Source organism: Anser brachyrhynchus, assembly GCF_964034855.1.
Source record: "Anser brachyrhynchus genome assembly, chromosome: 3".
NCBI lineage: Eukaryota > Metazoa > Chordata > Aves > Anseriformes > Anatidae > Anser > Anser brachyrhynchus.
Window position 1 is genome coordinate 65,375,557 of NC_137696.1, and position 251,177 is coordinate 65,626,733.

Genomic DNA, 251,177 nt, shown 5'->3' on the forward strand with positions numbered 1-251,177 from the left:
TAGTTTCTCACTTTAACTACACTGGATATTTTGAATGGTGTCTAAATCTTCATGATACTGTGCTGAAGACCATTACAAGCTTTGTATTCAACATCTATTTTTGGCTGATATTCAAAGTCTTTTAGCCCTAGGTGACATGAAGATCCTGTCTTGCATAACCACTTTTTCTGAAGAGTTCAAGGATAGGTTTTTGGGATCTTACCAACCCCAGTCCTGAAGCCAGACTTTCCAGATGCCAAAATGAAGGTCAGTAGTTAAAAGCCTACTCAAGCAAATAGTAAAACCATCCTGAACTTGAATAAATCTAAGATTTTGCATCAGGTTTTTATCTCAGTTCAGACATAAGCTTCCTCCCAGAGACAGCTATATCTAGATTTTCCAGTTAACTTAGCACCTACTGTGAGTTAAAAACTTCTGAAATTATTTTCCACAGTTCCTTTGTAATGAAGGCATGGTCACAAGTTTGCCATTTCCCTTGTTGATACATGCCCTAGTGCTTTATGCAGTTTGACAGGAATATTACATTTTGCTATCTGGCAACTTCAGGTTTTATAATTTAACATTCTACCGCATTGCAATTCATTTTTAAATATCATTTTAATACAAAAGAATTAAAGGTTATGTGGACAGTGATATAAATGTCTGAAACTTTAGAGAAAGCCAAAATACTCGGTCCCTTCTCAAAACGAAGTTATAATCTGAAATAAAGAACAGTGGGTATTCCATGAATCAATTTACAAATCTATAGTCTCATCAATATCAAAGTGTGCTGCTTCTTGATTTTAACCAGTTTACCTCATGATGATGTAAAGGGGATTATAAAAGACTGCTATCTCTGAGCATGACTGATAGGGCTGAAAACTTTTTGAGTTATTTGACAGAACTTGTCTAAACATTTAGAGATTTAGCCTTATATCCTCATAGTCTCTTTTTTAGAGAGTTTTATAATTCCCAAGCTAAATGTAATTTTGTGGCAGAGCTTTCTCAATCTCTTCTGTCAAAGCCGCCCTGTTTTGTATCCTGCACATCAGTGCTCTTTGGAGTCATTTTGAGGACAAGGGGACTCTCCAGAGTATGCTGGTTTTTGGCAAGAAGATCAGACCACATCTGAACTTACTGACCCGGCTGCAGCCAGGAGGTCCGCTGCCAGGCTGTTCACTCAAGGGCGTTGTGAAAGTTTTGGACATGGTGCAAACTTTCGTCAGCTTCCTATGCTAGAAGAATTAGGGGTATAATGAACAAGGTGGAATTTTTGCTTTGCCTTCAGTGGTAAGGTGCTGGAGGGACAAGCAACCAGAGTGGTGTTTGTTGTACCTTGTAATCAGACTGGTGGTGGCGTCTGATCCAACTGAAGCATTATTTTTTTCCTTCACTGTGCCTGTGAACACTCACATTGATATTTCATGGCATCTCCCATGTAATGTGTAAAGGATCTAAAACAGAGCATAATATTTGCCCTAAGCACTGGAAAAACAAGGCCTAAGCTCTGCAGAAACTGTATATGTATTGCCAAGAGACAGTTTCCTCTGCTTTGGTGATGGAATGTCTATGCTCATGTAAGATTTAAGGTCGCACTTCAATGTGCTGGTTGCTGATTCACTGGTTGATTTTAAAAATATAAAGCTCCAGAGGGTTGTAAGCTCACGGTAAGCAGAAACTCATTGACCAAGTCTTCAAAGGACATGCTTACAGTCTTCTCCTTTTTTCAGTGGCAGTCACCTGTGGCAGTCAAGTTCAGAGCTCTAACCTCTTTCCATAATTTGGAATCCATAATACATATATGCTGAGCTGCATTGGTAGATGCAGTACTTTCTAGCTGGTAGCTGTCCTAACAGAAAAACTTGTAGTAGAACTCTGTGTGTGTTTACATGTTGATATGTGCATGTAGGTTTTTAACACAACAAAGTTTTGAGAGAATAATATTGTTTGAAACAACAGTATAGACTATGAACCATGAACATAATACTAACAAGACAGATTATTTACTCGTTGTATGTTATAAAAAGCTAGAATGGCCATCACAATTTAAAGGACGATATAACTTTCTCTTATGTATTCTTCTTCATACTTCTTCATACTTCTTCATGCTTAGCCTAAGCAAAATCTCTGGAAGAGTTCTGTGCAGACGCATGAAAGCTCTGAAACCATATTAGTACTAATTAAAAATATCTATGAAAACCCGTTGAACTTTGCAATAGGTAGTTACATGTTGCAACAAGTCTGTATGAAGTTTGTTGCCTCATTTCACCTATGCATATCACTATTAATGTAGAAAGATGACAGGTTTTAGCAATGCTCATGAAATTCTGTTGGGGATGGATTACAGTATCCCCAGGTAAAGTTAACATCTGTCTTGACACCTGTCAACAACTGGAAGGCCACACAGATATTACTGTTGTATATGAGCTGACTGGAGAGGATGCTTAGTAGGTTGCTGAAGAATACACTTAATAAGGCTGGCACTGATTTTGAGCTTGCTCTAGGTATGTTCAGGAATCTGTGTGTCTGTTGTTGTGGCTCAATCCCTTTTTGCTGAGTATGAAAGGTAGTTTCTCTGCACCAGCTAGTCTGGACCTGTGATAAAATATTGACCAATTTTCACCGAGTGTTTGCAGTTTATGCAGCTTGGGCAATTGATTGTATACAGACAATGTGAGCATTACCCTGATGGTCCTGAAAGCAAATTCTCAACCAGTGTAGTGTTGTTGGTGGTGTGTTATTTCAGTAACAGAGCTCATTGCAGCTTTATGTTTAGCTGCAGGATAATGGGAGAAAGGTCTACACTTAGAACATTTCCTCATCCTGTTCTGCAGAGACTGGGAGTGAATTACAAGAGACTTGAACTCACGGTATTGTGTTTGTGTGTAGTCTTCTACATTGGTTTGCTTCTCTTGTCTAATTAGGCTGTGAGCTCTTGCAAGTAGAAGGTGCTTTATGCTCAGTGTTTGAATAGCACATTAGGCTCCCAGACCTGACTGATGCCTCTGGATGCTTTTAAAATCCCAATGAATAGATTCATTGATATCCTTTGCATGTGAGCCATGTTCCTTAGGCTTGCTTGGCTAGGTAAGGCACATGGTTCTTTAACTGCTCCCTAACTGGATAAATGTACTCAGCTGGCCAGAACAAATTCATTTCAGATGCAAGAAATATTCAAGGGTCTCTGTTGACCTGTTGGATTTTTTGTTTTTTTCAGCCATGTGCTGTTCAATAGCCAATTTGGTTAAATAGAGATAATGCAGAAAGAAGGGAGAAAAGGTGTAGTCAAGCTGGTAAAACAGGCTTTTCTCTAGAAAGTAAGCTCTTTTTATCTAGCGAGAAGTTTTGAAAAGCTTGATTCTCTGATATCCTGTATCTTGTGATACTGATAACACTAAAGTAAATACCTTTTTCTAAGTTGCTAATTTTTTCCATCCACTTTGTATTCAGGAAAATACTGATCCAAGGAGCCAAGAAAAAGTCATCCTAAAAGACTTTTCATAAGAGAATATAATATGACTGAAAAGGTAGAATAAAAGGGCAAAATGTACTCACCCACATGATTAATTCCTATCCCAGCTGAAAGATTATGTTTCATAATCATGTTATTTAGTGACCCCAGTTAATGTACAGTATTTCTAAACCATGGCTAGGTAAATGTCACTGCTCTCCACACATCTTTTAACCCATGATGTAAGAATATTGTATAAAATGAGCACTGTGTGTAGGGCAAGCATACTCTTCCATTAAAATTATGCCATCAGAACTGCATCTATAGAAATTTATTTTGCCAATAACTAATCCATTTACTTAAACTTAAAGCCTATGAACAGACATTTTTAAAAAGTCAGAAAATTAGGGAGAGTTCTGGCAAGAAAACAGCCAACAGTTCCATAGTTAATCTTGTTTTTCTGTTCAGGCAATGAAGAGGGCCTGGGAAAACTTTCCTGCGTTGAAATTACAGCTGTGTCACAGAAACGATGAGCACAGGAAATAGTTGCCTTATAACTGTTTGTTGGGGTCCCAGTTGACTACAGTGACGTTTGCTGCAGCTTAAGTATGTGCATTAGGAACAGCAGAGGAATGTTCTGAAAAACAGTGCTCTTTAGGCCAGCAATGAGTTTTCTGTGCCCGATTCTGGCTTGCTATGAAGAGTCTGTTTGGAGAAAAATAATTTTACAGGGGCTCCTTTACCACTGTCTTACTCTTGCCAAAGAAAAATATCTAAAATGAGGGACACTTTCTATTGTCTTTGTCAAAGAGGAATATGAAATACTTATATCCCTTCCCAGTTAATTAGGTAATTATATAGTTTCTTGTCAAAAGAACTTCAAGTGATTAAACTGTTGAAAGTGGTAACCTCAATTACAGGAAGCCTTCAGGGACCACATTATAGCCACAATACTAATAAATAATAATTATCATCATTGTACTAGATAACACAGAGGCATGTTATTTCTGAGTTGTCCTAATGACTGCATAACTTGATAAGAAGAATACCATTGTTGGCAGATAAGAAACACTTGATACTTTACTAGGTCAAATTTAAATTACTCTTTTTGAAAAGGTTTTGTAGACAAAGCAATTCAGTTTACAGGTATGACAATTATGAATGCTTCTCACTAGGAAAATGGATGTTCTGTGAATCAAGATGTGAGAATCACACAGGCTAAAGGAGTAATGACATTTCAATAAAAAATTAGAAGTGATTCATGTACCATCAGCTCCTGTCAGAACTGATAGGAGCAAACAAAGCGGTGATGTGCACAGTTTTCATAATAACTTTGTAGTTCATTGTTAAGTCTACAATGAAAGTAAGCTCATATAAAACAGGGTAATAAAATAGACTGATATCTGTAAAGATCAGAGTATATGTATGTGCATATCTTTATTTTTCTACTTTGTTACGCTTTAAGATTTAAGATGTTAAGAAGTGAGGTCGTTATTATCAATTCAAACATTGCAATCTCTTTTTTACTGTTACTCCTTTTATTTTTGTATTTTACTAACACTATAGTTAAACCCAAATCCCATTTTAAACATTCCACAAATAGACGGAATAAAATAATCACTTCTGAGGAATCTTAATGGACAGCTTGTGAAGCATATTGGGCAAATATAGACCAAACATCACTAGTATCTATCTTGCAAATTACTTTAATGCAAGTTTCATTTTCTTAATGATCCTGTAAGTCTCAAGCTAGCTATTGATATTTATGTGTGATAGTCCTTTCATTTCTAAATTTTGTAGGTTGGTGGCTTTTTTTTGGTTTGTTTGTTTGTTTGTTTGTTTGTTTGTTTTTTGTTGTTTTGGGTTTTTTTGGTTGGTTGGTTGGTTCCTTTTTTGTGTTTGTTTTTTTGTTTTTGTGTTTGTTTGTTTGTTTTTGTTTTTGTTTTCCCAACTGCTCCAGTCTCTCTGTTTGGTAGTATGAATTCATCCTCCTGACAGCATCCTTTACAGATGGGGGACCTGAATTAGTAGGGAAGAGAACCTGCAGGACTCTCCCATCACCCTGAAGTTCAGTGGTTTCTCTGTGATAATGATGTAAAGGAATTTTAATTGACAGTTGTGTAACAGTTTGACAGCAAAATAGAAAATCATTGGAAAGCTTTTTCATCGCTCTGAACTGAGTTTCATGTCAATACTTTTTATTTCAAAGTATCCCAACCTTCCAGATGAGAAAGTTGTCACAGAGCAAAAATGGTGTCTTGTCTTTGAGGGTGCTTTCACAAACAGTTTCATCTTTGATTTTTATTATTATTGTTATTTTATTTTTTATTTTACCCTAACTAAGCTAGTTGCATGCCAGAAGGGGTGAAGCTAATGGTTTGTGGATGGAAAGGAAAATGTAAGTGATATAGTGGGAAATAGAGAAAATGTCAGGTCCTCACTTCTTCAAACATACACACAGAAATGTTGCACTTCGCAAACACTCCATAATTATGGAGAGATTTTGTAACACAAAAATAAACCCTTTAATTATATGTAGTGCTGGCTGCAGATAATGATGGGGATTTAGCTGGGAATGGATTAAAGAGATGTGAACATATTTTTTCATTCTGGCACTGGTTATTTTTCCCTGCCAAACCATTAGGATGAAGTAGGAGGCACACATGGAAAAAGAACCATCTCAGCATCCATCTTCAGAGTTGGGCAGAGCTCTGTATCAGTCCTCTTCCCTCCCCTCTCAATGTCTTTCGCACATGACTTCTGCAGGCTGCATGTGCAGCTTGGTTTTTAGCTTTTTGATGTAAGCCTTGCCTAAACTTGCTCAGAGCAGGACAACACTATGAACAGGATCAAATGTTGGTTGTCACTTAATCCCTGCTACCAGTGTGGTGCCTCCATTGCAAATGGTAGACCTGAAGAGGAACAATAATAATAATAATAATAATAATAATAATAATAATAATAATAATAATATGCCTGTACTGGCAAGAATAAATGCAATGGATAATTAGTTCTGCTGAGCCTGCAGAATAATTCATGGAGCAGAGAAGTCCATAAATACATTTTCCAGGACCCAGTGCAAGCTGGAACTGCTCTTCTCCCCCTTCTATTTTTACTTCAGGATGACATAGCTGATTTCAGTGTGTAAGCATGAGCTTAACTCTCAGTTTAGTAACCAAGCTCATTCAAATATCCCCTTCAGCTGGAGATGTGTTTGAAACTGCTGAGAGCAGAGAGAACTATAACAACCTTCCTCAATGTCTGTGAAGCCACAGGTGGATTAAACACAGGACAGCGTAACTCACATCATCCCCTGAACTGCTGTGAGTCAGGCTAAGGCCAGATCCATGGCTGACACACAGAAGCTTATAAAATAATAAACCTGAAGAAACCCCCTGATGCCCACTCCCACTGCACCTCAAGCATGCTTATGCTCTTTTGTGCTCCGTGTAGGTCAGGGTGGGAGGCATGAGATCTTGACTTTATGGTAGCCTCCTTATCAAGTACCAGCCTCCTCCCATACCTTTCCAAGACTCATTTCACACACTTTACTGCTGTTGCTGTGTGCCATGGTGCTTGTCTTTCTGGCCACCTTCCACCAGAGCTGTTCCTCAGCAAGTGACCCCAGCCCTTTTTCCCTCCTCAACATGGGAGACCTGGAGAGTGAGGCTGAGGGTGTGTACGGAGGGAAAGCAAGAGCAGAAGGGCCAGGGCCTCCTGGCAGAGCAGCCACCACCGTTTCCCAGCCCAGGCACCAGCACTTGTGGCAGAAAGTCTCTCCCCACAGATCTCTGCTGCAATGCTGCACCTCTTCTCTCCTTCCGTTTCACTGGCAGGAGCCACATGGCCTGTGCCTCACCTCTGTCATTGAGGTGCCACCTTTGTGCTCCTGACACGAAAATCCCTGGATCGGGCATTGCCTGGTGCCACTGCCCTCTCCTGACTCAAATCATGTCAGTGGTGAGCCAGCCTGCAAGGAGCCCCATGAGTTTTGTGTAGTGCTCCACGAGCCCTGTGGAGGCCTGTTTTGACAAGGCTGTTATGACGTTAATAAAGTCTGGTCAGCTTTTTTAATCTACAGTGTAGCTTAATTAGAATCACTATAATTGTGTCATTAACTTTGACTTATTTTGTCAAAGAGTGAATCTAGGGTTGACTCACAGTCACCAGAGGGAGAGGGCAGTCAGCAGAAATGCTCAGTTTGGACTGTTTTAACAAGCAAGATTAAGCCCTGCTTGGTTGCTGATTGAACAGTCTGTCCAGACACATTTTATACATTCTTCTATACTATACTTCATACTAGTATACTTCTATACTATCTTCAGTGAAGGTGAGGCAGCAATTTCTACCTATGTAAGCTGATAATTCACCAAAATCTAATTGCCACTTGGTGTACTTAAAATTATACAGCACCTTGTGCACTGGTACAGGTTAGAAGCATAACATAACATTATTTTATTTTGGCTAATTCCATATGGAAACTGAAAGGGTTGCTGGTTAGCCACAAACATGGTCATATTTATATGCTTGTACAGTGGCCTCTACCTGGATGCTTTTACTGCCACAGTTATTCCAATTAAAAATAAGTCTCATCTCTAATCATAAGAGTTGGACCAGTAAAATGTTTGAAGTACAGAGCAGGCCTCAGTGGGTGTGCCTGTCCCTGCAGCCAAAGCCAGTAAAATAGGAATGGTCAAGGCTATTTTAAATGCAGCCATTAGTTACTTTTCCTGCAACACCCCTGCTTACACATCTAGCCTGGTATGCACATAGCTCCAGAAGTGGTAGGTAGGAAGCTGACAGATTTTGTATGTGTTTGAAATTTCATAACCCCCTCATCTGATGTGCTGCAATCTCTGTGCAACTACAAAGGACTTCTCTCTCCCCACACACTGAAGAAATGGGTTCTCATTGCTTTTTCTAGACCTAGGGATGAGAAAATGGTTTTCTCTATTACTTGTCACTCTTTTTCTAACTGACTTTTGTGGACACCTTCAATTCATTTGACTGATTTTATTCCTTCTTTGATTCTGGCTTATTACTTTTCTTAGCTCTCTCACACTGTCCTGGGGTCCCTATATTCACTCTGCTCTGTTCTGCTAATTCCTCCCCATTTCAGTGCCTGTTCTTGTTTCATACTGTCCTCTCGTTTTAAATTTTTTTTCAGACCTGTCCATTCCTGCAGACCAGGTTGGAGATTTGTTCTTTTGATTCCCACCTCATGCAATTTTGAATGCTCTCATGCTGAGGCATTACTTGAAGTCTCTTTTCTTTCCCCAGGAACAATTATTCCTTTCTTTGCAGTTTTGGTTAAGCAGTTCTGGAGCACATTGCTGCTGATGGAGGGAGAGCCAAGCTGGTGCTTAGTCTCTTGACAGCCCTCTGGGACACCAGGCCTCTGACTTAGATACCAATTGACTTCAGCACACATTTCTTGACAACAGCGATGAGAAATTGTCAGTTATCTACTTCACCCAAGTATCCTCATGTGCTGCCCATGCATGAATGAAGCATCAAAACACTTTTCTGGGCTGTGTAAGTGCATAGGAAGTGCCCAAGATGATGCACTGAATAACTATTCTAAGAAGTAAACATGAAGAATTTAAGTCACTGGCTAGTCATTTTTCCTCTTTCTGGTTCTTTCCTGTGTGGCCATGAACAAATGACAAATTTTCTGTGACTGAGTTTACACATCTTTAACAATGAAGTAACAATACCTAATTTCTAGGAATACAGTGAGAGTAATTCTTCAGTCATTGTGTGGTGCTTTGAGATCATCACCCGGTAAGGTAACAGTCAACATTGAACTGTCCTCTTCTGCTTCAGTTCTCAGCATGATGAACCTCACATAGAAGTTCACTGGCCTGGGCTCTGGTGATACACTTGTACTACCCATGTCTCAGTGAAGAAGGCAGAAAAAATAGTTTTCTGTATGAGTGTCTACACAAGGCTTCTGTATTGTAGTGTCTTCTACAGGCAATATATGTTGTACAGTTACTAAAAGAAAAGAACCTGCAGGAACACAAAAGAGGAATTTAAGAAGTGTTTACCAGACAGCAAAATTGGAAGTCCTCTGTCTGCATTTGCACCGAGGATCAAGTGGCCTGCTATACAGAAATGCTGAGCAATTACCAGCTCCAAGCTATGGTAGGATGGAGTTGCAGTTTCTAATTTTATGTGAATGAGGATTTCATCTGTGATCTATATATCCCAATTCAGAGGAATCACTATTATGCCTTGTCCTAGGGTGGCTGATGAACTTGTTCTCCACTGATGGGTGTGTGTAGATCTTGTCAGCAAGAACTGTAGTAGTATTTCGGTACCAACAGGGAAATCACACATGGTGCTTAAGCAGTGCTTCTGAAGTGAAGCGGAAAAGAGAAAGGCTGTCTATTTTATTTCTCATCTCCTTTGGGGAAGGAACTCACAGCAGCTCACTGAGGCTTAGTCAGTAAATCCCCAGCTGGGATTTGAAACTCATGACATCAGAGAACAAAGCATCTTTGCTGTGCTAATGTAGGCAGCAATGATGTGTCATTGGCGACCACGCACATGTTAGTGTATCATGAGGGTTCAGTGCTGTTTTGGTGACAAGGAGCAACCTTATACTTTGGTACTACGTAAACACTAAGTCTATTCACAGTCTCTCTCCTTCTGCAATAGTTCCCACATACAAAGTAGCAACATGCCAAAATCATTCTGCAGATGAATGAATCACTTTGATCAGTGCATTTTGTTAGTGTTCTTTATTTAATTAGTGATAAACAAAACTTATTTTGTATCAAAGGTAGTCACAGGCCAAGAAAGAAAAAACTTGATGTGCATAAACTGTCCAAAGGAACTCACCCATGCTCTGGGGTTCCTAGAAGGTAGGGGGTAGGAAGTGGCACCCAGAATATTCCTTTATGCTATAAGTATTTTTGAATGTCAAGACAAATAGAGCAAGAGCACAGAACCTGCTGCACAAGCTCATGACAACAGTAAGCCTAGTTCTCACTTAAACGGTACCCAGCTACTGCAAGCTTAAAAATAATGGTCTTTAGGTAACAGCAACAAGAACCCCAGTCACTGTTGAGTACCTCCACATGCTAAATGCTAAAATGCATATAAAGTTCTTATAGTCGATTACCTTTTATATGCAGGTGCCAGCTGCTCTGCAGCAACTGTGTGTTTGCACAGACAGGGAGCTTTTGCAGCTCCCAGTCACAAAGGCTCATCCCAGTTGCAGTGGGGGGAACTGGGCCACACCTCCTGTGTGCTGGCAGATGCTGCATGGGAACACCCTGCCCACCACAGAACATCGGCTCAATAGAGTCACAGAATGGTTTGGGTTGGAAGGGACCTTAAAGCTCACCTACTTCCACTTCCCCTGCCACAGGCAGGGACACCTTCCACCAGACCAGGTTGCTCAAAGCCCCATCCAACCTGGCCTTGAACACCTCCAGGGATGGGGCATCCACAGCCTCTCTGGGCAGACGGTGCCAGTGCCTCACCACCCTCAGAGTAAAGAATTTCTTCCTTACACCACAAGCATGGAAACACACTGTGGTGTGGGCAACCTGCCTGGAAGTCCCCCTGCCTGATCTGCTGGTACAGCCACCCCCATCACCTGTAAGCTGTTTCCACCAGCGGCATGGGGGCAACACCCTGCCTTGGCTCAGCCATGAGCCACATGCTCTGGGTCCCAGGTGACCAGTCACTGCTTATGGTTATTTCTGCTCTCCATGGAGACGTGTTTACAAGTTTTTTTGAAGGCAAATATGTTGGTGTATTTTGATAGTTTAACTTGCATATGTTTTGTATTTCCTGTGTTATTGCTTCACGTGAGTTATCTCATTTCTCCACCCCCCCTTCTCCCCCTCCCTGTTGCCTTTGATAATTCAAAACAGACTGCATCTAAAGACTGATTTATACTCTTCTAAAAATCTTCTTACATTTTTTATGATAACTCTTAAGTATTCTTGTCATTACCCCAACTCTCCAGGAATATAATTAACTACTTAAGGGATTTTTAAATGTCATACCATAGTCAATGTTCCAAGGGGCTTCACCTCCACAGCAGCAATTTTGAGAGTAAAGATGATCTAAGTAATCGGCAAAATTTTAATAAACTAAGTATTGAGTCCTAGCAGAAAAGAATCATCTTCTTCAAAGATATAAACGAGATATAGGAAGAGAAGACAAACACAATAAGTGGTTAGAATATAGCTATTAACCCATCTGGGAAATATCTTACAGTGAAGGTGACGAAGTCAATCTGTCCATCTTTTTCAGAAAAAGTATTATAGCGTATAACAATGTATGAGGGAAAACTTCATCTTTAAGGAAAATAACCCCCCAAGTTAATCTTCTACTTCATCTCAAATTATTGCCATTTCATCCTCTTTCCTTGAGTACTTTATATGTTTCAGTGAACCGCACAAATCTCCTGCACAATCATAAAGTCTTGGGGCTGCAGTATTATATATTATTAGCTATATTATTAGCTTGAAATGTCACATTGCCCTGGAACAAATGAACTTACAGAAATAATATTAAAAGAAACTAATTTTTAAACCTTCTCAGTTAAGGATGGAGGTGATATTGACTCTGTTCCTTAGCAATTAATTTACAGATGTCCAAAGGTTGTTCTACTCTAATTGTTTTGATCTGTTTGGTTTTAAACAATAAATATCATACCATTTTCTGCCATGGAGAAGAAAGAGAGGGAGGGATGGAATGCACATTTAGAGAGGTGCAGCTCAGTCTGCAGGGCAGTCTGCTGAGTGATACTTGGGTGGTATAGAAAAGTGTCCAGGTTAAAAACCTAATTAGAATAGGACTGCACAAATTAGTATAGTAACATTTTCATTTTATTCTTAAAATTTTACTCATTTGTAAAAGAGAACAAAGTTACAGTAACATTTCTCATAGTATTGCTAATTTTCTTTTTTTTTAATCCTTTTGCACTGAAGTGTTTAAGCATGTACATTCCTTTTTTTTTTTTTTCTTTTTTTTTCCCACCTCCTCATTAAAAATCAATGCCAAAGTAGTGCTGTGATATTGTTATCTGAAAGCTAGGACTACATTATTAAGAACTATTTTGCTCTGTGCCATTACTGTAGGGGCTGTAGAGAAAACTGTATAAAACCTTATTGTGGGCAATCAAGGACTTAACAGTTTTTGGAAAACAGCAACAAGTAAACTATACCCATGCAGATATTCTGTGATGACAAAGAATATCATATTTCGAAGAAAATGTGTGGATATCTTGGTGTGGCTGTAAATATTAGACATGAAAAATCATCCTTGAAAAGGAAAAGGTTTCTGTAGTTAAAATTTTAGGATAAATCTGAAAAAGGGACTTGAATTAAAAGCTCTGTGTAGTAGAAATAGATGCCAATATAGCAACATAATGATACAGTCCCATTGGCACTTGACATAATGTTGTAACAACAGCCACCGGGGAAAGGGTAAAAGAGCAGTGTACAAATGCCATATGTAAAAGCCTTTTGTGCCTAAGTTTCTACCTGTCACTTGGAAACTCTGCTAACATGACAAATCATGGGTTTATAATCCAAATAACATATATATTTTTTTTAAATTATAAAAATCTATTCACAGAGGCTAAAAAACATAATTTACTTTGTGGCCTATATATAGTACACTGGTTTCACATTAAGCAGTTACTCACGCAGGATTTTCAAATGGCACAGTCATCTGAGAGGGATTTTGTGGTATCTTGCCTAATGGTAGAATGACAATCTACTCAGTAGCTAGAAATAGCCCCAAAGAAACTATTACAGAAGAATAATGTACTGGAAAAGAAAGAATCAGAGCCCATAGAACTTTGAAGAAACCTTCACGTGAGTGTTTTAAAAGAGATTATTCCCAACAGAGCTGTGGATCCTGTTTGGTCATACCTTCTTCAGGAGGAATCTGAAAGGCACAGATATTCATGAATTTGGCTGGCAGCTGAGCAGCAGATTTCTGTGCCCCTGAGGGAACTTAAGAAGCAAAAACTACCCAAAAATCACCAAGAGAGAAATTAAGGGGTGAGTTAAAAGTAATGATGGTTTATAGGTTCAAATAGTCTGTATATCCAGGCAAGTGCCCCTCTGTCTCGTCTCTCTCTCCCCCCCCCACCCCCCTCCCAAACCCAAAGCTGAACACAGAGCAGGGCACTGCTTGGCTTCAGAATCTTGCTAAACCTTGTTTGCTTCAGAATCAGTAGGAACCATCCTTTTTAACCAAACTCAGTTTTCAACTAACTTGACTTCTCTGTACGGTTGGATGTTAAATTACTGAGTTGTCCTAAATTTTGTGTAAACCACAGACTGAGAAGCACAACTGCTTCATTAGCAGTAAGTGACACCAGAGACAAAGTTGTGAGACCACAGTTACCACTGATTTGAGGGGCCACCATCACGTGCTGGAATCCTAGTGTTGGTATGTTAATATGGTGCTCCCATCTTCCATTCCTGAGCACCATGATAGCGGATAGGCCTTTCCTGAAATCCACATTCTTTTTTCCAGTTCTACTCAGTAAACCACATCAGCCCAGAAAGATTCACAGGGAATTCATCAAAGCTGCTGAAAACTACAGGCTGGGCTATAGGTGGCATCAAACCTGCAAGGAACTAAACCTCCTTGCCTAAATGATATCAGCAGCAACAGAAAAAAGCTGTGATTTTTATAATTTGTTTGGTGTTGCCCGGGATCAGGTCTAGCCCCATGAAAGGGATTTTGAAGAATTTAGGAAAAACAGAGAAGCTGCCCAAAATGAATATTTGGCCATTTAGGACATCTGAATTGTGACGATTCAGGAATTTTGTTCAGCAGGTCTCAAAATAAACCAATGCAATGATGGCTCAAGAGTTTTTTAAGGCAAAATACTTCTTTTCATAACCTTTCAATTAGATAGGTTTAAAAGAGCAAGGTTTGTGTGTGAGTAAATATATATTTCATAAAGGAACAATATCTAGGAACTGACGTGGCCTTGTTTCTCACTGTCTCAGAGGGCAATGACATGTGAATTCCTAGAAAAGCAAGTAGGAAAAAATATGTCAGATTTGTATTTGGCTTTCGTCTTCCACATAACACAGTGCAGATCAGTATTAGGCTTAAAAGCCTGAAGAAAATGTGGAGATAAGATGCACATCAGGCACAGGCACTGATGATGTGGAAAGAAGGAAAAGCCCTGAAAAGCCAAGTTAGCCAAGTTCAGGTCATTACCTAGTGCTGAACGCTTCCACAACCACGAGAGGCAGGCGTGAGTTTTCCAAGGTTAAAAAAATAAATTAATAAAAAAAAAAAAAAAAAGCATTATATACATAAAAGAGCACAGGAATTTTCCATGGGGGTGGGGAACAACAATAGAAAAGTGATGACCTTGGGATGGCGCCTAGAGACTGAACAGCTTGGCTATTGTATGGAAACAGCTGACTTCTGCACAGGAAGCAATCACTACTGATTAGGGACTTCAAACCCCTGCCTCTATTTTTTTCTGTCCTTTTTTTGTACGAAAAGCAAAGCTCCTGAGGCTTCTTTGGATTCTAACAACTTCACCCCCTTGCCTGCTGCTGCCGGCTGTGTGCGTCACGGGAGCGAGCTGGCAGGGACCCGGAGGGGCCGTTCTGTTCCTGCGCTGCAGCTCCCAGGGGACACAGGACTCAAGACCACAGGGTCAGCCCAGAAGGAAATTTTGGGGTGAGGTTCACTGCTTAACAGTTTCGGAGCACCCAGAGTCTGGCTTTCTATTTCTCATTGACTCTGTGGGCTTATTCCCAGGTATCCCAGTTTAACATGGAGTTTTTATACTTGATGCTTTTAATGTTGATTTCCCCTCCAGCCTTTTGTTGTAGCAGTCAGGTTTTATTGATGAGTTAGGTGCTAAATTAATGCTAGATGGAACATGCTGTCAATCTGAGGATGAGCTCCTTAACAAAAGCATACTGTGATGAAAAGCTTCTGCCTTTACTGACTCAAGGGTAGGGATGCAGGGAACATAATGAAGCATAAAAACAGCCTCATGGAGTGTAACAGAAATTGTAGGCTTAGTTGCACACCATCAATTTTGTTAAACCAATATACTCAGAATGCATGGAGATAAAAAGACAAACACAAACACAACAGCCCAGTGGGAAGTGTCCGTAAATCTTGTTGAATCAGACAGGAAAACTGTCCCTTTCCAAAGATATGTGGGAGCACAGAGCAGAGGTAAAAGGGGAAGGACAGAAAGGGAGAGGACACTGAAACGCTGGATGAAGTTTCCTCCGCTACTTTCTTCCAGTGTGGCAACCGGGGGGGGGACAGCAAAGCTGCAGAGTCAAGTTACCTGGCTGGAAATGCTGCAGAGGAGAGCGAGACTTGCTGTGTGGTGTCTGCCTCCTCCTGGGAGCTCAGCTGTGTGCCGCTGTGCTCAGCCACACCACCCAGCAGTTTTGGCTCGTGCCCCAACGAGGAGTGATTATGCCAAATTTGGGCACCTCCAGTCCTGAACAACAGCAAAGCTAATGCTTTCAGATTTTAATGTTGGATTTGTGTGCCTGTGGAGGCAGCTAGGGACTTGAGCTGCTTTAATCTATAGCTGTGCTGACACACTTCATCTAGTGACATCCCATTTGGTATTACACTGCTTCCACACTGCCTGCCTAGCCCAGGATGACTGAGAGATGCTGTGACCCCCCTGCCCCACCATGGTGCTTTACAGACCTTCTGCTACCTGACGGTCTCTGATGCAGTCGCCAGTTTCTAAAGATACTGCAGTGTGGCAAGCAGTTGAGATCCATATCGATGAAATGTGGTCCTTAGTTACTGAATTTTACATGAAGTGACTCAGATTGATATCAGCTAAAGGAAAAGAGAGACCACGAGATAATAGTGCCTGGCTGATGAGACTTTTCTCAACATACTGTCTGACTAAAGCTGTAGGCAGTTCTCTGTGGAAAAGAGAAAGAATACAAACAGTACCAGAAATCATGATATAATGTTTACGCTTTTGCTACTCTATTTGTCACTTTAGGCTTTTGGTTAATAAGCAGCTCTCATTTGTGATGGTTGTATGATTTAATTTCCACCATACTTTAAAGTATCATGTTAAGTGAAAGCAAGTAGAAACAGCTGTTGAGTCCGAGCAAGCTTGTGGGAGGGTGGCTAAAGCTGGAACTGCATAAATAAATATGACAACTGACATAAGAGGTTATGCACCTCCATATTCTCCCTTTAAATCATTCCCAGGACATCTCCCCTTACTCTGCTGACTCTCCCTCTGTTTCAGGTACGCTCTTAAGTGCTAGTGTAAATCTTTCAATAACTCACCTCCAGAAGAATGGAATTTGGATTTAAGCAAATGTCTCTACAGAGATGCATTGAACGTAATGAAAAGTCTCTGTATAGAGTCAGGAATCAAAGTATTATTAAATTAAATATCTCTGAGTTCTTCAGCTTTGTAATACATAGAGCTTTCTTTCAACACAGAGAATCTGAGAAACAGCAAAAAAAATATTAGATATCTCTGGAAGTGACAAGACTGCTTTCTAACTAGTACTTAAATTAAAGATATGTACTACTTTGAAAAGACAGTCATACTAATATACTCTTTACTGTGCACTTTTTTCTGATTATCTCCCTTGATTTCTCTAGCGTGGGAGCAGTACATTTCAGCAGCACATAACTTGCAAAGGGACGTCTTAATCTAAAAAGTTTAGCAAGATAAAGGTTTGTTTTCTATTATATTCAATTCATCACAACTGTAATGTCATTTCCAGTTTGATTGCTGTTCAGGTAAAAGACACTGGGGCTAGAATTTATTTCACCTAGCTTTAATTAACTAAAGTTAGGTGAATGGCTTCAGCCTCAGCCAGAATCCCTCTTCAGTCAACACAGATTAAGAGGCAAATTCACTCTGTCCGTTTTCAGGTCCATCAGTTCATTTTGAACCTCCCTGTGTGAGTCATTGTTGTTCTTCAATGTACCTAAGTGTCAGACATGGAAAATGTGTTGAATAGATGTCACAGTAAAGGTGACAGCATACGTAAGTCTACCTGGTAGCGGCTATCATGTTTAGTTGTTCAACAAACAGTTGGTTGTTTAAGATGACTGTTATGCTGAAGCTTTAAAGGTGCTCTAGGGTAGATTTCTCTACAGCCTACGTCCTTGAACAGGCACTATGTACTTGTACAGCATTAAACAAAGCATAGGCCTAACTTGGCTGAAGTCTTTGGGCACCACTGTAATCCTCAGCATTATTACCAATGTTTCACAGGCCATATTTTTTCCTAGAATTTTACCAAAGATTTCCTTTGGTCATAGGGATGAGTTGCTACAGTAAATTAATGTTGAAATAAATTGTCAGTTTTCTCATCTCTCTAATGCATATCCTGCTGCCTTTTATTTATCACACCTGACCTGTTTCAGTAAGGACAACAACAACAACAAAAATACAAATCATTATAAAAAATTAATTTCCCCCCTTTTTCAATAGTTTTTCATGTTATATTCTTCAAAGTAATTTCTCTTTCAGTCTGCCTTTGCCCAAACTTCTGATTCCAGTGGTTCTTCAATACCATCATGGGGCAGGCAGTCTGCCCTCTTGCATGTCTGCTTTGCCTGCCTTGTCTGCCATGTCCCCTGCCCCAGCTCAGCCTCATGATGTCTCCGTCTGGACAGAGAAGCAATCAAGAGGGAAAAAAAAGCATTCTTCTCTCTTTCAGACTGTATGGCACTTACTCATTGGAGGCAGATGGGAGTAAGGGTCTTTTTTTAGAGTGCTTTTAAAGGTGGCACACAGGGGATCCAGCAAGAGTACTTGTAGATATGAAAATTTAAAGATAGGTTTTGTTTCCAAAGTGGACCATGAGGTGATGATGTTATTTTTTGTAATAATTTCCTCCTCCCATGCAACTCATCACCCATCCCCACATAAACACAATGAATTTTTGGTCTGGCATTTTCCTCCCTCCCTATAAGCCTCTCAGGGAGACTAAGTAGTGTACCAAAACATGCTTGTGATCCATGAGCTGGGATCAGGCCTAATGCTCAGTAATTAGTTTGTGAAAGACCGGTTATTTCCAGTTTCTTCTTACCAATCTCATCTCATTTGAGCTTTCCTGAAATATTTCTGGTATGGAGATGCCAAATAAGTAAACCACATGTCTATCTCTTTCCACAGTACCTTATAGCAAAAAAGGTAAATTATTCTATGGGATTGATGAGAACATTTACTCTTCAGAAAAAGCTACATTTTGTCCATATAATACTACACTGAATTCTCTCCTTGCCAACATGGCAGTCTCATACGATACTTGTACTTGCAACCAGCCTCGGCCTACATCTCTGCTGAAGAGCCTCTCTTAGGTTAAAAGCAAGACTTTACAAACCACCAAGAATCCTGCAAAAAGACATCCTGAAGCAGAAGTCCAATTCATAGCCATATGACACTGTTGGGCTCTGTGGCTTGCTTTCACAGTGTCTCAGTGCATGGCTGAAGTGACAATCTCTTAGTGACAATGTCTTCAACTCTGTTTCTTCTTTAGCCCAATCTCCAACAAATACGGTGAAGCATGGTGTGTAACAATGCTTACTATACAGCTCTCCAGAGTTTAAACTCTAGTGTCTTAAGTGTATGTGGCCTTTTCTCATTGAGAGAAACTCTGAAAAACAAAGCGCATACCGTGTTCACTGTTAGATGTGAAATGCTTTTAAACCCTTCTATAACAAGCACGCTATTCATGCGGAGAGGGAAGGAGAAGGAGGAGGTACCTCCAAATGTCATCCACTTCCATCAGAGGCTCCTGAGGATACTGCTGTTGCTCAGGACTACAGATTTCCGACGTCCAGAATAATGCCCACCAGTTAGTACAATGTGTGTCTGCTTCAAGGTGCTGCCATCCATCCCTCTGGAACAAACAGAGGAAATGCATCAGGAGGCCTCGGCCGCAGATGGAAAGCACATCACCATGCGGCGCTTACGCCGCGAAAGCCCCCAGATGAAAGCCAATTTCAATGAGCATTGTGTTTCAAGGCCCACTTCCTCCTGGCTCTGGAAAGCTTAAGAAGGAACATCCCACTTGTGTCTGCGGACACAAAGGGCCGCTGTGGCTCGGGAGATGTTATCAGCCTTCCTGTGCCACGGCAGTCGCGTTCCAGTGGCGTCTCCCAAGAATTGCTCATTGTTCCAAGGGAGGTTGGACGCCTTTGGGTGGGATCTCGTGGCATCCAGCTCAGATGGAAGTAGGTGGTGCTGGGAGGCCAGCCAGGCTCATGACAAAGATCTCTGGTCACAGGGGAGCTACACTGGGAGACCCAGCTAACAAAGTCCTTAGTAATTACAGATGTGGAGACTGATTCACAAAATGCAGCCATTTTTTGTTGGTTGTAGTTAATAAGTACTGTTTGGAGCAATCAAGTCACTTAATCACGTGGGACTCAGCTCCTAGCTTTGGTGGAAAGAGAAACTGAGATATCCTTGTCCTTCTTTTCTGTTCATATTCACAGGCTCTCCTAATCTGTAAAAACTCTTTCCCATAACTGGCAATTTGGACCTTGATTCTGTCACAGACACTTTAAATGGAGAAATCAGGAATGACTGATGTTTATAAAGCCCTTCATTTGAAATCCAGACCTTCAGTGAGACAAACATGACCCTTGAAAGGCTCCAGTCAAGTTCAGTTTATAGAAACCTTTTGTAAGGTGGATGCATGTTCACATTATCCAAACCTCTTGTCTCTAAAATTAGAGCAGAGGTATAAAAAGCAGCTTCCCTGGGAGACTTCCTAGAACTGGTTCTTCCGGTGCCAACTGAAGATACTGGGAACAGCCATTTTTCTCACAATGGGTTGGCACCACGGCTCCCAGACAGAACCTCGAAACACAAAAAAGGAAAAGGAAAAATGATCTGAACATTTCCGGATTTCAGTAATGCTTTGATTTGCAGTCTGGCAGGCTCACATTTGAACTGAGATATTTATTTCTTCTTCTTTTTTTTTTTTATTTTTATTTTTTTCCCCCTCTCTTTCTCTTCCGTTATACCAGTAAATCCATGCCTGGCTTCTCTTCCTCTCACTCTCTCTCTCTCTCTCTCTCCTTTTTTTTTTTTTTTTTTTTTTTCTTCAGGAGGTCAGTGGAAGATAAACTGCAAAGAAAAAAATGTCTGCCAGCAGTGATTTCTTACATATAAATGAAAAAGATTGAAAACATATGTCTTGAAGAGGTACAAGAGAAAGGCAGCAGTGAGAGAAACAGATAGAGGCTTTCCAAAAAGCAAGCATTTGGACTGTCTTCCAAGCAATGGAAATTCCAATTTTAGAAATTGTGCTACAGGCTAATACCGTACAACATTGTTGGCTATGGCACATGGAAAAAAAAAGAGAGAGAAAAAAAAAAAAAGCTTTTGTAATTCTGTCCCCCTTGCCAGAGGAATGACGTGAAGTCAGTCAAGCACATCAGGGGGAAATGCTTATTTTCCACAAATATAGCCTAAGAGCATTCAGCTAATATCTGTCATACATAACTATGTCCTGTGCCAGTGCTGTAGAGGTGTATCATATCATTTAGTAAAACATAAAATTGCAAATCTTCCATCAATAACAACCCTGCAAGCTGCAGTTAGCATCCCGGCAATCAGTATGTAGGGAACCTGGTAGACTAAGGACAGAAGTTCATTGCATAGTTCTCCTAAAATAACATTGTTATTTTGTGTAACATATGCTATAACTCCATGGCAACTCAGCCAGGGAAGATGATGACTGGATGGTGACAATGATGCTGAGTTATCTCCTGATAACCTCATTCACCCTGTTTCTGGACAAAGTGTCTTGCTAGTCAGCTGCTGATGGCATGTTTCCACCAGCCTCCACCAGCCAGAGGGAGATAGAGTTTTTGAAAGACCTGCTGATAAATAAGGCCAAATCTATGTCTGGACTAAGTCACTAATTTAGTGGCTACCTCAAGAGCACATTTGGCCTACGGCTATGTTTAACCCACTTTCACAAGGATGCTGTGCTGTTTCTGTGGAGGCAGGGGAGATGATAACTTGTGACACATGGGCACAGTAATCAGTGCAGATATATCCTCTGTGGCTCCTGGAGTATGCCATATGGTCATGGAGAAAGTATGGTATACTATAACAGCTGGCATGAAGGCAACAGGATATCCTCAAAAAATGCATGGCCCAGAGAAACTCAAGGTATCCCTAAATGAAATCCCCAGTTCACTTACAGGTCTGATCTACAAATGTTTGCACAGTTTAACAAGAGAGAAAAGAACAAATCCAATGACTGTGTTCCCTTGTTACAAACCAATTTGTGATGGGTACTTCTTAACTTATGTCAGAGCAGCCTGAAGAGCACCAATGATTATCATTTCATCGGCTATGATGGGTCAGTTCAATAGCTAGGGATTTGACAGGCAGCCCTGGATGTACACACTAGTGCTTGGGTACACCTTCAGATAACCATAATACTCTAACAACATACAAGAGTGAAAATTTATGTGGCCGGAAGAGCTGTCCTTCGTCAGAGTAGTCAGGATAGCTCATGACTGCTATTTGCACATACTGTTGCATAAAATTCCTATTTTATCCTATAATCCACTACAAAGCTGTAGTTGAAAGTGGGTTTTGAGTTTTAATAAAGTTCAAATGAAAAAGAAATCTTTCACTTGCTAGTGGGGCAAGATTTTTAGATGCATTTAGGTGTGTTTGGAAGCACAGAAATAATAGTGTGGATAGAAAAAAATGGCAATGCATAAAAACAATGAAAAGCTTAAGATGTGTGGCCAGACTCAGTACAAGATGTCACCATAATTACTATGATGGCTACTAATTTATAGTGGTCTGGTCATGCTACATCCCTGGACTGAGCTGTGTGAAGGCCAAGGGAAGGGTACCAGCAAGAGCAAATGTCTTCGCTCTGTCAGCTGTGTCACAAGGGAGCTGCTTCTGAGAATCTCTCTGAGAGCCTTGGGAAATTAGCTGCTTGCTCCTAGAGGTAGTAGCAGGCTGGAGCTTTTGAGACTTATGGGATTGTATTTAAGAACACCAAAACAGGGGCTAAGTAGAAGTTAAATATCTAAACTTTGCACCCGTAGCAGTGCTTTACTCCCACTGGTTTGTGAGCTGCACCATGATGTGCTTTGAAGACTCCCAGTCTGTGTCTGTCTACATTCACATTTAGGTATCAGACTACATTGACATATTTAGCTGACAGTGATCAGCTTTAGCCCTGGTGCCAAAGGTGATGCTAAAGGCAAAGAGCTAAAATAATAATAATAATAATAATAATAATAATAATAATAATAATTAATAATAATAAACAAGTTGGAAGCACCTCCAGGAAGGGAATTATTTGGCTAACTACAGTAGCAAGCCCTTCTCCTAATTCTGGGAAAAGGCATTCATGTAGGCCTCCTGGAACCACCGTCAGGTGATATTAGCTGCTCACTTTGGATAATGAAGGAATGACAGCTGTGTTGCAAAAAACAAAGAGCTCCTTTGGGAGCAGTACAACTCTTCAGTCAGATGGTGATAAATATGGGTAGCTTCAGACTAGGTTGCCAGGGAAAGTGACTTGCTCAGAAAATTTATGTACTTTTGTCACTGTTCCTAGTCTGTAAGTTGAAAGTGACTTTAAGGCAATTTCAGACTAGGAAGATTCACAGAGCTGACAATAGGAGAAGATGGAAATGGTAGAAATCCTCAGTTAAAATGAGGGGAGAAAAAAAAAAAGCTGAAAATCACTTGCCAAATGAGTGTGATAGCAACAAATTTCTTGGTTGTATATTCCCTTTCTTCCCCACCCAATGGCATTCTGATGACATGAATATTTCTTATAGCTTCCTCATTCAGCATTTCTGTTGATAAACTGTAAAAGAGTTCTTTTGTCTGAATTATTATCTCTTTTCTGTCTCTTCTGTTTGCTTCGAAGATACACATTCTGGACACTCAGCAGCTGTGACGTTGTATGGATTGTCCTTCCCTAGTTGCCATTTAGGAACACAGTCAGTTGACAGCTACTGCTAAGGTTATTTATACTGCTTGGGCATTAAAAACGTTTGAAATCTTAAAGAGATGTTTATGTTCCAGGGAACAAACTAAGGTGGTGTTTCCTCACAGTAAATGCCATCCATTCCTGCCTTCGAGGCACTTCACTTTGTTTCTGGACAGTTTGTGTTGTCAAAGAAAAATATGGAAGGACAGTTTGTTATTGGTGTTCCCTTAGGACAAATACAGATTTAGGAGTGCAGGAGTCCAGCTTTTCTGTTCTGATAGAAATCTATTTGGCACAACAAAGGGGAACTGTTGTCTATATTTGGCACTGATGCCTCTCGGTTTGCTCTGACCCATGACCCAGGGCAACAACTCTCTTGACCACGCACAGTGGAGATGTCAGTATCTGTCTGTAGAGATGTGCAGGAGGTCTGGCACGTATTCATTCATCTCATCTGATCAATAAATCTCCCACCAGCTCTATTTGCTCAGCTTTGTTCCCAACTGACTTGCTGCAATCATGACACCATAATTTACCTGGAAGTAAACTCCACACCTTGTTCCAAGAGTTTCTGAGAGACTGTTGCTTTCCACGTGGACAGTCAAGTCTTTCCATGATATTTTTAGAATATCACAGTATTAGAAAGTCCAGTAGTCCTAACCACTGCAAGCAAACTAAGATTAACATGTACAAAACCAAAAAAAAATAATAATATCAGATTTTACAACAAAATACTGTATATAGCTTTGCAGGAGATAAGGCTAATTCACCCTGATACTTGAAGGCATAAAGTCGTCAGCAGTGAGAGCTGGAAAGAAATGCTTCACTCCATGTGTAGCAATGCCTAATTGGGTAAGGACAGCACGTTTTGTCTGTAATTCCATTTGATCACCACGTGCTACTTGTTACTACCCAGGCTGAATACCAGACAGGATTGACTAATAGCTTCACCCAGCAGGCCAAAACTATGTTCTGAAATGATGGTTATTTTTAGGAATACAAATCAGTACAGAGACCTACTGAATCGAATTCAGGCTTCTTGTCTTTTACCTCAGGAAACCTTCTCAGCTTTTTTATTTCTGAGATGAAATTAACTGAAAGCTCCTATCTTCTTTGTATCATCTCTGTCAACACTTTGACCTTTGACTTCACCACCTTCTATTTACATAGCACAAATTTGTTATTTCTTGCACAGTCTAACACACAAACTCTCTCTCTTCCCTGTAAATTCCCTTCCTGAAGGCCATATCTACTGTCAGTGTCTTAGGCAACATAAGCAGAACAACTTAGCTAAGCATTAAATTCAAAAGTTCTGTTCTTGATTCTGAGCAAGTCCGTCACCCGTTTTGTATCTAATTTCCTTCATCTGTGATACTGGCTCTTTCTGACAACAGCTTTCAAATTTAGTAATGATCAGAGCACAATGAGAACTGCGTACTGCAGTGTGATGTCAAGATTGGGGTCTATTTGTCTATCACTCTATTGCAGACTAAAAGAAGTGGTTCTTAACTCAAAATACAAAAGCCAACAGAATGTCCTTCATCCATGCAGCCCTGTTCTAGTGCTTCTAGAGCAGGCTGGCTACATTCATGCTTTGTAGTTTTTGTCTCTGGGTCTCTTTGGGTCCCATGGGGATCTCTTAGGCTTTATGATATAATGATTATTATTTCTGTGTTGTTGGTGGTGGTTTTTGATTGTTTTTCATTTCAAAATTATTGAAATAATGACAGGATTGCTTTGCAGCCCACCCAGCTGGTCTTCTTGTGTCCTCAAACTGACGATGTACATTGCATGCAGTGGCTTGAGGCTAGAGGTCATGTGGAGTCATTGAAGGGGACCAAAGCATATTAGAGGACTATGTAATGCAGGGGGAGCCAACTCTAGAGAATCCATAAAAGTTTTGAGAGTGGTCCGTTGAGTGATCTGTCACTCAAACTGTGCTAGGAAATTGTCTTCAGGAAGGCCAGTTGCAGTGATCCTGTAACCACAGTAACACTTAAGCAATGTAGACACTTGATTGTGTGGCACTCAGATGGCCCTCTTCCTTGTAGCCATGTGTCTCTCACAGACACCAGTGAGTGGGGGGACTAAAGCTAAAAGCAAAGGCTCAGAGCAGGAAGCTCTCCAGGTTTACAATTACAGCAAACAGGCAGAAAGAAGGCTCTGTAATATCTGCTCCCCTTTGAGGTATACCTTTGTGTCTGGTGGGTCACATACCAGCCAGTGCCAATCTGCTCCTACAACAGAAGAGCATCCAAAAATTGACTTGGGAGTAGCATTTACTACTTCTGCAGTTACCTTCCCCTTCTGCCTCCTTATCCAGCCTTTGCCTCAGCCTCTTTCAACACCAGCAGGGAGAGTATAACCTCTGAAGCTCAGGTGGGTAGCTGTACATGGGAGCTTGCAGCCTGACTATAAAGCATTTATCTTAGCTAAAGTAGAGCTGAAGAAAGATGTGCTGTTCTCTCCTTAGTGTTTTCTGTTAGTTATGCCAAGAGCTGTTCTTACCAGTCTGGGGACCAGACACATAACGGTTAGGAGCAGAGTGTTGCACACTAAGGTTCCTTCGTCCTTGATCCTGCCTCAGAGATCCAAGAGCCATACGTTCTTTCTGATTTACGAGTATATCAACAGCAAGTATTCACACCACCCCCTTGGACCTTCTCCACTTCCCTAGCCATCTCAACAGAGACGCTGGGAGTATTAATTCCAGCTGGGCGCACGAGTTCAGAGAGCCCTTCTGAAAGAGAAGTAGCAAAACAAAAGGAAGAGAGACACTCTCTTTTGGCGCTGCTTTGTTGTGCTGCAGGAAGCGAAGAGACAGAAGTCCAGACAGCAGAGATGACAGGTCATGAAGAGGGCACTTCCTACGAGACAGGAAGCCATGCCGACCTTTATATGGAGCCCCATCTGGCTGCAGGCCTCCGTTCCCCGCTTTGTGCTTGGATTGCCATCCTCTGTGCATGGCTGAGCCAGGGGCTGCTGCAACTGGCAAGGCAACATGTTGTGGGAGAGGCTGGTCAAGAGGCTGGACACTTATTGTTGGGTGCTGCCACCAGGCAGAGAAATCCCTGGCTAGATTACGAAGAGGCTGGTGATGCCAGCTGGAGGACCTGGGGTGTAAGGAATACAGTCACAGGATGCCAGAGACATGCGGCTGAATCGGCATGAATGATGGTCCTGCAGAAACTTTTCAAGGAAAAAAGTAGCTCTCAATCAGCCAAACTACCTAAAATATCTCTTCATTTTTACTGTTTCATTTCATATCTTAAAAGTCTAGTAAGGTTATAAATGTGATTTTTTAAGGGGTATTAGAAGAGAGTGCAACTCTTTTTTTTTTTTTTTTAATGAAACCAATTTTAAAAGAAATTACAACTCTACTTCCCAGAATTAGTTTGTAGGATATAGACTATATTTATTATTCTTATCATAGTTGTTGTGTATATTTCACAAATGTGTGGAAGCTCCAGGCATGATCTGTAATAGTAGGCCATATCCAATTTAAGGCTCCTCCAAGTATTGATGAATTGTGGTCTAAAGACTATGTGAGTGAGAACACATTAACAGATTGGAGAGGAAATTCTGGGCTCCTGGTGGGAAATGTTTACAAACACAAACTTATACCTATATGATTTTATGTATATATGGTTTGTACTGGTTGATTTGAAGGGGAAACACAAGAGGGTCAGCTGTGACGCCGAATTAGGTGTCTCAGAAGTCAAACAGGTTGGCTTTCCTATTCTATGTTGGATAACGTACCTTTGCCACCTGTACATTGCCCCAGAATGTTTCTAACTTTTAAGTCTTCTACAGGGTGGCATGACATTACACCTACCAGCCCTTTAGAGCCTGTTTTGCTGCTGGTACAATTATCAGTGAGGGATCTCTGTCAGGTTTTTATCCTCATGAAAATGCAAGATGGTAATTTGGCTTCATATAGCACAACTCATTATAATTCAAGTGATGCTATCAGCTGCACTATCGTAATTAATGCTGTCAATACACAGACATTAATTAATACCATTAATATTTTGAAATCTGGAGTTAATTTTCTGTACCAGAATTATTAGGCTGTCTTGAGGTCAGGAACCAGATGTGGCACAGTGCTTCCAAGTTTAGGTTTTTAAATGATCTTCCCAAGACAAAATAAGCTAACATTTTGAATAACTAAAAGTATGAAGCTAAAACATGCAAGATGATATAGGAACCCAGAGACCAAACTATGGAAGGACCCTGACCTCTTTTATCTTTCTGAAAAAGCTGAGTGGAATACGAAAAACAGGAGAGGCCAGTGAAGATCTGAAGGCCTCTACATTTTCAAACTGTTCTGGAAGTTAAACTGTGGTAGTGCAGATAGAAGTCTGCTTTGCATTTGTGGTTTGTGCTGGAAAGTGTATAACTGTCAGGAAGAGGAAATGTGACTTAGTGAAGTGCTGAGTTACTCATACACCATTAGGAACCAGCTACCAAATGGAACAGACACTGTTTTCAGGACTATGGGAAGGAGGTGAAAACAGCACAGAGTTATATAGTGAAAGTACTGAAAATGGGTTAACTCCAGGAGCTGTGGAAGGTTATTTTATATGAGGATGCATGTATTCATTTATTTATTGAACTGTGTGCTTTCAAATTAATTAATTTATTTTTTTAAAATCTCATCTTTATTTCATTCAAGCTGAGAGTACTGTAACAGCTTTTCTCGTATTATGTTTCATGTAAGTTCATCCAGTTCTGGATAAGACCAAGGGGTACTAGATTACAAAGCAAAAGTACATAAAGGCATAAAGGTCATTCAGAATATTGTTTAAATCTGTCTAAGTTTGTTTCAAGATTTAATTGTTTCATTAAAATAAAATAAAATAAAATAAAATAAAATAAAATAAAATAAAATAAAATAAAATAAAATAAAATACTGTCAGCAATGTTTTGGGAATTGTTTAGAAAAGCTTCTTTCTAAAAAGGTTTCACTTTATAAGTTGCTAAAAGATTTCAAATAATAAATGATTCTTGTAATTTTTGAATTACCATAACTTTTCAAGATCTTAGCTCCTTTACTTAAAAAAAAAAAAAAAAAAAGAGCAAAAAGAACAACACTAATTTCTTGTATTTGGAAAAGGCTACAGAAGTGCACCACTCTAATTTCATTCTGAACACAAGCACTCTGGTTCCATATCAGCTTTGCCTTTTGTAGTGTGGCAAAGTATCTAGGGAATTCCAAGTGAATTATTTCACCTTCTCCAGAACAGGAAACATATTGGAAAAATTCCTGTGACAAATGCAAGCTGTTGTTCACTGCCCAGTCCCTGCTCTTACTGCTGCACAGAGCAAGGGGGTCACTTATGGGAAAATAAAGCTTAAAAAGTCACAACCCTACATAAAAATGATCATTCTGGGTAGATCATGCTACTCTGACGAGTCACTTTTGTAACCATGTTTACCTGAGCCAAGAACATTTAAAGTGGTCACCTAAGTTCATAACTGCTTTGGGTTGCCAGACTGTCACAGAGCAGTAGGAGTAGATGGATTCATTTGATTCCAGTCAGCTGGATTCAAAGGAAAGCTGGACAGAGTCCATCCACATGATGCTTGCATTTTAAGTGGGGTATCTGCTTCAATAAGCAATGTGCTGTGTTTGCTGAATAGGTTGAATTTCAGCTCAGGTGTCCCAGCTGAAGCGTGTTCTGAATTCAGCCCCAGTTTGGGGGAAAGGGCTGCAGCACAGAGACTGGGTTTGGGGTTGAACAGACAGTTTCTGCAAGAGATGAGACCTCTGCATTTCATCACAACAGTGATGGATCTGGTCCAAAGGTCAGTGAGGTGGATGGAAAGGCTCCAGCTGAATTCAATAGTTCTGGAGCAGGCTAATGAGTCCAATTTTTACTTCTCTCCTCCTGCCTCCCATTTTATTTTCTCAAAAACATTAGATATCCATTTTTCTGTATATAGCCGCACCTTTCCTATTTCTTTTTTTTTGTTGTTTGTTTGCATTTGATAAATATTTTAGAGCCCTTCACAGACCAGGCAAGAGTCAGACAGAGAGGAAGAGACCAAAGTTATTAGTCAGCTTTGGGATATTTCTCAAGTACTAGGGAGCAAAAAAAAGTCTAATTTGTATTTGTTGTTCCCATACTTCTGATCTATTGTCATCAAGCTAAAATATTTGCCTTTATATTGCTAAACAACAAGAGTCTTCAGAAGCTTTGCAAAAGTACATTTGTTAGTCACTGTTTGTTGAACTCTCTGAAAATGACAAATGTTAGCTTGTATTTGCTTGCATTAAAAGAGCAGAACTTTTTATCTCAAAAGAAGTTAAACATGTTGATTAAATTGATATTTCTGTGTTTGTCTTAAAATTGTTTCACTCGTGCCTTTCTTACTCCTCCTCACTATCTAGAATCTCTCTTCTTGGGTAAATCTAGAAATTTTCCACAGCCTTTTTAGTCTGCAAAAATGCTGTTTCCATGCCTGACAGCTGCTCCTTTTGTTGTAAAAAATATATATATAAAAAAAAAGAGCATTCTCCATTTCACCAAAACACAATGAAGAATAGATAAAATGGCATATTATTAAAAGATTGATGCTATCATGCTCTTTATCAGTCAATTATAGAAATAATTTATGAAATATTAAACAAAATGCCAGAAACAGCAATTCAGAGAAAGCACACAGATATGAAACCCCAAAAATCTATCTGATTGTGAAAGTCAATTATTTCCTATGGCTTAAGGAAGTGGCCATCCAGAAATCAGCTTCTGCTTTGCTGTACCACTTAGCACCCTCTGAATGAGCACATTGACTCTATCTTACCATGATGTCTGTGAATCCATTCAGCATTATCCAAAGATAAGGAAAGGTGTCAAATGATGAAAAGGGCAGATGTAAAATTCAACAGCTGATATATCCTTTTTCTTGGCTGTCCCTGTCACTGTGTAAGGTGTTGTGCTACCACATGATCATAGCAACTCCTCCACGTGGGAACAGTTTTTGCAGTCACTGATCAGGGTCCATATGCAGGTCCACCTTGTTGGCTCTTTTGCAATGTTTTAGGGTTTGGTTTGTTCCAGTGAAACACTGACTCACTCTGTCCTAGACTTGAACACTATGTTGTCTTGGTTCACCGGTCTGCCTATGGTTTTGCATGGAGGACTCTGACCATGAAGTGCTATGCTCATACTTTGAATGACCTGGGAATTTTGCTACAAATCTTTTTATTCTTTAGCCTTCTTGGTGTTTTGCTGAGAGATCATTTTGCTACTGTCACTTTCCCAGTTTGGGGAGATTATATTGTTTGCTGAACAAGTGCAGTAACAGAGGTCTGAAACTGGAACCATATGTAGAGTCTCCCCATCCCTTCTCATTAACATTATTTGTGGTCGGGCACAGGACAGCCATGAGTAGAATATTGTAGGGCAGGGGGAAGATGGGGTGAACAGGACAGGGAAGCTTTCTCATTCAGAAACTTCTTTTTTGCCCCAGGCTAAGAGTCTCTTTCCAACAGAGAAACAGAGAAACTGGGCTTCGGTAAGATAGGGTGTGCTCCTAGTTACTTTGATCCCTCTTATCTGAAGAGGTCTTATCCAACCTTTTGATGAGGAGAAAAAAAGCCTTCTGTTACAAGGGCAGTTGCTCCCTATTAATGACCAAAAAAAAGTAGAACTTGACAAAATAAGGGGTTTTATTTCAGTTCCTGAAACAATTATTTCTCTGTGGTGGCTGAAGATATGTGTTGGCCAGAAAATGTTTTCCTTTATATGCATAAGAAATCATGATGCTTAGATAACAAAAAGACATGTTCAGCTTCCATTACATCAGATTTTCTTCTATATTAAAATTTGAGTGAAAAATTACTACTATTTTCACAAATCTTGAAAAATATGAAGGGAATGAGTGGTTTTCTAACATAACAAACTGATTTAGTTGTGAAAGAGCATTCCAAAAAAAAAAAAATGAGCTTTCCTTTTAAGCTGATTTCCTCAGACAAGACAAGAATAAGAGACATCAGCATTTTAACTACCTTCAGTCCTTATCTATAACTCCACATATATGTTTCTTTTGGTTACTTGGAAATAAAATGGCAGCAATAGGAAGCAATTGCTTATTATATATAACATTTGTGGCAGTTTAATGAACAGTACAGCCTCTAATAACATTCTTGTTTAAGTGCCACTAAGAGTGAATACACACGGGTACTCCTTTCACAGGCAGAGCTGCAGTCATCCATCAACAGTTGTTTAATGAGGAGGGAATAAAGCTTTTCTGAGTGTAGCTATTTAATTTTTAAACTTTCTTTTTTTCCCCCAATCAAATGAAAACACATTTCAAACTCTATGTCTGTTTTCTTGTTATTCCCACTGGCAGGCTTAGCGCTGAATAATTCAGCAGATTGAGTAGCCTAAGCCAAGTATAACCCCAAATCTCCAGACTTACAAAACTCAATTTCAGGTTTCTCACCTTAAGCAATAAATTTAATAAATTATGTATTTTTCCCCTCTAATATGCACTTTCCAATGGATTGCAAATAGCCGAGACACTATCCCCTTGATACTATTCATTTTCATATTAAAGGAAGAAAAAAAGCTGAATATTATAAACATTCCCCTAACTAAAAGCCTTACTGTTGGTGGGTTTTTTTTGTGTTCTTTTTTTTTTTTTTTTCATTGAATCTAACCATGGGAAAATGTGGCCATACAGAAAAATTATTCTGAGTTCCTGTAATCTGCACTAGTTACTATTACATGAAGAAAATGAGAGGTAAACATCCAATTAAATGTATAATCATCTCTTTGTGTAATTCGCCAAAGATATAATTTATTCTAAATTTGCTGAGAAAAGTACAGAAGAAGGAATAATCAGCAGAGCCTGGTAATTAGGTATGTGTCCTCTGGCACGTGGCCTGGCATATTTCAGACCAAAAGTGGATCTAAGCTGCACATTTTTGATGCAGATCTTGACTGATTATGAACTCTCCAAAACTCAGGGTGTTTGGCATAGGGTCCTGGCAGAGCCCAGCGGAAAGGGTGCAGCTGCACCCTGCATCCTGCTCAGATTCTCACATCTGTTGACACTCAATGGGACGTCAGATTGAATTTTAGCTTCACACTCCCATTTGTATCACCAAAAGCAATTAAGATGTTGGGCAATCTAAGACATTGTGAAGCTTCAGGGCTTGTTAAAGTTGCTTGTTATTCTCCTCAGGAGAAGTGGGGAGAAAAAAAAAAAACATAAGGAGCTACTATGACCTTTCCTGACCTCTCATCTTTTGCCTCTGAAAGAGAAGAGAGAAGAAACGTACAAGTGCCTGTGTTAGTAACAGACACACGTCCTTGTAGGTGGATCAATTCATTTCCATTAGCGTCACAAGTGGAAGTGGAGCAGTGATCTAATCTACAGAGCTTATTATCAAACAGCTTTCCTTATTCTCCTCCACTGAGCTTGCTGCTTTATTCCCTTGCCAAATTAACCTTGAAGGTATAACGTGACTTTCTAGACTCTACCTTATGTCTGCAGAGAAGTTGTTTTTCATTGTTAAATGCTGTAATAGCAGGAGTCAAGGACAACAGCATTTTGACATCATTAATTAAATAACACTATTATTTAGAATAACCTTCAGATAAACAAGGGCCTGATCTTTATGCTGCATGCTTTGTAGCCATATACACAGAATGAGTAAAAATTATAATAATTAGCTTCAAGCTCCTGTACACAGTCTATAAGAGGCAGATTCTCTCACTTATTGTGAGCACTATTTACATATTGGACACAACAAGACTACTGCCAAGGCAAAATACTACATTGCATATGTCCACATCCCAGGGATGAGAAATGACCCCCAGTAAAGCGAGTAGGACCAGTTGTACGGGAGGTAGCTTTTGAAGGGGCAGGAGATCACAGTCCTGCCAAGTGAGAACGAAGGTTTTTGAGTCTGTCTGTTAATGGAATGGGATTGGAAAGGTGCCTTTGGCAATGGGCACAAAAGAAATCTAGAATTATAGAAATTACAGAAAAAAAATGGAAGGTCTCTAATGGGGAAACATTCTCTAGAAAGACCAAGAGCAAAGTCTGCATCATATCTTCTATTTGACAGATTGACTGGGCACTAGAAACATGTTTCAGAATTTTGCACAGTTTTAATTTTCCTTGAAAGGCATTTTATGGACTCTCACTTAGAGTTTGTTCCACAGCACTAACAATTGCAACTTCGTCCCATCTGAAGAAAATAAAAAGAAAATTCTTCTCTGTCCTTCGTCTTTATTTATAATTTTCAGGTACATTTGAGAAACACTTTATGTGGCAATGGGAAATAAGTGGCCACTTATCTTTTCTGGGAAGAGCCGCTTGAGTTGACTCAGCTGATTCAGTCCTGTGGAGATTAAGGAAATATGAAAGAAATCTTTCCATCCAGTGTATACAACCATGATAATTTTCTGCTTGTTTTGAAATAGCTGCTATCTTTCCTAAACTAGCTTTGTAATGTCACGAATCATTCTCTGCTCTCTTGAAAAATGAGCAAATAAACTGCAAAACAAAAGGCTGTATAAATCCCTTTTGGTGGAAGAAACTTTATGCCTGAAATAACAAAGGTCTCCACGTCTTCAGGACAAGAAGCATTTAGAGATGGACATTACAAGAAGAAATACTGGGGGGGGGGGGGGGGGGGGAAAGGATCAGAAATCCAAGGTTCAGAATCTACCGAGGCTTTTCCTGGCTGTACACAGTGACACAGGTCTCTGGTCCATCAGCTGGACCCTCTCTATTTTTGTCCACTGTCAATTGCTAAGGCCCAAAAACCTGCTGAGCCAAGTCCCAGTCTCAGCCAGAAGAGCTGGCTGGTTCTTTCCCAGCTACATGGATGCTACTCTGAGCACCGACTCCCCTCAGGGTCTCCTGGTGCAGGTCACTCTGCCTGGGCAGGGCAGGGCACCTATGCAGCTTCTGAAGTCTGATTAGAGACATAGTCTGCTTATCCTTCTTCTTATCAACATTTTATTTTTCTTGCTTTCAGAATCAGTTAAGAGTTTTAAAAATATAAGTCTTCTCCAGGGTGCTTGTCTGTTTGGATAGAGTATTGTCTGATGCACCAGACAATAAAAGAAATGTGAAAATCTATTACAGTATTAAAAAAAAAAAAAAAAAAACACCTGCAAGCTCAACTCTAAATAGATGTGTAGTGCATTTCTCTGGATAGAACTTAAATAGTTTTCTTTCAATTATAAAAATAAACTACAGCTAAAGAATCCATAGCAAATAGATCAATGCTAATAAATGGTTTAAAAGCTTATTTATTTAACCACAAATAGTTAAAAAGGAAATAGGTAATGTGAAAAGGGTAAGAAAGGTAAACAGAAAACATGCCGCCCAGAAGGCTTTATTTTTTGTTTATTTTTGGAGATATATGAAACCTTCTAGGAAACTGTTGGCACTTGGAGAAGAAGTCTCGGTTGTTACACATACAACTGCTGACTTGAATAGATACCTCTGAAATTTGGAGAGCAACCTAGCTAATGAATATAGATAACCATATACAATTAGCTCTCAGGACTCAGGTGCATGTGTCTGTGAAGTCTGAAAGTGTAGGAGCAGAGAAGCTGCACTCACATTTGGATTTCCCTGAGGAGTGTATTTGGGGTAAGCGGTAAAACCCACTCTGTTCACTCTCTGCTACAGCAGAGTAGTGCATCCAGCGCCTGAGCAAAGCTGGTGTCTTCCCCCTGTCTCAGGTCAGTTGGGGTGGTCCAAGAACATGAGCCTTGGTGCACACCCTGATCTGCAGGGTCTGGCATAAAGAAATCATCAGTCTGTGAGTAAAAGTCAACCCCTTCTCCTGTGGAGCTGCCTCTGCCCCCAGCAGTCGCGCTGTGAAAATGGTACTTGAGAAGGCTTTAAGTGTCAGGGTGGGCAGGTCAAATGCCTGGGGCTGCAACACTTCCCTGAGACAACCAAAGCATTTGCCATGAGCGTTAAATCCATCACCAGCCTGTGGATATCACAGCAAAAGGAGGGTGGAAACCTGATGACGTGGAGGGAGCTGGAGTGTGTAAAACAGCTTAATAAAGGTCAGAATCGATCTTTACCTGCATAAGCACCAAGTAGTATGGAAACTGTACCAGAAGATAGAGGGTCTTCTTCCAGAAAGAACCTTTTTTATTTTATTTTGTTTTATTTTTTAATTAATGAAAAAAATGGAAGAAATAACTATAAAGGTAGAGAAGGGAAGATAAAAAGAAAAGGGCCAGTAGGAGGAAATCAGGAGGCATGACAAGAGAGGATTTTCCCAAGCTGCAGGAGAAGTGTGCACAGCGCGTGTGGGATGGGGCATGCACAAGGGGCACAGGTATTGCAAAGGGAAAAAAGCACTCCTCTGGCCAAGAGCTGGGAATGTGAATGGGCATGCTGACAGGCAACTGAAGAGGTGCCAGAGCTTATTTTCCCCTTTAAGATGACTGCGACCTCATCCGTTGCACTCTGATTTCCCTTTCCAGTGTTTGCCTCTGTTTGTTTTCCCTTTTTGTGTGCCAAGTCTATAGTGGCATTTTACACAGTACTGATCTCCACCAGGGAGACTCAGAGAAGAGCCTCGCACAGAGCTCAAGCCCTGCCTTGTTGAGAGGGGCCAGGCTGAAGCCTGGGTCTCTCAGCCCAGGAGCGTCTCCTTTCACAACAAAAACATAACAACCCCATGTTTCACAGTGCATGGGAAATGGTAACCCAGGTATTTCATGAACTGCTTGAAATATTTGGGGATTTCATAAAATGACTGGGTAAAAGACAAGCTGGAAGACCAGTTACTCCCCTGAAAGCCTGTTACTTTTACCACTAACTGAATGACTGAAAAATGACCGCAAAATTAATGAAAATTGTAGTCATTTTTCAAAACGACTGATTTTGTATGTAACACATCCAGATATGCCAAGTATAGGAAATTGCACTGGGACCATTTCTGCAAAGGTGAGCTGCATGAAACATGACTTATTGATGTAGTATCTCCAATTAAACTGTGAATTAGACTGAAATAATAGCTGAAAGTAACCAAAACGCAGAGAGCACAACGATGTCTTCTTTCTCAGCTTAACATACCTCTAAGTTTGACTCCACACTTTGAAGGAGTTGTCTTCCTATGCTAGGTCTACTATCTTGTAGTGATCTGTGGCAGCAGTGTCCTGAAATTCACCTTAATGTACTGTCAAGTACATTACCTGAGAAGGTAGGGAAGGGTCCAAAACTGCAGAGAGTAGGGAAAAAAGGTGTCTCTGATATGTGACATTCTGCTTTGTCACATGAAAAAATACAAAATGCAAAACTGAAAAAATCCAAAACCTACTTTTCTCTGTATCTTGTGAGGAAGTAGAAAAGCCTACTCTCAGCTGGTCTTCACCTCAGTGAGGATGCGCAAGAAGAAGGGTCTGTGTTCCCTCTGTTTTGCTTCCTAAAATTTCTGCAAGCTCTTCCCTTGCCCAACTTTCCTACCCTTTTGTCTCCAACTCTCCTGGCTCAGCATCCAGGTGAGATAAAAAGTTTTCTGATGATAATAATTCGTGTGGCTACACCATTTCACAACACACAGAAGCTTGTCTGCTGTTCACCATGGGTCAGACATTTTGCTTTGTGTCATAAGCTTGCTTGTTATTGCAACGGATAAGAAAAAGCCAACAAATACTAAGAATATGATTAAAGAAGGGACTTACAAAGTATTACTACAGGAAGTACTTAGGTAAATATTGAAGTAAAACTGAGAACTCCTGCTTACGTCCTGTCAAATCCTGAAAGTACCTAAGCTCCTTGACAGTCTCGTTAGTCTAGTTTTCTAATGAAACAAGTCTGGAAGGTTTCACTCTCTGTCTGCTTTCTCATGATGGCCATTTGTCTTCATATTCTTGGTAGAAAGGTCAGTTAGGGCTCTTGAAGCCTGGGTTTGAATCTTTACAGTGGTATTCTGGAAGAGTGGCAACTTTATTATTAAGCCATGTTGTTTTATTATTATATTTATAGTGTTATGTATGTAAGTATGTGTGTTTCTTATAAATATACACATACATGCAAAGTACACTATATACTTGTATATGTATTTAGCATACGCACACTTTTAAATATAAACTTCAGTGTTGGCTTTTTTGTTTTTGTTTCTGTTTTAATAGGTGAAGCTATTAATCACATAATTCCAGACTCTGCATGCTGTTGTGACATTAATATCAGAGGTAACTTCAAAAATGTGCAAAGTGCATTATGAATTTTCCCAGACAGATTAGGTACGTACATAAGTTTTATAAACCTAGTCTTAACCTTCTTTTTCAAATCTCCTTTTCTAGGAACTCCATTAAAGCATGAAGAACAATAGTGTGATTATAACTGCTGTAACACAAAGAGCTGAGTGATATCCTGGAGTCATGCTGTTGTTGCTCTGAGTGAGTTCTAGAGCAGAGAATGATTTGTTGCAGAAACTTAGGGTCAAATTTTGTCAGGGGATTAGAAAGTTGCCTCTAAATACATTCACTCACCTGCCACAAAGCTGATCATATGGTATGATTACTTATATATATATATATATATATATATATTGTAGCCGCAAGTCTGACAGACTCTGTGCTCTACCAGAGAACTGAAACTACCTGAAAGGGAGAGGCATGTGGAAAAGCAAAGGTTTACACTTAGGTTTGTCAAGTGGCAAGAATGACTTTTCCGTATCATCTCCTTTAGGGCAAAAGCCCTGAAGATCTAATTTTCTGAGGTCCTCTGGAAGGGTAAATGTGGTCACGCTAACATTAACATGGTGGCTTGGAGTAGTAACATAATGCTGCCCAAATCTCCTGGTTGCTCCCTTACTGCAATTGGATTGGTTTTGCAGTGTGGTGGACCAGGAACAAAAGGGGAGGCTTTGATTTATTGAGCCCTTCTTATTGCACAAAATTACTAGCTAATATAAATACAACCTATAAGGCCCTGGAAAGTTCCTCCTGCACACACTGACATTGCATTGACCTATTTAAGACAATACCCACCCCAGATACACTGGAAAAGGATGAAGCTTTGCTTAAAAAAAGAGCTTATTTGCAAAGGGTGTGGGTAACTCTGAGATAACTGTTTGAAAGGAACTGCAACCTGTCATGCATGACTTTATACTTATAATTTTCATGCTCTTTTGCTGTTCCTGTACTTCTCAATTCTTTGTGACCTAGTAAGCTATGTCTGCACTATTGGAGAGAGACACACAGACAGGTTGTAGATGCATGGCTAGTCTGCTTAGAAGCCTGATAAACCAGACTGCCTGAACTCCGTGCTACCATTAGTGCTTTTTGGTTGTTTTGTAGGTTAAAGAACCTTAATGAAAAGCTCGTTCCAAAGTCTTGTGACTGCCCCAGTACCTCTGCTGTCAGCGCAAGACCATGCAGAGTTCAGGGAGTGCTCTCACATTTTGGTCCTAAATGGAGCAGAACTGATCTTCTGAGGGAACAACTAAAAAATAACAGCAGACATGATGTTGCAGCAGCAGCAGTTAAAGATTTCATTATTAGTGTGCAATTAAATGGTGGAATGTTCACCACAGGGAAAAAAAAATAATAATTTGTATATTATGTAGCTCTATATCGTGTCACATACCTGAATTTTGCTTGCAGTTTCCCAAAAGCCTTTCATGCATTAGTGATAAATAGCTCTCCACGCCTTCAAGATCAGATTTCTCATCTGTATATACTACATAGAAATTTGGGCACAACTGTCTCATTGTCATTTGATCCAACCATTCTTATGACCTGGAACAGTACAAACAAGGGAAGACGTGTAAAATTAATGGTAGTCACGCCACAGACTGAGCACAGGCTACTTTCAATAACACTGCTAAATTGTCCTGGAACCACAGTAACAACATTACGTAGCTTACCTTACTTGATGGCTGTACATTCTGGTGATCTGTTTGTCCTAAAAATCATGGTATTTAGTTACATGATTTTAGTTGGTTTCATGGCTCTATAATCTTGGGTGTTCTTTTTGCAGTTGAGTAGGAGATACAAATCCTGGTGTGTTCTGAGAATCTATCTTCAGTGCCATTCCATCTCTGGGAACATTTTCTCCAGAGTGTCTAATGAATTCTTGGGGTAGCAGAGACTGCTAACAAGCCTACTCATCCATCTTGTTGTTAGAGAGGTTTGTGAAGGATCCTGTTTATTTTTTGAAAAAATGTGAATATTTCAAATTTTCTTTTTGGTCCCACTTGGACAAAATGACATTTCAGAGTGGCCACAAGATATCAAAAACACATCATAAAATTGCTGTGCCAGAAGGTTTCACTTTGACTTCTTTTTACATAAGTTCATCAGGTGCTTTGCATGTATATTTATGGATTTTTAGAGAAAGTGTCAAATAGTTACTTACATTCCTGTGAAATGTTTTGATTTTGCTGAATCATCACACTGTCACAGAATAGTTTTCTAACAGAAAATTTTCAACAACTTTTACTCTTTGTTCCCAAACACTCTTAATTAGTATTTATTGGATATTCTTCTCCTATATTCCTTTGGAAATCCCATTATTTTTCTCAGTCTAGTGCTTGGTTATGATTTAGGATATTTTTCTAGCTTACATGGCTTATCAATTCAAATATTGTGAAAAATATGTTGTTCAAACCAGTCTGTACCTGTGGATTTCTAATCCTGTTAGTTGAGTATATTGCAGTTTCTTTCTCTAAACCTCTCTCACACTTCATCTGGAAGCAAGGCAATAGTGTTCCTTTTTTGAATGATTAGAAATTCATCGCATAACTGCACATACTCATTGACCAGCACTCATGAAAAAGGCCAGTTCTAGCAATATTTTTCAGAAAGTTATGTTGAATAGTTAACTCAAACAGTCAGAAGAAAAACTACTCCTGCTGTTCTGTGGTCTTTGATTTGTCCAGCCTTTGCTTTCAAGTATTTTCCAAAACCAAGTCATGGTTGTTAGGTAAAAACCAGACTTGGCTCCTTGCTAAATAGGTTGTGGTTTGTTTTTCCTTCTTCTTTTTTTTTTTTTTCCCTTTCCATTTTTTTTCCCTTGTCCTGCTCTGTAATTTATAATTGAATTGAAGGATAGTTTGCCAAACAATGGTCACATGTAGATGTTTTGAATGTTTCAGCTGACTTTTGTGTTCAGGAGGTTGCTAGAGATGTTGAACTGTCTACGCAAATGTGGTCTTCTGCCCAACAGTTACTAAAAGAACTAAAACCTATGTTGTTGCATTGAAAGGTGAGGCATACTGCTCATCTCTTGCTTCCTTTATGAGCATTTCTCTCCTTTCAAATCAAAAATTTGAAAGAAGAGAATTTGAAGAAGCTTTCAGCTCTGAAGTGGCCATTTGTCCCCACAAGCAGCATCACGTACTGAAGCAACTGAGGCCATGTAAGCACCTGGAAGTACTGGAGAGGCTGTGGGGGAAGACAGCGTCTTCTCCCCTGCACATCCCCAGCACTTGCAGTGCCAAGCCTTCCCTGTGTCCTGCTGCACTCTGCAGTCTCTGTCAGCAAGGAAACACACTGGGGTTTCTCAGTGCCAGTCACTTCTGGACAGAATAACAGTGGCAAAACCTAGGAGGAGAGGCCTGTCACTGCCTCACTAATTAAAGCATGTAAGAAGCACCCTTTCAAAGTTTTTCAGTCTTAGTGAATTTAAAAGAAAATCAGTTCAAGAACCCCTGCCTCCTCTACAGCTTTTTGCACCTTTGTTCCTTGTTCACCTGTAGCTACCACTTATGCTGTAGCCTCACCTACATTGATTTTGAGAGCAAAGACATTGGAAAGAAAGGGGCTAACAGAGCTGCATGGAATTACTTTGCCAAAAAGTGCACTCAAGGACAATGGAAACTATTTGTTAAGTTGGATCTAAACCAGTAAAAATTTTCAAGCAAACAGGCAGTTTGCATTTGAATCAATCATCTGAAGTTGAAGGGTAGGGTTACAAAATAAATACATAAATAAATAAAAACATGTTCATGGTTACATTTTCCAAGAATTTTTGAAACAGATCTGATTTTACTGGGTACAGTATCTCTCAAAAGAAAAATGAAATATTTCATTTTCAACTGATTGAAGTGTTTCAACTCATCAGAAAATGAAGCTAGTCATATAATTAATTAAAACAAAGAAAACCAACCAGCCAAACCAAACCAAACAAACAAACAAACACGAGAACAAAATCTGTTGTCAGCCACCTGAAACACCTGGGATTTTTTGGTCTTAGCTTGTCTTTCCAGAGAAACACAGGCTTACACGACTGCACTGTATAACTGTATGCATCTTGCCTAAACCCCACCAACATTTCTTGTGATCACTCCCTGATTTGAAGCTGTCTTAGCGGTGGTGCAGTTAGGCCTCAAAGGTATGTAGCTTCCTGCAAATTTTGTAAATAGTGGGAGATAAGAAAAAGACCTAGACTCATCACGGCTGAAGACAGGCCATAAAAAAAGCACTGTGATATTCATGACTGAAAACCAGCCTAAGGTAGTAGTGCAGATTTAATAAGGCAGTGAAGATGAGAGCTGTAAAAGCATCCACCCATCATGAGCTGTTTTGCTCCTGCCACAGTACAGCTTTCCACGCAATGTCCACACCATCTGTAACTGTTGCACTTTCCTCACCTGTTTTTGGTAAAAGGTAACAAATTATGTTCTTACTTCCTCCAGCACAGCATGAAAATATCACTCTATGTATTATTGTGATTTATAGGTGACAGAAAACATGCCAGAAAGAACAGGAACTCTGATGGATGTTTCCCCTGTAGTGACAATCCCATACCTACTTATGTGCTTTCTTGGCCAGATTTTGTTAATTCGAGACAATCTGATTCAGCTATTAGGAGAAAAGTAAAATTTCCTAATGGATATCAGTGAGAAGACAGAAATGAAAAAATCTATTAAAATATCAGTCACCTGCAAGATACAAATCCAGAGGAAAACAGACAGCTTTTGATGGCAGTCTTCAAACAGCCCTTGAAACCCCACTGTATATAAAAAAAAAAAAAAAATCTCCACAGCAAGCAACAGTTGAGGGTATTCTTTTTACCTGGGGAAAAAAAAAAAAAAAAGTAAGCACGTTGCATTCTGTACCTGTATGGAAGCAAAGACACATATTTGCTTTCATGACAGAAAACTGTTTTCCTAATCAACATAAACATATTCATCATGAAACCATTGTGTTGTTTTCCATTCAAAGGAATCAAGTCATATTGACTCTATACTAACAGCTTAAAGATCAGCAGAAACAATGAAGAGAATCAACCTTACGTAATCCTCAGTTGATGCCTGGGTTTGAAGCCTTGCCCAGTGCTCTCATGCCAACTTCAGCAAAACAAGCTCTTTCAGGAGCATGTATTGGTTCTCACTTTCCAGGTGTAGTTCTGAGGCAGGTGAAAGGGACTGGAGAAGGGGGACAAGGAGGATCCACTAGCATTTTTACTGAAATAGTCTTTTACAGCTGTTCAGTTACGCCCAGCTTTGTTATCATTCTATTTTTGTTCGTGGTTAAAATAAAGGGCAAAAATATTCCTCTTTTAATTCAGTTAACGTTAAACAGGAAATCTTTACATTATGTTCAGTGGAACTGTTTTTACAAATATACCGTGCTCTTTAGCTTTGAGTTTTTACTGCACTTCACAGTGCTTGCTATCATGGATTAACCAACAGAACTTCATCCGTAAAACTCTTCCCTACCCTAACAGTAGGTAGATTTGGCTTAACCAACATAACTTAACCTTCCCTAAAAATTTGCAGCTCAACTGTGTTTGTTAAATGTGATTATGTCTGTATTAAGCAGTATTGAATATTCTGTGGAAGACAAGTGTTTGGGTAAAGTGCAATGCCAGTGCACTTCTGTGCAGAGCAATGGGGAGATGTCTCATTGCACTCATTCAGTAGAGGAAAGAAATCAGCAACCTGGACTCTTCAGCCTGGAGCAAGAGCTACTTCTCCCTACCAGTTCTGCAGGATCCAGGTGATCCTGCAGGAATTCCTTGCCGAGACAAGTTTTGGCTACTTAGGACCATCTGAGCACTGCCAAGACCTTGGCACCTTGCCTGTCTGCCACATTGCCTCCCAGAGCGCTTACAAAGCACACAGCAGAATGTCTCACCTCTTGTCTTTTGCCCTGAAACCCATTAGAAAGTTCACAGCAGTTGATGTAAAGCAGGATAGCTGCAAAACCTAATGAAGAACAGCAAGAAAGCCATGGTGGCTCATCCATTTTTCTCACTTGGGATAGAACCATCTGGATACTCACAGAATGCTGGACTACCAAACCAAATGACCAAGTTTAGTAAGTTCTGAATTAGTACACATACGTACATGTAAATTCATTTATATGTGTAGTCATTCCTTGTTTTCCAAAATATTATCCATGGTTAATTTAAGTCCAAGCCATAATATACAAGAAGAAATAGCTTGCAGATCTCTGGGGTTAAAATGGAAATGAATGACCCTTGAAAGAATGTTTTTTGCTGGGAGGGAGGCAATTCAGTTGTAGAACTTCATATGAATCATGTAAATGCAACACTACAGATGAACAATATTAGCCTGACAACAATGGTTAGATATTTAGATCAACACTCTAATTGTTAAAGTCCATTTCATTATATTTTATTACGTACCAAACAGGAGAACAATTGTTTACTGTAGGTGTTCTTTTATGAATCATGAAGACCCAGTGAAAATATACTCTCGTAGCAATCCTTAAATAATAAATGTACACATTCAAGTGCTTTGCATGTCATACCTTCTATTCTTGTTACTTAACAGAGACATTTTACAACTTGTGGCAAAAATATTGTCTCCTCTTTAAAATAAAGCAAGTTTATGCCTGCTTTATTTCAAGGTGCTTAGTGAAATACAACCTTTTACTGAAAATATCAAGAGTGCCCAGAGCACTTAAGAGTTTCAGTCTTTTGCTAGGCTGAAGAGACTATTATGATGATGACATCTTACTTTCTAAATAACAGGGACCTAAAAATGGCCAGGGAAAAACCTAATCAACCAAAATGATTAGTTTTATTCCATGGCAAACCAAAGGCACAAGTGCCAAGACAAGGAGGACTTACTACCTTGTTTTCACATCTAAAGCAATGGAAATTAATCTGCTGAAACTTGCAATGCAACTTTTACTGAAGATACTTTATGTTCATGTATGTATATGTATCTATACATATATTCCTATGTATATTGTATAACAGCAGATTCTGACCTGCTTTATAAGACTAGGATATCTGAAAGCGTGTCTATCATTCATTTACTGTTTTTTTCCTTATATATGAAAATTTAGGGCTTGCTTATTCTGAGTACTCAGAAATTTCAACTTTAGTGTTAACAAAGGTAACTTAAAAAATCTACTGTTATACTTCGTCCAGTTTGTATTTCACTTCATGATACAAATAGACATAGGCTCATGGATAGCCCTTCCAATCAGGCTAGATAGAAGTCAGTAGTCATTGTACAGTGTTTCACTTAGTTAAATATCAAATCTAGGTCCTTTTGAAAGATGGCAATTTACTTATTTAAATATCTACCACAATTTAAATTTACTGTGATTTATGTCCATTATCACCTTTTCTCAGTAGAAGCAATCATTACTCTGGTAATTGAATTTAGAACTAAAAACAGTCAAAAATGTAAGTAAAGTGAAACAATACATGACTCTTTAAAAATGTTTCTATTTACAAACATTTGAAAAAGAAAAAACTTTTCTACTGAGAAAACTGGAAAAATAGACAACACGTACTTTCTTATATACTGACTGTATTTGGTATTTTTCTACTTATTCAATGGCATTGATTTTTAAATAAAAATAGCTAATATTCTCAGCCATGCATATTTCCATGCCTCCTATGACCAAGCAAAAGAACACAGCTGATAAAATACTGGAAAATGAGTTATGTGAAATATATCACAACATATTTATTTGTGAAATCCACTTACTTTTGAGGCATTGTGGTGGAAATTAATCTACTTCTATTCACTTTAGTAAATCTGAGCATAACTAAAAGCACAGTCTGTGTATCGTGTGGCAGTCCATATATCATGTGGAAATATGAAGTATATGTGATTATAGTACTTTTACTATGAATAAAATGAACAAGTACTTTCACCACACTGACAGAGTCTAGACTTGTAAGATGTTGAAATGTACTGCAGCTGTCATGAGTAGTGGTTGTAACAAATGGCCCATTTCTATTGTCTGAGCTCAAAATTTCTTACATTTAAAATGAGGAACCTTGTGATCTCCCCAAATTTACTTGCTGTAGCACTACAGAGCAGAACATTTGCTAATACATTAGATACTGCCATGATGAAACTCAAACTATAATCTGCTAAGAACAAAGGTTGCTAGGTCAAGCTTCTGATAAGTACGGCTGATTTGCCTCAATACAGCAATGGAAAATATGCAAATTCAAAGGGTGACTAATTACCCCTTGGGAAAACTTAAGCAACTGGTCTGAACTGTCCTGTAATTAAAACCATCTTGATAATGTAAATAATTGTCTTGCAAACATTTCGTATTGGAAAATTTCTGCAACTACTTATTCCATGGCCTGGCTTTGTATTTGCCAAACTCCTCAATACATTTTAAGCTCATTAAGGTTTAGCTCCTGCCAAGGACTTTCTGTCCCAAGTCACCCTACCCTCACAGGTGGCATTCCTGGCTGAAAGCTTGAACTATAACAGCGCTAACTATTCATAGCTGGGGTTGCACGACATCACATGTCAGTGTTCCCCAGCATCAGCAAAACTGACGGAGAGAGGGAAGCAGTCTGAGTTTTCAGAACCACCTGAAACTTCAAGTGAAAATACTGAGACATTGAAATGTAGTAAAGGGGAGAAATAAATATGGGGAAGGGTGGGGTCTTGGGATGCATAATTATGAAAAGCAAAGGTACTACATGTAAAGTCAGTTCCTTGTTATTTTGTCTTCTAAAAACTTCTGTTTTCTTGCCACATTTTTATTCAAAAATGTCCTTCAACATACTACTAGCTCCAGTTAGACTTCTCATCTAAAGAGTAACAAACTCTGTGTGAAGAAAACACTGTAAATATGTACTTTCATCACATAAAATGACTTCGGTGACTCCAGTTCTTTGGCAAGTAGGCTCAGTGATGCTGGGTAAATCACTTTTCCTAAAGATTTCCTAAGCAACATGCTTTGAATATGTTATCTGGATATCTGTTACTGGGCACTGAAATATGAAAGTCCAAGTTTTTTCACTCTGAATTACCTAGCTCTTATTCTTCTGTTATGAGAATAAGCTCACTAGTGCCTGCAGAGGCTCTCAGATCTGGTGATGCCTTGCAGAGAAAAGTTCACAAGTTGATAAATAATATTGCCATCAGAAGAGAATTTGGCATGTGCAGAACAAAAGCCACTAGATGGATTGAATGTAGTGTTCAGAAGCTGCCCATCAAGTAAGCATCATATATTTCAGTCCCTGAGTGAGGCCAGGGCCAGTGTAATCTGTAGTTTTAATCAAAAAGTCTTTGCCATTAGGTGTACACCTAGGAAAGCTGAAATAAGAAAAGGCAGAAAACAACAATTCTGGAATTTCCTGTTGGTTTTTGATTTTGAACACTTGAGTTCGCAGCCTTGAGGATGCTGTTAGTATGTATTCTGTATGCACGCATGCATGCATGCGTGCATGTGTTTTGTACCACAAACTGATCACAAACTGATCACAAGAGAGCAGTGAATCACAATTCCAAATTCAAATTTAGTCCTTTACCGACTCACAGAAAAGGTACAGGAGAGGCCAGCACACAGATTTCCTTGTGCATTATGCTGAGGTATCACCTTCTCCAAAACTGCTAGGTAGTTGGCTAGTTAGTTGGACATCTCCAAAGAAAAAATAAATAAATAAAAAGAGGGTTGGGTAAGATCAATCTGTGTGATCTGCTTTAGTTCCCAGCTTTCTTGGACAGAGTCTCAGCAGAGTTTTTGTTGTTGTTGTTGTTTTGTTGTTTTTTAAGTTTGAAATGTTTTTGGCTGGGAGCTGTTCTTTTGCTGAGGCTCAAAACACAAAATGCATTGCTACCTACCAGTATTCCCCATCAACAATACCAAAATTACTAAACTTACTGTAGTCTTTGTAACTTACTGCAGTACTTTCTGACTTTCCAGTCAGAACTGCAAAATGGAGCAGAGGGACTTTTTTTTTTTTTTTCCCTACTATAACAGCTCATATTGATATTTCTTCTGTCTCAGTGTCTCAGTATTGGGAATAGTTTACCGTGTATAGTCACAGAAGATAAAGTAGCATCTCACCACAACCCAAGATGTGAAAAAGACCCTCTTATCACATCCTAGCAAGGGATGAATCATAAAGTCACAGAACGGTTTGGGCTGGGAGGGACCTTAAAGACCATCTAATTCAAACCCATTCCAAGCCTCATCCAGCCTGGCCTCGAACACCTCCAAGGGTGGGGCATCCACAGCTTCTCTGGGCAACCCGTGACAGGGCATCACCATTCTCAAAGAAGTTCTTCTGAATATCTAAACTAAATCTACTCGCTTTTAATTTAAAGCCATTACTCCCTGAATAAGAGTCCCTCCCCAGCTTTCCAGCAGACCCTTGTTAGGCACTGGAAGGCAGCTGCTATAAGGTGTTCCTGGAGCCTTCTCTTCTGCAGGCTGAAACCACCCCAACTCCCTAAGCTTGTCTTCATAGGAGATGTGCTCCAGCCCTCTGATCATCCTCGTGGCCCTCCTCTGGACTCATTCTAATACATCCATGTTTTTCTTGTGCTGGGGACACCAGAGCTGAATACAGCACTCCAGGCCATATCTCATGAAAGAGAAGGAGAGGGGAGAATCACTTCCCTCGGCCTGCTGGCCACACTGCTTTGATGCAGCCAGGATGCGGTTGGCTTTCTGGGCTGCAAGTGTACCTTACTGGCGCATGTTGAGCTTCTCATCAACCTACATCCCCAGGTCGTTTTCCTCAGGCTCTATGATCTATTCTCCCCCCAGCCTGTATTCATGCTTGGGATTGCTCCAGCCCAGATACAGGACCTTGCACTTGGCCTTGTTGAACTTCATGAGGTTTGCATGGGCCCACCTCTCCAGCCTGTCCAGGTCCAGGTCCCTCTGGATGACATCCCTTCCCTCCACCATGTCTCAGAAGTGGACATTAAAAGTCCAGCTCTATTTCTGTTGTAATCCATAACTTTTTGTATGCTAGATCTTAAGCTTACTCTTTTGTGTCCCTCCCAGGAATTTTCATTTAGAAATACTTTTACTGAACATAATCTCTACAGCAAGAGTTATTTTCTTTTCAAACTGATAAAAGCTAAGGACGCCTGTTTGCAGAATTTGTGAACCAGAGGTGGGCCTGAGACAAACCATGGAGAACAGCCACTAAGCACATTACACTCTCAAAGGGCGCAGGAGCTTGTATGCCTCCAGCCCCTCCTAAAACAGGTGGGGGACACTGAAGTCCTTTCAGTTCCACTTCTGTATCTGCATTTGGCTAAAAAAAAAGGAACAGTAGAAGTAAAGCAGAGGAAGTGGTTGCAGTTTGGGCTACCAAAGCTATGTATAAAGGATATTTGTTAGCATTAGATACTTTTCCAGTCCAAAGCACAGAGCAAAGATGTAAATGTCTTAGAAAAAACTCACTTTCTATTCCTCTGTCTCTCCTGCTGGTCGCGAAATGTTGTGGAAGTCTGCCTGAGGCTCTGTAACACTCACAGAACCATTATCTATCTAAATCTGGGGCAGCTGATGTTGCATTCACATGTTCATCAGAGTTATTTTGGTAATAGAAAATGAAGATTCTGAGGTAAGATTACATCAAAGATGAGTCCCTTTTCATTCTAAGAATGCTGTTAAGGTTATATCAACACCACAGGTTGCTTGTCCTCCTGTTAAATTAAGCCAGAGAGAGATGCATGCTATGACAATTAAATACCTCCCAGTATCCTACCTGTTTCACTTAAAACCATCTGGCTAATCTACTGTGCACTCTCTGCCTCTGGAAGTCCTTATAGCAGAAAAAGAGCAGACTCTGGCTGTGCTGCAGAAATTCTGGAATGCTGGCTACCACCTAGAGAGTAGAAAAAAGAGCCTGTTAAAACTCATCTCTCTCTCTCTCTCTCTCTCTCTCTCTTTTTTTTTTTTTTTGGTGTGGGGAGGCTGCATAAGTACTGCATGAACAGCTAAATAACTGCTATCGTGCTGAAGAATAGTACAATACCATACTTCAAAAGTCATTCTTCATACATCCAGAAAACTATACCTTCTTCCTCTCAGCTATGTTTTTCCAGATGGAAGGAATCATGTTTCTGAATATTTGTAATGTAAAGCTTGTTCTTCTTTCTTTTTTTTTTCTTTTTTTTTTTCCCCTTCATTTTCTTTTTTTTGCCATATGTCTTGCTACCATGTTTTGAAATTATATTCTTCATAATTTTCATTAGCATGAAGTTTGGAAACTCAGGAAAAAGATCAAGCCTCCTCAGTGTCAGTCATTATAATAATGCAGAACAAAATAAAGGTGGATATACTGTCTGAAGTACTGACCAGTATGTCGGGGACAATTGTTTCAGCACACCAACAGCTTAGACATTGCCACTTTTATTAAAAAAAAAAATGGGAATCTTAAGAACAATTCCTGTGATTGCTCATAGAGAACATCCTAGTACTGACTACCTAAGGCAAAGATTAACATGAAGAAGATAATAAAAGTTCTTGTTTGCAAGCAAAAGCAAATCAAAGAGGAAGGACCTGGGTAGGCAATGGGTAACAAGAATATCAAGAAGGGAAGATAAGGAGTCACATAGGAGAGGGAGGGGGGAAAATTGGAGATGGTAGACTATAAGGGGAGAAGCTGTTTATTACAGACTGGGGAGTGTGAGAGAAGAAACAAGAAGCAGAAAGACTGTCAGGTGGATCTAGGTGTTTAGCATATCCAGCAGCTGAAGAGAGCATATCATGACGAGTTCAAAGGTTCCATGGAGATCATGGAAGAAATGAAGCTGATTCTCAAGAAACAAAGCAAGAGTGCAATAGACAAGAGGTGACGAAGGTATTAAGGGGATCGTATATAAGAGGTGAGGCATGGAAGGCTAGGGAAAAGCCAGGGCTGATGATAAGGAGAGGAGAGGTCTTGCCATGAGAGAGCAGGCGGACAGGGGCATGGGATCTGCATTTGGCTTTACAAGAGAGAGGGATATATTGCAATGGAAAGTGCAAAACAGAATTAGAGCCACAAAAATATGAACCCAAAGGTGAAAGAAGGAAGAGAAATTGGAGAAATGAGAATGGGAGAAGAAAGGAGTGGTGACAACTGGTGCAAATGGCAGACAGGCAAGGAAAGGGAACACGCTACAACTCTTTCAGCAGACACATCTGAGAAAGTTGATAGAGGGTATATTCTGTGACATTAGCAGTTTCTTGGGTTTTCTTGTTTCTAGCTACCTTATTTGAATGACCCATGTAAAACTGCAGTACTCTCCATCACCAGTGTTCTCTGGTAAAATATTTTAATTTATTTTATGTGTGTAAATAAGATGTAAGTGACTAAGAAAAAATAGTTTTAAGAAGGAAATGTCATTAATTGTATTCAGCCCATGCTATTTATCTAGATGTTTGGTATTTCAGAGGTTGGGTCTATTGGAAGAAACAGCCTTTTGTTTGGTACAGAGATGTCATATTGAATGTTGCATGGAAAATATTTTCCCTCATAAACACAGTAGGAACTTGCACAATAACTCCAACGATTTCATATTTGTAAACGAATAAAACCACTGGCTCTTATTCACCACTATACTGCTTCAGTATTCCACCATATCGGACCTATTGGAACAAGCAGACTTACGCTATCATTACACTGGAGTAATGCAGGAGAGATTCCTGCCTTCTAATTGCATTTATGGGGCATTTGCTATTGTATAAACTTGTGCCATTTGGAATTCTTTAAGGGGTATCTGGAAACAGTAAGTTTATATATGGCTTCTGCATTTTAAAACAAACACTTCAGAGGTTAGAAGAACCAAACTAGAGTGGAGCAAAAACTGGAATGTGCAGATTTAGATCCACACTTTGCCAAAGGTTTTGGTTTTGGCTCATTATAGGCAAATGTGAAGCCACAAAACCTAAATGCAAATCAACACCATTAATAAGCAGAACCTAGAATCCCAATCCTTGGCCAAAAATGACATTGTGAAGAAAAAAACCAAAATTCTAGGAAGACATCTGAAGACACTGTACACTTTTTTCTTTCAAAAAAATAATTTAGTCATCAAGAGCACGGTCAGCTCAAGCACACTCAAAACTGCTGCGCTACATGAATCCACAAAAAGAGGTATGATAGCATGACAAGACCTCACTGCAGCTGTTAATCAGTATGTCACAAATTTCAGTAGAGTTCACTTTGTCCACTTTGAGGAGCAGTGGACAAATGAGTCTTTCACTACTGCTTGTTTAACCTGGCATGTCATGTCTAAGACTAAGAAGGAGAATGACAGTTTTTCTGAGACAAAACCTGCTCTTAGACCAGACACTCATTCATCTGCTTTAGGAAGCCATTTGTTACAAGCCTACCCTCTACATATATCATGGGGCTGACCTTTCACCATTTTGCTCCTTTGCAAGATGTGATATATCATTATATAATCTTCCTGTTAATAACACCTGCCTTTTAGGTGTGCTGGGATACAACACCACCATTAAGGAGAGGGGTTGCTATGTTGTGTTTGTAAATGCTGCTGCGGTGCTTTCGTGGCTTATTATTATATCTGAATACATGATTAATGCTGGGCAAAGAGGAACACATAGCACACCAGTGCCAGAACAAGAACTGAAACCTCACCCACCGCACCCACCGAGTTACGCGATTTAAAATCACATGATTTTAAAGAATAGCCATGTTGAGAGGTTGTGGGTTTTGTTGTTGTTTTTTGTTGTTGTTTTGTTGTTGTTGTTGTTGTTTGCAAGTTTAAAAAGTAATAATAATAATAATTGAGGATTCACATATTTTGGACAGTGGTATCTAAAACCTCCTGGCTTTCCCTTAAATGAGAGCTGAGATTTCTCAGTAATCATCAGATTCTGAAAGGCTTCTGAGGAAGCCTTTAAGAACAATAAATTGTAAGGCTAACTCTAAAGCCAGCAGAAATAATTACAATACAGACATACCCTAAAGAGCTCCAGTCCAGTTTAGAGACAAGTTCTGTTCCAAGCCATAGTGGTGTAAGCGTAGAGTAGCAGACATGTAGCTTTAATCCACAAAACCTGCAAACATGTATATACAGAGATGATAAGATCCAGATGTATTTGTATGTTTTTGACTGTGTTGCTAATTTTAAAAGCATATATAGACATTTAGTAATAAATAATGCTGTTTTTTAAAAAATAATAATAATAATAATAAAATACAATTTTCCATTTGAAAATGGATTGAGATATTAACCGATGGTCCTGTCTAGAAAATATCATAAGCTCAAATGTAGTCTTGAGACAGTACTTGTTGGTACATCAGTCTGCTCAGGGCTTGTTCATCCCCTGAAATTCAGTATACTGAAGAGACCGAAGCCAGTAAATTCCACGTTATGCAGCCTAGTCTAACAGGATTCATTAGCTGTAGTATGCCATGTGCCAGCACTTGGCTGAAGCTTGTTTTCTACATAGTGAAAGACCTGGCACTTCTGGTTCTGGACCTGTTGCAAAGGGTATGAGCTTGGATGTGCCTGCATCTCCCATGCCTTAAATGTCTGGCTCACATTTCATGCATCTAAGCCAAATTCAGCTAACAGTCTCTCCTTGCTGTCCTTCACTTCTGTTGGCTGGATCAGCAGGATCTGCAGGCCATGACTCCATACCCCCCTTTATCCTCTTAGGGAAAACCAAAGCTGGTGGGAGCCAACCTTTCCAATACTTATGAGTAGATGCCATGGCTAGCTTCTTTGCCAAGGATGCAGTAAGCAAAGAAAAAATCTGGTAACTATTATTCTTACCCACATAATGCTAGCTATAAATTTAACCCAAAATGTGTTCAATATATAGGCTGACTTTTGATTCTATTGCTGTCAATGGATTTATAATTGGATATATTTTTATAACGTGAGTTATATGTTCTCTCTTTCTACATGAAAATCATCACTGCCCACCATAACCTAATAATATAACTGAGTCACAGTAGACACACTGTTGTTTGTTAACCATGACACCTTTCCAGAACAGCACAGATAGAGCAGGGAAAAAAAACACCTGAAAGAGGTTGTGGTTGAGTAACAAAAGAAATGCCCAGGCATGGAAGATGAATGTTCATTAAAGAATAAGTGGAGCTATAAGTAGTTATTTAGAAACCCCAAGGACTGCAGGCTGCCAGTATTCAGTGCTGAAAACATGTATTGGATGGGACATGCAGAGTCAGCGAATGCTGTGCCAGCACTCCACGAACAAGGAACTTGAGCACTGGTAGGTATGTGGCTGGAGGACTGATGGAGTCTGTCTTCTACAGGCTGCCTCATAGCTTGCTGATATTTTTTTCCCTTATACTTATCACTTAATCTCTGTCTGCAGAGCTGCTTCCTTTGCACGCGATCCTGTATTTATATACCTCTGTAGCCAGGATGATTATAGCAATGGAAGTGGAATATCTGGCCCTTGGTCCCTCCCAACTGTGCTGCTGCTCTAGGGTGAGGGCAGGGCTGGGTACTCATCCTTTGCAGAGAGGTTTTTAGCTTCAGCCTCTTCCCAGGTCTTCTTCAAATGCATACTTCAAACAGTCTGCATAAACCAGGCTGTCTCTGTGCTTACTGTTCAGCCTGCAGCTGAGCTTGTTTTTCCATTTTTATTTACTGAAAGCTGAAATTGGACACACCAGCCAGAAAAATGATAAAGTCTTTACATCATTCCTTTGGATATATATATTTTTTTCATTTTCTGAGGAATAGCTAGGCACTACCAGCTTTGTCAGGGCAGGTGAATTACAGAGGCAACTCATTTTCTCCCTTCCTTCCTCTCCCTTCCTATTCTCAAAAAATGATAAATGAAATGATTCCTATTAAGGTAACAACAGATAAAACAGACCCAATTGCTTTACAGCACTGGCTCAAAGCACACTGCTCCGCATAGAAATTACCTGTCTTATAGCGGTTTGCCTCATATTCAGGGAGAGGAGAAAGATCTTTAGAATAAGGTCTTATAAAAACATGGACTTCTATGGCAGAGCTGAGCTGTAAGCTGCCTTTTAAAAGTCATATATAAGTGAGCCCCATGACAGTTCATATTACAGTTATAAATACAAAGGAGATAGAAGAGGACTGACCTGGCACCATGGCTAGTCTTTGCGAGTGTTATTTTGCATTCCTGCAAGTCAAGTGAAAATCCTCAGACACTGGCCGGGGTCCAGTGATATTTCCCCGTACCCTGGCCCACGTCCTCATCCAGGTTTGAAGCATGACGGTGCTTGGGGATTGGTGGTTTTTCTGAGACCAGCCGGCCGGCCCGTGTAGCCGGGGAGCGCAGCCGGCGAGAGCACTGAGCCAGGGCCTTTCTGCTCTTGGCAGCCCTGGAAAAACAGGCCTGCGGCACCTTGCTGCACACCAAAGCCAGCCGGTACACACTGGGTGAGCTGCATGTTGAGGAAATGGTGTCGCATGAGCAGGTGTCAATTGCACTTGGGCACTACGCAGGAATCGGGCGGGGGTAAGAGAGCATCTTGGCACTGATATGCTGAGGCAGCTTTGCCTGTTCTGGGAGAGGTTTGCTTCTTGCTTCAATGTCACCTTCTGTATCTGCTTCCGAGCTGTTTGCAGCACAACATCGGGTGTTTCTGCATCTATGGGACTTACTTAAGTATCATACAGAAAAATGAGTTAGGGCTACAGGAGTGAGAGGAGGAAGTCATATAATGGTAAAAGCATATAGCAGGGAGTCCAGGAGGACATCTGTAGTGGCAGGTACCTGATATTACTGACACCTCTGTGCCTCTCAGTTCCCTGGTAGGGTTTCCATAGACTTTGATGGACATATTCATCTTGTGGTTTCTTTGGAAAACTCCTTAGGGAACCACAGAGCAAGGCCGTCTTTGACATATTCTGAGTATCACCTCAATGTGGCACCGTTGAGAGCAGCACAGGCCAGCAGTAAGGTGTCTGCATGTGCCACTACTGCAACCCAGAGAACAAAATCGAGCCATAGACCATTATCTGAAGCCCTTTTTCAACAGTCTCCTTCCTCTTACCACAGCTGTTGGTTTGCTTCACGTTCCTTTCACCCAGACAAACATTGGAGCTTTCTATTAATTTCAAGATGTTGTGAGAATCCCAGGTGGCAGCAGTCTTATCACATTCTCCTGAGCCCCATGGACACACTCTGCAGTGTGGTATTTCCTCTAACTCTTGTCACACAGACTCAGTAAAGTGTTATCTCAAAGCAAGTTGGCTTTTTATAGTTTTATTTATGGACTGTAAGATCTCTACTCCACATCAGGCCCAGAAGATGAGAAATGCTGTGGCTGTGAGGTTGGAAAGTGTTCTTCCCTTGAACATATTCCGTGAAAATTAAAAAAAATAAAATAAAATAAAGCCTCCTCAGTGACTCAATAACAGCTTCATTGAGAAGAAAGGGGAACAGCACCCCTCTGTATGAGTGACTGAGCACTGGCATAAGTTACCCAGAGAGGTTTTGGAACCTCCCTCCTTGGAGATCTCCAAAAGCTGCCTGGGCGTGGTCCTGGGCAACTGGCTCTGGGTGTCCCTGCTTGAGCTGGAGGTTGGACCAGGTGGCCTCCAGAGGTTCCTGCCAATGTCACCTATTCTGTGATTTTGTGTGTGATTCAGCATTGTCTGGGATTTCCTAGGAAAATTCTGTTACCACAGCAGCCAGGACTTCTTGAGAAAGTTTTTCTGTGCCACAGGAAGAAGAGTATAACAATTTGTAATTAAGGTCATGTTAAGCATCCAGGTCAAAAGTTCTTGGTTTATGACTAAGAAAACAAGGAGATATGAATTAAAAAAGGAAAGGAAAGGAAAGGAAAGGAAAGGAAAGGAAAGGAAAGGAAAGGAAAGGAAAGGAAAGGAAAGGAAAGAAAGGAAAGGAAAGGAAAGGAAAGGAAAGGAAAGGAAAGGAAAGGAAAGGAAAGGAAGGAAAGGAAAGGAAAGGAAAGGAAAGGAAAGGAAAGGAAAGGAAAGGAAAGGAAAGGAAAGGAAAGGAAAGGAAAGGAAAGGAAAGGAAAGGAAAGGAAAGGAAAGGAAAGGAAAGGAAAGGAAAGGAAAGGAAAGGAAAGGAAAGGAAAGGAAAGGAAAGGAAAGGAAAGGAAAGGAAAGGAAAGGAAAGGAAAGGAAGGAAAGGAAAGGAAAGGAAAGGAAAGGAAAGGAAAGGAAAGGAAAGGAAAGGAAAGGAAAGGAAAGGAAAGGAAAGGAAAGGAAAGGAAAGGAAAGGAAAGGAAAGGAAAGAAAGGAAAGAAAGAAAAGAAAAGAAAAGAAAAGAAAAGAAAAGAAAAGAAAAGAAAAGAAAAGAAAAGAAAAGAAAAGAAAAGAAAAGAAAAGAAAAGAAAAGAAAAGAAAAGAAAAGAAAAAATTTGGGTTTTCTTCATGCTCTATAGTCCAGTTTCAGATAGGAGACTCGGTGAGGCACAGTGTAATTGTAGCTTGTGAGTGACAGAATTAAGATAACTTGATTAAACCTGCACCACAGACACAAGCTGGAGGGGAAGGAGAAATGAATAGGATATTTTGACAGACATGGGGCAACTGTGTCCTGTGCTTCTACTCAGGAGCTATTTTAGTTTTCCTGTAGAGCAAACAACGCAGTGTTCTCTGAGCCAAAAAACTCTTTTCCTCTTCCTTCAAAATCAAAAGCTTGAAATGTTTTAGAAAAGAGTGGAAAGCAACACTAGCATCTGCATAGGTGAGCTACTCTTTTTTTGATAGAAAATATTAAACAAGAAGTGTTAGTTTCAGGATTAAGGAGTCGAAGTGCGTGTGAGCTGGCATACAGACCATTTCTGGGAATACCTGAGCTGGAAGGAAGTCTTTGCTCACATCTGTGAGCTTTCGCAGGAGTGCAGAGAGCACCCAGCTCCCTGCAGGGCCCCCCCAGCACGGTGTAGCACTGCACGGTCTGCTGCCAGCAGCAGCACCCCAGGGGTTGGCTAACGGGGCTGTGATCGCCGGCCACCCTCACGCCCGCAGAGGCACCTGCGAGACGCCAGTGGGGTCTGCTGGCGGCGTAAGCAGCAGTTCAGCCGGGGCTGACGCTGTTGTAAGCTGTACTTGCTGTTTCCCGGCTGCCCATTTCCTACGATTCTTATCTAAAAGGGCCCTGCGTCAGCAGGGACACCGTGGGTTCGCTGTGGCTATGAAGTGCATACAACCTCTGTCCCCCAGCTGCGTGGGTTCTCAGCCAGTGGTGAGGCCAGGTCAGCACTTCTGGAGTCTCATGTGGCTCTGGGGACAGAAGCAAACTTTGTCACCTCACCTGCTGACTCAGGATACTTCAACATGTCGATCTCACGTCCCTTTTCTCTGATCCTCTATCCCCCCTTTTCAGGAAGCAGCTGTTTACTTCTTCTGCTTGTCAGCTGGTTAGCTGGCCGTATTGCTGCTTTCAAAAAGAAAGGCATCACTGGTTGTGCTCTACCATAGACGCACTCACTGACTTTCCAATGCTTTCTCAGCATAAGGGCCACCCCAGGTTACAATCAAGAGAGCCAGTCCGGAATGACACTCCTGTTCCATGAGAATCCACACGGATCTGACATTTGCTTTCATTCTGAACTGGGATGAAACCTCACCACACTGAAACTTTCCATGTCACTGAAATTCTTAGCATTTCTTTGAGGAGAAAGTTTGTTGTTGTTGTTGTTGTTGTTGTTGTTTTCCTGAAATGCTAATATGTTTGCCAAGGTAACAATAATTCCTGTCAGTAATGCTGGAATGTTGCTGTACAGTGTCAGGTAAAGTTTATGAAATATTAACGTTAAATTCAATTTAGTGATTCATTCAGATATATTGACTTCATAATGGAACATGAAAACATACTCAAATGAGGTATTCAAAATACTGTGAGCACATCAAATATAACTGTGAAAATAAAGACAGCCTATTTTAACCTGATTTTCAAAATGTAGTTGAATTTTTTTTTTTTTTTTCCAGTGGTACCTTTCTAACAAAAGACAATTTTCTGTCTTCTGTCCCCAGACTGTGGCTGCTTCTAATAATCACATGATGGCCTGATTCAGCTAAATTGGGTATCCAACCCAACTCTTCAGTGCAACAGCTTTAGCTTCCCTTCAGCTACTTGTTCTTGTGCCCATGGCTTTCCAGGACTGTATCTGGGTGAGGGACACTGTTCACTATTCTTCTGCAAGACCCCTAGACCTTTGCAGCTCCCTATTGCAACATGCTGTCATATCCACTAAGGAAGAGCTCCCAAATGGCCTGTTGTTCCAGCTGTTTCACAGGGTTGTACAAGCACTGCTCCACAGCCGAGCAACTCATACTGCTCCCCTGGGCTCACCTACGAGCGGTTTTGCTGCTTCTCCTTTTCATGCTGTTGGTGAAGTTAGTATTTTAAGGAAACCTTTGGGAGCTCGTGTGGCAAGATACATGTTGGGACCATTCAGGCACTCTAATTAGTGCAGAATATGTCTGATTTCAGACCCTTGGTTCAGGAAAAAGAGCATATTAGGCCAGCATTCAGCACTAACCTGCACTGATTTCTAAATAGTTTCTGTTCTGGGCTTAAAATGCTATCTTCTAACACTACAGCATTGAATAGTGTGGGCCCAGAGACTGCTTTGCTTTCCTTGAGATGCTGCAGTTGGCTACAGAGAAATGGCTCAGGCAAGCTTTTTATGGGTAAAAGGAGACTGTGTCTTAGTGGCAAGAAAAGAAAATTCAAATGTCATGTGAGTCACTTTCTGATGGTACCTAGACTGGCTGTCTTTCTGGAAATCCTGCAAGGGTTAAAGAAGAGGATTTTGCAAAGTGACTGTAGGGCATTAGCACTGCATGCTTTGCTGTGTGAATATTAAAGCTCATGAAAGTACCCAGACTTTCACACAAATTAGTCTTAAAAGGAGATTAGGAAATGATTCAAATATGTGGGCTTCTGTTTCCTCAGCAGTGGGGTGCCAGATTTATGAAAGGTTTCATATATGGTCTCTCATGATGGATCTCTTACTGTTTGTGGCTTCTTGCTTGCCAAATTGTTTAAAAGATAGAACAAAGATGCTTGGTCTTTTTTTTTTTTTTTTTTTTTTTTTGCCATGGAGGTAATACTACTTTATGGTGTTAAGAAGTAGGATATTATTGGAAGAATATGAGATCAATACACTGATGTCAACAGTATGCAAAAGAAGGAAAAGCTGAGACTAGTTTAGGGTTATGCCAGAGCTCAGAGAAAAACTTATCCAAGTATGAAAGGGAGCATCCCAAGTTTTGCATTCGTGATAGGATATGAATAAATACAGGCTAAATCCAACTCCAAGAAGACATTGAAGCCTTGTGAATAAAATGAGCATCTTTGCATCTGCCTCATTAGTGAGGTAGTTATGCTCCTTCAGATTGCTCGCTCCTTGTGAGCTTGCTCTTTCCTAGTGCCTAGTCTTGGACAAGAGACCCTTCACCTTACCACTTTTCTTGCCATAGACCATCCTCTGAGGATGTGGAAGTTGACACCCTGCTCCCTTCTGCCTCAAGAGGGGACTTGACTCTGTCCCCTGGATGACTGCTTTAACCACTAGTATTTTGCTAAAGTACGAGCAATGACATCTCCTCATTCAGGCTATGGTGTTGCATGTCCAGTCTTTCCATCTCTAAACTCCCTGTTTGCTGCACTGGGAAAATAAGTGTCTCAGGAAAGGCTGGGAATTCCACTCCCATAGCCAGGACCTTCAAAATTAGAAGGTAACAGTGCTTGGTATCATCATGGCCACGTCCTTGTAGTTCTAACTTAGAAGTGGAAAAATAGCTTCCAGATACAAATGTTATCATAAAACAGGTGTGGGAGTGGTAACTTATTTTTTCACTGCTGACCAGCATATCTCAAGCTGTCAATTTAATTAAGTCAAAAATACCACAAATATTTGGGCACAATGATAAAGGGAAGACACTTTAAACACACCAAAACCCAAGAAACAGTCATGAGCCTCTGTCTCCTGTGCAGTGGTTTCTCTCCCAGAATTAAAAAAGAAAGAAATTCAAAGGAATGAACCCACCCTTTGTCTCTTTACATCTTTCAGATGGTAAGCTTTTTATGGCGTGGACTATCTCTTTGATACTTTGGTACAAAGTGAACAGAGCTGAATCCCTAGAGCAGAATGTTAAAAGGTACAGCTTTAACTTTCATATAAATGTTTACTAATTCTCAAGATAAATTCTATGTGGGTGTGGCCATTTACTGGACCCTAAATGCCTTATCAGCTGGCATCAATTGACAAATTGAAGTCTTTTACTACAGGGCTTTATTTTTCCCCTCTTTTCTATTTCCCTCCTCCTTTGAAATGCTTCATTTTGCACGTTTCTCTTTGCTAGGCATTTTTAAAGTGCTTCTGGCAGAAACATTTTACAACAGAGGATGCCCTGGGCTTCTTCCTGGAAGCTAGGAGACTCTGTGTGTGGGGAGGCTGACGCCAGCCATGCAAAGCGGGTAGGTCTGCAAAGTATTTTTACGTTGAATAAACAATTGAAATCCATTATTTACTGCATGTATTGTAAACATCTGTTGTAGAGAAGTCTTCTTATTGTATGTCTGTAGCGAGTAGGGCAAGCCCAGCACAGGAAGAAGGAAGGGCCAACCCGTTTAGCAGAATGAGTTACTTGAATTCATTTTAAAGCCACCAACAAACAGCTGGTGGATTATTTTATGCAGGACATAAGTAAGAAATATTCAGGACACCTATATGACACTCTGACTCCAACAATATGAGTGGGAGATTTGACACTAGCATTATAGAGTCCAGGCAGAGTTTTAATCTTTTTTTTTTTTTTTTTTCCTTAAAATAGACTACTGCTCCATTTGATTGCAAACCAAGTGGTAAAGCTGCTAGTTGTCTGATTGATTGAGGTACTAGACACACATCTCTTAGGAACATCCCAGGATAGATAGCTATAGAAAAAGTGAAAAAAAATACTGTGTTAACTTGAAAAAAGGAAATCCTGTGATAACATTAAGGACCTTGTCAAAGGACATTTCCACAGTGCTACTGGCTGACTGAACTCAGTTCTTTCAACTAGTCATTAGTGCTTTTCAGTTCAGTTGTTGTCATGGCCTTACAGCTACAATTTGTTAAAAAATAGGTAAGTGAGAATTTCTATTCTCTGCCGCACTGCACCGAAGAGTCTCCATAGGGGAAAAAAAGAAAAAAAAAAAAAACATTTTTGAAAATACTTTATTTCTACAAGAAAAAGATTAAAAAACAAAAAAAAAACCTACCTCAGCTGTTGAAAGTAGTCAGAATGAGAGTTGAGGTTTGGTTCTCTCTCTTTATAAATTCTGTTTTCTCACAGTTGATCAGATACAATAATCTGCTTTACACACTTGTATCATCAAACCTTTTCCCTATTTCAAGTTACCTGCTATAGCAAATCTCTTTTCAGACAAAGTAATAGTGTACACCTCTGTCTTTCTCTTCTTTGACCATATTGATGCTCCCACTCTCTTAAGGCTGGTCTTGAACACAAAACACTTTTCAAGAAGATAAAAAAATCTGAATATGGCCCTGTAGAATTCAATCCCAACTAATGTTTTTTGGTGATGTCATAATATTACAGTTTAAACTACTAAAGAAAAGCTTACCTTTCCCAATGCTGAAGAGAAACAATTCACAGAATGTAGAGTAAATGGTATTTCTTATATGCTAATATCCCACATGTCAGTAGAAAGCTTGTAGAAGGCAGTGGGAGGTTAGCCTTCAAGAACGGTATGTTGCAAACTACTCAATTTTGCCTCAGCCACAAAAAAAAAATAATAATAATAATTAAAAAAATGTTTGTGATACCTTCTATATCAGATGGAAGATATATGATGGTGTATGATCATTGGATAAAATTATTGTTCTAAACAATTTTATACTTTAAAAAATGAATTAAAAAAAAAACTAACATTGGACACAGTTTTTCATTTGAATGAGACAAAAATTTGTTCAATTTGAACATTTCTGTTGGGCCAGGGAGGGAATTTTTGGTGTTCCTTGTATCATTTTCCTGCTTTGCTCTCTTGCTTTTTCATGAAAAGGCAAAGGGGTAAGTTAGAGAGTAAAGAGATGAAAAACCTCCGTGTTACTTTCACTTTGATTAGCACATAATAAAATTGAAATAAAATTCTTCATTTGAAGCTCAAAAATTAGAAACTTTTAAACATCAGTGAATACCTTTGAATAAGTTAAGAATCAGTTTCATATACTTTTTTTTTTTTTCCTAAATTGCCCTCTTTCATTCAGACAGGGGTAGATCACTGTGGTATCAACCAGGATGTCACAAAAAGCCTTAACTACAGCAGTAGAAGTGATGTGTATAGAGTTAAAAATCATGGATTTTACTACACATAACAAGATGTACACTGTATTATGCTGTACAACTGTCCAAATCTAGGAATAACACAGGAACCTGTGATATTTATTTGACCAGCTTCTACTTTTGTTTTCCTTTCTTGCTGATTTTTTAAAGCAAAGATCTTTTGTCATGTTAAGCAGGGTGGCTTGATTTGCTAAGCACAGGTTATTATTACACAGACTTATTGCACAAGTGAACACACGCCGTTAATTTCTGGAGTACTTCTGTCACTCCAGCTGTGGATCTTGCCAGGAGCTGTTAGCCAAGAACAATCTCTCCAGCAAAAGAGAGTTTCTAGTGACTTTCATAATGGACGAATCATCCTAATTGTACAAGCTAAAAATTGGTCAAGACATGGACTCTGACAACCTAACTTTACAGCCCATTTTGCGGTGGGCTTCTATTCACAGCCTAACAGGCTGCTGCAATGTATTGCTGTTATTCAACCTACAGTTCACTTTTCAAGTGTAAATCACAATTCTCAAGGCACCCCAGTAACTCTGTCTCCTCTCAGCTGATATAGATCATGGACCTTCTGAGACAACAGCATTCAAACCTACAGCATTGCTGCTAGCCAGGCTATGTGCATTTAGTGCTTCCCAGCAGACCGAAGGTCAGTGTCACCAAATATGAATGAAAAGGAGAGAAAAATATATAAAGAATCTTAGTCTGTATCCATATTCTTAAGGGCATTAAAGTATTACCTCTGTGGCCCGCAGTAACATTTATATGTCTGTTAGCTCAGCTCTGGTTATAGTCAGACAGACATTGGCTGACTGAAAACTGTCCAAGTATCAGCAGAAAAGGCCAACAGGTAGCCATGGCAATGTCAGCTCCTGCTTTCACTTGCAGAGTTCACAGCCGGTGACCTTTGCTCTGTGCCTAATCCCAAAGGTCCAATTTCCCTAAGCATTTATTTTTAAAATATTGACTTAAAGGGAAGGGACAAAAAAAAATGTGGAATGTGTCCTGAACACCCATAGGAAAGGAAATGGTTTAGAGACTGATGCTGCTGCCAGCAGATTTGGAGCACTGGATTTGAAAGGCTCATTAATATAAAGACCAGTCCAGGCCTCTGACTGCAAGCGAAAAGATTACATGCTTTGGCATAGACAGTGACAATGCTGTCCAAAACAGTTGGAGTGTAGTGGTGGCAGAGTATGAAGCAACGTGCAATGAAAGGCTCACTTTCCCATCACCAAAGGGTAGGACTCCACCTTTGAAGGTGAAGCCACCCCAAAATGGGATCCTTCAGTAACAGGTTGGAAGCCGAGGTGGCAGGCTACGCATCAAAGAGCAGCTTTGTGCCCTTCACTATTCGAGAACCTCCTTAAAGAGCGCTCAGAAGAAACAATTGTTTCTTGTCAGCTTTCCAGCAGAATAAATGTGAAACACAGAAAGTTCAGTGGGTGAAATATTTTTTTCTCATTTATTTCCTCAGAGTAGTTTCTAAAAGTACAGAAAATAGCCAAATACTGTTCATGTTAATGATGGAGAGCTTTAGGTTCCTGTGGCAACTCATATTTAATTGTCTTAATGGAAGGAGAACAAGAAAAGTTTTAACTTTTTACAAAAATCCAGTGATTTTTTTCATCATTATAATAGGAATCACTTATAGGCTAATTGCTCATAAATTATGCATACCTCCTTCAAATATTAATACTAGTATATAATATCATGAACTTTATGTGAAAACTGAGGAAGGTGATGTGGCATTCTACAAATGTGAATTTCTCACCTTAAAAAAAAAAAAAAAAAAACCTAATGATGATAATTTTAGCATAGTTTAATCCCTTGTGTAAACAAGTGACCAGGGCTTTGAAGAGAACCTAGAGCACTTGGCTGGGTCTAGCCTAGCAGTCCTGGAAAGGCAATGTACATGTAAAGTCAACTGTCAAGAAGCACCTGGTTAACGCCAGGCTTGTTAGAAAATATAAGGATGACAGATGACCTCAGGTCTGCAGTGAAGAAAGGAACGGTGGACTTAGCTGAGTGTTTTGATATAGATCCCTCAGAAAAAGCAGAAGGCGTCGCCTCAAGTATGAAGATTCTGCAGGTGGAGAAGAAACGAGTTTGTCTAGGTTCAGATAAAACTAATTAGTGGCATGGGCTACTATGACAACCATAAATCTAAGCTTTAGTCTGGCTTAGAAATACTAGTGATTAACAGAGGAGAAACTGAGGTAGCTAGGGGGAAAAAGAACAGACTGCTGTAACATGTAGCTCTGTTTCTCATGTTGTAAATGTTTTGATTATATTTGTGAAAAGCTTGATTGTACTGTCATTGAGTTTGAGGAAACTTTGACACAGACTTTCTCTGGCAGATGCACTGTAGTTTTAAACAAGACAAAGCCATGTTCACTCGAAGCTGAAAACCTGGATGACAGGTTCATATTTACTACTGAAAACCAGTTTAACCAAAACAAAAATCAGTCCGAGTGTGAGGTCCAATGAGGAAGACATAAGAAGTCCACATCCTGAAAAAGACAGAGAGCAATGGAATAGGTGTCCTGCCTGATTTTGCACAAAGCTTTCAGCTCAGAGCTGATGGAAAATGTCATTCTTCTGTTTTTCATTATTGCCTAAGTAGAGACATTTTTCACAACCCTTTCCTGCAGATGATTCACATCCTAGCTGCTTAGTTTTGATCCTTAATATCAGATTCATAATAACATTATTAATAACATTAATTGATGGTTCTACAGAAGTAAATTTTAATCCAGTACAAGTAACGCGGGGAGGCGTATGGCAAGTAGCCTGCAGCGAACTAATCTACCACTGACACAACCCCTCCCACCCTCTAAATGCTTTAACTTTGCCAATGCTTTTGTTTTTTATCCAGTACTTGCGTACATCATTTGCATTGCATGTATTTAGGGCAGGATTACCTTCTGTTGGAATATTTTCTCTGAAATTAAATCCCACTGCTTTCATTCTGCAACTGAAAATCCCTTCCAGAAATTCTTTCCAGCCTCTCAGTGCTCTTTATAGGTACCCTGTGGCTGCTACCCCTTCAAACACAAACCTCATGCGTTTGCACTCAGCTGTCCAAACACGTGGATGACCTGGACTGTTACAATCATTCAATGCTTTTGTCTGTCCTGCTTTAGCTTCTTGGAAACAACTCTTCATTTTCTCCGTGTTTGTATCAGTGTAACCTCAAATCAGCAGCTCTTCATCACAGTACAGTACCTTTAGGAAACACACTAACAATTGTTAAAATTAAGGGTACAAAGAAAGTGAGCAAGCATATGTTGACAGGTGTACATAATCCAACAGTTTGATGTTACCATGCTGGAACATAGCTTCCCGAATAAGGGAGGAAAGAGCAGATATTTTTTCTTCAAGTTGTTCCAGTCCTAGAATTTCCCAAGGGACAAATTTGCTTTAGAGCAGATGTATTTCTTTTGGATTTTGAGCCCACCTGCAAATGATTCGGAATGTGTTCCAAAATCTGAAATCTATAAAGATTTCTTCATCCTTTGACTGCAAAATATAAAGAATGTTTCAAATACAGCCTATTGAAAAATGTGTCACTGTAGACTTGCACATAGACTGATCATTCATTTCACTTAATATTTTTTACAAAGGCAGCCAGGGATGAAATGAGAAATACCATAGCAAGATTAACAGGACAGTTGAAACTGAACTTGCTCAGAAATTAAATTTTATACTGGAGACACAAGAAAGAAAGAAAGAAAAAAAAAAAGCAAATACTTAGTGACCTTTTCTAGACAAAATGCCAACATAGGCATCTAATTCAGATTTCAAAAATAATGGAGGTCATGCTTTTCACCTTGCTTTGCAGCACGTCTTTGTTGTCATCTACTGCCTGGAGCTTCATGAACTGGAAGGACATGCTATCATAATATAATTTTGCTTTGTACTGCTTAATTGCAGTCACATTTCTCCCCACATGTGGTTGCTTTTCAGCGGTTGGTAAAAGCAATTCCAGCACACAGAGGTTAAAACTACACAACGTTTTCTGCCAAAAAGCACCACTTAAAGCCAAGCTATTCATAATATCTGTGTTATTAGAAGCGTAAGGTCACTTTTTCCAGTCAGATGGTGCCTGATCTAATGTCCATGCAAGCTGATGGAAAGGTTCCCATTTATTTAGCGGATACTGGATTAGCTCAAAATTCACAACAAAAGGAAGCAAAGAAAGGAGGCTGCAGGCCAGATCTTTAGTGAGTGGAGTTTGCTCTCATTGCTTTATAGGAGTAGAATTATCATGGGTTTTCTGGTGTTGGTGTTTTTTTCTTAGCTATCAAGGATCCAACGTATGATGAATTGAGGGAGCTGGGTCTGTAATCCAGTGGTGCCCTGTCTGCCAGGTAGATATAACCACTGGGTAGGGACACAGATTCTCCCTCAAGCCCTGAGGTACTGCAGTGATGCCTTTACCATGGCCTAGCTGCAAGAGGAAGGTGGGAAGATATAATCTTCTGAACTAGATGATATCTTGTGACTAGGGCACCTCCTTGGGTTGTAGAAGAGGAAGTTTCAACCAGAGCCCAAAGCCTTGCATTTCCTTGGCAAGAAAATGTGGAGAAAGCACATACCATGGCTAATTTTGGAAGGCAGGGAGAGCTTGGACACAATTCTCAAGCCACGTCCCAGATAAAGGATCAAAACATGTGTAAGAGCCTGAAGCCCTCCCCCCCCCTCCCCTCCCCGTTCCAAGGGATATATCAGGCTAGGGAGGATACTAATGAAAACAGGCACCTGCACAATACAGGAAACTTCCCAATGCCTAGCTACATGCTAGGCTTGTAAGCATGGGGTTTGGTAAAAATGCTCTCATCCTAGATGTGACCTTCTTCTAAATCCAATGTTCTCATAAGAGTTGTCCAAACTAAGTAGCCTGCCCTGGTGTTTTGTGTTCCTGGTCAAATCTTTGAATGATTCTAAAAGGCAAACTATAGACAGGTCTTATACAATGTGGATTTAGTGTGCTCATGCACATCTCCAGCCCCGCCCCCCCAAGCAGCAAGTTTAGCCTTGGTGATCCACCAGACTGTTCATTAGACAGTTTCCCTCTTAAGAGCTCACAGGTGCATTTACATGGGTATCTTGTGCTAACAGGAGGTGATATTTAATGATAGAAGTGGTCTCAGCCAAGCCTTGTATTAATCCTTTATACAGATTCTCCATTCATAAATGTTATTTCCATCTGCATAGGGAAATTCTCTGTGTCTATTTCCAAAAGCTGTGATTTCACCATCACTCAGTCATTCTCAACATCTATATTTTTTGCATACATTGCTCAGAGGTTGCTGCAGCCAGGAAAATGACTGGATAAAAAAAGCACTTTTTTTTTTTTCCTCTTATCAAAATAGCCCAAATGGTATTTAGTGTTGATTGTGATGCTACGAAAGGGAATAATGAAAAATATGCAAAAGGGCTATAATACCATAGCCAAGTAGCTACAGACATAGGTGTCCCTCACTTCATCCAATGCAAAACTTTCAGAAAGTACTCCTAACTAGATTTTATCTTGTGCAACCTGCTGTGAAGATTGCCTAAGTTGTGCTTGAAGATACAATCTGAGCACAGTGATGCCACATTCCGAGGAACAGTGACAAAGTTTTAAGATGACAAATTTGCATACTAGTATCTGAAGGCAGAATCTGGCTTACACTATCTTGATCACAGGTGACAAAGCATCATTATAGCCTCAGTTGCCCATTGTGAATTTATGTGCCTGTTAAGAAGGAGCCTCATCCTTTCATCTGTCACCAAAAGTGATTTGATATGGAACTAAGGCTGGAATTCCATAGTGCCATAGTCACAGTTATTCACACGGACTTAAATGTCTATTATCATAGTAAGCATCACCTAAACACCAAGCGTCCAGTCTTAATGGATTGATTTATTAACCTGTATCTGCCTGCTGCTACTGGCTTAGCCCTGTACAATGTGTACTCTGTCCCACTCAAAGTGAATTTGAAGTAATTACCAGGTATCCATAACTACTATTTTAAAAACTCTCCTCAAAAGTTCAGAACATTTCTTGAAACGTACATTTTTTAATTGGTTAAGAAAAAATCCTTCTATTTTAAAAGTAAGTGTTTAGAGTCAGATCCTCCATTACTGTGATCTCCTCTCAGACTTTTGAGATGACAAATTTGTAATGTATAAATTACTTTAGAATCATGTGAAGAGCCTTTTACACCAGTGGACCAACACAAAGTTGATTCAGTGGAAATGAAAACCACACTCTAAACATTTCCAAAAAGAAATGCATTCTTTTAAAAATACCAATGAGCATTTAACACAATGAGAAGTACTCTTCTAATTGAAACGGGGGCTTTGGTCCCCACACCAAAAGTCCCCCCATGACTTCAACCACAGTAACAGGTCTGCAATTCTTGTACAGCTGGATGACTTGAAACCAGCACATATAAAAAAGAAAATCAATCCACAGGTGCTGCCCAGATATTCCAAACTCTTCTGGCTGACATACGTGCAGTTCCTGTCCAAGTTTCAGAGAATAAATCAGCACTTACTACCCCAAAGCCAAATCAGGACACAACACAGGACACGTTCTTCTTTTGAGTTTCCTCAGCTCCCTGTACAGTCCCAGTCTGTCTGTCTCGGCTCTTCCTCTTCCTGATTCACACAGCTCTTCTGAGTTCCAAACAAAGGATGCTCAATGCAAATAAAAAGATAGGGTATTCTAAATATTTGGTATGGGTGGGATTTTCCCCACTTGCTGACGTAGGAAAAAAAACAGATAAGGCACATTGCCTAAACTAAATGTCCCTAGCAGCCAGCTTGGAAATGCATGCCAGCCAGCAGAAATACTCTGATTAAAGCATCAAAAGACAATAAAAGTAGTCAAAATGGGGATGAGCAAAAAGCAGCCCCTGCCAATAGCCACTGGTTTTGACCTTGAATCATGTATCCTGGACCTACTTTCCCTGTTGTATCAGCTCCAAGAAATGACTTTCAGTGCTTTAAGGATCGTCCAAGTGGCATGTAATTCCTAAGAGGACACAGGAGGGAGGGAACTGAAGGATGGGGAGAGGAACAGAAAGAAGAAATATGTGGAAAGCCCAAATACTTATCTCACAGTATAATCATAGATAGCATGGATCCCTGGACCTTTTGAATCACCCACAATTGCTAGATATTAAATGCCTCTGGAAGTCCTGGAGTACAGTGTTGTTTTTGTTTTGCCTAATTAAAGGAAGTTTGCATTCTAACACCTTCATCTGTGTTGGTGTCACAAACCACTGAAACTCTAGGAGCAAATTATGCAAAATGAAGGCGTGACACAGCTTCCTGATTGGGTCGTTTTGTGCTTATAACCTCTAGCAAGTCTCTTGACATTACACATTCAGTCATATGTGTTCACATGAGGAACCACCTCAGGCTGGAATGTCATCCTTAATGATAACTTGCTTAATCAGCCAATTGAAGTCATCCCATGTGTTTGACCCTAAACTTCCTCAAGCATTCCCGCCATCGATCAGAAGGAAGTAGTCACAGATACAGGAAATGACAATACTACCAACACAAAATCACCTTACAATTTGGCAGTCCCGGGGGTTATTTATGCCACGCAACACCGAGAAATAATAGTAAAGGCACATTAATGGAAGAAATTCAGACCATTAAGTCTGAATTATTTTTGATTCTCTATTTAAAATAGACCCATTGCGTCTTCATGTTAGTGTGTCTTCATCCAAATAGCTAGCTTCCTGAAGTTGGTTATGCTGCCATTTTTTCTCCAGGGGGCTGAGTTAGAACAAATTGAAGCAGCTAGTGAAGTCATCACAGTGTACAGCCCACTGAGTGGTTAACAACTGAAGAGCCTCTATTTGTCTGGGTCCTAAAGCACTCTAGCAACTGCATTGAAAGCAAGCTCTTAACAAGATGATGCTGAATTTGCCCACTGGATTGCCTAATTTGTCTAGGTTAGAACTGCACAATCCAATACTATGGAAGCTGATATATACAGTCTCATTTCCTGTCCCTTGCTTTCTCCCTTTGTAGTCTGCAAGTAATACAATTTAATGGTCAAGCTAGATAGCCTTGTGGATCTTGCTGTACTCACAGTAATTGTATTAGAGCCTTATTGTAGATTTTTTTTTTCAGATTTCCATGGTGGGAAGCTGAGGATATCCAGCTGGAGAAACTCAGCTTCAAGTAGGACAGGTCAAGAATAAAAAAAATACCTAAAAATACAGTGTCTAAATACATATTCAAACTGAGAAAGTAGGAGTGTTTGTCATGTATTCTCTCTAGTTAGTCCTATGCCCTCTTAGAAGGCCCATTTAGCATTAAGGCTTCCATTGGACACTGCAAAATTCATATCCGAGCCAGTGGGAAGTCTGAGGTTGGATTTGATGAGACCACAGCCATACAAACACCCCAATTAACAGACACAATTAAAAGATGAAGAATAAACTGGGAGTTAAAAGAGCTGCTGCTTGCTTGGCTTTGTCCTAATTACTTCTCTGGCAACAGTCAGTCACAACCTCCACTTGTACGTCTGTGCCTCTCCAGCCCATGGTGACCCAAAAGCTGCTTTTCTTTAGGACTGGGTTATTCCATGGAAAATCATCCTGTGGCTTCACCCTCCTATGCTGCTGCCAAGGGCTGAGCGGTCAAGGGAGCAGTCAGAAGGCAGGAAGTGGGGAAGCCAAAATGCCCCAGGAGCAGTTCAACTGCCTGCTCACAGGCATCCGGGGTGACTTTTGGCCATGTCATTTGACCTCCTGCTGCTGCTCCAAAGGGGTCTGTTGTTGGACATGTCGGTGTTTATGTCCATGATACCCTCCTCTGGGCACCTGGATTGCTCTGCTTGTGTCATGGTAGTTCCATGTGGGTAAAATCATCCTTCTCACTGACCTTTGTCCTGTATCTGGACTATTTCATAACTAAACCTAGTCCAACCCAAGGATCAAAACCCTGATCCTTGTACCCTGTCATCTTCATTGCCTTCAAAGGTTATCCTCATCCCACAAAACCCTCATGACCAGCATGAGATTTACAGTATCTTCTTTATGTTTAAATTTTACACTCAGCAGAAGAGGAACAGTTGTTTCTGTTTCTTGATGATGTATCTTACATATGTTTGGAGTATCACAATGATAAACAAATAAACAAAGCTTATCAATTACTTGAAAAGTTTGCTTGCTTAAAACGCAGTACAGGAGGGCAGCAGTTTTGCACAAGAATACTTGTATTCTGATGAAACTTATCCATTTTATGGGAAGAAAGATGCAAACAAATTGGTCTTTGCAAATGGACATTGAGAAACAAAAACATTTTCATTTGATTTCAACTCACAATGTTAATTTATTATTTAAGGAACACATTGTAACAGCATTCCTTTGGTCTAGACAAAACAGTTCTCTTTGTTTCTCTTCTAGCTCCTCCACTTCCCAGTTATCTCTATCATTTGTCTAAAATCCAAATTTCTAAAAACATTAACAACATTAACAGCATAAAATTTATTAGGCAGCCAAGGGAGCTATTCTGGATTTTGTTCACATTCCACCTTAACTCTGTCTGAAGCTGATGGGAATTTAACTAGTAATCTCAACAGGAACAGGATCATGTACTTTTGGTGGAAATGTCATGACCTTCTTCCATAAACTTGCACATGTAGGATTTGTTTTCTTTCAGACTGTGTATGCATATGAAAGCTGTTCCAAGAAGGAGATGGATCAGGAGGGCTTACTTCTTTTCTTTTCAAGAAATGACCATCTAATGGGTCTCTATAAATAATGTGGGCTGTAATTCACTTAGGTTTCCAGGCCCTGTGGCCTGAAATCTGAACCACAGCATCAACTTTCTTAGCACTAATAAGTACAGAAAAAATAATGGTTCCAGTTTTGCAGTCTACACAGATGAACGTATAAACATGAACATAGAAAAAGAACAAGCAGAAGAGGAGTTTACATCAAAGGCACACAAAAAATTAAGGGCATTTTTCACATGTAAATCTTTAAAACACATTCATAATTCCTGAGAAGTTTAGAAAAGGGATTTGCTGGTCAGATTTTCCACCATGTGACAAGCCATAACAAGTTAGTTTGAGCATTGCTTCAAAACCTTGATTTAATTGCTGTGAAAGTGTGCTATTGATAATATAGTTGAGTTTCCTGCATGTGAGAAGCAGAAAGGCGGGTGCTACTTACCTCTCCTCCTTTCATGGTAGTGAATTATGGCTGGGAGATGTTCCTGCTTACAATGGCAGCCACGGGTACCTGTTCTGTTCATACTGCAGTATTCAGAATGCCAGTTTTGACCTCAAAATCTTACTCTTTGTGTGGAGGAAGAGATGTTTCAGATGTTATAGCTGATATTTCTCTGTGTAAACATTAGGTAGTTTGAGACACTTTGGAGTCTGAAGGCTGGCTATGTCCCTAGTAAACGCAAAGGCACAGGATCTAAGAAGTGCATGCTGAAGGTAGGCAGAAGACAAGCAGGACCTTAAAGAAACCCTGGCTTTTAGATGGAATAAATTCAACTAACTGAAAGATGGAGGAGGAGGAAGATTTAGTATGTATACCCATGTGTACAGTTCTTCATGGCCTCATGTGCTCCAGGTGCTACCTGAATGGTGACTCACAAACCTCTCTCTTCACTTCTGACCTTTTGCCTACTACCCAGTCTCATATTTCTGATTGTCATTCCAACATGTTGCTACAATTCTCCAATACTCAAAAACAACAAACAAACAAACAAATCTATTCCTTTTTACTCCAAAGAAAATCTAGATGTTTTTCCAATTACATTTCTAGCTGCTTTACTTCTCTTCTTGCAGCTTCAGACAGGAGTGTCCTAGTCTAGGTGTTTTACCATGCAATTTCCTTGTAGTGGGTGCTACATCCACTTTCTCATACACTAAGCTTTTTTTCCTTTTATTGTTTAGATAGCTCTTTAAAACATTTTTCTTCTCCCCGTGCAACACTTGCACTTTTCAAAGGAACTCCTACTCTGTCTGCCTACCTGTCTGACTTTTATTGCAAATGCATTCAGGCAACTTTAAGTGCAAGAGTACATTTGCAAATTTGAAGTTGTACAATGCCAGCTCTATTTTTCTGCACCGACAACAAGTGTTTGCTACTGAAATGCAAGACTTTTTCTCTGTGACTCACCATTTCATATCTTACTACTTTCCCAGAGATTCTGTGAGTTCAGAGATCAGAAGTTTTCCCTTCAATCAGGTATAAGCTTCAGGAGAAAAAGAACAGTTTTCTTTAAGATATGGAAGTGTTTGGTTCAGTACCTCATTAAGTGGCATGGGTAGGTGTATAATCTGTGCTGTTTTATGAACAATAATGCATTAGTCACAGAAGACATCAGCGGTAACTTGGGGCAACACATTTCCTTGGACTTCTTTAACACTAGCCCCTCCCTACATATTTTGCAACTATTTCCTGCTCCTTTACAGGGTGATTGACCCTTTGTACATTTTAGGTATTGTCATTAAGAACATTATTGAGCCCATATCTTAAATAATGTTAGAACAAAAGACTTCCCAAGAGATTCCCAACTGTTCTGGCACGGACCACGTGACACTAAGTGATTCTGCACTCACAGCTTGGAGCCTGTGCACCATGCAAATGTCCTGCTGGCACTTGTCAGAGTGAGGTATCAGAGCGTCAAATCCACATGCTTGAAGTCTCCCCTTCAGTTTCACTGAGATTAAATATCATTTTTAAGTGCTAATTCTAGAAAACTGCTGTGAATCTCAGTGCATTCTATTCTTGTGCTGTTCTTGTCTGTGTAGGAGCCTCAGTTGCTGACTCGGACTGTGCCCCCTTTACGGTGGGCGCCTTCCTACATTCTCACAGGGGAAGCCTGGGGCTAAGTGAGGGAATACTCCAGGACTATGCAAAATAAGTATGGCGTTAACCTTTGTGAAAGGGTAAAAATTACCTTTCTTCGCAATACTGAGGATTTTGTCAGCTGAAGCCTGATCAATGATGTGTGGTAACAGCAACAAGAGTTCCCCTAAACACAGACACAGAGCAATAGCTATTTAAGTATTTGTAGGGAGTATAAAACAACTCAGAAAAAGTGTGTGTGTAAAACCAGCTTTCAAAGATGCACTTATTCACGTTTCTACCACCATGTTTGATGTTGCTCTTCCTTCTGCCCTGTTGTATCAGTCTCTCTGTGCAGCTATATGGTCAGCAATCTTTGCAATTGTGGAACATTTAGTGCACCTAGAATACTGTCAAAATATTTGATCATGGTAGTAGATAAATGAAAATAAGTCAAGGATTAACCTGTGTACTCCACTCCCCACTTCCCATCCTCCTGTTCAGACCACACCTGCCATAAGCAAAATGTAAATAGTACTAGTATTAATTTATAACAGTAATAACACTGACTAAAAAATGGATGTCATAGGTGTCAAATAAGGTTGTCTCTGTGTGCATAGAAAAGGAATCTTCTGAATGCAAAGTTAGAAATCTCCTTTCCTCAAAGACCATTCTTGTCTTCAAAACATTGCTTCTTAATGAATATTTGCTACTATAAGAAATATTTCCTCAATGCAAATACAAACCAAGCAGATCACCCACACTTGACTGTGGTAGATAAGGACCAAGTGAGAATATCCTCCCAGGCAATGAACTTTACTCCATGCCTATCCAAAGCCATCTCTTCTATAAAGAGATTACCTGTGTGTACATTTGCACCTCTGCCTAGATCAGGAGTATGCTTTGGAAATGGATCTCACAGTCACCTCCACAGACTGCGTGCTCTCATACTGCAAACCATACTGGGTTGCATGAATCCCAAGACTCCTGAAGATGTGCTCTGGTGGCTGGTGGATGTCCTCTCCCTGGGACCAAACTGGAAGCAATATATAGTGAAAACCTTGAATGTTTACAGTGTAGATGCTGGGTCCTCATTTTGACTGCTATGGGTGTCTAAAATAAGACAGTGATTTGCCCTCTGGAAGCTCCTGTTCTCCTCAACTGACTATGCAGACAGCCAAAGTTGTCTAGCTCAGATAGAGATGACTGACTTGACAGACATATAAAGCTAGACAAGACAAATCCTACCCTAGGCATCTAACTCTAGACAACATGAGATGCTCTTTGCTTTTTAGTACAGTCACCATATCAGACAGGCTTAATATATCTTTCTGTTTCCCTTTTTGCCCTCACAATGCAGAACATACTGTTGACAACACCTTAAATAATGACAGTTACACAACTGTTATCAAGGGGATGTGGCTGAGTTCCCTTTGGCTCCCAGAGAGCTCAGTGGTTGTCTCCCTCCTCAGGTCTCCCCTCACAGGAAAAATCACCTCTCAGAAAGGTGACCGCTCAGAAAGTGGCCACTAGCACAGTTGGCAAGGTTCACATTTACAGAAGTTGAATATTTTTTACATCAGGATGTGACTACGGATAATACTTGGACTGCCAACAGCTGGCATTGGTCCCATGTTGCCAGCCCTGACCTTTGGCCAGTTTGCTTTGTTATACAAACCTGTGGACTCAAAGCTTTCCTATCAGCAGCGAACCAAAGTGCAACACTGTCATAAAGCACCTCACCGTAAAAAAAAAAAAAAAAAAAAAAAAAAGTATAACAATCCAGCCTCTCAGTGGTTAAAGAAAAAGTCCATCAGGGTGCAGGCCTGGTCACTGAGGAGTGCACGCAAGTTCATTGATCCTGCTGGCACCCTGACAAGGCTCTGCAGGCTCTTTGGGGCAATCAGCTGGTCAAGGCTGGCAGCTGCAGGGCCAGTCAGACTAATTAGCTCTTGTTCTCCATTTTGTCTTTCCAACAGCTTATCTCTGCCCACCCCTGCAAGTTCTTCACTGCTCTCACTCCTTTATACTATGCTATTTTTAATCAGTTTCTGTTATTGGTATGCAGGTCCAGAAATATGGTTATCAAAAAGAACAGCCGAGGCCAAAGACATTGCTTGGGAGTTTTTTTAGCACATCCCTCAGATCAGATGAGCTTTTGGTCAGCCTGTCACTGCAATTGTTCCAATACTGTAATTTCTCTTCTTTCCTACTTCCTACAATGCTACTTTTATCCTGTGGCTACCACTTACAGTCATAACATTTCATTATACGAGGAAAGAAAAGGGAAGGGAAGGGAAGGGAAGGGAAGGGAAGGGAAGGGAAGGGAAGGGAAGGGAAGGGAAGGGAAGGGAAGGGAAAAAGAAAAGAAAAGAAAAGAAAAGAAAAGAAAAGAAAAGAAAAGAAAAGAAAAGAAAAGAAAAGAAAAGAAAAGAAAAGAAAAGAAAAGAAAAGAAAAGAAAAGAAAAGAAAAGAAAAGAAAAGAAAAGAAAAGAAAAGAAAAGAAAAGAAAAGAAAAGAAAAGAAAAGAAAAGAAGAAAAGAAAAAAGAAAAAAAGAAGCTGCAGTTTCTAAAATCTGTTTGTTTTTCTACATTTTTATTTGATATTGAAAAAAAATGTCCCTATTATTTGAAAGTCTTCCAGTCATGGGAACATCGGTTCTGTAACAGGAATCTTGGTCAAAATCACAGTAAAGATTTCCTGCTGTGGTGTGCCACATAAAAGTAATAATGCATCCATCAGGCAAACTTGTAGTAATGTCCAATGCACTGTGCTCCATAGATCTTGGAACAAATAAGGTGTAAGTGTATTTGCAATGCTGAGTTCAAGCCTCTGTTTGCTTCTAATTTTCTAATGAATCTGAGGAATATTTTCCTAGTTCAACTTGGGGATTTTCCATGCATTGATGAAATCTGGGTCATGGCACAAATGTGTTCAGTGGTTGGACTTGTTTTATTGTTTCATGTTATGCTGCCTCCGGGGCTCACCTGTACTAACCTCAGCCATGACTAGGAATTAAGTTCAATAAGCACATGGAGGAGAGACAAAGTTCAGCTGTCTCAATTCTTCGCAGGAGAGTGAAGAAACTTTTCCCACCCGGTCCAGAAATTCTCCTCCTTTTTCAGGAAAGGGAGAGAGAGAATGAGTTGTACTGTTCACCAGAACAGGAGTGCCCATCCAGTTTGTTGGTTTTGTTTGTTTTTGTATGTGTCAGCATCCTCACTTATTACAGACAACCTCTTTATACACAGCAGCTCCCTTCTCTCCTGAAGAGATATCACCTAATGGGTATATTATTGAGTCCCTTACCTCTCTTTTATGTTTTTTGTCCACTGTGTTTCATAGCTTTTATTGCTCAAGGAGCATGAGTAAAGGTAATGCCCTGCTTTTGACTTGGAAAAATTGAATAGTCCTGTGGTGAATGCAAAAGTTGCAACACTGCAGAGGTTACTTATCCTTCTGGCATCTGGTGGGGCCAAGACAGCATGGCAGGGGCTGAGCGGAGGTAAAGGGGAAAAAAAAGGGGGGAAACATGGGAGGTTTATGCTACCAAAACACCTGTTCACCTTGAGGACCTCTAGCCAACACAGACAGCTGTAATTCTACTCCTTCATTGGCATTACACCATTTAAATTTAGCTGCATGTTTTCCTGAGTAAGAGAGTTCCCTATTCATAATGTTCATAAATACATCTTGTGAATTTTCTGGTAAAATTAAATGATAGGAAGTATGCTTTAGCTTTCAGTTGACATAAAGGCTGCCATTGCCAGTAAACACAAAGTCTGATTCATGGTCATTCACAAGCAGAAACAAGGCAAATTAAGAGTATGCAGTTACAAACAAAAGGATTGGTATCTCACTCCATATGATTAGCTTTTGTCTCTGTTGCCTGTGCATCCTCAGAGTTTATGGTCCAAAAGATAATTAAATGCTTACAATGAAGCCTGGTCATTAGAACTGTGCTTAAAATGTAATTTTGATCATTATACACAGCTCTGCTGTAAGTAACCTCTAAGTTGTTTTTTCAGCTCTTCTAGGTAGGTATTTGTTTTCTGACTGCCATTTGGCCATGCAGTATATTCAGCTTTTATTGTGATGGTTCATCTGTGGTGTGGATTTTTGGCAGTATGAGAACTACATAAGTGGTTGTTTTTTCCAGTGCTGAAACACAAATGGTGTGGCAGCTCTTACCTGCTGAGGCATCTGAGCCAGTTAGGTGTACACAGCTCATGAGCAGCAGTTCTTAGATAAAATAAAACGAGTAACGAAAGAAGTCACTGCTTTTGTGATGACATTTGCTTTGACTGATCAGCAGGATTTAAACCCATGACCTTCAGTGTCATAACAGAGATTACTTAAGCAGTGCCATTAGTTAGTGGCAGAAGGAGGGTGTTACACTATAGAGAGACTGACAAGGAACACGTGTGTTTTATACACAGATTATTGGGATGTCCTGAAAAGACACTGACAGTTTCATTAGAGTGCTGTTTTATGTTTATATAATGGAAGTTTTAATGTATCTTGGGGTTTAGGGGAAAAAGGAAGAATGAGGTGTTTCCCTAATAGGGAATAAGGTTTCTTTTTTCCTCATATGGTCTCATTGCTAGAGGAAAAGTGTCTGGCAGGAAGTAATCCTGGACAGAGTCCGAGGGAAAGTCAGCATTACGCAAGACTTGCAGGGAATGTGGAATTCCCACAAGAGCAGCATCCAGGTGCCCTCCCATACTGATGGCTGGCTGTGATCCTCTGGTCATTATAATGACTCAGGCAAAGACAAGCATGCAGAGACTCCACAAAAAGAACACCAAAGTGCAGAGAGGTATCACCCCCTTTCCCTCAAGCTGGGCTGGTAAGACTTTCTGAAATTGCAGGCTGTGGGCATCAAAGAAAAAAAACTGAATCCTGCTGCCAAATGTTGGCACTGTTTATGTAAATTCCCTTTAGCAATTGACTTCTAGTGCTGTGAAGTCCCAGGAGATTTTTTTCCATGGAGATTTATGGCACAGGGAATGGAGATGAAGCAGAAATTGTTTTCTACCTCAGTTATCATTAATGAACAAAGGTACCGTAATGCATCCTCTGATAAAGGCTTTTTTTTGGCCAGAGCAGGGCTCAAAAGGGAAGCAAAGAACACACAGCTGTTAGGTACATTGCTGCTCTGTGCACAGCAGGGATTGAATTGAAGGAAATACACAACCTAGCCAGCCTGAGATAACAGCTTCCACCTAATCCCCAGCCAACCATCCCCAAACTCGAAGCCCTCACTGGGGATTTTGGAAGCTGACTGATAGGTTTGCAGGATCCATCTTATGTTTCTGAACATTTCAGGGGGATTCAGACTGTTATCCCTCAAGGAGGCTCTTTAGTGGTTTAACAGTCTGTTCCCAAAGAAAAAAACAGTGTACGTGTGAGAGACAGAATTGCACCTGCAATAAAGGGTATTAAAACTGGAAACTACAGGCAAATATGTCAATTGAAAGCTCTCAAGAAAAGAGTTCATAAACCACAGCAGCTGATGCAAAATGCAGAACAACACAGCTATATAAAGAGGAAAGCTGGCTGACATAATTGCCAGAAAGCCGTTCTCATTGATGGAGTCTGCCAACAACAGGTGATGTAAGAGCTGGCAATGAACAAATCTGTGGATGCAAATATGGTGTCTGGCAGTATTTCTTGAGAGATGTTCACAGCATAGCAGTTGGAGACTCACAGAACTCCATTACAAAGAGATACCTGAGAATAAACCTGTGCAATTTGACTCCTATGGCCAAGGGGAAACATCTCAGTCACCTTTTGTTCCTGTCTTCTGTACATCTGGGTTGGGCTGGATTGAACATTTCATGTGCAGTGAACCAAGTCACCAGATTCTAACCCTGACCCCTCAGTTTGCCCCATCTCTCTGTCAGTGTCCCACAGTAAGGTAGCAAAAGGTGGCATGATGTAAGGCAGGGAAAACAAAGTGTGCCTGTGCCTCAAGCGATCTCTGTGCATGGCCAGTCATGTAAGCACAAATGTTCCGTCATCAGTGCTATGAACTGTAGCAGCTGCAGGGTGAATGTACATCACCTGCTGCGATCCCCGCCGTGACCTAGAGGAGCTGCTCAGAGAGCAGAAGGTATCACATCACAGCTGATGGAGCCTGCCCCAGTGCCACCAGAGTGCCTGTGGACACCAGTAACCCCGCTGTGTCACCTGTGGCCAGGGTGAGAGCACTGCACCTTGACTCGCTTGTGCTTTAGGCCTCCACCATCCAGAGTCATGTGAACCTCTGCCCTGTGCAGACTTCATCCCTTTCTGTTGCCTGAAATGCTGGGGCTGCAGTTTCTCTGCCAGCTCCCTGCTCAGACTAGCATATCTACATCCGACTGGGAGGGCCCGTTGTCATCCTTTCCCCTCGTTGGCATGCCCCATATCTTGTTCGTTGCTTGGCAGCTCTGCTGGCTCTTCTGGCCGCGTTGCTTGCGAACAGTGCCGGGCAAGGCCTGCAATCCCCAGCAACCCCGAGCAGCATGGGCAGGCCCTGGCTGCAGTTGAGTGAACTGCCCAAAGTGCCCCAGTGGGGGCTGTGGGGCTGCAAGCAGTGCAGGGGCACCTCTCGGTCAGCTGCTTGAAGCTTTGTCACCTGTGTTGCTTGTGAGGAGTGACAGGGACGGCACCAAACAGCAGTTCAGGGACTGGCAGCCTGCTTTTCTGGAAATTGGGTTTTTGCTCTCAGCAGTGTAATCCTGGCCTTATTGCACAGCCAAATGGGAAAGGAAACCAATATTTAGAAGTTTTCAGGGGAAGCAGAAAATGTCTCAAGAGTTAAGTGAAATAAAGGATAAGGTGTCTCAGTCAGTGAGTGAGGCAGTGTATCCTTAAACTCCAGTTTAATGCCTAAGAACCTGCTGGTTTGTATGAAATGAGATCTTGGTTTGTCCCTGTTTTGAGAAAGCACATTCACATACTGAAAAATAGCAAAGACCAAACTAATGTGCATTACTTGGCTAGTGCAGCAGACAAGCCAGATGGATATCTAGTGTGCAGCCATCCAAATGGCAGCCTGGATGAAGCGCTGCAGCTGGGCAGGAAGAGGAGGAGTGTGGGCAAATTCTTGCCAGGCATACGCTTAGCAACTGCTGCACGTCTCCCACAGCAAAACACACATTCCCACGTGCCCACCTGGGTAAGACACCGTGGCAGCAGCCCTGGCTAGGGAACAGGCTGCTGCCCTGTGACTCCAGAGCGTGGCATGTGTGACTTCATGTGTACCTGCGAAATGCCCCATTTTCCTACAATGGTACAGTTCTAGATTATGAATAATTTAGATAACACAGCAATTAGGGTCATATAAATATCAGTACAGAAGATGAATTCTCTCCATCTGAGAAAGCTCCCTTTGGACTGAGTCACATTGCCAGCACGTTGGAACTGGAACAGCTCGTGGGTGTACATGTGTTCCCGTGTCCCTCTGAAGGAGGGACTTCAGTTCCTCAGCTGTTGAATTGGCATCTTTCAGTAGCACTAAGTTCACTTTGAAAACAGGCTGATAAGTTATCAGGAAAAAACCCTTCTGCAGACAGAATAATAACCAGAGAGCCCTGTCTGCAGAGAGCAGTATCTTAGGAGAGGCCTTTACCTAAAAGATTACAAATCAATGACACACCTGCTGGCAGCCCAGATTTTTTCATTTATTTTCTTATTTGACTTTTGCATCTCATGTCAAGACCTTGTCAGCCAAATCCGGGTTAGTAAAATGCTTTATTTTTAGGCACAGAAGCAGGAACATGTGAGCTGTTTGTAAACGCGTTAAACACCTGGGGGCATTTCTCTACTGGGAGGAACTCTCACTGTACCTGGTGTGGATAAGGACACTGCAGGTTAAAGTCCTGTTGTCTCCCTCTAACAAATCCACCTGCCAGGGAAGCAAAAATCAGCTTCTGTACTTCTTTAGCATGAGTGCCCTCCCTCTTGCACTACCTTAGGGAAGTCACATGCATCACTGCAGAAAAACTTGCACTGTCTAAAAACATCTTAAAGGCAGCTGAAACAAAGAATAGGACAGAAGAATATAGATTCCCTTAGGATGTCTGTCTCTAACACCATGCTGAAGACTTCTCCAGAATCCTTTATGTAGCACTAGCCACAGATCTCTATCAGGATGTGGTGGAAATGAAGGAGTTTGTAGACAGATGATGGGAAAGAGCAAAGGCTCAGAAAAAGCTTTCATACATCAAATAAATTGAAAAGGGTAGAATTGATCATCTTAGAAAAGAGAATAATAAGAAGGGACATGATACAAGTCTGTGGGATAATGAAAGATCTGGAAATGATAGATATGAAGCATCACTCCTGCAGAGCAGCAAGGGAGCATTCAATGAATGAACAGGCAGTAAATTCAAAACTGGCAAAGGAAGGTTTTTTTTGTTTGTTTGGTTGGTTGTTTTTTTTGTTGTTGTTGTTTGTTTGTTGTTTTTTTTTTCACCATGCATGACTGGACCATAGAATCAAAGTTGTCAAGAACCCACAGAAAATGAAAAAGGAGTGAGCATTTTTATAAGTATCAGGAATATGTTTTGCCTCTACTGGCATAGTGTAGAACCACTCCACTACCCAATGCAGTTAAAAATTAAATGAAACAAAAATCTACAAGGACTCTTCAAAAACACCAGGTCCCACTTCACTTTGGTGTGTTTATACTCTTTAGGATTTAATAACTATAATTTGAAGCGTGCCATTTGCATTGCTGTGGGGAAGAAATTTCTTCAGATGAAGATGAGAAAACATGGCCCTGTGCATACTCGGTGGCATAGCGCAAGGTCTCCTCTTTGGGTCTGAATTAAATTAATTTTGATACTCTGTCAATGCACTGCAATTCTCTTAGGAAGGTGTTATTCCTTCAAAAATAGTTTTATTTCTCTGAATATTCACTGAAGAAAATGTGCAGAAAGGGAAGACAATTCACTCAACGGCATAATTGCTACACCAGTAATCCAGTAATCCTTTTTTTTTTTTTTTTTTGAAGGGTAAGGAAGAGAGATAATGATGAACTTGGAAAGCAGTCCTTGTGCTTTTTTTCTTTTTCTTTTTTTCTTTTTTTTTTAATTGGATACTTAGCAATAAATGGTGATCTCTGCCTTGATTGGGGGACTGTGGAGCATTCTGATGGCACTGTCAGATGGCAGAGTCTGTCATCCTCTTTAATAATTTGAGACATCCCATATCTTTTGGAAAGAAGCATACCAGCATCACATCAGAGTCAGAAGAATTTTTATGCACAGAATGATATCTAAAAGGTGGCCCTGAATATTTCACAGAATAAAAGAAGTCTTTACAAGGGCTATGCAGGGGAACTGGAGTAAAGTGAGACTGTGAGCTTCACCAAAAAATTAAAATCTAGCATGACTGAGAAAGATTTTGCATTTATTCTTTGTTCTGATAGAGCATATCTTGTAGAAACATAGCAAGACCAGAGCCTAATTGTACTTGGTGTTACAGAGACCTGAAGAAAGACTTTCATTGCCCTGGAGAGTTTATATGCCAACTAGATAAAACTGACATAGGATGGTGAAGAAAACATGTTATTATCTGACTTTTACAGGTTAGGGACCGAGGCACACGAAGATTAATCGAACAGCTGAAAACTTGCGCTTGAGCCAAGAGCTGAACCCAGATCTCCAGAGCCCCATTAACCACAAGACTAACATTCATAACCTCAAACTGTGTTGTCAATGTAATGATCACAGCTAAACAGAAAACTTAATTCTAGGTCTCCAAAGAGCAATGTTAAAGTATCCTTTTACATGTTATTCCAGCAGTGGTCAGAGACCCTGCTTCAGGTTGAGGACTCTGCTCTGCTGGACGGCAGATAAACTTAGCAAAAAAGATGCTCTCATCCACCAAGCAAGTGTGGTACGATGGTTACTTCAAATTTAATTACATATAATAAGGGAGTTCAGTTCTTTAATAGTTATGAACAAGGATTGCCTGTAGCCTGTATGCAGATCAGTTCTTTAGTATTTTGTTCCTGTAGCCTGTATAATCCAATCCAAAGCATACTGATGTTTTCGGGATTCTTTTTCCTGTTTTCTGGCCATTTCAGATTTCATGTTGTAAAAAGTTGCTCAATCATATTGTGCTTGTACTGACAAAAATCAACCAACATCATTTCGAAGTTTTTCAAGTGGCACATGTGTTCAGCTCTCCTTTTAATTTTTCATCTTGTGCTCTAAAAGGTAGGGGTTAGTGTGCTCTTGTGTAAATATGATTTGCTTCTGTTTGTAAGTTTGGGTCTAAACAGTGACTAATAGGCATAAAGTCAAAAGATAAATAATGTTTGAATTATTTTGCTATGATCGTGTCAGAAATTTTGTCATATTTGGAAAAAAAAAGTATTTTAATGAAGATCCAGCAAAGGTTATCAGTGATACTAATGGGTGTTCCTGCTTTAACAATACTTAGATAGGTGAAGACTAGACTAAAGCATTGCATTTTCCTAGTCTTATTGCTTTTATATAATATAGCATACTGTAATAGCATATATAGGGATGTCCATAGTTATAAAACACTTGTGGGTACAATTCAGCCAAAAAAAAAAAAAAAAAGACGACTGTTCTGAGTCAACTGCTTGATTCCCCTTTGTACTTCCCTCTTAATGCCTGAAACACCGTAGCAACATATTACCTCAGCCACACGCTTCTTTACACAGTGAGCTACAGAATTGTGCTTAGAACAGTCATTTTTACTTTGCCGCTTCCTGGGAACTGATGACTTTGAGGATGCACGCACCGCAAGTTTGCAGTCAGGAGGCTTTGCTGCAGCATTTGGCTTACAGGCATTTGTTTCTTCTCTCTGAAGTTATCTTGGTAAGACATGAGTGGGCCTTCCAGATGTGCCCACGTGGGCATACACAGAGCAGATTTACAGGGGATGACAGAGTTGGAGCATGTGGAGAATGGTGCAGAAGGTCTGCTTTTTGCCCCATCAACAGGATGGCAATTTTCATCCCACTCAGTCCTAACTACTTCGAAGCAGACAAGATGGGTAAACAGGCTTTCAGAGTCAAGACCCTTGGTACACAACTGTGGCTGCTCTTGAGCATCTGGCTGCTTACAGCACTGCTCAGCAGAGCCAAAAAAGTGATAAAAACAGATCCCCAGGAAGAAAACAAAGCTGCCCTGAGCGTCTCCTTGAAAAGGTCTGTACCCAAGGATGCTGCCCCTTGTGCACAGCTGAGTACACAGCAGCAGTCTGAGCACCAGCATGGCTTGAAGGCCTCTGTGGCCATCAGAAAGCTCCTGCCTGAATGGCTGGAAGCCCACCTGACACCCACTGGTGTTCATGGGGCAACTATAGACCCCACTGCTTCTGCTCTAGATGCATCTGGGCACACCATCTGTCTGAAATGAGCTGGCCTCACAGCAGCACTGGACATCTGCATACCTTTGAAGGCAGATCTACCAGACTCTGGAGCGTCAGGAATTACAAAAAGCACCAAAGCCACAAGTACTTCTGGGAATGCAGCAAAGGGTATTTTAAAGAGACATTAATGTCAAACCCGCCTTAAGAAGACCCTCTACCGAGGGACCTGTGTTCTTTTTTATGTTGTGGGGGTGAAATAAAGGAGTTGCAACACCATAGGGAGCAAGACCTATTACCCTTTGTTGCATGCTATGAGAAAATGCATCCGCAGCAGTCTCCAGCGGTCAGATTTCCCCAGAGCCTAGCTATTTACCTCTTCTCTAATTCTGAAGCTCTGTTTTTCTTAGAAATGTGTTTAGATTTTGCATCTTCAAAACATGCTTGCTATGTACTTCAGCTTCGGCGCAGCAAGAACTTTGCACCCCAGCCCCCATGCAGGCTGCCTAACGGCAAAATTGTTCCTGAGTGGGTGAAAAATTCCAGTCAGGTCACTGGAGCTTCCCGCAGCACCATATGCTACTAACAATATGTAATGAAAATTCATCTCAGGTTGTGAAACATATTGAACTGCTAAAATCAACAAAATGCTGGCAGGGAATGTTCTTTGAGGTTATCTTTAGATTGAATCTGCTTGGACTTTTGACACCTACTCAGCAATGTCTCTTGGCACGCAAGAAACATCTTATCAAAATGCTGAAAATGTTTAGTCAGTAACTAATTTATTCCCTAGTAAATGTCTTTGCTTCCCGAATTGTCTTCCTCTCTCTCTCTTTTATTTAGTGTTTGGATGCTCAACTATAATCACGTAACAGGCAGGAGGTGATATTTTTGGGAAAGAGATGCAATTTGTGACCTGAAGAAGAGCTTGTCTCTCTGTGGAAAGGACAAAGGTTTCCGTTTAAATAGTCTTTCAGGAAGTTCTGTGCCTTCAGTATATTAAGTTGTCAGTTTTTACTACTGTAATGTTATATGCCTTTATTTTACACAAATATGACCTGTAGTTTTGCCTACTGATGGGAAAACCAGTAGTTTTTTTCTTGGCGGTGGTGGTGTGTTTTTTTTTTAAGAAACAATATACATATGCATTATATGTGTATACTGTAGTCTGTTATTCAAAATACTCAGTGTGACAACAGTACATGCTCATGCCTCAGTTATTTTTCTCTGTCTATTTTGCAACAATTACACAAGCAACACATACGCATCTGTGTTTGTATGGATAAATATTTTTATAAGTGGCGATGTCAAAACATATGTATATATACATATCCAACTGTTGCAAAGTAATCAGTATGTATATATATGCCAAAGGTGAATACGTATTAGCAGAGTAGTACCATACAAGATGTCAGCTTTGCAACTCTCTCTTTACATCTACTCATGTGTTCATACAAAGCTAGGCAATGTGTTTCATGGAAAATTGTAGAAGTTGAAGCCATTTCATATTGTAAGTCATAGCACATGACTGCCTAAAGCATGTAACCTCTCACAAAAGCTTACAATCTTACATTCAGTTTGGAATTTAAGAGTATATATATATATATAAAAAAAAAAAAAGTAAATAAAAGGTGGTACACAAAAACAAATGGCACATCTCATATGTATGAGGTATCTAAATAAAGCCTGCTGTGTGGGAGCACAAATCCACATACAGACATACACAGATTTAGCACACATATTAATAAGAATATGCAGACTCACACCTACAAATAGTATAATAATCTCAGCTGCAAACTGATGACTCTTTTTCCAGAACATAATTTATTACCTACTTAGTCATTACCATTTTGCTTTAATAATTGTGATTAGACACCATCACAAAATGCAATCATACATTTTCTCCAAATCTCCAATCTGTCTTGCCTTCTGGCTTTATTTCTGCAATCACTTGTTTCATGTATTTCTTAAAGTCTAATACTCTGATCCTCCCTACTCAGTCCTTGAACTGTTTTAAGACAAAACAACACAAAACTAAATTCTAAACAAAAGATAGTACAACTCAAGTACACAAAATATTTCAAAAGTAAAAAGACAACAGAAATGTATCTTTTCTGGCTGTAAAATCCCAGCAGGAAACACAAGTTAGGGTTTTAGCAGAGCAGCCAAAATATTTAAACTTCAGTCTGAAGGTGTGAGCACACAGACATATTTTCAAGGAGGAAAGTAAGACTCTGCATTCTGAGCTCCTGGGACCTGCTACACAAACAGGTCAAAGCAAATTGGAAAAATCTCATTACATATATGTATATATTTCTGCTAATCAAGAGAAAAACAAGAATGCTGTGAAAGTTATAAAGGAAAGTATAGTGGAGACTTTCCTCTTCCATATCTGGTAAGCTTACTGTCATAGAAGGAATCCACAACAGAATGGTATTTACAGCAATCAAGACTATACTTTTTATTGGGAATAATTATAGTTGTAGACCTCACCTAAAAAGTAATAATGCTAGAGAATAAGAGATGAACTTGTGAAAAGTTTTAGACCTCATCATAAGGCACATGTGAGTTTAGTAACATTCTCATGTAAAAGGACTAAAACAGTACAAAGCGTTTTGGTGCACAGGGTTGAAACAAAAAAGACAAGTCTTTAAACTAAGTGAATGGCTTTATGTGATACTTCCTTCTTTAGTCCAGCCAGCATTACTGTAAGTAGTATTGTGCCTGAGCCTTATTCTCCCCAGACAGGTTCATTTGCAGGCAGTAGGCAGGAGGAACCTTACTGTGCTGAGGCAGAGTGGAAGAGGAAATGAAGGAGCATAGTGGAATTTTTATTGAGTTGCTCTCTTTATTCCTTGTCCTTGAAAAACATGGTGCTATTTCCACACCTGATTTCATCAGGAAGGTCTGAGGCCAAAGAACCGCTCAACATGTGCTGACCTAGACCCTCGCCCCTCCTAGCCATGGTGCAGACAGCTCTTTGCTCCTGTGCGGAGAGTGTTGCTTTTGTTCCTGGTGTTTGGCTCATGTGGTTCCCCATGCAGGAATAACACCTGAGGATTTTTCTCCGGTTGTGTTAGCCCGTGTGGTCTGAAGGACAGTGAGATTTTAAAGGCAAAGCCAAAAAGTTTCTATGTGTAAAAAACTTATTGCCAGAATGGGTTTACTGAGCAGCAAATACATGATTATTTCATTGTAGTGGATTTCTCTCCACCTTCCTACTCCATTGCAGTCAGGTTCCCTATAACTGTTTTGATTTCAATATTTCTTGTTCTTCTCTGTTTTCCTCTTATTTTAATTGTTTTTCCTCCTTCCTGTTTCCTTCCCTAACAGAGCAGGGACATACTGGTATTTTACTTTGTATGAAACTTCCAAATACATTCTCTTTGCAAAGGTTCCTCTTTAGTAGGAAGAGGGAAGTCAGCCTTCCTTATTATGGCTTCCATTAATTGTGCTTCAGCAGGCCACAAGAAAGCTCATGATATGTGCACAAAGTTGACTCTATAAATCATAAGTAATGGAGATGAAATCTTTTGGAGTCTCCAAGAGGGAAGTGATTACAGCCGTAAAATATCATCTTTGCAAGAAAAATTGTGTAATAATAACTTTGTGGGATTTCATATTACTGCTGTAACTTAGAGGTGAGCACTCGGGTGCATCAAGAGCTTTAATAATGTATGTGTAGGTGGCAAATTACTCACAAAGAATCTACTGACTTGTGGATAATATTCATTTTATATTCCCAAAGATAACTTAAGCCTTTGGGTAGATGTCATTTCATGCCCCATACTCATGACATCTAGCAGGAATATTGAAAGTAGAGTGTGCTGACCACTTCCCTGAGTATAAGCACTCCTTCTCCCTGCAAGATATATCCTATGGAATTCCTATGAAGGCAGGGGATGAAGCACATATATTGTAGGCATTTTGGTACAAAATAAACTAACCTACTTATCAAGGGCCTGCATAAGTCTACTATCTAGCATTTCTGTACTCTAAATTAGAGAAAACTTTATACTGGAGTCACTTTACTGTCTGGCAAATTGGAAACACAATACAAAACATGTAAATGAAAAGCAGGACATCTTAAAAATAACCCATGCAATGGGCTGTTAGAGCTTTTGTTTTTAAATTAGAACAGGCTAGTTCCTTGTATTAATAGAAAATAAATCACGCTGAGCTATCAATAAAGGGAAATCTCTCCTTCGCTCTCTCAAACATCCCCAAGCCTCAGATAGAACTGTACTCACCCTTTCATTGATTCGGGGCCAAGATTTTTATGTAATCGCCTGACACAAATACTTTGTTCTATCTGATGTAATTTTGGAAAAGACACAATGTCCAAATGTGGCAAGACAGAAAGATATCAACCTTTTACATAAGCTGCAGACATGCACACACCTTGAACTTCTGTCTCTTTCATTTCCTTGAAGCTTGCCTCCTCAGGTAATCCCTTGCCTCTTCCTGCTGGGTTTCCTACTCACTAAAGGTACTTGTTTGAACCAGATCTTTCCCTGCTTTTGGCTGCTGGGCTCCTTACAGCAGTGGCATCCTTTTTGTCAAACAGAAAAGGAGCTAACAGAAACAAAAATCTGTTACAGAGCATGAGGCTGCAAACCCACTGCATTGCTTCTAAACAAGTCAGCCATGTCTTTTGATCCACCTTCCCTTTTGTTGCTGCATAACTGTAAATGTAACATCAACTCTGTCAATTGTTATAGATGCAAACTGAGCTGGAGAGTAAGCTCAAGTCTGAAGTCAAACTAACCACAGCTATGCTGGATAGGCAGGTCTGCCTGGTAGTTTGTATACTGGCCTTAAACCTACACTGTAAAAAGAAGAATAGCATATATTCTCAGGCTAGAAGTATACAAACATACATACGTACATACATATATATACATATATATGTACATATATATATGTATATATATGCATTTGGCTATTTTTAAGTAGCAGAACCAAAAATCTGTCGACAGATTATTCTTTTCTGGATCCGTTCATAGTACTTCACAGTACAAAACAACTTTTTCTTATACTAAAAGGAAAGACATTTGTGACAATCTTTGAAATAATAACTCATATGCTAGCTATTTTTCTTGGGATTATCATTCTGAATATTTTATATGTGGGGAAACAATACGCAAATTTGTACTTCTGAATAACTAGGCAACATACTGGGAGAAAATGAACACATTTTATTTGGCTTTTTCTATTTGTTTCTTTGTGGTGTGCAGCAGGAAACCCTGGAATATATTACTTAGATCTTTCAATGCAAGTCCTTAAATGCACTAGAGGATCATTACAAAAGATATTCCCAATAGTTCTAAATCCATGTTTGCAGCCACGTACAGCAAATCCAATATAGTAAGTAAGTTACTAAATATAATGAACTTCAGCGGCTTGCCAAGCCTTTTGTGCTCCGTGTTTGGCAGGCAGGTTTTGTCCTTGCTTGCTGCTATGGACCTTAGCGTGTTTATTGATCTCAATTTGTCACCCTGAGGTCAAATTACAGCTACGTGGAGCTGCACCTTCAAGCCACTCTGAAATTATAGCTAAGGCAATGCAGCAGGACACAGTCTGTATCTCTGAGCTGTGTTTTCCATGAAGATCTAGAAACTCCACAGTTCTGACTACCAGCTAGCCAACTCCCAGCTGAACCTCAAGCTATTCTTTAATTTAGCTGCTACAGGGACTACTGATTTCCACAGGTGTTTCTGTTACAATCACATGATATTCAGCCTGGCAGCAGCCTTCCTCTAAAATGTTTTGGGACTGGCCACCAGGCAGGGTTGGTCAGTTTGCTCTGGACCTCTCCTTGCTGATTCAACAACAACTAGATCTAGAGAAAGGCAGATCTCCAAAAGTCATTTGCTCTTTTAAGTAGGCTGCTGAGAGCAAAATCGAATTAGAATCAGGAAGGGCTTTTCCTAAAATATCTTCATTTTATGGTGGATATGTTTTTAAAGGTAAGTTTTAAAAACTTGAGCATGGAACTGTCTAAGGTACAGGGATAAGAAAACAAATATAACCTCTAGTAGACCTGATCTAGTGTCCCTTGAGGGCAGTGTCTATAATTTCACTAATGACAAGAACTTTTGTATCTCCCTTTACCTATTGGATTTCAAAACCAATAGAAGGAAATATTCTTGCCTAAAATATGCAATCAGACTTGCAAAGCGCAGAGCATCTGCTAGTTCCTTTGAGCTGGAAAGACCACCAGAAATATCCATGCTTGCAGTTGTCCATGACCTTAGGAGTTACTAGATGTAAATAGGGTTTTGTGCTTTTGTAGAGTCCTGAGAAATATCTAAAAATATAATAATCCATGCCAATGTCAGTTGTAGAAGTGAAAATATCTCTTGTTCAGAACTTTCTTGTGCAGGATTTGACCTGTATGCATTGAAGGGACCAGAAGGAGACCTGTTCAGAGTCCTCACTGGTCTTAATGTATCTGCCTCGCGCTCTGCTTTTCTTCTGTTGCTCTGAGTTTATTTCTTTGTTTGTTTGTGGTTTGGTTTGGTTTGGTTGTTGTTTTTTTTTTTCACATGCAGCTTCTAGCTTCAGCTTGAAGCTGCCTGAAAGCATTACCTCTCCTGTCTTCCTGTCATTGACCCCCTGCCAGAGGTGACTTTCTGTCCCACCTGGAGGGTTCAGCTCCAGCCAGCCCTGGTGGCAGCAACCTCCTCTGGATGGGGACAGAATGAGGTAGAAGCCACCTCCCCAGCAGGACCATCCTCTTCAGAAAAACATCTTTGATGGTAACTGACCACTTGGTGAAAAGGTGCTAAACTGGTAAACTAGGAAATGAAACAATCTTCTGATTGGAAACTGAAGAGTGCCCGCATGTATTTTCAAGCAGGGATTTAAAAATCTATTCTATACTAGTAGGGATTTTGCTTGCACAAGAAAATATGCAGCATCAGAAGCAAGTGCTCACATGAACTGAAAACACAAATTGATGCATACATTATTTCACTGCATTATTAAAAGCCACACAGACACTGTTTTACAGACTAAACTGCTATCTCTGTTGACCTTTGAGCTGCAGACAATGAACAAGAATGGACTGTTGGTTTGTTTATAAAAGAAATTGTCATTTTCCTGTTAATTTCTGTAGAGATTCATCAAAAGGTTAGAATGGTGTAAAAATACTTGCTTATAGAAAAATTTTCATCAGTTTTGGCCATTATTTTCAAGAAGATCCATAGTTCAGAAATTGCACAGCTTGTGAAGTGATTGAGGATTTCCTCAGTGATCATTTTCTGATTTAAAGTTCTAAAAAGAAATGTTATTTTGTCCAGAATATACTTTTTTTTTTTTCCCAGTTATCTACATGTGCTTTGGCAGTTTTAAAATGGAAAAAACTTTGATTTTCAAAAAATTGTTTCCTTTCCATTTCCAGTTTTTATTACTCCTCTATCTGGATTGATTTTCATGCATGAATAGTAATTGCTTTAAAAATACTAGCTTGAGATAAAAATGTTCTTTTCCACTCTCTGCATGCTCAAATGTCTTTTGTATCCTAAACTTTACAATGGTAGTCTTATGATTAAATAGATTTTAAAAAAAGAGCATGCACCTGGCTGTATATAATAAGAAGGTGATTGAATGGTGTTGATGATGTACACTCAGAAGGGAAGCTATTACGTGCATTAGAGCATATTATTCCCTGCCTATTGGCTGTGTTTTATTTCCCCTGCAAATAAGTAAACATGGCACGAGATATGTCTTGCCCAGCTCCTGAACTGAACATCTTGCTAGGCTTGGCTTGTGAAGCATGCAGTGCCCCTGTACTGACTTTGCTTCACACAGGCTGTCAGGAGTGAGATGCTGGATGTGAGTGAGAGATGCTGGGTGGAGAGTTGATTTGAAGCCCAGGGGCCTATCCCTGCCTACTTGTCCTGCAAAGAGATGCCTTTTCTTAGCCCCTTGTATTGCTATTCTCAAAGGTGAAGTCACTAGGAAGAATTAAATCCAGCATCTCCTACAGACTCTGAACTACAGGGCACCACTAACCACTTCTGTCCCATGTCATGAGGCTGAACCACATGGGGATGAGCTGCCATCACCCAACACATAGAGGTGAACATCTGAGGTCAGATGTACGAGGAACTGACCTGAGCATTTGTTCCATGGCCAAAGCAAACCTGTCAGGAAATATCGTGTATGTTCAAAATTTAGCATTTTGAAAAGAAAAAAAAAATCTCATGCTGGGCAGTTTCCTCTGCCTCAGTATTTTCTGATTCTAAGCCAAAGTGACAAATTGCTTTTGGGTTTCTTTTGTTGCATTTTAAGGAAGAGAGAGCAAAAATATGCAGATTGCACAAGAAAATGAGTTCCCATGAGAGGCGTTTTTTTCAATTTTTCAGGTCAGTGTGTTCCTTATGGTTAAGTGACATTTCACTAAAAATCTAGATTCTTGACTAGCATCTGTTTGAAATAAAACTGCAAACCCAGCCATCACTGATGCGAACCATGATGCTGGTTCTTATTCCATCCAGAACGCATATGAGTATGACATCATCAAATATTTAAAAGCCCTGACATCATCACAAAATTACATTCTACCTTCTACGGTAAAAATACATCATCATTATTTCTGTGTTCTCTAAAGAAAAAATGATTCTTTTTGTGCCTACTCTGGATGCTGCAATGCTTTTATGCCTATAGCAGCTGATTGCTTTGACCCTGAAGTCCTTCTTGCAGTGCTGCTGACTTGCTGAATCACGGAGTTCATTCACAGCCTTTTGCCAGAGAATAATATGCTGAATGCAAAACTTGCTACAGCAGCAATAAAAAAAAAAATGAAATCAGATAATACAAAAATAAAAATAAATAAAATAATAAAAAGACAAAATACTAATAAAAGACTTGTCGAGTTCAAGCAGGTGAATGGCAGTGTGACTTTATATGCCACAAATTTTAAGTATTAAACTTCATCCCTGAAGTGTTCACATAAAAGCTTACTTTGACTTCCCCTGATGTTTCAGTGATATTAAGGACACTGAAAGCAAGGAATTCAAGTGAGATTCTTGCATTGTCTTTAATTACTCCCATGGGGTGTGAAAACTTCAGAATAGTATAAAATGGCACCAAGGGCAAGAGCTACAAAGGGATGGAGGTTCCTGAATCTCTCCTAATTCCAGCTTCAGAGATGCAACCTCTGCATGGCTGTGACTTGATCTTGAAGGTATCCAAAGGCATTTTAGGTGCTATAACACTGAAGTTCTTGAAGTATCATAAATTTCTTTTCTGAAAAAGAAAAAAACACTAAAAGCCATGATGCTACCAATGAAGCAATTTGGACTTAATTCCTAGCTAGATGCCTACGCACACCTGTGCAGATGAATCTCCACCCTTCCTCTACAAGTACATCTGCTGCCCTGGCTTTGCCATCATCTATCCAGCATCCAATGCACTTGGTAGCTGGGATCACACACAGGAGAGGGGATGTCTCCTGCTGCAATTTAACATCAAAGGAACATTTTGGCCATGCTAGATGATTTGTTGTGCCCAGGATTCATCTGACTTGTGACTGGGTAGATTTGTACACTCTTTACTGCCTTGTGTCCAGCAGTTAAGACTTCTGTACTAGAAATCTGAAGGATCTGCATGCTCTAAGCTGACTTACTTGCCACATCTGTCACCTGAAGGAGTCATCCTGACCTGCTTACTTAGAGCACATTTAATGCATCTGACCCAGCACAAATCCAGCCAGCAGCTAACCTCCGCCCAGGTGGATTAAGTCATCCTTGAACTCTGTGGCAGTCTTTCATATAACAAAGTATCAATTGAAAGAAAAAAAAAAAAAAAGATAGGAAAAAAGGCTTAGGTAGCTGAGGAGGGATGTCTCATGAAAAGGCAGCTACATTTTAGCCCTGTTCTATCAGATCTTCAAACTAGGATGGAAATCACCTTTCTTTTTTTTTTTTTTCCCTTTTCTTCCTGCTGTGTAATGCTGCCAGAAACAGTGTTTTCTTATGACACTTCAGTGAATAAAACCTAAAACTAGAGAAGTGTGAAAACTCAGCAGGAGAAATAAAGTAGAGAGACAATTCTTTCCAGCTATAGCTGAAATGGAGGCTTATTGGGTTTCCAAGGCATTCTGGCCTTCAGACTCTAAATAAATCTTTATTGTTTTTATTATATGGCTGAAAGAAAAGAGACTGCTGAGTAAAAACAAAGAATTTGCGGACCTGTTTGTACAACCTGAATCCCTTATTTAGGGAAGTTTAATAGGTGATCAAGGACTCTTGGGAGAAGAGGTGATGCAGTCCTCTTTCACCTCCTGGACTGCTCAGAGCTTCCCATAATATGGTTATGATGCCGTCACTTCACATACGTACAAAACAGTGATGTGCAAAAAAGAGTACGGCTTTGGTATACAGCCAAATATTTTGAGATGCAATGAGATCATTTAAGGCAAATTTTTGCCAAAAATAGCACGCCTACCACACCAGATCATAACAGGGACCCATACCCATCCAACTCCTTCTATGTTTCAAGTCAGTTAATGCCTTATAAGCTTACAACCTCTTTGAGAAGGTCTGCATTGCTAATGCTTTTGAAACTGCTAGAGAGGAGTGGAAGTCTGCCATGCCTCAATGCTCAGCAATCAAAATACTTATGGAAACCCTCCCCCCAGAAAAGAACAATCAAAAACCTTCCCTTCCCTTCCCTTCCCTTCCCTTCCCTTCCCTTCCCTTCCCTTCCCTTCCCTTCCCTTCCCTTCCCTTCCCTTCCCTTCCCTTCCCTTCCCTTCCCTTCCCTTCCCTTCCCTTCCCTTCCCTTCCCTTCCCTTCCCTTCCCTTCCCTTCCCTTCCCTTCCCTTCCCTTCCCTTCCCTTCCCTTCCCTTCCCTTCCCTTCCCTTCCCAAGACAGCTCTACACTGACACTAGACAGCATTTGTGAACATGGTATAAAATAGAACTGAGCTTTTGGTGTTATTCCATCTCTGTTTCTGATGTTGCAAAACATACATTATGCCTAGTTTTAGGGCAATTCTGGGGAGTCTCACACAGCTCCATTTCAGCCAGTGCTCATGTCAGCTTCCATGAGCTTCAGGATTTCATCTTTCTCTTGCACATCATGTGATCTCAGATGAAACAAGGTTCCTTGGAAGTTGTGTTCAATATCCTATTTTAGGAGGAGGAGGCTTTATTTTTCTTTTTGGGAAAGGAAGAAATAGAAGGAAAGGTGAAAGGGAGAACACCATGCTAATCTTGGATTTAGTATCACAGCAAGTAAGCAGTGTTATTTTAGGAAGCTGTTCAGGCACAGGATTCCCTTAGTCTGTTAATTCATTTGAATAAAGCATAAGCTAACCCCTCTCTTGACGTGGCGGTCACAGTGGACAATCCTCTTCTTCTCATCACACACATGCAGGCAGTGACACCGAGCTGCAATGAAAGCCACCCCAATGTTTGGAAGTATAGCTAGGTATAAATGACTCACTAAGCCTTTAATACTTCCGTCCACAGTGAGGCTTATGTCTAAATGACAATGACATGATCCTTTTTTGAAATGCAAGGAATGAGTCCTTTTTTACTGCTCCCCCCATCGATGTTGTTGTTGTTGTTCTTGACTTCTGAATAAGATGGTGGCTGTGGAGGAGCAAAGTAAGGGTTAGAAACCCTTTCATTTATTTCAGATGTGTCTAATGAGACTCCACCTCTCCCCACATGACCTCACATCTATGATAACTGGTGTCAGTGCATTGATCACCTGAGGCAGCTGGAGTAAAATCAGGCTTCTACCACACATGGAAAATCTGACGCTGATGTTTGCAGAGGATCTGGGCTCTGTGGGAGCCCACAAAGCTGAGTTATGCCCTACGGAAGTGCAGCATTTTTTCCCCATCCCATGCAGGGGGTGCATGGCTAACATCCTCTCACTGTGGGAGAGAGAGAAGGGACATGCTCTAGGCTTGCTAGTTTTGCTGTGATACTGAGGAAAATAAATCAAAGTAACAACATAGCCCCTGTGAATGGCAATGCTGAAAGAGCCCTGCTCTTCCTGAGCTGACCTGACCATGGTCCCACATAAACATCAGAACTAGTGTGCTGGGAAAAGAGAGTTCCTGATCATCTAATAAAGATGACAGCACAGATGAAATCTAGCATGCCCGGGCTGGCATTTAACCATGTTACCAAAGCAACCTGCAGCCTGTAAACATCAGGAAACAAATTTACTTAAGGTTCCTGCTGACTTCTGCCAATGGGGAAGCTGCGGGGCAGCAGAGCCCACCTGGAGGAGCCCAGCAGGGTGGTGGGCACCCATCTTCCCTGGCGGCAACCTGCCTGGGAGGAGCACAGCCCTGGGGCAGGGGAGGGCTTCTGTGGTACAGCCAGGGGATGCGCTGATTCGGGGTCACCCCTCGACCCATTCTAGCCCATAAGTGGGGCTGCCACAGCAGAAATTTCAACAAAGGTCTAACAGCACCGTGGTGCTACTTCTGTGAAGAGTGACTATGCCTTGAGTGCATGAAGGTGAGATTAGCTACAGCTCTCTACCCTGCTATTAGGGCACGTGACACCAGACCAGTAACATACTATAGCAATGTGTTGAGATTCCAGAAGTACTTCATTGAGTGACTCAAATGTAGCTAGTGTGTATATTCAGCACATCTCAGAAGAGAGGCTCATTCCTTTGGAGGTTCCTGTATTGACATTTTTAGTATATGATGTAAGAATTCAAGGGCAGTCCGTCATCAGATCACAAAGGCAACCTCCTTATGCTTTACAGGTAAAGAGAGGTCAAGGTTTTCCTTTTTAAAGATAATTATTTTTATTATTATAAGATTAGCATGTTCCTGTTTGTCACATTTTTGATTAGAGTTGTAGGGTGTTTAGAAAAGTCACCCTACCACCACTAAATATCACATCACCTTGATAAATGTTATTGTCTTGTCAAGTCAATATGAGTTTACACAGCTTGAGACTCCAAGATTCTTCAGAAACTCAATCCACATGTCATGCCAACACTACCTGAGTGGTCTAAAATACTTAGATTTAGATCAAAGATAACATGCCAATTCAGATCCTATTGGAGACCATAAAGTTTTGTTCATTTTCTTAAAGAAGCATAATTAGAAATATTTGACATTACACAATATTTCAAAGTATTCACTCAAAATAGGAATAAAAAAAATAATAAAGATCATAATAATATATTTGCTTTGAAATATACACTTATACAGCACCTTTTACGTAAAGACTAACTCAAGACTGCAGAGTGCTATGATTTAACAAGCAAGAATCACTCTTCCCACAACTTCAGCATAGTCACACATACGCAGTGGAAGGGAGGATCTTTAACACCACATCAGAATACTGTGAGGTTGGATGTAAACTACAGTGTCTCTGAAAGTGTGGGGGAATTCAGACAAAGGGAAGTTATTAAGCCAAAATAGAATTTGGTCAGGAAATGGCTGACTCACTCTCCCAACAATTATATCATCTTCTTCTAACTTTTCCTGAAAAAGATTAAAATCTACTGTTTTACCAGACATTGGTTTTCATTGTCACGATATGCGCCCACCAAGCAGGGAAGCTGGCATTTTAAAAAACTCTCAAACACACAGAAATAAAAATAAAATTAAAATATAATTTCCCTGAAAAATTCTGAAGTTTCTGTTGTGTCTGTGCCTACTATCTCAAGATTAATCCTACTTCCACTTGATACAATGGCAAAACCAACCCTGATGACAACACTGTGGTGTTGGGCCTTGAAGCTCCTACTCTAGTTTTCTGCTGTCAGAAGTATCCTCTTGAATGCTTCTGTAAATGGATATGCACAAAACTACAGATGACAATGGCAAACAAAAAGGTGATTATGTCATAAATCTTCTTTCAAAAATCATGAATGGCACAGAGATATATAATCTTCAAAACTGTTTCCGATATAGCACTCTTTCCATATGCCTGTGCATAAAGGCTGAAATCTTCCAAGCATTGTCATTACAAGGGAATCTTTATGAACAGTAATTCAGTAGGTGAATGGCTAATACAGCATTTTTGCTCTCTAATAGCATCCACATTGATGCTGAAAATAGCAACCTGAAAACATGTTATCTTGGAACCCATATATGAATCAATGAGGTGATCCAATTTGTTTGTTTGGAGCAGCTTGGTCACTGAGCTGTGAAGCTCTGGCTCCAGCTTCTGACATGTTTCTGACATTCTAATTGGAAATTCTTTTAATCTGCTGGCCCATATACAGTTAAATTCCTCTGGTAATATATTCACCTTGTAACTAAAATCACTGTGTATAACTAGAAGGAACTGCTATATCTTCATTATGCATAACAGTGAACAAAATGAAAAAATCATAACACTTTACACAGTGTTTTCATTAAGTTGATTAATGGAATAAGTTAAGATCAATCATTTGGATGCATATCCTCCAAAGTAATGCTGTCACTAAATTGTTCTTCTAACATAAAAAGCTTTGTAGATGTAGACACTAAGACCACTTAAAGCAGGAAGACTCTTAACCTTAGATTTAGTAACCTAGTTGGATTATCTGAGAGGAAATTGCTAATCGCTGCTTGTGAGGCTCTAGAAATAGCCTGGATCTGATGTAACTAATGCTTAAAAATGAAATCATTTACACTGTTAGTAAAGAAATCAAATTATCCCTAGGAAAAGGGGATCACCTCTGAGGCATCCCCTCCATTCTGCACCTGGTCTGACAGAGTGATTCCTTATGCAGAGAGCGAAAAGGAGATGGTATTTGGTCCAGCTCGGCTACTCCCAAGAAACAAACAATGTAAGAACTGGCTGAATAAAAGGTGCATCAATTAGAGAAGACTATTTCTGTGCAGAATTTTTCTTGGAATTTATACAGAAATAGATCAGTTCCTTGCACACTTGCTGCAGAGGCTTGTTTGATAGCACATATTTCTCTCCCAAGGCCATTACCAGGAAAGTCAGCTACTCACGTGATGTCCTTTCACGTCATTTTTAATCTATTATTTAGTTAAGCCAAATATTTAATTAGACATTTCAATATAAAAGCAATTTGCAAGCTTCCTATGTACTCAGCAATAATTATGTATCAGCTTAGTAATAGAAGAATGACTAACATTTAGTTGAAATTCTCTCTAAAGACTACTGTGATGTGTTTCAAATTGTTGATTTCTTTTTGTCTTACCAGACCTGGTAAGAAACAAAGACTTTTTAAATCTCTTTTTTTTTTTTTCTTCTTGCTTTGCAAATGCCAGCGTATCATTTTGCAGCACAGTGACATCACAACAGAGCAGTATGTGGAGATTGCACTGCATGCCCACACCATAACATAGCAAAATAAAGTTTCTGTGAGCAAGAAAATAGTTTCCAGGGCATTAAGGTGCAATTGCAGGCTCCAGGATGTGGACTCGCCTTGGTAAAACCAGACTGATCCTATGAAAGCTGAGGCTTCAGCCAAAGCACTTGTTTGTAGCAGGATACTTTGTAAGAACAGAACCAGATAAACAGGAAACACTCTCTCTGTCATCTAAATAATAAGCACCTTACCAGACTTCTATTCATGCTGAAGAAGTCTAGTAATTAATGGATTTATGATTACAGGGTTCAGGTCCTAGCTGAGAGGTAAGAACCACTTGGTCTGACCACTGAGAGTTAAAAGTTTGTGGAGGAAACGAGGGATGGGGCCGTAGGAGGATGGAGTGGATGAAGGAGGGAGAAGCAACAGCATGGTGAGGGAGTGGTGGCTCGGGTGCAGGACCTGTGAGCCCTGCATGCCTGTGGTTTCTTGTGTCACTGGAACTGCGTAGTGAAGAAGTAGGTAAGGAATTCAGCTGTGCGTCATTTACTTTATATCCAGTAGCATCTCCGAAAATTCTCCCCTCGGAAGCAATTTCAAAAAACACTTACAGCACTTGAACGCAATACCTTAAAGCAATTACAAATACCAGCTAGTAAAAGAGTTGGCAAACACTCACAATCTTTCAAAAATCAGAGATAAGAAAATGCTGTCTATCTTTGTTTCTGAATCCAAAAATTAGCTTCTCCAAGCATCACACATTTGTCCAGTCTGCCAGCTATCCTACTCCTATTTTCAAATTCATTTTAGCCAAGGGATAGCAAAGAGAGGGAGCAGCCATTTTGTTTCCTTCACAGCTAAACCAGGAAAATCATACATGAGTCAAAATTATTCAAGGGCGCCCATTTGATTGGTGACAAGGGAGGCAGATAGAGGCTGGGTCCTGTACTGCAAGCCTCTCCCATGCTGTATTCCCTTCCCCCCCTCCCTCCTTCTCTCCTGCTGCCAAAACTTGGGCATCCTCAGCAAAATCTGAGAAATGTTCTCCAACACAGTGCTGAAGTATGTAAGATCATCAAACTCCCTTTATCTTCTTAGACATTACCACTCATGGATATGCAACCTGGTTAGGGTAGAGAAAGGTCTTCCTTTCATGTACTCTACCCAGTTTTCCCACAGGTAATAGTTAGTCTCCCAGACGACATTGTAAGTGGATTTCTAGAGAAGTTATAGACAAAATGCTACATCTGTCCTTGAGGGGTAATATTCCTGATGCTTTAAAATAAGAAACTACCAGCATCGTCCATCCTCTGATATTTTTCATTATCACCTTTGTGGTAGGGAGCTAGTTAAAACTGAATGTAGGCAAAATTAAGAAGGTGCATGCAGAAGAGAGTCATTGGTATGCCGAACACTCATGTATCTAATGTTTCCTTTATTTGCATGGTGTTCTTCAATGGAGTCTTCGGTCTACTAAAGCAGAAAACAGCCTTTTGTTCTGGCACTGAGAGAGGTATGCTTGAACAGAGAAGTGGGTCGCTTATAGCCATAACATTATTTTCACTTTGGTGCTTTAAATAATCTGAAAGTCTGTGAAGAAGGAAAAAATAAATACAAAAAATTGTAGCATATTTTATCCCACAAAGAACTGGTTACAGCATGTGTTCATTCCTAGGTAACAAGCTTAAGTAAGCTTCATTTTGTTTAGAAGCAAGACCAAATACCCTGGAAAAGGCAGCAGGTATTTGCTTTATGAAACAGGGTTCCTTTCACAGCTTGGGCTTCTGTGTCAGGACAAGTTGGTACAGTTTTCTAATAATAAATAAATAAATAAATAAATAACTCACTTAGAAATCCCTCCTGTACACTGGGGAGAGGACAAGTCATAGGGTTTGGATGCATCGTAAAGTGCAAATCAGCCTTTCCACCTTCAGTGCTAAATAAAATGCTGATCTCTGATTTGTCTTCCTTATGTTATGTTTTTCCTTAGTTATGGCAACAAACCAGAAACAAAGACTCCTAAGGAAGAAAATGGACTTTTTTTTTTATTTTTTGGAAAACTCTTAACTCACAGGAAAGATGCACTGACTATTATACTAAGCAAGGGACTATGACAGCCAGTACTGTGAAGTAAGTGAGCATACTCAGTATGAATGAGAAGACTGAGAAGAACTGAATTGGAAAACCCACACACCTTAATGTTGTGTTTAATGGAGAGCAGCCTACTGCCTAACCATCACTTTTAGGAAAGTCTGCAACTTCTTCAGGAGAAGAAGAATAGTGATGCAGGATCAGGCACTGCTTCCATTGATCTTAATGGCAACATATTTAATAATTTCAGTGGGGAAAGGATCAGGCCTGTAGGTGAAAGCATGAAAAATTATCTCCATACTAATGAACCAGCATCAGCAGGAAAGAAAGCCTGTTGTGTGAAAACAGCTAATTGTAAATGCAAGTCTAAAAGTAATTTTGCATTTACATTTGCAAAAAGACAGGCAAGACATGAAAAACAAGCCTTTCAGCCAAGAAAAATGGATATTAATTCAGTTCCCCAGCTAGGGCACCTGTGCAAACAATACCATCCCTAGGCAGTTAAAACAGAGAACACCATAGCTAATAGGGTAATGTTGATTAACACCTGACCACTTCACAGGGAGTGAAGAATAGATTTGGCAGATTAGCAAAATGAAACGATGTCACCTAAAAAGCCATTTCACACTCAGTGCTTCTACAAGAATGTTCAAGGTTTGAATAGTTTTTCTTAGCCAAAACTGGTATGTTTGACTATTATTGTGAGGTTAGAAAAAAAGTTATGATTTGGTAAATCTTAATATTCCATGTAGATCATTTTTAAACTAACTTTGCTTTTAACTGTTTAAAAAGTTGGAGCATTTTTGCTGTATACCAAGTTAATTTTTCAGCTATGAAAATATTTTGACACAAATGGGTATTTTAATAGTTTAAGAACATTTTCCTAATGTTTCTCAAAACTAGGAATTTAATTAAATCAACTGATGGTCAAGAGTAATTTCAATATAAACTATTTTTAACGCTTTTAATGTTCAGTAGAAAGATTTCTAATCAGATCAACTCTGGTTCCAGACAAGAGAATTTTGACAAAATTCTGAGAAAATCAGTTACAGCACCTGGAGACCTCTCTGCAGCATGTTACATCATGCCAAGATCTTGCAGGCATGATTAGCTTCTTCTTTGGAAGACTAAATTTGAAAGTGGCCCTTAGAAACATGTAGAAAAGTGAGACTGTCTTTTTTTTTTCTTTTTTCTTTTTTTTTTCCTCCTGCACTTTATTAATTTATTTATTTATTTATTATTTATTTATTTATTTATTTATTTATTTATTTATTTTTAAGGACAGCAACTTCCCTTGCCCAGGAGCTTTTAGTTTGTAGAAAATATGCTTCATCTGTGTTCACATTTAGCTCTGGTGGTTCCACCTTGGGAGGGAAATGAACACCATGTGTTGAACACTGATATAAAGAAAAATAAATCCAGAATCTAAAAAAAATAGCCTAAGAGATCTGGTTTTATCCCATTGCTAGGAAGACTGGAGATTTATGGGACCAGAATAGTTTCTATTTTATATTAAGGTCTGTAACTAGATTGACAGGAGTTGAAGTAATCAGAACCCTTTAGATATTTTCAGCATCGTGCACATGTAGCCTCAGACTGACCTCAGTTTAAGGTTAACTTGAAGCTTGTTGCATGTTAATTTAAAAGGAAAAAAAGAAAAAAAACAAGAAAAAAAAAGAAACACAACTGTTAGGTAACTGCCAACAGCTGAGCAGGGCAGAATCCCGTCATGCAGACTGGGGCTTTTCTGAGCCTCCAACAGCCAGCTCAAGCCATTCCTCGGCTGCTCAAAGGAGCCTATTCACAGTCCAGTAAAACACAGATGGTTTTTATTTACAGCTTGCCAGTATCATCCAGACTAGCAGCTAATTGAGACTGTACTATTTTCATGCTTGATCTTTGCTGAGCTATAAATGATGAGCCTTGAAAAAATATTTTCCCTCATACACTTATACAGTGCACCTTATATTTGCCCTCCTCAAATTTCCAAGAAGTTACCAAGCAGTGCCAAAAGCTCCTTAAAGATTATGGACGACTGAATCATCACAGAATGATTTTTGAGTGACCTAGGAAAGCGTTTTATATAAGAGGCTTCATGGATTGAGAGGGGAAAATGTAAGCAAGCCCTTCTAGCATAGGTTGGGAACTGAGTGTAGGACATTAGGATTAAAGCTTGGAAACTGTTCATTTCGATTTGTTCCAATCCCAGCTTTGCTGGTGAGTCTGAGAAATTCTGGCAAACAGCTGTGAGAGAGACTGCCCTCACAGGAGATAAGGAACCACTGTAGGATGCACAGAATACCTCTATCACCTTCGTTTCATCACTGCTTAAAAAGAAACTGCGGCCCAGGAGCCTACCCCAGCTTTTATACATGCTGAGTTCTTGCAGGACTCTACTGTTAATTAGGTTTGCAAAGCAGGATAGAAAACAGAATTTATATAAGGCTGTGGATATGGAGATTGGTAAATTTTAAGTTGGTCTGCAAGAAAATGGAAAGAAAAATAAGAATGAGGATTTATTGTGCGAGAGAGACTGCTATCTAGAGTCATGTAAGGCTGCCAGTGGAAGATAAAAATACAAAACACGCTTGAAGTAAAATAAGCATGCAAGAATCTCACTATAGAATGACAATTGTTTTCTTCATATAGGGAGAATTTTTTAGGCAAAAAATGTGCTTCTTCACTATCTCCTAACTAGGTAAATACATAAAACTCTCTTGTCCATTTTATTTACATGCTTATCATTATTGCTGTTAAGAATGAACCAGGAACAGAGATCTACAATCCTAGGCACTGTGGGGATGAAGAGAAGGAGGCAGTCCACACCCTGAGTTGCTTACACTCAAAACAGACAAGACAGCCAAAAATTAGAGAAAGGAGATAAAACACAAAAAAATCTATGGCAGCAAACTCTACGGTATTTTCACAGTTGTACTGTCTTCCCAAGCCCTGGTTGCACCGGGGGTAGGGGCAGGAACATGATAAGACACACACACACACACACCAAAAAAAAAAAAAAAAGAGGGAGAAGCAAAGGAGGGAGTGAGAGAAGGAGGGAGGAGGCTGCAACCATCAGGGGCAAATCCAGGGAAACAACAGTGAAGAGGCTTGGACGAGGTGAGCGCCACAGTAAATAGCTGCTTGGCACCAACTTGCCAAAACTATAGCTAATGTTATCAGTGTCCATGAGTCCCAGCTCATTTTGTCTGTGGCTGTTGGCACAAACACCCAGTTACACCTCCAAAGGCCATACATTTGGAATGACAGGAGCTCCTAATCCTGCAGACAGATATGATTTTTCCTTACACATTTCTAAATATGGAAAGAATTTGAAACATTTTTCTCTGAGTATCTTATTCTCCAAAAAATAAGGTTTGGGGGTTAGACAAAATTACACAGAAATCCATGGCAAATTCATGAATTTTTTTTCAGCTAGGGGAAAGGAATGTGTTTATTTAAGTTCAAATGCTTTACTTCGACATTTTTAAACAGAAAAATTACCTGTATTTATTTTTAAATTAATTAGATTAAGCTTTACCTTCATTTCATGGGGCCTCATCTGAATTTGTAAAATACTGACAATGCCTGAAAAATCGTTATGCAGTGTCCTGGATGCAACACGAGCCTTGTACTATTTGCCAGCAAACAGAGGAATGCAATGAAAAGTTTGCAGTTGTGCTAAGCACAGCAGTCAGAATTTATCTTCAGTGCTACCTTTCAACATGCATTTTACATAATATGTTGCTTTTCTGTTCCTTTTTTTCAAGGAGTTCTGGACAAATGTGCACCTGATCAGCTGATCTGGAAAATTCTCCTCATTCATCACCCAGTATGCTTGCTTACCCCAAAACACACACAATCAATGTACTTTCAGCATTTCAGAAACTGGGCGTTTTCCCTCAAATACTGGAGAAAATAGAACTGGCTGCCTATTGCTCCACAGGTTGCCAGATTCAAGGTGAGAGGAGAGGGTGCTCTGAAAATGAGCTCTTTCTATGGAGAGTACCTTTCCAGAAATATTTTTGCACAGAAAATAGAGGGTTCCTAAAAAGCATGTGAGCCGTTCGTTATTTCCATGGTTTCACACAAGCAAAGGGGCAGTCTTTAAGGAGCCATTTCCATATTAGGTTTAAGTTTACTGGTCAAAGATAATACCCTAAGTTACACCCAGGAATGAAATCCAAACAGGTGTAGCAATGAGTGCTTCCTGCAAGAATGCCTGGTCAGCAAGCCAGCAGTGACATGCCACTCCAGCTGTAAGTAATCCTAACCTGGGGCCAAACTATGCAGGGCCTGAACTATGCTCTGCACTTGGCACAGAGTAAATTGGCAATCTAACAGGCAAAGAGTTTGCTGTCTAAATTTAGATGTGTTGCTACAATGAGAACAACCAATATGGTGATTATGGACTAAGGGAGTATAGGAATCACAGCCTTCCCCTCAAAACTGCTTGGATCTGGCACGTCATGTTTTGATGATGTTTCTATTAATTTTAAAGATATCGTTCAATAAAATTGGGCCTCACCATGACAGAAGCAAGCTTTAATGGGTGGTGGAAGGAGAGTGGGACAATATCTCTGTAAGATTTCAAGAACCCTTCTACTATGAACAGATTAGAGATGACAAGAGGTCACCCACGCTCAGATCAACAATGTAGTCATCGAGATGTAACTGTGAACTAATACAAGAGGCACTTGAAGTTGCAGTCTAGAGAGTTGCAGAAAGTCTTTCAAACACATACAAGGAGTCTGCGTGTGATGCATGGTTGTTAGGAAACCAATGAAGGATTCAAAGGGAAAGAGAGGTTTGGATGAAAATCATCCCCCCTTCCCCCCCCCCCCCCCCCTTTTTTTTTTTTTGGACAAACCAAGAGGAAATACTGAAGAACACCATAGAGGAAACCACAGTAGTAATCACCCAACCACTGGTGAATTCCTGCACCATATCCAGAGTCTAATCAGGGAGGCTCCATGGCAAACATGTCTTTCCAAACCTGGACCTAGGGCAGGAATGTAGTGCCTGTTGTTATGCTTGCCACACAGAGACAGCAAACAGAAAAAAAAAAAAAAAAAAAAAAAAAAACAGAAAAAAAAAGAAAAGAAAAATAGAAAAATATAGAAAAGAAGAAAAGAAAAAAGAAAAAAGAAAAAAAATAAAAAAGAAAAAAGAGGAGAGAGAAGAGAAGAGAAGAGAAGAGAAGAGAAGAGAGAGAGAGAAGAGAAGAGAAGAGAAGAGAAGAGAAGAGAAGAGAAGAGAAGAGAAGAGAAGAGAAGAGAAGAGAAGAGAAGAGAAGAGAAGAGAAGAGAAGAGAAGAGAAGAGAAGAGAAGAGAAAAAGAAAGAAAAAAATTTTTGCCTTGATGAGAGAATTTTAACAAATTTTGTCATTATATGCTGCATGAAGGGAGGAATCCAATGAAGTGACAAAAAGAGATGTCTCATGCTACCCAAGCATAATGACATGGTTTTCTGATGGCTTTCTGTAATTGCTGCCTACATTCATATACATCTATGTATAACTCACTTTTCAGATGCAATCACACTCTTCTGCCCACCCACTTACAAAATGAAAGGTATGCAGATCAGTGTAAAATGCAAGTGAAGGTGAAAAAATATTGCAGAAAGTGAACAAATTATGTACAGATTCATTCATTATGTTTTGATTCACATTTAACTCAGATAAAAATGTTATCGGTTTAGCTACTTCACAATGGGCTAATGTTCAAAATGGCACTTGAGAATGAAGTAATTTATTAAATTTAAAATTAAGGGAAGAATATATCCAAGATATAAAACAAATACTTACTACTCACTGGCAGAAATCAATTTATTTATTTATTTTGAGATAGGTTTTCATAAAATATACAGCATTCCATTAAAATAATATAAAAAATAAAAGAGAGATTGATTACTTCCTCAGGTAGTGCACAGTGATATAGCTGTGGTCATTTTTCAATCATGCACAGTGAGAAAAAAAAATGTTTCTAATTATAAGGAAGAGGTTTCAGAAAAAAAAAAAGGAAAAAAAAGCTACACTCACAAGTAAATTACATTCAGAAAAATATTTGGTGAGGTTTACACAAGCTCATAAACGTGTAGAGGTTAACCATGAAGAATAAGCAACTAAGAAGTCTTTTCCAAACAAACTAGCATCTTTTGCCTTTTTATCTGTCAATCCTCAGAAGTAGACATTCTGAGTTAACCTGCCATTGGTGGAGTTTAGGTTTTTCAGAGGACTCTCTTCTACCTTGCTTCTAGCTGTTTGTTTTTGTTTTTGTTTTCACTCTTTCCTTAGGACTAGATTATGTCTGTCTTACAGACATAGCAGGAAATGTCTGACCTAATCGTCATTTAGTGGGCAATATTGGTGGTAGGTGGACAGTTGGACTAGATGATCTCAGAGGTCTTTTCCAACCTTAATGATTCTATGACTCTATGACCTGCATCTGATTCAGTTGTTTTACCTCACCTCGTATTTAGTGTTGAGGAATGGTCACTTCCACAACCTGATTCCTCTCGTCCACATGTAGATTTCTGAAAGTGTCCAGATGCATTGTGTTCGAAAGGGCAGAAAGGAAAAGGGCTCCTTTCCGGCCAGTGACTGGAAAGGGGAGGCCAGGGAGATCAGCTAAGAGACATGAGACAAGAAAACAGTTAAGAGACTAGATGCTTAAATTGCAGGTACATGAAAGAGGAACATTGTCTTGAAAATAAAATTTTCTTCAGTGTTTCAGAAGCAAACATATTTTGTCCCTGGCACTGTGTAGCTATTTTTCATTTCTGCTATAACGCCATAGTATTAAAAGGTAAGACTTTATTCTTCTTCTCAAAGACAACAATTTTCTGGATTTCAAAATCGAGAGGAAGAGGTATCACTCAAATGGAATAAAAAAGGAATAAAAAGATTTTCTAATGACACAGTTGTGCTGACTTAAAGAACATTTAATGACAATCAAAACCACTTATACAACACTTTGCTCATATACCTGCTAGGCAGAAAAAAAAAAAAAAAGGTACAGAATCTGTTCCCCAAGAAAAACAAAAGAATTATTTTCCATCACCTGAAAATTGGATTAGAGTCTTGGTGCTCACAACAAGACATCCAGTTTATTAGAATATCATCTACTGAAAGAAGAAACATGATTGCAACATATGTACAATAAGTAAAACTTAAAGGTTTTTTCCCCTCCATTTCAGCCTCAGGCTTCAGCCTCAGGGTCTTCACTTTTAATAACTTATCTACAAGCAACTGGAAGTCTCCAGGCAACCACCATGTTGCAATTGGTCACTCAATAAAATTATCAGATGACAGAAGAGAAGAGAAGAAAAAAAGATAACCTGAGTGAATGACAAACCCCTGTTCATTTGTTATGATTCAGAGGATACATTTCTTTGAGTTGGACTTTGTACATACTTATCAAGTATCTTAATGCAGTTATTAAGTACAAGGTCATGACAGTATTAAATATGAATTGCTGTGGTACCACACCCAGGTGATATATCTGACATGTAAAGGTCTAGAAATAATCTGATGCTTATCAGAGCTTTGATCAGGGTCAAACACTGATCTGAATGGGGTGGGGGGAGAGCTGTAGACATGCAGGATGTTTTCCGTGACCGCAAGATATCCACATTGGTCACCTCAGGCAGTGCTACTTAGAAGGGAGCTACGAATTCTGCACTGAAGTACAGCCTAATAATCTGCAATTAGGGTTGTTACAGTGTGGTGGTGATGTGATATTTTCTCAACATTAATGAATGTAGTAATTATTGTAAAGCTCTCATTTTGTGAATTAATTTTAAAATTTTGGAGGGTACTGTTCTACTCAGGGGCCAAAGGCCTCTCCAGAAGGACATTTACTTCCAGTTATTCAGACAGTCTCTGCTTCCAACCTATTATAGTTTGATATTTAGAATGAGTGAGTGCATATGGAAAGAGCAAATGTTTATATCACCATTCTTAACTGAATTGCTTTCAGGATATGGTTCAGTTCAGACTCGAGCAGGGTGAATTTTGTATGGTGTTTTATACAGTTTTGTATGGGTCATTCATTCTTATTTCTGGTTTAAAACAAGCAGTCTTATGAGTTCCTGTCTTCAGCTCAAGTCATATACCATTCATGTTTTGAATAATACATAATACTAAGACACAGGGACAAGTTCTTAGCATCACGATGATTTATATTGCTACACATCACTGTCTTGGCAAGTTAAAATCCACAGCACACAAAATGTGAAGGTTCTTTCACATACTGATAATTACTTTTAAACTCTGTAAGATAGTCAAGGAAGTGTAAGAAGTCATAAGGCTACATTCTCTTCACGGGATATGAATAGTTCTTTCTCCCTCTCTCTCTCTCTCTCTCTCTCTCTTTTCTTTCCTGAATGGTCTGTCCCTGGAGAAATACTTCTGTAAATAAATGCTTGATGGAGAAGCGAGAAATGAGTGAGAGAGTTTCAGAAGTTTTCATATTTCCTGCAGATTTTCCCTATCCAGAAGCCACAAATCTGCTGTTCTACATCATCAGGCTTGCAGCAGGTGTGAAAGGCCATCTGTAGCAAATATGCTGTCTTACCTAATGCTCTTTTTCTTCTAAGAGGAGACATTGAATGATTTGTGGGAATTTTCCTAAATTCCTATTACTCATATCCTTTATGATTTTTCCAGTTGAAATAAGTTATTAAATGACTAGTGCTCATTTTGAATGTATGACTAGGTTTCTCAAGCATTGGCAGAGGTTTATACACTCACCTCAATACACCTCCCTAGGCAGAAATCACTGAAGTCAGGCTATTTGATAGCCTTGTGAAACAACAAGTTGTGCTGAGCAAACACTCTGCTTGAAAGCCCATCTTCAAAGTGGATGCTAGAACCCAGATGCTCAAGTGTGCTGAGGTGCCTAACTGCACCGGGCTGAGGATTAGGGTCTAAGTGTTTATCCTGGCAGGCGTTTCTAGCCGTAAGCCAGGACTGGGTGCAGATGGAGAATTAGCTTCTTTTCCACTTTTAGAAATAAGCATTTGAGCTGAGCGCAGAAGCACTCTGAAAGTTTCTAAGACATTCTTCTGCACAGCTTAAGGATTTATCTTTCTGTTATGGAGAAACTAATACATTTCACTATGTTCACAGCAAAGCACAGTCTTGGCTCTGGCCTTGTTGTGTACTTTGGGAGCCCACGGCTTCATTTTTTCAAGTTCAGTGATCTGTCTGTATTTCTACCTCAGGCTTCTGATGTGCTTCTGATAAGCTACAATTACAGGTGAACAGGTAAAACAAGAATTCAAGGGCACTGCTAAAATGCTGGGCTCAGCATCCCTCACTCCCCCATCTATCACCACTTTTGTTTTCCTACATTTAGAACATAACAGCAGCTGAGAAATAAATAAAGAAAAAGTCGTAGAAAAATCATAGAACCATGCCGTTCTCTGCCTATTTGTCTGGAACTCAGAGAATCTGATTACTTTCCATTTTCATGAGAAAAAAAAAAAAAGAAAAAAAGTAATGTTAAGGTCAACAAAGTAAGATGTATTCGGATACTACAGTAATGATAGAGATGGATGTATCCTTATATGTAAGGAAATAAATTCTGAGTAGTAAAGATAGAAAGCTCCAATAATAAGCTTTGTTTTTTCACTCTCCTCCTCCCTCTTTCCATAAACTTAGTTTGGAAAGTGGAATTATATGCATGTTCCTGAAATAATATATTGCTCAAAAGCCATGGCTTTAATGGTCATTTTGAGCCAGAAATGTGCCAGAAAGATGCACCTTCACATTCAGTTTCTTGTTACCACTTTTTCTCCCTTCTGCTGCACCTGCACCCATTCAGTGTACAGTAAACCACTACACAAGTGATATGGACAACAACTAACGTGGTGGAAAAAAAAAAAAAAAAAGGTTGTGAATCTGCCTTCCCACTCCATCCTCCTGGTCTAGTTGTGCTTAGACACACAGTGATTTTGCTAGCACAGAATGAGAGGTAGTAGTGGGGAATCACAAGGCAGAGGACAGACAGGGAGCTATCTCTTTGAGCTATCTGCCTGCATATCTACTTATGGCAGGAGCCAGGGAGGGACCAGGCATAATCCCCACAGTAAAGGGGACTCTTCCTGCTCCACCAGACCTCTGCAATTCTTTTCCTTATAAAGCTAAAACATTCCTTGGTTTCTTTGTGTAGCTGTATGCATATGCTTATGTGTGATAGCAGGAAAATGCATGTAGCTAACTGTAAAGGAGACCCTGTATTTTAATATGAAACTAAACATTTGTGACCTTTAACAGGTGAGAAGTTAATTCCCGTATCCCATCAGGGTCGTTTGAGAGATTAACTAGTCATTGCTGGGGTATGAGGGCCATTGCTAACTGCTTTGAAAGTAGATGCTTTCTGCAGGAAAGCTGGGGTCATCATGATACCGGATGGCACGATGCTGATCTATACACAAACATGAGGGCTCTTGTCTTTCTCTTCCACCAGCCCCTCCTTGCTTCACACACATATTCTCTGCCATATGATGCAGCAGTCTTGTGACTGTGCAGCCTTTCTTCTCCCCCACATCCACACTCAGGTTTCAGCCAGCTCTGTAATCTCCATCTCTACCAAGTCTCAAAAAGTGGGGAAAAAAAATGCATTTACAGCTGCAATGGTATGTCCCAGACCAGCTCATTTACAAAATAGCATAAAATGGGAGCCCTGCAAAACTCGGTACATTCTATCTCATAAATCCCCAAAAATAGTCATTAAAAGGACTGCTTGGGTTCATTTCTTTGTCATCTTTTGTATTTTTCTATTCAAGCCTGGAATTTAGCTGATTTCTGATAACTCCAAACACAACCAATGAGCAGGCAATTCCTTCCAGAGGAAGATACCAATGTCATTGTGGAGGCCTGCCTTACATGCACTAATCCTTTGAAAACAAAGTATACCTGTATGCAAACAACAGGGCTGAAAAGCCCAATGATGCTAGCTGATTGCTTTCCATGAAGTGATCCCAAGCAGGGTGTCCTGGTCGCACTTATTCACTTATTATTGCCATGGTAAATCAGCAAAGAAAAATAGAAAATGCCTATATTAATAGCCTGTGTCTCCACTTAAAGTAATGAGAGGTTTGAAATGTATTCCTGCTGACAGATAGAAATAGTAAGAGATTATCTGGCCAAAAATGTTCATTCGGTGACATGAAATTCATACAATATTCTTATTACTACCTTTCTGGATAGGCTGATAGACCATGTGAATAGGCAGGCAGCTTGAAAGAGTAGATGTAGACATACATATCTATATACACATCTAAACTTTGATTTTACTGTAAACAGAGCTAAAGAAATCTTTTGTACTAAGTGCTTTTCAACAAGTATTATTCTTATCTTCTGTTATCTGTGCTTTTGCCACATGTTTCCCAGATTTTTCAGGTTTTAGACAAATGAGGGCTATTCAACACTTGAGTTGCGCTACTTCCTTGTAGCTGCTTGGACAAACTACCAGTTCATCCTCTGAATCAAGTAAGAATGAGCCAGAGAAATCACCAGGACTCCAGAGGGTAACATGCCACTTCTTCAATGGGGAGGGCAGGGAGCAGTAGTAAACCGATGCTGAACTGAAGCCATCTTTCTATTGAACCCCCTACTCATTTTCTTTCTCCAGTCCAAAATCAGGGAAGATATCCTCCACTTTGAGACATGAGGAATCAGCCAAATAGCATCTCTCAATCCTTGTTGCTACGTGCACTGGTGTTAAAGATGAAGACTGGGAGAAAGAGGAAATGCAATCTATGTATTTTAAGAAATCAAACAGTGACAACTGAAGAAATCATTTGGATTGTTTCTTCAGTTCTGTTTTCAAGTGCAGCCTCACTGATGGACTTGGTTACAACACAAGCCACTCCCTGTTTCCTCAAGGAGGGTTAGGTCACTGCCTCAGCAGTAGCGCAAGAGCTTCCTGAAGTAGTTTCCACAGCAATCTCATTCTCTGATCACCATGTCAGCTACATTTCCAGAACTCAAGAGGCTGTAGGAACTACCCAAATGTACAGTTGGATACTGCATGATTAATCCATGACACTGAGATGACCTAAGTCTAATACAGCTTGTGATCCTTACAGAACCTTGTCTTGCAAGGAACAGAAAGAAAAACTGACAGTATTTATGGTCAGAGAAATGATCCCCAGATGCTGCTTTACAGCTGACCCTGCAAGCCAGCAAGTTTTTCATGTAGTCCTCAATTTATTTCCACCCAGCCAGCTTTTCATCTTGCATCTCACAGCCCCAGAGACTCCCACCAAACCTTACAGCACCTCTCTCCCAACCCCAGGTGTGGTTCACAGTGCACCTCTGATGAGTCTGCCACCTTCTCACACAGCCCTACAATCAACTTTGTCCAAACCCCTGAACAACCCTACAACTCACCTCTCCCACCTTTTGAATATTTATATATTTATATCCCACCACCCTCAGCATGTTTCCCCTTCAATACATGCACAAATCTCCGCAAAACTCTGCACACTGTCTCCCCAAGTCCTACCTCCTTCACTGCCTACTTGTCAGTCCATTGCCAGAGCAACAGCTAGGTGCCAGGATCTTGGGACCTGTCTATTTCTAGCGCTTTTTTGAAGCCCATAACTCCTAGATACTTGGTTTGAGTGTTGCTAATTCTACAAGCCTCCAGCAAGTGCTCTGGAGCAGGTCAAACAACACATTTAAAGGCAATGCTAATTTCAAGAGCAGAAGTGATGGCATTGAAAGCAAAACAACTGTTCACACACATAAATAATCATTTGCCCTAGTGCTTTGCCAGACTCAGGTTGATTTCATTCAAAAATCAGCCTTTCAGATGAAGACCTTCATGTCTGAACCTTTCTCCTGCTGTTTTTAATAAGAAACTGTCTTCATTTAGAAACAGGTCTTTCCCATGCACTCCACAGGGGAAAGTAATTATATGTGATAGAAGTCATGACTTCTAAGAGAAGATATAAGGTATCTGTTTCACTGCCTTCTTTATAGACTTGTGCTTAGATCATTGCTGGTTTAATTAACTCTTAAATGTTAATTATTCTGTGGACTATAGATTTAAATAAAAGATTTGATGAACAAAATCTAGCTTTTTAGATCAACGTAGCAAAACTATTTTTAGCCTAAGAAGGAGAAATTGCTCAATGTAACTAGCTGTTCTCAAATCCCCCTAGCCAGCTTTCACCACCTGATTTTATTTAAAGCCAGAGCAGCTCCCAATGAAGCAAGTGACTTGCACAGGATTAAGGGGAGATGTATGACTCTCTTGGTCTTTCCTGAAGCACCTGTATCATCACATTCAGTCCCTACACAATCTTGCTGCTAAGAGCTATCAGGTTTTACATGCTGAATGTGAGACTTGGAAAGTAGATGTTGGTTATTTTGCCATTTCTTCCCTTTCCCCTCCCTTCCCTTCTCCCAAATGTCCTGTATCTCAACAGCTGCAGAGCAGCACCATGCTGCTCTGATCCCACCCGCCGGTCAGCAGATCACAGATCAGGTTGACCATCTGCTTATAGCATGGGGAGCTGCGGTGTGTGGGAGAAGCCTTGGCAGCTGGGGATTTTCCATCTGAGAGACCATGTGTCCCCAGGACCTTGCAGGAAGTGGCACTTGCCAGCTGCCACCTGTGCATGATGCGACATGGCATCACCACACTGAGGTAGCCCAGGGTGCCAGCTGCTTTCCCCTTCAGGGTTCTGCAGAGTGGAGCAGTCCTGGGCTCCTTGGGATGATGATATTGGCTTGACTCACCTTTCACACCAGTGTCCAGCAGAGCATAAAAACCACAGAAGCAAGCTGCAGTAAAAACTATTGTCTTGTGCCTTGTACATTTATCCTGTTTGTATTTGCTCCTAAGCAGAATGAATGAAATAGAAATAATTTAACCCCCTGTACTAAATATGTCTAGGAATTTAGCAACCTAAATTGTAAGTCCAGTGAGATTCTGTGGTAGCAAAAGTGTAAAGATTTTGACATAACTGCCTTGAGACCCTATGGAAAAAGCTAAAACTACCTTTTTTAAAAAAGTTTGAAAAGAAGAGGAAATATGTTTAAAAGTTTGTTTTCTTAAATGGGTATCTAGAGCCATGTGAGGAAGAAGAGACTACTTCAGATGAAATGTGAGTGGCAGTAGCAGGTACACTCGTGAGGTGGTGGAGGCGAGAGTCACGAGGCTGCTTTTGGTGATGATACACTCAGTGGGGAAAACAAACAGGTGCAAGTGGGTTTAAAGTAGAAAACTAGTGTGACTTCCTCCACACCTGGTATGCAGGGGGTGTGCAAAACCAGGACAGCTTGTGCATCTAGGGGCAGGGAGGTCAGAGAAAAACCATTCAACAGGACAGAAAAACAGCTTGCTACACACACTGGTATCCTCTTTTCGCTGTGCCCAACATCCCTGATGGCAGCTTCCACCATACAGAGGGACGTGGTGCTACACAGCATTAAGCCTTGCTGAGGGCTGCAGGCCGCTGTGCCTGCCCACAGCAGCCATGCCTGCACAGGCAACCTGAACACAGGCCCGATGCTGATGCTAGGCCTTTTTTTTACTAGCCGCCTCTCTCCAGCAATTGTGCCCTTGGTCAAGTTTTGATGAGTTCACCAGAATCTGGGAGTGCTCGTTACTAATATAAATACTTCCGCTTTTGTTGTGGAGACCAAATTTGAATGTAAATGTCCTTGTTGAAGAAGGAACTCTGCTTAAAGACATTCATAAGATACAGCTGCCTGTTCCATAAATCATTTTGCTGGCCTGGTTCAGCTGACCTGTTAAGAAAGAAGATTAGGGCTGGGCTCCATCTTTGCAGATGGAACCACATGCCTCTGCACCCAAGGTGGTCCTTTGGACATGCCGTGCCCACAACGTGCCAGCAGAGGAGCCAGGGCCATGTCTGCAAGGGCCCAGATAGAGCAGCTGGGGTGCAGGAGCTCAGCCCCTCTGCTGTCACTCGCCGCTATCTCCCCCCAGGTCGCAGCAGTAGTGAATTTACTGATGAGAGAGGCCAGGCTGTGGAGGTGACACCCAGTTGCCAAAATGGCTGCAAGGAGCCATCTCCAGCCACCTCCACTCTCCCTCACCACTGCCCCTGCACACTATCTGTCCCCACAGTACCTCCCATCCCCACACCTGCCCTGTCCCCTGAGCAGCATCCAGGAGGGGGCCTGAAAAAGCCAGACCCACGCCGGGTTTCATCCCAGTGTGCTGGGTGCACTGTGCTGCCCTCCAGACAGTGCCTGATGGCCCTCCACAGCCCTGCAGGGAGGTGAGACTGCTGATGGGCCTTCAGCTGCTGCTCACTTCCCTCACACAAATGTTTGGTTTCAATAGCTGAAATGGTTGAATGCTAGCTAAAATCCTGACAAAAGACAGGGATAAACTGACAAGCTATCAAGTGATTAAATTCAGGAGATAAAAGTGGGGCTGCAGCCACCTGGGATAAATCACCAGGGTCCAACAAGGAACTTGTTTTCTGCTGGTGGCACTGGCATTAGCCCCACCATGCCACATGCCATGCACTCCCCAAAACAGCCCCTGACCTGGGGTCATGGCTTCAGGCTGATATTTCCATAGCGGCTTCTCTTTGCTTTACCCTGCTGCTTCTCCGTCTCCATCCCACAGCTGCACCTCACCATCAGGTGTAACAGCTTGGGCACCCCGCCTGCCAGCCCCGGCACTTCCCACACTGCCCACAGCCAGCACTGTTCTTCACTTTTGGCAAGCTCCAGCTTTTCAGCATTGCAACATTATTAGCTGTGTCTACTGGAGAGACTTGTGATCAGTAAAAGGGGCAGGTTTTATTATAGTTGTCTGCCCTTTCCTCATAAAAAACACTGCCTTTTCATCTTCTGGCAACACTGTTTGTCAAGCTGCTGGTCAGGAAGTGAAGAAAATGGCTATTCGTTTAGACATCAGGGAAGGTGACATGGCTGTCAAACATGCCAGCAATTCAGCGTCATGGGGAGCTGTGGTCCGGCTGCAAAGACGGAGGGAAATGTGGATGTATTGTTCAAAAAGTAATATCCCAGCAGTGAAAAGAGATTTAAATGTTAAATTGAGTTAATTTAAGTTGAGTTAATCACTGTAGAACTGCCACATGCACTCACCTGTCCTTGTCCTTGGTCCCAATCCTCATCTGTTGCTGCACACTGAGGATCTACACTGAGGTCAGGGATTTCCCAGACAGAAATGCAAGCATCGCAGAGCATCTGCACAGGGTCACATCCATCTGCTGTGTTTGCGCACTTGCTCTACGTACTTGCTCTACTGTGAGTCAGACCTAAGCAGTAAATCCAACATGCCAGCATATATACAACTACTGTGCGTGTAGAGATTATCTGTGCTGCATGTGTGCACTTGCAGTGATATATAATCTGGATGATGAAAACATACAGATGTTCCTGACCAATATTCAGATATCTAGATTATAATTACATAGCTCAGAAAGCGTGAAGGGACCTGGATGAAAGGATATGAGAAAATTATACTCAGTTAAAGTCTCTTTTTCCATGCCTTAGCAGTGTAGAAAGGACTTTGGAAATACAAATAGGGCCTGCAGAAATTTTCTCGGTAGAAGTCTAATCACACTTTGCAATCAGACACACAGCTACTCCTGAGCAAATGCTTCATGCCTTAGCTGACATGTGGCACTGAGCTAATACAAGTTGTGCAATTACCCACCAAATGTTTATCACTGAACCGATAGCTTGTACAGTAACAGCTTTCATGGCTAATAATGGAAAACAGAATCAGAGACCCTTACATCAGCTGTGTAACTGTTTAAAATGAATTTCTACTACATTGTAGGATGGGTTATATTTACACCACAGGAACAGATAACAAACATAATTTTGTAAAAATAAAATTACTATGATTTATTACTTTGTCTAGAAAATGTGATTTACATTTTTAAAAGCTTTTGAATTACATGAAGAAAGAAAAACTGGATAAAAATAATAAATGTGCCTTTTTAATGGTTGCATATTGACCATCATTAATGAATAAGCTCAGAAACAAGATTTTAACCCTGGAGTGTTGGACATGAAAGTTAATTATCACTTCGCAACCTCTTAAATATGTCTGTAATATCCAAACAATCAGGATATAGTGATCTCTATATAAGATAGCATATAGCAAATGTTCCTCTGCCATGCCTCTTCACATGCTGATCAAATGACGCTTGCTGTCCTGGAACTATATTTGATACACATGTTCTCTCCATCCTCACCCACTCTTCCCAAGAGAAACAACAGAGAGCTCTGCATGGGTGTATTAACAGTGAGAAAGTGATGACTGGTTACATGAGTCTGGACTTGCTCTGGCTCACAGCTGGCCAAACAAACCTCCCTGCATGCTGTAGCCCGCTCTTCTATTGATGAATCACAGCAGCAATTGAAGCATTTAAAAGCAATAAACTAGTTTCTACTAGCCTGCGATTCAACCTGCTGTTTTAAGGGGGATATGTTGTAGTGGGTAAAGTAGCTTGAGCCCTTCTCTTTTCCTTAGCTCTGGCTGGTATCAGCTGGTGTGTATTTACAGCTGCAGGGCTGACAAGCTTTCCCATTTCTGTTGGGACTGCATCCTGCATATATTTTTCTCTTCAGCAGGCACAGAACTTGCTGGCTGATTTGAAACAACTTTGACAACTCTCAAATATATTGTTTCTATAAAGTTACTGCAAGGGTCACAAGAACAGACAGCTATTGGAAGGATTTATAAGTGAGGCTTAGACCTTGAGAATCTCTGGATATAATCTGCAGGAAGAAAGAGTCAGATACAAGCAATCAGTATAAAACATAAAATAAAGTTTCTTACAGGGCTCTGTCTATTGGTTGATTTAGCAGACCAATATTAGGATTTTCTGCCCCCTCTGAAGATTCCCCTACACTTTTTCCCCTTCCAACTTCCCTCCAAGTAGTGTTCAAGCAGTGTTTTATTCTTATGTCGAATTTGATTCAAATCAACAAGTAGGTTCAAAAGCTAAGGGGAAACAGAGCTACATATACAGACTGCTCACTTAGGTGTGTTTCCATTAAACAGAATGCTTAAAAAGTGAATGAAAGAACCATGCCAATAATTCTTGTTTCACACCAAAGATTGTTTTTTTTTTTTTTTTCTTGCTGCTCATAGAATAACTTCATTTATGACAAAAGGTTTCATAAAAGCGCATGTGTTTCTCATGGGCACTTTACAAAAGTAACCATATACCGAATATACTTTTAGTTTTCTTCTTTGGTTTGTTGTTTCTCTCTTATCCAGGTAGAAATTTCGGGTCCACCGAAGGACTAACATGCAGAAGCTCTTTTTGTTGTTCTTGCTGCTGTTGTTTTCTTTCAGTCTCCTGATGCACTGTTGGTTCTGGTTAGGCTCCTCATACAGTGCAGAGGAGCATTTTATGCCACAGAGAGGATAAAAGAGAAGGGTAGCCAAGCTGATGGGAAACTGCTAAGAATGGGGCTAAAACTCCAGTATTCCACTTCTCCTTGCAGGCAGGTATCTCAGTACTTTCACTCAGTATTCCCAGGACTTAATTTACATTAGAAAGAACATATCAGTATACTCTTCCTCCCAATACATTCAATGGACATTGCATTTTTCTTCAAAAGAAGATGACTTCATGACTGCTGTTTGTGTTTACCTGCTTGTAAAAAGCCTTTGTATCTAGAGTGCTTAAGGGAATGTCAAAAACAAGGATTTGTCCCTGAAAATGTGGGGTTTAAATTCCCCCAAGCAAAGAAAGGGTGAATAAACCCGTGTAAACAGACCATAACTCATTTAGGCATTTTCTCCCTTTGCCAGGTACATAAAGACCTTCTTTTTCACTAGCTATGTTTTGAAAGCTGCTGCCATTGCATTTTGAATCTAGTATGCTCAGTTTGGGAGCTTCCAAGAAAACCTGCTACATTAGGTTTTTAAAGGGAGACAAACAGAAAAAGTTTCATTTTACTGATCCTGATGGGGAAGAGAAATGAGGCAAGCTTCAAGCTGCTTGTCGCTGCCAGTCTGGGGGACTTCCATGAGGAGTTCAGGCAGTACTAGGACAGAGCAGTGGCTGGGATGGACTTTCTGGGACTTTTTAAAAAATGTTTAACTCGGGTAGTGATGTCCTTTTATTGGTCCGAGAGAATCCTTTGAATTCCTGCATGTCCCAAAGACTACAGTTATACTAAATGTTTCTATTCTTGGGAGAAAAAGCTGTGCACCGGGTGCAAAGAAGAGAGAAGTATCTGCACTCTGAAGGCCCTGGGACAAAGGAATTCCAGCCTGCAACCTGCACCTTTTGCTGAAAATAAAGGCAAGTTTCTTAACAATCTATCCTAGAATAAAATGCTTTTCCAACCTCAAATCTGTCTGTTGGCATGACCCTGAGCTTGAGGGGAAGATATACAAAGCAGAACACCAATACTACATACTGCCTTCCATCAGTGGTTTGATGCCACCACTGCCCTGTTTCCAGCTGGTAGCCAATGTTTGATACTTCAGAAAGTGCTAGGTGGGTAGGGGAAGTAATCAAAATATATATAGAAGGGAGAAAGAAGGAATTCTTTCATAGCCCAAAGGCAATCATGTGAGCTCCTCAGGACTGATTGCAGCCTGTGATTTGGAGTTTCTCCCACTGAAGGACATTTATCAGCGATTGGATCTTGTCATGCCTTTATCAGTAGAAGTTTAAAAGCTCTCTACTCCCAGATATCCATCCTGTATGCTATCACTTGTACAAAATATGTAAATCACCTTGGGCTTTTTTTTTTTTTAAGTGAATAAATTACAGTCCTTTTGTTTCTGCCGCTATGGTTTGCTTGGCAGCCCACAGGAGAGCTTTCTGGCTCCCCTTTGAAACGTCTGTAGTATTTCCTCAGCCTCCCTTTGGGAGTGAGGACCAGAAATATGCATGCCAGCTGCTAGCAGTGGTTAACTAATGCCATACACAGAGGTAAGATCACATCTCCATTTCTGCTTTCTAAACAACTTTTGACATTTCACTAAACATTTATTAAAGGTAAGAGCAATAGTGCTTCTGCAGGTAAACCTTTGCCTTCAGGGAGCAAGTCCAGGCCATTCCTCAGGAAGGCACTTGCATTTACTCACCCAGGATTCAGGAAGGTTTGGCTCAGGCCTCTTGAGCAATCTTAAGAAGTGAATTTGACCTTTCTGTGCTGCCATCTCTCTTACCTCAGCCCCATTTCTATAAGACATGTACAATACTAGTGCTGCGCTGGTCCCACCTGCTTTATCTACAGGCACATCTGCACAGACGGTAACTCTGCCTGCGCTCTGACTCAGCCGAGTGAAAGCCTTCTCCAAGCTGGAAGCTGTTTGGACGTGTTACGGAAGGCTGTGCCCATGCTAATGCTTCCTGCTTCCCCACAGAGAAATTAGGCATGTCGAGTTATTGAATTTACTGTTGTGGGTCTCCTCAAGCATAAAAATCACCAGCGCTCTCCAGCACGGAGAGCTCCGGTGCCAAAGCAGTGTCAGGTCTCACATTTCTCTTGTCCAGCATCTAAGCGCGCCTTGCTTGCGCTCAGCCTGCTTTCCTCCCTCCCTCCCCAGTCCTCCCGAACAGCATGCACGAGGGTTGCATTACTGCAGACAGATCAAGATCTTGAAACCAAACAGGCTGTAACGAACCCCATGCTAGGGAAGAAAGCATTTAATTTTCCCAGGAGCTGGGAACACGCTGTCCTCATGTCGCTGCTGGGGAATGCCATCGTGACACAGCAGCATGGTCTTTTCTGGTGACATGGGGATTCCTCAGCCACACATCCTCCGGGTTGGGTGTCCCCTGCATGCCTGGCTGACCCAAGAGCTCTCCTGAGAGCCACGGCTCCAGTGATGGCAAAATTCCAAACCTCTCATATGTTGTCTATCGCCCTGCCTTTGCAAGCTTCTACCCCACAGAGAGTTTAGGGTGAAGTAGTGTGCATACTTGGTCTATAAAATTACAATTAATTACATGCTGCACTGGCAGTGTTGTGGATTCATTGCAGCTGGGTAATAAAATGATTATCTTAGGTGGGAATTGCTAAAAGTAATCAGTGTTGCTCCTAAAACCTTTGCTCTTACAAACAATAAATAATAACAGCAAGAACTGCAAGCCTCCTTCTTCCCGCATTACCAATAGTGGTGGAACAATGCTAATGCATGACTTTACCTTTACTAATGTTGAAATGATAGCTAAGTTTCCTGACACACCTGACTTAAAATAGCCATAGGATGTTCATGAAAATCTTTCAAAGTGTGGGTATATCTGGGCACTTAACTGCACATAAGTAGAAGTCATGCAATGCTTCCAATGACTTGCTGTGACTTCCTTGCACTCTCGTGCTGGCTTCTGAGCCTGTGACAGCATTACAGTTGGGTTATGTCTCTCCAGCAGAGGTGTTCACAATTAAAGTTGGTAAACTGGTAAACGAACACATAAACTAATAAAATTATATGGAGAAGGTTTTGGTATTGTTCCTGAATCATGGCCTAAACTAATTTATTCTTCTGCTTATCATTTTAGTCATTTATTTGTAAGGTTTATGCCTGGGATTTTCATGGTTAATTCCTCTGAGCAGTCAGCCACCAAGCAGTCTATGATGCTTGTTGCTGTAAATATGCGTCTAGACATAATTTAGATTAATTCACCCTAACGATGCTGTCAGTATGAATATATTACAATGCAAGTGCATAATATGCAGTTGAAATGCAAACTCCAAACAGGCTTTGCTGTGACCTGCCTTGCTGTGCCTTAACATACTGTAATTATTCTAGTAGGAAAAGTAACGAGGAGCATGTTTTTCCCTTAGTTACTAGGGGAAGCGTTTGCAGAGGTGTGTGGAGTTTAATGAACTCCAGACCATATTTATTCAAGGGCTGATCCTACAGTGTTTTCTGGTTTCCCTTTTAACAACCACTGTTCCTTTTTTATTCCTCTTTTCAAAAGGATTACTGAGAAAAAGCTGTGAATATCTTTTTGGTGCTCATCTCCATTAGGTGCTCAAGCAACAATTAAGCTGTGGCCACTGTCTTTCTGCACAGGTGGTACAGTCTGAGGGACTGCTGGGCTTCCTAACCTAACCTAACCTTTTATTTGTTTGTTTGTTTGTTTGTTTGTTTGTTTATTGCTACTTATAACTTGTCTCTTGATGCTTAGCTTGCAAACAGCGTGCAGGAAACAATTACTTTAGAAGGCATCCCATCATGGTATATTTAAATGTAACTGAACAGAAACATTTCTAAGGTTCCTTTATAAGATACTTAGAAGAAAATTCTCTGTATAGGGTCTAAATATCTTTATTGAACCAGCTTGAACATGTCTATGAATTTCTTGCTCTTTCTACTTATTATTTAACAAAAATAAGATCACATGAGGGTAGTGGGTTTCTTTGCATCAACTTGAAGGAGAGTCAGGCCAGGCCAGGCCCTGTGTCTGTAAAAACTCTATCCTGTAAAGTCTTTTAGCATATATTTTAACAATTTTTTGGAGCTTGTGCACAGGCTGTTCGCATCTAAAGAGAATTTAATTGGCATACAACTGGAGACTATAGTCAAACTGCCACATGTGCAAGGCACAATTATGACTGAGCAGAAGACAATTAAAGCCCTTTGTAGCAAGAGAGAATGGGAGTTTCTAGAAGCTGTTGCCCAAGGCAATTGGCCACATGGCAAACCATAGCCAAAGCCAAGGAACGTGGTCTCAGAAGCCTCCTTGTACCTCTTGAAAGCTGTTCCACCAGAGACTAGAAGAAAACAGATGGTAAGATAAGCTTAGTTACCTTCATCTGGGATGGAAAAACAGAGCTTCTTATAGCAAGAACTCGCCAGAAAGCAATCCTGGAAACAGGGGTCAGGGAAAGCTTCTACTGCGCCTAAGGGAATATGTTCTCTGGCAATGACTGGGGTTGCAATGAAGGGAAATGGCTGATTTATGTAGCTATTTTATACTCATAACAAAAACAATTCTGACAGAATGTTAGCTAGTTTATCAGACTAATTGGCTGATATGGGTGTGTAGACGTGCATATATATGTAGATATGGATGTGTATCTATGCTGACTCTGCTGTATTTTTGCTCTGATTTGATTCTCCAGGCTCTCCCAGGAGATGTTCAGTTCTCTCCAACACCTCCTCAGTCAGTGGAAGATGTGGCTACTTGTCATCTCTGAGGACTGATGAACTGAAGTTCCCAGCCCACTCTTGTCCATACAACATATCCTGTCATAGAGTGAAAAGAAGTTTTAATCCTTAGCTACCCACTTGGGAGACGGACAAATTTAGAATTTCAGAGTAAATGAATCTGAGGAACATAACAAGTTAGATAATAAGCTCTGGGCCACACAAGATCTCTGTGCTAGATACAGACAAATAACCTAGAATTTAGGAATCTTAGACTTTAACCAATACCCTTTAAATGTCTTTATAGAAAGAATATGGTTTAAAAGGTGTGGAGGTTAAAAAAGGAACAAGTCTAATCTCACCCAGGAGGGCTTCTCAAAAATTATCTCACTTGGAAAGAGCAAAGAAATCTGTTTCAAATTTAATCTGATGGCATCGAATCACTACTGGGTTGGTTTGCAGGTATAAATCTACATAAGCACCAAATGCCAACCCTCCAGTACTGCAAACAGACCTCTCACATGCCTACATAAAACCCTGCAGGTAAAAGTGTTACTTTCTTCAGAACATTTTGTAAACCATTAACCTAGTTTATCCTTGCATGAGAGGTTAGTCTTACAAATGCTTTTCCCCTCACCTTTCCAGCAACAAACAAATCACCCTATTAACTAGCTAGTTTCAGGTGTATGAAAGACATACGCTCAAAAGCATTACTTAATTTTGTATAATTCTCTTCAACTTTTCATTCCAAGAATTTCGGTGATTGTGGAACAGTACCATAACATGAGCATACAAGAAATTCTACAGGAAATCAATAAGCTGTATGATCATGCATGATATTATACATAACGTGAGAGCTTGGTCCAATCAGATTACCACAGAGCCATTTGGTCATAAGTTCCTTGTTCTGTTTTGAGACATAGAGCACTATCACAGCCTAAATCCTTCGGATATCACAGTCTAAATCCTATAGATCCCTTCTGAGCAGTCTAAATCCTGTAGATCCCTTCTGAGCAATTACTTCAGGTAAACATATTTTAGCATAAAATATCATAAAAGCCTTCCTTGGTTCAAGTTGAAAAGCAATGAATTTACTGGGGAAGCTTACTAACAGGATGAGGTGCAGGGATCCATGGGGTCCAGGAAATGAGCTATAATCAACTAACGTATTTTGTAACTGTGGAAAGCTTCTCTCATCATATTCAAGTTTGCAGAGAAAGAAAAGAGGTGGAAAAAAATATATTTAAATTAAAAGTGGTGGGTTTTTTAGTCAGCTCTTCTTTTTAAGGTCTCAGACACTGGGCGAACAGTATCAGAAGTAAAGTTTTCACTCAATTTGTTTTCCAGGTATTTCCTTCACTCAGACCATTCTATAATCAAATAAAATAAAGCTTATAAACTCTGGTCCTTCTTGCAGCTATGGAATTACTGAACATTGAGATCAAAGATATTTTTACAAGAACAAGTTTTCCAAGGCTCTTTCTGCTGCTCTCTCGTCTTACAGGGCACTTGACAGAATAATGATCAAGTATTACAATAGATCAGATGGACACTCAGTCATCACTGTCCATGCCTCTTGGCATGCCATCTCAATAGCAAAGGTGTTTGCAAGCAGCAGTTGCAGCACCCTGCGTGCAGGACGGGCTTCCGTGGAGTTTGTCCTGGGACACTGAAAGGGTTACAAACCACACTGCAATCTCTCCTGACTATCACAGGCAGTTAATCTCACTTAAAAAGAACACATTTTGCCTGTAGACATCACTGCCTGGGGGTGTGACCGAGCAGAACAAGAGTGGCCAGAGGGGCTTTGCTACAGCGGGCACAAGGTGGGTGGCCCAGGGAAGGGCCGCAGCACCTGACTGTCCCCACACACCTCACCGCTCCCCCCTGCAATGGAAATGAAGCCGTCCCCCCTAACTGAATGCTGGGCAAGGCACTGTCAAAACACCCCCAGGCTTCAGTGAGATCAGGATTTCACTTGTCCTTCTCGAAGAAGAAGAATGTAGTCCACTGCAGGGAATTGAGACTGACGTCTCCAGGTTATGCTTTAGAGCCCCCCCAACACCCTGTCTTCTGCTGAACATGAGCTGTTTACACTCTGATGCCTGCAAAATCAACCTGAGTGTTACGGAGAGATTTCTTTCCCAAGAAGGTGATTATGAAATGTTTGCTAATTCTAGGAACGGTGTTAAATTGTTCCCAAAGAATATATCAGCATAAGGGCAGAGAGAGCTATTCCCAACAAGTAACTAGGCTACTGGGGTTTGGGTTTTTTTTATTCTTGATGAGCATCCTCCAGCAATATGCATTTACTTTAAACATATTTATCTGAATGCATTTGAATTGATTATTGTCAGTATACTTCTATCACAGGGAATTATGGCGCATAATTATAACTAAAGCTGTGCTGCCTCACTGGATGCGGTCAGACAAGATACAGATTTTATTCCCTAAGTGTAGGAGAATGCAAGTATTTCCGTACCAAAGCATTCATGTTTAAAAGAAAGTCTCCTTGAGTGTAAGTGTTTATAATTCCAAATTCCTTTAGAGCAAATATTTGTGTCTATAAAATTAATTTACAAAAGATGGGACAGGATGTGTGCAGAAAATAAAGGTCAAAACCATAAAAGTCAACTAAAAAGAATAAAACTAAAGTCCTTGAAGTATGGTATGTGATTGTTGTTGTGCATGTATTACAGGTATGGGCCTTTTGGAAGAAATAGCTATACCTGGGTGAATGTAAACATGCAGTTCAGAAAATACATGTAGGCTGCTATTTCCATAGCTCATTATGTGTGTGTGTGTGTGCACATGCATAAAGGAGAGGGAGAGGGAAAACGAGGGAGAGAGTGGGAGGAAGATAGGTAGAGAGACAGAATCCCCACTCTTTTTCTCTCTCTTTTTTTTTTTTTTCCTCCCATCAAGATGATTATAGCGTCCTTAGAAAAGAGAGGGCTCTACTAAAGATTTTCACTTCAAAGAAAAGTTCTCAGTGAAAGCTCATCCTCTCCTTCTCTCATTAGTAGGCAGAGAAGCCTTTAACTTAATTGATAATCTAGCATAGAAAAGAAGAGGAGCGTATTTCTCTGCCAAGTCAGGCAAAACATTTTACAGGCATGTGACTGAAGTGAAAGAAGAAAAAGAAGCAGCAACACTTTAGAGGACTGTGAACATAGACCTACAAATACCAATGCAACTCAGGTACTTCTGACTACTTAGTCTAATACCTGTAGTATAAGGCTCCTGTGGTAGTTTCATTTCTGGCATCAGTGTCTCTGTTTTCTCCACCATTTTTTATTCCTTAAATCTACATTTTAATTCCCCAAGTACACTGTGTGTATGAGAGGGAAAATAACTGCTACCTGCCTGCATCTAGACGTTGGTGATGGCTCATGCCCCAGGTGCTCCCAGACACCTGCACTTTGGCACACCATCTACAACTGCAGGTGTGCACTGAGGCAAATCCCACAGCTGCCCACTGCTTCTCCATACAGTCTGGGCTGAATCCATTCTGCACCCTGAGTTTGTAAGACGCCCGTCCGAGTGGTTGAAAAGAAATGCTAAAAATGCTTAGCTCCCCAACCCAGTTTATACAGTCACGTCCAGCAGATCTCACTTCTACATGCTTATGAATGAATGAGTCCTATTCCAAATTAAATGGATCTATGTTGAATAAATATTATCATGGTTTTAATTATCCCATTCATTTAGGGCCAAGTCATAACCTAAAAGGTTCACTTTGTTTAATACATCAGGGCCTGGAGAATATCCACAGCCTTTTGAATCTAATCTCAGAGATTCCACTGGTCAATTTTTATTAATTTCTCCAGGTTACACTTGCTCTTTTCCTTTTGATATGCTCTGCAAATGGATTTTGTGGCAGCTTCCTTTTCAGTACTGAATATTTTACAATGCTTGGATTTAATTAGCTGCATTTCCATGTTATTACATCAAAGTAGAAGCTACTATTTAATGACAACAACAAAAATAAAGACTAAAGGAAGCTAAAAAAAAAAAAGTCCTCTATTTTTTTCTCCCCCTTAAAAGAAGACTCAGCTAGCACAAAGGGGAATTGCAGGTCCTTTTACTTCCAGAGACAAGGGCACAAATAGGACAATGACGGTGACATAATGAGCAATTCTGTAAGCCTGGGAAACTATCATTTGGCTAGTTTGCACTACAAAAAAGTCAGCGTTACTTAATGGACAAATACGGGTTAAGAGATGCTAGGTCTGAAGCACTACTAATCTGCATCAAATATGAAATCAGCTGTCGACTATTAAATGCCAAGTCTCCTGGCATACAGAAGTACCTGAATATGGACAGATACCTCTCCCTGTTTTTCAATATCATCCCTGTGGTTGCCAAACTATATATGAACTGTAGAAATTTTATGCAGCAGAAGAAAAGAATGAGAAAGGAGAAACAGATTTACTGCCTGTAGTAACATAGCAGATGTATGGAATGAACATTTATGAAAAAAGATATATATATATATGACAGAATTTTTACAAAGCCACATGCCTTGTAAACATTCTGTCAATCCTAACCTATACTACCCCACCTTTTACAGCATTTTTGTCAGTCACCTCACAAATATAAACTACATACTTACAATTTTTATCACTTTCCCAGTTAGTATCAGAAAAGCTACCAGATGAGAACAGAAGAAACATCTGTTTTAGTCCAAATACAAGGCTATAAAGCTAGAAAAGGCACACACACACACACACACACACACAAAAAAAAAAAAAAAAAAAAAGTGAAATGTTCACACTAAATGTTATTTAAGAAGACTTTTACTGAATATGCTTTTTTGGTTTGTATGAATATAAGCAAACAAGCTTTATGTTTTAAATCCATTAGCAAACAAGATTTTCTTCCAGTTCAGTGTGGCACATGAGAACGCCTCAATGTGAGCGATGCTAGAAGTCAGCTTGTCCACAGGAGATCTGTTGAGGTCTCTGCTGCTTAAATCTAGGGCTCAGAAGTAGTTGTCTCAGCACATTTATGTATATTAATGAGCAATTGTTATTTAGTCTAAAAGAGGGAAATGATACCTCTCTTCATTCACCAGTCTTTTATTGTGGTAAATTATGGACACTTGACAGTTACCAAAATATTCCTGAAAGACTAATAAAATAAATAAAATTAAATTAAAATAACAAGATGTAAATGTAAATCAAACCTTTTCTGAAGTCATTTAGGACACATGAGAATCAGTGTATTTCAAGCCTGTGAAACTGAATAGTGGATCTGGAATAATAATAGTAATAGTAAAAAAGATTATTTTTAAAATCATACCACATCAAAGGCATTTTCATTTGGAATGAGTCAATTTCTGCACAATTTCTATGCCTTATTTCACTTTTTACCTTTTGACAACTTTTCCAAAAATGGGAGAATTTTAAAGGTATGACGCAGAGAGGTAAAAAATAAAATGCACTAACAGAGCAGAAATGAGATACAGGTGATACAAGATAAAATAAGGAAAGGAGAGCTGTTAAGTCCTTTCCTGCCCGAATAATTCAATACGACACAAGCACTGAAATGATGTGGATTTTTTTGCTTGCAAACAAAAACCCCTCAGAAAAGGTAACCATATCCCACAGCTGTCAAAAGCTCAAGCAGATCAAAGACAGAGAGACCTGTGGGAGAGGGTGAGAATCTTTTTCCAGCTGGAATGGCACCCAGGTTACAGGGTACTCACTGGCCCTGCTCCTTGACATGCCTGTCTCCTCCTCTGTCACAGAACCGCTGTCACCTGGAGCACTGCTTGCTGGGCAATGGCATGGGGAGGCTGTGCTGGAGCGCAGGTGATAGTTGGCGTTGGTTCAGCAAGCACTGTGGAGACAGTGAGCAGTGGGGTGTGTCTGCATCTTGTTTTGTCTTTGCTGCTCACAGGGCAGTCGCTCACACCGAGCTCCCTTATTTGCTCTTACTTACAAACGTGACCTTCTCAGGGTTCAGCTCATAATTGCTCGCATTGGATTTCCATAAAACTGGGCAATGATCAAGACTTCATTTTTCATGTAGCTCCAGGGGGAGTGTGTAAAATTGACATTGAAGCTAAGTACACTAGATTAAAAGAAAGAGCAGTGCGTAATAAGTCCCAAGTCACCCAGCTGTAACATCAGAAGAACAGACTGAGAACAAGAAATCTTTCCTGAACTCAGCAGTGCTTTATGGCTCAATATTTATCATCACAAAATGGTATTTCACGCATAATGACAGGAAGTAGCCAAACATTAGAATATTTCACCCAAGCACATACGGAATTATGATTCTATGAAGCATAACACAGCATAACATAACTGTTCTGGATGAAGTCTGAGCAGTTGATGATATTTTCTGCCATTGTTTTTGTGATCATTATGGCTCCTGCTCACCCTTATGTCTGGATCTGTATCAGGTGGCAAAGTGTCTTTGGATTACAAGACTGATCTGGCCCTCTTTGACTCAAATTTTGGATGCATGTTCCTAAGGTTAGTGAGATAGCTTTAACCATTAATTAAGAACACCTTGTATCTAGATAATCGTTTAGCATTAACCTGAGATATACCAAACCTTCTTAACCCTTGACGTTGTAGCTCAGAGGAGACAGTACTAAGCAAAGGCCAGAACTACACATACCAAAATTCAGGGGTAGAAGGTGGATGGCAAATTCCAGTCAGAACCCTCTCTGCTTGCAAATCTCTCGGATGGACAGCCTCACATACTGATGTACAGATGTGTATGCTCAGCCTCTAACAGCTCCCATGCAGCTACACGTGTGAAATCATTTTCTTACGTCTAACATGACATCAAGGCCATGACAAAAGCTTGTGTGAAAGAGACATCTGTCCTGAATACAGCTTAAGTGTATGGGTGCAAAATCTCCTCTCCCACTACAGCAAGCTGGCTGGCTAGAGGTGGACCTTGGTACTTACTGCTCACTGTAAGGCCACAAAGCTGAAGATACCTTACCTTTGGATTCAGTTATTAATGTGTTACTGCTGACTGAGCTGCTAAATTATTACCTTTTAAAACTCTGCCCCAGAGATGCCAAGTGTAGCTGCATATTCACCTTGCACTCAGTTGCACCCCACTAAGATAAGTGTCAATGTATTTTTGTTTTGTCTTTTCCTGAATTCCTACCTAGCGGGGCAGGGAGTATTAAAACCAGCAGTTGTGGAGAGGTGGAAGACATTAGAACATTTTTGGCCACAGACTGGATGCTTGTAAGCTGAAGAAGCTGTGCTGGTGCCTCTTTCCAGGAAACAGTATACTGAAAGTGTCAGCCATTTTAGATGGAGCCGTTCCTTTTCTGAGACATTCAGTTAAGAATACAGTGCATTAGGAATCCACATGGTATTCAGGACAGTCCTGAAACCCTTTACAGTCCATCAGAAAAATGTCCCAGCTAAAGAACAAGGTAGTTATTCTTCTAAGGACAGATTGGGCAATGGTTTGTTTGAAGAGAGATAACATTTCTCTTGTTCAGGAATGATTTGCAGGGAGATTTGGAAGGTTACTTAGTGAGTTCAAGCATTCTAGCTTAAATGCTACATAGCTCTAATTCAAGTCTGCCGAGATCCTGCAGAAAACTCAATCAGATTTGAATATTTTCTGATTAAGTCCGAGGCTTAATCCACTATGGATGAAAGAAATTGAAACCTCAGCCAAAGTAAGAGCTAGGTCGATGCAGTTAATTGTAGCCAATGGCAGGATCTTTCAGTGAGTGACAAAGCAGCACTGGCAACTCTTTGTTCTTGGTAGGGTGAACAGTTGATGATTTTGAGTCTTTGTTCCTTTGTTTGTTAGATGTCTGAGAGGGTCAGAGTCTGCCCTAAGAGCACTCTCATGCAGTACTCTGTCCTCTCAGTCATCCTGCTGAGCCTGCATGTGAGTTTTACTTCATTAATAAATGGCAGATATGTATCAGTATGCTAATGATTCCTGGCTCTGCATGTCCATCTTTTCTGACCCTTGCCACACAGTGGCATCAGTGATATGGTGTCTGCACAGATTTGATGCCTGCCCCATGAGCAGTAACTGGCTAAGCCCTCCACTAGATAAAACAAGAGGGAAATGTTCTGCCAGTTGATGGGAGAACTGGCAACAGTTGCCCTGTGCTGCTGGTCTGGGGGCACCAGCCTTTTGCATTTAGTGTCTGGTCTTGCACTGCCTGTACGTACAAGGAGGACCTTTCTGTCTGCTGCTGGTGAAAAGGATGCAAGACCTTCTTGCAGTCACATTGGATACATCTGCATGGGATCCAGGGCAATTGCTTTGTCTGCAGTTTGAATAAAACAAAACCTGAGAAGCCAGGGCCTCAAGCTCAAAGCTGTTACATCTCAGCATCTACCAGCCCATAACCATGAATGCACTTGTGTTTTGCCTCAACACACAGTGCAGGTGTTGCCTCATTCACCAAAAGCCTTAGTCGCTTTGGGAACGGGCTGTTATCGTGCTTACAACAAAAACCTGCCACCTAATCCCCTGGGAAATTGAAGCTGATACAGCAGATAGCTGCCTTTGACTCAGAAGTCTTCGTAGAGGTGTTTGACTCTTAGGTTTGTTTGATGATAAAGATGATAAAGGGTAAAGGTTAAGGATTTGCTTTTATCATGTAGTCCCCGCACTGATTTCAGAGCTGTTACTGGAAAACACATGTTCTCTTTGGCCACGACAACAACATAGTATTAACTAAAGATATACAAGTTAGCAGGGAGCAGTTGAGAACCTACCTCCATGGATATTATTTAAAAAATTCTGTTTAAACATGCCCAAGCCCAAATTTGCTACCCTCCTAAATATGGTATGAATTTTAACATTCCTCTTGGCATTTGGGAGGATGCAGTACAAAAAACTGATGTATTAAGCATTTTTATGTAGGGAACTCAGTCAATTAGTTGTGGTTTTGAATTGATTTACTTATCATCAAGGAACTGCATTAAAAAAAATAAATCATGGAAGCAAATATATAACAGAAAATGAGAGGATTTGCACATGAAATGCACATTGATGGGTCAACTGTCTATCACTGGATGATAATGAAAGTCCCCAAGTCATACAACAGCTATTTATAAAATGTGATAAGGTCACTAAGAGAAAAAAGAGTGCAAAACATTAAACATTAGAAACTTATATCTATCTGAAAAGACACAGTGAAAAATATGCCCCAAAATAAACAATTTGCAATTTTGCATAGGTTTCACAATACTGACATTGTCTTATGACTCCTAACTAAATCCAGCAGTACGGTATGCTGAGATATTCAAATGCTGACATTTGTATAAGAGCTGAATGCAAAGCAGTTTTCTGATCTGCAGGAATTTTTGAGATTTCAAAGCTGACGGAGGACAAAGAGAAAAAATTGAAATTCTGTGTGATGTCACAATAATAATTAAAAAATGGTTGCTGCAATCCAAATATTTTTTTTCCTGATGATTTATTTAAACCTTTTTCATGGTGTATTAATAAAAATTGCTCAAGAGAAAAAAAATGAATTTTATGTCACAGAAAACTTTTTCTTTAAAGAATCAGAAAGAGTTATTTTGACAATTTGGAATTTAAATTATCCCAAGACTTACTAAAATCAACCCTTTTCTGTGAATAGTTTCAGTTCTGACATATGGAATTCTGTAATGAAAAGTGTTTTTACTGAAAATGCTTTAATTAGTTTTACCTTTCTTTCTTTTGATGGCTTTCATGGCAGTGTCTGGCTTATGACATTCTAACATAATAAGAATTCCCTTTAGATTCCTAAAGAATTATCTGAATAATTTTCCATATGTTAATTTGGTTTATGATAGATTACAATAAATTTGTCAATTATATTTTTTCCAGTTTCTTCAGACATCTCTGTATTTTTGATCAAGAATACAATTTGACATAATCAATTATGGGATGTGCCTCAGCATTAATGTTAATTGTTAATGGATATTTTTACATTATCTGAACCAATAAATTTATTATAACTGATCAAAGGAGTTTTTTAGCCTACCTCAAACTGTATGACATACCAAGACATTCATGCAGATGTTTCTACTATAAATTCAGACTTTATGAATGCATAATTATTGGAATTGCATGGAGGAAGAATATAAGGTTTCTAAAAAACCTGCACAGAAGAAGTTAAAAATGCAAAATGTAAGAAAGAATTTCAAAGACAGATTTTTGGTTGCACCAGACTCCCAGCATTGGGAGTTTCAGAAGATGGCATATCTTATGTAGGAATAAACAGACTTTTAGAAGTACTGGTTTCTCCAGCTGACAACACTGAGATCTAAAATACTGACACAACTTTTTCAGTGCTGTGCTCAAATATACAGAAGTGAATGCCTGTGTCACATGGGAGACTCGTAACATGAGCAGTGAAACATATCTTCCACAGGCTACCTAGCCATTAATGTTTATGGAATGCAAGCAGAGGAAAAGCTTCTAAATTATCCAGGTTAAAATGGTTCCATATTTTCATGTCAATGCAGTAGTTTTTCTATGCAGAGGTGTGTCACACATAAAAATTCATTAGTAATGCTAGCTAGATGCTAAAGAGTATTACTACCACTGCCTACAACTGTTACTCAGAAAAATGCAAGTCTTGTTGTGGAATAGTGGTTAATATGGAAAGGCTGAAGTCATCTGGAAAAACAGCTTTGTTTGGGGGTGTTAATTTTCTCATATCTTGGAAACCTGTTTCATTTCACAAAAGTACACACAGAAAGTGGCCTGACACATTTTACTCACACTTTTAGACTGCAGAGGGTTGATGTTGAGGAAATTAAATGTTTCTCGCTTCAGTAATATGAATATTCACCTCACAGTTCAATCCTGGTATCAATGACATGGAAACAACACCTTCGGTCTCAGCAGCAAGTATCCCAGATTTGGGCCACAATTACATGGTGTTGTCAGTACCTTCATGCCCAAATCTGTTGACATTAATTACAGGTCTTCCTTCACCATGCTATGTGCAGCTACCCTAGGGTTTCTATGGAACTAGGAGTGTAGAGTTTCTCCCCTCTCGCACCACCTGATAACTAAAGTCTTCCTTTGTACTAGGAGGGGACACTGAAAAAGTTAGAGAAGGAAGCACAGCTGGTAAACTTCCAGTTATTACTATGATATATGATTCTATAAAACTCTCAGGTGTGTAGATGCTGGACATAGAAAACCAAGAAAATGAGATTCCAGCTACAAAGGGTTCAGAGTCCTAAATCACTGTCTCACTGGTGCAAACAGACAGGAGAAATCTCAACTGTAACATGCAAAGTTACATCAATAACCACATTGTCAGTTGATCTTCATGGATGAGTGTGAAGCAAAACACATTACAGGAGGGAGAAAGTCACGAGGAACATGATTTATGCATTTAATTACCTTAGGAACCAGTTAATAAAGGTCTTTCCAATGATGTCTTTCCATTTCAGGTGTTCAGTGCAGACATGTTCACACTTTGTAGGCAATTACTAGATAAGCTCTAGAAGGAAGCAGCAGAAGCACCTTCTGCAAGGGAATAGTGGCTTTCGGTAAAAGCAGAAGTATTAGAGGACACATCAAGTGCAGAAGTCTGCAGCACAAAGTTAAAAGCATGAGCTGATATTTCCCCTGGGACTCTGCACAGAACACTCAGGACTTACCAGGCTCTCCATAACGCTGCATTTCTGTTTGCTCTTCCACCTAAAGGAGTGTTTCTGTTGGATTTGTCTGGATTTTGAGAATCAGACAATATGAATCACAATTCTGGGAAGGCCTAAAGAGATTTGATTGCACAATGCTAGTCAAGGAATTTAAAAGGAAAAACTACTGCAGACATGGACACAGTCTGAAAACGCAGCAGAGGCCTCTGAAAATGGAGACATTTTTCTGCCAGAACAATTATGGTGTAATCAAAGTTTCATTATAAATGAAACTGCAATTCCCACATTGCACATATGAAACAATTAGTGACTTTAATTTGCTTTGCTATAAATGGAGGTTTGCAATAGCTGAGTTTCCTGTGAAGATAGAGTCAGGTAATTCAGTCATAATGGTACCTGATTTTTTTTCAAATTGCCTGTACCTAAATATTTTCTGATGCAAGCTTCTTTGGTCTTTAAGCTGCCAAAAGCATTGTCATCTAGATAGCCAATTTACCTCACTGAGAAATGGTCATGTGGACCCCACTGCTACTCAGCCCAGGTCTTCCGAGCAGATAAAGACTGGCTGAAAGACCTTGAGATACAGGGCAAAAAACAGCCAGCATTGCCACTCATTTTGCCCTTTTGCAGGGCTAACTGATGATTTGGACTAGCAGAGTGTGTGTGTCAGTGTTGCTTACACTGTGCCTTGGAGAAGTACCACTTGGAAACACTCCTACACAGACAGCTCATACCTTGGGTCTGACTGCAACGGGAGTCAGCGAAGATACGAGTTTGGGAGAGAAGCAACTGGGTAGATCTTGGCTCTGTCTCCCATACACGGCAGCCACTGTAACTGACCCGCATGTGGGCTGTTGCAATTTTTAGATGTTATGAGTTAATGTTAATAGGCTATTACCCCATGTCCCCCTCCCCAGCCATCTGAAGGAGCAAATGAGTAATTGTGACTCATCTGATCCCTCTGAGGGATCAGGTTTCTTGGGAATATTTCTAAGTTGGTGCTGGTCCCATCGGAGTCTTTTCCTCACCTCTGTGCCAAACAGTCTTAAGCAAGCCCGTTTTAGGTGGACTACATGATATCGACTTTGTACTTTTTGGAAATTTGTCTCGGCTTTGTACAGCAGAGGCAGAGTGAAACAAAGGAAATTTGGGGCCCCAAATTAAATGCAGTTATTCACTTGACTGTAGTAGCTGGGGAATATAACAGGAAAACTTCTATTCTAGTTTAATTGTTTTTTGTTTGTTTGTTTTTTAAATAAACGGGAAATTTTGCTACACTACAGGGAATGTGGAGGCACTGACCTAGAATTCACAATGAAGAGGAATCAAGAGGGAGATGTCAAAAGGTACTCCCCAGTGGCCAGCTGAGTAGGGAGAAGGGACAGCAGAAGCTGAGTGCACTAGTCGCTGAGTTTTATTAGGGTGGTAAATGCTGTTCGTGCCGAATGGCTCTGTGGTACGAGTGAAAAAGGTGACTAGGGCAGAAACACCACCCTGGGAAGCGAGCAGATGAGAACACTAGATGATCTGCAGACAAAAATGTCCCCTGAAAAGTGAAGGGCAATGAGAGCTCAGACCTAGCTACTGTAACAATCAGTGGATTTTTTTGGCCTAGAGGGATGGTTGCAATAATTCGTTTCTCAACCTGCTAGACAGAGAGAGCAGATTTCCACAGCATGAGTACTCAAGCATGCATGCTGAGCCCGCTGAGGAAAATGAACAGCATCTCCAGGTTGGACTTGTTTATACATTCCCATAAAACTGTCCTTGACAGCACTGGCAAATGTCCTAGATAAGTGCATGTCCTAGCTGTGATTTTTTTGTTTGTTTTTGGACAAAATACACACATTTAAATAAACCTGTAGTAGAAAGCTTAGACTACCAAATCCATGCAAAATGTCAGTGTCCTCCACAGAGCTTGCTTATTTTAAACATCATCTAAAAACACTAATGCCTCCGTGCTCAAGGTGTCATTGGTGGGAATGAAGACCAAGTCCTCTTTCAGTAGTTAGGTATTATTAATGATTTCAGTCCTATCTTCTCAAATAAAGAGGGCAGCTGCTAAACCTCCACCCACCTCCCCTCCCCACCCAACACATCACAGACCTCGTTTAAATCTCTCACAACTTGGACTTAATTACCGTTTGCTTGGGAACTGAATGGTTCACATAGACAGACCATCGACAAAACCCCACCACAGGAAACGTCAGGACATGGCCCTATCCCTGAGTATAGCAGCAGAAATAAGTGTGATTTAAACAGTGAAATGCACTCATGGTAAGACCTTTATTTTAATTATAATTTTTTTTCTCATCTTAAAGGGCCTTTACATTCCTGCATGCCTCCTTCTACCTGGTGAGCTCTGCTTGTTCATCCGTGGCTGCACACTGAGCAGCGTTTCCTTAGGAGCCAGGAAAATCCCAGCGACCCTGGCTGGTGTCACACAGATGCTGTGCACCAGGCTGCGAGCTGTGGATGAATGGGAGGGAGCCGCAGGGGGAGCGGCACCGAGAGCTCATTCAGCCCCAGAGCTGACTCCGGCAGACTGTGCTCTGAAGGAGCTGCTGTGGCTGCAGGGAGGCTTTCCTTTGTGAATGGATTCAAGGAATGCAAAAGAAGCCAGGGAAAATTATTGACTTGATAAGGTTTCCATGAAATTCAATTTTTTCCCCTAATGCTTTTTGTTCCCCTATCTTGAGAAACCTTACAGATCAATTAAGATACAATCAGGGAATCTAATTAAGTGCCTGTGGTAATAACGATGACCTTCCTCTTTGCTGGCTTTTTTTTTTTCTTTTTTAGATTGGACTTTTCTGGGGAAAAAAAAAAAAAAAGAGTCCTGGCATAAACAAAGCATCTCTGTCTATTCCAGTGAAATTTTGCTTGCTTTAGAACCAGATCTCCTCTTTCTCTCTCTTATGTGAAAGCTAGTTTTATTTTATTTCATGGTTTCATGTATCATTTTGTTTTCATCTCTCCTCTAAGTAATACTCAAGGAAATGAGATGCCTGAAATAATCAAACAGCAAAAGTCAAGTATGCAAAAATTAAAAACTATCTACCCGCATAGGCTATTTAGCTAAACTGACTGATCATGGTCACAGAAATTTTCACAGTTTGAATTCTGCTCAGGTCAGCAGCAGGCAAAACTCATTATTTTCTGGAGATTGTTTAGCGGCCTATAGGATATAGATGGATATTTTCTTCCTGTGGAATAGGTTTTATATCTCCAACTCTCTGTAGGCTAAAAATGGGAACTACATGTGGCCGCATAGATGGGGATTTCAGCTCACCTATGAAATATGGAACAATTGCTTCCAGGCCTGGAATACTTTCAAACTATCAGACCTTCAGATTGCTTCTGATATTGTGTATAAACAAAAACTGTTGTAAGCCATTTTTAAGAAGCTTGAACTGCTGGAGAGCTGTTAGATTTCCTTTTCAATTCTGCCAGCACAGATTGCAAAGGATCAGCATAGTCAATCAGTTCAGACGAAGGGCTGGAGCTCTCTGACGGTGGCTAGCCCACTGCTCCAGCCATGCCATATTTCTGAGCAGCACTCTTCAGAAGGCTCTTCTTTGTTCAACTCTCACAGCTGAGGAAATTCCCCTATCCTCTTCCTTCCCTCTTCCTACAATACCATGGATGTTATTTTGCATTAGGAAAGTACGATAACTTTCTTAGGGTCCCACCATGGTTTAGTTTTCCCCTAAATAAAACCAAATTTGAATATCACAAACCTTTGACAGCACTGAGAAGAGCCCCAGAAATACCTCAAAAGAAGAGGACAGGGCTGAAACACCCAGAGTGAACACACTGCTAGTTTTGAGAAAACTTCCAAAGTGCTAAACACACTTTTATTTCTTCACAACAGTTTTATTTACACTAATATTTTATTGCTAGACATTATACCACCAGCTCTAGTTTCTGGTATGTGAACATGGTGATTGCACGTTGGGGCTGTTAGTGCATCTCTGACTTCCCCATTCCTCCCAGTGACCTGGAGAGCAAGGAGCAAACACAGATGAAGAAAATCTGCCCAACGAGGAGCACTTTGCAACGCATATGATCAGGAGTGGCAGTGGAGAACAGGGGCAAACACAAATAGGATTTTGGGGATGAGTGCTGTGTGTTGGTGATAAAGAACAAATGAGAAGTGGTGTAAGAGGGGTGCCCACACCATGAGGTTTCAAGGTAGATGTGGACAAGGCTGGCAGCTAAAGGAGCAACTAAGCCCTAAGGCAGAGCTGAGATGAAAGCCATGCGCAGACTCAACTAGTCTCATTTCTGGAGGTAGGTCAAAGGGTCAAATGTTCATTTTCTCTGTTCATTTTTCATACACTCTGAGCTGTTCCAATGGTACACCAGGAAATAAGCTGTGTCATTCACTGTTGGATACCCACATCAAATATCAGGTCTGCAGTTGCTGGAAGCTACCCACTTTTCCCTGCCTGAAAAGGATGAGAGGGTAGGAAAGAAGCACTCACTAACTCTGAGAGTCTGTGTAAGAACCTGTAGCTGACAGGATACTAGAAATGATCTGCAACACAGGTTTTTGGGCCATGCCAGAGATGCAGGCAACGTTGAAAGTATGGCAAAGAGAACCTTACCAAGGGCTGTGATACTAAAAGCCTGAGACTTCACATTCAACGTTCTTTTTAGGCAGGGCTGTTATGCCTGTAGCTGATCAGACTTATCAATATGATATACTTGTTCCCTGATATACCCTGGTCTGTTTTACCACCAGTTACCTGTTACATTGCACTTAAGTGTTTAAAGGCAAAGGGAATTATTAGGATGTTGTGTTTGTAAAAGGCCCAGCAGTATGATAGTTCTGGTCCATGCCTAGGCTCTTCCACATACTATGTAACTCTGAGTTTATAGCACTCCTTCAGGAAGATCTGCAATGAAAAAACTTACCTGGTCTCCTATGGGGATGCCTCATTGGGATTTACGTATTACTGTGTGCTTTTCAACTCTCCAAAATTTTGCTACTAGAAAAATTCTGCATTACTTTCTTGACTGCCCTAATAAAAAACTTATTTTATCATTGGGTGAGTATATGACAGTTTAATGGAAACTGCTAAAGGCTGTTAAAGCATGAAGTACCTGTAGGACTTGTTTAAAGTGCCTGCTACATCTGGCAGGCCACCAAGTTGATGAAAGCCTTTGGTCTTTCATGACAGTCACAATAAAGCGCTGCTGAGGGGGTTGGCTTGGCTCAAGTTCTGATTTTCCTACTCAATTTTTATGCCTTTTGATTGCAGTTAAATGCAGTGAACATGGAGTTTTATGCTTATATCAGGTTTAATTATGAATCCATGCTTTTGGCACCATAATGTAGTGTAACACTTTTCCTTAGGAAAATCTCTCTGGCTTTAAATCTTTGTCTACTGGCAGAAAAACAAACGTGTGGGGTACCTTTTCTGCTGCTTTTTAAGACTTTTGCCCACGTGTGCTAAATAAACGCTCTGCAGCTATCAAGTCGCACTTCTGTTTTCTGTGATTAAAAAAAAAAATAGTTGGTAAATAAAATCCCTTGAGGTCATGGAGCCAAAAGGATTTCAGCTAAGAAGAAATCCTATCAAAATATGCATATTCTTGAGAGGCCAGGAGGGCTTTGCACGATACAACTGTAGTGTCCTAGCACATTCCCCAGACATCAATGTACCTGCCTCAAAAAACATATCCTGCAGTACTTTAAAACTATCAGGCTAGCTTGAAAGCAGATGGGGTTTTGTTTGTTTGTTTGTCGTGGCCTTTTTTTTTTTTTTTTTTTTAAGTCTAATGGAAATATGCTTAAATTAAGTACTTAGTTTAGCTCGTCCAGCTGATAATAGGCCAACATCCAAACAAAATAAATAGCGAAGAGGATCTGGAGGCCAAGTCTCTGACACCAGGAGCCATGAGATATATTCACGCAGGCAATCACCACCACCATCAGCACTGGAAAGAGGAAGGAGAAGAAGATTTCAGCTTGTAGTCTGGAAATCTTATAGAAAAGGTAGAAGCATCACAAATGCTTTTGTTAAAGAGAATATCGTGCTGAGCCCTCAGGAGAAATATCTGAGGCTGAGAGTCAGATCAAAGCTGTGGCGGGATACATCAAAGATCTCAAAAATAAATGTAAGTGCACAGCAAGCTGGCCGGTTAGCCCAAGTGAAAGACATTTCTGAACAATAGTTTCCTTGCATATCAGATGAGCGGACAAAGCACATGGTGCTCAGAATAGAGTACTGGGAGATACCACTGGTAAAAACTCACCATTATCTACTTCTCTATCTATAAGCACCAGAATATAGGCCTGACAGCTCTAAAGTGCAGGAAAGGATTAATGAGAGATTTTTTCCCAAATTGCTAGTGACTGGATGTAGGGGATGCTCAGTGCAGGGAGCTCTCACTGAGACGTGTTGAGAATTCCAGATTTTCTAAAAAACCCTCCAACACGCCTCTGGCTGGGCAGTCTGAATTGCTGGGCAGTTTTCAGAGGCTGGGCTGAATTGCTGCTTGGTGAAATCCATTAGCTGCAGGCAGAGGGGCAGAGTGGAAAATTCCCTCTCTCCTTGCTCCAGTGACTATTTTATTAGTTATCCAAAGTGGAACAATTCTGATGAGATATTGGATCTTCAGCCCACTGCTCCGGACAGTCCTTTAAGGATGCCAAAATGCAAAATTATGTCTTTTGTGTGACTTGGACCTCGAACTCACAACTCCCAAGGGAGTACTCTGAATTGTGATCTGTGGTGGGGTTGTACATTCCCCCTGCAGTCTTGAACAGAATTTTCATCCTGGTCCCAAGGAGTATTTCTGTATTAAATTGCCACTGTAACAGCTGCAAGTGCCGCAATGGAAGGGGAAGGGAAGGAAAGGGAAGGGAAAGGAGAAAGGGAAGGGAAGGGATTTTTGAATGGATAGCATAGCTTGCAAACACTGTGACAGGGGGTCTCAGTTAGGTACCCAGGACAAAAATAGTGGGATATTCTATGGAATAGCCAGAGCAGTAGGTGTAAGTTCATAGTTTCACCTGTAAATGCAATAAGGAGAAATATACTGGGGTTAACATGGAGAGCTTACATGCTCTTATTTTTCAAGGATCTTCCCAAAAAAGGGATGAAAAGGGCAGGGAAAAATGACAGAATGTATTCAAGGGATAGTGAAAACAGATTCTGCTGAAAAATGTGAAATGCTCAGTCCATTTACCTTACTATAGAGGTGCTTGAGAAGTAACCAATTTACAGTAGACCAGTATCTTCAAATGAGGGGAACTTCTCTGTACTACAGGGCTGACAGATCTCAGAGAGAAAGGCTGGAGAGGAAGCTATGGCTAGAACTAGAAAGCCAGACTAATATTAGAAATAAGGTCCTTTCTTGAAACAGAGGTTTATTAACCTGGAACAGAAGACAAAAGAAAGTGATGAAGTCTCTATTTTATTTTTCAGACCTTGTTGGAAAATATAGCATAATTAAATGATATTTTACAGTTTAGTTAAACACATGTGATTGGAATCACTGGGGTTGATGAAATGTACCTCAATTAAATTTAATAAATGGGAGGTTCGACAAGGTGTCCTTTCAAGATCCTTTTCAGCCCTATTTTTGTGTAATGAAATAGTCTTTCTAGTTTTAAAATCTAAATATCTCTGTTTCTAGGGCAGAAAAAAAAAAAGGAGAAATATCTGAACAAATTTGTCTGTGACTGCTTTCTTTACATTTATCTGCATCAGATGTGGTAATTGTACTTTATGGGAACCACCAGTTTCCCTTAAGCTCATTGAACTTCACAATGAAGCTCCAGAGCTTCCCCATCTACAACATGTCCTGTCACATAACCCAGCATTACACTGATCATTGGATGGGCTTTTTTCCAAAGTACCACAGTCTAAATCATTGCAAGGAAAGCAACGTAAAATATATATATATATATATATATATATATATATATGATTAACCCATGTCTCTTTTCTTTTCACTCAAAGACTGTCCACATATACCGCATATAAAACAAGAGCCTATTGCTGTCACTCTCCCAAGGGGAGCATATTGCCTTTCAGCACTTCTTTCCCCGAGCCTTTCTCCTATCCTTTGTATGGTTATTTGTGCTCAGCTGTGAGCCCGTGCATCTCTCCCTCCCTCTCTCTCTCTCCCTCCCTGCTGTTGCCGAACTGCAGCTCCCACTGGAATTTGCACAATCAAACCCAGCTCTCATCTCAAGCGGCAGTGAATCACATCACCTGGAGAAGAGGAATAGCGAACTGAGCCCAGTAGCCTCGCTGCCTATGAAGCGTGAGGTACCAGTAGCACCCGACAGACGGAAGGACCTGGGTTTGTGTGAGACCCATTTAGCCTGAGATCTGCTGCCTGTTATTTGAAAGCTGTCACAGGCTTTTATAGGAGTGTGTGCATTTAGGGGACGTTTTTAAGGAGCTGGTAGCCTGCTGCAACCGAGAGCTGGGAAAGGCTGCTGCTCGCTGCTGCTGCTGCAGTAGCTGGTGCAGCAGGATGAATGTGTAAAGGACAGCTGCCCGAGCTGTGCCGGTGAGGCTCCCGTCTTGCTCTGTCATTAACTGAAGGGATACAGAAGAAAGCAGATGCACTAAGCAAGTGCCACACTGGATCTATCACTGTGTACCCTTCACTGTGGAAAATGGTCAACAAAGACATGAATGGATTTCCAGTCAAGAAGTGCTCAGCCTTTCAGTTTTTTAAAAAGAGGGTAAGATTTCCCTTTAATTATTTCTTTCTTTACACTTTCTTTTGTTGTAGTTGTTATTTCTGTTAATGTAAAAGTCATTGACAGGGGAAGGTGTTTTAATACCAGTCTCCTAGTGCACGGAGCCCGTCACGCTGGCAGCTCGACCAAACACCAAGGGCAATAACCATGGGCAAAGCGGAGCTAGGGAGAGGGACGGGGGGACCGAAAGGCATTACGTAAGCACTCTTTGCTGAGGAATGTATATCTCAATCAGGGCTGACCACAGGGCTTGACGCCATACAAGCAGCTATTCAGACTGGGATAATACGGTCCAAATCAGAGTGCGGGTTTGTTGCAGCTTGTCTCGCTCTCTGACTCCCTCCTCCACCGGCACCTAGGGGTATGACTCCCTCCACACCTTTCATTCACTTGCCCGAAGTGCTGCATTACCCACCTCCATTCATCATCTCATGGAGCAGGGAAAAAAAAGAGAGAACAAAGAGGTGTTTGTGAGCTCAGCAAAATATTTCACAGTCTGTAATTTGACTGTAATCACAATTAACATGGGAGAAAAGAATAAGAGGGAGGTACACCTGGATTTGGTTTTCTTTTATATTCTTTAGCTTAAGGAGATATGTCAGGATTTCAAAAGGTCTGTTACGTATTCTATTTGGCTGCTGGTTCCTTAAAGACCTGTACATGTAATGCTCTACTTCATCACCTTAGTTAAGTCCTTTCTATTTCTTTGACTCTTCTATAGCGACGGTGCTGCACACTCTCCATTTAACTTGAGCAACAAAGTCCTTTCCATGTGGAAGCAGGACAGGTATTCTGAATATGCCTGGGTAGACCCAGAAAGGAGAAGCAACGCATCAGATCTGGGGACTCTTCTATGGAAAGGATTTCCTGAATGATTAAAATGACAACCCTCTCTTTAAACAGACTAGAGTAGGAGCAGATAAGCTGCTCCATTCACTCAGTCACTCACTCATTCATTCATTCATTCATTCCCATTCATTCTCTCTCTTCGTTATGCCAAGATTATGGTCAGTCCATTTAACCCTTCAGGCAAAGAAAGCGATGCCTGCACCAGCTACTGATTTAAAAGCCAGGGTCAAACCCTTCTGGGCACCAAGATACCCGATTTAAGGGCAGAGTAGAAAATGCTAACAGAGTTACTTGAAGAAAAGAAGAGTAGTCTTTGCTGACATTTTTTGTTGTTTCTAAGGTTGTCTGATTAAGCCTCATAGAGATAATCCAGACACCATGCACACTCAGCCCATAAAAATGGTTCTCGTCCCAGGCAACTTCTCATTTAAGTATATTACTTTTGGCACATGTATGTTTGATACTCAGGTCACCAGAAAGGACTATCTGGTTTTCAAAACTGCTGAGAGACTTAAAGATAAATGTATTATTAAAGAGGAAATAAAATAGCTTGCAGTTCCTGTAAGAGGTTAATTATTGGCAGTTGTCTTCTGCCTCTGTTTAGAGCTAAAACAAGTTATCACTGGAAGCCTCTACAACATTTTGTTCTAGAAGCAGGGAAAATAGTTTTTGGATGTTGGTGGGTTGCTGGTTGTTTTTGTTTTTCAAAGCTATACTGCTGATCAGTGAATTTCTCATTGGAAAAGATTGTTGGCTGTAGTCCTATCTAAAGAAGCTAGCATAGTGGAACAGTCCCAGACAGTGGGTCTGGAGAAAATAGCCATTTTTCTTTTCTCAATGCTTATGTTTTATCAGATGTTACCTTCTTGCTATTATAATGAAGATGGATGCAATCAGTAAAACCAATTTACAGACACAACTGAAGGAAATTCCCTCCGTATACATTTCTGTCAATCAATATGCATATTCTTTAACATTTCTTTTATCCCAATAGATATCCTTATCTTCCTTCCAGAAAATCCTCTGCATTCAAGTATTAATTACATTGTTCTTATTGTGCTTGAAATGTATACAAACAAGAAGAGCTACATGTTTGTAATGTGTTATTGACTTCCAGTAATGTATACCATGTTTGTTGGCCAAGTAACATGCTGGTTTTAATTACTGGGAGGATGGAGCAAGATGGTTAAAGACAGTTGACTTTGTTCAGTACCAATGATCCAGACACTCTGTTTGAAGAACCACCAAAATCCTGTGCCTGCAGAAGCACAGCTGTTAGGTTTCTTGATTTGGATCTAGTGTGTGAGGTTATTTGTTTGACAGTTGCATCACCACAGCACCAGCAGCCCATAACCAACACCAGCAAGTAGGGTGCATCCTATATTTACAGTGAGAGGCAGGTCTTGCCCTGCAGAGCTCAGCAGACCTCACTGAAGGGGTCGGGTATTCCTGTCCACGCTGTACTTACTGATGACTGAAAGCCAGAGAAGCAGTTTTGTTGCGTGGATGCTGGATAGGCTTCCCCTGGATCACCAGCAGCGTCTTTAATGAAACAAGGGGTGGGACCCTGACACCTCCAGTTTAAAGTCACCATGTCTTTCTCCTGGAAAAGCGCACATTGCTAGCACAGATGCTTTCAAGTCTAATTCTAAAAAGCCTGTATCAATCTACATTAGAACACACAAACCGCAGGAAATCTTCCTATTTTTTCAGGTTGATTAGAATTTTTTTGGAAGGAAGCACTAGATGTATCTTCATTTTTTTCATTTTCCATTGAGTCTATTGTTGTTATTAAATTGCAAATCTCTGTGTTGCTCTGGCCAAGAGTGCGGAAAGGACTGTCAAAGTTCTGTGGATTTAGGCTAGGCTGAAATTGCATTCAAACATTGACTTAAAGTTGAAGACCAGATTTTTTTTAAGCCTGGCTTATTTTCTTCTGATGACAAAGCGCTGACCCTCTGGGATGCTGCCTGCCGTGTCAGATGATTCAGAGTACAGGCTAATCATGTCCGGAGGTTGGAGAACAGGAAGGAAGGGCTGAAATTAGCAGGCAGCACACAGATAAAATAAAAGGAAAAATAGAAACTATTGCTTTTGCAGAATACTTTGTAGCACTCAATGCTGGAAGGGTTGGAGCAAGTAGCGACCCCATCCACTTAAAATCTATCCTGTTTGGAAGAAAATCAAATGATTTGCAAAGCTTGGTTCCAAGAGGTGTAACAACTTAATGTGACTAAGATCAAGATGACATTTTAATAATTAAAAATAGTTTTTTAATTAATGATGACACAGAAGTCTTAAAAGAGAAGGAGAGAGAAGAAGATGGGGCAATCATGGGCACAAGGAGAGAATCTGAAGTTACTCCAAAGAAGATAATTTCTAAAAGCCATTGTTCACATGATCTTGGGTCATGGCATAAAAGGATCTCCATCTGACAAGGCTGGGAGACATTATTATAAGACATTATCATCTAATATAAGATATTATCATCTAATAGCATGTAATTACCTTCATTGTCAGGACTCCTGTTTTGCTGCCGTCCCTTGCCCCGTCTGCTAATGTTGCATACTGGATACCAATATAAATTGTCCACCGACTTGGTTTAGTAATAAATGGCTGGGGAATCTCTCCTTTTCATATGATAGCACTATTTTGACTTTCCCAGAGTTCAATTAAAAGGTTTTGTTAATTGGCAGAAATCATGTCCCTAAATTGTGAGGGGCTCAGAGGTCTCACCCTCCAGAACCATGCAGATTTAAAAATAGAATTGGACTGTACTGATTTTAAGATCAAAGAATGAGGCAAACTTGCAGTTACGCTATTGCCAGTCAGCCAACAGGATATCCCAGGGCAGAGGGACCTTTCAGTGGCACCTACTGCCATCGTTGCCAGATGGTTTTCAGAAGCAGGGGTTTGTGGTATTTGCACTGCCTTCTTCTGCTGTGTTTTCCTCCCTTATAAAGACTTTTGGATAACATTATTCAATATATAACCTCCCTCATCTTGCAATAACATACCGTTTCACATAACACAACAAAATGGTTAAACCAGGATGAATGATGAACTGCCTGTGCCACTTAAATACTGGCTGATGATATGGTAACCTCAGTGAGCCTGGAAATTCATTATCCTCTTAGGCCTGGACCAAGAGCAAATACAAATTTATTCAGAATGTGACGAAGATAAATGACTGATAAATGGGAAATGAAATAACTGTCTTCCATAAAAGGACAAAAAAAAAAAAGGCAGAAAAAAATACTAGGGCATGTCTTACAGAAGAATTTTATTGCATGGATTAAGGATTTGCTAGTCTGAAACCTGATAAGGGAAAGAATATCCATAATCCTTTTTCACTGAGAAAATTTGCATTAATTAGCAATTTAGGTCAAGCTAAAGTGAGCTCACAAAGAAGGAAGAGAAAATCCCTATCTTTGTTTCTATGCAGTTTTTTCCAAATATACAGTTTGGGTAAACCATGCCCTTCTCCTTTCTAGGTGGATATTTTATGTCACTGCACACCAGCAGCTTTCTCCATATACAAGCTGAAGAGGCTAACTTATAAACATCATCCTGCATGAAGATGACAGCTCAGCCTGCATTAAAGCTCAAGGCAATGAGCTGCCAAGGGGACTGCAAAATTACCTGAAAACCCTTTTTAGGATTACAGTAACTTAGTGATAAAGAAAGCCCCTGAAATCAGTATTTTCAGCTGACCTCCTACAGATTATGTTCTTCCTGGTAGATTGTGCTGGAGGGGCTGCTCTCTGCTCTGCCACTTTTATGGGTCTAGAAATTCATTCCAGGGCTAGAGTTATATTTTTTTAGGGTAATTGGGAGCTTACCTAGAAGAAAATAAATGAGATCTGAAGCTGACTGTACCTTAGGAAAATGCCAGCTTTATATGGGATGACTGCTGCTTTTATTAGCTGCTTGGGCCAACGTCATAAAAGTACGCATGTTTTAAAGTTGATTTCCAAAGACAAGGATCCTGGCTGAGGGCAAGCGAGACAGAGTTGTGCTGCAGTACAGGCTTCTTTCCCATCCCAGCTCTTTTGTGTGAAGAGGTGCTGAGCATCCATGGCTCTGCTTGGCATCAGCCAAAGCTGCAGGCACTTAGAAGTGCCATTGCCAGTCTGTAACCTGAGGGTTAAAAGTCCCTCTTTGAAAAGTTAGAAATCCTCCTCTCATTTTTGGTCTAATTTTACATATGACCAATTTATCCCAACTTTCTCTTGTACCAACATAAAGTAACAAATTGCTCTTCCTCTTCCCTCATATGTACAACCACTGGTGTATTTATAGAGAGCAGACATCTCTTCATTCAGCTGTATTTGGATAGGTTTCTCTTTGACTCTTCTTTTAGGGTAGACTTTCTGCTCCCCAGTAGACAAAGGAAGCTGACACATTTGCCGCCTGTAGATTTCTTTCAGTATATCAAAGCATCTATATAGTCCTCTTTTGCTGTTATTTCTCACAAAGTTCTCTTCACATTTCTAACCTCCATCTCATTCCTGTCCACCTGCTCTGGTCCTCTTCTGCTGAGCAGGCCTCCTTTTTTGTCTTTGGCAAATTTTATAGGCACAAGCCTAGGTTTTGTATCAAACCCAACTCCAGTACTAACCTTCCTGTTTTTAATACACTTTCTTAGTTTCTTTCTCTCATACTTATTTTCATAAGAGTACTCTTATTTTCCATTTTAACTAATTAACTCTCATGTGTTATCACTGTCTTACTGAGTTACCAAAGACCATATGGAGTAGATTATCCACATTTCCCTCATCAAAGGAAGACATCAGGCAAGTCTGGCATACTGGTAAATGTATGTTGAGTGTTATCTCAACATATTAAACTCTTAAAGATTTCTTTCACTTCAAATGTGGTAAGTTTTGTTTCTCTACACATAGTCCCATAAGGCTTTTTCTCCTATGCTGTATACATCATTCTCCTCCTGGAAAACACAGACCAAAGGAATTCATCTTGTGATTTCCCTTTTAATCTCAGCTCAAGCTTTCTGAGAAACAGACCTCTTTTTGCCTCTCCCTCTCTCTTTTTTTTTTTTTAATTTCAGAGTCTTAATGGATTTTTCCAGACTCACTCACTGCTATTCACTGCTATCCTACCATTTTCAGTCTTATTATACACCATTACTAGTGAAATAGCAGTGGGGGTGAGGTTCCTCTCAGAGCCTGCTCTGGCTTATTCTTTCAAGTTCAGATTAGAATTGCTTGAACCTGAATAGCTCTTTGGTCTCTCTTCGTTACGTGCCTTCAGAGTTGAGTATGGCTTCTGTTCAGGGATGGGACACCCATGAGATCTCCGACTCTTCTGCCAAGTGCATATTAACACTGTTTTTAAAGGCCACAGAGGCTGGAGTTAAATTCTTAAAGCAATCCTACTCCAAACACAATGATGTCACTGCTATCATAACTCAGCTCAGCAGCCTTGATATCATTTAACCTCAGTCTGAACATCCAGATTGTCTGAAAAACATCGTGATGCAAGAAACTGCCAGCAAGAAGGGCAGTGCAAAAGAATCTGGACACCCTTGGCTGTCTGGAAAGAGGTGATGCAAACTGAGCTACTGAGAGAGCCAACGGCTGTGTCTGCTGAACAATCAATGTGGTTTCTCTGTCAAATGGGGAGAATGATAAATATGATCTGCAGAAGCTGGGAAGGAATAAGAATTTGGAGCACCTTGTTGTATATGTTTCCCTACCTACTAATTAAAGACATGGTTTTGATGAAGGTTACAAGCCTGGGAGAAGTCAACAGTTGTGCTCATGGAGAAAGGAATCAGAGAATTGAAAACAAGGGGAAAGCTCATATCCTTTTAACAAATTGGCTAATGCAGGGAAGGGGAAAATAGAAGAACAACAGTCTCTGCAGAAAAACATGTAAATGGATATGCTAAAACAACAGAAAAGCAAGCAAGACCTAAATGCACGAAAGAAGCTTGCAAAATCAAATCAATAAGACAGCTTTTTGTTTTGTTTTGTTTTGTTTTAAATAGCATGCTATCAGGAAATAATTGTTAGTGGATTTTATTTACAACAGTTGTTTTTACAGCAAGACAGCTAACTATGGAGAGTAAGGAAACAATGAATAACTCCAAGATCAATAAATTTTAATGTTTATTGAAGACACAGCACCGACAGGTTTCCAAATCAACTTACAAGCAATTAACCAAGTCTCAAAATATCCTGATGAGACAGCAAAATCATTCCCATTTCACAGATAAGTGAACAACAGGAAATAGGTATCCACATCAATTAGACAAGTTATTATAGAAGACAGAAATTATTCGTGTTTCCTGATCCTTACTGTAACTTTTCCTCACTAGGAAAAAAAAAAGAAAAAAGACACATTTTCCTGAAACAGCAGCAGCAAACATCTGCTAGTATATGTTTTGGCTGGAAGATGTTCAGGAGCTCTAAGCCGCTTAATAACACAAGCACCAAAATTATATATTTATTTCAAATTCTAAGAAGGCACATGTGGCATTCCTCATGCTGCAGTGGCAACAAAGGTGCTATATCCTATGTTAAACTTGGAAAGCTATTATTTCCAGTCCACTCAGATCATTAAGTCCACTCAGATCATTAAAGCAGGACAAATAGAGAACCTGCCTGCCCAACAAAGTCAAGCATGCCGAGGGGCACCTTCGTATTATGAGTCTTTCAGCATGGCCAAAGCCTGTTCCTGCACTGTGATGCATCAGGAAGTGGCTGAAGAGGTGACAGCCTAAGAGAGGAACGTGCTGTGCTCCGTAACCTGGTGCTTATTTCACTGCTCTTGTGTCTCCCATGGGCAACCCCCCAGTATGCAAACATCGGCATAGCATCAGAAGCACAGAAGCATGATGAGCTGTGCACGGGGGTGGGGGCTGCCTCTTTTTCACTGTAGACTGGGACTTCTTCAAGTGGCATTTTTAAGGCACTACCTTGTACCAATACCGGCTACTAAAGGAGTACTCGAGACAACACTTTTCACTGAAACTCTGAATCTGGTCTATTGTTTGATGCTGAGAGGTCACCTCAGTTATCCTAGCAGGCATCCTTGGGTCACCTGACTAGAGTGCAAGCTCTTTGGGGTAGAGAAAAAGAGACTGAGTTTCTACATAGCTTAAAGCAGTCAGGTTCAAGTCTCACTTGAGGCTTCATGAACACAGATAATACAGAGAAAATCACAGACTATTGTTGCTATCAAAATGATTTTTTAGATGACTGATTGGGAGAGAGTTGTTTTTTTGGCAACTACAGATGTGGAAGATATATTTTATTTTACTTCCTATTCTGTTTTTATTAGATGTTTGCTAGTTTATCTTGCTTCCATCAGTTCCTACAAAGTATGTTTTTTACCAGGGCAGTGAAAGGTCTTGAGGAGTGTAGCAAAAAGAAGTAAAAAAGATTATTAGTCCAAATGCTTGAACTGCAGGCCAGCAATAAAACTTGTAGATGCATTGCAAAAATAACTTTCCCAAGAATATGCCACAAAACTGGCTTGAAATTCTGCTTTCCATTTCAAGTAATTACAAATTAATGAAAAAAAAATACATAGTTCTTTCAGTATCTTTTGTTTTACTAAAGGATTCTTGCATTTGTCTAATGAAAGACTGCTAAACTTTAATGTGCTTAACTGTAAGTAAGTTGTAATTTGATTAATGATAATTTATTTCTTGCTTTAAAATAAATGACATTTTGAAAAACATTGTCATCATCTGACACACGCTGATTCATGCAAAATTTTGGACCCCTCATTGCTAAAAGTTTGGCTTACAGGGGTTCTCCTTAGAATCACAGAATTGTTTGGGTTGGAAGGGACCTTAAAGCTCACGTACTTCCAACCCCCCTGCCATGGGCAGGGACACCCCCCACTAGATCAGGTTGTCCAAAGCCCCATCCAATCCACTGTAGAGGGCCACAAACATGTCAGGCATGATCTGCCCTTAGTGAAGCCATGTTGGCTGTCACCAATCACCTTGTTTTCCATGTGCCTTAGCATAGATACCAGGAGGATCTTCTCCTTGGTGTTGTCAGGCACAGAAGTGAGACTGTCTGGCCTGTAGTCCTTCCCTTTGTCACTTTTTTAAAATGGGGGTTATGTTTTCCCTCTTCCAGCAGGATCTTCACCAGACTGCCACGACTTCTCAAGTACAATGGATAGTGGCTCAGCAACTGCATCTGCAAGTTCCCTCAGGACCCGTGGATGTATTTCATTGGGTCCCATGGACTTGTGTACCTTTAGGTTCCTTAGATGATCTTGAACCTGATCTTCTCCTACAGTGGGCTGTTCATCATTATCCCAGTCCCTGCCTTTGCCTTCTGGGGCTTGAACGATGTGTCTAGAGAACTTGCTGATGAAGGCTGAGGCCAACAAGTCATTGAGTACCTCAACTTTCTCCATATCCCAGGTAAACAGGTCTCCCATTTCCTTCCAGAGATGGCTCACAATTTTCCTAGTCTTCCCATTTCACCAATGTACCTACAGAAGCCTTTCTTGCTGCCCTTGATGTCCCTGGCCAAATGTGATTCTGTCAGGGCTTTGGCTTTCCTAACGTGATCATTGGCTGCTCAGACGATGTCTCTGTATTCCTCCCAGGACTCCTATCCTTGCTTCTACCTTCTGTAGGCCTCCTTTTCTGCTTGAGTTTGGCAGAGAGCTCCTTGTTCATCCATGCAGGCCTCCTGGCATTTTTGCCTGACTTCCTCTTTGTTGGGATGCATTGCTCCTGAGTTTGGAGGAGGTGATGCTTGAATATTAACCAGCGTTCTTGGGCCCCTCTTCCCTCCAGGGTTTACCCCATGGTACTCTACAAAGCAGATCCCTGAATAGGCCTGTCTTCTCTCCTGAAGTCCAGGGTACTGAGTTTGCTGCCCTAAGGATCATGAACTCTACCATTTCATGGTCACTGCAGTCAAGGCTGCCCTTGAGCCTCACATTCTTCACCAGCCCCTTCTTGTTGGTGAGAGAGAGGTCCAGAATAGCACCTCTGGTTGCTATCAGAGGAGACATTGTAACCTCATCTTTTCTGGTTGTAGCATTGAACTAAACCTCTATGCTATGGGAACAAAGTCACTGTGGGAATCCTCTGTGTAAAGCCTTTCTGACTAACTGCTATGCTGTGACGCAAAGAAGAGCTATCAGAAAAGGCATCTAAAGAGAAGATAATGGAAAGTAATGTTGGTGGAGGACAGCCTGTGATATGAAAACCTATAATAAAGTTAGCAATGGCTATGCTGCTGCTGAAGTTATGCATCTGGGAAAATGTCCAGTATTAGGAACTTACAACCTGCAGCTAATGATTACAAACTGTGATTCAGTTCTTGTTTGAACTCTTGTCAAGTTGACTTCTATTGTTTCTCTGTAAGAATCCTTGAAAGTAAAGGTTATGCAGACTATTTTAATAATAAAAGAAAATTTGGTGATAATAATTCAGAGCACAGCACTCAAGATATCATTTCTGTTCCTCAAATAAAGTGACGTATCCATCGTCTACAAGGATTTATAGTCACTCAAATGAGGCCTAATCTCTTATTGGAGGAAGGTGCATGAAATCAACAAAAATGTGTCAGATTCTCATAATCTTTATCTTCTGATCAGATGCTTGGGATTATCATCCTCATACTGTGATCAAAACAAAATACTGAAATGTTTTTCAAACTTAGTTTTTTAACTCACAGACCTTTTTTTCTGTTATATGTTGTAACAAACTTGCTGCCTGCCTATGCAGCCAGGATCTCACCCTATTGTATTGCACCTTAGAAAGAAGCAAGACATATGTATTTACATGCCTAAAATGCACACCTACTATTATCTTGGTCTGAACAGACTTCAGTGAGCAAACTCAACTGTGATACAGAAATAATTATTCCAAAATACCAACTAATCCAGAGCACGTGTGGAGCAGTGGGAGGCAATATTCCCTATTGTGAGAAGTATCTTCAGAAATCTGTTCAGGTATTTCAGCTCATGTTCAACTCCAGTACCCCAAACCAAAGCAATCTTTAGCTAATTAGCGTGGCCTTTGTTTCTTAGGCCAACAAACTGGAGATGTGATGAGAAACATGTACACCGTGACCCCAATTTTGCATCCTCTCTCTATGTTGTCATCTCTTTTGCTCCACGAACACCTTGTCCCTTTCTACAGTGATGTCATTGACTTTATCCTTATTTCTAGCTTGTTTAGCAAATTAGAAATGCAACATTAATTAATAACCAAATCTTTTTATTTAATATTACTGGTCAAGGCTGAGTATGACCTCTCAGAAAATAGATGAACTTAAATGCTGTTCAGTGCTCAGCAACTCTGTGGATTTGCAGTCTAAAGATTCAGCCTGCAGTCAGGGGTATTCATTGGTCACCAAGCTCACATGGATTAATTGGACTCCCTTACATGTTGAGTAAGGCACAGTGTATGTGTAGTTAGGCCGACACTGTACTGCTTTAAAGCCTTGATAACTTCATAGCATTTTCAGAGAATCAAACAGTGCCAGTATTCCCATTGCCTCTCTGAAAACAGGGCATTTGATCCATCCATAGATTACATTTTTGTATTTCCACAGTCACTTCTCTGTCAAGTTCATTATTCCAGTTCTGGTTCATTCTTCCTGGCTCTGCTACAAATGAAACAACCAGGTTACACACACACACACAGATTGAGAGAGCGAGAGAGATTTTGCAGAATATATCTCTGTGTGGTGGAGCAGAAAAGACCCTCCTGCTGCCCTGACACCAGTCTAGACCTGAATGTCTTCTATGCCTGTCATCACTGCAATCAAATTATTGGCTGCGCTGAGGTGGTGAGGTGTATCTCTGGGCACCACCTGCCTAAGTATATATACAGGATTTGTGATACTGGCTCCTCCATACATCCTTGGCCAAGAGTTTTCTAGTCTTTAGAACAACCATGCAATGAAAGTGGAATTTGTGCATGTGTAATTTTTTATAAAAAGGACAGAACTCCATTATTAATCTCTATGCACTGACCTCCAGTACATGACAAAACTGGGAACAGGCCTGCTAGATGTGGTGTAGACCGACCTTTTAGGCCCCATCAAGGCAACTGAGTAGCATCCCCAGTGCTATTCTGAAGTTCCCCAGTTAAAATTTCTTCTGTACTCCCTTCCAAAATATTTCCAGGGAAAAGAAAAAAATCTCACTGGATTTTACAAAGAGATCCAAGATCTGGACCATTGGAGGTCTGTGTTTTTGATAAGGATACTGTGAGATTTGGTTCATGTTGTCAGAAACTTCCATTAGAGCAGAGAGCTCATGTTGAGCTCACTGTTTTCACATATATATCCTCCACCATCCTCTGTGAGAGGAACTAATCTCATTTTAGATTCAAAAGTGTTTTTTTTTTTTTTTTTTTTTATGGCTCTTCTTTTGTTCTGCACTTCTGAGCACAGAACTGCTGAGGGAGCAAAGGTGACTGCTCTAGGACACCTTGCCTGGACTAAATTTATTCTTTCCTTCTCTATTTAAGATTAATTAAGGAATGTTGAAAAGAACTGAGTTACTGAGAGATTGTTCATTCCACCCCCCAATTATTCAGTGTATACTAAACCTGAAAGAGCTGTAATTAGATATGACAAAAGCCTTATGAGTTCTCTTTCTGTAGAGTTCCAAGCATACTGGCAGTCCTCCAAAAGTTAGATAGATAAATAAATCTTTTCCTTTTCACCAGATTTCTCCTGTTCTTTGTACTTCCCCTGTTTTTCCCTGCAAGACCTAACCCACCTGGACCTTCACAGTTTAGTAGCCTGTGGATTGAATAGGCTCATACAGAAATGAAGGGAGAGATTGTTTCTTCTCCATTGCAAGATGATGGAGAATCCAGCCAAGCACTGTGCTTTATGAGGTTCTTGGAGGAACTTCTGTGAGTTTTAGAAAACCTCAGCAGCTACTAGACCCAAACATCTTTGCAGATCTGTGCGTTAATGTGGGATCCGGATATACATGCTGGCTTTCTCTGGTATAGGTATGCCACCTAAAAATTAGTCTCCTGGCCGTAACAGGTTAATTGAAGACAGGTGAGCCAGGCTCCCCACACCCACATTCAGGGGAGCAAGTTGCAGGGGCTGGAAGGAGCCAAGTGCCAGGGAGTTTGGTGCATTTACTGCTTTTGAAAATGTTCTCTCTAGCAAGAGAGTCTCTGGCCAGCTCTACAACATTACGCTGTGTTCTGATTTCCCTTACTAGAAAAACTATCCAGTCCATTTAAAAAACCTGGCTAACTTGTCTGTCTGAGGCATTTCCTCTCTCTGCTTCCCTTCTTCAATTTCTGTTTGCTCTAAATGAAGTTAATTCTTTAAGCAAAGCGACACCTCTTTCTCTATTCCGCTTATTCTTTGACACAGTCATTTACACTGGTGAGCAGGAGCCCAAAAAAGTGACACGATGAACTGAAATCATACATATCCTCCTACCTGCAGGGTATTTTCAACAGTAAATACTTCTCTCTGATGTCACAGTTATTGTTTAACTGGATCAGCCTCGAACCCTCAAAAAATGTTGGCTTGCTAAGAGGAAAAATGTGTTAGCTTCCAGTGGCTTTTACCCGAAATGACTTCAGATTTTTTTTTTTTTCTTTCAAGAACTAGGCAAAAGAAAACCCACACACAACCAAGCATGTGGAATAAGAGACTCAAAACAAGCTGCTTCAGTCACAGACTTCCCAAAACTAACAGCCTTCACATGTGAAAGACTCCAGCCTTCAAGCTGATGAGTCAGTGTTGGTGACTTACACTTCAGCTTGTGTTTCTAAAACAAAGATCTTTATTGCAATCATCTTGTAATAAGAAGAAGACCATGAGGGATAAAAGTGCTGGTCAAAATGTTTCTTGTGCGTGTGTGTGCACTCCTGGAAAAACACCAATCTAAGAAGGAAAAATAATGTAAATGGCAAAAAGAAAGCCTCCCTCGTTTCCATACTTCTCAAGTGTATCTGGTTTACATCTGTTACTACAGTTTCCATTGAAGAACTTTTATTTCTTTTATATGTATGAATGACTATTTATGACTGGCAGTTTGAAAATGTGGCTTTACTCTGATCAGCTACTTTTTGTCTGTGTGTAGCCCTTTTTTAGACCATATTTCTCAACCTATGTTAAAAAAGGAGCAAAGACAACATGTGGAACAACTTATTGAAATGCCAGGCAGGTTTGACAGGTGCAGAAGAAATTGCTAGGTTTCACAAATTGAAATGGCTGTAGTTTTATAGGTAATGAAATTGCAATAGGATGAGGCTTCACATTTATTTGTTCATCTTGTGTTTTCTGTTTTGTTTTTGAAATATTGAGCCATTTCTCACTCTCCAACAAGGAATCTAAAACCTATTTCTCAAGTGAAAGGAAGTCTCCACAGAGCAAGGCAAGGGAAAGCTTGTAAAAGAATTCAAACAAATTTCAGTGTAGACTGAAAAGTAGCTAGAACATAATAGTCTTCTCCTCTTCGGACTGAAAATAAATGTTACTTGCAGCTTTGGGTGATGGAAATGCCATGAAAGTTGGCTCCACCTTTCAGATAGACTGAGCTAGATTCCATTGCTTATCTTAAAAGTATATCGTGCACAGAAAGTTTTTAATCATTAACCAACAAATGTTATCCTCATAAGAGTCTCTTATATTGAGGAGTTTTGCTTTCACTCTGTGCAGTTGCTACAGGAAGATGTATGTTTTCTTTTCAAGTTATTCAGAGCCATGTGTTTTCCTACAGTGACAGGGTATGTATCAAATGGTGCCACTCCCCTTAAGTTCATTTTTAGCAATCTTGCTGGGAAAAAAATAAGATGATAAACCAATGAAAGATCTTAAAGGAACTGATCACATTTGGCACTGGACAAATTTGTCAAAACCCTTGCATTTTAAAATCTTCTTCTCCTAGTCTACCACATGTTAATTTAAATCCCCACTGAAGATGGTGGTTTAAGCCAGTTCTTGTACATCTCAGAATAAAATGATATTTAGAATCTTGATTTAAATGTATTGGTGCCTCGCACAATGCTATGCACTGCATCTAAGTTGGGATGCCATTTAAAAAAGACTAATTTGATCAGTCAGGACTTTCTGTTTCTCCTCAGACAGCATTCTCAGCAACTCAACATCAGGGGCAAATTGGCCACTAGAAAAAGCTTGGAAGAGAAATAGCGGCTATCTTCCTGGCATACGGGCCTTTGAGCAAACACATCCCCTTTGACACAGGAAAGGAAGAACACAAACATTTCTCTTGTCTGTGTTACACATGGGTCCGCCAGATGAAAGGGCCACCCCAGAGCTCCTGAGCACTCAGGTGGGCTTCCGAAGCAGTGCTGAGCCACCCGCCCCCATGGCACTGCCACTCCATAGGGCTTGTGCGCACACGGCAGGTGAACCTGCATGACCTGTTGAGGTCCCTGCTGCCAAGTCCCAGTCCAGCCTTGCCTTGCAAAGGAGCTAACCTGTCATCAGTCATACAGTTATTTCCCAGCTGGATTCACTCCTGGAATATTGCAGCTTGCTGCGTTACACGGTTCTTCTCACAGCTCTGTGAATACTTTGGTACGTCAGTATTTCAGGGCCAGAAAGACTGGGCGTCCTAAATCAGCTCATCTAATGGACCCAGCTGCCTTTAAAATCTATAAAAAATTAGGATGGTTAATAATATACAATATTATATAACACATTATGAGGATCACCATCTGCCAAATCAAAAAGAGTTAAGCGAAGTGCGGTATCAGGCTCAATTTACAAATAAGAAAGCTATTAAATTAAGACCATACAGAATGTGCTTCACAGCTCTGAACAGCATGATGCCTTTGACTGAATAGCTAAAGATGACTATTGAATAGTATTTGGTACTGAATCCAGCCATCCATTGTGTTCTGCCACTGCAGCCATTACTCTTATACTGCTACTAAGCTTTACAGTGCTGTGATATTTCAGCCCAGACTACTGAAGGATGCAAATAGTTACTGCATGAGAAAACTAGAATAATATATTTAAGAGAGAAAAAGTACAGTGAGAAATCTTTGTTTTGCTTGGCCTTTTTTTGAAGAATCTACCATTGCAGCCCATCCACCTCCAAACTTGCATCCCCTGGCTCCTATATCTGTCTGAGAAAATCACAGGAGCTTGCAGACAGCTTTGAGACTTTGACTGATAGACATGGGATGTGGTGTTTATCAGGGCAGGAGTTAAAATAAACGTTGCCTAGGTCTACTGAAATTAGCTTTGCTCACATAAAATAGAGAAGCGAAGGTACAAGCAAGAAACCTCGCATGATTTGGATTGGATTTGGGGCTGTATTGTTCATTTGTTATTATTTGATCTAGATGAAAAGCATTTTTAGCTTGGTAGCCTGGAATGATTAGATTTGCACATACACAATAAACCTCATTTTGTTTTGTTTTCCTCTTTGACATAATGTGCAGAGAGAGTGTGTTTATACATCAGTGTGGACAATGAATCTATTGTGTCATGTCCTGTAGAAACAAGTGCCATCAGCGCTTACAATTGATCCAAGAACTCTTACCTGATTCCAACACATCGGTTATTTATTTATTCACAAAGAAAAGAATCCCATGAGACTAACAATTGTTATCAAGGACAACATGGGAGGAAGGAAGAGCGGAAAATCCTAAGTGATGCCTGTTCAGTTGTTTAGATTTTTTTGTGCCACTTTTCAAACAGATCAGCCATTTAATAAAAGGACAGAGCAAAAGTCAATTTAGCAATCAACGTGAAATATGAGCATGACAGACTTTCTCCTGCATCATTTGAGCTCACAAGAACTTTCCCATTGAGTGGAACAGGAAAATCAGCCAGGCAGTTTTCTGTGTGCTCATGAAACCTTGTTACTGGTATTAATGGTGTGCCTTAGCTTTCTGCTACTCTTTGTGCCTTGACTTACGTGTATGCAACGTATTCAGCAGGAATACTTAAACACATGCTTAGAGGAGCTCAAATTCCCCAAGCCATACTGGTACCCAGCATCTTTTGGTATTGGTGCCTGACTGCAGTCACATGCTGACATATTTTTTAAGAATCTCGCCTTCGCTGACTTGCTGCCTGGAGACATGTCATTCACGCTTAAGATCATAAAAATCTGCCTTATTTACTTCAAGTGTTAACACTGCAACTGTTGACAACAACAAATATAGAAACATTTACTATGCTTCCTCTGAGATAAATTTGATTTCTGCCAGATGCTGTTATGGCAAGTGAAATGCTTTGGTGTGGGAAAGTGAGAGTGTGTGTAAATAGCAATGAAGTGCTGGTTAAGAACCATGACAAAAGCCCTGAGATATTTGTCATAACGTGATGAACCCGAGCAGAGATGTGACACAGGGCAGGTCAAACCCTCAGCATGTACCAGGGGTGTGTACTTGGTCTGGGGGACCCCCAAATACTTCCCTGCCCTCAGACCCAGGTAGATGCCACAGTCCATGTCATGCCGTGAGAACTGTGTCCTCCTCCCTGTGTGCTGGTTTCCATGGGAGAAAACCTGCAGACAAGATCTGAAGGTCACTGAGCTTGGTGGAGTTATGGACATTTACACCAAACCAGCTTGCCCAGTGGCTGTATGGCAATTGGTTAAATCCGGGTAGCCAGATGCAAATGGAGACTGTACAAGCTTATTACACCTGACACATCAAAGAAAGAGAACTAAAATAAGTCAATCCTCTAATCCAGCCTTTATGGCAAAAGTAGTTGCTGGGATAGCAGGAGGATCACGAACAGCATCCACTTAAGATCATCACATACACTGTCATGTGCTTTTCTTCATGGTATCTATTAAGTCATACCTACAGGTGGCCACAAACGTGGAGGCTCTCCACAAAGAGGTCTTAAAGAGTTTATGATGAAACAGCAAAGGAAGTGAAGGGTAGGAGGAGAAATCAAACCCCAGGGAACCGGGACTGCTTTCCCAAGGGCTCACAGGAGTCATGTCCCAGCCAAAATTATACTCCCTTGTCTTGCAACACCCTGTGCCTTTGACCGAGGCTCCTGTAAACAACATGGTCATTCCCTGCACCCACCACCCTGAACTGTGACTGTTCTTCCTTCCCAGAATTTCCCTGAAATACAGGCAACCTTTCTCCTGGCATGCTTGAAGAGCTGAACTCTCCATAAATCCAGCCACGTTCATCTAGGCCTGAGTGGAAGCAATGTGCTCTGCTATTTGGCCTCAGCCTGCTTTTAGCAAGCAGCTTTTCCACTTGCAGAGAGTGACAAATGATGACTAAGCAGAGAGTTGCCCTTCACTTTCCTTTATAAAATAAAATGTGATTATTAATCAACAAAGTGATGTGTTTCAGGGCTCCAGAGGGAAAGAAATAGCTTGAGGTGATTTGACAAACTACTTCTTTTGCTGTGCTGCATTTCCCATGGGACATGACAAATTAAATGTCGAAGCCAACTAGAGAGTAATGATATATCTCAGGCTGAGCATTAATCAGCCTGCCTCTCTTTTACCACTTTCCATTTAAGTGGATGACTGTATACAGTTTGAACAATGGAGCTTTTCATTCCATAAACTCCCTAATTGTAATTTAAATAGGTTTCCTGACTGTTGCCCCCAAGGCTCGGGGGAGATGATTCCAAGAGCTCTGTGTCCACCTACAGTTTACATAATGGATGAAAATTCAAATCCTGGTCCGAGGTGCAATTAGATAATGCGGGAAAAGGAAAGAAGGGATCGGATGAACTGCAATCAGAGAAGGAGAAAAGTACATTTGATATCACTTGGAGGCAAAACTAGAACAAACACACGCACAGACCTAGATCACAGCTAAGACATCCGATACTGTCTGGTAGGGAAATGGATACCCAGACACTTTGCAATGCAACACGTAGAGTAAATAGTAGCTGACTGAGAGTCATAAAAACTTACAAAATGATGCAAACAGGGACATTTATGAAAAATTGAAATTTAAATACAGAAGAGTTCAAACACATACTGAGTGCTTTATTCCAATCCCACACAAAAATGGGAAGAAAGCATCTCCAAAGTTTCAGATGAAGAAAATGCTGCTGTACAGAGCATATGGTTGCACAGGCAGTCAGATTAAATATGATACTTGATGTGCTGATGGGTGTGAAGTTTCACTGAGAACTGGCTGATAATACTGGACCACCAAGCAGATTTCAACAGTCTCCCTTAACCCATTCCAGAATTGTTTACCCTCGGTCTTCAGCGAATGCTTGCTATTTTAGTTATTTTAATGGCCTATTAAATTTGTCTATGAACGTATTCCCTCCTTCATTCATATCAACATTTACTGCTTAGAATATGTATCTTCACATCATCTTACTAAATCCTACTAAAATCAGAAGTCTGCACCAGGCACTGCAATTTAGTGAAATAAAGTGACTCTTACATTCACAAGGGGCCTAATTCTGCAAGACGATAGGTCTCTGCACAAGGTCTTTTCTTTTCCAATGTTTGCAGCATGCCTGAGACTGTCAGCGAACCAGCCCTCAGGTGTCCTGAGAAGTACCAGGCTTTCCAGTGCCCCCAAGTCCAAGGAGAATGCCAAAGAATGGCCACAGGTGCCATCAGCACCTGCTTCACTCCAGCTAAAGCCACACTTGCATCAGTAGCAGCCCCCAGAGAGCATGCTGGTGTTTCTTTCATGGCAAATATTGCTCATTATTACAGTGATTGGGACTGACTTATGAATACCTGATTAAAGTACAAATTGTGCTGAGTTGACTGATGCCATTGACAACTGAGCCACATGAAATTAAAAGCCATATCTGTTTGTTATTGCATAAGAGGAAAAGCAATGAGTGGAAAAAAATTTGGAACTTGGCAAATCTCATTTAATCACATCTGGCAATTTCTAGTCTGAGAGATTATCACTGTTGGATATCATTGTTTTAGCAAGTAAAGCAAACAAAGAAACTAGAGCAAACAAGATTCAGAAAATAAAGAGACTTTTAATATATATATATATGTGTGTGTATATATATATATATACACTTTAACATTGATATTACAATCCATGATTGGAAAAGGGGTATTTAAGGCTATTCTCTTGTTTATGACAAGAACAGTCACATTTTAATTTAGTTTAGGATTAGTGGCAAATAACTACATCCCAGAAGGGTGTGCAATACTTATGAACTCACTTCTCTTGAAAGAATAGGCAAAATGTCATCAATTTTGTTTACAGTTTACAGTCACTGCAAGAAAGATAAGAAATACTGAACAGCTTTGGTTAACTTCGAAGGTCTTTGATGTTCCAGTAAAAGCAGAAGTAAAAAACAACAACAAAAAAAGTGACAGGGTGAAGAGGTATACTTAAGTTTACTCTTAACCATGAAGGTCTGTGACTATGAAGCTAACTGCATTTGTTCCAAACAAATTGTTCTATCCCAAACAAACAAACAGAAAACTACGGTGAGAAGTAAATTTACCATTTCACATGCATTTAATTCCCACAGCAAATTTAGATGAAAAAGTCAAAATCAGAAATATCTAAACAAATTGAAGCTCTCAAGAAAAAGTGGATTTTACTCAGCCAAAAATTTTTGTTCTGATCATTTCAGAGCAAGCCATCTGTCTAAATCTCTTTATTCTCCCTTAATTTAAATATACCATAGTTATGCCCACCCTCCCCCCCCCAAAAAAAAAAAGAAAAAGAAAAAGAAAAGCCATTTGACTTGAAAATGTGAAAATTCTGTGCTTTGAAAAGTTTAAATGAGTTGTATTAAGATCTTCAAAACTCTCTTTTCAAAAATTATAAATGTTAGTAGATGTATTAAAGCTGATTACTCTTCAGTTAATTTTGTTGAGCTACATTTTTTTGCTTTGAATTTTATTCTCTCCAAAGAAGACATGGCAAGGGTTCACTGAAACATTTGGAATCAACTTCTAGGTAATAGCACTAAGGCAATATTTGACAAATCTCAACCCTGTCTGCATGGATGGGTACGGATGGTCTCTTGCTCAGCCTCAGCAAGCAGCAAGGGACAGTATCCCTGAGCATGACGGGATGCTGATGTGCAGATCACTGGCAGCTGCTCAGCTCACACCACCAGCAAAGCAGACTCAAGACCATCTGCATGGGCCTAGGAGGTTGCACCTTCAAAGGATTAGTTTGGGAACAGCAAATCTCATAAGCGCAATTATAGCTTAATCAGAAGCTGTTGGGTGCTCCACAATGGGCATGTAGCAGAAGTAATTTCTAGCGGATGTGAGCTCTTGATGAGAAAAAGGCGTAATGAACCTACAGTCAAGATGGGACAAGAGGAACTGGTGCACTTTTCTGAACTGCTCAGCTCTATCCTGATTACTTCAGCCACTCTTTGAGTCAGCTGCTTATACCCTGTAACGGTGGAGAGCATTGCCTGGAGGGTTTAAAGAGCCTTGTTTTGAAATGAAAGTACATAAATCTTCAGAAGGAGTTTGGAACAGAATTGCTTCCTGTAGCTGGGAGCAGGCTATAGTTTATTTACTGGTAGTTGGATATCATGTTAAGAATAAAAATATATTTGAATAATCAAATATACCTTACATTACTGCGAAGAATGATGCACTAGCACTGCAGTATCTGCACATCTTACAGTTCCCTAAATAATGAGCTATCATCTGCTCCTTGTTAATCTTTCTGTCTTTGTTATTTGGGGAAGCAACTGTGAGAAAATTCTTCAAAATTGTTCTTCTTTTTGTGCAATTCAGTGTTGGAGATTTTTAAGTGGAAGTGAGTTCAAAGGAATGAAGCATTGCACTTGGAAATCTTCGGTGACATTTAAGATAGCCCAAGTCAAACAGAGAGCAATAGATCTAAGGTGCTTGTCTAGTGCTAGTGTAAATGTAAATATTAAATATGTAAAAATCTTTGAAGTCTATTAAGGTTAAAGCTAGACAAAAACCTATAGTGTATACTTACAATTCAATGACTAACATGCACGCATAACATTTCAATAAACGTAAATGAGTCACTCTGAGAAGTAACATATAATCTACAAACCTCAATAGAAACCTGAGACCTGCAGAGCTAAAACCCAGGGAAGTTGTTTTTCTTCAGAAGTCTGTTCTTGGCCCAGCTGCTATGGAGGTGGTGCCAAATCATACTTGCAGTTTCAGATCAACGTTTTCAATGCTTTTGGATGGCCATAAACATCAAAAGTCAGTGGCGAAGCATACGGTTTTCCACTCTGAGCACTGGTAACAATTATCATTCTCTTCTGTTCACTTTACTCTGCATTATCTGTGAAATTTAAAAGGCAAATGTAGGGTTTATCTGCAGAGGGACACTAAGGGACATTAGTCTGAATTAGCCAAAGATGTAAAATTACAGAAGATTAGTTCAATGTCATTAAGGTCCTCATGGACATTTTAATTCACAATCAGCACAGAAATTTTAAGCTAGATAAATGAAGCAAATGGCTACAGGATGAATTAAGTCTGTTTTAATGCTGGAGCAAGCTGTCTACACGACACTTTGCTGCATGCTTAACTACTTCATATTTAGGTCAGTGGACATTAACACATCCATGTAGCCAACATCTAAAAATAACAAGCACAAGCACTCTCGCCACAGCATTTGGCACCCACTGAAGTAGCAGCACTGGCTCAGCCTCAGCCTGCACCCCAGTCGGCGGGTGCGGAGCCCACATTTGAGGCTTTGCTGAATTTTGCCAAGTCAACGCAACACCACAAACTGAGCAAACGCGGCTGAATGTCTGTGAACATGAACTTCACCCTGTTCAACAGAGGAGAAGTAGAATTGTTTTAACTCTCATCTCTGTGGGTCCATTTGAACTTTGGAGGGGCTAACTTATTTGAACTACTTCCAGCTACTAAAAAAAAAGTAAAAAAATCCTGCTACTCTGTTAAGTCTCTAAGCTAGCTCCTGCAGAAATTTTTTCACCTTAGCTTCCCTGAAACCCTGTTGTACTGAACAGAACAATAAGATCAGAGCAGTATATGTAATTATATTTCTTTTTCATTTCTCATTATGGTTGAGATGGTACCCAGGTCACAGTTTGAATGCTCCCCAATACCTAGGCACACTAGAGATTTGTAAATGGTAACAGATGAATCTGTGACATAAATTATGATTAACTGTGTCACTGCAAATGTCCTGAATTTGAAATCACAAAGCTGAACATCATTGGCTCAATGGAATCTCAAACCCAGATTTTCATTTGAGTTCCTTCCTGGGCTGATGCTATATAATCAAGCAGTCTTGAACAAAAGACTGGGATATGTCCCTTAAATTTTGAGCAAAACTGAACCTGCACCTTGTTGCAATACAGCCCCCTCAATGCTGCCTATTTGGTTCTTTTATGCATGCTTGCTGGCTCGCCCATAAATATCTGACTGAAGATGCAGGATGTCAAGGAAGAAAGGCAGAAACAGGTCAGAAAATACTTAACATCACCAGAATAACAAAAGAAAAGGTCAAAATGAACAGTTTACTCCTCTTGAAATGATATTCGAAGTACTGTATGTTTCCCATAATAAAACTCCCCTGGAAAATCAAGCATGTGGGTTTTGTTGTAGTTGTTGTTGTTTGTTTTGTTTTGTTTGTATGGTTGGTAGGTTTGATTGCTTTTTGGTTTTAGGCTTGTTGGTTGGTGGTCGTTGTTGGTTTTTTTTTGTCCAGGAACATAATTATTCTTTTCAACATACCATGTTCTGGAATTTGATCGAGACACATAACTATGAATTTACTTGGAGAAAGTAACATAATTAATGATGTGCTTAACAACCATAGAAACAATTATGTTTGGCAAAATAAATGTGTTTAAAACATGCTAGAGTCAAAAGAACAGTTTCGAAATATGTTTATTGAAACGAAATCTGAAAAAAATAATTCTTCCCTCCTGCAACTTCAACCGACCAACCTGAAGTCAGAAAAGTCTGCACAAGGAAAACGGTGAGCAAAAAATCTCTCAGCACTATTAGGGAGTTTAGGAATTATGAAAGCAGAGAAGTTCAATAAAAAAATATATTTTGGTTTTAACGTCCTGGAAAAATGATTCTACAAAACTTCAGGCACTCGGGTTTTAATTCTGAAAAAAACTGTTACCAAAGCATGCAGACATTGCACCTGCTTTCTACTGCATCCAGAAGTTGTAATGGGCAAATGGGGTGCTGGGTTTGTAAGGGTGCTCCAGAGCACAGAACTAGGGGCTGACACGGTCCACACCAAGTGGCATCACCAGAAACTGCAGACGGAGAATGCAGCGGGAATTGGCACGTTTACCCACAGACGGACATCTGTTTGCTTGGTTTCCATAGAGAGGAAAGAAAAAATGTTCCTAACCTTGAGATTTCCGGCGGGTCAGCAAAGCAGGGCAATCGCGGGTGTATCACTCAGCGAGGAGTCACCAGAAGGAGGCTGGTCAGACACGTTTCGCTCTGTTTGTTTGCCACAAGCCATCGTGGTAACCAGTTGCTGCGGCAGAGACTCCCACTGCTAACCAAACACTTGGCATCACGCTTATGACTAATGCAACATAAAAAAAGTTTATTTTCCTGATGTAAAGCATCATCTTATGGCAAACATCATCCCCTAATGCAGCATGAGGCCAAATGCTCTTCCTGGCTTCCCCTTGGTGGAAGCTGAGTGAGCGGAGGGTGAGGCAGGACAGCGCTGCCCCTGCCACCTACGGAGGTTTCAGCTCACAGGGCAAATAGGAGCTGGTCCAGCAGTCAGTCCTGATAGCACGTGTCCTCATACGCTCCTACTGTCTGCACCCAAAAGGCAGAGTAAATGGGAACGGAGATAAATGTATGTTTGTCAACTGTGTTTTGAACAGATTAGGTGCAAACGTAACACAGACCACGCTGCTGTCTCTTTGCTTCCTTTGCACAAAATGGGTTGGAAAAACAGCTCAGGAAAGCCTCTGGCTCCTCACTTAGAAACCGCAGCACGTTCAATTCACGTGCCGTAAAAGAGACAGTCAGAGAAGTGAAAGGAAGGGCAAACTGTGCACAGGGCTCACACTAAGCCCTGAGAGCACAGTGTGCTGCACCTGTGAATCAGGTGCTTCCTGCTGCAGCGCACCACGTCCTGCACAGGGAGATCAGGAAAAGGAGACACAGGGGGAGGCAGCTTAGAGGGGTCAGGGCCAAAATCCAGGGCAGGTCATTGGCAGAAACGGACCCTCGAATGTAGCAGCAGGAGGCACAGAAAAGGCTGAGATGGTACGCGAGGTCATATATGAACAAAAGATACTTCTGTTGGAAAGGGACTGCAGACAATTTATGCGATTACTATTTCATACCTGCAAAAACAGGCTGCTTTCTCTCAAGAAGGAAAATTGAGCTGTCTAGGCTGGGAGTACTTGCTTCAGGTAGTTGTTTTCCTCTTCTCAGCAGTCTATCATATATTTTAATATCTTTATAAAGCCTGAAAAGTCGTTATTGTAGATAAACTGATGAAAGACTTGCACAAAGCAGCAAATGATTCTCAGCCCAAAAGAGCCCTGTGGTGCTGACACACCATAACCTATATGGCATCTGATCCTACAATTATATCTGATTATTTTCCCCAATCTGTGCCTTTATCCACATTAGAAACCCCGCTGCTCCATCCCAGCTTTTGCCATAAAACAGGCAAAGGGAGTCCATGATCTCTTTCTGTGTCAACAGGTACGGAGGTGGATTAAGAGCCCGATGGTTAGTGTGGAAAAGCACCCAAACACCAGCCTCAAATACCCGGGGTCCACTGTGATGCACTTACCTGCGGGGGACTCGGAGCTGGAGGCTCCCCTGTGCCAGACCTGCCTGGGCGACCACTCCTTCCAGCAAGGCATCACTCCACAGGAGGCCGAGTCCTGCTCCTGGGAGAGCCAGCCAAGCAGCAAGGTGAGCCAGGCTTCCCTTCCCACCTGCTTACTTTGTGTATTTCACACCACCAACAGCGGGGCTGTGCAAGGCTGAAGTGCCTCGGTTTAGCCTCACAGTGTTCAAACTGATTGGTAATAACACTAAGTAGCATTTTCCTACTTTTCATAAACTGAGGCGTGGAGAGGTGAAGTTATCTTTCCAAGGTAATGAAAGGAACCAGGACCTTCCGTTCTGTGCTGCAAGTACAAGGCAACACTTTTTTGCCCCCATCCTTCATAGAATCACAGAATTGTTTGGGTTGGAAGGGACCTTAAAGACCATCTACTTCCAACCCCCTGCCATGGCCAGGGACACCTCCCACCAGACCAGGTTGCCCAAAGCCCCATCCAGCCTGGCCTTGCACACTTCCAGGGACACTTCCTCTTTAGGAACAGTAACTTGGCTTAGGGAGTTTTCCTGAACCAGAAGTGAATGATGCAGTGACTCTTTTCAGTGGAAAAGGCCGAGAAGTGGCTTTTCCGAGACAGAGTTTGAACCTTTCATCCATCGTCCAGCTCCACCTAACCCTTGTGGAGAAAAGCCAAATGCAGAACAGCACATCGTGCTCAGAAGCCGTCATCCCTGGCGGACTCATCCCTGCCCAGAGACCGCGCACAAAATCCAGAGAGGTGTACAAACATAAAAGCAAACAAATACGAATCTTTCCAAGTACAAAGCAGAGCAAATGTGACAAGGCATTTATCAGAGCGTGAGCGCAGAGCTCACAGCAGAAACATTTTTTTCATGATATTCTGCTGCATTTTTAAACAGAGAACTTCTAACAGTGGTTAAAAGTGGAAGTCCTGTGCACTTCAGAAACTCAGCAAAAGCGTTTTGGGGAAACATATGCACAAGCTGAGGAGCTAATTACTCTATTTTGTTTCATTAAGAGAAAATTAACTTTGTTCAGGCTGAAGCATTAAAAAATGAAACCACCAAAGAGGGAGGATTCTGCAAATCCTTTGCCTTGCCATAAATCACACGTACTCCTATACAGCAGTACGGCCTCATGACTGATTTCAACCGGGTTTTGCATGCATATGGGATAGATTTGGCTGAGCACAGATCCCCTCAGACCTCTCGGTTCTTGTTACTCCAGGCAGTGGAGAGGCTGCTTAGTCAGCAGTTGGAGTCTGCAGCAAAGGGATATTCTGCACGCTGCTTTAAAAATAACATCATCTGGCGAAAGACTCCTTGGCTAAAGCTACCCTGCATAAGGAGTCTTTTAAGTAAGTTACGGCACGGAGTCTTTGATGAGATTAAATGTAAGGTCACTGCCTCTTTCTCTACAGTAAAACCACACAGGAAGCTTTTAATAATAAAGTCTGAAGGAGCTAGGGCCTGACCTTTTCCAGGTTTAAAGAGAGCTGCTGGGTGAGAATCTGTTCAGGGGTTACAAATGGCAAAAACTGCATAATTGTGAGATAACTCCCTTCACTTTAAGCCAATGAACTTGAGCAGAGACGGTCTGCATTTCAAGGAGGAGAGAAAGAGGCCTCTTAAACCAGCAGGTAGTGTGGGATACACCAGTTACATTTGCTGTGTAATTCCTGTCTCTTTTTCTCCATTACTCATCCTTCTGTTTTCCAGTACTCTCGCCAGGTACTGATACAGTGATTACAGCTCCTTTGTACTATGCCCAAACACAAGGGTCCCACTGACCATTTCCTTCTGCTCAAGGGCAAATTAATTCACAAAGTAATCAGCTGTGAAATATTATTAAAGGCTTATTTAACGCAACAAGATTTCTCTGACATGTCTCAGACTATTCTGATCAGTTTGAAAAAAGCCTTATAAAAAATAACCCGATTAAACCATACCACCCAAGGGAAAATGTGTCTGTATTTCTATTCTTATTAAAAAAAAAAAAAAAAAGGAAAGATCTCTAAATCTCATTTATTGTGATGCTAATGATGTCATAGAGTCTTTAAAAATTGACAACATAAATAAGGCTATATTGAAACATAAAGTATTTTAAATAATGAGGTTTTTTTTTTTTTTATGATATGCTTCCATTTCCACCTCCCCAGGCTTTTCTATTGAGGCATGTGTCAGCTGGAGTTTATAAATGACTTCTTCTAAGTCCCCTCTGTTATTTGTATGATCATGTATTATCTCTGTACATCTGTATACTAGATAATTTTCAAGCATTTCCAGAAAGCAATGCTAATTTTCACAAGACTTACATAGGTATATTATTGTTTTTGTGACTGACTTGGATTAATTCTATGCAAAGCTTCTATCTGTTCTATCAGTGTAACAGCTGAAGCCCTGAGGGCTTTGGAGCACTGCCAGGGTAATGATTTACAATAGCCATCCCTCGCTTTTGCATGTGTATCTACATACTTCAGATTGTATAAAACTCACCATCTCGATGAGGAGGGTAAATTTCATTTCAAAATAAATTGCAGCACAGAGTAATGAATACCCCTGTGTAAACAAGCAGGTTTGGAAAGAGCAGGCTTTTTAGACCTGCTTAACTTTCTGCTAAACTCAAAGTGAACATGGTGAAAACTGGGTTTGAGTTAAATCTCTCAAGTGAAGATTTACCAATCTGAGTTAAAAAATAATAATAAAAATCCTTCATATTCTGCATGATATGTAGATATGAATATGCTGCTTACACTGTATTGTCATGCCCTTGTTTCAGACCTTCCTCTAAATAAACAAAAGATAGCAGACCTTATTAGCAAGCTCAAAATATTTTTTTCCCCAGATAGAGCCAACAGCTAGGTTCAAGGCTAGTTCTGTTCTTTCAGCTTTCTCAAAAAAGGCTCCTGCTGCCCTATCTATCAGCTGGCATTTGTCCTGAAGCATCACGGACACATCTCTATCTTGTAGACCAAAGCCCTGAATGTTAAGAGCTATCTTTTCTCTCCAAACCTAAACAAAAACTCTGTACTGCCCCTGGCTAAAGGATCAGAGAAGGGAAAGAACAGACTAATGCGTTTATTCCATTTAAGCAATGTGACTTTATATGGCTGGGAGCATGTGTGTGTGTCCAGCACAGCCACAACTGCGTGACGGGAGACTTGGGGATGCTGAACGGGGCACTGAGCCCCTCCAGTCCGAGGAGCCATCTGTCCCCACATCAGGCATGGTATGGTAGGTCTGATGGGCAAAACCCCCAAATGGTTTTGGTCTCTTCACCCTCTTGCTGCTGCTGTGGGGCTGGCAGGGGCACTGTGATGGGAACATGAGTGGAAAGGAGATGGAGGTTGCTGAGGGAGCTACCCTCCTGGGCAAATCCATGCCTAGTGTCTTTAGTGAAGGAGCATCAGCAAAGCGTTTCTTAGGGTTGCAGGGAATTCATTGCTGCTACCTTTTTGGACAAGTTCTCTGTAACTTACTGGAAAATAATTGCTCTCAAAGACAATTCTGGATCACACTATTAAATCGACAGTAGGCATCTATTCTACTGCTAGAAACCACTTGAAGGACTTGTAGATTGGAGAGGTCTTGATTTCAGTCACATTTCAGCACTTTACCATGTTTCAAGTCTTGATTCAGACATGAAGAATGCTAAAAAAATGTACGCAAGACAAAGTTTGGGCAATTATTTGAGATAGTTCTACGTATGATACTCCCCTATAAAAAACATCTTTCAGAAACCTGCATATGAAATGGGGTAAGAATACATTTCAGGTGAAATATATTGTAGAATGGGACATCGTAAAAATGAATGTCTTCAATGGATTAGAAAGTATGGAGAAGAGAAAAGGAAATAGCTGACTAACTCACATAAAGAAAGAGTGTGGGAACAGACCTGACTGGACTTTTAAGGGGAAGATGATTTTCTCACACATTTTGGAAAAAAGTCTTTCTATTTTTAATGATCTGTGTTGGCGATGAGGCACCTTGTAATTTATACCCCAATAAGCACTAGTTAATACACAAAAATATGCACATGCAAAAGAGGACATGAAAATCCTGAAGGTTCAGTAGGGGACAATTAATCCTGGAATGAATATATGTGAAAAGTGCTGGAACAAAATATTATCTGAAAGGAAAAGCAAGTTTAAAAGAGTTCATATAACAGAATTGTGCAGGGAACTGAAATCTGGAGAAGACTGTGAGAGGCTCAAATAAACCTGGGCAAATTAACAACCTGATAGCAGATTACACTTGATAAAGACAGAAGCACCATAATGCACTTTGATGGAATAATTAGAACTACTCGGTACACATTACAGGATCTTAAATTAATTGCGATTATTCCAGAAGGCAGCCCTGGGTGCCTCTTGTGAGCAGCTTGTTGAAGACCTCAGCTCGGTGTAGCTCAGCAGGTAGCACCCACACAGAGCAAAGCAGCCCCTCTACACGTTCGCTAAGCAACACAGTCCTCCATTTATTGGATTTTTGTAATTTAACTTGAGAATCCATAGCCACTGGACCTCTATAGCTTCTGTTTTACTTTTTTTCATATACAAGTAAACCCACCCATCCTATTCTGCTCCAGAAAATGTATTATAGCACTGCCTGAAAATGAAAGAGGGCTTTAGAGAAGTGAGTGGTTCAAGGTGAGCAATTAGAACAGTAATGATGGTATTTTATACTTCTCTCCATTCAGCACCTCCTGGCTGCACAAAGCTTATGTTTTCTGGATCATCACAAGTCAAAGTTGTAGCTTAATACTGCAAGATGACAGTCTCAAATGGAAAACTCATTTTCACCAGCATAGCTTACAGCTATTTCCTAAATAGTTCTTTCTAGCTGACTGCACTAAAGCTCTTTTAGCTATTGATATAAATGTGTCGCTAATGGGTTTTTGATGGAATTTGGAATTGAGTACATTTGAATACATATCTCCACCCATACGCAGAGGCTTACGTATCTGCCAATAGGTGTCTCTACTCTAGGAATTTGTTTATGTGCCTATCCAAAGACTGGTGACTCAAATGTGATTTCATTGTAGATCCTATAGCTTTACCAAGATGAAAAGCAATCTCAGATTTCTCTGTTGTTCTTATTTCAGCAGCTGTGAGGATCAGCTGTGAACACAGCATGCAAGTGAGGTGGGAACAGGCTTTGTTTCAGGGATTAAATCTAAATGCAGTACGTACTTTCATGGTTTTGTAATGGATTGATATAGGGTTATTATGGATAATATTTATTTAGACGAGTCAAAAGTGTTTAACACAAAAGCGTTTTCAAATGGAAATGGCAAAGCACAGTTTGCAAATGCACAGGCTAAAATTATGTATAATTTCAGTGAATGGCAAAGACTGAATAGCAGACAATTGCCTGTGGGGGTTTTTACGGTCCCAACTGAAAAAGCGATGTCTATAGCATGGAGCATATAAATCAGTTCCATGACTCAAAGAAATGATGTGATATGTCAGTCATCTGCTTTACAAATGTGCAGTGAGGCACTCAGTCATTTGTACATCCATCAGAGGTCTGTTCAGGTGGCATACATTTGGTAAATTAATTGGGCAAGTAAATATCAAAGTCTAAATACATTCTCTCATCCTTTCTGAACGTGGGTTCAACACTACTGAAAATAGTTAAAATATTTCCTATTTTAAAGAAACTAATTGTCAGAGTTTTTCCCTAGGGACATCTGCGGCTGGAAAATGATTTGTTGTACTTTCCACTGTGTTTCCACAATACCTGCACTGGAAATGACATCTCTCTCTGTTTCTTTTTTTAAATCTGGTGTTTATCTAGCACCATTTCCACTCAGAGATCCAAACAACTTTGCTAACAGAGAAACCAGAGAAAAGTATTCATTGCTCCATCAGCGGTAGTAACAAGCAAAATTATAGCGCAGGGAGTGTGAGGAATCTGGGGCAGACACAGTACGCCAGATTTCTGTTTAGTTTTGTCCCGTCATACAGGACAGACAAGGCACATTTCTGAGCAAGTGGTGAGACACATCAGGTCAAGAGATTTGCTAACCAGAATGGAACAATGTTCTTTATTTCTTCAGAATCTTGCTTCTGGCAACATTTAGTACTCATTAGTGATGCTCAAAAAGAAGGTGAACAAAACCATTCAAAAAGCAGTTTGTTTGGAGGGAACATATTTCTTACAGCCTAACACTGTGTTTCATCCATTTGGTCTTCAAAGGCAGTATTTAGTGGGGATGATCGGGGATGTACTCTTCTATTGGAGTTTGATTCTAATCTGTTTATTGCCCATCTTGTAACCATTGCCTCAAATAGCTCATTTTGAAGATAATTCAGTGCTACATAAAAGATAAATAAAGGAGTCTGTTGCATTGTGTAACAAGGTCATAAAAACAATCTGACGGGCAATTAATACTCCTCTTTTAAAGAGTAACAGCACTGAAGATAAAACAACACTCTTACATACACATATGTAAGACCAAATCCAGGCAGCTAAAGACTAGGTCAGTAAAATAGCTGAGTGCTAGCTAAGAAGGACCTAAAAAATATATATATATATCAGTCCTATCCATCAAGGGATCAATAAGCCATGTTATAACATAGTCAGGGGAGTCAGGTGTTGCACAGGGCGGGGGTATCGCAAGGGCAGAATCATCTGCAAGGCCACCTGTGCCACCTGGCCAGGGCCAGGGCCATGTCACCAGACAGACTGCTTGGAGATGAGGCTCGGAGGCTCACATGAGCTGAAGCCTCCAGGACTTCCCCCTGCTAAAGAGTACCTCCTCGGGACAACTTGTGTCCCTTCCTCCTCACACAGGTCAGGGTGCCAGGGTCATTCCATGGCATGCCTGGACTGTGCTTTTGAGGATCAACAGGAGTAAGTCTCATATGTCATTTTCCCTCTAAAGAAATACATCTCCGATCCAAGCACTTGTTCCATAAAGGTTTGTTTCTTCCTCCAGCTTCTCTATAAGCATCTGTCTGTCCATTCCAAGATATCAAAAGACATCCAAAGTGTCTTGATTGGTATGAGTAACACAGCGAATAATTTTGCTCTCATCTTATTGTTAGCACTGTAGCTATCGCATTCCTTTGCAGTTCATAAATAAGTATCACTATTTCTCTGTCTTCCAGATAGCCTGCTGTTTAGAACTCTCCACTTTGAGAGGTTATAATTGGCTAAGACCTCTGTAGTAAAGTAATGCATTCTGTAAATCCCATTATAATGTTAGTTAATACAGTGCATGAAGCTTATTTAAGGTTATTTAATACAATTCCCAGATCCCAGGACTCCTCAGTGTCTCCTATCCAATACAGTGCAAGTGCACTGTATCCAATTATCCCCTTTCCATTTTCTGAAGTCTTCAACTCCCTCCAAGTAGTCAGTACAGAATGTTTTAAAAGAGTTTCTGTAACGTGGTCTCTGTTTGAAAGAGGCAAGATAAGACGACTTTTTCAAGCATTTGCATTAATGGAAAGATAATTATTTCCAAAGCAGCAGTGCAGCTGCACAAAAGTTTGTATGGCTGTTATATCACACCCTATTGACATTATAATTAAAATAGATCAACAAAAATGCTCAGAACTCATAACACACTGTTTCAGAATTATTTTGGAACTTTACTGGCAATGAAGGCACTGGGTTTAACATCTTTTGGTGGTTTTGCATAGACTGAGGAATTAATATTGGAGAAAAAAGTACCCTGTTTTCCTGATAAAGAGCTTTGTAGGAGTGCACCCCATCTGACCTCTTTAAAAGACGCTTGAGTCTTGAAGCAAGGGGAGTCACGCCCATGGGGCTTTAGAAATGTTTAGAAATTACCACTTTTAAGGAACCGAAAATGAATCCAAACCCTTCTAATAAAGAAATCCTTAGCAGAGAGATGTCATGTGAAACCATGTGGCTTTTGCTTTCACATGAAACAAAGATTTTTGTTGTTGTTGTTTTCTTTGTAGATAAATGAATTTAGGGACAGATTAAAAACCAAAACCAACCAAACAAAAAAAAGATAAAACCCATAAATGTTTTAAGAAGGGTGTGATAGCACGTGATTACCACACCTGTCTTCTGGAGCAGAAACCACTGCCTACCGTTAAATACTTAAATCTTCTATCTTATAAGAGACATAATTAGGTGTTGAGCAAGCATGAAGGAAACACAAAAAGGGGATAGATGTATCTACCCAAACCATGAAGAAAGATTAGCATGCAAAAATGGTCTCTAAGAGAGTGCAATAGGATCCACTTTTGTCCTTGAAAGATAAGAGGAAGAGCTGCTAAGAGTGGGTACCTCCCATATACTATTGCTGAAAGTTTCCAACACTGCAAGTCTGAGGAAAACACTGAAAGTCTGAGACTAGAATTTAGATGCCTTTTCAAGTACCATAGGAGGGGAACAAAATAACCTTCCCACTGCCGAATGGTCTTCTCTCTGTTCACAGAATCACAGAATCACAGAACTGAAGGGGTTGGAAGGGACCTCGAAAGATCATCGGGTCCAAACCCCCTGCCAAAGCAGGTCCCTTACAGCAGGCTGCCCAGGTAGGCATCCAGATGGGCCTTGAATATCTCCAGAGAAGGAGACTCCACAACCTCCCTGGGCAGCCTGTTCCAGTGCTCCGTTACCCTCACCATGAAGAAGTTCTTTCGCATGTTGGCTCAGAACTTCCTGTGCTCTATCTTGTGGCCATTACCCCTTGTCCTATCCCCACAAACCACTGAAAAGAGGTTGGCCAAATCCCTCTGTCTCCCACACCTCAGGTATTTATACACATTGATGAGATCCCCTCTCAGTCTGCTTTTCTCCAGGCTGAACAGACCGAAGTCTCACAGCCTTTCTTCATAGGGATGATGCTCCAGGCCCCGTATCATCTTTGTGGCCCTCCACTGGACTCTTTCCAGGAGATCCCTGTCTTTTTTGTACCGGGGCGCCCAGAACTGGACACAGTACTCCAGGTGAGGCCTGACCAGGGCAGAGTAGAGGGGGAGGATCACCTCCCTTGACGTGCTGGCCACGCTCCTTTTAATGCACGCCAGGATCCCATTGGCCCTCTTGGCCACGAGAGCACACTGCTGGCTCATGGTCAACCCGTCGTCCACCAGGACCCCCAGGTCCTTCTCCTCAGAGCTCCTGTCCAGCAGGTCGTCCCCCAGCCTGTACTGATACGTCCAGTTGTTCCTTCCCAGGTGCAGGACTTTACACTTGCTCTTATTAAACCTCATTTGGTTTCTTCCTGCCCATCTCTCCAGCTGGTCCAAGTCTCGCTGAATGGCAGCAAAGTTACTTATTATTCAGTAATAAGCTTGTTTAGGTGAAAGTGGAGGATTTAATTCCTCCTGTCTCTTCTTGCAGCTGTCTTACTCTTTAAGAGCACAAACAAAACCCAGCAGCCTGCTTGAACAAACTTCAGGTTAGAAGATTCCTGGGCTCCATTTACTGCTGCAAGGATTATTTCTATGTTAAGCAGTTGCTGAGTGAAGCACAGGTAAAAATGAGAAGGAAACCTATGTCTCCTGTTTACTTCTTGAAGGTCTGATTCTTGAGACTGGCCAGGTCGTTAACAACAGGTAACCATCTCTAATTCAGGCAGTCTCATTGAAAGTGGGAGAAATAGATTTGAATTCCCTGGGTTGGGGAGAAATTAAACCAAGACCTGTCACAATTGGAGCATTTGTATTCAGCCCCAAGAAATTGGATTAAAACAAGGATCGCTGTCCTTGAGATGCTTTTCAAAAAACACTCTCAAAAGGAAAGAGATAGATAACTAATGCCAACAGATTTCCTCCCTCCTTTGTTTGATTTTTTTTTAATTGAGCCTACAGTAAACAAGGCTTTTTGAGAGAGATATTTCAACTTTAAAAGCTGCCTTTTCATCAAAACTATTCTCCAAACTCCAAGATACATCTCCGGAAAGAAAAAAAAAAGATGCACGCATAGCCAAATGCATACAGAAATACAACACGATCCTTCTTTTTTTACATATTAAATGACAGCTACTGAGGGAATGGCTACAGATGGAAAGAACAAACTTGCTTTCTTTTCAAAGCACCAAAGGGAAATGCACGAAACAATGAACCTGTTGAGTAAGACTCTGTCAATAAAAATATCATATATCTAAAATGAAAAGTATCTTTAAAATCCAATTACTATAACTGGAATAATTTCAGAATTCTATGTACCTTATTTCAGTCACCAGTTTTTCAGAATTGGAAGTCTGGAGTTTCCACTGTATTTCTATTTAGTTTTGCTTTCACATCGCTGAAATGCTACAAGTTTTTCAGATCTCTCTGAAGGTGGCTTTGAAAAGAAAAAAATAAATAAATGTGCCAGTAAACTAAGCTTATTATATACGAAATATGTCAAAGCAATATTTTATATAAATATTTGTTTTGACTATGTAAAATGATTTTGGCTAAGTTGTCAGAAGTGACCTGCGATTTAGGCCATTTTCTCTTGGACACACATGCGCTGAGCTGTACTTTGAAAACATTGCAGAAAGGGTCCAAAAAACACCCCTTGTGTGCCAGGGATTTGTGTAGGATCCCAAGCCAGAATCTCAGAAACTGGGGCACTCGGAGCTGTTAGTGCCGGTAGGAACTATTGCTCATTATGTCTCATAATACCCCCTTTTTAAAAAACTGGAATTGAAACTGTTCGATAGTGACCTCCAAGGATTATAATTTTTTCAAGGAAATAATCTCTCTGTATCATGCCCTCCCTGGAAGTGCACAGGGCAATACTATGAAAAGGAAGCATCTGTTCTACAGGGAGGCTATTTAGTTATAACTAGATTTCACTTCGTTCTTTTGGTTCATATTCCCTTTAGAAAATATAGTAACTGCATTTGGGGGTGGGGAAATGCTTTTCAAATGCTTCAACTTTGATCACTGCGATTTTGTCCTGAAGAGGAAATGGAAAAATTTCTGCCGCCATTGTGCCAACTGCAGAGCAGAAGCTGTATGCATGCTCCTCATTCAAGAAGACTGGAGATTTTGTTACCATACCGGCTTCTGAAAGCCACGTGAAATGGGGCTGACATAATAGTTCAGCAAGCAAAGTTCTTATCACAGGTTGTATGGCTGTTGACACATCACACATTCAGGATATCACTTCACATTTCAACTGCACAGTAACTTTCCACACTCTACAGTCTTGGGAGGACTCTTTGAAAATCAGTAACTGAGCTTCAATGCCTGAAAGATACTGATGCACAAACAAACGTTTGTTATGCTGAAGTGATTCCTCCTTCACAGTGTGACACTTTTAGGACCCCACCTGCATCACGGGCACAACTGGACCATGAAAGCCAACAGCAGAGAGGCCATTTCCTGAGCTGCTTGCAGATCAGGGCTTTGCCTCTGCATTGGAGGGGCACTTCACGCCCAATTCAAAAGATACTCTACAGACAGATCTGGATCCTGCTTTTCCTCCCAGGCCTTTGCCCATGGTGGCAATGTTTGCAATCTTTAGCCCCTTTGTCCTCTCATAGCTGCAGGGCTGCTATAGGCTGTGAATGGGTTTTTACTACATTTGCACATACTGAAGACCCCTAAAGTGGAAGAGCAAAGAAAAAAAAAAAAAGTGATTTGGATATGCCCCAAGTCTCTCACTACAAAACTCAGATTGTATCAGCGCTATGTATCTCATTCAGAGCCTGATTCTTCCTTGCACTTCATTCCAGCAATACTGGGAAGGCTGTAAGTAAGGCCTATAGGAATATTTGTGGATATAGAAGTCTATGCCAGTTTCCCCAACCAGCCGTCAGCACATCTTTAAAAGATGTTGTCAATTTCTCAGCTTTGTAAGGAACTTTAGGGAAAAAAAAAATGTGCCTGGTGCCATTATGGAATATTTGTCTTTTCTTTCTTTTTCTTTCAGTGAAACTGCTGTGTATGTTAGTTTTGAATCTTCCATGTCTTGGCAGCAGCCTTGTGCTGAAGCTGATGATGACTGACTTGTTCAGTTCTGTCACATTTTCACTCAAAATCTGTTTGGCTCTAGCTTGATTGTTGCCATATTTGGGTGGGTTAGAATCATATTTTATCATTTCACTAAGAATGCTGTTTCGGTTATTTTAGGGAAGAAACATAGGCTCTTCTTGGAGAAAAGCCACAATTCAGAAATCAATTAATCCTACTGAAAGCCTGAATGAAAATGATGGAAAACTGGTTGGGTTACAGATGCTTTAAAGTTTTGCAGACAGCTGGAAAGACCACCTGCATGCTACACATCCCTTGAAGGAATGGAAAAGCTGAATCTCTGACAGTCTAAGCACAACTTGGGTCCTTCTTTTGCATCAGAGAGGTACACAGCTATGAAAGAGAACACAAACAGCCACCACTCCCATATCTGATTATGTAACTCTGAATGCAAGCAAATAGTTGTACTGTGAAATGAGAAGCAACTGCCTTCCAGAGCTGCAAGGGTTGTTTACACTTCTTAATAAGGAAATATTTTCCAGTGTAACAAGTCCTCTTTTTCTTGGTGCTATGACTAGAGATAGAGTTGGAAGAGAAAGTATAAACACATCCAGAGGACCAGTTTTAGTGCTTTTATGTTTAACAATAAACAGTGAGATGTCCCTTGTTCTTCCCCTATTCCTCATACCCATGGCAAAGACAGTCCACAGCAGCAGAAGCTAAGGACCATTAAATATGGTCAGTAAACATGCAAGTAGTTGCATATTAAACACTCTGGAACATTTACATCGAACCTTTGGCTGTCATCTGCCAGTCATTTTGTGCAAGATTCAAGTCTTGTTAATAATCACACTACCAAATATCAAGCTGCAAACTGTTCAGAAAAAAAGACCCTTTGCAAATGCAAAGTCAGACTGCACAGACCACAGTGGAGAACACAGGACCTATTCGTTCCTACATTAAAGACTATCTTGTGGGCAGAAACTGGAGCAAAAATAAATTGGATTTTAATCTGATTTAAGGAAGGTTCCAGCCAAACTGGATTCTGATTGTCCAGTGTAAACAACATCAATCCAGATAAGAACCGTGTTTATATAGAACTGTACAGCTTGAGTCCCTCAATTTATTTCTTAAGTAGAATACAGTTTTAGAGTTTCTTTACCAGCAATATCCCCAAGGCATGTCTTAATGCCAACATGTATGTTTATACTAACATGTATGTGCTGTGTTGGAATCAGAGTAGCTGACAGCAAGAGCAGGAAAGGATAGGATGTGGGGCACCTACACTGTCTGGCAAGCCAAACTCGGGAAGGTGTTGGAAAATGATCCTAGCATTGTTAACACTGTGTGAGCTTGTACTGAAGTCATTCAAAGGATATCACAGGCTGGGTCTGATGCAGTGGACATACATCACATACAAAGTTCATCTAACTCTAACCTACATGAATGACCCAGCCACTTTTGGCTCCTGTCAGGAGAGCTAAAAGGAACACATTGATAAGAGCTAATCACGCCCCTGACATAGCCATAGCCTAAGCACTTTTATTTGCTCAAGTTATTTCAGTTTCTGTTCCTGTTTCTAAATAGCAAACAACGATCACTGCCCTCATTATCAGGCCAGTATCACTCCACCTCCACCACCTCTTGCAAAATGTGGGCGTAGGATAACATGGGCTTGTAATGGTTGCATACGATTCCATTTCAAGTTTTGAACACACACAACAGGCAGCACTGGCATTATGTAGACATCCGTTTATATCCCCTATATAGCTTGACTGTAGTGATGGAAATAAAGCTCTGCTTCATTTCCTTCTCTGCGCACACATACAACTAACACTGCAACCTTAAATGAACCCAAGCAAAAAAGGATACATTTTCCTAATTTGCTTTCTTTCCCTGCAGATGTTTGTAACAGAGGTCAGGCAGCTAAAATGTCAATTGGTTTTTCACACTCACCATGAATGAAGCCATAGCCTGTGCCAGCTAGAATGTGTCCTTTCATTTTTCTTTTTCCCAAGAGGTGATCTTTCTATCCCTGAAGATAGAGTGATATTGTCTCCGTTGTCTTACACAGAGAACAGGATCAGTTCCTTCCCATGTCATTGAGCTGTTAGAAATTAATGGAAATATGATTTAATGTACAGCACAGGTAGACAGTCACCCTCCAAAAACTCATTGCTTCTAACGAGCCTCATTTCATTTTATTTTCAGGTCAAATGATTCCTTAGCAGGAAAAGGGAAGGGAAGAATAACCAGGTATTAAGAAAAAAAGGATCAGACATAAGTATGGCCTATTAATTCATGCACAACAGATAGATTTTTATTATAAAAAGATGTGCTTGACCTTGCTGTCACAACATTGAACTATGGTGTTATGAAAATAACAACACCGCAAAGTTAATAGGACATCTAAGCTGTATGTATAGCAAAGTTCATGAGGTTTCCTCAAGATATGTACGTCTCAAGCAATGTAAATGGAAGTCTGGATCCATCAGGAGCACTTGGGCACACTGTGCTCTTGTTCCTGGTGGGCCAAGGTAGTTGTCTGACCCTCCACCCTCCTCACCTTTCACACTCCTCTTTATGTATAAATACATTTGCATTTCAGTGAAGGTTATAGGAAGGGTTTCCTCCCTTCTGCACCAGCCAGTGTCCTTGTATGCATGGATTGAGATGTATGTAGACGATGCTTGTGTAGGCAGTGCCTGGGGCTAAGGGTCGTGAAAGGGCTAGGCTATGGTGGCATTTGGGGCCAGAATTGGAAACCTGGCCACTACCAGCCTAAGGAAGGCCTGTACGACCCACAGCACCCCTTAGATAATTCAGTCCTGTTTTTTTCAACAGCTGCAAAACACAGCTGGCTCTGTGTGGGCCCAGCACACAAGTGGAGCCATTATCCTTCACCTCTTCTCACTAAGTGGCAGAGACCTAGACTTGTGTTACAATAGAAGTAATCATTCAGAGACATACTTAGCTCTGTTCCTGAGTAACTCACCCCTGTTTCTGAGCAAACTCCATATATATAAAGAGCTTCTTAGTCCTGTTAGGGGGATTTATGAGATCCACTGTCTCTTTTAATCGAGTTCAGTTTCTTCATATTCGAATACATGGCAGAACCACAAGCCTTGAAAAAAAGGATTCCTGGGTGCTTGAGGAGCATCAGGAAAACACGCAGAAGAAAAAAGGCTTCTCCACTGGGATTTAAGTTTGAACAAGTCTTCAACCTCTTTGGTATTTAGATTTTCCATCTGTGAAACGGACATAATAATTATGCAGCTAATCCATGAGTGCAGGACTTCAAGATTGTACAGATTATCAGTTGTCTCTGGCTTGTGGAAAGCACCCATCACTGCACAAGTGGTCACTGATTTTATTTCTTCCTACATACAGAAAAAAAAAAGCAATGCAATATTGCAACTAGTTTTCTATACCAGTGCCTAGGATAGAGTGAGGATATAGTCTAAAGGATCAGTAAACTGCCTACAGAGTAAGTGCATATAGTGTCTGAAGCAAAATCTGCTTGTCTTCTCTGTGGCAATATGTGTTATGTGACTGGAATGGCTAGAGAATGTCAGCCATCACTGTAGGTAGGTTTTTGTTGCTGAGACATCTCACTTGCTTATCCATGGAAAAATGCTCCTTGGTCAGGCCAGAAGCAGGTCAAAGTAAGATGGCAGCACGCAAGGGTCACTGATTATTTCTGAGGCTTTAACACCCAGGGCAGAGAACTAGTTCAGACAAAGTGAGAACTGACAGCAACCTTTGCCCAAATCTTAAACCAAACCCAGAGTAAATTCAGTTAATATTCAGTTGCCTGCACTCACTGTCTGTGGATGAGACCAGGATAATGTACAACTGAGTGACTCTGCTCTGGTTAGAGCCAGCAAGGACCAGAAAGTCCAGTCTTAGGGTACTGCCAGGCTGATTTCTGGAAAAAAGGGACATATATTCTGAGCCTTGGAAGATATTCACAACTCTTGCAGACCCTGTGAACCTCTGGAAGCTCTAGCCTCCCTAACCAATGTACCTCACTCATGCCAGGCTTTGTGTCAGCTTTGTATAAAGCTACTTTTTGACTCCATTGTGTTACTTAACGGAGTTTACTCACTGAAAATTATTTCAGGCACTTTTGTTATAAAATATGATGCATTAACTTAATTTGATAGTTAAATTGTAGTGTTTAGATTGTTCCACTAAAATCTACATAAAAAGAGATAAATGTTAATGAATCCTATTTTTGATAATCTAAACACGAACTCCATTTCTGTAACACTTCGTCTTATTTTGGAAAACACAGCTAATGTTAATTAAAGGGTTTTTTTTCTTCACTTCATTTAGGATGTATGTATATGTTACCATCATGCAACTGCAAGTGCTTAAATTTTTAGGATTATTTGATACTTTCTAGGAACTATGCGTGTGTTTTTTCCTTGTGCTTAATGCAAGATTGTTTAACCCTCACTGAAAGACATCAAAGGGTATGATGACTTCATGAAAAATGAGTTTGAGAAGCAACTTGACCATAGCCTACAAACATCTTCCTGGTGGAGCAGCTACTTGTAATACAGAGCTCTTCAAAGAAAAAACATAAAAGTATCTTGTGATTCGAAGATCAAGCAAAAACAATCAATAAGAAAAAAAAAAGAAAAAAAAAGGAAAAAATAAGGGAGAGAGAGAGAGAGAAGGGTAGATTTTCCATTACTTGAAATCCTGAACTCCAGAACACCTAAGAAATAATGCTAGAGATGAGGGGGTGAGGCAGCAATAAACCTGACAAGGTTCTGTAGCTGCGTCATGGAGAATATCAGACTAGGTCATTGTACTGGTTACTTCTGAGTTTACTGTAATTGTGACTGTAACTCTGAATGCACATGCTCCTGAATTTCCACTAAATTCAGAATGGTTTGGACTCTGGATTCCTATTTAGTCCCATGGAGCAAAGCACAGATACGGATATGAATCCTTATTAAAACTCTACCAAAATCTGATGTAAGAAGACTTGGATCTAATATTCTGACTTTCATGAATTTTTAAACAGAGTTTTTTGCTTATTCCAGTGCTCACTTATTTCCTTCTCTTGGCCATAATAAAAGCAGCTGTTTGCTGCTTTGTAACGAGCAATCTGCAAGGCCTTTATTACACAAATAGCATTTGTATGCTATTTGGACTGGTGGACTTCTACATAGATAAAGCAGAGATGAAATTTCATGTAAGTGTAGGCAAGAAAAGTGCTGTTTTTCACTGATGCTCCCCCGTGACTTTGTTTATACAAGAGGCAGGACTCTTTCAGTAAACGTGTGGGTGATGTAGCTGCAATGTGAAGTGAATCCGTATGAATCCATAGCTGTTTTAGTGCAGCATTTGCATTGCACTGCAGGTTTGCAGTTTCATTATTCCTGCTGTCTTGCAAGCCACAACACAGTCCTTCAACATGTTACATCAGCTGGTCCCATTCAAACAGAACTGTTTCCCAACATCATTAAATACAGCTCTGTTTTGCATTGTTGAAGGCAATGAATCACAAAAGCTGTGATTCATAAAGTTTTGTTCAGTTATGTCCCTGAGCTTGGCTTTGGACTGGGATATGATTCGCTCAGTTCAGAAACAAGTGGAAAACACAGTTAACCCTCTCTGTCCTGTAAGACATGCATTTTTTGCCAGATGGCAATTGTATTGGAGACTGACATTTTTGCAGGTTAAATGGGAGCCACTCAAACATAGATTGGACCTGTATTAATCTTCACAAGTTTTACAAAATCTTGCCTTCTCAGTAGTTCTTCTATTAAATCCAAAGCTCTCCATTTATGCTCAGCTTTAAGTCAGTTCTCAGGGCAGCAATAACCTCTGCTTCTCCCTTCTCTGATAATCTTAGGAGAACAGAACTTTGTCATGAGTAAGATCTCCCACAATTTGACAATTGCCAGGGTGAAGCCAAGATATTTTTTGCAAATGAAAGTTGCAGCCTGAATAAAACATTCCTTTTATCAATGGAGGACATTTTTTCAATAACAAGCACCTGTGCCAAGTGCTTTTTTGTTATATAGCAAAGATGTGATGGGAGATGATTGAATAAATAAGTAATGCAGTTGAAGAACATTATTCTTGTTATTCTCTGGGGAAAGAATCCTTCAGATCCCACTGGGGTATCTGTACAGGAGTTCTGGAGAAGGAAAAGTATTTTGCAAAGCTAGGCAACCCTTTTCTCCTCAGACATGTGTAAATCCATCTCCTGCCTATGCTGCTGTAGTCCAGGCTTCTTTTCATCTTACTAAGGAAGTCCTTTTTCATGCAAGACTATGCAATCTTATCTCCAGGTCTTGAAAAAACACACTTCCCATAAGAAAGATCAGCATTTCTGGAAAGTAGCATAGCAGGAGAGAAGCCGAAGGGTGGAGGTGGAGGGACCAAAAGAAGTGAAAAATAAAAAGAAAAAAAATTATGCTTTTTTCATCTATGGAGCAATGCAGGGGCAGTGAGGCTTCAGGTTTGTCATCCTGCCTGTGTACCTCTTCATGATGATCTAGGACATAAGGAGACATCTGTCTAAAAAGCATGTCGTTTCTGACCTTTATAGAACAAGCATGGGACTTTGCATAGGCTGAATCCTTCTGAGAGCCAGAAAAGGAGAACAGAAGTGTAGACAGGTGTCTTAATTAGCATCTGCATTGTGTGTTTGCGGTAGTAACAGCATGGAAATTTGTGCTTCCAGCTCTGGGATCCCACAGTCCATTATGCTTAGTACGGGGGCCTCTGATGCAGAGTGCTGGGTGGAGAAACACAGTGGCTGGAGAAACAGTCTTGCAGCACAAGAAATACATACAGTCAATCGGCTTCTCTCAGCTTTGCAACTCACTTAATTTTGGTCCTTCAAGTTGTCTTGACCTCAGCATAAACAATCCCACTGCAAGTTTTGTTTTGTTTTGTTTTGTTTTCCTTTGTTTTGTTTTGTTTTTTTAATGGAAATCTGCATCAGTGCTTCTTCCACCCACAGGCAGAGCTCAGAGTGCCCACAGTTTTTAGAGCTCCACCTATGTAAACTTTTGAATGTTCTTTCACAGATCTGCCTGGGAGCACCTGCCAGGAAGGCACTGCAATAGCCATGCCCTGGTTTGGTAAACTTCAGATTTCAGACTCACCTGGAGTTCCTGCTTTGAACACCAGCACAGAGCAGTCCAGGCTACTTTCATTTCAGATGCTGTGGCTGACTGCAGTCACTTGAAATGGTGGTAGCCCTTCCTGGGCACTAGACACTGTGGTGGCATTTTGGTAGCTGCTTAGGACCTGTGGCAACATGGCTTGGCTCCAGAGACAGCAGTGTCTGTGGAGGATGATGCTGCCGAGACTTCAGCAGTGCTGAAGCAGTTGCACCAAGAGGAATGTGGATGGCTCCCCTTCATTTTAATGGATAATTACCTTTAAAATCTGATTATAGACTTTTTAGTGTCACTAACATTATTTAGGTTAGCATTTCACAAGCACAATATACAGAGATAATGTATGCTCAGCCCTGTCACATCCTGTCGTTCTCTTCATTTGAAGGGACTGTCTCCAGGAGTGAAGCTGTAAGTCTGAATATATTAAGTGCCATAAAAAAAATCAGTGACTTATTTGGATAATTGAGAATCTCAAGTGAAAACATTGTCATCCCAGTAGCAAAAATGTGCTGGATCCCAAGCCTGTGTCTTACTCAATAGGGTAGATCTTCTACAGAACTCCACAAAGCACCAGTGAAGGCATATAACTTTAATAAATGAGCATCATTTGGTATCTGTGAGCAACATTTTTTTTCTTTTTAATACAAAGTGGCTGTGGTGTTTAGTCTAGGTAATGTATTCTGCTTCCACTGTTGGTATTGATGTCCTTTCAAGTGAACAGAATATGTAGCCGTTAATGAGTTCTTTCTGTTGAGATGTTCAGCAATGAAATAATTAACAATGTTGATGTGTAAATTAGGCTTGAGAGTTTAAATTGCCATTGAGATGAATGAGATGGATCACTGTTCTCTGACTCTTGGTTCAGCACAACAGATGAGGACTGGCTATATGCTAAACATAGCAGTACTTCCATTAAAAGCACATGCAACCACAGGCAGTCACTCTGCCTTGTCTCTCTTCCTGTTGTTGTCTTCCAGGCAGCCTCCAGACTTAGGGCACACCAAGAGGTATTGTGGCTGACGACAACTGTGTGCCTCAGTAAAAAAGAGTAGAGGAGGTGTTTCAGCTGCTATTTTTTAGGGGTTAGAAATATTTCTGTGTTTTTACTCTTCCTAAAATAAGAAAAAGAGGATCATGCAATTAACATCATGTTTGCACAAAATATATAAAGCACTGATTTTCAGTGAAAATCAGTCAAGTGTTGCTTGCACTGACACATGAACTTCTGACCTCAACTTCCCTTTATCTTCTCCCAGTGGCACTGAGATCACAGCAATGCTGAAACAGATTAATGCCTCTAAACTCTACTTCAGAGACAGATCCTCTAACACGGTTTACATTTTGCAGACTGGAGACTGCAGTTTTCCACAGCTGACTGCTAGGACGTGGCTTAGTGGGAGCTGTGCCACTCACCAGGGAGACTGGCTTTTTATGGTCACAGTAAGGGAGTACTAGAAAAGTGGGAAGGGAGACGTTGTGCTTCATGGAATGAAAGAATGTGCTGTTTTCTACAGTGAGTCACTATTGTATGCATATTGTTTTTAAATATTTGACTTGTTGATGTCTTATCTGCTGTGACTTAAGTGTACTTAGCTAGCACAAAGACTTGGCCACTAGCATTGAACTGTTTGCCTCCTCATTGAACTCTAGGCTTAAGCAAAGTCAGATGAGAAACAGACAACCCAGCATTTTCCAAACACCATGAAAGGCATAGTCATTAAGTCACAAAGAAAAAGCAAAACTCTTCCTCTGCAAGTATTATTAAGGGGAAAATAACAAAAATGAAGCACCTGAAAAAGACTTTTTATTCTGTGAGTATGGTTGCCTTGTTCTTTTTGTCACGTTAAGACATGAGAATCAGCAATTTATACTTCATGTGAAATTCCTATATTTAGAGAATGGACCAAGAACCTGTGTGATGCTGCTGGGAGTCATTGCTTTTAGTAAGAGGGGCCTCCCTTCTGTTTTTTTTTTTAGCATAAATATGCTTCCTTAGGACTTGCTGCATATGTGTAGTCCACCTCTCCCTCTAACTGCTGTGTATTGCTCTGCTGTGGCAATCACCATAGCTCTGGAGCCCCTAAAAGATATCATTGATAGTTGTGTCATATTCAGTCAGGAAATGTTCTGTACAACTTCCCAGCACTTCAACTTTGCACATTTTTGACTGCAGAGCCTCTTGTTTTATGGCAAGGTGACCAAGACAGTTTTCCTTTTTACAGGGCTCTGTTAAGAGACAGAGTTCAGAGTTTGCAGCTTTCAGCACTCAGCCTTTTATTGCTTATGGACATTCTGCACATTACACTTTTGTCCTTGACATGGCTTTGTAATATATTTTTAGCATATATTGTTTTGCACATATGCAAAGTTATGCTTTTCTGTAGGGATAGATCCATACCTTTTCCTTAATTGCTTTTCTCTGAGTTTTCTGAACTTGTGTTCTTCTGGGCATAATCACAGTTCTGCCTGGAACACATCAAATTAAGCACTTTTCCTCTGACTCTCCCTTCATCCACACTTGCTTTCTATTCCTGTGCTACTTCAGTCCTACTGTCCCTCTGGCTCTTAACTTCAATCACAGAGCTTTGCAGGGGCTGGAACAGTGGCTGTCTTGAATGCCTATTTCTTCCTTGTTATTCATGAAGTGCTTAATCTCCTGAATAAAATGTCAGAAATATGTCATCAGAAAAGTGAGCCATCTTTCCATGCTTTACAGCCTCGGGCATCCTCCAGAAAGCTTCACACCTTTTTGGAGTGTGTGTAACAGTAGGTGAAGCTGCCATTTAAGCTGGGAATCTTTTGAATGAAAGTATTTCTTAAACTAAAACCGTGAAGAACTTCGGAGTTGAAGTCTACTCAAGTGATTTGCCTGAGCCCCAGATTCATACTGACGTGCTCTTTAATCCGTCAGACTACTGACTTTGAGAACATTGCATTTGTATGAAGACGTATTTAAGTTTTGATGTTAGCAAGAAAATTTCTACTATTTTTGGACAATAAAAGTGTAGCCTGTGATTTTAGTGGCAATTCTTTATGTTGTTTTTCTGTAGCAAATCATTTCTTCTTTGGCTGCTGCTTTCTGTCCTGATGTTGGATGCAGTATTTTGGTGGGGTGGAGAGCCTGTGAAGCACTTTGGGATAGAGGGGGTTAGCAAATGTGTGGTCCTGCTGGCTGTCTCCACACTCACAGTCAGTTTGTCCCCCAGGAGCAGCAGCACTGAGGCCAGTGGCCAGTGCCCTTGCGAAAGTGGTGCCAGAGGACAGTCCTGCTCTCAGTTCTCCCAAATTCTTTCACAGCTCTGATCCAAGCCTCTTGTATGAGTAAAGGAGGTGCAGAGGGCAAGCAGTTAGATGTACCATACTAGCACGGATGAGGATGGAGTGATGACACGTTAATCAGGAGGGCAGTAGGGGCCTGTAGCTCCCAGGTTGGCCATACCAAGGGTATGTGAAGGGGTTCACTGTGCTTCTTCTCCCCCAAACTCATCCCCACTGAGGCCTTCCCTGCCAGGCCACTGAGTGTCTCTCTGCAAGCAGCCCTGTGTCAGCAGACAACCCCACCAGGACCTGCCATTTCCTTACCCCTTCCCCACCTCAGCAGGGCCAAGGTGGGAGAACGGGGCAACTGGCTTGGTCCACGGAGGTAAGGTCAACATGCACACTTTGAAGGGAAAATGCAAGTCAAAGCATAATAAAGCACAAAGCCTTTATCCTTTCTGGAAGATTGCAGTACCTGACACCTCATAAGTTTGCCCCTGATTATGGACACAGCCGGACTGAGGCCTTGCACTGCCGCCTGCCATGTTTTCTTCAGATGGAAAATAATCTTGGTCTTCAGTGCTGTAAAACAACAACCCAGTGTAAGAGGCAGCTCTGGTGACTCGATGTGTTCCTCCTGTTTTGCAGGCAAAGGAGCCCCACGGCAGGGGAGAGCCGCTTCCCAGGTCCGAAACACGGCCCCTCTGGGGCAGCGACGACACAGGTAGGGGCTGGGCTGCACATGGGGGGTGCGGGGGGCTGTTTTGTCCGCAGCTTCGTTCAGGCCTGTGGTCCTTTTCCCAAGGCCAAGCTTCATTGGAGGGTGTTTTTCATGTTGAAATGAGATGTAGGCTGTCGCCTGCTGTGTGTTTGCTGGACAACAGCAACAACAACAACTTCTGCGTAGGGTGGCTGAAGCACACAATGTGCTGCACAAGAGCTCCTGAGGAATTATGCTGTGGCATAATGAGGAGAAACAAAAGTATTATAGCAAATCCCTTGGATCAACCACCAGCCATGCTTCGGCATCGACCTGCTGTGTGGGCAGAGCTCTCAAGAGCTGCCAGGCAGAGCCCTGCGGGTGCATGGAGACCAGGCCCTGCGTCTGAGGAGCTGCATTGGTTTCACAAGAAGGAAGATAGTACGACACAGGCAGAATAACTGAGAAAGTGAGCTCACACACACCCTTCTTACCCTGTTGCCTTTCTGTTTGGGGGCTTTTGTTTGTTTGTTTTTGTGGTTTGTTTTTATTTCTTTTTGCCTTATCGTAAGCCTAGATCTTATTTACAAGTTAAAAGTGTACCAGATTAATTTAGTCTTGGTACTGTGGTTGGGTGGCATGTTAAAATTGCATTTAAGCTAGGAAAAAATGCTGTGGCTACAGACTGCAAATGTCCTGGTAAACATGCATGGCAAGTATTTGTCAGATCCTGAGGCAGATTTCACTGAAGTGTTTGGGGATTTTCTTCCTGCTCTCTTCACCATTTTTGCAGCTGCCCCTCTGGGAAACATCCCAGAAGCCTCTGTCCCCATTAGGAGGAAATCTTTCACTTCCTCACTTTGATTTTGAATGCTTAATGCTGCTGTATAATTCCCCTGACCTATAACCAGTCTTGGCTTCTGTGCATACAGAAGAAATGCTGATCTAGATGATAAACTTTTATGAAACCACTTTAGAAATATATGTAATTAAGTAAACACACTAAATGTAAGATACTACTGTGGTCTGTAAATGTTGCAGGTTACACTGATTCCTAACCAACATTAGCTATAGTCATAACACACTTTTTCTAAAATATGGGAGCCCACCCAGGATAGCTCCGCTGATTTAGCTAAGTTGCATGATGCTTTCTTCTTTCTGAATTGCAGCAGGGCAGGGACCCACTTGACCCCTCTGTCAGCAGCATGGGCAGTGTAAGAGCTGTAAATGAACTTCCTACTTGCTCCTGCCTGTTCTCTGCCAGAAATTGTTCCTCCAGTTGGGTCAAGAGCTGGCTGCAAGTGAAATGACCCAGTTACAAATGCAGTATTTAGGCATTTGCACTGTGTTTACATGGCAACATTGGGTGTCCTTGAGGGTGATTGCGACAGGCAAAGTAATTGCTCGGTCAGAGCATGAGGAGCAAAAAAGGGCAGGATATAACCGTGCAATTAAATAATTTCTCCAAATGATCTTCAAAAGCTTTATCAAAAATTTATTGGCAGTGGAGGTGTGGGTTGTTGTTCTTTTTCTTACCTGGATTGTTGAAGCATCTAGGATAAATTCAGTGAAAGTGGAAAAAGTGCTCATGATTTACTGCTCTAGGAGCTAATCTCAGGGTATCTGAACTTTAAAGACTTCTGCCAGGACACAACTGCTTTAAACTGGTCCTTCAATGTTAGTTTGTACTGACTGGTGGCTGGGGCACTTAGCACAACATGTTAATTCACCTTCGATTTTTAAATGTTTTCCAATGGTTCTGCTTAAGAAGCATTTAACAATTACCTCACCGTATCAATTAAGCGAACTTGATTGAAACCCAATTATATCACCATAACAAGCTTTGTAGCCAATTCTTAGGCACCTGTAAGAATGCTATTCGAGGTCTAATGCCGTATTTCTTTCCAGGTTTCTACAAGTGCAGTCAAAGGTAATTTTCAGGACTGAAGGGGTCCTGAATTTTTACACTTTACTTGCATACCGGCTCTTGGTTATGCCAGAGGACTTAAACTGCTTTGAAGCAAAAGCTTGAATTCTTGGTTTCCAAACCCAGAGGGTACTGAGTCTTACGACTTGGCCGTTTTGCGCTGTGTTTACATGGCAACATTGGGTGTCCCCGAGGATGATTGCAACAGGCAAAATAATTCCTTGGTCAGAGCATAAGGAGCAAAAAAGGGCAGGATATAACCATGAGATTAAATAATTTATCCAAATGATCTTCAGAAGCTTTATCAATGATCCATCTGTCTTAATAAAAGAGCAGTAGTTCTAAGCCTACTGTGACCTTTAAAAGAAGTGTATGAATTGTCTGCAGATTCAAACCACAGCTAACATTTATAGAATTGTCCCATTATTTATCTTATAGAAGTATATATAATGTATCTCTTGGGTTTGCAAAGGAAATGGAAACAAGCAAAAGCTTGCCAGCTATGGTTTCCACCAGTAGATAATCTGGAATTTCTGTTTATAACATTGAACAGTGGCACAGCCAAAAAGCCATTGCTTCACTGACGGCTCTGCCTTCCTTAGAGCTCCACCAGGTCTTAAACCATGGAGGGGAAGTGCCCTCCCCATATCAGTGCCAATACAAAAGGAAAACTGCAGGACTTAGGAGACTGTCCCTGCAGTCCTTTGCATTTCCACATACATTCACTGAGCTCAAAGATACACTTGTTAGCAAGAAGCAGCTCTTACTTTTCTACATCATTTATCTCAAATTGTTCTTAATAATTTGGATCTGAAGTGCCTATTAAATAAAGCTTAAAAATCTGAGATACTTAATGCCTCTGGTTTACAGTGCCAGGTTTACAGGAGTTTTGCCAGTTCTTACAACTAGATGATGATTTTCATGATATTTCAAGTTTCCTTTGCATATCCTTACTTGCTGGTGTTTAGATATTTAATACTTGTGGCTGAAGAGAAAATGTGAGACTGAAGCACCTGGAAGCTCTGAAAACATAGAGCAAGAAGAACTTACAATTTATTATTTTTATTTAAAAGTTATGTGTAATCCAGTTTTATAACTTGGGGAGACTGTCTGGACTCATGATTTTGGAATGCTTTAGGTTGGCAGCACCTTTCCCAATAGTGGCCACTTTATTTCCAGTTCTCTGCTCCTGTCTATTCAATTCAGTTCATCACAGCATTTTGCAACTGAGCAGGGAGTGCCACTTGTGTATCCAGCACAGGTTTGCTGTAGTTATTTGTGCCACACACAATTGGAAATCAGCTGTCCCTGGCCCAAAATAATGCAGTTCATGAGCTCAGCTCTGTGCTTGCTAACTCACCCTAATAAAAATGCTTGTGTCTCCTCAATTTACTGCAGCCAAGTCATTCCCAGATATCTGAGAGGGTCAAGGGCCTCACAAGATCATGATCTAGATGAATAACATTTTACCAATTTAGAAGGGAATGTTTAGGCAGAAATACCCCAAAGAAAAGCGTCATCAAAGTTATGACTAGGCAATAAGTGTCATTATTTAAGGTAGCAGAAGAGACACGTAACCCAGGATGAGCTCCCCGGGGACACAGGTGCTGGCCTGGCTCTTGCACTTCTGGTCCCAGGTCCCCACGCTGGCTCCAGTGTCTCTGCCTGGCTCTGCACCCTGCCAAGCAGGCATGCTCATGAAGGCATCTCTTCCCACATAGGGTGATGGGGACCTTTGGTGTAGTCGGTTCTCTCATTTTGTGTTTGTTAAGGCTGGCTAGATTTCCACAAGTGGTGTGATTTTTGACCTTCATACTGACTAGGTCTATATTAATGATTTTCACCACTGAAAATGAGATCTACAGTGTTTACTCAACCAGTTTAAGCAAAGGAACTTGGGAGCTTTCCCAGTCATTTTGTCTTCAGGCTACAAAACTTTTTTTTTTTTTTAAACTAGTCTGCTTCCCAAATACTATTTCTCATTGTTATCTCTGTAGCATTCATTCAAATCAGCATTCAAAGCTAGACATAGTATTACATCTGAGACATTCAACAGTCATGTGGTAACCTTCTCTCTCTCTTCTCTTCACCCCTTCCTCTTCCCATCCTCATTCTTCAAAATGGTGAACCCTTAGTTTGAATTTGAGTTTGTTTGGACCATATTTCACCATGAGGGCTAGAAACTCACTATTAAGAGAGAAGGAAGGAAGGAAGGAAGGAAGGAAGGAAGGAAGGAAGGAAGGAAGGAAGGAAGGAAGGAAGGAAGGAAGGAAGGAAGGAAGGAAGGAAGGAAGGAAGGAAGGAAGGAAGGAAGGAAGGAAGGAAGGAAGGGGGGGGGGGAGGGGGGGAGGGGGGGAGAGATTTTTCTGAGACTGAGATCCTGTGATACTTTTGCATATATTTACACCTGCTGGGCCCGATTTTCTGCTTCTTAGTCCAAAGGTCTCCAGAATACTACTGCTTAAATTTGATATCATTTTGCACTTACCTTGATATTCACTCTGGCAGATGTCAGTGATTACCAAAGAGGCAAACCAACAGATAATCAGTCTATTGGGTTTTCAGGCTTATTGCACTTGATAACACTGGTAATTTTATGTGGCTCTCAGCTACACTTTAAAGTTAATATTCCCTTGAACAGAGTGGGAATAGAGGCATAAAAGATTGAGGTTTAGTTCTCTTTTTTGCCAGTTTATCTACAGAGAGTATGCATGGGGAGATCTGCTTTTGCCATGGGAATGGATGGACTGTCTCTTTATGCAGTGAAAACATATGGCTCCTCTAGGGAATAGCAGCCAGAGAGACAGAGATGTAATAATTAGGGCATTTGCTGGAAATTTTCCCTAGTGCTGCACCTTGTCTTACAGCTCCATCTTAGAATTCTGCAGATTGCACTGCAAGCCATAATATGCAGCAAAATTGAAAGCAGTCTGTACGGACAAAGAGCAGACTGAAAAAATCAATCAATCGATCAATCACTGTGTGCACAAAATACTGAAGGGACAGTAAAAGTCATTGTTTCTTCTTCTTGAGAAGTAAAAAAATAATAATAATAATAAAAAAAAACACCCTCCACCAAGAACTATTACTTACCTGACTAGCACAACACTCTTATACAATATAGTGTAGTAGGTTTTGGGTACAAAAACAGTCCTCTGAAGACCCAGGTCAATATTCTTGTTTGGAAGTGCCTGAAAGCTTCTCTTTGCTCTTGTGGAATTTGTACTTAAGAGAACTGGGCTGCTAGTCCCATCTGGGAGCTCCTACCCTAGCATTCAGTGTTCTTTGCTGCCTGTGAGGACTGGAAGCAGAATCCTAAATCCTAAACATACCTGTGTTCAAAATGGAGAAGCACAGCATTTTTCCCCATTCTCCTCCTATAAAGCTCCCAAATCTCACCTGAGTGCAGGGAAGAGGAGTGCCCACCAACCCAGCGCCCCTCCTCAGCTCTGTTCTCCCTCCCTCAGCACAAAGGGCTAGAGCTGCCCTTCGGGTGTGCACCAATAAAACCCATGCTTCTCTTCCAACAAACCCTCAGTCTCATTCAGCAAGCTAAGTGGAAACTAATCCTTTGTTTTTCAGACTGATTATCAGGGTGGTCATTTTTCTCTCACTTTCCAACATCAGCTGACCATCATACTAGGTTAATTTTGATCTTTCAGCACAATATTTTTTAAATTGATCTCCAAAATAGCGTTGGTATTTTTCTTGCCAATGCATGTCTCTTTGAGAAAACTAAGGTTTTACTTCATCAAGCCCAACAATTTGGAAATCTGATTTCTTAATAGAGAACTTTTAAAGATTACAATTTCAAGCCTGTGGCATTTCTCAGTTTAATGAAACATCAGCTTTTGTTCTATTTTGCCCTCATCTTTTCCAATAAAGCTTTTTTTTTTTCTCCCCTGAAACAAAAGCTAGCACAATTAAAAATGTGATGAAACTGATCTCAAAGCACAGCTTGAAATTCAGCTTTGCAACTTACAGAGGATAATTATTTCACATTTTATTTTTCTTTTAATGTATTAATTTAGACACTACAACATGGTAGCAGATCAAAGGTCTAATAGAGTTTAATTGCAGTTAATATAAAAGTCTTTCTCTCTGTCATACTGAAATGGCAATGAAAAAGAAATGTAGCAGTCCGAGCTGAAGGTGTGTGAGGTGACTGCAGATTTACATTCAGGAGTCTCAAGCTGATCAGCAGCCACCAGTGGCAGGCGACAAGCAGGCTTCTGTGTCAGCTTGAACATTGCAATCTGGAAGATGTGTGGTGACTGTCCATTTTCATTTTTTGGTGAAAAAAATTGTGTTCCCAGGACTCATAGCTCTGAGGAATTTTTCCCAAGTACGAACCCAAACCATTTTATCACCTGACTTCAGACCTCTGCAAAGTGGATGGTGGTGTCACAGGTTGGCACTCCAGTTTTTGTGGCAATGCACGGAGAGGAACAGACACAGTTTTTCTGACCTAAAAGAGGTATCACAGTATCACAGTATCACAGATTTCTAGGTTGGAAGAGACCTCAAGATCATCGAGTCCAACCTCCGACCTAACACTAAGTACTCCACTAAACCATATCGCTAAGCTCTACATCTAAACGTCTTTTAAAGACCTCCAGGGATGGTGACTCCACCACCTCCCTGGGCAGCCCGTTCCAATGCTTAATAACCCTTTCAGTAAAGAAGTACTTCCTAACATCCAACCTAAAACTCCCCTGTCGCAACTTTCGCCCATTCCCCCTCGTCCTGTCACCAGGCACGTAGGAGAACAGACCAACCCCCACCTCTCTACAGCCTCCTTTAAGGTAACTGTAGAGAGCGATAAGGTCGCCCCTGAGCCTCCTCTTCTCCAGGCTGAACAAGCCCAGCTCCCTCAGCCGCTCCTCGTAAGACTTGTTCTCCAGACCCCTCACCAGCTTGGTCGCCCTTCTCTGGACTCGCTCGAGCACGTCCATGTCCTTCCTGTAGCGAGGGGCCCAAAACTGAACACAGTACTCCAGGTGCGGCCTCACCAGAGCCGAGTACAGGGGCACAATCACTTCCCTAGACCTGCTGGCCACACTGCTTCTTATGCAGGCCAGGATGCTGTTGGCCTTCTTGGCCACCTGGGCACACTGCTGGCTCATATTCAGCCGACTATCCACCAATACTCCCAGGTCCTTCTCGGCCAGGCAGCTTTCCAGCCACTCATCTCCCAGCCTGTAGCTCTGCTTGGGGTTGTTGCGCCCCAGGTGCAGGACCCGGCACTTGGCCTTGTTGAACTTCTTGAACTTCCTGTCTGAGGAGGAGAAGAATCAGTCTCTATCTGTCCTTTTTTCTCCTCTGACTATGAAGGAAGGCTAGACAAGCTGGGTTTAGCTTCTTAACTTTCAGTGCTGGAGATTCCTCAACACCCCTCTACTCCTTTCTTTTCTGTTCCAATCCTTATTATTGTCCTCAGAGTCCCATTTTCTTGCAAAATTTGTGCAGATATAGCACAGAGTTAAGTACTTATATCTTTTTATCTTTTTTTTTTTTTTTTTTGACTTCTCATTCTGTTGAGTTGTAAATCTGGGGTCTGACTTACCACAGAATATGGTGAAGGAGACCAGACCCAAATGAGTCAAACCAAGGCCCTAAAGGGATTTCTCCCAGAGTGTGGCAGTAGATAAGATTTCTAGAGAAACTGCTACATTGGCACAGTGTTGGTGAACAAAGGCGAAGGAGGGAAAGAGGATAAAAAAGAGGCCACCAGAGAAAACAGCAGAGCGACAAGAAGGCAGCACCTCCACTGCTCTCCCAGGTGCCAGCAGGATATCCAGATCTTCCCTTTAATTTTGCCCTTACATTTCCTCCACCACATTGTGTTTTCCAGCCAGTATCTAAACTGCAGCTCTCTTCATTTTGAGGTCCCATTTTCCCTGCAGGGATCCACATGTTGGCTAGCAAGACCTCATGGAAAGGATGAGCCGTTTTATCTGGAGTCTTGCCAGTGAAAAAATCTCCAGGCCTTGCAGGAGTGTTATGTTTCTGAAGAGCAATATGAGGGGCATCATCCACAAACCTTTTGTGCAGTTATGCAGCTAAGCAATAAATCACACAGAAACGTGGGTCATTTCAAGATTAATAGAGAATAATAGCTCTAGGAAAATGTGGCATAGAAGAGAAGCTGCGTATCAGGAGTCTCCTGGATATTCATTTGGATTGCTTGGCTCCTGCCCAAAGAGAACTATTGTTATGTATTTTATAGGCATTGAAGGAAACTTAATAGTAATTATAATAAATCATAAAAAGGCCATATTGACTGATGCCCCCACAGAAAAATGTAAATACTCAGTTGCTCTTTTTTTTTTTCTGATTTTTTTGCTATTGTTTCTAAAGGTGACCTTGAAATTATGATTGTGCCCAAGTTGGTTCCTTACAATGAAAACAGACAAAAAAGACAGAATTTTGTCTTTTGTAATGTGAATGCGAGGACTATATGTATCGTATTTCTCTGCAATATATTTTGCAAGAGAAATCTGTGAGACTGCACTTCTCAAAGGGTAAGCTTTGTCCAGAAAGGGGGAAAACTAACAAGGTCATACACTGCATACCATCACTTTGGTATTCATCAGCCCATACCATCATGCAGCAGAAATGGATGTTGCAACAGAAAAATCTGACTGAGGAGACATTTAGCTCTTTTCCCACATATGCAAATACTCTGAGATAAATGTGTTTTAGGAGAGAAGGGCTAACTATGGTTTGCTGTTCGTTATCCCCTAGCTACCTTTCAAGGCCCTAGGCAGAGAGTGATTGCTTGAGGCAAGAGGGGAAGCCTTCTTCAAAGAAACCTGCTGTTTTCCAGTTCCTACACAGAAGGCCACCTTCAGGAGATGGAAGGCTTTTGTTCATGTGAAGAAGACACTATGTTGTCAACTGTTTTTTACCTGAACTGTATCAGTGACTTATGTCTGTAACTGTATGAAAAGCTCAAAAACCTTCCCGCTACCCAGAAACTAGGAGAGTAAGAAGTGATCCTGGTAGCCAGTACAAAAAGGTTTCATTTTAAGTGATGTCAACAATCATATTTTTTCTTGATATCCTCCTTAGTCTAAAGGAGATATTTATAACTGCATTGTCACTGTACACATGGGAAGGCAATTTGCGAACACCAGTTCAGTGGTTAGGGAAATGAATTCAAAGCCTTTTATTATAATCAGACTTGAATATTTTGGAACAAAATTGCTTAGTTTACCTGAGATAAACTATCATTTTCATTTAGCCTATCACATCATTCAACCAGCATTGTCTGGAGATAATTACTGAAGAAGACAAGCTCTTGTCTTCCTAAAATAAAGCAGCATAAACTCATTTGCTGCAAATTAAAACAGATGGAAAATTGTTGCTGCTTTTAATATAGTTGCACAAAGAATGAGGTATGCAAGTATGTTAAAAGTAATTGCAACAAATACAAGATTGTGGCTTACAGCCTATGTTCTAAAAAAAGTATTTAAGACATGCAAGTTAAGATAAGTGAATTTATTCCTGAGAAGGAATTGGAAACTGTGAAAGAAACACCTCCACACAAAAGGCATTGGGTGCCTGTGGACAATCCCAGAAAACAAAACAAAACAAACAAAACCGTTATTTGAGCAAAGATTTCATTAGGATAACTTGCAGAAAAATCATAAATATTTAATGAACAAATAAAGAACTTATATAAACACACGTATGCATAATCACGTGGATGTAAATCATCCCACTAAAACTAAGGACTCTACTTGCCTACCTAAAAATGAAGACACTGGTTTGTAGAGCTGAGATCATGCAAGTTCTAATACAGGGTGACCTACCATGCCCTAAGATCTATACATATCCTTTAAGATGAAGTATAATGCCATCTGTAATACTACATTTAGAATCACTCTGCAGCTCAGGAGCAGCCTGACTGAAGGATAGATACTTCTCTGTTCACACAAACTTTTTCCTCTTACATTTGTTGCTACGTGACAGATGTGTCAGAATTGCAATACAGTTTTAACCACAGAAACTACAGATTCTGCTCTGCTGGAAGCATATTTGCTAGAATCTCAGCATTACTCTGTGCCTGAACATCTTTCAGCAAACACAAGAACATAGAGTTTTGATGGGAAATGAAAACCAAGGGGACACTGCCTTCATGAAACACATTCAATTCAAAGAAAGAAAAGTATTCACAAGTATTCCACTTATCCCAGAATTACTGAAACTGTTTAGGTTAGTTTATATTACCCCTCCCTTCAAAAGAAAATAAAATTTCTCTTCTTCCAGACAAAAAACCCACCTGTAGTTCAGAAAGGACTGGCTAACTAATGGGGAGAGCATGCCAGACTCTACACTACCTGTTTTAAGAGGACAAGTACCTCATTTTACAGTGTTATAGTGATTTTTAGAGGGACCAACCCATCCCATCCCATCCCATCCCATCCCATCCCATCCCATCCCATCCCATCCCATCCCTTCCCAAGGCCAGCCTATGACCAGCAGTGGAGCAGGTCGGTGTGGCTTTGCCTAGCTGAGGTTTAGAAATTTCTGGGGACAAGGACTTTTCCCTCTCTTAAGGAAGCCTGTTCAAGGGCTGCACTACCCTCAGATGGGCATTTTGTCTCATAATGTCTAGACCGAACACTGATATTGCTGCCATTGCCCCCTTTTGCACCTCCTGTTACCACTGAGAAAATTTGGGTGTCAATGTAGCTCCTCTTCAAGTACTGGTAGGGCTAGGCTGCTGTTCAACTGCCTTTGATCTCCTCTTTATCAGAGTAAACGAATCCAGCTCTTACAAACCCAGCTCTTCAATGGTTTTGTACAATAGACCCCCTGACCATTCTGGTAGCCCTCCACTAGGCTCTCCCCAGTTTCTTAACATCCTTCTTGACTGGAGGCAATTTTTTAATTATATTTGACTCTACCTTATGCAATAAAAATATGTTAAAGTGATCTCTTTCACTTTAAACAATTTTGAAGATGACTTTGAGCTGGTGATGTTCCTTTGAACGTGACTGTAGCTGAAGATGTTGCTTCCAGAGTGCTGTCTTCAGATAGGAACAGTGAAGAAGAAAGAAGGGTCTGAGGGAGGAAACAAAGTGAAATGCAGGAAAATATTAAGGAAAAAAAGATCACTCCAAGGAGGAGCTGGGGGCCGCCCATCTGGAAAGCAGTTTGTCAGAAAAGGACCAAGTTGAACATGAGCCAGCAATGTGTCCTTGTAGCAAAGCAGGGCACTGGTATCCTAGGAAGTATCAAGCAGTGTTGCCAGCAGATCAAGGGAGTTGATCCTTCCCTTCTGTTCAGCACTGGTGAGGCCACACCTGGTGTGCTGTGCCCACTTCTGAGCTCCACAGAAGAAGAGACATGGACATTCTGGAAGGAGTCCAACACAGTGCTATGAAGACAATGAAGGGACTGGAGCATCTCTCCTGTGAGGAGAGACTGAGACCTGGAACTGTTCAGCCTGGAGAAGAGAAGGTTCAGGGAGGATCTCATCAACCATATATACCTTCAGGTATATAAATACCTGAAGGGAACAACAATGAAGATGGAGCCAGGCTCTTTCTAGTGATACCTAGTGCCAGGACAAGAAGCCGTGGACAAAAACTGGAACACAGAAGGTTCTGTCTGAACATCAGGAAGCACCTCTGTACTGTACAGGTGACAGAGCAGTCGCACAGGTTGCCCAGAGAGGTTGTGGAGTCTCCTCCTTGGAGATCTTCAAAAGCTGCCTGGACATGGTCCTGGGCAACCTGCTCTGGGTGACCCTGCCTGACCAGGGGTTGGGGTCAAGATGGCCTCCAGAGGGCCCTTCCAGCCTCCACCATTTTGTGATTCTGAAAGGACAGAAAAAAGATGGAGTTAAAAACAAGTTATCCCCTGTCACTTCTGTAACACCGTGTTCCAAGACAAATGTAAATTAATGTGATCTATTTAGCAAACAGTGATGGGCCGTATTTGAAATCATTTAAGCTAACAGGTTTCATTCTTCAAAGACAGGAAAGCCAATCGCAAAAAGAGCCCTCCAAACAATTGTCTGGCTCTACATCTCACTAAATATGTTTCTCAGGAGCTTTACCATGACAACCTTGAAATATATCCTTCATTTATTTCAGTCCCTTTATAACTCTGTAAAAGCAGAACACTTCTGTCATGGAGGGGGAGGTCTAAAATAGCCTTCTGTCAGGGATTTTGTCTGAGCTTTCAGTGGTGCCCGATCGCACCAGCATATGCAAGCTTACCTCCACCTCCCAGATGACTGAGGAATGACTGAAAAAATGAAAATCCAATCTGGAATATGAATTGGTCCTGGTGGAAATGCTACTTAAAATCTTCCAAAGCAATGAGTAAATCGTCCGTACAAGGACTTCCTCTAAAAATGACTTCATCATATCAAGGGCAGCACACTACTCTCCCCAGAGCTCTGCGGAGGTCTGACAAACAACTTGCTCAAGACCTACTGCCTCAGTAGAACTTCACTGACACAAGGAAAACTGTCATATTTTTGGACTTGACTTCTGTGAAGAAAAAAAAACAATCTTGTGACAAAACCAAAGGAGCAAACAGCCCTGACGCCACAGGGCTTGGGAGTGTGCTCCAGACCGGCCACCAGCTAACAATTACGGAAACAGGAGAGCTACGCTTCCCTCCTGTCAGATCCACGTGTGGTAAAGGCTTTGCCAAACAGGGTCACAAAGTGCTTTTGTTGTGTTCGCACCTTGCTGCCTTGTAGTTTTTGTAGTGTCGATGGGGCTGTATCCCAGCATTTCTGGAGGCAGAAGTGGTCCTAGTCAGAAAAGGCAGCCTGGAAGACAGCTTTCTGTTTTTATAGAAGTCAAAGGGCTGTTTACACTTTATGGCAGGTCAGAGCAGCTCTACGGTCATCCACAGCCTCAGTGGGATGTTGTGTTTTGCACGAGTGGCCTTCAGCTGTTGTGCGGTGTTGCTGTGCAGTAATGCTGACAGCTGCTGTGCTGCGCTCCAAATTAGCGCCTTCCTTTCGCTCAGCAGTGAAGTAATACCTACACACAAGGCCAATTTCCAGTTCACTATGGAAATACCCCCAAAACAAGCGAAAATACTACCAAAACAGATGCTTTGCGCCCGTTTCCTATCAGCCACACGATACTTCCTGTTTCTATATGGAGTTCCCCACTTACTCCCACGCCAGTTCCTTTTTTTTTTTTTTTTCTTTTTCTAGCAGTCCAAATATTTTGCTTTGTGAAATGAATTCAGCATCTCAGTTGTTCATCTCAGTTATTCCACATTTCTTACAAGTCGGCCCCACGGAACTGTCGGGATGCTGAGCAATGCTGGTAAATGATGGCATACGGCCTGGAAGCCTGTTTTACTTCCTGCAGAGCCAATTCAAAGTAAAATTCGATTTTGAAAGCCATTTAAAGATCTCCTGGGAAAATGATCATGAGTGGTGAAAGAGGAATTTTATAAGTCAATAGCTGTAACATATTGATAAAACTGAAAACATAAAATAGTTTTTAATCAGCTTACCATTCTCAAATTGCCTTGAGAACATCTGAATTGCCATTTTGGTCCAATCAAAGTCCTGCCTGACCCAGCATCTCATCTGCAGTAATGGTCACTGTCAGGTGTTTCTCAGCCTGTGGCCTCTGCCGTGCCAGCAGTCCATTACACATCAGGTGGTGACCTGAAAAGTGGTCACAATTCTTCTTTTAAGTAATCAGTCAAGCAAAGATAACAAGGAAATCAAAATAATAATATTCTCAAAACATTCTTGAAAAAGGCAAGTGAGTGAACACTCAAAGCATAGCTTAATTACAGGTGTTTAATTATTAAAATCTTATAGTTGTATCGCACAAGGTGGTCCATGAATAGTTTTCCAAAAACCTAAACAACCCATGAACAAACAGAATTGGAAAGACACCGCTAAAGGGGAAGACACAAGAAACTCAGAAACACTCAGAGAAGTTCTTTTTTCCTATCCCAGCAGCCAGAAGTAGGTTTATACAACAAAATGGAATCCGATGTCTCAGTCCCATAAAATTCTTTTATATTTAAAAACACCACATCTGAGAATAAAAATGTGGATTAAGAAACAAAACCTCATTATATTAATGAATCAATGTTGGTTCTCACAGTTTCTAAAATCCAAACAACCCCCCACCCCCACCCCTGAACAAATCACATTTTCCTATTAAGTTGTCTTCAACAACTGTGTTCGCTGCTCCATTAGTCATTACTGTACATTTAAGTATGTTCCAGTGAACAGAAAAGCATGAATAGAAGTCCTTTTCTATTATTCTATGACTCAGGTCACACTGCCTAAGCAACTTGGAAGTTTGCTAGTTGTGGTTGCAGCACCTAAAGACAAACACTTGGAACAACCAGGGCTGTTGCTCTGGGGCTTGAGTGATTACAGATCTTTCATCAGTGTGACCTGAAACTAGATGAAAGAGCTTTAAGTTCTATGTATGCTGTTCAAATTAGAAGAGTTAAATAAGAGAGAATAAATACATATTAAATGAAAAACATGATCACAGTAATAACTACATATGTATACATAATACTAAAGATGAGAAGACTGTATTCTGTAAAAAACACTTCAGAGTGATATCTCCAGACAAAGCTGAGCATATTTTACTGCCACGTACTATCCATTTTGAAGCAGATAAAGTGGAATCAAAAAAGAATTATGCAGATACAGAGAGTTACTACTCAGCTGAATCTGACAGATGCAGCTCTGTGTATTTTATACTTCCATATCTCAAACAATGGCACAAATAGTTTTTCTTCCATTCTGAGAAATTCGTTAGCTATCTCTGCGCTTTTCTTTTCTGCCTTTATTGCAATTCTGTGACAAGCACTAAGAATTTCAAAATTAGGAAATGGGTCAAAGCTAGAACATTACTTGCAAATCTGATGGAAACTGAGAGAGGACAGCATTTTATTGATTCAGAGTCCGACAGCTGAGATTTCAACGCCTGTTTTGAGTCAGTCAGTCTGTGTCAGTCACTAAATGAACAGAACTACTGCCCGTCTAGCTGTGCGCCTCGCAGGAGGTGGGCTGTATGTCTGAACAGGGGAGCATGGGATAGAAGTCACAAGCTCTGCAAGATGCTTTTTCTATTTTGGGCTCATCATATGACAATGACCCAAGTAACCCAACTTCCCCATGTCTTCATGCTTTGAAATGTCACTGTTAGTATTTGCCTATGTGAGGGCTTAAAGATCTTTGGATAAAAACAAGCATAAGTGAATATCATGGCTAAGTGAAAACTGCTAATATTGTACTAGTAGTACAATTTAACTGTGGAAAAGCCCTCAATGTTATACTTCGGAAGCAACTAAAGCAACTAAAGCTGCCATCGGTAGCTACATTGTGCATAGACTTTCCAGATTTAAATTGTGTATTCACCCTCAGTGATTCACTTGTTGACATAAATGGTACAATACCAAAAGCTTTGTTTTCGATCCACTGTCTCACTGTACAGTAATTTGCTTAGCACTTTTATTTTTCAATTTCCTCATCTGAAACATTATCTGTTATTTCTAAAGAACTCTGATGTCTATAAAATAGGAAGCGCTTCGTAATATTTCCCATATTGCAACAGGCTGAGACATGTTTGGAACATGCCCAAGTTCCAGGAGCTGTTTTTTCTAGTCCCCTGATTAAAAAAAAAACAAAAACAAAAACAAAAACAAAAACAAGAGAGACTGTTGATTCCCTTTCTCCTTTTTCCTTTCCTTTCCTTTCCTTTCCTTTCCTTTCCTTTCCTTTCCTTTCCTTTCCTTTCCTTTCCTTTCCTTTCCTTTCCTTTCCTTTCCTTTCCTTTCCTTTCCTTTCCTTTCCTTTCCTTTCCTTTCCTTTCCTTTCCTTTCCTTTCCTTTCCTTTCCTTTCCTTTCCTTTCCTTTCCTTTCCTTTCCTTTCCTTTCCTTTCCTTTCCTTTCCTTTCCTTTCCTTTCCTTTCCTTTCCTTTCCTTTCCTAATATTCTATAGCATTATTAAAGCTGTCTTGTATGAAAGATTGACACATTATATTCAGCTCAGCAGAGCAGAGAGGTGTTGTGTTCATCTCACTGCAGATATGGAGGTCAGTGTCACACTGCATTCAGCAGTAATCCCATATGCTAGACCTCCTGTTCCCCGTTCCCGTATGCAGGTATTTCCTGAACAAATCAAAGTGCTGTAAGGTTCTGATGGGAAATGTTACAGAAGTAGCAGCAACTGTTTGGAGTGGCACACTTCCACATCTGCATCCCTTTTTTATGAGGTTAAAATGACAAGGCAGCCGATGCGTGTAAGATCAGCGGTGTTGCGCTCACTGCCTCGCACGCTGGCCAAGCAGGCTGGGACCTGGGCCTGCCTCCAGCTCCAGCTGTGCCAACTGCAGAGGCCTTGCCCAGGTGCTCATCACCTGGCTGGCTGATGGAGGCAGTGGGAGCTCCCCATGGAGACCTGCCAGCCGACCCACGGGCTGGTAACACCCACCCTGTGGGTGCTGACGAGCAGCTGCAGACGCGCCGGGGCGAGGAAGCCCTTGCTGAAGGCTGGAAAGGTCATGTACTCACAGCCTGTGGTCGACTGCATGATTAGGCATGGGTGGGTGTCTGTGCTTGTCAAAACCTCCTGATGATTATCCTTGAACTGGATGAAAATGTTGAGATAGTCAAGCTTGCATTAAAAGGAAGAGACAAGAAACTTTAACGGTAAAGCTGCTGGACCTGATATATGCAGGAGCAAATGCAAGTCCGTGTTATGCAGAGAGACAGGACAGATGTTCTAGTAGCTCCTTTTGGCCCTGAAGTCTAGTAAACTTATGGCCAAAACATTTGAGCTTGGCTGCCTGAAATTAAGCTCTTCTTTCTTTTCTTCTTAATCATGTAAAGCACTTATCAAAAAAAAAAAAAAAAAAAAAAAAAAGACAGCTTCTATCAAAGTAAATGAAGCCCATATCAAAGCTTCCCAAATTACTTTAGGGCTTAAGGTGTTAAAAAGATTTGGGCTAACTGGAATACTACAAAGAGGTTCACAGCATAGTGAATGACTGCGCAGGTTTGAAAATAGTATCTGGAAGCAAAAAAAAGAAATTCAAGCTGCAGATGTTTGTGGCTGGTTCTTTCTGTATCTGCCTGTGAAACAGCTATGGGACTTTTTTGTCTTACAGTAATATTCTCTGTGGTGATCCTGTGCTGTGGGAAAAGCACCTTCCTGGCATTTCCGAGATAGGCGATGTTCCCAGTTGCCAGTTAAATGCAGATATAGATATGGAGCCTTCTCTTCCCCACAGATCTGGATTCAGGTCCTTTCCTGAACCACAAGAACAGTTTTTAGTTGTCAGTGCTTCTAAGTCCCACGTATTTCTTTGTGGGCGGTTGTTGCTGTTGGGAAGGGAACCAGGGCTACAGTAATGCTAGATATCTAGGTGGGATCCACCAAGGTACAGCAGGCACCTGCAGTGTCTGCTCTGGCTGAAAGTGATCTTGCCATCCTAAATTGTCTACTTACAATGCATGTAACAGCTCGTATGATGTTGGCAGATATGGAATATATAGTTGGGAGATACGGAATATATAGTGCTACAGAGCAATCACAGAATCACAGAATGGTTTAGGTTGGAAGGGACCTCTGGAGATCATCTGTCCTAATCTTAATCCACTTAATAGAGTGGGGGAAAGTTTACTTTGCATTTAATTTTCAGTTCTGCCACAGACTTCCCTTGGATGAGACACATTGTCTACCCTGCGGTTTAATTCCCGCTTGCATAAAATAGAAGTAATTCTTCTAGATCACACTGAGATGCTATCAGGCAAAGCGCAAGGCAAGGTACGTCAATTAATTTCAAGAAAGCTGGTATGTCTTGTCTGTCCAGCACAACACAGAACCAGGCAGGGATACCAACGTGAAACCAAGATGTATAACTGATCCTTGAGGAGCACAATGGAGCATTATACTAATGTTACAAGTCTTATTCCAGGTCCATAGCTAGACTGAACTGAGGCATGCCAGGAATCTCTGCATACCATGTATGGTATTTAAACTTGCCCTAAGATTTTATCTTTTTATATAAATATATATAAATCAGGGAAAAAACGGCTAGAGTCTCAGCTCTCTCCAGGCATGCTGACAACATGATCCTCTAAAGTAATTCCACATCTTTTACACGTGAAGCTTCAGATATAACAAAAAAAAAAAACAACACCTGTGATTCAAAAGAGCCACTACCTGTCTGTGGGTTTCAGGCCCCAATTCCTTCAACTACAGATTAGACACTGACCGATTCAGGCCATAGATTCACTGAGTGGCCTCCGGGGTGCTTATTTTTCTCTTCTGACCAAGGTGGGTACCCTTGGTGACTATATGCCTACCTCAAATGCCCAAACTTAAGAAGGGTAAATGTATAGTGTATGAATACGAAAATGCATATTTGGACCCTGCTTTGGACCACTTGCCTAGGGCAAAATTAACACTTCTTTCCTCACCCTCTAGGTTAGACTAATTATTCTACCCTGAGAAATAGGTAATAACCCCACTGAAAACAACCAGATAACTAGGTAGTAAATACATACTAAAACTGGATAAATATGTTCCCATCGCTGAAGATAAATTCCCACAAATAAAGCCTGGTTTAACGTGCATGGTGAGCATCCTTCCGCCCCCGCGAGCCTCCTGAAAGAAAACCTCATAGAAATAGTAAGGAATATTAAAGCAGTTGACACGATGGCAAGAGTCAGGGTGGTATCACCCAGACAAAAAGCAATGAGACCTGACAGCGTGAGCCTGCCTTTAGTACACCTCCATTTGCATATCCAATTCACCTCAGGGAATTCAAGTTGCTGTTTCGAGTTAGCAGCCAACTGAACCTCTCTCTAGTAAAAATTCCTCTCTTTGACTAATTTGCTCACTATTTATGGCATTTAGTACCTTAACTCAAGGTTGCTGGAGGGCTTACGGGCTTAAAGAGATCTTCCTTTTAAGATAACGAACTACAATGATGATGATGGGGGCTTTGTAAATACATAAAAGGGACTGAGATATCATGGTAGAAAACACCTCGTGGAACACTAGATGAAGCGATAGGGGCAAGACAGGTGATCTGATTGCTAGGTTAGATCAGTTATCATTTGTATTTTAGCACATATGTTTAAGTGAGAGGTACGGGGAAACTTGCTCAAGCTGTACTCTCAACAGAAAATGCCTAAATCCATCTCTGCTATTATCCTTCAACAGCTAAAGTTTTCAAGGGAAGTCCGAGTGCTGGAGTCAGCAGACAGTGCTTGTTACACTCTTCCTTCTGGAGCACGTACCCGCTGCTCGCATTAGGCTGCCTTGTGGCCGAAGGAGAGCAGCGGAGAGACTTTACAGCATGATGAAGAATCATCTTTCTCATGAGCCCTTTTTATCATCTTGCCATCTGATGTTTTCACCTCATTTACCATACTAGCATTATTCAATTCGGATAAGACCAAACTCTACTCAGTCACAGCACATTATTTTAAGTTCATAACAACAATAATGAATTCAAGTATCTGTCATCTAACCTGCTTTTATGAGGACGCTAAGCTAGAGAGGCTGTTCAATAATGCAAGGACTTAAAAATATATATATATATATATTTCTTTTTTTGCTGGGGGGCACACTCAGAGCAAGACATGCAAATGCCAGTATCATTTGCTCATAAAGTCGCAGGGACGACTACGTTAGACTTAAATCAGTGTGCTGGAGTTAAAATGGAAGTTAGGGCCATCGTTTATCAGCTCTTTTAACTAGAGGTCAGTGCATCTAAAGGATGCTGTAATTTTCCACTGCTTTCTACAAGGACAGGAATTACTTTTTTTTTTTTTTTTCTCAGTACAGCCCTGCATCACTCTGTGATCCTGTGAGCATAATCCCTTGGCACTAAAGCCTCTTATTGACGATGCAGTAAACCTGCTCTGTACGCATCAGAAAAGTAAAACAAAAGATGTTCCAAATTTGTGTTTGGCAAAATACGAGACTGAAATCAATTAGATGTTTCCAGATCTATAGGGGTTTGAGTGGACAACCCTCCTGCCAGAACAACATCTAGCAGACCTGTTGACATCACTCGAAATCTCCTGATTTAAAATCTTTGTTTGGGTTGTTATTAAAGCTGTTATTCAGTCCTTATCTATTTGCTGCTACTTGTAGAGACGTTTGCGGGGACGGCCTGAAGGTCTTGACTGAAAGTTTTGGCTGTCGCACATGAAACTTAATTACAAGGTCAGAGGCAAGAACTTGTTTGTTGGGGATTTAGGGGAGGAAAATAAAAGCTTTGGAGATTTTGCTTCAGAGCGCAGACGCTGTTAGGAGTACAATCTCCTTTTGCATTTGGGGGCAGTGTCATTGCTGCAGTCCAAGGCTTGAATTCCGTCTTTGTTTAATTAACCCGAACCCAAATATTGCTGAAAATATTTGCAGAATTTGGGAAAGCTTCCGTCCAGAGTCAGCCAAGCAATTCTAGGAACAGTTCAACCTGCCACATCCTAACATCTATATTCAGCGAGATAAGTAAGCAGGAATTCTTTCCTTTAGCACTGAATTCATTGCCAAAATGAAGTTCAGAAGCTATCTGAGAATCTAATTCCTCAAGGATGGAGGCACTGAAGGACATGCGTAAATCTTGCCCCGCAGCGGACAATGAGTACCAGTACAATGAGAATCAGAGGAAGAGAGCTCGCAAATTACGATTACCATGCAGGCTGCTGGAGCCTTTGACCTTCCTGAAGGGCAAGAGGGGAAAGTTTCTGTGCACCCAGGGAGCACTGCCAGGCGGGACTAACACCCGTCCCCTACATACGAAGAATCCCCACAAATAGCGAGCCTTCTCGAGGGAGATGAATTTCCACAGGCCAGCCAGCAGCTTCTGAAGGTGCTTTGAACAGCACAGGCCCACACTGGCGGTGTGCTTGTTTGTTCAAGATGAACTGAATCACATTCCCATAGGCTTTACGCTGGGCACGTCCCTAGCAGGACCCTAGGGTTACCCATACCTGCTTCATACAGGCAAGCCAGCGCATCGTGCCCGCTCTGCCCTTATGCCCGCATCGCCCAAGGGTCCGGCAGTCTGTGTCTTTCTGCATTTCTCACCACCCCGCAGCAGGACCCTGGTCCAAATGCCGGCATGGTGAGGAGGCTGATGAGAGCCTGCTCACCTGGTGCTACTTTTACGTGGAACCGAGCCATTTAGCAGCGTCATGCTTCATATTATGTTACAAAATGCAATCGGCTCTCTCTCTTCTTTTCTTCTAGCCACCAAGCAGCAGTACCTGGGGCTTTGTGAGTCGGTTAAATTCTGTGAGCTCAGACCCAGTACCACACCACTCAGACAGGCAGTATCAGAATGAAGACCTGAGCCCCAGGTCTGTGTAGCCCAGCATATGGGGTTACCAGCAACAGCTAACAGTCCCCTCTAAGGCAGACAGCAGGAATAGTCAACTGTTCAGTGATTCGCCCCCAAAACACCCCTGGCTCCCGGGAGTTCGTGGTTCAGGAACATTCTGGGTCAGGCACACTGCCTTTGTACTCCACTGCCCTCAAGTATTTTTTTTGCCATTCATTCACCCAGCCATTACCCAACCCACCCACACTTCGGTGTGCGCACATCCTGCAGCAAGTTGTTCTGCGACTGTTCGTGCTCCTGGTGTGGAGTCTCCGTTTACTTTTTCATTTTGCATGTCCACCTTTTACTTTATTCATTTTTCTTTGAAAAAGCATAATTAATTTTTTCTTTGAAAAATTTAAAAGCTCAGGACAATTTGCCAGAATTTTAATCTCAGGGAGAAACGTAACGGGAGTGGGAAACATCACTGTAATTATTTTGGCTCTTCTCTTGTCTTTACTTATCAGCGACTACACAAACTCTCGATGCAAGCCCTTGCAGTCTGGCGACATTTGCACAATGCCCGACCCTTTTCCAGAAGAGCCGGCCCTTGAGTAACGGGATGCCTCTTGGCCACCTTTCCCTTGCTTGAGCTGCGTCTTCCGTTCCAACCGGCTTTGCAGCCGCCACCGCCGGGAAAAGCTTTAAAACGCAATTTAGGGGCTTGTTAAGCGCATCCCGGGCTCCGGAGACCCGGGTTTGGGAGCTGACGGCCTCCCACCGTACCGAGCCACTGCCCCCGTACACGGTACGGAAGCGGACGCGTGCGTGGGGGGGCGAACCGACGGACGGACGGACGGACGGACGGACGGACAGACGGACAGCGGTGTCCTGAGCCGGGCGGCGGCCGGGGGGGCGCGGCGGAGCCCCGCGGCCGGGGGGGCGCCGCCGGGGCGCTGCCGGCGGAAGGCGCTGGGGGCCGTGCCCGGCCCGGCGCTATCCGGCCGGCGGGGAAGCGCTGCCGGCAGCCGCGGCTCGGCGCCCGGGGGCGGGAGCGGACCCGGGGCCGCCTCCTCCGCCCGCCTTGGCTCGGGGCCCGGCCGGGGAAGGGGGGGGGGACCCGCGGGGGCGTCCCGGTGCGCGGCGGCTCGCAGCGGGTGCGGGCAGCGCCTCCTGGCGCCGCCGTGGGGCCGGGGCGGGTGGCGGAGGGCAGGGCCGGCCCCCCCGCGGCGGGGTGTGCGCGGCTGCCGCTGATGACAGTAATTTTGAGGGCGATGTTGCAACGGGGCAGAGTGTGCGGGGCGGCCCGTGCCCGCGTTTATAACGCTCCCGAAGCGCCCTCGGCACCGCGCTCGTAAGCGGGGCAGCGGCAGCGGCGCCCGGCCCCTCCGCCCCCCGCCGCCTCCCCCTGCCCCCGGGCCGGGCACTTGGCCGGCCTCAGCCCGCCCCCGGCTGCTGAGCGCAGAGCACGGCCCCGCGGCGGAGATGAGGGGCAAGGAGGAGAAGTCGTCGCTGAAAGGTGACGGGGCGCCGGGGGGCACCGGGGGGCACCCGGGGGGAGAGGAGGGGGCGTGAGGGGGCGCCGCGACCCGCGGCAGGTTGTGCGGGGCACCGGGGGCTGTGGCAGAGCCTGGGGTTTCTTTTTCTTGCCCATTTCTTTTCTTTTCTTTTTTTTTTTTTCTTTTTCTCTTTAATTTCTGCCGCCGCTAATAGTGGCAGTTTTGGCGACGGGAGTGAGGAAGGCGACAAGTGGGAGCAGGCAGAGCCCCAACAGCCGCTCCCCTCGCCCCTGCCCTCCCCGGCGCCGCTGCGCCCGCACTGGGACGTCAGGGATCCCCCCCCCCCATCTCCCGATCCCCGACCCCTTTCCCTCCTTCTTCCCTCGGTGTAAGGCGCTTTTGGAGACCTGCGCCCACCTCGCTGGGAGTCCCTGCTGCTGTCACCCCTCGAGGTGCGGCCGGCTGCCAAGGGATGCCGCCCAGCGGCCGGCTGGTATTGGGGCCGGGGGATACGGGGGGGGCCCGGCAGCGGTGCCCCACACACCGTGTTCCCGAGTGGTAATGAACAGGGGAAGCAAAAGGGGCAATTCCTTCCCACCCACCCCCCTTTTATTTTTCCTTTTTTCCTTTTTTCCCTTTTGATATTTGCAGTGCTGCACTTGTCATCTCCCCACCACTTCCAGCAGCACACCTCTCAGCCCTTTCCTCCCCCCGCCTCCAAGTTCAGGGAACCGGGACTTATTTATTTATTTTCCCTTACGTTTTCCCCTTTTTGGCATTAAAAAAAAGAATTATTATTATATTATTATTATATATATTTTTTTTTTTTGGTTCGCTTTTGTTTGTTTTCCTTTTCCCTTTCGGTAACGGCCCGGCCGGGATCAGGGCAGCGCACAGAAGGGACATTTGTTTGTTTTAGTGCAAACCGGGCAGGAAATCTTGATCTCCGGAGCGGGGAGCGGGGGGGGGGGTAGGAATCAGTCTCCCGGGGCCGGCAGCGGGGCGGCGCCGTTCGTCCCCCCCCCCCCGACGGCCCCGGGGCCGTCGGGGGGGGGGGGGGACGAACGGCGCCGCCCCGCCCCGGTCCCGCCCCGCTCCGCCGCCACTTAAGCGCCGTCGGGGGCTGCTCCGGAGCAGTGCGGTGCTGGTCGCAGTCGGCTCCTTGTGCCGGCTTCTTTTTCCTCCCCCAAGCCCAGTGCGATGACAGTGAAGGCAGCCGAGGCGTCGGGTCCCACCCTGACCTACGCCAAGATGAGGGGCATGGTGGCCATCCTCATCGGTGAGGCGGGCAGCGGGGATGCTGCTGGGTGGTGTGATTTTTTTTTTTTTTTACAGGACAGGCAAATAGATTCACGATTTTTATTATTTTTAAAATTTTTAACGCTCCTGTCCTTTTATTTTGTAGCTTTCATGAAGCAGAGAAGAATGGGGCTGAATGACTTCATTCAGAAGATAGCCACCAACTCCTATGCATGCAAGCAGTAAGTATCAGACATTTCGGCTGGGTTTCAGTAATAAATACCATTACGTTTTGTGAGACCTAGGAAAAAAAATTGTTTACTCTAATGCCTCTGGCATGACTGTTACTGAAGAGTTAATTGCTCTTCTTGCAGTATTATTACTCACCTTGCATCAGTTCTTCATGAGCTGGGTTTGGGCGAGATGAGTCGGATGGGATTTCTAGAGCCCCGTCCCTGTTTTGATCTGTACTTACGGCATAAATACATTTCTTTGTGCGGCTGATTTTACGTTCTCTAGATGGATTTTATTTCTCAAGCCGAATAGGTTGTATCAGTTGCTTTCTGTAACAGCCCAACCCAAAACTGATCTTTTGCCAGCGCGGTACTTGCTTGCCCTCTGGCGGAAAGATGTGCCTTACGCTTATGGTGACTGATTATGCGTGCTCTTCTCCTTGCAGCCCTGAAGTTCAGTCTATTCTGAAAATCTCCCAGCCTCAAGAGCCTGAACTTATGAATGCTAATCCTTCTCCTCCGGTAAGCAGATTTAATGTTCTCTGAAGCATTTTTAGAACATAACTGAGCCGGCAATAGAAGCGTAGCAAAATTAGCATCACGAGTGTAACTTCAGTTTATAGCATTGATGTAGCTGGGAAAGAGAGTAATCAAGTTAGACTGAAACATTTTCCCAAAGTGGGGAAGAAGATTTTAAAAATAAAGCTTATTAGTTGGAACTTCACTATGGAATGTGGCTAAGACCTGAGAAAGAATTCTTAAGTAAACTGCTGCTGTTACACTTTTATCGGGTAGTACCAAATCGTTTAACTTAATGGCAGAAGTCTAGATTAAATTTTTTAGTGATAAGGAGGGGGCTGATCTCCTTTGTGATCACTTTATCTGTACTTTAAAAAAGAGAAGCATTGCTGAGCCTCTCACCACCAAGCTGTTTTAATAAATGTGTTTTCTGCATGTTTATTTTTCTAGCCCAGTCCTTCGCAGCAGATCAATCTTGGTCCATCATCCAACCCACATGCCAAACCGTCAGACTTCCATTTCTTAAAAGTGATTGGAAAAGGCAGTTTTGGGAAGGTAAACTTAACTTCTTTTTACTGTAGTTTTGACTATCCTTCAGCTCTTGTATGTAATGCCTGAGGGTTGTGCCTGTACTGGCTTTGGTGGTCGTTTAAAACAGACCCAGGCACGTGCTGCTGCCCTATGCCTGGCTCACTGCTGAGCTGCAGGGAGCAGGAGCCCAGTACTGCATTTAAGAGTCACAAAAGAGCAAGGGAGTGAGGAGGCAGGGGTGCTTCTTCAGCTTGAGGGAATATACGCCTTGGAAATGATGCTAACTGTAAAAGCTCAGGGCTGGATTTATTTATCTGTGGGAGTGGTGATAGCTTTAGGCATTTCCAGCAAAGAGCTTGCAAGGTGAACTGGAGGAGTGTAGCAGTGCTCAGTGTTTAACAGAAAGTGTTGTTTCCCGTTGCTTACAATTTGTTCTGTATTTTCGTATTGCTCAGTTCTGGGAATTTGTCCTGTTTCAGGTTCTCCTTGCACGTCATAAGGCGGAAGAGCAGTTTTACGCTGTTAAAGTCCTGCAGAAGAAAGCAATCCTGAAAAAGAAGGAGGTAAGCTGCTTCTTAGTGATGCTGTTATGATGTCCATCAAATACATTTCTACTGCTATTGCTCAGCACATACCGTTGCTAAACATTAATGGTTTCTCATGTTTTCAGGAAAAGCACATTATGTCAGAACGCAATGTCCTGCTGAAAAATGTGAAACACCCTTTCCTAGTCGGACTTCACTTCTCCTTCCAAACTGCAGACAAATTGTATTTTGTCCTAGACTACATCAATGGTGGAGAGGTAAGCAGCAAGAAAATTAAATACCGTTTCCTATCATGTGACAGTGGTAGGGTAGGCTTTTACCCCTTCCTTTTAAATAAAAGAGTTCCAGGGGGAAAAGCCATGAGGGAAAAGTTACTGGAGTTAATGTTTCCAGCCTGCCAAGTTTTGAACTACCAAAGGATCGTTAGGCCATTTCCTGCCATTGTTCTCCCTAGCTATATATGTTGAGTCTAATTAAGTGCATTGTTAACAGGCTTTGGCGCCGTTTACAGAACTTTGTTCTTTCTGTCTCCTGCAGTTGTTCTACCATCTCCAGAGGGAGCGTTGCTTCCTGGAACCAAGAGCCCGATTTTATGCTGCTGAAATTGCCAGTGCGTTGGGCTACCTGCACTCCCTGAACATAGTTTATCGGTAAGCAGCGTTGTTCTGCTTGTTAGACTAAAAAAAAAAAAAACAGGTCTTTTGTTTGATAAGCATTAAAAAGTTGACCTCAATATTAGCTCAAAATAGCTTTTAATCATTTTTTGTGGCTTATTGAAATTCTGTAGACAGTCTTCTTGCTCTAGCTCTTCTAACGAGCGCTTTTGTTCTTTCATCTTTTCCTACAGTGACTTGAAGCCGGAGAATATTCTGCTTGATTCTCAAGGGCACATTGTCTTGACCGACTTCGGACTTTGCAAAGAAAACATAGAGCACAACGGCACAACCTCCACCTTCTGCGGCACACCCGAGGTACGTCCAGTCCTCAGCCTGCAGTGAGAACTGGTGCTTCTTGTGCATTTTTACAGCGGGTTAGGCAAATGGGAGGCAGTATGGGTCTTGTAATATCAGGCTGTGGTGAGGACATGGGTGACTCAGAGAGCTTGTTGATTAGGGAGAGAACAGCTTTCAAGCTGTCTCCCTGTTTATAAAGTACTTGCATCTTTCCAGTAGCTTAGATAAGCTGTGATTCAGTAAGCTGCTTTCACTCAGCCTTGAGGGGGTTTCCTAACTACAAAGATCCCTTTGGCTAACAAGGCTCTCTTCTCTCCCACAGTATCTTGCTCCTGAAGTTCTGCACAAGCAGCCTTACGACAGGACTGTGGACTGGTGGTGCCTTGGAGCAGTCTTGTATGAGATGCTTTATGGCCTGGTAAGCAGTGAGCCCTCGGTGGCAGATCAAACAAGCTTGCTCTTGAGCTTTCCCTGTGCTCTCAGAAAGCACAGGCCCGCATGTCGTCAGCCTCATTAACTTTGGTCTCTCCATTGCTGTTCCCACAGCCACCCTTCTACAGCAGGAACACAGCAGAAATGTATGATAACATCTTGAACAAACCCTTGCAGCTGAAGCCAAATATTACCAACTCTGCTAGACATCTCCTGGAAGGCCTTTTGCAGAAGGATAGGACAAAGAGGCTTGGCGCCAAGGAGGACTTTGTAAGTGCCAAGTGGCCAGTTCTTCCGTGTGCGCAGCACAGGAAGATGACTAGGTCATATTACTTATATTAGCTGGGGTCTGAATTAATCTATTTTTTTCTCCGTAACAGATGGAGATTAAGAGTCACATCTTCTTCTCCCCAATTAACTGGGATGATCTCATTAATAAGAAGATTACCCCCCCTTTTAACCCAAATGTGGTACGTATCACTTCTAATTATAGAATGTATAAAGTGTCTTCGCTTCCTACATGTTACATGTCTTTGTGGGGCACTCAGAAGCCAGAGGGAACTAATCAGGTAGCTGTGTTTGGGAAACACAGCCTTTCCTTTCCTTGTGGCTGTCTAGACAAGGTTAAAAATAAGCGGTAGCTGACTTTTTGCTGATGGACAGTCTAAATTTAGCTGGCTTTTTTTTTTTGTCCTCTGACAAATGCTTAATTTGCATGGCTATTTTAAAATAATCCCCATCATCCCCATGTTACTAAAGAGGAAAGTAAGGTGCAGAAAGGAGGTAGCTTCACAAGCACAGAGTAGCATTTGGCTTGTCAGATACCAACATGTCTGAGCACTTTTTTAGGCCAGTTTAATAACTTGTCCAGAGATGGTAGTCTGAGATCAAGGGTGCTTGTCCTATTCTGAATTGAACTGTGCACTTAGAGAAAATAGAAAGACTTGTTCTAAATGTTGTGCCTTTCCATTTCTCTCCTTTCAACAGAGTGGCCCCAGTGACCTGCGGCACTTTGATCCTGAGTTTACAGATGAGCCAGTCCCCAACTCCATCGGCCAGTCTCCAGACAGCATCCTCATCACTGCCAGTGTCAAAGAAGCTGCTGAGGCTTTTTTGGGCTTCTCATATGCCCCACCCGTGGATTCTTTCTTATGAACATTTTTCTTTCTTTCCCTTTTTAATAATAATAATTATTATTTTTGGTTTTGTTTGGCCTTCTGGTGGAACTGCCAGTTGACCGGTCATCTTGAAACAGAATTTGCACATTTCCACCATGGCAGCTTTGCAGCCTTAATTTCAACTACACTGTTTGCTGGAAGCTTTTTTGAAGAGCACATCACTCTCTGAGCGTTACAGGCTTTTCATTTCCATTCGTTCTTCCCCCAAAGTGGTGCTGTCTTCTTGGGAAAGAAAAATAAAAGTGACTGCTGCCATAGGCTGCTACAGCAGATTGTAGGAGTAAGAACAAGCAGTTTTGAAATCATGCTCTGAAAAGCCTTGCCTGAAGATCTATCCGCACGTGATGAGGATTTTATGAAATGTGCCTTTTTCTGATGAGATCTTGTTAGCTCCAAAGCTTTCCCTGTTGCAGAGTGTGTTTCTTAGTTCATTTATGTGGGTTTACTATGTGAACAAATGGTATGCGTGTGGTCTGCGTACTACAGATGGACTTAGTGTAAAGCATCAATGTGACACTTGCAGGATACCACAATGTGGGGCATTGTTTGTTTCTTCCATATTTGGAAGATAAATTAAGTGTAATTTTGAAATTTTTTTTGTAAATCTATACAGTCAACTAAAATTATTGAAATGGGCTCACAATTACTTGTATCCAAATGCTTGAAGAAAGCATTGCTGCTATGAAAAGATTTCTATTTTTAGAAAGGGTTTTTATGGACCAAAATGCCCCAGCTGCAGTCAGTCAAAGCTGTTGGTTTCTTTCTTTTTTTTTTTCTTTCTGTTTTTTTTTTTTTTTTCCTTTCTTTTTGTTTAAAAGATGTCATCTGTAAAATGGGCATTATTTATGGTTTTGGGTTTTGGGGGTTTTTCATTCCTGATTGTATGTATTGTAAAAAAGATCTGTACATTCAGTTGTAACTCTAGATGTATATTTAAACTTACAGACCTACTTGTAATGTATACTATCATTGTAATGTAATATAATTAACATGGTTATATGTATCATATTTTTTTGTGACCAAACCCATTGGTTTGCAGTAAAATCTTGAAAAATATGTCCATGAAGTCTCATTTTTCTTTAAAAACAAGTTTTCTCCCTGAAAAAAGTTAGCTTTTTTAAAAAAAAAACGAAAACAAAACAAACGAATCTGAGCTGCCAATTAGCAAGGATACCTGTATAATTTTGCTTAGGCGTGTGATGATTATTTTGTCAAGCTGCACACATAGGATACATGCTGCTTGCCAAAATACTTGGTCTTATAAATGTGGGTGTTAGAGTGGGTATATATCGGTTTGGGCTCCCTTGTGTGGGAGCATCGTGGCTCCACAAGGACTTTCTCTACCTCTAGCAGAATGATGGTACTGCTCTCTGGTGTAGACAAAGCTTAACTACACTTAAAGAATTAACTCATTAGCACAGTTGTATAACAAATACTTGAGCCATTTTACCACTATGCTGCAGATATGTGCTAAAAGTAGGTTTTTCTAAGGTTAGTTAGTGGAAGCTCCCCATCTGGGCATCTGTCTGGGAGCATCGAACATTGCTGCTATAATGTGGGGTGGTACGATGCACCCTGAATTTACCAATGGTGACAAAAATTGTAGCAGGAGGGCAGATTTCACCAACTGATTACATGCTTACTTGGATGGGGTATGCATTTTAAAAAAAAAAAAAGCTGTTTTTTAAAAAAGAGTAGGTTTTTATTACTGACTACAGCTGGGTGGCTTGCAAGAGGGACTTGCTGTCTTCTTTCAGTCAAGAATTAAGCTTCTGGGGTGATTCCATTCAATTTCTTTTTCTGCATGGTGATGGATGGCTTCCTTCTATTAGGGACTGAGTGCCTGCACCTTATTTACAGCTCTCATTGTCCACTGGTTACTGCAGTTGGTGGTCTTAGCAATTTGGAGAATCAAAATGAGCAGTTGCTCAGAAAAACCTGGACAGAGTCTGCTGTAGCTCATGTCACTGCAATAATGGAAGTGTATGCAAAGCTCTCATAGGGATGGTATTTCTGTTCATTATGTTGCTGACATAAAAACATGCAGTAATTTTCCATCTTTTATTATCTGCTGGATGAAGGAACAACAACAAAAAAAAGTGTTTTCAGCTATAAATTGTGTCTCTGGGAAACCACCCTCACAGCTGAAAATGCTAAGTTATAGCAGCCAAGAAACCCCTCTCCTTTCAGATCATGTTAGGATATGAAAGAAATGTAGCTGCCTCCCCCTCAGACTTCAACAACCTTCAAATTCATGAGTTCAGTAACTCTTTGAATAGTGTGCTGACAGGCCTTGCAAAGTTTTCCACTGGTATCATGTGCCTGAAACATCTTTTGTGTTGATGCCTTCTAGGCTAGAGGTATTAAAATATAAAGAACTAATTTGCTCCTATAGAAAATGAAACTGCGCTTGCTATGCCACACAGTTTTGTGATATGCATTATCTTTGCCTTACATTTCCCACTCATTAGCAAGGTGCTGCATGTAGATATGCAAACAGAAAAGTGCAGCCTTAACGTAAAAAAACATTAAATACTTTCTACCAATTTCAATAAAAAAACACTGGAGGCATTAATAATGAAGAAATGTGGAACTTCAGTGACTCAGAACTTCAGTGACTTGGTGCATTTCATCTTTACCAAGTACATAGTAAAATTTTAATGGGTTACTTTTAAAAAAACAACCAGTCTGATTGTAATTTTAACTGTTTTACTGTGCATAGGCTCATTATGTTGCTGCTGCTTTGTGCAAAAGTCTGCAACTGTTAGCAATGCATATTCAACACAATGCCTCCATTTTCAGTGTAGCAAAGGTGAATAATTTGCCTGTGTTTTTAATCTGCCTGGATTTAACATACTATAGGCATGCCCAAAGGGAGACAGTCTGTGGTAGTCAGCTGTGCTATAACTGCCACCGGCTTGGGTAGCTTTAGGTAGCAGAACAGTTTACTCAATGAACCTTAAATCAAACATTATATTGTATCCTGTCCGGTAAGTACCATAGGGCCCTCTTACATTCCTTGGACAGTGTATTGATGGTGTATACAAACATACACAAATTCAGACATTTCACATGGTTCATTCTGTATCGCTTATCTTTATGCACCAGAAGTCATGTATCATTTCATGAACCTTAGCGAGTTAATTGAAGCTTCCTTGGTGATGATGCTATTCTTCTTATGCTCCATGTATAATCAACAAAGTGGCAGGTACTTTCTGGAGGGTGGTGTGTATCTTAAGAGAGTTAAGCAGGAGATGCCTTTTTCTCCCCCAAAAGGTTTTCTCAACGTATTCTATGACCATTTTCCATACACTTCTCATAAAGAATCTGCAGAAATTAACTAAGAAAAACAAGACTCTTGTAATGCTTTGCAACTAAAGTGAAAAATTTTCTCTGACAGATACCAGAACAAAAAAATGAGGGACATGGCTCAGAAAAGAGTTTGTGTGGCAGTCCTAATTAGGCATCTTACCTAGGGTACCTAAAATGAGGGAGATGAATCCTGGCCAATCTGCACTCTTCTAAGAAGTGAAATCAAATGTTCAACAACATTACTGTCCTATTTTACTGTAGCACCAGCTCTACAGATGTTCATGTGATACCATATGGCTATAGTTATCCCTGGTAGATCTAGCAAAATGGTTTATAGTAATGATGGTTTCTGACACTCCCCACATTTACTGTTTCTGATGTCAAGACCAACACATAAAGACTGAGATAAAATTTTCCATGCTGGCTGGAACTGTCTCTGGAAAGTTTCTGTAAAAATGCTTCCAAAACTGCTTTCCAAAGAATGAGAGTAAACAAAGAAAAAAAAAAAAGTTTGTCCTTTGAAAAAGAAAACTTTAAACAGATAGCGCAGATATGCGGTGCTGCATTTATTTTTTGAATCAGAGACAATCTGGCCAGCAGATTGCTTTATTGTCAGGTAAGGCACTAGATGAAAATTTTTGTTTTTTGGGAGACTGAAGTTCAGCAGTTTGCCTATTTTCTGTAAAGGTATGGGTACTACAATAATGTTGTATAACCACTACATATTTCCATTTGGTCACCTGCAGTTGTGACATAAGTTTTACAACTTTCAGTGTTTGGAAGCCCTGAAGACCTCAGGGGTCGATTGTTTATTCAGGAGTTTCCTCCTACTCCCATGTGCCTGAATAATAATAATAATTAAAAAGAAAAAGCTGTGGTCATGGGGGAAAGTGGACCTCTGTGCTTCTCTGCAGATTTAGTATAGCATAAAGAGCCCGACTGCGATCTCGCCTGGTGCTGTGCTGCCAATCTGATGTCAGGGCCATAGCCAGGGCTGAAGGCCGCCAATGTCCATGTCCTTGGGGTCCCTGGTCTTTGTACATGGTACCACTGACCGATTGCAGTGGCACTTTTCTGTGCAGCTCGCCTGGGCCTGGACGGGAAATCCCTTGAACCTTTTTCACCGCTTGTGCCAATATTTGATTATGAGAGATCCTCAAACGATAGCTGCCCACAGCTGAAGGCCCCCCTTCAGCCACGCTGCCCAGCTGGAGCCCTCTGCTCCCCGGCTTTACCCCCGTTCGGGTCCCATGGCAGCAGGTGCCCTGGCTCTGGAAGTCCACCTGGACCAAGAGTGACACCGTGTGGTCACGGCCGTGCAGCGCTCCCGGGGACAAGGACGCCTGAGCGGCCATGAACGCTCAGTAGCAAAAAGGGCCTGTCGCTTGTGGAGCTGGGAAATGGTGTTTTTCTACACCTGGGCTATCAATTGCTTAACATATTATTAAGTAAGGCACAAGAGTGATCTCATAACTCCCGTTCCTGTTCCTCACAGGCTTCGCCTCCTGGTGACAGGTGGTTTTCTTTCCCCAAGCTGTGTAGGCCTCAGCCAGCCTTGACAAACCCTTGCTTCGGTCAGGCGCAGTCTCCTCTGAAAGATCACTCTCTCTGGATCCACCAGGCTTTGAGATGCACCCAGCTGACCCAAGAGTTTCATTCATTTCATTAAACACAAGATTTCCCTACATTTTAGTGTTTTGGTGCACAGACTGCCAACTGCTACAAAACCAGTGTTCACCTGCAGACTCCTTCCCTGTCCTCTAGCGAATAGGCCTAAGCTGCAACGGGCAAGAGCAACATGCAGCATGCCCGTGGGCTCCTTCCATAGCTCCTGATTTTGGACGATCAAACAGTTTAGAAAATGGGCCACAGCCTAGGCCAATTTGTTCAGTCAGGGTCTGTTCACTGAATCAGCTCTCTCCACGATGCACAAGGATGTGAGGAATGCAGTGCTTTGTGAAAGGTCTCTCATTTATGCAGAAAAGATATCCCACAGTTCAGGCCATCTCTTATGAATGTAGCATGTGAAGCACACAAATAAGTGGTTTATAGGATAAGGCCTAAGCCTTCTTAGACTTCATCCCTCTTTTTCAGTACTTGTAAACATCTCTCCCATTCTTTAGAGTCTGTCCTAATGACTGTTCTCAGGTGGCTTGATACTGAGATTTTCTATGGTGGTATGTTTTTAAGTTAGAAAACAAACTTCATTTTAGTATACTGAAGTAGAAATATAGTACAAAGACCAAACAGTTTCAAAAATATATTGTAAGTCAGTTATCATTTTTTGCTGTTCCCAGGGAAATCATTTCATTAATTCAGGTAAATCAACACACCACTCTGAAGACAGCTGTGCAGCTAGCCTCTCTCCAAATACAAAGTATATGCCATTCAGTGAAGTTTCCTGCTAAGAACTGTGCTTTATCGATTCAGCTATATATGCTCAAAATAGCCTTTATGTGGATTTGAATAGAATTAATAGATGCCATACAACTGTAGTTAATGATTGATTGAGCTGAGGTACACCAAAATAAGGAATAGAGATGATGTGTGTACAGGGACCTAGCTTTTCCGAAGGCACAAAATAATGCATTGATTTCTTTTAAGTGACAACCACACAACAACCTATGGGCAAGACTTCGTTGGATAATGGTAAAGGGGTTCTCAGATGTGACTTTTATTTCCAGATTTGGGTCCAAAGTTTCTCAGTGCTCCAGGTCACTTGGCTTCAGGGTTGGGATCACACTACATATCTTGGGCTAGATGCCATTCTTAAACTCAAGAACCAGGGGATGGTGGTGTAGGTACAAGCAATTCGTCCATCAAGCTGTTTATAAAGTTATAATTTATTGATGTATATTCATAGTTTGGTTGTAAAGTTATAATTTACTGATGTATTTTAAAAATATATGTGTAGACTTGGACAAAACCTTATAAGAAATGTTTCTGTTTAATAAGTAATTATCCAACTACTATTTTATTCAACCCTGAATACAGAATATTATCTCACTGACGCATTGAGCCACACTTCAGTTAACAGCGTATGGCTAAATTAATTAAATCATATCACTTTGTGAGTCAGACCTGAACCAGTTGCCCAGTCTCCCTTTACAGTTTACAGAGAGAAACAGGCAACCAGGGAGATCAACTGTTCTCTGAGTGTTAAATGCAGTCAGTGAAAACAGATAACCACTCCCACCTCCCCAAATGATCATTCAGTATGTACATATTTTGTTCAACATACATGTGTATTTAGCGAGTCACATCTTAGGCACATGGGATTGATATAAAAGGATGTAGAACTAACTGGAAATCATGCAGCTCACTAGAGGGTTGAAGTATTTCACCTTTGCAGATGCAGATATATCTTGCAATCAATTAAAACTTAAATAAATAAGATAAAATAAAATACAATAAAATAAAATAAAATAAAATAAAATAAAATAAAATAAAATAAAATAAAATAAAATAATATAATCTGTATTTGTTTCAACTGTCACTGCAAGCCAGTAGAAGGCTTATCAGATGTGACTATTAATATACTTCCAAAGCATGGATTTCAAAATTATCATTTAGAGATAACTAGTGATATATTACTCCTTATTTTGTGGTCACTAAAAAGAAATATCAGTAATTGAGAAAAAGGAGAAAACAAGAACAAGCCTCCTATAAAATGAAAAATGCTGGAGAACAAGAAATATGAAAAAAAAAAAGGGAGAAAAATATATAAATTTTAAATTTCTAAAGCACCTATAACCTTGGCTGCCTGCCTTGAAATGTACATGATATACTAAAAATTAATAACATAACATTGCATCTCTTGGCACATTGCCATTGTGCAAAATATTGTGACAGGTAATGGTGGAGACCTGGAACTAGATAAGGTGCTGGAAGTAAATAAGATGCTGGAAATAAATAAGATGCTAACTACGTTAGAAAATCATTTGCAGAACTTTCCACAGAGGAGTAATTCTTGTATGAAATAACGTCAAAATCTGCATAGAGTTGTACTAAATCATGTAAATTTTTAAACCTCTTCCTGGCACCCATCTATAGATACTCTATCTTATAGATGCCCAACTATAAGAAGGGTCATAAGGAGGATCCGGGGAACTACAGGCCTGTCAGCCTGACCTCGGTGCTGGGAGAGATTATGGAACAGATCATCTCATGTGCAATCACACAGCGTGTGCAAGACAACCAGGGGATCAGGCCCAGCCAGCATGGGTTCATGAAAGGCAAGTCCTGCCTGACCAACCTCATCTCCTTCTATGACTGGGTGACCTGCCTGGTGGATGAGGGAAAGGCTGTTGATGTAGTCTACCTAGATTTCAGCAAGGCCTTTGACACGGTCTCCCACAGTATTCTCCTGGAGAAGCTGGCAGCCCATGGCTTGGACAGGCACACTCTTTGCTGGGTTAAAAACTGGCTGGATGGCCGGGTCCAGAGAGTGGTGGTGAAAAGAGTGAAATCCAGCTGGCGACCGGTCACCAGTGGTGTTCCCCAGGGGTCAGTGTTGGGGCCCATCCTCTTTAATATCTTCATTGATGATTGGGATGAGGGAATTGAGTGCACCCTGAGTAAGTTTGCAGATGACACCAAGCTGTCAATCTTCCGGAGGGTAGGAAGGCCCTGCAGAGGGACCTGGACAGGTTGGATTGATGGGCAGAGGTCAATGGGATGAGGTTCAACATGGCTAAGTGCCAGGTCCTGCACTTTGGTCACAACAGCCCCATGCAGGGCTACAGGCTTGGGGCAGGGTGGCTGGAAAGCTGTGCAGAGGAAAAAGATCTGGGAGTGTTGATCGATGCTCACCTGAACACGAGCCGGCAGTATGCCCCAGGTGACCAAGAAGGCCAATGGCATCCTGGCTTGTATCAGGAATAGTATAGTCTGCAGGACCAGGGAGGTGATCTTCCCTCTTTACTCAGCTCCGGTGAGGCCACACCTTGAGTGCTGTGTTCAGTTTTGGGCCCCTCACTACAAGAAAGACATCGAGGCCCTGGAGCGTGTCCAGAGAAGGGCTACAAAGCTGGTGAAGGGCCTGGAACACAAGTCCTGTGAGGAGCAGCTGAGGGAACTGGGGTTGTTTAGTCTGGAGAAGAAGGGGCTCAGGGGAGACCTCATTGCTCTCTACAACTACCTGAAAGGAAGGTGTGGGGAGCTGGGGGTTGGCCTCTTCTCACAGGTAACTAGTGACAGGACTAGAGGGAATGGCCTCAAGTTGTGCCGGGAGAGGTCTAGGTTGGAGATAGGAGAAACTTCTTCTCAGAAAGAGCAGTCAGACATTGGAGTGGGTTGCCCAGGGAGGTGGTGGAGTCACCGCCGCTGCGGGTGTTTAAGAAAAGGTTGGACATGGTACTCAAGGACATGATTTAGTGGGTAATATTGGTGGTAGGGGGATAGTTGGACCAAATGATCTTGGAGGTCTTTTCCAACCTTAATGACTGTATGGCTGAATGATTCAATGATTCTGGCATTTTTTTCATACAATGTGAGAGCACTGTTAGTAAAGCCATACAGCTAACACAAATCAAACCAAACATTTGATGACAGCGTGTTACCATCTGGGTAAAAAATAATTCACCAACTGTTCATAATAGAATGTTTTGGTTAATCACTGTGAGCCAGACTATAGAGGCTTCCACTATACCACACACACACAGTAGTCACTCCGATACAATAATTGTGATAGCTCTTGCTGATGCATTCAGATGAGCATTTTTTTTAATGATTCACTGTTCTCCTTCATTCTGCTTCAGCTATGCAAGATGCGTGGCAATGGATAGGCCAGACAACTGTTGGTTTTCATATGTCACCTTGGCTGGAGCTGCCTAATAAGAAACTGGTGACAGAGCTTGCAATTACTTTGCCTTAATAAGCCATTGCCCATCAGCTCAGTAGTGGTGACTACCCTCTATCCTTGCCAGAAGTTGCACGGTAAAACTTACAGGGTTCGTTAGCAGTTCATTTAACTAAAATGGGAGGGTCACCATTCTCATGTACGTGCCAGAGCCGCTGATGGTCACTCAGTTGTGCTATAGAAAATTGATCCCTTTGAGCTAAATGACTGTAACTGAAGATTATAACTGGTGACCAGAGGCTGCAGGTGGCTGTTAGCTGTGGACAACTGGCCCATCCTTGATTTGCCTGTGTATAACCCCACGTACTGGGGCCCAGGGTTGTGGACCAGAATAGCAGTGTTGCAGAACATTCTTGTGATGTTCACAAACTCTGCTACATTTCTAAAGGGTTCCAGTGTTTGAGGTATAGTGCTCACATGAAGGTTTTGAGGGAAACAGTGGGATCTTCCAAATAAGCAGAAATTGAATCTAGATAATCTGAAGTATGTTCATGCATAAGGGTTTTTCTTCTTCCCATTATGTAGTCGAGTCTGAAGTCACTTCAGAAATCTAGGAATGCTCAAAATAAGTGTTTGAATGCACCTCGTGCATTTTAATTTGATAAATTTAATTTGCTAAGATTATTTTGTGAATATCATTGATTTTGAAGCAAGGGAAAAAAAAAAAAAAAAAGAGAGTGAGCTTGATTCTCCCCTCTCTGACAGTTTGATTCTGGCACAGCAAGGTTGACTGTACTGAAACTAATCTGAGATTCTGCTGTGCAATTAAAAAAAAAATTAGGCCTGCAACTCTTTTAAAATTACATGCCAGTTGTTACAGTGAGAATAATTTTTGACAATATATGCTTACCTTTTTCTGCTGGGGATAGTTTTATGTGACTAATGATAGTTTTAAACGAGACAAAACCTGAACATCTACAAATTGTGAGGAATTGCAAACGAAGTATTTGTGTCTATCCCCTGATATTTTATGAGTGCATATGAACCAAGCAGTAGATATTTTTCTCACGTGTAGCCAAGTATATATTCTCTATCCATTTCTTCATTTCACTTAAGCTCTTTCATCTCTTGCAGCAAATACACCTTTATATTATCATGTCATCTTGTAAGTTCTCTTCAGGTAAAAAAAAAAAAAAAAAGTCTGCATAGGTCCCAGAATTGCCTTTCTGAAGAGGCCATTTAAAAATAGAGATCAATACCTTACCCTGGATGAGACTTCAAGAACTCAATTTTCCATGCTCTTGTACTGCTGGCACAGTGCTCATTGCTGATGGATGACACTTATGTATACTATATTAGTCACCCGGGCACATGCAGTACCCATAGCCATTACATGTGGAGATAAAATACACGTTGCATATAGTTTAAAATCCAACAGCAATCTATGTAATCACATAATAAAAATAGGACCTGTTTTACCTCTCTATTTATCCATCACTGAGCAGCATACAATTCTATGATTCTATGAGATTGCAACTGCAATTTGGTTTCACAAAGATTACAACTACAAACCCATTGTCCCAGTTGCCCGTGACCCTCTCTATATAATCTGCTGTTTGTCACATCCCTGTCCCTGTGTCCCTCTCAGATTCAGACAAGGGTATTTTCTGTGGTGCCGGGAAATCTCATGTCTTCTCTTTTCCTACCATATACAGTGCCTTAGTGTATTATACAAGGCACTGAAGTGTATTGTAGGCAGCTTTATTTCTGGATCTTTTGATTCAGGTCCTGCACTGATCATGGCGTAGCAAGCCCTAACAGCCTGCCCCATTTTTTTTTTTTTTAAATTGCAGACAACATCTCTAACAATACGCTATCAGATGTAAAAAGTAGGGACCCATACATCCCACATTAGCTTTCCTACATCCGTCTTCTACTTTTTATTTATAGGAAAGCTTTTATCCTATCTGAAATTTGGATTTTACAGACTCAGAAGATACACACTGCAGAATCATTATGTTCCACATTTGTCCTGGAGACTCTAAATCAAAACAGGAATTTATTCCTATTTGAAAGACTGCAAACTTTTTTTCAGTCATTGTTAAAATAGCCATTTTTCAAAAAGGGTAAGATTGGCCAAAAAAAAAAAAGGGAAAAAATCTTCAGTTATTTACACTCACATAAATTACAGTGACTCCAATGAGTCATCAGAGCTTACCTGGGTTCACATAGTTAAAACTGAAAGCAAAATTTGGTCATCATGGTTATTACTACATAATAGGCAAGCCCCGCTAAAGAGCAAACTAGATTGACAGTAATCTCTTCCCACGATGCTGTCTGTTTTTGTTTTTAGCTCTAAGCACAATGCTTTCCATTATCCTTCCTAAATTTAGAATATCTGTCTTTACAGGTTCAGAGTCTCCTCTTACGTTTGCCATAGATTGGGAGTCTTTTGCAACAGCCCTAAATACAGTGAGGCGCTAATGCTAAATTACTCAGTGGCTAAAGACAAAAATACATGGATTACATGATCAGGATATAAAAAGGACGTTAAGAATCTTGTGAGTGCAAAAGTGGTATTTCCAAGAAGCTTAGCTGTGTACAGTGTGCCTTGTTTTTGATTTATTACTGTAAACTGCACTCTGAAAAGGCAGCTGGAAAAGGACAGTTCCTAAACTGAAGAGTCACTTCAGAAGCTACCTGATTACATCAAATGCAAAGCTTGCTCCATCCTTGCTTTGCATATAGTTTCAGCTTGCAAATATATTTCAGAGTGAGGATTATAGTTTTTTTCACACTATAAATTCTTCATCAGAAAATAATTTTAAATCCATTTCTTTTAAACACAAATTTTATGATTAAATAAATCATTAAATTATTAAATAGATTATAGAAACTATTGAATTATATTAAATAAATACTGATTTTCCCAAATCTAAGCCCATTAATGACATCTCCGTAATGATTTATGTGATAAATTAATTTATGCTCATAGTAGAGTAAAAGAGATTTTGTAGACACAAAACCAAACCAAACCAAACCAAACCAAAACACCCAACAAGCAAACAAAAAAAAACCACATCAAGTGAACACCAAACACTGATTGCAGGTGCATTTTGAAATTAGCAGAGGTGTACTCTGATATTTTCTCACTCTGAGCATAGTACTTTTGTCTTCAGCCTTTTTACCTCAACATGCTCAGAGCTGCACAACTGGACAGCTTTTCTCCACTCCAGGTAATTGATATAAGAAGCTCTTACCTTGTGGATTCATGCAAAGCCACAGGACAAAACTACCAGCTATTAATTTAGGAGGAGGCATGGTATTACGTTTTAGAAGTAAAAAATCCGATTTCCTAACCCCTAATTTGAGCCTGACCCTGGGAGGATGTGTGCTCTGCAGCTGACGTGACTGCATGAGTGCACAGGCATCCTTGAGCTAGATTTAAGGTACCTGCAGGCCGCTCTCCCTGAAAAAGCTGATGGAAACATCCCCAGCCCTTCGCAGGGGGCTGCTGCCAGGCTGCATGGCTGGTCAAATACGTGTTCTGTTTCTGAGCTGGGTTTGGCAATCTACATTAAATTTCGCTGCAGGATCATCACTAGCTTGATCAGTGCTTATCCCAGTTAACTCTGACTGCAGCAGCAAGCAAGGCGTGACAGCCTGGCTTTCAGTCTAGGCTCAGCAAACCCACAGGGGACATGGGGTGCTCACTTCAGTAGTGAGCCTATGCAGAAACAACACGCGTGAATGGTGTTCTTCACTACTGTTTATATTCCGGCTCACTAGATGAAGTATTGACCAAGTACATTTCCCTGGCCTGTCATCATACCTTCTGCTGGCAACAGACTTCTCACCTTCTTTGCCGATTCACAAGGAAAATGGGTGTCAGGTCACACACCACAGGCTATGTCTTCTTGCCATGGGAGGATGGCATGGGTGCTTGGCTACGGCCACAGACTCTGTCTGTGCCCGGATCTCCCTTCTGTCTCTCCTGTTGATGACCTTAAAATTACTGTATCAAGGCAACAGTGAATGATTGCTCCCTGCTCACCCTCTCCATGCCACTTGTGATTTATAGGCAAGCAGCTAAAGGTGAGCAAATACAATTACCAAGAGGGTGAACATCCAGTTTAGTGAAAGGCCAATTTTTCTCCATCCCAGAGTCTTACTTAAGCCACGTACACTGTTTTTTTGGCCTCTGAACAAGGGCAAAAATGATGCTGGCAAGGACTGAGAGGAGAACTGGAGGAGCATCGTGCTCGTTATCAGGTTCTTCCTAAACTACATAGACTTCATTGCAGTGATACCGCTGCTGAGAGGTGCTAGCTGCCACAGAGCGAAGGTAACTGATACCTGTCAACTGCTGTGAAGAATAAAATTATTCACATATACAGTGGCTTAGCTGTTCCTTCTGAAAATGTGGTGCATAGCGGAGCACTGGGAAGAGTCTGCTTCAATTTCTGTTTGAGCCATCCCAAATGTGACTGGCCCAGCTAAGCATGTGGGGGATTTTGCTGTCCCTGATGGCTGAACCCATTGCTTGCTACCAGAAATGTTTGGAAGTCTTGTAGCCACCTTCTCTAGCTCGCTGCCAGGTTCTCCTCACAGTTGGACATTGCAAGGAGTGAGATTTGTTACTTTTTGGCAAACAGCTTACTCAGAGGCAATGTAGTCAGCACATTTGGTGTGGCATCATGACTCACTTGCTACCTGACACCTCTTGCTGCTCTCTTCCAGGCAAAAACTGAATTGCTCAGTAGCTACAGGGGCTGTAGTGGGCCCTAGATTCAGGCAAGCAGATGGCCCCTTGACTCCTGACCTCCTTGGTGGAGCACAGCCATAGGGTAGATGAAGTTGGGAAAGTGGGTAGACCCCAAAACGGACTAAAGAATAGAAAGAAAAATGGGGTTAGGGTTTTCAAAGAGTTTGGGGCAGAACACGGAGGAGGGAAATATCTGCAAAGATGCGTGTGAAATTAAATGGTTTATGCAAGCCATTGCTCGTGCAAAGCTTGGAGCTGTACAAAGTTTGGCAGCTGCATTTACCGTTGATATCAGGTGATTCACGAGCAATGGATGACTTTCTGGGAAGAGACTCGTTTTGTTTCCTGTTGCCTGGCCCCTGACCTGGTCCGGCAGCAAAGGTGGAGCTCCCCGTGGTGTGCCCGGGGCCATGCAGCAGGGCTGCGGGCTATTGTGTGCCCTTATCTCCTGGAGCAGCAGGATGTGCGGTGGCCTTGCTCCCCTCTGGAAAAGCACGCAGAGGCCTGAAATTTCATTATTCATGGAAAAATACAGCCTTCGAGCAACTGAACCAATATACATAGCCTTTGGCTCTGAGTAATGGCCTAGTCCTATTATAGGATGAGATGTCAAGGCAAGGCCGTGCTAAGACCTTGAGATAAGGGGTTTAATAAGGCTTGAACCTGACACTGTTGCGACACAGAGAGAGATAACTGCATAGTGCAGCCCCAGGGGAAGAAAAGTGGGCTGCAACATTGCTGTGGTGCTGCAGGAAGGGAGCTGGGGGAGGCCTCAGACTGCTGTAGGGGAAAGGCAGTTTCGGTGCTCCCTTTGGGATGCTCCTGTCACTAGATGTGCTGGGGACATGGAGCTGATTTAGCAACCGCTGCTGCCACCCCTGGCTCTGATTGCCTGTGTGTTGCATAGCGTACCACAGTAAATTTGATGTTAGCCAGCTGCAATGCCACCAGCAATTAGGATGTGACAACCACTAGCTGAGCACAGCCTCCAAGCCCCAGTGAAAGGGCACTACAGGGAAAGAGATGCCTGACTGAGCGTGTCCCTAAGGGTTTAAGCTGTTGCTGCAGTCACAGCCTGCATCCCCACACTGCTGCCCTTAGGATATAGCAGAGGCACTGCAGGGAGGGGCATCTGCCAGCCTACCAAAAACTGTTACAGACTTCAAAGTGGCTATAGAGCTAATCCCAAATCTGTGTTAATGGATCTTGCCACAAAACATCCTCTCTGGTCCTCATTTACTAAGCTGACAGCAGGGAAAAAGGGATGAAGAATCTAAATTCAAATCCTTATTTTGATTTGCTTTCTTATTAGTGGATATTTCACTTTTTAATTGTGGCCTAGCTACTTCAAAATAAATGCTCAGTGTGTACTTTTTTTTTTTTTTGATGTGATCCAGCTTTCTAAGTTATCCTTTATGATATGAACACTGTTACAGAATTAGAACCACAGAATGGTTTGGGTTGGAAGGGACCTTAAAGACCATTCAGTTCCAACCCCCTGCCATGGGCAGGGACACCTCCCACCAGACCAGGTTGCCAAAAGCCCCATCCAGCCTGGCCTTGAACACCTCCAGGGATGGGGCATCCATGGCTTTTCTGGGCAACCTGTGCCAGGGCCTCACCACCCTACAATATCTAATCTAGATCTCCTCTCTTTTAGTTACCCCTTGCCTTATCACAACACTCCCTGACAGTCTCTCACCAGCTTTCCTGTAGGCCCCCTTTAGGTACTGGAAGGCTGCTATAAGGTCTCCCAGGAGCCTTCTCTTCTCCAGGCTAAATAACTCCAACTTTCTCAGCCTTAAAGTGATGACTTTAAAGGTTTTGTTTTTGACTTTTATTCTTTCCCCCAGAAAAAATACTCATCTTCCAAAATAGAAATCAGTGTGAATTTTTTTTTCCAAAGCAGTTTGGTATGTCCAGTTATTCCAGAATGATTAGTTGACCAAAGTCATCATACCGGTAAGTCTTAAGTGAACTTCTTGAACTGGAATAGTTCTGCTTTCCCACAGTCGTCTTTATAAAAATATTGTGCTGGTGACATCTAGTGGAATAAAAATGGACATCTTTTGTTCTTTTAAGACAGATCCAAAAAATCCCCATTAAAAGCAATGGATTTTTTTTTTTTTTCAAGCTGTATTAATCTGAATCCCATAAAATGGAAACTTATTTTGCTTGACTGTACTCAAGAAACACAAACCAACACTGTGAAACCTGCTTCTGGGAGCTCACGGTCCCTGTGGATGCATGTTAGCATGAAAATTATGATCTCATTATTAAGACAACGGAGGTACGCGACATTTATATAGCACATCTAACCGTGAAGTGTGGATAAAAGAAAGGAACCCGTAGTGGATGATTCCTTCAAAACATCTGAATCCCCGTGTTTGCCGTTGTCGTTCTTCCCTATGGCCAGAGGGTGGAGAACTCGGGGTTTCTCTCAGACAGACCTTCAGCTGAGGCACATCAAGTGGCACTTTGTATTAATACAGCTGCCCAATTTTTGGTGCTAGGTGCTTTGCTTCCTGGATCTTGCCACTTTACTAAATTTAAACAGATTTGGTTGGAGAAAAAAAAAATGTCCTGTGGGGACAGCTGCTGCAAGTACCCACTCTGCAGCTGGCTGTGGGCAGGGTTTCTGATGACTAAATACATGACAACCTGGTTAACATACTTAGCAGGAGAGACAGGGATTAGGGACTGCCTTTTTCCCTCCATTCATAAGTACACGAGGCAATCTCAGTAGCTGCCCATGGCTATAACAAATGTAATTGGGCTGTAACTCTACAGCTATGCCTTGTTTTTTTGAGGCCTTTTGAGCACTGACTGTCAGTTCCTGCTCTTTGCTTCTCTGGCTGAGCATCCTGTCCTAGGCTCCCTGGTAGCCTGCCCGGGTCTTTTTGATGTTTCCCGGACAGAGCGGCAGCCTGGTGCAGCACCCGACCTCTGCAGCCCCTGGCCTCTCTTTGTCGTGGCTTTGAAAACCCTGCTCAGCCACAGCCTTGTGAGCAGTAGGTCCACTGCATTTAAGATCTGCTTGCGGCAAATCTCAGTGTAAACAGTGTTCTCTCCACAAACAATGCTAGGAAAAAAAAAAATCTGATTTTGCCAATGATAGAAAATATATTTACTTGCAAAAGCATTACTGGCACGTCCTCCTCCCCCATTCTGCCTCCTACCAATGGCTTGAAAATTAGCAAGGGTAACCTTTGTATCAAGAATGTATGTTTTCCTGTTCCTGCAAAAACCTGCCTAGGTTTGTTTAAATAAGGACTTCAGACGTGTACAGGCATGCTAGAGCTTAAAAGCTGAAGTCTTTCAAGGTGCTGTCCTCAGCAAATGCATGCGTCCTCCCTTCTCAGCTCCTGGTGTTTGGAGGCTGGACCTTGCCCTTGTCCCTGTTAGGAGGGGAGAGCTGCCCCCGTCCTGCTGCCCCACAGACAGGGCCAAAGAAATGTCGCAGCCTGGAGGTAGATAAAAGGCAACCTCCAGCCCCAGCCTGCAGCACGGAGTTGCAATGCGATGCTGGGGAAGTCATTTATGCCAGGCTTTCTGAGGGAGTTTGCATGTTTGTAGATGTCTCTTTTCTTAAATGCACAGATAATAATTACAGTAGGAACTCTATTTGAGGAAATACCAACAAAACATTGTCAGAATGGACAAAAATCTGCTGTTGCTTCCAAAATGGTCTTTCCTGAATCTGCTTCTCTTTTCTGCTTTCGGTTCCACCACTTATGTCATTAGGGATGTGCATATTAAATTTGTGTGGGAGACGACAAACAACACGGCTGGGAGGGTAGCTGCAGGCATGTGGAAGGGCAGGAGTAAAGTTAGTGTAGTGAGTTGAAAAGAAAGTGGGAAATAATTCAGTTAGGAGGACTGCAAAAGTTTACATTTAAGTAAGAATAACTGATTACAAATTTACAAAATGGGACTTGATGGGCTGGATAATAGTTCTGCAGATAAGGAATGAGGGGTAGTAGTGTACCCCAAGTTATTCATGAGCAGTAACACTGGCACTGTTGAAAGAAATGTGAGGATCACATCTGGGACATATAAACAGAAAAGCAACACATAAGAGGCGTGAAGAAATCTTTCTGCCTTACTCAGCACCCCTGAGGCCCCAGCTGGCGTTTTGTGTCCAGCTCTGGGCAGCGTTCCCCAAAGAGAAGTGTGAGCCAGCAAGGACTCCAGGGGCCAGCAGCAGATAGTGTCTTCAAAGAGCAGAGGAACATGCAGTTCTTCGTGTCCCCTGTGGACATAAAGATAAAAGATGGACTAGCTATAGCACAATCTAAACATCAGCCTAACAAGGAGCATAATTAGGCACTGGAAATGACCTGCCTGAGTAGACCGTGAAATCTCTGTTTTTAGGGATTTTTAAGAACAGGTTAGACAGGAACAATTTAACTAGAGAGATATCCAGGGAAGACTGATATAGCTGACCTTTTCTTAAGGCAGGAAGATGGACTAGATGGCCTACAGAGGATGCTGTCAGACTTATCTTTTCACTTTTCATGAGCTGGGATCCTGAAACTTTATTTTCAGCTTTGTTCAAGACTCCCAAGTGCAAACAAAGTCAGTGGAAACTGCCTTTGTGTGTATTAAGACTTGTTTAATGCTAAATGACAAGGGTAGATCTTAGGTTTCTCAGACTGGGCACTTGAATTTAAGAGATATTTTTGAACTCTGAATAATATATCTCAGTTCCCCAACACAGAGATAATGCTATCTACTCATCTTATTAGCATGCTTTGAAGATAGGTTAATTCAGGCTTTTGAATTTTTTACATATATTACAGTACCATCTAGGATTTTATAGGGAAGAAGTTAACCATATCATCGTGATGGCTTATCTCCATTTACAAGCTTTGAACCACAGACTGGAACAAAACAAAATCAAAATACTGAATAACACTGTACGTTATAAGGGCAGCAGCAAGCTCAGTGGTTTTGCAGTCTGAGCTCTGATGTAACACAGACCACCAAATGATTATTAGCTAAATGTTATCTGCTCTATGTACTGAAAAAGGTGAGGGCGTGTGAAAGAAACTGTATGCAATAATGGTATTACACAATGTATTGTACATATACACAAAAGAGCTGAGTTACAGAGGCATGAATAGTCTCTGTCCTTGGGTTTTCCCCACTTCTGCATAACTGCCTTTTATAACAGTCTTTCTAGGTGTCCTTGTGCATGAAATAAACCTACGCAGTACTCAAATGTAAAGAACACAAATATAAGATTCATTGAGAGGGACCTGTCTTGACATCAGGAGACTCAGCCTCAACAGATATTTGCTTCCTTCTCCTGCACAGTTGAAGGGGGTCAAAGAGGGGCACAACACAACTGTTGCTGAGGCGGCCGTAAGATTGCTTTCCATGTTCCCCATCTCCCAGGGCAGGAGACAGGGTGCACAGGGCTGTGCAGCCTGGGCAGGAGCCACATCCGTGTCTGGGGCCACCCAGAGATGTCTCCTTTCAGAACCTCACAGCAGCCTACAGCTATCAAACCTCTGTTTGACCCATAGTCACTCAGGGATGAAGCGGAGGGATGGAATGATGCAGGAGGTCTCTGAAAGCAGCCATGGCAAATCTGAGAGTCTGTACAGTCTCTTCAGCTAAAGCAGAGCCTGGTTAATACCACCTGCAAGCTTATGCATTGCACCTGGCCAGCTGCAGTTACCGTGCAGTGCAAAACAGTACAGTGTAGCTCAACTGCTTTTTCTCCAAGAAACTGCCTCCACATACCACTCGCTTTTTCTCACCAGTTATCTGAGACAAAGCCAGATCTGACAAAGACTTTGGTGGTGAAGGTAGCTCTTGTCCTGAGCTCCCAATGCCTCTTAGCAGCTTAAGAGAGATACATGTTGGAGATCAGCTCAGGGTGACACTGCTGCAGCTGTAACACTAGCATGCATGTCACTTGGCAGGGAGGATTTTGACTGAGTGAAGTGGTTTCAGGCTGTGCTCAGGCCCTCCCTTCTTACTGGCAAATTGATAAGTGGACTGTCATGAGGGTGTTACAAAGGTGTGATGCCTGAGCACCTGAGCACTGTGTCTGGGGTACATGCCCAACTCTGTCCCGGCCACATCAATGGTGCAAGGTATGAACAGTTCTGAGTACCCTGAAACCATAATCCTGAAGGATTAAATCTCTTCTAGCTATAAGTTTGCTTATCCTCAATTTTAGTGTCATGTATAGTCAAGCTGAAGATAAAATGTTAAACACTTCTTACACCTTTTTGAAAGTTAAAATCAAAAAGCTGACCTAGAGAACATGGCTTATAAAAATTAAAAAAAAATCCTGAGTTCTTTATGTTCATATTCTCAATTTTTGAGTTTCTATGAATGAAGCTGAACAAATTCAGGCTCTCAAGATTTTACCAGTGAAAGGGTGGGTTGCATAGATGTGATAATTATAAGACTCCAGGAATTAGGTGCTTTAACATGTTGCTTCTGATTTCAGTGGCATGTGTCCAACAGTTTTAGACCAGGCCCCTTTTAGAGCTCGCAAGGACTCCAAAACCTACAATTATAACTATAGATATACATCTCTCAGTATGTTGTTAGTCACCAAAAACCCTAAACCACAGAGAGTGATGTTTAAAAGTCAGATGTCCTGCAGCTGAGTAGGGACTTTCTTCAGGAGTAAAATGAAGGTCTAAGTTTCCCTCCTCCCTTCTGTAGCTGCCTTGCCTCTTGAGTAGGCTGAGAGAGAAGGCAGAGAACTGAGAGGCAGAAAGCTTGAGTGTGCGTATGTGGGGGTTGTGAAGGGGTGTTCACTGAAGCACAACTGAAATTTCAGAGCTGTTCATCAGGAGAGAACAGACACCTCATGCAGAAAGACCAGGTGCAATTCAGGAGAGTCACAGATGTGGAAGAAGAAACTTTTATTTTGGGCAGTGCATTTACCTAGGAAAGGAAAGGTTTTAGAGAAGGAAATAGAGCATGAGGGAAATGCTCAAAGCTACTTGCCTGGCAGGGGAAAATGTGAAGAGAAGAATGCCAAAACTTCTCACCAGCTTCCACAAATGTCAGCGAGATTGGTGTGGTTGCTCTGTAATAAGGCTGGAGAAGGAGCCCTTGACTTTCCTAAAGAAGGTCAGGAAGACCCTTGCAGGTTCCCTTGCTTTTATAGAGGCAGCCGCAAGTTAGCAGCCACCCTGGTGCTGTGCTGTTTTCTGATTGCTTTTTGTGATGAGAAAATAACCTTCAGCTGAGTCAGGTAACCCCACCTATTGACTCTGCACGCACAAAAGCTTTCTTGTGCCTTGTGTGGCTCCTGAAGGCACCATGCATTTTGTGCAGGGCACATGCTGTACTGCTGACAGCATACTGGTCTTTGCCAACGTGTATTTTTTCCATGGGATTTTAAACAATGAATCCCAGTGACTGATCTGAAACAGGGAGCTTTAAGCCAAATTTAGCAGCACGGAGTCTGAATCTGAATGAGAAGGAAGGGAGAGGGGTGCCTTTTGGATGAGGTTGCTCACAGGCCAGCAGCCCAAGCCAAGGAGAAGCCAAATGGTTGCAACAGGACTTCTTCAGCCTGCGGAGAGGTCATGGTGCTGACATCTCGTTTCACACAGGTCCTTTGGCCCAGCGGCTATGGTGCCTGCTGCCAGGCTCGTGGCGGGGAGGGAGCCAGCCCCAGTGCCTGGGGTGAAGGGACATTTGTAAAAGTCACGCTGGTAAAGCAAAGGGACAATTACTGTGATATTCTCTGGAGAGATCTTGCACCTACTCTGGAGAACACTAAATCAGCTGCCCCAGAGGCAATACCTATCTGTGGCTTTTAGAAAAGCAAATAAAGCACGAGCTCCTGAGCAGTTGCCGCTGGCTCCCAGCCGCAGCAGGCCGCAACCAGCCCGGTGCTGCGGGAAGGTGGGCGGCAGGCACCTGCTCACTGGGCCTGCGGGTGTCCGAGAGGGTCACGGAGCTGGGCAGCTGGCCCTCGATCCTCCTCACAGTGACTGAGATAAATCTTCTTTTTCTTCTTCAAAGTGAGAAGCGAGCACACAGTATCTCCGCTCCTCCCTGACCCCTCCGCCAGCCAAGTGCGTACCAGGCAGAGGGGCTGGACAGCCGCGGCAGGAAACCTCCCTGGTGCCACCCTGCCAAAGCCCTGCCAGGCGGTTGTTTCTCCCACCGGCACTGAAATACTGGATTTTGGTGGGTGCAAATGCAGAGGTGGATCCTGAGGCAGAAACCTTCAGGTCCTTCTCAGCGGCCTCTGGTTTGTCGTCTGGGCAGATACCAGAGCTGTTGCCCCATCTGTGGAGCTCTCAATTTCTCCTGCTGTGGGTGGGGATGCTGAGAGCATACCCCACAGCAACCTCCTTCAGCAGCGACGTGTCCATTAGAGCTGGCAAAGCTATTTTTTCTTTTTGTGTGGTAAGGGAGATACCCTGGAGGGTAGGGAGATAACTTGCCTCCTCCAAAGCACTGACACCTCCTGGCAAAGCGTGTTGGAGGCTGGTCTTATTCCCCATCTGCCTACGATGGTCTGAGCATTTCAATGGGCTTTGGAAAGCTTTACCCTGACATTTGGTATTAATGAGCGCCTGTAAAGCTCCTTCCAGGTTGCCAATTGTGGTTAAAAAACAGCAAGACGTTGAAGCACAGCGTTAATGACATTTAGTTGTTTATTTTTGCAACAACAAGATTTTCAGGAGAAAATACAACACTTTCTCAGTGGAAATAATTAAAACCATGAAAATGACTGCATTTCCTGTGTGACTGACTTATTCCATGCGGGAGAAAATGTTTCCCAGCAACCAAAAATACCTTGTAGTGGCTCACATTTTTCTTAGCACTCTGCATCCCTTTCCTTAACCAGAACAACAGGCAAAGGGAACAACATGTTACACATTTTTAACAATTCATCACATGAGGAAGCAGCAACTCCCTTTTCCCACAGAGCAGTGATGTAAAGGGCTTCCATTCTGGGGTACCTTGCTTTGAAATTCCTAAAAACTGCCTGACTTCAGTCAGGAGATGTTATCTTTCCCACACAGGCCCAATCCTTGCCATGGGGCTGCAGACAGGCAGGCGCTGCACCAGGTGGGTCCCGGCCCTGGTCCTGGCCCTCGCCCTGGTCCTGGCCCTTGTCCTGGTCCTGGCCCTGGTCCTGGCCCTAGTCCTAGTCCTGGTCCTGGTCCTGGCCCTGGTCCTGGCCCTGGCTCTGACCTTCCCCTGTGCTATTTCTGAAATGCGTCCCCTGAGGCCAATCTGGAGTTCAGCCTCTGCCAAAGAGGTAGCTGGCTGAAAGCACCCTGAGCACACGAAGCATTGTGCTGGGTGTTCATAAAGACATTTGAAAGGTAACTCTGATACATCTCTTGCTGTTTCATACTGCCTATTTTTTTTTCCTATGCTGATTCCAGAAGATTATATCAAAAGCAGGCAAGAAAGGAATCAAGACGTTAAAATTTTCAGTTTAGGTAGAGAAACTGCTTTGCCATTTCCCACAAGGTAATGAACTGGATCACATTTGTAGGGGCATTTTTTTCAAAACTTTCTGACATTCATTTATCTTGAGGTTATTTCAGATGGGCCACTTTCTTTCAAATGTGTGGAGCTGATGTTTCTATGCTTTATTAAAAAATTGGTACATGTGAAATATTTGAAACATATAGGAAAGAACAGGGTGTGATTGCAAACCGCAGATGTTATTCAGCAACTACTACATGTGGCTCTTCAGGTTACCCAGAAGTTACCAGACCTTTCCTTTTGTCTGGTGGAAAGGCTACACTGACATGAAAGTAAAAATATGAAGTAAAATACAATTTTTATTTCATTTTCTCAGCTCATTTCATTTTGTATTGTACTTTCCAACCTCCCACTCATAATTTCAGTCTAAGTTTTTGCCAAAACATAATTCTAAAAGTTGCTGGCCCTGGCCATGTTGCACTTTTAAAGAGCCTTTTTAAAGACAATGCTAACAGAAGAGCAGCAGGAATAAATAGTTGTGCAGTGAGTCAGGTGTTCTTCAGGCACTGGAGGGAGCTGTGAAGTGAAGTAAGCTCTGGAGTCTGTCTATTATTTGTGCTATCAAAAAGGGTCAAGAACTTTTCTGAAAGACTTTTCTAAAGTCAGATAAAAATACATTGGTATAAATCACTGCCTCTCAAAGAGTAAGAACTAAACACAAAGAGAATGACTTGGTAAGTAAAACAGGACTCGAAATGAAGAAAACTTGCGTTCTCAGTTCTGACATGAATTTGTTGTACATCATCAGACTATTTAATTCATTTATTTACTTGGCACTATCTATTTATTGATATATTTAGAGTTATTCATTTGCAAAATGAGGCAAATTACATAACCTAAGTACTGCATTTATGAAATTCATCTTATATTTATCAAAAGGTTTTTGCACAGCCAACTCTGAATTGCAATTCATTTATCGTGTAACAGTAACAACAGTTTCTATATTCACAGCTCCTTAAGGATTGGTTAATTTCATTTTCTGAAGATAGCTTTCTCTGTCTTTTTAATCTATTTTCTGTTTCTCTGTGACTGGAATTTTGGCACCTTTTCCCCCTTGCGTGTGGGTGTCAATGCGTCAACGCTAATGGGAAAGGCCACTAGTGCTTTTTTAGTTTGGTACTATTTTTCTGGAATAAATTATATATATATATATATATTTTTCTCTGTTTCCTGCTTTTCTGTCCATGCCTTTTTCCTCCTGTCTTCCTCTCAGCCTCCCTCATGTTGTCGCATGCTGGCTACCTTATGAACCTCATTTGCAAACAGATTCAGGAAACTTAACTTCAGCTGATGTATCAAGCAATGCCGTCCATAGTTTCACTCCAAATCTTTATTTCCACATTTTAGAAGAAATGAATTGGGAGAATTTCATTATCTTCTTCAACCTTGCGTAAAAATGGCCCGAGAAAACTGATTCAGAAAGCCCTTCAGATCCTGATGCATTCCTATTGGCATAATGCTGACTTTCCCATCTCTCCACCATCCCAAATTTGAGGTATTAAATCACTGGAAACACAGACAAATACAAATCAGTACCAAAGAATTTAGAAAAAAATGTGCACCCCAGCCTCACAGATTTTCCAGGCAGATTATTCAGCAATTTAAATGGGAATGTTATCTTTTTTTTCCCAGCCTTATCATGCTTCTACTTATAAACTCTTCAGTCAGTTTTGAAAGCAAGGAATTGGGAAAATGTCAGAAAAGATGATTTCTTGCCAACTGCACTTGGACAAAACAGAGGAATCTCATGTCACTGTTACACTACTGGCTCGTCTCCTGACCCTCTCCTGTTTTTGGCTGTTTTATCTTTTCCACTCTTCTTTCTCCTGAACGGCATGACCCTCTGCCTAGCCTCAAATTGCACAGTTGTGGAACAGCTGCTTATACTGCTTGGAGTGTTGTTGTCCGCCTCTCCTGGTGTCTGGCATTTTTTTCTGGAGCGTTCCCCGCTCCTGATGTCAGCAGGTCTCCTTGCCCACGCAGCAGGGAGAGGGAGAGTGGTGTCAACGCTTTCCCACTTTGCAAATCCTCTGGCAGCACCCCTGCTGCCTTACTCTGTTTCTGTGGCTGTTGTACTGGACTTCTGTTTGGTTGTTAGCTTGTTCATTTCTGCTAGAAAACAGAGGAGCACAGGGCTTTGGGTCGAGGACACTGGGGACTACCTGTGAGTGTTTCACCTTTGCTGTGTCCAATGAAATCCCTGTGCAATTGCCTTGGCTTCAGGACTAGCACAAGCTATTTGCTTTCCCTCCGTCTGCTTTCACTGGCCTCAACCAGCCTTTTTACAGTCCCTTTTCTTGGACGCCAGTAAACATCAAAAACATTAACGCCTCAGCTTTCCAGCCACAACCGTGAAACCAGATGCCGGCACCTGCTGAGCTGTGGCTCTCCACTATCAGCTGGCTACCAATAACACCGCAAAAAAATCCCTCCTGTCAATTCCACGCCAACCAGCAGATCTTAGCATAAATTACTTCACATTTCCTCTCACTGGGTAAGTTTTTCCCTTATGTGGGGAAGCATTTATCTTCCTAACACAGTGTGTTTGGCACCAGGTGCAGCTGAGGGAGCAGGTCAAAGCCCAGGAGGCTCCTTGGTGTAGGGGCAGCTCAGCACTGCCTTGGGCAGCCAGGCTCAAGCTGCCTGCAGAGTCCTCCACCCTTTCAGTGCTGCCAACCCCCTCAGTGCCTTCCTTCTTTTTTGTCTGGCCATTATGGCCCATGCCCTGTACTGGCTTCTTGACCATGCGTGGGAGCTGGCTGCCTCCTGAAGTTACCACTGGGGCAAAGCTCTACCATTGCTGTGCAGCAGCTGGCACGAGCACCGTGAAATAAAGGGAAAGCTAGGCAGGGGAAATGGGCAAGGCTCTGGCTTCTGAGGGGGATGTAGATAGCACCGAACTCCAGGCTGAAACAGAGTTGAAAGGAATCTCACTGTTTGTCTAAAACATGTTTTTAGTTTTTATTTTCCCCATGGCATTAAAAAAAATATATTGGAATTCACTGGTGTATTTAGTTACTGTTCACTACTTAAAGTTTCCTCAGCTCAGGATGACAGGTGTGCTTCTTGGTGACAGGAAAGATGCAGCTCTTGATGCTCTTAAAAGCTCTTGACAAGCTTTTAAGTTCTTCCAAAGTATATAGGTGCTAGCAGCCGTACATAAACGGTATATTTAGCTGGAGGACTACATTTAGAGGGGAGGTTTTGAGCATTTAGAAGGCTGCAGTCACATTACACCTCTCACTTCTGTCAAAATTAGTAATAGCTTCTAGCTGTTGAAACTGATTCAGCTCACAGCTGAAGGACACTCTACAACTGTGAAGGGAGTGGAGACATGCACAGGCAGTCTTGATACGGGTTTGCAGGACCATTTCTGGGTGGAATGAGGGGGGAGTGAGAGGACAGAGAGGCTGTAGTCCTTCACAGATGTGAGAAGGAGTGATAGATACTTCTAGTCCTACAGATGCCGTGCTGCAAGCTCGTCTTAATAATTTCACACAGCAGTCCCAATTTCCAGCAAAGCAGCCCACCATTAAGTAGATGGCAAAAAATAATAGCAAAACTAAGGAGTCAATTCTCAGATATCTGATTACCTAAGGATGGAACATATTGTTTACATGGAAGCTTGTGTAAGTCCACAAGCACAAACTTAACATTTGAGAATACCTGAGTAACCCCTGTGTTAAGACAGCATGAGGTGGGGAAAGTCTGTCATCAGTTCAAGCTGTTCAGGATGCCTCACATCCCACCAGGCATGCCTCCCTTCGTTCTGCCAGACCTCCCTGAGAGCCAGCGAGCCTCTCATCCCTGCTCTGTGAAGCTGACCTGCCGTTAAACTCAACACTCAGCTGACCTCTCTTCTCCTGGGTCCTCAGTAGGCAGTGGGAATCACGCACGGGACCAGTAGGCATCCTCCTTGGAGAGCATTCTCCGAGGGCAAGTGCCTGGACACGGCAGTTCTCTGACCTCTCCAGGACCATTGCACATAAAGATATTTGGGAAGTGGGAACAACTGTGTAGATCTGGAGTTAACTGAGTTTCC

At 41.2% G+C, this 251,177-nt stretch overlaps 2 protein-coding genes and 5 long non-coding RNA genes across 15 annotated transcripts; 4 read left to right on the forward strand and 3 right to left on the reverse strand.

The window, feature by feature from the left end:
- The first annotated feature begins 56,353 nt into the window (after positions 1-56,353).
- Positions 56,354-128,116, forward strand: LOC308191438. Of its 2 annotated transcripts, none has more exons than XR_013947989.1 (3): positions 56,354-58,672; positions 60,872-60,986; positions 126,457-128,116. It is a non-coding gene; the product is annotated as an uncharacterized lncRNA (long non-coding RNA). The 2 variants fall into 2 exon arrangements; XR_013947990.1 differs by lacking the exon at positions 126,457-128,116 and adding an exon at positions 70,997-71,467.
- On the reverse strand, positions 60,999-123,929 carry LOC308191437. Of its 2 annotated transcripts, none has more exons than XR_013947987.1 (3): positions 119,485-123,929; positions 65,916-66,082; positions 60,999-65,367 (listed from the first exon to the last, which is right to left on the reverse strand). It is a non-coding gene; the product is annotated as an uncharacterized lncRNA (long non-coding RNA). The 2 variants fall into 2 exon arrangements; XR_013947988.1 differs by lacking the exon at positions 119,485-123,929 and adding an exon at positions 69,403-69,478.
- LOC308191436 lies at positions 90,891-94,891 on the forward strand. 2 transcript variants are annotated; one of them, XR_013947985.1, is made up of 2 exons: positions 90,891-91,989; positions 92,575-94,891. It is a non-coding gene; the product is annotated as an uncharacterized lncRNA (long non-coding RNA). The 2 variants fall into 2 exon arrangements; XR_013947986.1 differs by having other exon boundaries at positions 92,646-94,891.
- On the reverse strand, positions 109,638-116,224 carry LOC308191434. Its single transcript, XR_013947981.1, has 2 exons — positions 115,892-116,224; positions 109,638-115,117 (listed from the first exon to the last, which is right to left on the reverse strand). It is a non-coding gene; the product is annotated as an uncharacterized lncRNA (long non-coding RNA).
- Positions 128,117-139,376: 11,260 nt separating the features above from the next.
- LOC308191431 (uncharacterized protein) lies at positions 139,377-197,758 on the forward strand. Of its 3 annotated transcripts, XM_080583807.1 has the most exons (5): positions 139,377-140,382; positions 142,102-142,398; positions 146,274-146,818; positions 172,277-172,492; positions 195,345-197,758. In XM_080583807.1, the coding sequence occupies exons 3-5, from the start codon at positions 146,750-146,752 to the stop codon at positions 195,855-195,857; spliced, it is 798 nt and encodes a 265-aa protein (XP_080439933.1). In that variant the 5' UTR covers positions 139,377-140,382; positions 142,102-142,398; positions 146,274-146,749; the 3' UTR covers positions 195,858-197,758. The 3 variants fall into 3 exon arrangements, 1 of the variants encoding a protein (XP_080439933.1); XR_013947978.1 differs by lacking the exons at positions 139,377-140,382; positions 172,277-172,492; positions 195,345-197,758 and adding an exon at positions 151,180-153,117 and having other exon boundaries at positions 140,436-142,398; XR_013947979.1 differs by lacking the exons at positions 139,377-140,382; positions 172,277-172,492; positions 195,345-197,758 and adding an exon at positions 147,558-150,504 and having other exon boundaries at positions 140,436-142,398.
- A 1,913-nt stretch (positions 197,759-199,671) lies between these two features.
- LOC308191435 lies at positions 199,672-217,693 on the reverse strand. 3 transcript variants are annotated; one of them, XR_013947982.1, is made up of 3 exons: positions 216,468-217,693; positions 208,826-208,982; positions 199,672-208,671 (listed from the first exon to the last, which is right to left on the reverse strand). It is a non-coding gene; the product is annotated as an uncharacterized lncRNA (long non-coding RNA). The 3 variants fall into 3 exon arrangements; XR_013947983.1 differs by having other exon boundaries at positions 210,204-217,693; XR_013947984.1 differs by having other exon boundaries at positions 199,672-207,153; positions 207,559-208,671; positions 208,826-217,693.
- A 118-nt stretch (positions 217,694-217,811) lies between these two features.
- On the forward strand, positions 217,812-224,817 carry LOC308191430 (serine/threonine-protein kinase Sgk1). Of its 2 annotated transcripts, none has more exons than XM_080583806.1 (12): positions 217,812-218,153; positions 219,539-219,614; positions 220,052-220,127; positions 220,575-220,679; positions 221,135-221,218; positions 221,326-221,457; positions 221,738-221,850; positions 222,048-222,171; positions 222,476-222,571; positions 222,700-222,855; positions 222,966-223,055; positions 223,573-224,817. In XM_080583806.1, exons 1-12 carry the CDS (start codon positions 218,120-218,122, stop codon positions 223,738-223,740), a joined length of 1,254 nt encoding a protein of 417 aa, XP_080439932.1. In that variant the 5' UTR covers positions 217,812-218,119; the 3' UTR covers positions 223,741-224,817. The 2 variants fall into 2 exon arrangements, with proteins under 2 accessions (XP_080439932.1, XP_080439931.1); XM_080583805.1 differs by lacking the exon at positions 217,812-218,153 and adding an exon at positions 219,109-219,412.
- Positions 224,818-251,177: the final 26,360 nt, after the last annotated feature.

Bases quoted from the DNA above. Each gene is read 5' to 3' on its own strand.
- LOC308191431 (XM_080583807.1), top strand. From the start codon at position 146,750: ATGGTCAACAAAGACATGAATGGATTTCCAGTCAAGAAGTGCTCAGCC. The intron at 146,819-172,276 runs GTAAGATTTCCC...CTGTGTCAACAG, and splicing joins TTCAGTTTTTTAAAAAGAGG to GTACGGAGGTGGATTAAGAG. The intron at 172,493-195,344 runs GTGAGCCAGGCT...CCTGTTTTGCAG, and splicing joins AGAGCCAGCCAAGCAGCAAG to GCAAAGGAGCCCCACGGCAG.
- LOC308191430 (XM_080583805.1), top strand. From the start codon at position 219,334: ATGACAGTGAAGGCAGCCGAGGCGTCGGGTCCCACCCTGACCTACGCC. The intron at 220,680-221,134 runs GTAAACTTAACT...GTCCTGTTTCAG, and splicing joins GAAAAGGCAGTTTTGGGAAG to GTTCTCCTTGCACGTCATAA. The intron at 222,172-222,475 runs GTACGTCCAGTC...TCTCTCCCACAG, and splicing joins CCTTCTGCGGCACACCCGAG to TATCTTGCTCCTGAAGTTCT.